This window comes from Carettochelys insculpta, chromosome 1, assembly GCF_033958435.1.
Source record: "Carettochelys insculpta isolate YL-2023 chromosome 1, ASM3395843v1, whole genome shotgun sequence".
NCBI lineage: Eukaryota > Metazoa > Chordata > Testudines > Carettochelyidae > Carettochelys > Carettochelys insculpta.
The window spans coordinates 239,891,124-240,179,481 of record NC_134137.1 but is presented as its reverse complement, the minus strand read 5'-3'; the positions used below and the strand labels follow the sequence as shown (position 1 = coordinate 240,179,481).

The window sequence follows — 288,358 nt, the reverse complement described above, 5'->3', positions numbered from 1 at the left end:
TGGGTGATGGGTAAGATCTGGAAAAGTAAAGCAATTAGATAAGGAACAAAGCTGAGCATCTTGAAAAAGTATGTATTCAGCAGCACGTTGTGCTGATGTGAAACATGGGTGATAATGAAAGATCTGAAGAGAAGGATATTGGTGTTCGAAAGGAGATATTATAGAAAGATCCTGAGAACAGGAAGGGTGCAGAACGTCACCAACAAGGAATTATATAGGAAAATACAGCCGAAAGAGAACCTACTGCAGAAGGTTAAACAACAGAAGTTACAGCTATTCAGGCATATCTGCACAATGGACTACGAGTGAAAAGTCAAGACCCTGGTATCCAGCATAATGGATGATTCGAATAGGAGAGGCAGATCCCAGAGAGAATGGGTAGATGATATAGTAGAATTGTTTGGAGCTATTCTACAGAAACGGAGACACTCTGCACTGGACAGGGAAAGGTGGAAGGAAATAGTGAGGGAGGCACAAGACACTGAGGGTGCTGAGCCCACCGTCATTGTTCTGTTGATGATGATGATGTGAAAGTAAGGTGGTGGGGGTGGGGGTGGGAAAGCAGGGGTGGAGAGAAGCGTCCCAGACAGGAGATGCGGGCTGTCCCTAAGGAAGATTTTCAATAAGAGATTAAACTGTGATCTCGCTTTACTGGTTTTTCTCTCTGTTCAATGACACAGCTAAATAGGGTCCATTAGGAGCTTTTGTTGTAAGTGCTCACCAGAGTTGAAAACATTTCTAATTTGACAGCATTTCTCCACAGTCTCCTTCATGTCTATGCTTGGACTTGCACATTTGTCATTCACGGGTGCTTAAATCCTCCCTCCCCCACATCATGAAGGACAAAGTTGGGGCGGGGGTGGGGTGGGGTGGGGCGGGGGTGGGGTGGGGTGGGGCAGGGCAGCAAGTGAAAGTGGGAATGCTGCTTTGTTGACAGTAGCACTCTGCGGCTAGGGCGTGGAAATATTTTGTCAGCAAAAATGCTGACAAACAGGGTTCACAAATGCTAACTTTTAGCAACAGGTCACGGTCAACACAGACTTGTCACTAAAAGCAGCATGCAGTCATGGCAGGAGCTGACAGTGTGCAAAGAGCTGAGTGGATTCCAAAAATACTGACCTGTTTGGGGCTAAGTTTACCCTAGGAAATACATTTGAATTTAAGGCAGTTACCTCAATATTACCACGTGACTGTCTTCACTGTAAATGTCATTAGCTCGATTTAGGGAGCACAATATCGTCGGTACCTGCTGGGTGTAGTGTCGAGTTTGAATTCAAAAGTTCGATTAAAGGCCAGTGTGGAAGTGCCATGTCTTAAAATCCAATTGATTAGCCTCCAGAGATGCCCCGTATGTAACCCACAATGCCCCACAGCACTCCGCTCTGGCCACTGCTGTCAGGTATGCAACAATTAGGTAACAAGATCATGAATTTCAAACTGGGACCAGGAAGCCTGTGGCTGTGGACTCGTTTGTATGAGAACCTGAGAAATGTCTGTCTGTCTTTGCTATTAGTGCTGTGAGTGCATCTACCCATTGCAAATAGTCCCTGTAGGGAGTTTGTGGTTCTGTCTCTACACTTGGCATGTTTTTTTCTGCGCTGCCTGGTGCCAGCCGCTGCCCTGCCACACCATGTGGCAGCAAGGCTGTTGTGGAGGTTGTGCTTGCGTAACAGTCCTAGAAACCTCTCAGTGGTTTACACTTGTGCATGCCCCCCTCCTTCCCCAGAGGCTCCACACAGTTGGGGTCTTTCCTGTGCTCAGCCACATGATGTGGCTAGCTCCCAGCCCCATAAAAGGATTTGCCTGCCATTCGGTGCTGGCCATGCTGCCAGGCAGCACCATGACCTGGCTTGTGCGCAGTTAGGGCTCCAAAGGTGGGAAAGAATTTTGGTGGCTGGCAGCTGCCAGTGGGAAGTCCTCCCCAGCGGCTATGATATTCGGGACCTTTCTGATGCATGGGGCGGTTACTTCAGCTGGCTCCCCACCGAAAACATTTTTGGGGCCTTTCTGCCACCAGGGGGAAGTGTTCCCCAGTGTCTCAGATTTTCGGGGCCTTTCTGCTGGAGAGGGGGCTACTTCAGCTGGCTTCCCACTGAAACTCCCCCCCACACCCCTGCCCAAACAAGGACCCAGGGGGCTAGCTGCTGCCGGGGGGGAGTTTCCCCTGGCCGTTAAGATTTTCGGGACGTTGCTGCCATCCACCATGTGGGCAATTTCTGTGCAGTGAAGAGGGAAAACAAAAATATTTTTTTTCTTAGTGTTTTCTATCCTTTTTCTTCTACCTTTGCATCCGTTCATGCAGGGAGGTGTGGGTGGAGGGCCAGTTGATAATACAGATTGTGCACAGGAGTTGTGTAGTGAACTGGGAACCCACAAACCCTTTCCTCGGCAACCCTCTTTTTTCCCAAAGCTTTACTATCAAATCTTCCTTCACGCTTTTCATTATCCCATGTTATTTTCAGGGATCAGGTGCAGTCAAGGGAGGGCAACAGTTGTGGATGGCCAGTTGAGAAGACACACACTTGGTGCTCTTTATAAAACCCTTGATAATTCAGTCACCGAAGAAAGAGATTTCTGTTAACTTTCCCGTCTTTGTTGATGCCCTACTTTTCATTCCTTCTGACTGGAAAAATGGACGTTTGCTTACCACGGGAGGGGAATGAGAGCAATGCACTGTGGGAAGATGATGTCAAATACCAGCAAACATACCCAGAATGCTCTGGGGATGAGGGAACTGTGGGATAGGTTCCCTCATCAACAGTCGATGTTTGCTGATTGAGTGCAGCAGCACTGTTGACTTTGTGAGGAGCACGTGGAGAGGTGAGGGTAGTCAAATTCAAATTTATAAATTCCAGAGTTACAAAATTGATATTAATAAATTTGTATTTATCTCACAGAGCAAACGTCGTGTCTGTCACAGCAGAGAGGCAGGTGTCCATCAGAAAGGAACATGAGCTGGAAAGGCAGCAAGCCAGAACAAATGCTCAGAAGACAGAGCAAGCAAGGGGCATTTTTCCCTAGGTGGGACATGACACCTAGATGAACCACTGAACCATGGATTTTCACTGACTAAGAACAACACTGTCAATAAGGTCCTGGTGAGGCAGCAGAGGGTGGCAAAAATAATGGAACTTTTGATGGCAGAACTCAAAAACATGAGGCAGAAGACACTGTCTCACACACTCTGGGGTGGGAGTCCTGCTCAGTTTTAAAATTTTTAATCCTGCTTGAAGCACTGTCCCTAATTAAGATCAAAGGATTTCCTTCCATTAAAAGTGTCTGTTCTGCACTAATCAGATTCTGTGCTTGCCAGTGGGGAAGTATTGTCTCTCAGGTGTGCGGGGCATTGCATAATTTTTCCAGGTTACTGGGTAGAAGGTAGAAACAGTTCTGTGTTGTGTTGAGAAGGAACCTCTAGATACTGAACTTGGTCTTATTTGCTGCTGAAATATGCCACTCTTATTCTGGAATAAGAATATCCACATGGGGAATCATACCAGTACAAGTATAGCTGTTTAACTACATTGGTATAATTATACAGTATAATTGATAAAACTTTCTCATGTAGATAGTCCTAAGTAATACACGTGAAGTCATGGGCTCATTCACCATCAGATTGTAGAGATACTTTGTTAGCTATTGACCTTGAACTGAACAAGTGTGGGTTGTCCGTCAACAAATGCCCTATGCCTCTGTGGAGAGACTCCAGATGAAACTCATGGAGATGAATATATGGGTTATACCTACAGCCTACATCTGGAAAGAGGGTCTCTGCCTGCCTCTTGTGGAACTGAGTGAAAAACTGACTTTTTGGTTTGGGAGTCAAACCAAAAAAATCAGGGGAAAAATTATATTGTGTTGACTCAAAAGGGAAAGCCTTTGTTTTCCTTTGCCCTAATGAAAAATTACAAACAAACAAAAAAATTTGAATTTCAATCAAACATTTAATTTAACATACAATGAAACATTCAGTTTATGTGTAGGCATTTTATTCCACTCCCTTTAAAATAATATAACTTGAACAAAACAACATGAAAAGTTGAACTATTTCATTCATTGAAACAAGACATTTTGACTTTCAATTTTTTCCCTTATTCTTGATTTTTTAGGCAAATATAGTATATAAACACTCTCACCCAACTCCAGCCTTTATTTCCTATGCCCATTCAAGCAGGGAGCACAGAATCCAAGCCCTCAGAACAGGGTCCCTCACATGCCAAGCCTACAGTGGTTTCTACAGCGGTGCCAAGCATGCTTCAGTGGCTGATAGAGGTGTGTTTCCTGTAATATATGAAGACCATATACAGTCTATGCAATTCCTTGTACGCTCAGACTGGATGTTAATATTAGCAAACACATCTTAGGCTACGTCTACAGTAGCCCAAATCTTCGAAATGGCCATGCCAGGTGCATATTCAGCGCCACATTAGAATGCCGCCAGCCGTGGCTCTTTGAAATCGTCGTGTTTCACAGCCGCATGGCTCATCCAGAGGGGGGTCCTTTCTGAAAGGACCCTGCTGACTTTAAAATCCCCTTATTCCTATCAGTGGATAGGAATAAGGGGATTTCAAAGTTGGCGGGGTCCTTTCGAAAGGACCCCCCGCTGGACGAGCCGCATGGCAGTGGAATGTGGCAATTTTGAAGCTGTGACTGGTGGCATGCTTCAGAGGCACTCAATATGCATTTCAGCGCCTCATTAATAATCTGTGAAATGGCCATTTGTATGGCCGTTTCAAAGATTTGGGCTAGTGTAGACATGGCCTTTGTGAGCTAAAGAAGCAGGGAGCATAAGAACACAAAGATTGGACTCTTTATTCTTCTACTAATGGCCAAAGTCCCTTGGATTTCACTGTGGGATGTCCTCTTCATAGCTAATACTCATCTAAATGACTTTAGATATGTTGGAGCCCTAATCAGTATCACCCAAAATTGTAATACTACCTCCATTTGTCCACTTATAATATCATGAGTTTTTTGATCTTGGTTTATTATTTAGAAATAATAATATAATTAATATTCACTTCCATTGTGAATAACTAGTATTTACAGGTCAAGATTCACAGCAGCTCTGTGGCCTTCTAATCTAAAATGTCTCAGATTTTCAGAGGTGACTGGAGATTTAGCTTGTCCACCCTGAGACATCTTAAAATGGCATAATTTTCAAAAAAGATGTAATTAAATACAGAATAAACTCCTTTTCTTGTATCTCAAGTTGGGTGCCCAACAACTGATTCCTCTTTGAAAACCACGGCCTTTCTCTGCTACCTACAAAGGATACCTAATCCCAGAAGGCTATCATGTCTTCATTAGTAGGCAATTTATTTATTTTCTGTAGAGAAATGCCCAGATGTAGACAAGGAACATATTTGATTAAACTCCACCTGTGTGAAAAACTAGTGGGGAAACCTTTCCTCTTCCCTAAACCTTTTGTGGAGATCTCATGAAAATCCCACAACACTCTTGACTGGTGTTTCTAGTCTCTGAAGTGTCTTTGGTAGCTTAGTGAAGCTTTAGGGCTTGCCTATACTTAGCATCTAGTTCATGGTTTGGAGGTTGGTCTTTTGGGGTGGCTCTAGGACAGACCCACTAAATTGAACACTGTGGGTGCACCCATCAACCCTGGTACTTCACCAGGTTGCAAGGACTAAGGGAAGTTGATGGGAAAGTTTCCCCCATTGACCTCCCACAGTGGGGATGGTGGAGAAATTCGACTTAAGCTTCATTGACTTCAGATACGCTATTCTTGTAGCTGGAGTTGCATATCTTAGGTTGATTTTCTCTCCCGGTGTAGGACTTCTCCCTTACTTCAGGATGTCTAACGGTACAAGACTTGGCTGTAGAAGCCTTCCTTGTGTTCCTAACATTTATTTGGGCTGAAGCCTTCCTGGCAATTGATGGGGATTGTAGTAACTTCTTTGACAGTCAGAACCTGGTGAGTGTATATCTGGATAAGTCACAAGATAGGAATGAAGAGCTGGTGATCTGGCAGAATGAAATCTCTAGTAGAGGGAAGGAGCACAGCCCTATTTAATTTTAACAGCCAGCTCTCTTAAAGCACACAAACAATGAGGACCTCCCTACAGAAAAGCATTTATCTTATGCATCCAGGTCTGCGATGCTTTCTACAGATTTTGGTTGGGTAAAATATGGTTATGTGGGTGTATTGAATTTGTACTAAGTCTGCTAGTCATAGCCAAAATTATTGAAATGCCATAAAATATGCAACTTTTATTTATGTTCAGGCCCAAATACAAGGCACAGTCATATTTGACTGATATGCTTTGTGAAATCATGAGAAAACACAGCTGTAGTTGTTAGCTAATGAAAGAAGTAAACTTGAATTTTGAATCTTACACATCCCTGCATTTTTTCTTTGTAATGTTATTCTGTTTTTTGCAAACAGGGTTGTTCACTTGACATTGACCAGTATCTGGGGTGACTCATTGCATAAGCTTGGGAAAATCTGTAAGATGCTAGCTTCAGCTTGTTGAAAGGCAGTACAAGCTTGTTTTTGTTCTGTCTTACACTCCACAATTAGTTTGAGGCCTGATTCTCAATTGTTCTGAGAACTTTTATCTTTGAGGGCCTGATTATCTCATGGCCCCTTTAACAAACCTCTAGCAATGAAAGGGGGTCCATGTTAAGGTCCCTTCTGGCAGAGCAATGTAAAGTGGTCTTAGGGCAAATGAGAATAAGTGCCTTATTTGAAGTTATAGGATTTGTGTGGACTCAGTATTCTTGTTAAAAATAGCCTTCTTATTTTGGAGCTTAAATATGGATTTAAGTGATTAACTTTAGTCACTACGTTTGAATGTTTTGACCAGGATCTTCATTTCATAATTTAATTAATGGCCATAGAAATTTATTAAAATGGACCATGTGTCTATCTTCCCTTATCATTTGGCGTATGAGTTTAGTACTCATGAAAGGAATTAGATAGACCTCTATGGAGACTAATGTCCTCTAATTTATCCACAAAACAAATTCAGAATGAACTATAGAACCTTTCCTACTGACCTGCTTCAGCTGAGACCTGGAGGGACTAACTACCACTTACATTACAGAATTGCAGTGTTGTGGCTGACCTGATGCAAGCTGCCACTGGGCCTACTTTGGACATCATGTTTTGGGTAAATAGTGGGCACCAGTTCCATGCACTGCACTGTCTGCAAGTGTAGCAGGGTATGTGGAGTGTTATAGTTTAAGGCAGGGGCAGGGACCGGGACCATTTTTTGGCCGGGGGCTACTGACCCATAGACAGATCAGTTGGGGGTCACACAAGTGAGAAGCAAAAACAAACAAACCCTTTTCCCCTGAAAACAAATGAGGAGAAAACCTCTCACTGATGTTGTCCCTGACTGTAGGAGGCCAGGGCCATGGAGAAGGGGCGGGAGGGAGGGCGCAGGTAATCTGGGCAGTAGTGGGGTGGGGGTGAGTGATTTGGGCTGACGTGGGTGCAGGAAAGGGCTGAGAATGGGTGGTCTGGGTGGGAGGGAATAAAAGAATGAACATAAGCAAGCAAAAGACACAGGTGCAGGATCAAGATTAGAAATGGAAAGGCACAAAACGAGCTCAAACTAGCTGGAAACATAAAGGGTAACAAGAAGACTTTCTATAAATACATTAAAAGCAAGAAGAAGACTAAGGACAAGGTAGGCCCATTGCTCAGTGAGGAGGGAAAAACAATGTCAGGAAACTTGGAAATGGCAGAAGTGCTCAGTGACTTCTTTGTATCGGTCTTCACCATGAAGCCTGATGATGAAGGAATGCCTAACATAGTGAATGCAAGTGGGAGAGGGTAGATTTAGAAAATAAAAAAAGAACAAGCAAAAAGTGCTTAGAAAAGTTAGATGTCTGCAAGTCAGGCCTGATGAAAATCATTCTAGAATACACGTGGAGCTGGTAGAGGAAGTATCTGAGCCTTTAGCTATCATCTTTGAAAAGTCATGGAAGTTGGGAGAGAGTCCAAAATACTGGAAAACGACAAATATAGTTCCTATCTATAAAAAGGGAAATAAGAACAACCCAGGAAATTACATATTAATTTCTGTGCCAGGAAAGATAATGGAGCAAGTAATCAAAGAATTCATCTGCAAAAACCTGGAAGAAAATAAGGTGATAGGTGACAGCCAGCATGGATTTGTAAAGAACAGATCATGTCAAACCAATCTGATAGTTTTCTTTGATAGGATAACAAGCCTTGTGGATAAGTGAGAAGTGGTAGACATAGTATACCTAGACTTTAGTAAGACATTTGATACAGTCTCACGTGATCTTCTTATTGATAAATTAGGCAAATACAGTGTAGATGGGGCTACTATCAGGTGGGTGCATAACTGTTCTCAGAGAGTAGTTATTGATGGTTCACAGTCATGCTGCAAGGGCATAACAAGTGGGGTTCTGCAGGGGTCTGTTTTGGGACAGGTTCTGTTCAATATCTTCATCAATGATTTAGATGTTGGCATAGAGAGTATGCTTATTAAGTGTGCAGATGATATCAAGATGGGAGGGGTAGCAACTGCTTTGGAGGATAGGGTCAGAATTCAAAGTGATTTGGACAAACTGGAGAAATGGTCTGAGGTAACAGGATGAAGTTTAATAAGGATGAATGCAAAGTACTCCAGTTAGGAAGGAACAGGAAGTTTTTTTCCAGTGGAACACTGCAGAACGGCATTCTGCCACCTTTTTTTTTGCACTGCTGCCATTTTAAAAATGCAGCTCCCTTTTTCAGCATGGAGCTGGGGCCAGAGCCCTGCATGGTGTGAGGGCCAAGCCCCCCCCCCCGCCCCCCCCGAGGCCCACTGAATCATTGGGCCAGGCCAGAGCCCTGTTCAATGTGGGGCTGAGGCCCAACTGGACTGCCTATGCACCTGAGCTGCCCCTGGAGTCCCACCATGGGGCTACAGCCAGAGCCCTGCATGGTGCGGGGTCAGAGCCAGTTCCCCCCGCCCCGCCTCCTGACTCCTTGCAATGTCACAGGGCCAGGGCCAGGGCCAGAGCCCCCTCCTCCATCCCCGATTCCCCACTGGGCAGCTGGGGCCAGAGCCCTGTGTGGTGTGGGTCTGGGGCCAGAGTCCCTCCGGAGTCCACAGTGCTGAGCCCTGAAGAACATGCTGCAGTGTGTGGGTTCTGGCTGGGAGAGAGGGCGCAGGAGCGGGTTGGGGTAGGTGTTTGGGGTCTGGATGACAGGGAGGGTGCAGGAGTGGGCTGGCATTTGAGAATTTGGGTGGGAGGTAAAGTGCAGCAGTGGGTGGGGGGGTTCAGGAGCGAGCTGGAGATCTGGGTGGGAGGAAGGGCAGAAAAAGGCTGAAGGTGGGGGTCTGGGCAGGAGTAGGATGGGGGAAGGAGAGTCTGGGCAGGAGGGGAGGTAGGACCAGAGTGGGCTGCTCTGGGCAGGAAGAGGGGACAGGAGCAGGCTGGGTGAAGTGGGAGGATGCTAATCTCCCAGCAGCACTGTCCCTGCCCCTGCCCCAGCCCCAGCCGCAGGGGGAACATTAGTGGGGAGAAGAGTGCCCTGGTGTGACTTTTTGGAGATATGGTCTCAAACATTGCCCACCTCCAGTGCTCTGGTTGGCAGGAGCTCCAGACAATCAGAGCAGCAGGTGAAGCCTCTCTCCAAGCAACCTCTGTGGCTGGGGCTTCCTAGTTCAGTGAAATTTATGGTCCAGCTAGACCATGGATGTTGCTGGACAAGACGTTCAACCTGTATTAAAGTCCCAGATATTTTTAGATATTTAAAACACCTGGCTGGCCAGAGATTTAACAACCAAAATAGTAAAGCTCTGCATCTTAATTTATCAAAATCTGCCTTCCTGAGATCCTTTATCCCCGCAAAGATTTACACAAGTGATTAACTTTACGGTGACCGATGTCAATGGAAATCCCAATTGCCCTGGGGAAATCCTAAAAAAGTCCTTCAAGGAAAACTTGACTTTGACATTCCTGATTTTCTAAGGTTAATAAGATCAAAGGCTGGGTCTACACTTGCCCCTTCCTTTCGAAAGGGGCATGTTAATGAGCGGGTTTGAAAGATGTTAATGAGGCGCTTCAATGGTGATCGGAAGAAGGGCTGTCGAAAACTGGGGGGGGTCATCTCCATGGGAGGCACGCGATTCAAAATGCCACACTTTTGAATTGCTGTGGCTGCCATTATGCTCATGAGGCACTGCATATTGATTGCAGTGCCTCATTAGCATCTTTCGAACCCGCTCATTAAAATGCCCCTTTCGAAAGGAAGGGGCACGTGTAGACACAGGGAAAATGAACAAACTAAATACCTCACCAATTCTTTTGTGGTTCATGTGTACACTATAAAAACTAGACCATTTTATTTCCAAATCATCCAAGCCTCTTAACAAAGGAAGACATTAAGTGTGATTAAAGGATGAAAAGGGCTACTCTATACTTAGTTTCCTAGATATTATATCTGGGTGCGAAAAATGGTGCCACCGTTCTAAAATAAACAGAGCTACCTTTTCTCATCAAAGAAAATCTGCTTTCTTTAGGTATTTCTTTTCTACTCTGTCCTTTAGAGTGAAGATTTTTAGACTTACAGAAATATTGAAGACTACCACCCATCTGTGCCTGAGATTTCAGTTGCCAGCCTCTGCTTCTTTGAGAGTTCCCAAATCTATTTTTCAAAGGCCTGCACTATGGAGATGTCATATCCCTTGTTTATTACTGCAGATGCAGGTTTGGCTCTCTTGATTTGGGTCCTCCTACATGTCTGAGGCCTTGTCTACACCAAAAGATATACCTCTTTAACTATATTGGTACAGTTCAAGGAACACAGCAGCTATAATAAGGTGATCTGCCCCTTGTGAAAGGCTAGAGGATCTAGAGCCAGTTAACTCTACCCTGACACAGAAAGCATTAGTAACAGGTGCTTGGGTTTAGTAGGGGGAAAGATCAGAGCCACCTGTGAAGGGGTCAGGTGATGACTGAATGAACACTTGATTCCTATAAAGGCTAAATTGGCTCCCTGTATGGAGATCTTCAAGGTATGGAGTGAGCCGTTTTTAACTATATAGTCTGCAGAGCTAGGGAAAAAGCTACTGGTAGCAGACAAAACTCTGGTAAGGAAGCCCCAGTATTGGGGGAAGATAATTATTGGATTTATGGGGAACTATTTTATTCTGGGATTTGATGCTATGTGTTGGTGCAACTAGTAAATAGTCTCAGCAAACTCTATATATCAATTTTACCTCTCCCTGAGCTGGGAGTTTTGGCAAGTTTGTGTAAAGATACTAAAACCAGGACACTCAGTAACAGATTTAAAAGTAGCCATCCTGCAACAAACAAACTTCGCAAACAGACTCCAAAGAGAAACTGCAGAGCTGCAATTCATTTACAAATTTGATGCCATCAACCAAGGATTAAACAGATTGGGAGTTGCTAGTCCAATTACAAAAACATTTTCTCCTCTCTTGAGCTGAGTCTACACGAGTGCCCTTTCAAAAGGGTGAAAAATTGAAGTTTGGTGGTCAAAATAGCAGCCATTGAAAGGGAGCTCCCAATGCCATTGTTGGATCGGCATTTTGATCCACTCTTTTGAAGTGCTGCCGCAGGTCTTTCGAAAGAGGGTGTCCACACAGCTCCAAGCCCTCGTTCAAAAGAAGGGAGGCAGGAAATGCTGTGGACGGGGTCCCATCGCTGACAAGCCCTTCCAGGGCCACAGCCAGCTGCCTCCTTTAAAGGGCCCCTCCCTCCACTCTGCATGAGCCAAGTGCTGCCCAGCCTTTCCCAGCCCAGCAGAGCCCACTCATCCCCACAAAGGAGGCACAACGACAGCTCCTGCAGGAGGACACCCTCATTATGGACACCCTTCTGGCAGTGCTGTGCACCATTGCCACAGCTGCACCCCATCTAATTGGGTGGCTGGGCAGTCCCCCGGAGCTGTGGGGCTCCCCCCCTTGAGGCCCTGTCAGGCACCCGCCACCCGGTGCCCCGATGCCTCTGGACCCACCCCAGCAGCACCAACTGATGGGAGCATCTGGTGCTGGGGGAGTGGGGCTTGGAAAGGTGACTGCAGAACTTCCGCATATCAAGGCAGACCTTCGAGGAGATCTGCCACTGGCTCACCCCTGTACTCCAGCACCACGACACCTGCATGCAGCCAGCCCTCACCCTGGAGAAACGGGTCGCGATCGCCATCTGGAAGCTGGCCACCCTGGACTCCTACCGCTCCGTGGGACAGCAGTTTGGGGTGGGCAAGGCCACCATCGGGGCAGTACTTATGGAAGTAGGGTGGGGCTGGGTCACATGTGCCCTACGGGAGGGTGGAGAGCTGGGGTGAAGGGAACCCACCGCTAAAAGGGTCCAGATGGCGGGGGGGCAGAATGGGCCTGAGATGGGGGAGAGACGGCTGCCACACCTGCACTAGAGCATGTGTCCCCCTCCCTTCCCCTCCCCCTGCAGGTCATCAGAGCCATCAATGCGATGCTGCTCCATAGGGTTGTCCACCTGGGGGATCTGGACAACACTGTCACTGTCTTCCAGGACTTGGGATTTCCAAATTGCATCAGTGCTTTGGATGGCACATCCCCATCCGCACCCCGCCACACAGCACTGGCCAGTACGTCAACAGGAAGGGCTACCATTCAGTGGTGCTCCAGGCCTTGTTGGACACAACATCTGTTGGGCTGGGCTGGCCGCAACCACGATGCCCAGGTCTTCCGGAACTCCGGCCTCTGCTGGCACATGGGGGCTGGCACGTTCATCCCCCAGCGGGAGAGCCTGGTGGCGGAGGATGTCACCATGCTGCTCTGCATGGTGGCAGATGTGGCATACCCCTGCAGCCGTGGCTCATGAGGCCGTACACGGGACATCTCGACCCCACCCAGGAGGCATTCAATCAGTGCCTCAACCACACCCACAATATCGTGGAGTGGGCCTTCGGGCGCCTAAAGGGGCGGTGGAGGTGCCTCCACACATGGCTGGAGGTTGGGGTCCTGAACATGCCCCAGGTGGGGGCACCTGTTGCATCCTCCACAACGTTGTGGAGGGAAAGGGAGATGCCTATGTCCCTGGGGGGCGCCCTCCGGCCGGTGCTGGCTCTGAGCAGCTGGGCACCACCCCCATCTTCTAAGCCCACCGGGACACCCATGGCATATGGTAAGCCCTCAGGCAGGCCTTTGCTGGTGGCCATCTCTGACCCGCATGCACACTCACATCCCATGCACATCTGCCACCCACTGTTCCCACCACCCCCACCCCCACCAGCACCACACCCACACATCCACCACCCACCATCACCCTGAGGAGCACAGCACAGAGTGTTGATCATTAAAATAAACATTTATCTAGACTATTTTCATTAACTATGTATGGGGGGGTGGGAACCGAACTTGGAGGGGGCAGGGGAAACCTGGCTTGGAGGGGGGAAGGGTGCTCGTTCCAGGGCATGGGTGGTGGGCCACAAGCCCTGCCAGCCCCTGGAGCCCATGTGGGGGTGGAGAGTGTGGGCTCAGTGGGGGCCAGGGCAGGCTCAGCGGGGGGACCTGCCGGGGGGCCAGGAGGCGGGCAACGTTGGCCTCATGGTCCCGGAGGGTGTGGCCAACCCCCTCCAAGGTGGTCAGCAGCCACTCCCAGGCTGCCTCCCACCACTCCACCTCTGCCTCAGCGAGCCGCAGGTACTGCTTGGCCACCTTGGCCTGGTGCTGGCTGGCTGGGTCCTCCTTGGCCGAGCGGGGGGCCCTCTGGCCACGGCCCCGATGGCATGCCACGTGGGGTGGCTTCTGGGCACCTTTGAGGGCTGCGGAGGGGCTCTCAGGGATGAGGGACAGTGCAGGACTCTCCCAGCTCACGGATGGTGCGGCTGTATGGAGAAGGGGACAGCATGTCAATAATATGCCCTGGACGGAGAGGATCTGGCTGTGGCCCACCCGCCTGAGCCCACCCCATGGGGCCACCAGCCCCCCAAAAGACACTGACTCCCCAAGGGGACCAACCCACCCCCCATGGGCTGGGCTTCCCGGCCTGGGGGTGCATCCAGGGGCCTCTTATGTAGGTGGCCCTTTCCAGCCTATGGTGTGCAGGCTCCAGGTGCTGTCTGGCACTGACCAGCCACTACCCCTGTGTGGCTTGTGGTGCTGTCCACTGAAGGCGGGTGCTGGGCATCGCTGGAGGGCCACCGTGGGTTGCCACATCCCATGTGGGGGCTAGCCTGTGTGCGGCCTGGGACCACTGGTCCTATGTGCGGGTGACTAGTTGTTGCATCGCTCCCACCCTGTGGAGCAGGTGTGTGCCCCTTCCTGTACGTACCAGAGGGTCCCGGTTGCCTGGCTGGAGGGGATGACAATGGTGAGGTCCCCCTCTTCACTCGACCACTAGGTGGTTCTCTTGCCCTCCTGGGTCTCGGTCCAGGCTGCTTCTCCTCTTCCGGCTGCAGCTCCTCAGAGGATGTGTCCAGGAATGCTGGGGGTGGGGAGCTCTCCTGGGGCCCCAGGATGCCCCGGAGCTCCTGGAAGAAGGGGCATGTGGCTGGAGTTGCCCTGGAGCAGCTGGCCTGATTCTGGCCTGGGCATAGCCCTGCTGCAGCTCCTTTACCTTGGAGCGTACCTGCTCCATGATACGCTCCAGGTGGCCCCTGGTCTGGAGGCCCTGAGCCAGGCAGCCGAAGGCAGCAGTATTGCGTTGCTTGACCCCCATCTCGTGCAGGACCACCTTATCCTTCACAGGCCACAGAGGTCATGCAGCTCCTGCTCCATCCAGGAGGGGGCCCTTTTTTTTTTCTCCCCCTGGGAGCCCTGCGGGGGCTCAGAGGGCAAGCCATGGGGCTTGCTGGTGGGGCTGGCTGCTGGCCATGCTGGAGTGTGGGGCTGGAGCACATGCAGAGGCTGCTCCTAGCATGCTCTCAGCTTCCTAGCAAAGGTTTGCTCTGTGTGTGTGTGCAGCTTTAAGGCAGCCAGGGGCACGGTCCATAGAGCCCCACTGCTGCCAGCTGGAGCTGCCCCGCACTCCAGCTGATCGGCACCATGGCGGACCAATATTTTGAAAAAACGGACCGTGGAGTGTCTACACATGTACTCTTTTGATTCAAACATGGCTGATCTTCCTGATCTGGAATTGGGGTTTGGATTTCAACGTCTGCTCCCCGTTCTTTCGATTTCCTTTCAAAAGAAGGCATTATGCGTGTGGACAATCCTCCCGCTCTTCCGCAAAAGGACCGCTTATTTCAATGTTTTGAGCATGTGTAGACACAGCTTTGATGTTCACACCTCCACATTAGCTGCTGATAATGGGCCACACCCTCCCTGCCTGAACTGACCTTGTCAGCTCTGGCCTTCATCTTGACTGGGACTCCCTCCTTTCATGAGCCTGTATATTTAGACCCGCCTCTGGACCCACTCATGCATCTGACTAAGAGGGTCTTTGCCCACAAAAGCTTATGCTCTAAAATATCTGTTAGCCTATAAGGTGCCACAGGACTTCTTGTTGTTTTTGATAATACCAGTACAGTTTATTCCTGTAGACTTAAGCACTGAAGATATGCAGCTATAAGGCACCTGTATACGGGTACAATTGTGTCAGCACTAGAGGTTATATCCAATTTTAACTCCTTTTGGTTTGATAAACTGTTTTTCCTAGTGTGTGTGTGGGGTATAGGCCTCAGTTTGCACCTCTCATGTTGGATTTAATCTGGGCCCTTGCTGTACAGGGCGCTATAGACTTGCAACTGTCCAAGAGGTGGTCTCCTTTCTGCAGATCTGTAAAGCTCTTACCCATGCAAGGAGTGATGTGGTCTTAGCTTCAGAGTCCATGTGAATAGTGGTGAAAGCTCCCTGTGGGGTAAGATGTAACTTACAAGTTGTGGAGATTATAGTAAGAAAAGTATGTCCTCTGAAATCGCTGACGTTGTCATTGGTGTTTAGTGCTCCTCCACAATGTGAAGGAGAGCTAAACATCAATCTCTGCAAACAAAATTTAAAGTACTTTCCACTCCTACAAGATGCCCTTAATTCTATGTTGTCAGAGTGATACCCTTCAGTACTCTATGCAACAGAGCACATGAGCACTGTAGATTTTGTTGAAAAAATTCTGACTTCTTCCCTGGTGAAGCAAAACTTGGATTTTATGTGATCTGGTGCAAATGAGAGATGTTTTCACCCCCGTACGCAAGCTACTGCACACCAAAACCTTGCAGAATTTTAACATTGCTTGCCCTGAGGATTCATAGGAAGAGGCTGCCTTCATTTCCCCACAAGAAACATTGGTGGCTTCTCTCACGTATATTGATGGCAAGAAGACAACTTTGTCCACCTTCCCTGACCCAAACTATACAAACTCGTTGATGAAATAAGGTGCGCTTGATCCGTCAAGACACATATGCACTTCTCTTTATATCACAGAGTATGTCTATGCTGAAGTTAAATGTTCAGGGCTGCTGATGTCAGCTGAGTCAAGGTTCAGGTTGTGGGGTTGTAAAATTGTGTTTGAGTTTGAGCCCAGACTCTGCAACTCTCTCCAGTTGCCTGAATGTTTGCAGCAGAGTTTTACAGCTTTTTGATTCTGAGTGTGCTGACTGGGTAGCCACAGGTGTTTAACTGCAGTGTAGACGTCCACTGGGACAGCTCTGCAAACCTAGTTCAGAGCCTCCCTGTGCCATTTTATACAACTACAGTGAAGGCAGTTGGAGCCCATGCACATAAATGCTTGAATTGAAACACAAATAAACTTTCTCACAGTCCTTCATCTTAGCTACTTATTATATAGTCATATAAGGATCAAAGGGGCCATTATAACATCTAGTCTGAACTCTGGGGCACGGCAGGCCGCCGACAGAATTTCACCCCCTTACTCTAGATCAGAAGACATGAAGAGACTGAGAATCCACCATTTCCCATGCAAACTTAATGACTGGGAATGGTTCAAATGTCATTGTCAGCTCAAGAGATGCCACTTTAAGATTGCATTGTGAAGGAGGCATGTACCTTTACTTTGTACTCCAGGATTTCAGAGGTTCAAATTTATCTAGTCCCTGTGTTTTGGAAAAGCCCAAGGAATCCCTGGGTAAAGCTAATTCTGAGCTAATTAAGTTTGGGGTATTTTAGTTTTCTTTTTTTCAATAATTTCTTGGCACCTCCATTTTTCCATACCTCAGCTCTCCCTTTTCTGGCCTCTGGCTCTCTGGCAGTGGTTATCCTAGCCAGAGAAAATAATGGCTGCGGGTTCATCCATTCAGGCTGGAGCATCATCTTACATTCCATTTCTTTGTCCAGGGCTGCTCCCTCTCCCCTATGGAAAGGTGGGCTTTGGTGTGCGGTTGTAGGTTTGAGAGATTCTTCAGGAGCCCCCCAACATGCCTATCTGAGATAAATGGTTTAATGGGGGGACAATACAGTGGGGGGGACAGGCATACGAAGGAAACAGTGCCTGATCTGCAGTGGGGGGAAGGGAGGGAGACTATTGAATCCTTGCCGTTGTGGGAAATGTGGACACACATGCACTTAATGTGGGTGGAAGAAAGGGGGGCTCTCCCCTGAAGGAGGGGATGGAGGAAATTGCGCAATGTCCCTGAAATATAACGGTATGGGAGGTTGACAGGTGGAGGGGGTGGGGGCCTTCCGATGGCGGGAGGAATAGAGGGAAGGAAGGAGCCCCATCATATGCAGTGTTCTTGGCCTGCACAAGCAACAGTGTGTGCAGCCCTCCAGTTTAAACAATAATGCATGTGCTGATGTGTTCCTGGGGCCAGCTGTACACAGCAGACCTTTGCTGGTCTAACGGTGTTGCTTGGGGTGTGAAAAATCCACTCCTCACAGCAAGAGAGCTATGTTGCCCCAACTCCCCCCAGTGTTGAATGGAGAGCCTCTTTTGTTGCCACAGCTACTGCCTCTTGGGGAGGTCGACTAACTACACCCACTGGGGATAGTCTCCTGGTGGCATAGTAGCATCTTCACTAAAGAGATACCCAGGTGCAGCTGTGGTCCTGTACATGAAAATAGGTCCTGTGTAATCTTGATACAGAGTTAAATGGCTTGAGGTTCTTAGGGCCTGTGCAATTTCTTGCTTGCAATGCCGCTTTTATGTAGCAATTATTACATTAATTTTCAAAGTCTGGTCCCACCCAGGTTCCCAGGCCAGTTGCCTATATATGGCAGAATCTGCTGCAGCGATACACATAATCTTTTAAATCTAATCTACATGCAGTTGTAACTACTGAACTATTTGAGATAAGACTGATTTTTTTAAACCAAAATAGTTAATCACTAGAGTGTGTAATACAGGTATGGCTAATAACTAGCTGAATTTAGGGGAATCAACTACACTGAGAGATGCACCTTTTTATCACTATAGCTGTATCTGTGCTGCAGGGGGCTGGATTTCTGTAATTATACTGTCTTAAACACCGAGTAAACAGGGCTCACATGTGCTACTGCAAAACTGTTAACTGTTTTGAGTCAAGTTCTTAATCAAAGTTGGGTTCCTGTTTGGAGTAGAAATTGTCCATAATCAGGGATTCCTTTGCAAAGAATTTCTATGAAGAATAGACAGATTTCTGTGTCTGAGTGTGTAAGGAGTCACGTAGCAGGAAATAGCTTCTTGTGCTTACTGTGACAAGAGCACACTCTTCATCCTATACTAGTACCCCCAAACTTCTCCCCAGGTTTCTCTGTAGACAGTGCACTGTACTCTCTGCTCCTCCTTTCAGTCCGTCTTGCCTTCTTCCTCCTTTCCCTCCATCTGTCATCTGCCCCAGCAGGTCCGACAGCCACCGCAAGCCCAGGTACGTGCAGGATGGGGCCCCGTGTCCCCAGAAGGGAGGTGCCAAGGGCGGAAGGGGCGGAACCCAGGGCAGTCAGTTCTTAGTGCCTTCCTTGGAATTGGGGGCCCCTCCTCCCCCTCACACAGCCACAAAGAGCAGGGCTGCTGTGGTACTTGAAAGTAGCAGTGGCAGCAGTCAGAGTTCTAGGCCCCTTTAGAATACTTGGCCCCGGGCAACTTTCCCCTTTGCCCCAGCCAGTTAGCATACCTGATCTAGGCAAAACAACATTCAGCCTTCCTAAGGCTTGGCGCATGCTAGAAAAGTAGGGCGGTTTAACTGCGTTGGTCAGAGGTGTGAAAAAACACCTGAGCAGCTACGACACAATTCAGATATGAGGCTTTTCAACTGGGGTTGAAAAACACAAGCACAGTTGTTGTTTTTTTTAATGACGATTGTTATTAGATTAATGTGAAAGATCAAAAACTTAAACAGATTAAGTCATTTACAGTTAAATGTTCCATAGCAGTGTCAACAGGGTCATATTTCAGCTATGCTTCAGGTCATGCATTTGACAGCAAAGTTACATTACCAGGCTCAAAAGAATAAAAACTGAAATTAGATTAACTTTCACCTCTTTTCTTGTCGTTCATTCAAAAAATCTAGAGACAAGATGTTTTCTTTTTTACTCAAAGTATATTATTTCATCTTTTCATAGATCAAAAATTGCTAAAGGAATCATGTTTGGTTATTTATTTAAAACCACCTTTGAGTAAAGCATGAGACCCTCAGTAAAGCATGGAAATTTCAGACTAAAAAGTACTTTTTATGTACACAAGCACGTGAAGCCAGGAATTCCAACGGAAACTATTTTGCAAGTCAGCTATGCTAGACATGATCTTTGGACACTTTAGTGCTGATATAGAACGTGGTTAACATTGGCTGTGAGATCCTTAACTTCTAGGGTACATCTATGCAGCAAAAAACCTCCAAACCTAGAAGCTGGAATTCTTAGTACCTGGATTAACTGATTACCTGGGCAAATCGGTGGGGGGGTGGGGGTGGGGCTGGAAGGGCTCAAAGGGGACTTCATATTTAGAAACTTGTTAATTTTTTTTGGCATTCAAGTTTTGTAATTTGTTTAAGTGCATCCCTCAGTTAGTGCATTTGCATGGAAAAAGGCTTTAAGATATTAATTAAATTATGACTTCTCTTTTGTGTATATCTTTCTTACTTTGTTATATATCAGCACTTTTTATTTTTGTTATGGATGGGGGCCTCAAATGCTGGCAGTGGCCTGGCACTTTCTGGTCCTCTGAATGAATCTGCTTGCTATAGGGTTCACAATAGAATGGTGGGGCCCTTCTACACTAGAGTGATCTGTCGACAGACGTTACCGTTGGAAGAGATCTTCCGACAAAACTTCTGTTGACAGATCAGGTCCACACAGCAAAGCAGATCGCTCTGCTGATCCGCTCTGCTGACAGAGAGGCCAGACTATCTGCCTGCTTCCTGAACAGAACGGCCCTGGAACCCTGTCACACAAGGTCACATGGCCAGAAAGCCCTTCTGGGACTCCCCTCGTGTTCCCTGCCCACGATGAGGCTTGTCTACTTCCACGAGGGAAAGCACAGCTAGCACAGGGCGCACATGCTTTCTGAGAGAGACTTTGTGCTTTCCAGATAGCCATGGTGCCCTGGGCTTGCACTGGACCCACTCATAGGTGTCTGAGCTGCTGATCACCCTTATCACGGCTGCCCTCCACCTTCTTTCTGGGAGACTTGCCCAACACCAGTATTGAAGAGCATGCTGTGACTACTGCACAGGCCCACCTGCGCCCACCCCTGGGGTGACCTGGCAGGTATGGAGAGACACCACCAGTTCTGACTGGTGGGACTGGCTCATCATAGGGCAGTGGGATGACCAGCAGTGATTCCAAAACTTCCACACATGGAAGAACACCTTCCTGGAGCTGCGGCCCACCTCCCCACGGAGAAGCAGGTCACAATCACCCTCTCGAAGCAATCGCCCTCGGACAGCCCATAGTGAACCAGTTCAGTGTGAGGAAGTCCACTGTCGGGGCCATCCTCATGCAGGTATGGCACTCTCGGGCATTGGGGGTCCCACCCAAGGGAGACCCTCAGCAAGTGGGGTCAGGAGTGCAAGGGGAAGTCAATGGGGAGTCTCTGTCCCTGGGGGGCTGTGCTGTCCCACCCTTGCACAGCCCTGCTCCTGGGGGGGCCTCACGGGGGGCTTCTGGAGATCTTGGCGGGGAGGGAGCAGGGACATCCCCCTGGGCATCCCCCCAGGGACTGCCACCCTTAGTCCCTGACGTGTGTTCAATCCCCTTCCCTTGCAGGTTGTGAGGGCCATCAACACACTCCTGCTGCAGAGTGAGTCTCACAGATGAGGATAGGGTTGTGGCTGGATTCACCATCCTGGAGTTTCCCACCTGCTTCAGGGCCACCAATGGGACCCATATCCCCATCCATGCCCTGGACCACTGTGCAGCCCAGTATGTAAACCACAAGGGGTACTTCTCCATGGTGCTGCAGGCCCTGGTCAACCACTGTGGACTGTTCCTCGATGTGTACCTTGGGTGGTCAGGCCGGGCACATGATACCTGCATGTTCTGCAAATCCAGCCTGTACCAGAGGTTTGAGGTGGGCACCTATGTCCTCTACCAGGAGCTGGCTGTCAGGGACAAGCACATGCCATGCTGCATTGTGGGGGATGCTGCCTAACACATTGTGCCCTGGCTCATGACGCCCTATATCAGGCAGCTGGACCCAAGCCAGGAAATGTTTAATGACTGGCTCAAATGGGCATGGAACCAGGTCGCGTATGCTTTTGGCAACCTGAAGGCACATTTTAGGTGCCTTCTGACTCAGCTGGATGTTGGGGAGCACAATGCCCCCCAAGTCGTGGAGGACACATCATGCTCCCACAGCATAGCGGAGGTGAAGTGGGGAGGCCTTCCTCTTGGTGTAGGGGCTGGACATTGGCCATGGCATGAACAGTGGGGTTCAGCTCCCATCTTCCAGGCCCATCAGGATGGGCTGCGGATCTGAAGGCCCTGAGGGAGAGCTTCTCCCGTGGCCCACAATAACTCACCCTAGGGCTCCGCTGGCTGGGGGGTCTGAGGCTCACAGCTCTACCCTGCCCCCACCATGACCCCTCCCATTGTCCTCTCTCTCACTGAGGGGTCATGGTAAAGAGGGATGCAGGGCTGGTGATCAATGAACTTTTTACTGTGAAAAACCTGTGTAAAAGAAAAGTGATGAAAAGAAACTACAATGTGCAATTAATGTAAACTATGTACAGTGTGTGGGGGGGCTTGGGATGGGGGCGAAGGGATGCAGCCCTACTGGGGAAGCAGGACCTTGACTGGCATTGGCTCCCTTCCTGCTGTGGGTTTGGGGTCCCCATTGGGGCTGAGTTGGGGCTGGGAACATGGGGAGGTATGGAGGCAGTGGGGCTGCAGCTTGGGTGAGGGGGCTGGCATGGTAAGGGGACTTGGGGGCTAGGGGAAGTGGCCATGGCCATCAGCCACCATGTCAGGTCCAACATGCCTTGGGGGATGGCTGGCAGGGGCAGGGGGAACAGCAGTGGTCATGGCAGTGGGGACATCAGCCGCAGGTGGGTGGCATCTGTTGGGGACAGTTGGCCCAGTGATGGCATCTAAGCTGGACATCAGGTGGTCCCAGGCCTGTGTCTGCCAGTCCAGGTCTTCCTGCAGCTGATGCTCCAGGAGGTCAGTTAGCCTCCCGTGAGCAGTGGTGTAGGCCCTCTAAAGACCATCATCCTGCCAGTGATGGCTCCTCCAGCTGCAGATTCGCCTTCGGCACAGTGGAATGCTGGTCCATCCTGGTGCTGGTTCTGGCACACCTGGCTCGGTCTTCTGGCTGGGGCTGGCCTGGCCCTCTGATGGTGCAGCTGTAAGGAAGAAAGGGAGGAGAGTCCAGGAGTCATTTGCACAACACAGTCCCCAAAACCCTGTCTCCCACTCACTGTGAGCAGCAGCTGCCACCACCAAGCCAAGGAACGGGGATGTCCTGGGAGCACTGGCAAGTGGGTCCTGCTGCATGGGGGCTCCCTGGTGGCTTGGGAACCAGGCTGACTGCTGCAGGTCCATCCCTGTTTGACAGGCTAGCAGATGATGGAGGGGGCCGTCTGGCCATAGAGGGGTCCCTCCATGGGTGGTGGGTGAGCTGGGCACACCCTGGCCCTCCCCAAGGCCCCCACATGTGTGCCATTCACAGTGCTGTCCCTGGGAGTGGGCGCTGACTGCAGCCTGCGGGCATGTCTGCAAGCCGGGAGCCACACTCCTTGGTGCTGTGCCATGGGGCTGGCCCACTTCCAGCCTTAGCAAGGGATGGGCTTCTCCTCCCCCCAACCCCTGGTGTTTGTGACACACTTGGGAAACACTCTAGAGGGTCCCTTAAATAGGCCCAGGGGTGTCCTGGATGTGGCCTGGCTTGAAGAGGGGCCTGAGTCCAGGGAGATCACTGGCATGCCTTTGCTGGCCTCCAAAATGGTGTCACCCTCTGGCTCAGTCTGGGTCCCGAGATGCTACTGCTTCTGCTGTGGCTCTTGCTCTGGAGTAGGGCTTCTTCAGCCGTGTCAAGAGCAGCTGTTGTGGGGAGCAGTCCTCAGCCCTCAGGTGGCTGTGCAGTTCCTCCTAGTAGGGCAGGTTGTGGGTCCTGCCCCTGGCCTCCTGACAGCATCCCAGGCCCAGGTGTAGCCCTGGCACAGGTCCTTCACCTTCACCATTTGCCAAGAGGGTTGTCTCCATACTTGGCAAGCTGGGTGTAGGGCAGGGCATTCCTCCTCTTTGCAGAGGGGTTCCTGAGGACAACCTCCTCAGCCCAGAGGCTCAGGAGGTCCTGGATCTTGGGCACAGTCCAGGATGGGGCCCAGTATTTTGTGCCCTGGTGGAGAGGGGCCTTCTGAGACCCCCTCCTGCAGCTTGCTGGAAGGCCCCAGGGCTTCAAGGGGCTGCTGTCAGTCTTCCGCGGCCTGGGAACGTGCAGGGGAGTGTCTCAGAGTGTGTTGGTACAGACAGTGTGTTGCTTGCATGCTCTCAGCTTCCTGCCAGGGGATTTCTGGAGCTCCCTGCAGCTTTCAGAATGGCCAGATGCGGGGAGTATAGCACTGTGATTGCGGTGGGCAGGGTATCTCCCAGGGGCAGGTGGTTGGCACCATGGAGGACTTTTCTATCAAATGAAGACCCCCCCCAGCATCCACACTGAAGTTCCGTCTACAGAATCTGTTGAGACAGGCATTCTGTGCCCTGGGGGAATGGCAGACATCTATCGACAAAATGCATCTGTAGTGTGGATGCTTCCAGTGTTTTGTCAACAAAACTCTCTAGTGGAGATATAGCCTGAATGTTTCCAGGTTGAAGCCCTTTCTCCATTGCTGGGTTTTGGAGCCCAGGCTCCAGCCCTAGAGGGAAAGCCTACATTGCTACCTTTGGACCCCTATTGTGAGCTTGAGTCAGTTTAAAAAGACTCGGAGATTCACTGCTGTTGGTAGGAGACTGGGTTAGTTGTTTTCTGCTGTGCCCTAAATGTCCTGATTTTGAGGCAATTAAATGTTCAGATTTGGTGTTACTTTAGCGTGAGATCATGATTTGTCAAAAGTGAATAGTGAGTTGGTTGCCTGAACTTTTGGGTGCCCAGTCTGAGATCCCTTAAAGGGGCCTGCTTACAGGGAAGATGGCCAGAAATTTTTGGAAAGTGGGCTCTTCGAAAGTTTTCAAATTAGGGATCCAACATTGCTAGTCACCTTTGAAAAATCTTGCCCACTTTTTTGCATTGAATGATAAGATGTAGGCTGGTTTGTATGAGTTTGCATTCTATTCCTATTTCACATAATCCTTCAAATGTTCTTGAGTCATAATAATGTATTATGGTTGGCTTAAACGGATATAGGACTATTAGCCTATTAGCTATTTGTATGAATCTGATGTATTTTCATATAAGATGTTACACCAGGCAGTGAAAATATTGAGAAAATGCCTTGGAAGGAGAGATGGAAAAAGGAAGTGTAACTCCATTACTGGGTAGAGCCTTGTGCTTCTGCAAAATACATGACTTACAAAGACAAATAGATGCATGATACAGAGAGTAACTGTGACCAGTACTTTCAAGGTTTCAGGTTTATTTCTGAAATATACGAATAGGAGCATCATTACATTAAATAAGCAAGATATGATAAAATATATGTTGCATTTAATACTAAAAATAAATTTGGAAATATGATCATGATCAAAAATCTTCAAAAACCAAACCTGGATCCAAATGTGAAATCTGAAAAGTGCCCCTATACAAATCCAGCCCCTAAAGATTGGGATTGTTTGAGGTTTCCTCTTTTGGTTACAATAATATATTCAGATTTGATTTGGACTTTTTAAATTCTGTATCCAGTATGAACTTTGGGGAGTTTGAAATCAGAACCTAACCTTTGAGTCAAATTTCACAAACCAGTCTGGAAACCCCAGGCTTTCAGTACTGCCAACTCAGGATTTTATTGTGAAATTGGTGTTTTTTTCTTTGTCTCAGCTTCAGGAATTGGGTGATCTTGTGAGATTCTTGGGTTTCATTTTTCTCAGAAGTTTCAGGCCATCAAGGATGTGAGAATGTGAATCCTAATGGTTGGAAAGAATCCTAAAATTATCCACAGAATCTTATAACTTTAATCTCACAATTTTAAGTGCAATTTAGCTACCTGTGCTGGATGCTGTGCTTGCTTAAGATATTGCACTAGAAAGGCAAAATGCTTGGAAAGAGATTTGACAGCATAATGGAGCTGATTGTTCTCTGTGACCAGCAAATGTTTCTGGGATTTAATTGTCTTCCACAATGAGTAACATGCTCTGTCTTGTACTAGGATAAACCAGCATTTCAGAACAAGGAACATGTGATTTCTACAGGCAAGTCTGTTTATTTATAAAGCATGTGGGTGGGAAATGAGCTGAACAGAGAAGTTGTGTGTGGATGGATCTCCTCTCTCTCAAAAGCAGTACCTCTATGGAAATAAGGCAGTGGGGGTGAAATCCTGACTCCACCGTTGTCAATACCCAAACTACCAATGACTTCGAAAGAGCCAGAACCTCACCCTTGGTGCACAGTCCTGCTGGTGGAGAGCTCTAAGCCACTCTTTCATCCATTGTAAGCAGGTGTCTTCATATTTTAGAAGTAGTGTATGCTAGGTTTGCTCCTGAATGGCAAGCCTATGACCTTAGAGCTGGTTCAGTAGTATTCTGACCACAGGAATCTCCCTGTTAAAGAACTGATTGAAGAAAGCATTACGTCAATGGGCTTTAAGCACATGCTTTAATGTTTTCTTGAATTAAGGCCTACCACAATGTATGGTATTATGTGAAAGACACTTCACAGGTAAAATCCTGCCTGGATTGAATTCTGTGGCAAAACTCCCAATGACTTCAGTGGAGCTGAGATTTCAGACAAGATTTCTGCCTGTCTTTAGCAACACTTAGCCATTAATAAATTACAGTGCATATAAAGATCTTTCACTGTTGGTGGCAGTGCAGATTATGCTGATGCTGTCTGAAGTCCCTTTTCTTTGTTACAATAGCAAAGCCACTTAACTGGACTGCAGGGAGATGTGTTATTATGTCACTGAGAAAGTTTGCTGAGTGATCCAACCTGGTGCTTCCCTATTCATCACCATCATCATCATAATCCCAGAAGGCTTCTAACACCATATCCCTATGTAGCACCTTGACTCTGGTATCTGAGAGGTTTAATACGCTTAGTGGATTTAGTCCTTCCAACATGCATATGGAGTAATTACTATAAGATTTATTACCTTCATTTACTGAAAGGAGATTGGGGTGGGGGGAAAGTAGGCCCAAATAAGTAGTTCACATATCTGGCAGTGGTGCAAAGAGAATAGACCCCCTGAGACCCTTGCTTTAACCACAGGCCTGTCCTTTTGACACCTGCAAAGACACAAAGAATCCAAAAGCTAGCTGCCTAGCTTAAGCCTTTTGCGGACTTATTCGTGCATTGAGCCCTTAAGCTTAATAACTCACTTTTCACACCAAGAGGAAGGAACTTCAAGGCCCTTTCCCCACAACATGCCCTTCATACACGCCCTCTCTGCCACTTGTTCTTTCTTCTGATCCCCTTTCTTACCGCTCGCTCCTGTCAGGCACTGGAATTCTATCACAGTTACCACCCTATTTTTGAGGGTAGTTTTGTCTTAAAAATAGCATAAATCTGGACATGTACTTGTGCAATTCCCACCTGTCAAAATAGATCTGAGAGGCTTTTTTTGTTTGGATCAGTCAGTTGAGCTGTGGAACCTGTATAGACAAAGAGGGGCTCCCATATTTGTATCTAGATGATATTTAGGTCCCACATGATAGTTCACTGTCAGCCTATCTTCTCCTGTCCCCAGGAAGATACTCTCACAGGGATTCCTCTTTCTTTAGGTAACCTGAGCCAGACCTTTGTTCTCTGGACCAGTGATTCTCAACCAGGCATACATGTGCATCTGGGGGAACTCAGAGCTCTTCCAAGGAGTACATTAACTCAGTGTTTCTCCAACTTTTTCAAATAAAAAATTGGACTTGTTTTATGTTCGTCTAATTTATTTGTCCTTTTTGCACAATTGTAAACATGAAGGCAAGTTTATTGCCTGTAGGCTATTTCTTCCAACCAACCAATTAGTAATGATTATGTTGTTTAAACAAGTGTATTTCAATGGTAGAAAAAGTTTGCCTGAAAATTGTAGGCACAGGGGGTACTAATTTTTCTTTGTACAAAGGGGGTACTTTATTTAAAAATCGAGAAACATTGCTCTAGACTGTGACGTCTTCAGGTATTAGATTCCCCAGGTGTCTCTGCATAGCCTGTAATTACCTCGAACTATGACTATTATTGTAACAGAAGTTACATGATTTGTGGGTTTTATAGGCTGAGTCGGTGGTCTCTAGGCTTAGTTGTTTGAGTGATGGAGGGTCTATCATGGCCAATATATAGGTCACTGCCTTCAGCTCCTGTTAGCTCCACATAAGCATCAACTGTGGGTCTTACAACACAACAGTAAGCTTTACATTTCTGAAGAGGATCTCCTTGGCCTGTGGAATTGGTAAACACTGCAGGACTTCTGCAGTTTCCAATGTGTTAGAGGAGCTTAGAAAATACCCCTGGTGTATTTACCTAAGCAATAAAGTCCAAGTTCAGATACAGCCTATGAGGTAAGGTTATCTTATTCTGGAAAGGAATGCTAATATTTCTTTGATTGGCCCTTTGAAGCTCTTGCCTGGGGAAGCTTGCATATAGTGTTTCAAACTAGATTCTCCAGGTACCAACAGACTGAAGATTTTTGGATAAACAAGCTCTGTGGTTTTTTTTCTGAACATACAAATGGACAGGACTCCTGGTCCATGAAAGTGTCCTATCCTTAATGGGTGGGAAGAACTGGCCCTTCTGGGCTTGTGTGATTGCTCTGAGCTGAAGCTGCAAGGAGTTTGACAAATGAAGCAGGAATAAGTTACCAGGATCAGATGGCTGTTCATCTAAGGCTATGTCTATATTAAACTAAAAGTCTACTGCAGATACGCAATTTTAGCTACGACAATAGTGCAGCTAAACTCAACGTATCTGCACTCAGCAAACCTGCCTGTCTATACAGGGTAAGGCCAACAGGAGAGCTGCTCCCTTTGACCTACCTTACTACTTGCATCTCGCAAGGAATACAGGGATTGACTGTAATCTCTGAGCGCTCAATTTCATTTGTCTATACTAGATGTGTGAAATAGAACCCTAGAAGATCATCCTCAAGTGAGCTGATCACCCGTGATCATGTTGATGTGCCCTGAGACTTCTGAAAGAGCTGAAATTGTAAAACTACGAACAGTGTAGGTAAACTATCATTTAGATCTGTTTCTGAACCAGAGGACTGGAGGATAGCTAAGAGGATGTGAGGCCAGGTTTTAAAGTAGACTTCCCAAACAGTAATTACCAGGATCACCTACAGAGCCTCACTTTAGTACCAGGCAAGCTGGTTGGTAATTCTTTACTTTACTAAAGTTTAAAACACAGATGTATACGATTTGTTGTGGAAGAGTCAACCTGGCTTTTGTAAAGGGAAATTATTCCTCACCAATCTGCTAGAAAATTCTAATAGGATGATCAACAAATGTGGACAAAGGTGAGCCAGTGGAAACAGCGTATTTGAGCTTTCACAAAACTTTTGTCAAGGTCACTCACCAAAGATTCTTAGGACAAGAGGGAAGGTTCTTGCACTGAACAATAACTGATTAAAAGACATAAAACAAAGGGTAAGAATAAACATCAGGTAAACCGCAGTGTCCTTTAGGGATCTGTATGGGGACAATAGTGTTCAACGTAATCATAAATAATTGGGACAGAGGGGTAAGCTGAGCTGGTAAAATTTGCAGAGGATGCAAAAGAACTCAAGTTAGTTAAATTTAAAGCAGACCGAAGAGTTACAAAGGAGTCTTACAAAACTGGGTGACTGCAGAACACAAATGAAAATGAAATTCAATGTTAGATGCAACCATATGCCAAAGTATACACACAAAATATCTAAAGATGGTAGCAGCTAGGGCGACCGTATCTCCCTGTCCCAAATACGGGACAGGGAGATATGGTGGGGAAGGGCGGCTCCTTCAAGCCCCAGTGAGCCAGGAAGGAGGTGGCAGCCATCAGCGCTCTCTGGGAGCCTGGAGAAGTGGCAGCTGTCCACGCTTCCCCTTCTCTGAGGCTTGGGGAAGTGACCAGCACTCAGCCTATAGGGAACATTGTCACAGTCACCCAATTAAATTAACAGGCAGCAGGTTTAAAACAAACCAAAGGAAATACTACTTCATACAACGTGCTATCAAGCTGTGCAATTTGTTGCCAGGAGGTAAAAAAGCAGAAGCTGTAACAAGGTTAAGAAAAGAACTGCATAAGTTAAAGGAGGGTAGGCCCATCAATGACTATTAACTAAGATGCATCCCCATGCTCTGAGTGTCCCCGTGCCTCTGATTGCCAGATGCTAGGCCTGGACGACAGATGTCACTTGATCACCTTGATGATTGCCCTGTTCTCGTCATTCCTCTAAAGGATCTGGTATTGGTCACTGTCAAAATGCAGGATACTGGGCTAGGTGCACCTTTTGTCTGGCCTACATGACCCTTATGATGTTCAAGCCCTTGGGTAAGGTTCTGAAGCACTGGCTTTTGCCAGAGCCCATGTCAGAGCTGGGGTGATCTCTGGTAAATGTTTAGCATGTGTATAAGTTTTCTTATTGGGTTTCATTTGTCTTCTCTAATGTTTTCCTTAGGAATAACATAGATTGGCATACGATGTGCCATGTGGTACCATGTTAACGGTTGGTAATTGCTGAAGAGAAAGTAAGCAGGCCTGCTTAAGTATATTCTCCTGCTGAGATATCACAGAATTGCCAGGGGACAGTGCAACCTGGAAATAATTTGGATTAGAAGGGATTGAAGTCTCCAGGCAAAAGAAGCTTAGAGGAGTTGCCCTTGCTGGACTGTAGAGGGTATTTATTACAGGTGCAGTTGCCCTCAACCATGTCAGGTACTATTCAACCCAAGTGGGAATGATCACAATCTGCTCCCAAACTCTAGGTATGAAACTACTGGCTTAGGGAGTTTAATCTCACTTTACTCATTACATTTGTTAGCTGTTTGGTTTCTAGCAGTACAAACTACCCAGGCTGTCCCTACAGAGCACGCAAACCCTGTCAGGCCAATCCACAGGTTTATAAACACCTCAGAGGCTCCAAGAGTTTAAATATTTGTAGTGAGTGTCTCCAGAAATAACACTGAATTCTACTCCCATGTAGGCCTACACCCTAGAGCTCATTGCCCAATTTTTCTGCTACAGTAATTCTTCTCAACTCACTAGAGTTCTGCCATCAGGAAATTTGGCTTCATGTTGGAAACAAATGTGGTGACTACCTTAGTGTTATTAAACCAAGTCACTTGTGAGACAGGAGCTTCTAAAATCAAACAAGCAGGTAAGTAAAAGTTTAACAAAACTAAAGTCAGCTACCACCAAACACAACTGTACTTTCTTTTTAAAATTTCATAATTAAAAAATCGGATTAATCTTAGGCTTGCTGGGAACAGTCCCCTCTGCCAAAAGCCTGCACACACACAACAGCAGGGAGAAAGGAGGCTTTTTTGTGAGGCTGTTTTACACCTTTGAAGCCAGTGAGGTGACTCCATATTTAATTTGCTGTTCTCACTCACGTCCTGTCTAGTGCTTACCCCAGCTGTGTGTCTGACCCTGCTTTATCAGATGCAGACATTTCACTGAACAGCTTTTTAGGCAGAAGAAACTGCTGTTACCATTTCATCTGACCTCATGCACAATGGAGGCCATACAGTTTCAGACTGATTTAAATGATCTTGACAGACACCTATGGGGAAGGTCTAGTGCTCTTACCCTGCTTTCTCTTGGACTGATGCTTCTGATCTTCCAGCCATTCCATAATGCTACCGCCTTGCTGCATTTGTAGTCATCGGCTCAGCTACTAAGGCTGTGTCTACACTACAAGATACATTAGAATTTAACACAGTTAGCTCAATTTTGCCATGTGACTGTCTTCACTGTAAAGACCATTAGCTCGATTTAAGGTGCTCTAATCTTGAGATTTCAAAATTGCAGTTACCTGATGGGTGTAGTGTCAAGCTCGAATTCAGAAATTTGATTAAAGGCCAATGTGGAAGTGCCACATCTTAGAAGTGAATTTATTAGCCTCCAAAGGTGTCCCGTATGTAACCCATAATGCCCCACAGTGTTCCACTCTGGCCGATGCTCTCCAGTAACAGGAAGAGCATGAATTTCCAAGATGGAGCAGCGAGCCTTTAGCTGTGGGCTCATGTTAGTATGACAGCCTGAGAAATATCTTTCCTTCTTCCTTTGGTATTAGCGCTGTGAGTGCATCTGCCCATTCTAACAGCCCCTGCAGGGCATTTACGGCTTTGTCTATACTCTTGTTGTTTTTTTCTGCGCTGCCTGGCACCAGCCCATGCCCCACCGCACCATGTGTCAACAAGGCTGTGCTGGGGGTCGTGCTTGCACAACATGCCCAGAAACTTCTTCTCAGAGGTTTACAACTGTGTGCAAACCCCCTTCCCTCTCCCACAGGCACCACACAATCTAGGTCTTTCCCACGCTCAGCCACATCAGGTCGGCAGCCCCCAATCAAACTCTGCCTTTCGGTGCTGACCATGCTGCCAGTCATGCGCTTAGGGCTCCAAAGGCAAGAAAGATATTCTGGGCTTTGCTGATGCCATGGGACGTCTTCCCTGGCAGATAAGGCAGTAGGGGGGCTTTGCTGTTGCTGTGGAGATGTCTACCCCAGCGGTCAAGATACTGGGGGCTTTGCTGCCACTGTGGGAAAGTCTCTCCTGGTGGTTAAGATACTGGGGGCTTTGCTGTTGCTGTGGGGAATGACTACTTCAGCTGGCCCCCTGTCCACTGAACTGCCCCCCTTTGCCCATACTGGGCCTTGCTGCCATCAGGGAAAAGTCTACCTTGGCAGATAAGAAATTCGTGGTTTTGCTGCTGCTGTGGGGAAGGACTGACTCAACTGCCCCCCGCCCACTAACCCACCCTCCCTTCACCCGTACTGGGCCTTGCTGCCACCGGGGAAAAGTCTCCTCCAGCGGCTAAGAAACATGGGGACCTTTGCTGTCGCCAGGGAAAAGGCCATAATTGGTCTTGCTTCTGCCAGGGGGAAGTCTCATGATTTGCTGGGGGGTGGGACTAATTCCCCACAAAGGGACTGTGTCAGCTGGGCCTTCAGCCCTTCCTTCTTTTTTTCCCACACATTTTTGTATCCTCTTTCTTCTCACTTTAAGAAACAGTCCAGGCCCCTGCATTATTTTTGGGGATCACATGCATGCAATGATGGGAGGTGGGATACTCAGTGGATGGCCAGTTGAGAACACAGTCATTGCATGGAAGCCTCATAGAGCACTGGAAAGCCAAAGACTCTCCCCTGTACCAATATAGTGAGTGGGGAAACCAAAAAGTCTTTTTCCCTACACTTTCCTATCCTCTTCCTTCTCAGTTTAAAAAACAGTCTGGGCCCCTGCATTATTTTCAGGAATCATATGCATGCAATGACGAGAGGTGGGACAAGTGGATGGCCAGTTGAGAATACAGCTGCTGTACCCATGTGGCAATATAATGTGGGGGGAAACCAAAAATTATTTTTTCCTAGACTTTTCTATCCTCTTTCTTCTAAATTTGAGGGTCTCTGCATTATTTTCAGGGATCGACATATTTTTAGGGATCAGGAGGGGAATGAGGAAAATGCAATGTGGGAAGATGATGTCTAAGACCAGCAAGCTTACCCAGAATGCTATGGGGATGAGGGAATTGTGGGATAACTTCCCACAAGGCACTACTGCAACAGTTGATGTTAGCCAATGTGTGTGTGTGGCAGCAATGACTCGACTTTGTGGGGAGCACCTGGGAAGTGAGGATGGTCAAATTCGAACTTATAAACGCCAGAATTAGAAAATCAATATAAACAAATTCAAATGTATCTCACAGTGTAGATGCAGCCTACAATGCTGATGCCCAGGTTCTAGCCGTTCTCACTTACTGCTGCTTCTGTCCCTGTTGCTGCCTCTACACTACATTCCCCACGTGGAGGAGGAATGCAAGAGAAGGAAACTGAAAATGCAAACAAAGTGCTGATTTACAAATCTCTTGCCTGATTTGCATAATCTCTTCCAACCACATTACCTGAAGACACTTCCAAATGCAAAAGCAGCCGTGTACACAGGGTTCTTTCACGAAAAAACCCCAAAACACCCGTTTATGAAAGAACCCTTCCTCCTATTCTATTTCAGAAAGAAGTGTTCATCTGAAAATAGTTTTTTTTTTCCCCCTGAAGGAACACTATCTACATGGCTGGTTTTGCTCTTGGAAAAGTCTCTGTTGGAAATGAGATTGCATGAGATTATGCAAATGAAGCATGAAATTTGTAAATCAGCACTTTATTTGCATACATTCATTTTCATTCTCCTCTGAAAGGGGAATGTAGAAGAGATGTAGTCCTTATGTTTTATGTCACAGAATCACAGAATCATAGGGCTGAAAGGGACCTCAGGAGGTCATCTAGTCCAGCCCCCTGCTTCAAGCAGGATCAACCCTGACTAAGTCATCCCAGCCAGGACCTTGTCCAGCTGGGACTTAAAAACCTGAAGGGATGGAGAATCTACCACCTCTCTAGGCAACGCATTCCAATGCTTCACCACCCACCTGGTGAAGAAGTTTTTCCTAATATCTAACCTACACCTCTCCCTCTTCATCTCTGACCATTACTCCTTGTTCTGCCATCTGACACCACTGAGAACAGTTTCTCACCATCCTCTTTAGAGCTCCCCTTCAGGAAGTTGAAGGCTGCTATTAAATCACCTCTAAGTCTTCTGTTCTGTAAACTAAACAAGCCCAAATCCCTCAGCCTATCCTCATAGGTCTTGTGCTCCAGACCCTTAATCATTTTTGTTGTCCTTCGCTGAACCTGCTCCAGCAAATCCACATCCTTTTTATACTGGGGGGCCCAAAACTGGACACTATATTCCAGATGTGGCCTCATCAGTGCCGAATAAAGAGGAACAACTACTTCTCTAGATCTGCTTGAAATGCTCCTCCTAATGCACCTCAATATGCCGTTAGCTTTCCTGGCTACAAGGGCGCACTGTTTACTCATATCCAGCTTTTCATCCACCATAACCCCTAGGTCCCTTTCCATCGTACTGCTGCTGAGCCAGTTGGTCCCCAGCTTGTAACAATGTTTGGGATTTTTCTGCCCCAGGTGCAGGATTCTACACTTCTCCTTATTGAACTGCATCAGATTTCTTTTGGCCCAGTCCTCCAATTTATCCAGGTCCCTCTGGATTCTCTCTCTACCCTCCAACGTATTGACCTCTCCCCCTAGTTTTGTGTCATCTGCAAACTTGCTGAGGGTGCAGCCCAGTGCCTCATCCAGGTCATTAATAGAGATGTTGAATAACACCGGCCCCAGAACCGAGCCTTGCGGCACTCCGCTTGAAACAGACCGCCATCCAGATATTGAGCCATTGACCACTACCTGTTGGGCCCGACCATCAAGCCAGCTTTCTATCCATCTTATAGTCCAAAGGTCCAATCCATATTTCCTTAACTTATGGAGAAGAATGTTGTGGGAGACCGTATCAAAAGCCTTGCTGAAGTCAAGGTATATCACATCCACTGACTTCCTCATGTCCACAGAGCTTGTTGCGTCGACATAGAAGCTGATCAGATTGGTGAGGCAGGACTTGCCCCGGTGAATCCATGTTGGCTATTTTTGATCACTTTCCCCTCTTCCAAGTGCTTCAAAATGGATTCCTTGAGGATTCCCTCCATTATTTTCCCAGGGATTGAGGTAAGGCTGACTGGTCTATAGTTCCCTGGATTGTCCTCCTTTTCTTTTTTAAAGATGGCCACTCCGTTTGCCTTCTTCCAGTCATCCGGTATCTCCCCCGATCTCCAAGAGTCTTCAAGGATAATGGCCAAAGGTTCAGCAATGACCTCTGCCAATTCCCTCAGTACCCTGGGGTGCATTAAATCCAGACCCATGGACTTGTGCACATCTAGTTTTATTAGCTCGCTCAGAACTTGTTCCTTCCCCACAGATGGCTGCCCTCCACCTTCCCATACTGCATCCTCTAGGACCGTCATTGGGAAGTTGACTTTGTCTGTGAAGACTGAGGCAAAAAAATCATTGAGTACTTCAGGTTTTCCTGCATCATCTGTCACTAGGTTACCTCCCTCATCCAATAATGGCCCCACACCTTCTCTGATAACCCGTTTATTGTTCACATGCCTGTAGAAACCCTTCTTGTTACTCTTCACATCCCTTGCCAGCTGCAGTTCCAGTTGTGCTTTCGCTTTCCTGATTACTGCTGGGCATTCTCCAGCCATACGTTTATACTCCTCCTTAGTCAACTGTCCTTGTTTCCATTTCTTGTATGCATCCTTTTTGATTTTAAGCTGACTAAGGATTTCCCTGTTAAGCCGAGCTGGTTGCCTACCATGTTCGCATTTCTTACTATGCAGTGGGATTGTTTGTTCCTGTGCCTTCAGTAAGACTTCTTTAAAATACTTCCAGTTCTCTTCAACTCTTTTCCCCTTCATCTTCGTTTCCCAAGGGATCCTGCTCATTCGGTCTCTTAGGGAGTCAAAGTCTGCTCTTCTGAAATCAAGGGTCTATATGTTACTGCTCACCCTTCTTCCTTTCATCCGGATCCTGAAATCTACGATTTCATGGTCGCTGCAGCCCAGGTTCTCTCCCACTTCTATTTCTTCTACTAGTTCTTCCCTGTTTGTGAGCAACAGGTCAAGTTGCGCATGGCCCCTGGTCAATTCTTTCAGCACTTGTACCAATAAGTTATCCCCAGTCGTCTCCAAAAACTTCCTGGATTGTCTGTGTGCTGATGTGTTGGTCTCCCAACAAATGTCTGGATGATTAAAGTCTCCCATGAGAACCAGGGCCTATGATTTGGAAGCTTCACTAAGCTGCCTGAAGAAAGCCTCTTCTATCTCCTCTTCCTGATCTGGCGTCTTGTAACAGACACCAACTACATCATCACCTCTGTTACTTCCACCTCTAAGCTTAACCCGAAGACTCTCAACTGGATTTTCTCCTTCCTCATACTGGAGCTCTGAGCAATCACAATGCTCCCTCACATGGAGCGCAACTCCTCCTCCTTTTCTCCCCGTCTGTCCTTCCTAAACAATTTATGACCTTCCATGACCGCGCTCCAGTTATGCGAATTGTCCCACCAAGCCTCCGTTATTCCAACCGCCTCATACTTGTGTGACTGTGCCAGGGCCTCTAATTCTTCCTGTTTGTTCCCCAGGCTTCTAGCATTAGTGTACAAGCATCTTAGAGAAGGGGCCGGATTGGCCCACTTTCTGCTCTTCACCCAGGAAACCCACTTGATTGTTCCCTCCTCCTTCCCCACTTATCTCTGGGCTTGTGTCACCATATCCCGACAAACCTAGTTTAAAGCCCTCCTCACTAGGTTTGCAAGCCTGCTCGCAAAGATGCTCTTTCCTCTTTTAGTGAGGTGGATCCCATCTCTTCTCAGCAATCCCTGTTCACGAAACAGAATCCCATGGTCAAAGAAACCAAATCCTTCCCTGGTACACCACCTATGCAACCACGCATTTACCTCTGTGATTCAATGATCCCTCTGTGGACCCCTTCCTTCCACAGGGAGGATAGACGAGAAGACCACCTGTGCTCCATATTCCTTGACCACAGGACAAGACTGCCATATGTAGTTGTGACATAGTGACTGAAGTGCAAAATTAGTCACCGAAGCACTAACCTTGTATCTTTGGACCCTGTCTGAGTGACTGATCTAATATCCATTGAAGCCAGTGAGCTTTGGATTAACTCTTGATTGCAGGAATGGCACCTTGGGATATCCTGTTTGGCCATTCAAAGTAAATCTCAGCTCTTCCAGCCTGCTTGACTGCTTTGATGATACTGTCGCTATCCCCACTGTTTTCCCCATTGGAGTTCACATTTTTTACTTGGAGTTATTTCTGTGACATTACCCAAATATTCCTAAAAATCATCTGGAAAACAGCACTGGCCTCCCTGAATGTGATTATAATTCAAAGTGTGCTCTTTGAGAGTTTGCCCAACCCACTCATTAATTACCTTGCAAGACTGCTGGTAAGTGAGCAGCAGGACAGTGCTTCCCCTTGTGCACATGGCCACACACACCACTCACATCTGTTGATTGCCACAGCATTGTGCTTCCTGTTTTGCTCCCTGGCTAAAATTTACCCAGTATGGGCTCATGGTATCAGGCCTACACAGCAGATAGCCCAACTTAAACCAGCCAGGTGGGACTTACATGTTGCAGTAGTCAGGTGTGGCCCCTCTGCACAGGGCGAACTTCACCCCATGCAAGGAGTTGTAGGATGAGGCTACCCATGAAAATGTTCAGGCCTCAAACAAGTAGTTTGAGGAGCTGGTATTTGGATGTGTTAAATACGGTTTGAGATGAATGACTGCTGTGTCAATCTTACTTATGGGGCTCTGATCAGAAATGTTATCTTTACAGCACAGTGTTAGTCATGCAGTTATGAGCTTTTAGGAAATGAGGCTGCTAAGAAAAGATAATGCAATGAGGGGTTAGCTTTAAAAACCACCAAAACCTCACATGAAATGGAGTCTTGCTCTTTCTCTCACTACACTAATGGCAGCCACTCCTCTGTTTTTTATCTTTTCACAGACTAATGGTGACATTGTTGATCTGGCATTCATGAACCTGAAAAAGTAAAAGGAATGCTCAATCTAGAATATCCTGGCTGGGTTTAAAATGCCATAGAGTAATTGTGGAGCTGGTGGGGGGAAACTGTTAGGTATATTTAAGACTTTGCTGAGAAATTTAGTTTAGCTCAGAAATGCTGGCACACATCTTATGTCAAAAAATAATAGCTGAGATGTGGATAATTCTGCTCAACAAGAACAATAAAAATACCGCTGTACTTAGTGTGTGTATGCAGATAGAGTGAGTACAGGAAAATGAGAAAAATGGACAGTAAGTTATACTAACTGGACTGGATGAAATGAGTTTCATAATGTGACTATTGGTGGAGAGAGAGAGAAGGGGAGAAGGAAAGTGTTGAATAGTAGACTGCCCCGGTTTACACAGGAGTTGCGTTCTCGCAATCCCTGTGTAAATCAAATTTCCCGTGCAACTTGCGAGAGTCAGGAAACTGATGAGGACAACAGCCCTGGTCAGTTTCCTTGCTCCAGTGAGTAGAGGGGAGCTGGGGAGGAGGGGGCAGCCTGCCTCTTGGCCCACCTCTGCTTGCAGAGCTGGGAAACTGACCAGGGCTGGTGTCCTCATCAGTTCCCCTGCTCTTGTCAGCGGCAGCAGCTGAGTGCCTGAGTCTCAGCCACTGCCACTGACAGGAGCAGGGAAACTGTTCCCGTCAGGGTGGCAGTTGCATTAAACCAAGACACGTACAACTCAGTTGTGCATATCTCGAGAGTTTACTTGTATAGGCTCTATACTGGCCCCCCAGGGAAATTCAATCTTTTTTTAAGAGAACATAGGAGAAATAGAGCTGGGCATCTGCTCTGAAACCCCTGCTTGAACACCAATAATGAAAGAACACCTAGATTGATTCTCAAGGTACAGCACATGATCATAAGGCTATCATAGCAATGTGGATATTAACTACACTGATGTCTGTTGAGTAGAAAAATCACATCTACATAATCCAAGCTGTTTCTGAATTACACAGACAATTTTTTTCTGGAGGTTAGGAGAGAAGGCAGTGCTTTTTTCCCTACATTTAATTTTATATCAGTTGCAGCAAAACTGCTTGTATTTAGCTTGTGTCAGTTTTGCCATTCCACTGAAGTTTATAAACCCCAGTTTTAATGGGTGAACCATTTTGCCCTGGCATTCATAGGGCTCCATGTGTCTTTCAGTGGTACCATCACTGAATCTCTGTGTGGTGTCAGACACTTGCAAAGCTTTTGGGCCAGACTCGCAGCAGTTATAGATTCATATAGCTTCATTGACTTCTGTAGAGGTATACCAGTTTACAATACCTGAAGACTTGTCTCTTGAACTGGGAAACAAAGCTTTATTTGTTACTAAAATCTTGTCCCAGGAAAAGGACATCTCCATCATCTGGCTTCAGGGGCCTTACTTTGGATATAGATACCAAGAACAGAGGTAGGATAGGATAGGATGGACTAGGTAGCTCTCATAAGCAACTTTTAGCTCTGAGCAGGCCATCATAGTGATAACCCATGACATCAGAGTTCTGTGGCTCAGTGAAGTTCAATATACTGGCTGTACCCTATAAAACTCTAACCTATTTAAGACAGTTGACTCTAAAGAAGTCCTGTGTCCTTGTTCCATGCTGCCATAGCTCAGATCAGTGGTCGCACTCCTCCACTCTAGACCTTTAATTTGTTAACCTTCCAGATATAGCACAAAGCCCATCTTTATGCAAATGTGTGCAAGAGACAATGCTTAGATGTTCACACCTAACTTATTGACAAACTCATCCATCCTCATCCGTAACAATTTTATATTTAATAAAACTTTATCTAAACTATAGGAACAGCCATGGGCACTAGGATGGCTCCCAAATATGCCAACATTTTTGTGGTCCACCTTGAGGCAAAATTTCTGGATCAATTCAGCACAAAACCAATGCCATATGTGAGATACACCAGTGATGTCTTCATTCTCTAGAATGGTGTCCCTTAAAAATCACGCAGCTTTTCACCACTACTTCAAAAACCTTCTCCCATCTATCAAACTCTCTTCAGAACACTCCTACTTCAGCAGCAACTGCCTGGATACCACAATTACCTTCAGCAATGGAGCCCCATAGATAAATACACACAAGAAACTATCACGTCATCATACTTACTTCACAGTGAGCTGCCTGAACAGCTTTCCATCCGTTCTATACATAATTTCAGTGCTGGGGGCTTCCCAGCAATTAGGTAAAGAATGTTGGCAATAACGATCACACACATGGTTGGGGTGATAAGGCAACCCTGTCTGAGTCCTGTTTGTACTTTGAAAAATTCACTCTGTGAGACAGTACTCTCAGAATAGCGGCTTTCATGTTTTGAGAATCTTTAAGACATTGGATATTCTGATAACTAGCTCAATATTGGAAAGTACAGTCCAGAGGGCCCAGTGATTCTCTGAATCAAAGTTAGATCAAGGAAAGCCATCTACAATGGTCAGCTTTGCTCCTGATGATTTTCCTGCAGCTGCCATGCTGTGAAGATCATATCCGCAGTTCTGTGACATGGTCAGAAACCACTCTGTGACTCTGCCAAATTTCTTCTGACAAGGGCAGAGGGTGAGTTGCAAAGATCTGTGCCACAACTTTGCCTGCAGCAGCAAGAAGAGAGATACTATGATAATTTCCACAGTCCGCTTTCACCCCTTTCTTGAAGAGGGTGACAATCAGTTTTGGCATTCCATTAAACTTTAGAAATCTCATTTCCTTCATCCAGATTTTAAGAATAAGCAGGTAAAGCTGCCAAATTAGCTCTGGTCCACCATCTTTAAAGATTCCAGTTGGGATCCAGTCTGGACCTGCTACCTTGTTCTTAATTTGCTTAATGTTATTGTGTACCGCATGCAATCGGGAGGGTCTCAAAGCTCATCCCTAGGAAGCTGTTGGGAGATTTGCTCAAGGACATCATCTGCAACAATGGAATTATAGTTCAGAAGATCTTCAAAATGTTCCTTCCAGTGAAAATTGATAGCTTTATTGTCCTTCAGAAGTGTGGTTCCATTCTTAGGGCCAGAGAAAAGGGAATTCATGCATAGCTAGCTGGTTCATAGACTGCCTTAATTGCACTGAAGAAACTGTGCGTTGGGGTGTCCATGAGATGCTAGAGTTCTTGCACTTTCTCAACCCAACTGTTGGCTGTTGAATTCTCTGGTTTTACACTGGTGTTCTGTCCTCACCTCAGCATGGAGTTCTTTCTTTGTATTACAATTTGTCATTCTGCCCAGCTCAAAATGAGAATGACATTGGATTGCTCGATTTTAGCATCATTCTCTTCAAACCAGTCCTGATGTTTTCTGGTTTGGTAGTCGATGGTTTCCTCACAGGCATTGATGATTACTGTTTCAGTTGGCTTCAGTGTTCCTCAATTTCTACTGGAAAATTCTATGGGAGCTTTTCTTCCAAGAGTGCTTGCAAGTGGTCATGCTTAATGGGGTCTTTCAGCTTGCACCTGACCTGATGTTTCTGTAGTCTCCATTTGGTGGTGATCTTAACTTTTTATTGCGGATCTAATGAGGTGATAAGTCTAGCAATCGCTTACACTTGTTATTGCTTTTGTAAGAAGTATGTCACTGCGATCTTGGGCACAAACTACAACATTGTCGAGGAATTGCCAGAGCTCTGACTGTGGATGTCCCCGAGATGTTTTGAACTTGTCCTCATGTCAGAGAAGGGTGTTCGTGATGGTAAGTTCATGTTCAGCACACTTGGTCAAGAGGAGAATTCTGTTTGGGTTAGTTTTGCCAACTCCTCCTTTTCTGATTGTTCCTTTCCACAGGTCTGAGTCTCATCCAACATGAGCATTGAAATCCCACAGAAGGATGACATTCTTTAGGGATCTCTGATAAAGATGGCTTCCAGCAGAGGGTAGAAACCGTCCTTTACATCCTCATTATCTTTCAGTGTTGGTGCATAGGCATTCACAATAGTTTTCTGTTGGCTTTTGTGAAATTCCATTGGAGTGTCATGTGCCATTCACTGATGCCAAGTGGTACCTTGGAGAGGCACCTTAGGAGCTTGTTCTTTACTGCAAAGCCCACTCCATGCAACTGAGGTCATCCAAAGCTTTTTCCTTCCCAAAGCAGGTGTATCCACTTTTATCCTTCCTCACTTGTCCTTTATCAGCATTGCTAGGCTAAGTCTATACAACCCCCCCACCCCTTTTGAAAGGGGGATGCTAATGAGACACGTCGGGACATGCTAATGAGGCATTGCAATGAACATGCAGTGCCTCATTAGCATAATAGTGGCAGCGGCACTTTGAAAGTGCCACTTTTGACTGCTTGCGGCTCGTCTACATGGGGTCCTTTTCAAAAGGACCCCACACACTTTGAAATCCTCTTATCCCTATAACCAAATAAGAATAAGGGAATTTTGAAATGTACAGGGTCCTTTTGAAAAAGACCCCATGTTGACAAGCCGCGCGTGATCGAAAGCGGCACTTTTGAAGTGCCGAGGCTGCTATTATGCTAATGAGGTGCTTCATATTCATTGCAACACCTCATTAGCATATCCCAAAGTGTCTCATTAGCATCCCACTTTCAAAAGTGTAGACATAGCCCTAATTTCATACAAGGCAGCAATATCCATGTTAAACCAACTCAGTTCGTGAGCAACGATGGCTGTAGTCACTCTGGTCAGTCACTGTTTGAATTATCCACCAGGGTACATATGTTCCACATTCAAAAATTAAAAGGTTTTTTCCATTTTTGACTGCTAGGTTGGTGATCCTCCTTGATGCATCTAACCAGTCAAGAGGAGCAGAGGCAACGCAATTTTTTAGGGCCCATTTTCCTCTCCATGTGAGGTGAGCAGAGTGGGTCCTAAAAATGGACTGCTCAGTCCTGGGTGCAGCTGCTGAAATGATCGATCTGCCTCAGTTCTTGAGGAAGGTGACTGAATCACACACCCTGCTGCCTGTGGGTCAATCTGTGATGAGGAACTTCTGGATCTCACTGTCCTCTTCCCCATCACCATTCGTCAATGATTACCAGACTCGTGCAAGTGTTTTCTCAACCTTGGAGATGCCTTCGCAGTACTTCTTTTAAAGTGGTGAGACAGGTGCACAACAGTCACCACGCTATTCTTGACAGAGGGCTCAAAACCAATGACAGAGACACCATGATGATTGGAAAACCTCCATCAGCTGCAGCCTTCATCCACTGTCCCAGCTGTTACATTACAACACAGTTTCACCTCCCTTGTGCAGTTATCCTCCACCTACCTTGCCACTGAGGACTTCTTGGATCATACCTTGTGTAGAACCTTGCCCTGGACCACTCTGCCACGGGTGTCCCTAAGGGAGTACATGACTTCAGGTAGCATCACTCTGGGGTCGTGGAAACATGCAAGACAGTCCACCACTACAAGATAGTAACAGAGAGGTAGCCGAGTTAGTCTGTTTTCTAACAAAACAAGCCAGCAGTCATGTAGCACTTGAAAGACTGACAACATTGTTTATTAGGCTGTGAGCTTTCATGGGGCAGACCCACTTCTTCATGTCTATAGAAATGCCAGTCCAAATCCAGTTATATAGTACAGAGGTCCAAAAATTGAAATAAAAACTGACAAATCGAATACATGAACTGAAGGAAGAGGCTGAAGGGTGGGGGAAGTTAAGTGTCTTGCCTGAGATATTTGTGAACATCAAAGGAAGGGAAGCAGCCCTTGTAATGCGTGAGATAATTATTGTCCCAGTATGAACAAATGTGTTAGTGTGTCAAATTTGAATATGAAGCCCAATTCACAAATCTCCCTATTTAATCTGTTTTTAAAGTTGTAGGATGCATATTCTCAGGTCTTTAACGGAATGGTCACTCCATTGAAATGCTCACTGACAGGCTTATATGTATTGAGATTCCTGATGTCTGCTCTGTGTCCATTCATTCTTTGGCGAAGTGTTTGCCAGGTTTGTTTGATGCATATTGTAAAGGGGCATTGCTGGCACATAATAGCATATAGCATATTGGTTGAGGTACATGAGAATGAGCCCCCTCATCTTGTAATTAATGTGATTAGGTCCAGTGATTGTATCCCCAGAATAAATATGTGGACAAAGTTGGCAGCGGGGTTTGTTGCAAGGAAAAGTTCCAGGATTAGTATTACTGTGGTGTAGCTTGTGATTTCTAGTGAGAATCTTTCTTAGGTTAGGAGGTTGTCTATAGGAGAGTACAGGCCTGACATGTGGGGCCTTCTGGAGTATAGAATCATGATCTAGAATAGGATGTAGGTTTTTAATGATGCATTGTGAGGGCTATAGGTAATGACAAGTGGTGTTCTGTTATTGAACTTCTTAGGCCTATATCAAAGTAGCTGGTTTCTGGGTACTCATCTGGCTCTGTCAGTCTGTTTTTTTAACTTCTCCCAGTGGGTAATTAAGTTTCATGAATGCTAGGTAGAGATCTTGAAGTTTTTGATCTCTGTTGGTAGGATCAGAGCAGATGCAATTGTATCTAAGGGCTTGACTATAAACGATGGATCATATGGTGTATTCTGAGTGGAAGCTGGAGGCATGCAGGTAAGTGTAGCAGTCAGTGGGTTTTGGGTACAGAATGATGTCGATGTGGCCATCGGTGATTTGTACTGTGGTGTCCAGGAAATGTATCTCCTTCAAAACAAAAAGCAGTCAAGTAGCACTTTAAAGACTAGCAAAATGGTTTATTAGGTGAGCTTTTGTGGGACAGACCCACTTCTTCAGACCATAGCCAGACCAGAACAGACTCAATATTTAAGGCACAGAGAACCAAAAACAGTAAGCAAGGAGGACAAATCAGAAAAAGATAATCAAGGTGAGCAAATCAGAGAGTGGAGGGATGGGGGTGAAGGTCAAGAATTAGATTGAGCCAAGTATGCAGATGAGCCCCTATAGTGACTCAGAAAGTTCCCATCACGATTTAAACCATGTGTTAATGTGCCAAATTTGAATATAAAAGCCAGCTCGGCTGTTTCCCTTTCCAGAACGGTGCAATAATTCTTCTTCAGTAACACACATACCCTAGCACGGCTTCCTCTCTGTTACTGTGTATCTCCTTGTGTGGAATAGTCAAGGCTGAGATTGATGGTAAGGTGCAGGTTGTTAAAATCTCCGTGGAATTCTTCCAGAGTCTCTTTACCATTGGTTCAAAAGATAAAGATGTCATTGATGTAGTGTAAGTAATAGGAGGGGTAATGGGGAGCTGAGGGATCATTGTGATAGTGATCCATGGAGAAGATCTACATTAGAGATCTATAACAGCATGACTACTGCAGCCTGTAAGCTCCTTCTTAACGGAATAGTGCACTGGAATGCACTGGCTTACTTTCACCTCTGTGTAGCACTATATAGTCATACATAAGGAGCGTGACAGGGAACATTTATTTATATTATTCTCACAGAAAAATGCCCAACAAAGTATTTTATCAGCCATAGTTGGTAACATGACAGTATCCTAATTGGTTAATAATTGAAACTGGTTAATTAAATCACATAGTGTTTTAATATCATGCGTTGCAAATTGCTGCAGGAGATACACAAAGGAGTCATTTGTGCCTCATGAGTATCCTTCCCCTAGACCTAATTCAGCAGTTATCTGACACTCCCTCAGTGGACATCCCCCTAAAAATAATAGCAGAGAGGGAGCCGTGTTAGTCTGTACTCCAACAAAACACAGCTGCGGAAATGTAGCACTTTAAAGACTAAGAAAATGATTTATTCAGTGATGAGATTTCATGGGACAGATCCACTTCTTCAGATCAATTTCATTTCCAATACAGACTGACATTTGTAAGTACAGAGGACCAAACAAAAAAAATAAATTGCAATAAAACCTGACAAATCAAACAGCATTGAAGAAAGGGGGTGAGGGATGGGAGGATGTTAATTGCCCTCTCAGAGGTAATTACGAGCATCAAAGGAAGGGAAGCGGTCCTTGTAATGCATGAGGTAATTGATGTCTCTGTTCATACCATGTCTTAAAGTGTCAAGTTTGAATATCTACTCTAACTCACAAATCTCTTGCTTTAGTCTGCTGTGAAATTCGTTTTGTTCCAGGACACAGATTCTCAGGTCTTTAACAGAATGTCCCACTCCATTGAAGTGTTCATTGACCAGCTTATGTGTATTGAGTTTCTTGGTGTCTGCTCTGTGTCCATTTATTCTTTGGCGAAAGTTTTGCTCAGTCTGTCCAATGCACATAATGGCAGGGAATTGTTGGCACATAATAGCATATATATTGTTGCTGGAGGTGCACAAGAATGTGCCTTTGATCTTGTACCTAACATGGTTACGTCTAGTGATGGTATACCCAGCATCAATATGTGGAAAAAGTTGGCAATGGGGTTTGTTGCAAGGAAAAGTTCCAGGATTAATATTACTGTGGTGTAGCCTGTGATTGCTGATAAGAATCTTTCTCAGGTTAGGAGGTTGTGTATAGGAAAGGACAGGCCTGTCACCTACAGCCTTCTGGAGTGTAGCATCCTGATCCAGAATAGGTTGTAGATTTTTAATGATGCACTGCAGGGGTTTGAGTTGCGGACTATAGGTGAAGACAAGTGGTGTTCTGTTGTTGATCTTCTTAGGCCTATCATGAAGCAGCTGGTTTCTGGATATTTGTCAGGCCCTGTCAATTTTTTTCTCCTTCTTCCAGTGGGTAATTCAGTTTTATAAATGCTTGGTAGATGTCCTGTAGTTTTTGGCTAAAAATAGTGAAGATTACTACCATGCTGAGTGATGTGATGTTTGTCATATCAGGATAGGGAAACTTTTTTGGACTGGGGGGGCAACTGACCCACAGGAAAATCAGTCTGGGGCCATAATCAAGTGAGAAGCAAAAACAAACTAAAAGTCCCCTCACTGACCTGGCCCTGAGTGAGAAGGAAAAAAGAAGTTCTTATAGATATGCCTCCAAACTTAGAAGTAGAGGAAAAAAGATATTAACTCAATCACTCTGTGCTCAAGCCCCTGGAGGCTCTGGGTTTACCTGCCCCGCACCCACACCCATGATTAATTTTTCTGAGGTTAGTAGATTTTGTGTGGCCCTCTAGGATCTGGGGTGGGACCAAAAATGGAGGGTTCAATGTGTGGGAGGAGGCTGCCATGGAGTAAGCTGGGGATGGGGGAGTAAGAACTTGGTGGGAGGTAGGGTGTAGGAGGAAGGTAGGGCTGGGAGTGAGGGGTCTGGGCAGGAGGTATAGGGGGCAGGAGCATGGTTGCAGAGTGGGGTCTAATTGGGTGATGGGGTATGGATGGGAAGTAGGGTACAGGATCGGGGTGGGGTGCTTAATTGGTGAAGCTCCTGGGGTTGGAAGGGGCAGGTGGTTCCACACCATCCTGCCTATGCAAGCACCCCCCACCCCACTCCCATTCGCTGTGATTCTTTGCACTGCAGGTTGGCAGCACACAATTGCTTCCTTGTCCCTGCCGGGCAGAACCTGCACACCAGATGCAGCTTGCGTCTTGCATTGCTCTGGCCTATGAGGCTTGTGGCTCTTCCATGCAGCTGCAGCTCCAGTGCTGGTTTGCCCCACTTTGGCAGAGGGAGCCCTGAGCCACATGGGCCTTAGATTCCCCATCTGTGTTTTACCTGGGCCAGAATTTCACACACTATATTTGTTGTCTAACATATTTCTGAGTAGCTATTCTCTTTCAGCCCTAGGTTTCAGAGGCGTAGCTGCGTTGCTCCATTTCAGCAAAAACAACACAGTCCTGTGGCACCTTGAAGACTAACCAATTTATCTGGGCATAAGCTTTCATGGGTTGTAACAAACTTTGTCAGAAGGATGAAGTGGAAACTTGAGTTTGGCAGGGATATGTACACAAGCAAAGATGGGTGTGTTACCTTACTATTAGGAAGACCAGTTCCAGCAAGGTCAATTCTACAGGGTGGAGTGGCTCACTCCAAACAACTGATAAGAAGGTGAGAATATCAAAACAGGGAAATCCTTTTTGAGTGAGCTAGCCACTCCCTGGCTCTGTGCGGACCCGGTCTGATAGTGTCAGGTTTGCATACGAATTCCAGCTCCGCAGTTGCATGCTGAAGTTTATTTTTGAAGTTTTTATTTTCATTCTTACTGCTTTCCACATATCTTCCCTATTCTTGGAAATTCATAATTGGCTTATGCTCTCCTAAAATATTAACATACATTTATTCAAGATGAATCGCATTCAGGGCTTGGCTATATGAGAAAGTTTGACCAGTTATGTGTCTCTAGTTGTATAGGAATAGCTCTGCATGATCTTATTAAAAAAATAGCTTTTCTGGTTAGCTTGTACCCTTTCCCAATGACATAAGTTAAAGGGGTGGAGGAAGAGACCGTGTTCACACAGAGAAGGTTGGCCCAATGTCATTATACCACTTTAAATTCACACTTGAGCTTATACTGGGGCAGGGGGAGGGCTTAAGTAATTCCCTGTCTCATTCTAACATCTCTAGGTCCCTCTGTGTTGTGCTTCTGCCCACGCAGATGTTCCAGTGATCCCCAATTTAATCATTAGTATGCTATTACTCTGCCTCCACCACCAGATCATTAACGAAGAGTTAAATAACATCAGCCCTAATGCCAGTTACTGTGGAAACCCCCGATACATATCTCTCCAGAGTACATTATCTTTTCCATTTTTATTACTCTTAAGATGATGTTCAATTCACATATCATAACTTGCGTTCAAGCCAATTCAAATACATTTTTAAAATAAAATTTCATAGAAAACTCTATTAAGGGCCTGGTTCAAAGTGCATAGATGTTAGTGAGAAAGACTTCAATGAGCTATGGGTCAGGCCCTAACTGCGTTTAAAATCTAGCTATATTAAATTTACCGACTGCATTTGCTTCATCCAAAAAGCTTGTAATTGTATCTGATTATTCATTGTCCCTTTCATCCCACATCTCATCTGCCTATAGCTCATGCCTAAGTATTAAATTCATGCTTGTGTCCACATCTGTAATGTGCCTAAAACAAATGTTATCAATTATTTTAATGTTTCACTATAGTCAGTTATTAGTGCTATTGTCATGTTTAATTTGACTGAAAGCACTGAGAGGGTTATGGGCATGTGCAGGAAAGAATTATTATTATCTGAAATTCTTTCCGAGATAATCCCAGTACCACAGGAACTGTCTGTGACATGGATTTGTAGGTATGCTGTACATGAGCTTTGATTTGTTCCTGTTGTATAAAGTGAGTGAGTTCCTATCATGCTAACAGTTATAAACAAACCTCAGGTCTAGGCAAACATTACCATATTTCGTGCTAGAACAATACACAATAATAGCCAATTAATGTGTTCTTTAATGATCACTTCCTTTCTTATGGGAAAATTGGGTTGGAGACAAAACAAAGGAAGCTTGTCCCCGATGTGTCAATCTCAGTTAGCTATTTTCTTTGCTGGTGTCCCTCCTTAATGCAGTGGTTCCCAAACTTTTTGGCATCATGCCCCACCTTTTGATTTTTGAGAAACCCTCACGCCCCCCAACCTCTTCTTTACCATCATCCAGCTCCCCTCTAACAAAAAATTCAATCTGTAATTTGAAATAAGCACAAAAGTTTGATATAAATTTTTAATTGAAAATTAAAAATAAGCACAAATAATTTTTCTTGGCCCCTTGTGGTTGCCTGGTGCAGGCCTAGCTGGATAGCTTCCTGAGCCCCATGGCACCCTCCAGAGCTGCCCATGCCAGCTGCTCGCCCACATGAGACCAGTGCTGCCAGAGCCACCCACCTGAGCCCCACACTGCTGGGGCCAGCCACTGGCTTGCCAGCCAGTCGTCCACCTGCCCACCGGCAGCCTGAGCCCTGCGCTACCAGGACCCGCTGCCTGCCCACCAGCTACCCACCCCAGCCACAGGCCAGCCGCCCGAGCCGCGCACCCAAGCCCCACGCGGCCAGGGCCAGCCACCCACCTGCCATCCCTAGCTGCCTGAGTCCCACACTGTTGGGGCCATCTGCCCAAGCCTGGCTCTGCTGGGGCCAGCTGCCTGATCCCCATGAGTCCCGCAAGTTGCCCAGCCACCAAGCCCTGCAAGCCCTGCGAGCCACCCACTCGAGCCCCTCCTCTGCCCTCCCACAAATTCAAGCACCTCCAGCCCCTCATCTAAACCCATCCTCCTCCTCCTCCCTCCCAACCCACACTCACTTGCATTTGCAGAAGGCAGCCAGCTCCACATGGATCTTTGCCAGCTGCCTGCTTTTTATAGCGGCTGCTCTGGGTCACCCACATAAAATGGCAGGGCTGAGAGCTGGAAGCAAAGGCTGGATCTTTCTTTGGGTGAGGGGAATGATGGGGGGCTGGCTTGCCTTGTGCCCCCCTGGAATTTCTTCACACCCCCCAGAGGGGCAAGCCCCCCGGTTTGGGAAACCATGCCTTAATGTATTTAGTGAATCTAACTGGTTTCTACAAGTCTAGCACACCTTACCTATAAGTGTCACAAAAAGTTCCATGGGAATTGACTGAGACTCAGTCTGAACTGGTTGCAGAGAGGCCAGTGAGGGCAGGGGTAGAAGTCTGCGCACAATCAACTCCAGGATCAGGTGGAGTTCCTGTCCACTGTGTCTTTTGGCTTGCTGCACAAAGGAAGGAGGCTGCCATGTGTCTTGGAGCTTCAAACGGAAAGGGGAGCAGGTTGTGTGAAAAGCATTTAGAGATACCACCTCAAAAGCTATAACAAGAGAACTCCATATATGTGTCACAATTCCAGGATCAAATGCTGCATCAGGAAGAATAGAATTGGATTTCTTTTCAATTAAAATGTTTTGAGTGCCAAACAAAAGGATAAATAAAACAATTGTACGTCAATGGGCTCCTTTGCTGAAAGGTTTATGTATGCTAAAAAATCATCTGAAAGGAAGCGTATCTTTGGCACTGCAAGGATACACCTTCCAGCAGGCCTGTCCTGAGGAAGTGGGGGCACAGCCCAGGGCAACCCCCCTGTGCCTCAGGCCCTGCCCTTCCCCTCCTTGATCAGCCTGACCAGGGATTACCAGGGTCAGGGTGTGTTGCAGATGGTGCCAGCAGCAGGCAGTCACCTCCCCTTGCATCCCCCTACACTCCTCCCATGGCCCAAGCGGCAGCCTGCTCCATTGTGCCATGACCTCCAGGTCTGCTGAGCCCCACTTCCCTGAAGGCAGCTGGGAGCAGAGGTGGCCTCCTGTTGCAATGGAGAAGAGGTGCAGCTGCTCATACCACGTGGTGAGTGTGCATAAAAGGTGATGAGAACCCTTCATAGTTCCAGATCTCACTGAAGAGTCCAGAGCAGGGAGAAACTGCTCTGTTTCACTGAGGGACTGAGAACGTCTCTCCAAAGTCCCCTCAATCACTGAATCCAAGAATTGTGACATGTCTGTGCACGCTTTCATGTAGAGACACAAATAAAAATCTTGTTGAGAAGAGTGAAGGTAGAAAATGTGTTCCATTGGAGTCCAGCGAACACCCTAAAACAATGTTCTACTTCTTCCCTTTAAACGAATCCAAATGTGAGAGAGACTGGATATGCACAATTAAGGAAGCCAGCCCTTTCCAGACTGCTGTATAATCCTCTACCACTTACTGCTGTGGTGACATGAACACTTAAAATTGCAAGCTGTCATTTTAAAGTTGCAGGGGGTTTTCTGTTCGTGCTTGCAGTCTTGAGAACTCTTCAAGGAAATGCATGAGCTAAGCTTGAAACCGTCATTCTGCAAAGAACCAGCCTACAACAAAGTGGATTGGAGTTTTGTCTGTCTTCAAGGTTCTTGAATGCTAGGGTATACAGAGTCTATGAAATAAAGCACTGTTATACCACAACCTTTCAGGAACAATGTTCATCTGCCTTCTCTATTTGCCTACAGGGAACCTATTACCCCAGCTGACCCACATCACACACCCAAACTTAACTTCGCTCTGCTACACTGCATCAAAAGCCAATCTTCTGGTCCTAACCCCTACAGCTGGTCATGTTTTAGACCCAGTGGGTGAAATGCTGGCCTCACTGAAGTCAATGGCAAAACTTTCAGTGACTTAATATCAGATGTTCACCCTTTGGGCTTATCTGCTTTTGTGTTTTATTACATTTGCTGTTCTGTGGTGCTGGCGACACCAGCAGCTGCTCATGCTTTTTCCTTTTTGTTCCTGTTCTTGGAAATGACCTTTTAGAATTGGTCCATAAAACTTCGGGCTGTATTAACTTTTCCATGGATCCTTTTCCTTCCTGAGGGTTGAGAGAAATTTCCTGCACAGAGTAGGGGTTTTTCCAGAGGGGCTTCACTGGGACAATACATGCCACATCAACCCACAATGGGAGGTGGCACCAATGGACTGAATTGTAGTGGGAATACAGACCACCCCCTCCAATATTTCCTTGATGTTTCATAGACACTCTGCAAACCACCCTGATCCTGAGGGGTATGCCCTGGGGTGCCGCTTTTCAGTGAAATGGGAATGGGGGCAAATATCACGCAAATGACGAAATATGGAGGCATCTGAGTAAGAAAACCTTGGTGGAATTTTCCCCACTAGAAGTCTTTGTCTTTTCATTCAAGAGGGTATAGTTTAGGCCTTCCTCTTTCATTTTTGTTCCATACATATTACCTGGCTCTCTAAAGTAGTTTGTCAAAAAGACTGTGTGAAATAGATTGCACAAAATACAGTGGGTATTGCTAACAAGAAACTAATGAGAGAAATTTAAAAAGTAGTAATAAAGGTAAGCATATGGCAGGCCTCAAGGAGAAGTTAATCACCTTTTAGGGTCAGGAAGAAATTTGTCTTGATGCAAATGTGGTGAAATTACGATGTCATTGTTTTCTTCGTGCTATATCTTGCTATTTCTAAAACCTGTGTGCACAGGCAGAAGCCATTTTGTTCTTAGAGCTGCTGAAGCTGGTATAGAGCGCGCGCGCGCACACACACACACACACACACACACACACATTTTCTATGTTCTTTCCTGGAAACTTTTCTTCTTTATATTCTTATATTTCAAAGTTCAAAATAAGGCCTTGATCCTGCAAGCTCTGATGTTCTACTGGTCTTCTGTACATAATTAAGGTTAAGTAAGCACATAAAAGTTTGCATGCTTACAGTACAAGTAATTTGGACAACATGCGTATGGCTGGTGGTTTTGGGTTTAGAGGAATAAAGGATCGCTATATTGCATAACTAGCTCCGGAAAGTAATTTTCTCACCTTGCTTTAATGTAACATATTGGCCTTTTGTGGTGTCTGGACAGAGATGGACCAGTGATCTATTATGGTATGGCAAATATGATATTCCTCTGTGTCAGTATTTTCAGTACATTTCCTTATTTGCTTGACCAGTGAGGTTTCCTATTTTCAAATGTACAACCCATTTCAAAGACTTCTGTGCCATGTAAGTATTTAATACTATTTCCTCTCATTGTTTCTTTTTGACAATTAAGGCAACTGATTTACATGATAGCAGTTTAGCACTATTGTGTTGAGAATTAGACGGAAGCAACGTTCACCCTGTTACTTTTCCTCTCAAACGAACAAAGAGTTCCTGGCTAATATGAAAACAAAAATTTTCAGTAATAATCCATTTCAGTGCAGACTTCTGAAGGAGACAGGAACCATGGCTTCTTAGAGTCAAGCTGACTATCTGAGAAGCTGATTTTTTTTCATATGCAACTTTTGCACAGAAAAAAAGGTACAGTTATTTCTTATGAAACAGATTATAAAATTGCATGGGTGGGTCACTGGGCTGATATAAGGTATGTGTATTTGTTAATGCTGTTTTTGCCTATGACAGTTAAGGTGGAATTAACCACAGTTCGGTGGGTTGGGTGGGGGGAGGGTTATTTGTTTGGGGTTTTTATATGACTCTGGGCTGCCTTGCTGGTACTTACCAGCTTCATTTTAAATTCAATCGGAGTAGTAATATAATCCACAAACATGCTGATTAAAAGTTTATCAATATGTGTTTAATTCTTTTTACCCCTTTTTTTATTCTCTTCTCATTCAGCACTTATGCCCCGTCCATCATTGTGGTATTTTGTTGTAGCTGTTAACTTTAGAGGCACCAGCAGCCTCACACCCAACTACATTTTCCAACAGGTGCTTCTTTCCTTTTTTCAAAAATATAAAATGGTGAGTTCTGCAGTCAGTTGTGCAGGATGATTATCCCTGGCTTCAATGGAAGACAATTCAGTGTAGCTCAAGTCAGTGGAATGTATGTCCATGTAAACAGAGCAGAATTTGGTCCCATGGGTAAGCTCCATTACCAGGGGCTTTACTTGCTGATTTGTTTTACAGACATTAGGGTATGATCTATTGGAGCAAATATATTGGACATGAATGTCTCTAGGGGACAAGTGGCCAGCAAGTGTAACAATTGTTCCGTGAGCTTTGTGGAGCTCAAGGCAGGCATGAGGTAAATTAGAAACCTATATACAGCCCATAGAGGCTATGCAGATAGCCTATGTTGTTTGCTGAAAATGGACAAGGCCTTCTTTCTCAGAGTATGTTTTTTTAAAAATGTGGATTTGCAGGTTTATGTTGGTGGATTATCACGAAAGGCCATTTCAGTTCCATTGTGCAGCATGAAGCAGAACCTCAAACTAATAGAAAGATATTCAGAGAGAAAATGGACACTTGAGCTGCAAAATGAGCCTGGAAAAATAGCCCCCAGTTCTCAGTGTGTTAAATATTGTCATTGAATGTTGTCATCTTTCTTTGATTTTAACAGATGATCTGCTTCACAGTCCTGCTAATGCAGCTAGCTCTGCCCATTGTAACAACAGGTAAGAATGCACACTGTTTCTAATACTTAAGCATATGTAATATTTTATTCCTTTTACAATAATTTCTTCCTTCCTTGTGTAAATTCTGTGGGATTATGCAGGCAACAATACCACCAGTGTCAAAGACATGGAAAGGACTGAGAGATAGCCATGTTAGTCTATATTCTACCAAAACAATAAAGCATTCCAGTAGCACTTTAAAGACTAACAAAATAATTTATTAGGTGATGAGCTTTCGTGGGACAGACCCACTTCTTCAGATCATAGCCATACCAGAACAGACTCAATATTGAAGGCACAGAGAACCAAAAATAGCTATCGAGTCTGAGAAATCAGAAGAGAAGAGGGGCGGTAGGAGCGGGGGAAGTCAACCTTGACTACTATTTTTGGTCTTCTTTGCCTTCAGTGTTGAGTCTGTTCTGGTCTGGCTATGGTCTGAAGAAGTGGGTCTGTCCCACAAAAGCTCATCACCTAATAAATTATTTTATTAGTCTTTAAAGTGCTACTGGACTGCTTCTTTGTTTTGATGGAAAGGACTGTTACTTGTCTATATTGTGCACCAATTATGCTGCAGCTAAAATCCTAGGCTCATAAGGACTCCCGCTGAAATCAATGGACTAGAAGGGACAGATCTCTGCCTCTGTGTGGCACCTCATTTACTTTAATGGGACTGTGTGTGGACATAGACGATCTTTTTTCCTGTAGAAATAAGGAGGAAAAAGCCATTCCAATTTAGGCCAGGTTTACACCACAGCAGAAGGTCAAATTCAGGTACACAGTTCTAGCTACGTTAATTAAATAACTGCAGTCAACATACCTTAATTCGGGCTCCTGTGTGATCTCCACTAAGGGGGATCCACAGGAACGAACCCTTATTCTTAATAAGGGGAAGAAATAGTGGCACCAACACAGGTGCTCTGTAAGTTAGCATGTCCCTGCCAGCCATGCTAAATTGATTGCCAGAAGATTGACCACAGCAGTGCCGATATTCCCAGAAGCATAGAGGTGGCCTTAGATATCAATTCACTTACTATATCAGATATGAAGCTCTGACTGTTACTTAATGCTTGTAGATTGTCATATCAGGGTAATGCTCTGGGTAAAAGCTAGAGTCAGCATTTTGAAGCTTGGGTAACCTGAATAGATGCAGAGAGGCTGCCGTGTTAGTCTGTACTCCAATAAAACGAAACAGCAGCAACGTAGCACTTTAAAGACTAACAAAATGATTTATTCGGTGAGGAGCTTTCGTGGGACAGATGCACTTCTTCAGATCAATCTCATTTCAATAGGTAGTTTCAGTTGCTTAGCAGCTCTTTAAAATCAAGCTGCTTAGGCCTAGATTCTGCAAACTACAATGCAAAGGTGGATTCTTGAATCCATGCACAGATACTGAAAGCAGTTGGAGCAGGGGCATCATCTGATGTAGTAATGTGCAAGATAGGGGCCTCATTTATTTGCTTGTGGAGACAGACCATTAACTTTAAGCACCAAAGATAGAAAATGTTGACCTAGCTTGATAGGCATTACCCTGTGAAATGTTTCAGGAAAGAAAATACAAAAGGAGCACGCATAGAGCCAAAGGCAATTATAATTTATATTGGAACAGATATTCAAGGGAAAGCGTTTGCATAACTTGGACTGCTGTGTGCTTATCTGCACTGTTTGGTCCGACTGAGTCACATAGTGTGTATCCAAGGTCAGGGATTGGGCTCAAAATGTTTGTAATTGGGATATTCTCAGCACTTACATTTTCAGTGAGTCTGTGACTGTCTTCTCTCTAAGCAAGTGCCAGTCAGTATTTTAAAAATTGTATTTATTATGATGGCATGTCACAGGTGACTAGTCAAATCTCAGAATTTCTTTAAATACAGGGCAGATATTCACTGCTAGTGTACATTTACCTTGGAGTAAGCTTTGTATTCTGCTCATATAAAATGGCATAGCTCCATCATATCTACTGAAGGAGCTCCACTGATTTACACAAGCTGAACGACTGGCACATTGAATTTTAAAAATGCATGGACCTCAATTGAATTTTGCTGATTTACACCACCTGGGAATTTGTCCCAAAGACATGGCACTCCTAGGTGGTAAAACAATTGCTCGATTTTTATGTATCAAATTGTGCTTTGCTATCCAGGATCAACAATTTTTTTGCTTGCAGAGGAACAGACAGAAGAACCAGCTCTTTCCCGCTGTAGTCTTTTTGGAGATGATCACATCAAAACATTTGATAAATTAATCTATGACTTTGCTGGGGACTGCAGTTATCTCCTGGCTGGGGACTGTCACAAGCATTCCTTCACACTCATAGGTGAGTTTAAGCAGGATGTCAGAGCAGTGAATGTGGGACATTTTAGGACATCTATATCCCCACATATTTTATACTTTCACACTGGGGGAAGAACAGTAGCAGTAGCCTTTGCCCTAGGAGGAGGGACAGCTAAACAAATGAGTCTTGGTGGCTGAGTTGAGGACAATCCTATCTCTTGCACAGGTATCCTGTTTCTCCAAAGTGGCTTCTCATGTCCTTTGATAAACTATGGTTCTCACCTTGATAAACTACTGAGAAAGGGGAATTTCCTCATTCACCCTTGTGTAAAGCAGAAAAAATGGTCAATCCTTTAAGAGCTGCCAGGATGGTGGAGGTTTTCAAAGTTGACTAGGGCATTTAGCTACATGACTCCCACAAAAACTCATGCAGATTGTACATTAAATCCTTTGAAAATCTAACTACTCTGCACAGAAATCCATGGAGGTGTGGAAGTATACCTCAGGTCAGCATTTGCTCACCAGTTTGATTAGAGCTTGTGCAGGTCTGTTTCTTTGAACTGTGAATGATCCCCTTGGTTTAGGTGTAGATGTGACTCTTACTTTCAGGGCTGAAGTATGCAAAGTTTGAGTACTGGAAGTGATTTGCAATACTGGGTGGATTGTCCTATTGTGATTTCATTTAAGTCAATTTTATGCCAGATGAATACTGATATAGGGCTCTCTTAATCCAAACTAAGGATTTTGTACCACTTTAACTGCATTTATTTCTGCTTAGATTTAGTAAAACTAATGCAATTTTGAGTGCAGCTAAGCTCATTTATATATTTCACTACAGATTTTAAAGGAAATTTGGATGGCTAGCTTTTTGTGCTTAAACATTAATTAACCATTTAAAGATTGAGAGCAGGGACTCCATGACTAGCTTTTAAAAAGAAACTTGATGCTGTCTAGTACTGCGTGGGTCTGTTTTCTAGCTCAATCTCAGTATGAACATCTGTAGCTGATCAGTGTCCAGGACTGTTGTGTGCATTTATCAGGGTCAAAACAGATGCATATTGACTAGCAATGAGTAACCACAGCATATAAAGAAGGAGAACTTACGACAAAAAATTATTCAGTGAATTTTTCCTCTCTTCTCTATTGGTGAATTTTCTGTAAACAGCTGACAGTTTTATCAAACTTTTACTTCATTGAAATTAAACTCATGAATAACTTTTAATTTTTGTCATGTAGCTTGTTTGCAAACTATGTTGCATGCTGTTCAAATTCTACTTGTTTTGATTGTACACATAGGTCTCATAGTGAGTTTCTGTATCGTATTTGATGAATAATTCTTCAAAATTGGTGTCTGCTTCCAGTAGACATGACTGCAAATCCACATTTTTTGTGCAAATATTCTGCATTATTCACTTTAACTTAGGCAAGAATATTCATGGACAGTGTCATCAATTCCAGAAAGTGACCACAAAAAGGATGTGAATAGACCTGAAACAAAATTAGTTAAAAATTCAGTTAGCTACACATGAAGTTCTCAGATAGCACTTGCCATTAGGGCCTCAATCCTGTGCAGATTTATATGTGTTAAATTTTATACACAGAGTAGTCTTAGGCAATGTTCCCTCTGATATTTTTTCCATCCATGCACAGAATAATTTGTATGTGCACTGAGATGTGGTAGTGTTCACCACCAGTAGAAACAAAACCTCGCTTTTGGTGCGTCCTGAATCTCTTCTGAGCAGCTGCACAAGCACAGATTACAGGGAACTCTGGTTTTAAAATATGTCTACACTGCAATTAAAAAGCTGTGGCTGTCCAGTGTGTGGCTGGAGCTGAATACTCTGGGACCCTCCCACCTCACAAGATGCGTCTAAATTGCACAACTAAAACCCAACAGCAATGGGTCCTAAAGGATGTCAGGTGACTGAGGTTTACAATCCAGGGCTAAAATTAGCAACGTAGTCTGGCCTCTGAAATCTTCCCTGCCTCTTGAGCAGATCTCCAGGCCCAGGCTCCAGCCTGAACCAGAACACCTACACAGCTATTTTAGCACTGTTGTGCAAACTTAAGTCAGGTAAGCTGGGCTTGAAGACTCACTACCTCACTTGCTCTTTTTTGCAATGTAGAAGTACCCTCCTTTGCCAGATGAGTAATGCTTTGTCTCATCTACATGGAGTGTAAACTAGTTTGTTTGTATTACTATAGCACTTAGGGTTTCTAGTCGTGGACCAGAATCCCATTGTGCAAGGTGCTGTACAAACAGAGTGATATGGCTCTGCCCCATTGAGCTATCAATCTAAGGCTACGTCTACATGTGCAGCCAACATCGAAATAGTCTATTTCGATGAATAACGTCTACACGTCCTTCAGGGCCGGCAACGTCGATGTTCAACTTCGACGTTGCTCAGCCCAACATCGAAATAGGCGCAGCGAGGGAACGTCTACACGTCAAAGTAGCACACATCGAAATAGGGATGCCAGGCACAGCTGCAGACAGGGTCACAGGGCGGACTCAACAGCCAGCCGCTCCCTTAAAGGGCCCCTCCCAGACACAGTTGCACTAAACAACACAAGATACACAGAGCTGACAACTGGTTGCAGACCCTGTGCCTGCAGCATAGATCCCCAGCTGCCGCAGCAGCAGCCAGAAGCCCTGGGCTAAGGGCTGCTGCCCACGGTGACCATAGAGCCCCGCAAGGGCTGGAGAGAGAGCATCTCTCAACCCCCAGCTGATGGCCGCCATGGAGGACCCAGCAATTTCGATGTTGCGGGACACGGATCGTCTACACGGTCCCTACTTCGACGTTGAACGTCGAAGTAGGGCGCTATTCCTATCTCCTCATGGGGTTAGCGACTTCGACGTCTCGCCGCCTAACGTCGAAGTTAACTTCGAAATAGCGCCCGACGCGTGTAGCCGCAACGGGCGCTATTTCGAAGTTAGTGCCCCTACTTCGAAGTAGCGTGCACGTGTAGACACAGCTCATGTGTGACAAAAGACAACAGATATGTACAGGCAAATGTGGGAGCTCAAAGAAAGTAAGATAATGTTGGTTAGTATGATAGGCAATGAACCCCAGCAGAACAGGTATCAGGGTTATTGTAGGCCTCGTGGCAAACGGGAATATTCAGGAGGGATCTGAAGGTGGCTGATGAGGTAGGTTTGCAGATGTTTTCATGGAATGTCCCCGAAGCATTAAGGGCACCATGGGGGAAAGCACAAGAGTGTGTGTTTGAAAATTTAACTAGTGGGCAATGGAGGCTGCAATCCTGGGCCAACTGGAGACAAACATCAAGAACTTGATAGTGAATGGGAGATGAGAGGCAGGGTGTGGAGTGAACGTCAAGACACTTATGTTGATATAAAAAATGAGGAAGCTAGTGGAGGGGGTTGAAAGAATAGGTTTATGGTGGTTAAATGGTGGCTTATGACTTCAGTTTTCAAACTTTTTTCCATTGTAAATGCCTAAAAAAATTTAGTTGGTGGGGCAGACCCCTCTAGAAATCTTAGTTGTCCTCTGCACACCTCCACATACCACAGGTTGCAAACCATTGATCTAGGGAAATGAGCTTTGCTGCAGTAGTCTGACTGGGTTACGGTGGGGCAAGATTGCATCTGTCAATGCCTCAGGACAGGCTGTAGCAGTAATCAAGATGTAAGATGGTAAGAGCTTGGATGAAAGTTTAGCTGTGTGAATGGATAGGAAAGGCTGTGTTTTAGATGTTATACAGAGAGAATCTGTGTGATTTAAACCTATCCTGGCTGTAAGGACCTAGAGAAAGCCTCTGTGTCATCTTCAGTTCAGACCTATGGTGCTGAGCGATCTGCAGGCTGGTGGGGTTGTCCATAGAGCTTGAGAAATGTGTTATGAGGAAAAGTTGAGGTGGTGAGGAGGAGGGGTTTTTTTAGCCATTTTGAGCTTGGATTTGGGACTCTTTCTTCCTCTGTCTTTGTATTGTGCCTGGTACCATGGAACCCTGATCTCAGAGAGGGCATCCCAGCACTACTATCCTACAAATAATGCACAATAATAATGGTCTGTACAGACTGGGGCCGATGTTGGTATAAATAAAGGCAATGTGCTCTGAGTGCATAGGAAAAGAACAGCAGTTAAGCAGAAGAGGCTCTATTTAATACAAGAGATGATTTTTTTTTCTTTGTGTCTTTGCAGGGGGCTACCAGAATGGAAGAAGAAACAGCTTCTCTGTGTATCTGGGAGAATATTTTGACATTCACTTGGCATTAGATGGAACTCTGACTCAGGGGGACAAAAGGTAGACATTGCAACAGTGAATTATACCTGCCTGGCTAGAAAGTGTAGTATTCATGTTATTTTGTGCATCATACCCTAAGCAATCTTTATTTTTCTTAACAGAGTTTCCATGCCCTTTGCCTCCCATGGGATATTTGTAGAGACCGAGGCACGTTATTACAAGTTATTCAGCGACGAGTATGGCTTTGTGGCAAAGATTGACATCAGTGGGAATATTCAAATACTGTTCTCAGACAAGCACTATAATAAAACCTGTGGGCTTTGCGGCAACTTTAATAAGTTTGCTGAAGATGACTTCACAACACAAGAAGGTAAGGCTCAAAATATTTACCGTACATTTTTATGTACACTTCAGTAACATTTTCCTTATCAGCTGATTCTTCACAAAACTTGCCACATTATCCCCTTCTGGTGTGCCAGTAAATTTATGGGACTAAATGTGGCAGTCTTCCCCTTCTCTTGAAATGAAGTATCTTCATGTTTTATCCCTAACTGAAACAGAGTGCTCCAGAGACACTGTTTTCATCTTCTTTTACTTTAGAAGTGGTAATGATGGAGTTAAGACCTACATCACTTCTTCCAGGAAAATCCATAACAGGGTGGATTTATGGGGGGGAAAACAGTGCTGCGTTCAATTCTGTGTTTTTCACATCCGAGAGGAACTGGGGTTGGGAATGGGTTTAAATAACCACAGAAGTGACAGTATGTGTGTCTGGCTGGGATATCTGCATTTAAGAATGGGCATTCACTGATTAATAATGGGATTAATGCTGACAGTGTCCCTTTTGGGACTTGACAGGGAATAATTATGCTATGGCTGCCAATAATGGCAACCTCCCTGCCCAAGACCTCTCTGTCAATCTGCAGAGGCTCCTTGTGAGTCAGAGATTATGTGAAACTGTGTCTGTGTTCAGTAGCAGGAATAATACTGCTTTTGCTCCTCTCCATCCTGTATGTGTCTATGCATACAGTACTAGTCCCTTCTGGTTAAGCCTACGAGTGTAAGGATGGGTCTGGTTTGTCTCTAGAAGGCAGAAGTTGATTTCCCTTGCTTCACAGAACTCTTTTCATCTTCATGCTAAGCCATTCACTCCGTGGAAGGTGTTTCCATAACACTAAGTGTTTTACAAAGTGGGAAGAGAGCTGAACCAAACAGCAGAGAAGAAATTGGTACTTGTCTAGTGAAGACAGACACCATAAGGATGGTCTGGAAAACAGGGAACACGGTTTCGGTGAATGAAAATCCTGAGTGGCTGTAGAATATATTGTGCCAAAATCTCTGTCCCTGTCTGAAAAGCCCAGCTTACAAAATTCCAGTCTGGGACTCCCATCCCCAAATTTGGGGGACTTATGGTCTAGAGTTTGCCAGGCTCTTTTCTAGTGGTAATAAACAGAGGTGGAAGAAATAAGAGTACAGAGAGTGGGTTCCATTTCAGGATAGGCAGCTGTGTTGTCATCCACCTTCATTTAGAATAATGGGGCAAACTCCATGAATTAGCAATCCTAAAATATCTAAGGTCTCATGCTACCACTGGTGCTTCTATGCTCTGTGGACTCAGTGTGTTTTGAAAACATATCTTTCTGCTGAATACAGCAAGATTTATAGAAATGCTGATCCAGAATGGTAGAGTGAATGACAGGGAGACTTAAAAATGTATTTAAAAAGACAGCGAGAGAGAGAGAGAGAGAGAGAGAGAGAATACAGTGGGCAGGAGGCAGAGGGTGATTTCCTTCACCCTTGGATAGCCTGCTGTTGGTGTCTCCCTCACTGTGTCCCTGGAATACCATGAAGGCTCTAATTCTACAGGCTGCTTGATGTAGGCACAAGGGTCATCCTATGCAAACCAGCTTGCAGTACAGAGGTATAAGTTAGCATCTCTACCTGGCTTTTTAATATGAGCCAAAAGATCTTTCAATATGCTGATCTAGAAAGCACCAGAAATAACTCTATTGAAGTAAGCCATACCATTGGTCTCTTCCCATCCATCATAATTTTACATGTTGTCTTAGTCACGTTAGAAGTGGGTAAAAGTCATCCCGACAGCTTTCAATAAGAAAGTGATGCAGAGATCAGAATGGTCAATTTATATGACTTGATCATGCAAGTCAAAAGTCTTATTTGCTTCAGTGCTTCTGTGTCCTGTTAGCTGTTTGTCCATGCTTTGGCCTGGGACCCATTGATTGTAATCAGACGGAATAATTATGGTTTGGATTTTTGCTGATAACTGAAGCAAGATCACTTGACTTTATGAACTAAAATTGAAAAGAAAAGGAAAGAAAAGAAAAGAAACATAGAAAAGGACATTGCACAATGTTGGAGAAGGCTGCCAGGTTCTGAAAAACGCTGAGATGTTTTTCAGAGAACGTTGCACCTCAGAGTCAGATTCAGCAAAAGAGATGCAGACAACTGGTATTAGAGGACATGGGCTGTTTCATATAGTGCAGTCAAAGAGCACCCAGAACAGCTGAAAGGTGTGTTAGAGGTGCCATTTCCAACCCTTCTGTCCTAGTTTGTCCACTCCCTGCATTGAACCCCTGTGTAAACTTGGAGCAGTGCAATAATTTCGTTTGGCTTTTGAGGAGCCTGAGGGCCCATGATAGCATCTGGAGATCACTAGGAAACTGGGGGGGATGCTTGCAGTCATGATCCCTTTTTAGCCCCCAAAGATCATGTCACCATGTGACACAGAAGCTGTGATAGTGGCTTCAGATGACCAGCATACCCTGCCATACAGTGGGATCCTTCTGTGACTTGTTGATCACTCTTTAGGATAGCCTTGTGCCATGAAGATTAGGGTCATAATGTACAAAATTCCCAACTTAGTTTGCAGAACAGAGCACAAAAATTTGTAGCATTTGGTATGGCTTTACATCTGATCAAATGTTGCTTATGTCACAATTTAACAAGAGGGCTTTTTTATGCTGAAAATAATTCCATTTGCCCATTTTGGTTATGAAAACCACCTGTGCTCTAAAAATTGACCAGTTCAGCTCAGAAACTGGACTGATTTTGCTTTCATGTAACTAACTTCTGATAACGAGTCTTCTAGTATAGAATGCCACCATCGAGACCTCCATTGTCCTCTTGTGGGAGGACTCAGTGTGCTTGTATCATTGCATAGCAGGCCAGAGATGATAAATAAGGAGGGAAAGTATGAGTGGAGGAAAAGAGAATTTTAAGTTTGGGAAACTATCTATGTTGTATCTGACGAAGCGGGTCTTTGCCCATGAAAGCTTATGCTCCAAAACGTCTGTTAGTCTATAAGTTGCCACAGGACATCTTGTTGTTTTGGATCTATATTAATATGTTTTATTAGTTCCCTGGCCTGTACTGTGCCTCCTTCCTTTGCTTCTGTACGGAAGCACAGCATCAGGCAAAACAATCATCTTGGAGTCCCTTGTGCCCTTCACATCTGCCTCTCACTCTGGAAAGAACTTTGATGTGTGAGTAGTGTGGCAAGCCCATGACACCCCAGGTGTCACTGTGCTGCACACTGTGGCTGCTTGACATGTCACAGAATTGTAGACCTTGAGCGGTCTTCTAGTCCAGTGGTTCTCAGCAGGGGCATGTGTACACAAAGGCCCTGCAGGGGCACATCAACTCATCGAGATGTTTGCCTAGTTTTACTGCAGGCTATGTAGAAAGCACTAGAGAAGTCAGTACAAACTAAAATTTCATGTAGACAATAACTTATTTACACTACTCAGTGTACTATACACTGAAATATAAGTACAATACTTACATTCCAATTGATTTATAAGTTTATGGTGAAAAGGGGAAAGTCAGCATATTTTCAGTAACAATGTGCTTTTTTATTTCTGCCTGATTTTGTAAGCATGTAGTTTTAAGTGAGGTCTAACAAAGACAAATCAGACTCCTGGAAGTGTCACAGTGATCTGGAAAGGTCGAGAGCCATTGTTTAAAAGTCCCCTGCAGTCAGGGGAGGAATAAATATTATCATCTCCATGCAAGTGATTTTCTAACCTGCTCTTAAAATCTCCAGTGATGGAAAGTCCACAATCTGCTTAGATGATTTGTTGCAGTACTTAATTAACCTGATAGGTGGGAAGTTTTTACTGATGCACAACCTAAACTGCCTTTGCTGCAATGTAAATAATTGCTTCTTGTCCTAGCCTCAAAGATTAAGGAGAACCATTTTTATTCCCTTATCCTCGTAGCAACCTTTTATGTGCTTGAAAACTGTTATCCTGTCCCTCTTTACCTTCTCTTCTCCAGACTAAACAAACCCATTTTTTTTAAATCTTCCCTAATAGGTTATAGATTAATTATTTTTGTTGCTCTCCTTTGGACTTTCTCCAATTTGTCCACATCTTTCCTGAAGTGCAGTGCCCAGAATTGGACACAATATTTCAGGGAAGACCCTATTAGCATGGAGTAGAATGAACAAATTACACCTCATGTCTTGCTAATAGTGCTCCTGCTGATGTCCCAGAATGTTTGCTTTCTTTGCAACAGTGCTACACTGTTGACCAATACTTTTGTTCTAGGAAAAAAGGGGGCCAAACCTCCCCGCTTAGTGGCTTAACAGCCCCCTTCGCCATGCAGCCCTAAACTGCCCCACTGGTGGCTTAACACCTCACTGCGTGGCCCCAAACTGTCCACCCCCAGTGGTTTAATTCCTCCTGTGCAGCCCCAAACAGTGCCCAGGCTTAGTCCCCACCCCACTCCCCGTACAGTCCTTTAACCCATTCTTTCCAGGAGAAATCCATTCTGTCACATGCACATGACATGTGGCTAAACTGACTTTGCATGTTCCACACCACCAATTCCTGTAAATGTCACGCTTGGCAGATTTTTCATAGGATGGGTGAGCGGTTAGGCCAATAGCCTAGGATCCTAGGTTTAATGCCTTGTGCTCCTAGTGACTGCCTGTATGACCTTGGGCAAATCACTTATGCCCAGATCCTCAAAGGTGTGTGGGAACAACAAGAAGTACTGTGGCAACTTATAGACTAACAGATATTTTGGAGCATAAGCTTTCACGGGCAAAGAACTGATGAAGTGGGTCTTTGCCCATGAAAGCTGATGCTCCAAAATATCTGTTATTAGTCTATAAGGTGCCACAGGACTTCTTGTTGTGCTGGAAGATACAGACTAACACGGCTACCTCTCTGAATGGTGTGTGGGCATCTCTGAGTGACTCCTGTGAGGCTCTGGGCCTTAGTATCGGTGCTACACTTCCTGATGTCTAAAATGGCAAGCCTAGTGCTTCCTTTCCTCATGGAGGTGTTGTCAGGATCCATACACTAGAAGATGATGAGTTGCTCTCAGGCTGCAATGATGGGGCCATATAAGTACTTAGATAGTATAAGAGAACAATTTTTGGCAGCCTTTATTTGTTCAGCCCTCAGAGGAGAAGTGTTGATGTCACTTCAGAGCCCTCTATTTTAGTTTGTTGTTGCAGTGTTCACTCAAATGCCGTTTCACTGAGGAAGGTAGAAAACTGCAGCCTTTCGTGGCTGAAAAAATTCTCTTATTTCACTTGAAGCCACAAACTAAGTCCTTTAAATGCAGAAGTCTGCCCCAGGAAGGGGCCTCACAAGCATGTACAATCCAAATCTGCTTGACTGGAGCAAGGCCCATCTTGCTCTGCATCAAAACATTCCCTGTTTCAAAACAAATCATTTACTCCTTCATAGCAAAGTGTTCCCACTCAAAGAGAATACTTGCTTACCATAGCGTCCCCTAGCAGCAGTAAACCAGTTTGAGCACAGATCGTTTCACCTCAAATTCATTTTAGGTTATGCCAGTGCTAGTGAGTATGCAGTGGCAAAGCTGTATCAATGCATCTTAGTCCCCTCCACCCTCAGTGCTCAGCTTCAACCCACACCTAGGCTTAACCCCTACCGCTCTCAGTGCATGGTCCCAACCCATGTCCAGGCTTAATCCCCTACCACCCCATGCAAGGCCCCAATCCATGCCCAGGCTTAAACCCCCACTCCCTCCCTACATTCCCCAAACCGCTCACCCTAAACCAAAGATTCCCTTACTGGCTTGCACAAGAACTCCACGTACTGCTGCTCCTTCCATCCAAGCCCTTCGGCTGCACAGCAGGGGCAGCTCCCAGCACCTTGCCGGGCTGAAAAACTAGCACTTGGTTTAATTGGTTTAATGGCCAAATCCCTCCTGCCAGATGTTAAATGAATTAAATTGAGTGCTAGGATGTGAGACGCGGGTGATAACAAAAGATTTGAAGAGAAGATTATTGTTGTTTGAGAAAAGTTGTTGTAGAAGGATCATGGTGGATGCAGAAGATCACCAATGAGGAATTATATAGGAAGATACCGCCGAAAGAGATCCTACTGCAGAAGGTTATAAAACAGAAGTTGCAGCTATTCGGGGGTATCTACAGAATGAATAACGAACAAAAAATCAAGACCCTGGTATTCAGCATAATATATGGGTTGAATAGGAGAGACAGACTCCACAGAGAATGGATAGAGTATATAGTAGATTGGTGTGGAGCTAATCTAGAAACTAAGCCACTGCACACTGGAAGGGAACGATGTAAGGAAATAGTGAGACAGGCATCAGACACCAGTGGGAGCTGAGCCCATGGTTGTTGATGATGATGATGATGATGATGATAGTCTTTCAGTGTGACAAGCAGGGCAGAAAGCCAGAAGAGTGAGTGGAGGGTACTACAAATGGCTCCTTAAAGAGCTACATGTGGCTGAGAACCGCCCCTACCAGCTGGCTTCCAAAATGGCGGTGCTGGGGAAAAAAGGTGTTGGAAAGCATTTCTGCTGCATTCTGCCAGACAAAAAGCCCTGATGTTGACTCATCTTTAGCCTGTGATTCACTTTGACCCCCAGATTCCATTTAACAGTATTCTTTCCTAGGCAGTCACTTCCCATTCTGTATGAGTGCAATTGATTATCCCTTTCTAAGAGGAGTACTTTCCATTTGCATGTATTGAATGCCATCCTATTGACTTCCCACCATTTATCTAGTTTGTCTAGATCATTTTGAATTTTAATCTAAATTTATAATCTAATCTATAAACTTCTAAAGTGCTTACAACCTTTCCCAGTTTGGTAATATCGATAAACTTTAAATGCACGCTCAAAGCCATTATCTAAATCACTGATAAAGATGTTGAACAGATCTGGGCCCCAAAATGATTGCCTTGAGACCCCACCTGATATGCTCTTCGAGCTTGACTGTTAAGAACTAAGGATTACTCTGGGGAAGATTTTCCTGCCAGTTATGTATCCCCCTTAGTGCAGGTCCATCTAGGTTGTATTTCCCCAGTTTTTTATAAGAAGCTCATGTACGATGGTATCAAAAGTCTTAGTATAGTTAAGGTATACCACATCCACCACCTCCCATATCCACAAGATTAGTTACTTTGGGAACAAGAGGGACAGAATCATGCTCCTCCTGCTCTGAAGTCATAGGCCCTTGTAACTGAAGCTGAAGGATGAACTTCAGCCAGCAGTAGCGGTAGAGGGCCCATTATGCGCAGGTACCTGGGTCTGATTCCATTCACTCAGGAGCAGAGGTGCACTGATACTTACAGTGAGCCACTTCCCATCATTGAGATATTTTCTAGTTCTCTCATGTTTTTTAAATGACATGTAATATGTTCATCTCATCCTGGCTACTTTCTAAGGTGCGGCGGTTTTAACTGACAGGCTTTCTTTGCTCAGAGAAGGCCCAGGTCATCAGTCGTCAGCTGTAACCGTCTTTTCTGGTGCACAGCTATCTATTGAGGTGCTTACAATTGTCCTTCTAACCATAGCATCTGTACACCTCACAATCTACTTAATTCAGGCCAGGTCTATTAGCCCCTCACTTTCAAGCGCATAATTTTATACAGAAATATGTATGTGATATGAACACCAGGGTCTAACCATGGACATGGATTCTTTGCCCAGGACAGCAAAGAGGAAACATGCAGCTGGAACTTGTTTCCCAGGTAATGAACACGTTAGTATTACAACACCGTATGTGGCCACTTTTTGGAAAAGGACTTGTAATTTTGAGTCCCCTCCAGTTCCGAGTCTGAAAATTGGCAGGCAACACTCTGTAGCCATTAGTAGTAGTAGTAGTAGTAGTAGGCATCCTTCAGTCTGCATAGACTATGGATCACGCCCTTTATAGTTTCAATTGAGGACTTCATTTACAGCATCTACTGTGACTATGAAGACCCACACGAGAGTGACAGTCCTTGTTGCATCTCTTGCAGATGTGGTGGGTGTCTGGCAAGTCCTTATTGTGCTTTCTGTGCGCTTGCTTCTCCTCTGCTAGCTGTCTGATCCTCATCTCACCCTTCTGAAGGCCCTTGTGTAACCCCTGCCTCCATCTGCCGCGGTCGTCTGCTAGTTCTTCCCAGTTGTCCAGCTCGATGTCTACGTCTCTGAGGTCTCTCTTGCAGACATCTTTGTAGCGCAACTGGGGGCGTCCAGGAGGTCTTTTGCCAGAGGCTAGCTCACCATACAGGATGTCTTTTGGAATCCTTCCATCATTCATCCTGTGGACGTGGCCAAGCCAGCGGAGCCGACGCTGCCTGAGGAGGGTGTGCATGGTTGGGATTCCAGCTTGCTCGAGGACGGCGGTGTTGGTCACTCTGTCCTTCCATGATATTCCAAGGATGCGCCTGAGGCAGCGCAAGTGGAAGACGTTCAGCCTCTTTTCCTGGAGGGCATACAGGGTCCAAGTCTCGCTACCATAAAGGAGGGTGCTGAGGATGCAGGCTCTGTAGACTTGCATTTTGGTGTGAGTGTACAGCTTGTTGTTATTCCACACTCTCTTGCTGAGTCTGGACAGAGTTGTGGCCACTTTTCCGATCTTTCTATTTAGCTCAGTGTCCAACGACAGGGTGTCAGTGATTGTGGACCCGAGGTAAACGAACTCGTGGACGACCTCTAACGTATAGTTGTCAATGCTGATTGATGGGGATTCAGCAACATCCTGACTGAGTACATTTGTCTTCTTTAGGCTGATGGTAAGCCCAAAGTCCTTGCACGCTTTGGAGAACTGATCCAGCAGTTTTTGAAGCTGGTCTTCTGTGTGAGACACTACAGCAGCATCGTCTGCAAACAGCATGTCTCTGATGAGGACTTCCCGCACCTTAGACTTAGCTTTCAGCCTTGCAAGATTAAACAGTTTCCCATCAGATCTTGTGTGCAGCAAGATGCCCTCTGTTGAAGATCCAAAGGCATGCTTCAGGAGGAGTGCGAAGAAGATCCCGAACAATGTTGGAGCAAGCACGCATCCTTGTTTGACGCTGCTCCTGATTCTGAAAGCATCCGATAAAGCGCCGTCATATTGGATGGTTCCTCTCATGTCTTCGTGGAATGACTGTATCATCTTGAGTAACCGTGGAGGACCGCCTATCTTGTGGAGCAGTTTGAACAGACCATCCCTGCTGACCAAGTCAAAGGCATGGTCTTCTCTCTAAGGCAGCTGCAGGAGAAGTGCAGGGAGCAGAGGAAGCCACTCTACATAGCCTCTGTAGCCATTAAGCTTCAGAGATGTGGGTTGTCACTTGCCACTGCCTCCTACATGTAAGGTGAACTGGAAAGATACAGCAAGTGTGAATGATACGTAATGCTTCAAGCAGTATGGAGGGGTGATTGGTATTGTTTTCTCAGAACCAGCAGAAATGTACTTGACCAATAATACAACTTTGTGCCTGTATAGTGGCTCCTGTCAAACGATTTCAAAGTTCATTCCAAACTTCAGTGACAAAAGACTTCATAAAATTCCTGGGAGGCATCAAGTCATTTTTGCAGATGAGCAAGGGAGAAGCTAAGTGACTGGCCCAAGAATGTACAGGAAGTCTGTAGCAGACCCAGAAAGAACTGAGCTCTTCTGACTCCCAGTCCTGTACCTTATTAACACCCTATGGACTGCTGAGTGGAGGTTAAAGGGAAACCTGCTTAAAATTTCAGAACTGACTAGTGATCTTGATTCCCCACCTTCAAACATTCTAAAAGGGCCTCACCCGCAGGCAGAGCTAAGTGCCTGCCCTCTAAAATCAAAGTTATGCAACTAGAAGTAGAGGAACCTTTCTTCCATACGATGTGTCAATTTGTTTTTTCCCCAGAACAGACAGAAACAGAAGGGCAGCAGTGTCATAGCAATACATGCACAGGCAGATAAGCTGAACATGGATAACAAGAGTTCAAAGGTCAGACAATGTTTCTGTCAAAGTTGACTCATGGAGCAACAGCACCAGTTCCAAGTGGAAGTTGCTAAGGCTCCCAGACTGCTTGAGATAATTTTCAGTGGTGCCAGGAAGCAGATGTGATCTCACCCTCTCCTTGAGATCTGCCTTCTGGCAGATCTGATAAGCAGTTTTGTCAGTAGCCTTGAAAAAGACCATGGTCTCGTCTTTCAGTGAAGGAATTGTAGTAATAGGGTATCCAATTCCCATATTTATCAACACATACACATAGAGGGAGGGAATTTAAAGGCATTCAATGTTGGTTCACCTCTGGGTCCATTGAAGTTAATGGAAATTTTGCCATTTTCTTCAATGTGAAGTGAGTTAGACCCACACTGAAACAAAATAAGAAGAAGGGTTCTTTCGAAGATGGGGTTTATTTTCGAAAGAGCCCCATCTACACTGCTTTTTTTCTTTTGAAAGGAGAATATGCAAATGAGACACCAGATCTGTAAATCAGTGCCTCATTTACATTTTCAATTTCCTTCATTTGCATGCCTCTTTCAAAAGCACAATGCTAATGTAGACACAGCTTGAGAGATTTAGAAAATCCCACTTGTATCATACACAGGGCAGTCGGTGTGGAATTTTGATGTGCTATTAAGTGAAAATTGTTCTCCCACTGCCTTGGCCATTCAGAGGACTTAAAATTGCCATGTAGCTGCCAAAGGGTGATGAAACTACATTAAAGCAGGGAAAAGTGGCTTTGAGAAACCTTTAAGTATTGGAGGATGTGCCAGGAATTGATGAAGCTTCAGTACTGGTTGAAATCAGACTTGGAACACCTCATTAAATGTATGAAAAACTACTCGGCTAGATCAAGATTCCTTTTGAAAAGATCTAAATGATATGCTGCCAAAAAGTAAAAAGAATGCTGCACAAAGAAGCAGATAATGGTGTGCTACAGCTGTTTTGATGGGGTCAGAGTAGGCAACTGTCCCAAAAGAACCAGTTAATTATCCTATCCATGTTCTTCAGAAGCTCCATGTTTTCTTTGGCTTCCTTATTTCCCCTTAATTTTACATTTTATTTATTCCATCACCAGCAGTGCCACTTCTCTTATGCTCCCTTCAACCCCAAATATTACTTAGAAGAGTAACGGTGAGTTTTAGGTGGCTAACCTGGTAATCATAGAGTGCAGTGCTTATCTCAGGTTGAAGCATTCTGTGCATACCAGAGATAATTCTGCCACTCATTTTTGTACTCCTACAAGGTGTATCAAATATCCAATAATCATCTTGCTCGTTGATATTGATGTGCAAAGAGGAGGATGGACTGGAGAGTCCTCTCCAAAACGTCCATCTGCGGAAACATGTATATGTCCGTTGCCTACATTTTTCAGTGTTCCCAAATGGCCATACAATGACTTCATAAGGGGAATGACTTCCTGCACACCTCTGTTGGTGTTCAATGGGAGTTGGATGATGGCTGCCTCTCATACCTTTTGTAAGTCTCCCTCACTTTTTGGATGATGTTTTTGATCACAAAAAAATGGGTATTGCCCAATATCAAATATTTTAGGAGATTAAACCAGTACAAGCATTCATTTGACTGTTGGAGTTAAGGATGAGGTGTTCCAGGACAAAGGAGAGCCTTGTGTCAGGGCTATTCTGACAGCTGCTCACCTCTAGGCCAGCCCATTATTGCATCCAGTGCCTTGATCTGATAACTCCTCAGGCCAGGCCTACAGCAGGGGAGAAAATGAATGTAAGATGTGCAACTCCATCTAACCCTCCCCACTCCTACCACCACTCTGCTCTTCTGATTTGCCCACCTTGATGACATTTTTCTGACGTGTCAACTTTAGTAACTATTTTTGGTTCTCTGTGCCTTAAATATTGAGTCTGTTCTGGTATGGCTGTGGTCTGAAGAAGTGGGTCTGTCCCACGATAGCTCATCAGCTAATAAATTATTTTGTTAGTCTTTGAAGTGCTGCTGGACCGCTTTATTGTTTTTTGTTTTGATAGTATATAGACTAACACGGCTTTCTCTCTATTACTATAGCTGGAGTAGATATCCCTCACATTGTTTTTTCCCCCATGGTCCTCACAACCCTGAACAATCTTGTTAATGGGATTGACTGCTCGTGGTGCAACACTGCAATGTGAATCCAGTTCAATAAATGCACTAACCCTTCAAAGGGCTATGACCCAAAGAACTGTAGGATGTGAAAGCTTTAAATGATTTCAGAAAGGGGAAGGGGGGCAGTGAGTTGTTGTCAGGAACTCTCCTGTCTCAGCTGGGAGTGGACGGTGACTTTATTTTGTTTCAATCTCTTATTTCTATTATTTGTATTTAAAAAGAAAAAAAAAGCCACCCCAGTGGAATTAGGCTCCAAAAGCAGCATTTATATGCAACGAGCAAATAAGTTCTTGAATGTAGTTAAATAATTAATCTCTTCCTAGAGATGGGCAATGAGCAATGATGAGAACTGCAGCCATTAGCACTTATCGGCCATCTCTGTTTGTTTAGGTAGGGAGGTGATTCTAATCTAGAAGGACTCTGTGCTGGACTCAGCCCTGATTGCTCTGAGTAGTTTTCAACAAATCATTGGTGACTTGGAAGGGGAATGCTTCAACATGGTAGATTGATGAAAAGCACAGTCCATGTGCATCTCAAATGCACAATCTGTGCTGGTCTTTTATTACTCAAGCCCCTAAACACCTGTCTCCTCCCCTTTCATAATTCACAGGAACCCTGGTCAAAAACAATTATGATTTTGCTAATTCCTGGGCATTGCACAATGAAGATAAGCGATGCAGAAGAGTGCCTGCTCCAAGCAACACCTGCAAGATTTCCTCCAAATTTGCTGAGAAGGTGAGTGCCATACCAATACACAATAAGCCCAGTCCTGCTCCTATTGAAACCAGTGTAATCCCAGAAGCCCAGAGACTGAGCTTCTGAGACCTTCCAGTGGTACATCACAGATGAGACCCCCCGCCCCCGTGTAAGGCCAATGGACCCATGTCATCAGCAGATGGGAATGAACTGGTGACCTTAGGGGCTAAAGCCATGTGCTGTATCACATGAGCTAAAAGGCAACTGGCTCTCAGCCCAGGCTGTAGAGCAGAGACTTCATTCTCCAGAGATAGTGATCTGTCCCATTGGGGTTGCACTGGTAATAATTTTATTCCTGGGAACCTTCCTTGCTAAGGCATGATCCTGCAATGTTTGGGTTGTCTTCCACTCCCATTAAAATCAAGAGCAGTTTCAGGTGCTTAGCTCCACGTGTGACTGCTCTAGTAGCCTGAATCAAGTGACGGTAGTAGTCTATTGTCAGTATTAGAGCACCACTGTCTATGTAGGAGAAGATACACATTCACTCAGGCTTTTGTCTAATCTTTAATGGCATGGCTTTGCTACACATGCTTAGTTACTCCACCTCCCAATAGCTATGTTGGTGGGAGATGCTCTCTTGCTGGTAGACTCAGAGAGGTAGCTGTATTCGGTATCTTCACAAAACAAAAAAGCAGTCCTGTAGTACCTTAAAGACTAAGAATATTATCTCGTAGGGATGAGCTTTCATGGGATAGACCCACTTCTTTGGAGCTGGAGAATAACTCAGAGAAAAAGAATTAAAAAATAGAAAAAAAGTAAGAAAAAACTTGACAAATCAGCTAGATAGGGGAATGGGGCGGGAGGGAAGGCAGGAGTAAAAAATCTCTCTGCAAGTGTCAAAGGTAAGTGCGATGCCAGCAACCATTGCAAATATCAAAGGTAAGGAAATTGTTCTTGTAATGCACAAGATTGAAAACTTTGTTGAGTCCCTGGTGATTGGTATCAAACTTGAAAATGAATTGCAATTCAGATGTATCCCTTTATAATCTGGTATTAAAATCTCTTTTTGTTTTAAAACACACACCATTACGTCTTCAAGAGTGTGTGCTGCTATGTTGAAATGCTCATCCACTGTCCTGACTATGTAGGAGGTGACTGAAGCTGTTATAGACATGGTGCCCCAGAGTGACATATTTATACTGAAGTAACTGTGTAGTGTAGACCTGGCTTAAGAAGAGTAATTCAGTAGTTAAGGGTTTACCTAGGCATTTACTTGCCCACAGTTTTTTTTCCTATGTGATCTTGGGCAAGTTACTTAGTGTCTCTGGATATAGCTACACAACAACTAGACACCCCCAACTGTCCTATGTCTACCACCTCAGGCTGCAGGGTTGGGGCTGTGAGGTTGTTTCACAGCTGAGTAGACTTCTGGCCTCATCCTAGGACTGATGTGTGAAGTAGGAGGGTCCCAGACCTCTGATTCCAGGCCAAGGCCAGAAGTCTCTGCTGCAGATGAAATAGCCCCAGCCCCGTGAGTCCGAATTGGCTGATGTGGGCCAGCTGTGAGTCTCTAGCTGCTGGGTACAGCTAACCTGTGTGGCTTAGTATCCCCACTAAAACGGGGTAATAACACTTTCCTACTTCATCGGGCTGTAATGAGGCCAAGCTCATTAAAGATAATAAAGAGCTCAGTTAATATGGTGATGATGGGGCACCACATACATAACAACTTAACTTCAGTAAGAATAAACTTTTACAGAACCAATATAAATATTCTGGTGATTTGTTTAAACACCAATGGGAGCAGTTTCTTTTATAAGAAACATCCCCTTAAGCGGCTAGCAGCTGTTACTGCAGCAGCATTGTGCCAGTGCTCTGGAAGTGAAATTGGCTTTAGAAACAGACTAGAGATGATCATGAAAATTCCTCCCCTAAGTGATTTATGTAAAGCCATGTGAGATGCAGAAAAGAAGCAGCATGAACTCTGACCAATAAAGGAAGCGTTTTCAATAACTGGCACTTCACTAGTCTCCAATGGCGCACGCAGCAGCTGTGGGCGTCCCCTGGAGAAGTCGGCTGGTCACGTGGTGCTGCCTTTCCTCTTTCCCGGCTGCTAGACTTCATTCAAAAAGCTAAACCTATACGGTGGTGTGGGGTTTGGATATTACTGTTCCACACTGGCAGCGGACACAAGGATGTTATGTCATAAGGTGGAAAGATTAGCTGCGTTATCATGATCATAGGGAGAGGTGTCCCTGAGACAATTTCTGTAGTATCATGTGATCCTCACAATGAAAATGTTTCAGAAGGCCTGATCTGAAGTGTCATTTCTCACGCAGGCTAAGATATTTGTTCCTGACCTTGTAATAAGATGCATACAAGGAACCAGTGTTGTTTCTAAGTGTGTCTCACTGTAGGGTCAGGTCCACATGTTCAGGGAAAAAAAAACAACATTTTTTTTTAACGTGTTGTATCCTTTTGGTCCAACAACTCCTGTTCACTGATTTAAGTAATGCCAGAGCCACAAAAACCTTTGAGAGGGTGAATTGGCAGTTTCTCAGGGAGAAGACTCTGTAATTTCCATCTCCATGGGTGTGAAGTTGATCCTTATTCAATGCACAGTCTTGTAACATTTGCCTCTGCTCAGATCTTCTATGGAAGATGAACAAAAAGGTTTAATTGTTTGAGCTTCCTACCATTAAAAATCTGCAGATCATTTCTGTCCGAATTGAGTAATTATGTGATGAGGCTAACCGGTGGATGCATTTTAAGGCTGTGAGTTGTACTTGTGATTCTGATGAGGGGACAGTGCAATTCAGTCCAGTCTGTCATAAAAGAACTCTCATCAGTGGAGTACATATGCTGCCTGAGCGTACCACAATCACTCGGGTAGCTGGTTCAGGAGGAGTGACATTTTCTGAAATACTTGTAGGACCTTTCTGCTGATTGCAGTGCCAGGTTCAGACAGAGATAGGCCTCATGGTACCCCCAGAATTTGAAATGATTACAGTGCTGTTCTGACCCAGGCCTGGACACCGAAGGAAGAAAAATGACCTCAGTAATAGAGCCTGTCTCTAGTTAGCAAACATCCTCTCTGTCTTACCCTCCTGAGCAGTGATTTTGAAGGCTGCATAAAAATACTCCTGGGGCCAAAACCTGAATTGTGGACACAGCAGCACTTAGCATGTGCAAAGATGTGTGCAAAGATGCCATGTATACACCACTCTGATCCTGTGCCTTCTTGATTGCCCAGTGCTGAATACAGCTGCCTGAAGACTGCTCTAAACTGCACTAGCAGACCAGAGCACTTGGAGACATTCTTGGACCTGGAGATTAGATTACCGGTGTGTAAGAAGGCTTCAGCCACACCTCTTTCTCATGGTTGCTGCAACACATGCTACCTTAGTAGCTGCTCTGGTGACTCCATGTTACCCAATGATCTCCCAAGCCAGGGGATCCTCAGGTTATTCATCTTTGTTTTTCCAGAGTGGTACAATGATGCTGTGACTCAGCCAGGAGTCTTTCCCTGGCTAAGCTGTGTGCTTGGTCGGCTGCCCAGGAGAGAGACCAGTGCCTCTCAGCTGATTGGCAGAGTGCTCACAGATGGCAGTGTGTGTTTCTACCAGTAGCGCACATCCACACAAGCCTTGGTGCACATAATAAAATTTATTTTGCACCTGGATGGAAAAAAATTAGAAGGAACATTGTCTACCCACTCTGTCTTTTCCTTTGCCTCAGCTTTGTGGGTATAAATATGCTCTCTGTTTCTATTAGGCAAACAGTGAACACATGCATATCATCACAGCTGTAGGAACAAACCAGTTATTTAAGAATTCACTCACTGTTTATTCAGTATGACAGATTGTGGTTGTTATGGTGAAATACATTTTTAACTCCTTGAATGTTGATAAGAATAACTTTGACTTTGGTGTAGCTTTAGATGGACAGTGTTAGAACTGTGATCTGAATTTGGCTGATTAGCAGAAAACTCAGGGCTCATCTGGATCAATGCTTTATAAGTTGGGCCCATGATGATGCAACAAGTTCTTGTTCTCATGATATTTGATTGTTTATTTCTCAATTACAGGGGTTTGGGAGGGAGCAGTGGTGTAGGGGCTTATTTATGTCCATGTGAGCTTCTGGCTGTTTGCATAGACCTGCAAGCCTTTGAACCTCTAAATTATGATTTTCATATTACACATTCTAAAATTCTTCATAATATACTTGCAACCCTAGCTTGTGGCTTCAAGCCCCTAGAATCTAGACAACTGACTGTGGAAAAGTATTGGTAACTGTGGGTGCAAGTAGACTCTTACCTGCCCTATCTGCTGCATCCCTCAAGGCAATTAGAGGTGTGATAATGGTATGTGAAGACATAGCTGAGCTAATTTTCATCTACAGTTGGGTGAAATTTTTCAGATTAATAATTTATTCAGGGAACACGGAGTCTTGAGCAAACTGAAACAAGTCATGGATTTGATGTGAACTTGCCAAAAATACCAATAGTTTCAGTCAAAATATTTTTTTCAGGATGGCGTTTCAGAGAAGGAGGCCTCCCTTAACAACTGTTAGCCCAGGGATTAGGGAACTCATCTGGGATATGGTAGACCTGGATTCAATTCCTCCTTCTGCCTCATGTGGAGTATAGATTTGAACAGGGATCCCCCATCTCACAGGTGCATGCCCTGACCACTGGATTATGAGATCTTCTGGGTTGAGTCTGTTTCACTTGCTAGAATTGTTCCACACTTCATAAATAATTAGAGCTTGGTGCGGAGACTTACATTTGGGATTGGCCACATCCTAGGAGAAAGCCCCTCCCTGCTCACTTGACTCTAGACCAGTAGGTCTCAAACTGTTAGTTGGCTCCCCAAAAGGAGCCTGTTTCAGTGGGGTGTTAGACTTGCTAGAGAATCTGGGATTGTAGCAGAAGCTCAAGTGTGCTCCCCCACTTTCACTTCTTGAAGCTGAAATCCAGAGGCTTCAGTCCCAGCTGTAGGGCTCAGGTTTTGGCTTCAGTCTTAGATGTCAAGGCTCAGGCCCTTTCTCCTGGAGTGGTCAGGCACAGGCTTCGGCTCTGCTGCCCAGGTTGGCAGGGCTCAGCCTTCAGCTCCCGCCTGTCAGTGGTCATGTACTAATTTTTATTGTCAGAAAGGGGTGCAGTGCTATGAAGTTTGCAAACCACAGCTCTAGAATAATCTTCACATAGCAGCAGCTCCTAGTCCTTGATAATGACAGTGAACATTTTTCTCTTAAATCTGGGCTTAAGTCTGTGGAGAGTGTTCTTTGGCTTATGAGTTGGTAGAAATCTACCTCACTGATGAGGCTAAAGCTCTGAGACTTGCTGGTTTTGGTTTGCTTGCCTGCACCAAAAATACATACCCAATCTAAAACTGTTTGGAGCTGCCGTGTGGCTGAGGCTTGAGTAACTGGGACAGTTCTTATAATTGGTTGGGGACACTCAAGTTTTGTCTAAATCACTTTGAATACTTTGGGAAATTCTGCCCTATAGATAATGCCACAGCAATCACCCAGCCTTGGCCTTGTTGTAAAAGCAGAATGAACAGAGTGTACAGCGGATTAGAATTTACAGTTGCTTATCTATCTATCTATATATCTATATATCTAAGCAACTGTAAATTCTAATCTACTCTATATACATACAGAGAGAGAGAGATGTAAAACCCACTTTAAACATTGCTGCTTTGCAAGATGACATTTGCTCCACAGGCCAGTGAAATGAACTCCTCCATTCTGTGAATTCCTGAGCCCACAGCATTTGACAAACATTGGCTTAATTTATTCACTACCATGAATAAACATTGCACTATTAATAGAAGTCCAGCAGAAGTGGCCGTTTGCTGAAGAATTCTGATCTTTTCAATCGAGAAACGGATTCCTTTGTTTGCTAGCTTCAGCTTCAGAAATGCAAATCTTCCCCCTCTTTTAGCCCCTTTGGATCCAAGGCAGTCAGCTGTCAGGGTAGGAGAACAATAGCTTTGGTTCATTTTGTTGCTCTCCCCCATTTAGATCTGGAATTCTCCCTGTCCTTTCTTCCCCCACAAACTGCTGTTCCAAAACATTTGTGTGTGTAGAGATGCCTCACAATTTAATTTGTTTAACAAATGGTTTGAAACTTGGACTGCTTTATGGGCCTGTTCCAAAGGCAAAATGGGAACTCTTGACTTCAGTAAGAGCTAGTATAACAAAAGTGGAGCCCTGTAAGCTGGGCTGAAAACAAAAGACATTGCCTGGAGACAGATGACATGACAAGATGAAGAGTCTGACAGGGAAAGAGTCTGGTCCTAGGCATAATATATTGAAAGAAGAGCTGGGGAAGAGAGCTCCCCCTTCATTCCCAAATTTTCATTTCTGCTTTGGCTGGTGAGGTGAGCACTCCCCCAGCAGAAGTTGAAGTGGGAAGCTGAAATTTCTGTTGTTTTTTGAGCTCCTAACTTTTCCCACCAGTGTGTGAAACAGCAACTGATGGGGGATGAAGGGGAAGAAGAGGTGCCCTGGCTGTGACACCAATAGACATCTCCTCTTCTCTGAAGGAAGGTGTGTCCTACCTGATAGCTATTCTTCTTCTCCAGCAGACAGGAGAACAGGGAATTCCTGTTGCTTCATTCTCCTCTCCAGGGGAGACAGCCCCCTTTCCTCTCCACCTCAATGCGCATTAGGATATAAAATCTGTCTTGGAATGCCTTTAAATAATGCAGTTCCCTGTGTGATGGGATAGATCACAGAAATCCTTTTGGGTGTCCCCTGATGTATTGATCAAGACTGACTCCCACCTTCCCACTGTTGGGGGCACCCCACCATCCTGTCCTGTTGGGCCAGAAGCTCTGCTTTTCCCCAGAAAAGGCACAGAGTTGGACAATTGGTTAAAAGACAGAAAACAAAGGGTGGGAATAAATGGTAAATTTTCACAATGGAGGAGGGTAACTAGTGGTGTTCCCCAGGGGTCAGTCCTGGGACCGATCCTGTTCAACTTGTTCATCAATGATCTAGAAAATGAGGTAAGCAGTGAGGTGGCAAAGTTTGCAGATGACACCAAGTTGTTCAGGACAGTCAAAACCAAAAGGGATTGTGAAGAACTACAAAAAGATCTCAGCAAACTGAGTGATTGGGCAGCAAAATGGCAAATGAAATTTAATGTGGGTAAGTGTAAGGTAATGCATGTTGGAAAAAATAACCCAAATTACACGTACTACACGATGGGGTCAAATTTAGCTACGACAGATCAGGAAAGGGATCTTGGAGTTATAGTGGATAGTTCTCTGAAGACATCCACGCAGTGTGCAGCGGCAGTTAGTAAGGCAAATAGGATGTTAGGAATTATTAAAAAAGGGATCGATAATAAGACAAAAGATATCATACTTCCCCTATATAAAACTATGGTACGCCCACATCTTGAGTACTGCGTGCAGATGTGGTCTCCTCACCTCAAAAAAGATATATTGGCATTAGAAAAGGTTCAGAAAAGGGCGACTAAGATGATTAGGGGCTTGGAAAGGGTCCCATATGGGGAGAGGCTAGAGAGACTGGGACTTTTCAGTTTGGAAAAGAGGCAATTGAGGGGCGATATGATAGAGGTATATAAAATCATGAATGGTGTGGAGAAAGTGAATATAGAAAAATTATTTACCTTTTCCCATAATACAAGAACTAGGGGACACCAAATGAAATTGATGGGTAGTAAGTTCAAAACTAATAAAAGGAAATTTTTCTTCACACAGCGCACAGTCAACCTGTGGAACTCCTTGCCCGAGGAGGCTGTGAAGGCCAGGACTCTATTAGGGTTTAAAAAAGAGCTTGATAAATTTTTGCAGGTTAGGTCCATAAATGGCTATTAGCCAGGGATAAAGTATGGTGCCCTAGCCTTCATAACAAGGGCAGGAGATAAATCACTTGATCATTGTCTTCTGTTCTCCTTCTCTGGGGCACCTGGCATTGGCCACCGTCGGCAGATGGGATGCTGGGCTGGATGGACCTTTGGTCTGACCCAGTATGGCCATTCTTATGTTCTTATGTTCTTAACTGTCTCCCTGCAGAGAAACATCAATGCTGACCCAGTTCAGCTCCAGGATGGCTAACCTACAAGAGTATGTCTACATCTCAGTTATTCCTGAACAGCTTATTCCAAAATAAACTATTCCAGAATAGCAGTGCTTCAAGGGGCTCTTATCCACAATACTATGTCTAGACACCAGCTTTATTTTGAAACAAGCTATTCTGGAATAGCTTATTTTGAAATAGACCATTTTCCCTATGGCCGTTTCTACACAGGCCACTTTCTTTGAAAGTGACATGGTAATACACGGCCTGAAATATGCTATGTATCCTGAGGCATGGATACAAATTCCCTGCACCTCATTAGCATACGATCACATGATTTCGAGTCTGGAAGACTGTTCTTCCAGACTCCAAAATGCCATGTAGAAGCGTGGCCCCGGGGGGTCTTCCAGAAGGAAGTCCTTCTTCTGGAGGCCCCTTCTTCCCAAAAATCATCAGGTGTCGCTCAAGATGACTAGGTATCGAGGCATCATTGTTGAGAACTGTGCGGCATATGACATAAGGAGGATGGATGCAAGTTTCTTTGATAAATTATTGCAAATGTTTATTTACTACTACTTTTATGTATGGCCATGTGCTTCCTTATAAATACCCCACCACCAGTAACCGTGCAAGACCAGCTTCCTATTCCTATGATAGAACAGTTCCAAACACTCCTACAAGCGTGCTAGAAAGTTTGGAAATATTGCATTGTCTTCTACATTTTTTTTCATCCTCCCCACCAACTGAACCATTACCCCTACACATCGAAAGGCAAAAAAGAAAAAAAAATCATGTTTTTGGGTATGAAATTTGAAAATTAATTTTTATGGCAGTGGTCTCCAATCTTTCTACACCTAAGATCACTTTTTAATTGTCATGGCAAGCTCGAAGACTCCAACCTGTCTTGAGGCTCCACCCTCTCCATTCCCCTCCTCTCCCTCATTTGCTGCCTCCAGACCTTACTCACTCTCTCTGGGTTGAGACAGGAGGTACAGGCTCTGGGATAGGAATGAGGGATTTGGGTGTTGGAAGGGGTGAAAGGAGCAAGCTCTGGGAGGGAATTTGGGTGCAGGAAGAGGTAGAGAATGGGCTGCTGGCTCAGGGAGGGGGCTCCAGGCTGGAGAGTGTTGGGGTTGGGGGAGTGTTGGGGTGATGAGCAAACCACAGGCTTGTGGATGTGAGGGTGCAGGAGTTCAGCTTGGGGTCCCTGAGGGGCTCAGGGTGGGGGGGGGTTGGGAGTATGAGGGGCTCAGGACACAGATTTGCAGTGTTAGTCTATAAGGTGCCACAGGACTTCTTGTTAGATTTGCAGTGTGTGGACTGTGCAGTAATGTGGTGGCAGAAGACTGGGGATGTGAGAGGCTCAGGACAGGTTGTTCTGGTGTATGACAGGCTCAGGACTGAGGTGTGTTGGGTGCAGGAGTGTTATGACACAGTGGCCAGATTGGGGTTTGGCCCAGATTAGGGGTTTATTGGCCAGGCTTCATTTTTAAGTAAAATATGTCCAACACAAATATTTCAGCCTTGTCTTTATTTATGGGAGGGACAGGGGACCTGTACTGGTGGGGCTCTTGGTGTAGGGAGGGGACAGTTCAGCTCGTACCTGGGGGTCCCACAGCTGTGTGCCAGGTCTGGGGTCTCTGGAAGTGTGTGCACTGCTTCCCCTCCCCAAACAGCTGGCGTGTTTCCTGAAAAGCTGGGTCTGTTGCCTGCCAGCAACTTCCTTCCACCTGCTGCCTTCCTGCATGGGGGGCGGGCAATAGAAGTCCCAGGTCTGTGCCAGCTCCAGCTGCTCGGCAGCACACATCCTTCTCCTTGCTCCCCACAGCAGCTGTGTGCTGCCTGAGCAGGTGGTGCCACCCCCGGAATTTCTTCACATCCCCCGGGGGCACGCCCCCCAGTTTGGGAACCTACGATCTACATTAACCAGTATATGAAGTGGTGGTGATCTTTCTGACCTTGAAAATGAGGTACCAGCGTTCCGTGATGATGTGTCAACTCACTCTAGGGATGGAGAGGTAAATGACATTACAGGCTGAGGATTATTCAGATACTTTCTTATGCTTAGATCCATTTCTTAGCAATTGTAAAGGTAGAAGTAAACATGATGTCTCCTCTCTGATATTTTTTGGTGTTCAGAGAAAGTTTGTCATGTAGATGTGCTCAGGAATACAATAGCTGTGTATGTCTAGAGAAAGCAAGATACCACAATGAATGAGGAAGAAGGGTTCTTTCAAAAACAGTTGTTGTTTTTTTTTTTGAAGGAATCTTTTCTACACAGCTGTTTTTGCTTCTGGAAAAGCCTCATCTGGGAGTGTGATCACATGAGATTATGCAAATGAAGCATGAGATCTGTAAATCAGAGCTTCATTTACATTTTTACTCTCGCTCATTTGCATGCCTCCTCTGAAAGGAATGCTGTGTAGATGCAGCTTTAGAGGTTACCATTTAAAAAAACAGACATGGAGGACAAGATGATTCTGGGAAATCCAGAGGGGAAATTAATCAAGGTCATTTTTTAAAATTTGTGATTAAGAGCTCACTCCTTGTGGGCACTGAGTAAAGAGTGAGGTTCTAGGAAGGATTAAATGAAGAGGGAGTGATGGATTGGCAAGCTGGGTAAGGAGGTCATGCCATAAATAGAAGTACTAAGGAGGGGGTACTGGGAGAAGGAACTGAATGGGACACTATGGATAGCATTGCTGGAAGAGGGGAGGAGGTAGTGTGGGAGGAGACAAGGTATGGGAGGGACTGATCCTAGGATGTGAATCTGAGAACCAGAGTTCCCTGTAAGCTGAGCACTTGGGTGACTGACCTGGAGGGATTCAGTTACCACCCAGCCGATTAGCAGAGCACCCACCGTGGGCAGCACGCGTTTCTGTTGATGGTGCACATTTGCACATACCCAGGTACCCATAACAAAATGTATGCTGCCCATGGATGGAAAAAAATAGTTAGATGGAAAACTGCTGAGAAGTTGTACAAAAGCTAGATTTTTGACACTCTGGGCTTGTCTACACTAGCCTCCTTCTTTGAAGGGGGCATGTAAATGAGCCCACACTAGCTGCGTCTACACGTGCCGGCTACTTCGAAGTAGCCGCACCAACTTCGAAATAGCGCCCGCCACGTCTACACATGGCGAGCATTATTTCGAAGTTGACATTGACGTAAGGCGGCGAGACATCGAAGTCGCTATCCCCATCAGGAGATGGGAATAGCGCCCTACTTCGACATTCAATGTCGAAGTAGGGCACCTGTAGCCAATCCGCGTCTCACAACATTGAAATTGCGGGGTCCGCCATGGCCGCCATCAGCTGAGGGGTTGAGAGACGCTCTCTCCAGCCCCTGAGCTCTATGGTCGCCGCGCGCAGCAGCCTTTTAAAGCTCCCCGCCCCCTGCCTTCCTGTGCAGGAAGCTGAGAGAGCGTGCAGGCGGCAGCAGTAACACGCGGCCAGCCTGCACGCCTCCCTGCAGCCCAAAGACACTCCTCCCACTGCGATGGCCGCCCGCCAGCCCCCCAAGCGCTCCCAGGGCACACCCCCAAGGGGAGCCAGGGCTCCCAGCCTGGCAGCCAGCCCTGGAAGAGGCAGCGGGGTCCCTCCTGGACAGAGGCCAAGATCCGGGACCTGCTGGGGCTCTGGAGCGAGGAGCAGATGCTCCAGGTAATGGGGAGCAAGAGGCAGAACGTGGATGCGTTTGCTCGGCTGGCCGCCCGGGGTCACCCTGCCTGCACTCCTGACCAAGTCAGGAGTAAGGTCAAGGAGCTGCGGCAGGGTTACGCCCGGGCCCAGTATGCGGCCAGCCGATCTGGGGCCGCCCCCGCCACTTGCCCCTTTTACAGGGAGCTCAGGGAAATCCTGGGCCCCCAGCACACCTCCTCGCTGCTGGCCACTCTTGACACCTCGGCCGACTAGCCCCAGCAGGCCCCAGAGGTGGAGTCCGCCCCGGAGGCAAGCCCTGCACCCCAGGTGCCCCCCCCCAGGAGCCCACCCCTGGGATGCCGGAGGAGGAGGAGGAGGAGGGGGAATCTTCCTCCAGTGATGGGGGGGCTCCACATCACGCTGCTGTCCCGGAGCTCCAGCAGGGCATCTGCCCAGAGGGTGTCCCCTGACCATGGGAGCGGACCATCAGGTATGTACCCGCCCGGTGCACACCCCCGGGGTTGAGGGGCGGGGACAACGGACATGACCAGGGTCCTCCACATGCCCAGATGACCATGGCCCCAAGGACAGCAGTGGCATGTCCCTCAGAAGAGTGCATCAGCCCCTGCCCCCCCAGCACGACAATGCCATGCCCCATCCCTGCGGATGGGGGGAGTGGAACCTAGGGTCCCCCGGGGGGAGAGGGTGGGACACCCATCATCATCATCAGCATCTCCCAGGGACGGGGATGGGGAACCAGCAGCAGAGGGGTGGGGGGACAAGGGCCATGGCTTGGGGGCCACACTAACGGCCGTCTCCACTCTTCTTCCCCCCCTATGTTCCGCAGCTGCACCATCAGAGGTCCCAGAGAGCGCTGGCAAGGTGTCAGTGGTCCCAGAGATCCCACCGGGGCCATCGCTGCAGGCCAGCCACTTGGCGGAGCACCGACCAGCCCCAGGACGGGGACAACAGCGGACCCAGCACCACCACCAGACGGCGATGGACCCCCACCTGCTGGCGACCCTCCGGCGACAGCTGGAGGTATCAGAGCAGCGCCTGCGGGTGGATGAACGGTGCCTGCAACTGCAGGAACGGGCGCTGGCCTGGCGCCAGGAGGCATGGGGGGCCTATATGCGCACTTTTGAGCGCATAGCGGACTACCTGGCCCCCATGCCACGCCGGCCGCCGCTCTGCCCGCCCTGCCCACTCCACCCGCTGCTCCACCCACTGCTCCACCGCCGTCCACCACCAAGGGGCCTTCCGCTGAGGGGGACCTGGGGCCTGTTGACACCCGCCGGCCGTATCTGCCGGTTCGCCTGGCCCCCAGCCAGCCTCGGCCAGGGCTGAGGCCGAGGCGAGGGTCGCGCCTGCCAACCCCAATCGCTGGACAGTAGGGGGTGCGGGGCCTAGGACGTGGCTCCCCCCGCCCTTTGTAGATATCTCCATTATTTTGTATATAGTTTGTATTAGACCCCTGTTATTTTATGATACCTGCTCCCCCATGTAAATAGTTCTCCCCTTCCTTGTGTTCCACTATTTATCATATAATATATATATATACATATATATATATATATATTTGTAGTAATAATAAGAGAATTCACCGTTTTGTGGTTTCAAGAACAACAGGTCTATTTTTATTTGCAAGAAAAGTGGGGGTGTGTGTGCTCTTGGGTGCTCTGTGGTGTGGGCATAGGGGCAGGGAGTGTTGTGGAGGATGGGGGCGTGCAGTGGGGGGCCTGCCAGCATTCACCCCGCGGCCTGGTCAAAATGGGCCTGCAGGGCCTCCCGGACCCGGGTCCCCTCGGGGTCCACTTGGCGACTGGGGGCAGCGGGTGGCTGCACGTCAGCCCTGCCAGCCTCCACAGCCCAGCCCTGAAAGAATGCCTCCCCCTTGCTGTCCACCAGGTTGTGGAGTGCGCTGCACACGCCCACAATTTGGGGGATGTTGGTGGGGCCTGCATCAAGGCGGGTGAGGAGACACCTCCAGCGCCCTTTGAGGCGGCCAAAAGTGCGCTCCACCACCGGGCGCGCGTGGTTCAAGCGCGTGTTGAAGCACTCCTGGCTGGCTGTGAGATGGCCCGTGTAAGGGTGCATGAGCCAGGGCCGGAGGGGGTACGCCGCGTCTGCGATGACGCAGAGGGGCATGGTGGTGTCCCCCACAGGGATCTCTCACTGGGGGATGTAGGTCCCCACCTCCAGCCGGTGGCACAGGCCCGAATTCCTGAATACCCAGGCGTCGTGGGTGCTGCCAGGCCAGCCAACATATATGTCCAGGAAGCGGCCCTGGCTGTCCACCAAGGCCTGGAGGACCACCAAATGGTAGCCCTTCCTGTTCAGGAAGCGTCCTCCGCTGTGCTCTGGAGCTCGGATGGGGATATGGGTCCCATCCAGAGCCCTGAAGCAATTTGGGAAGCCCAGGGTGGCAAACCCCGCGATGGCGGCATCCAGGTCCCCAAGCCGCACGGGCCTGTGGAGGAGCAGGGCGTTGATGGCGTGGACGACCTGCAGGGGAAGGACATGGGAGAGCACCAATGAGGGGTGTGCAGGGTGTGTCTGGCCCTCCTCCCCAGGGTTCCCCTCTCCCCCCAGGGCTCCCCTCCCCCTCCCCGTGGGTCCTCTTACCTCCATGAGGACAGCCCCGACGGTGGTCTTGCCAACGCCAAACTGCTGCCCCACGGATCGGTAGCTGTCTGGAGTGGCCAGCTTCCAGACAGCGATGCTGACCCGTTTCTCCACACTGAAGGCACGCTGCATGGTGGTGTCCTGGTGCCTCAGTGCAGGCGTGAGCCACTGGCAGAGCTCCAGGAATGTCTGCCGGCTCATACGAAAATTCTGGAGCCAGCGGTCGTCGTCCCACTCGCCGAGCACCAGCTGCTCCCACCAGTCGGTGCTCGTGGGGTAGCTCCACAGCCGGCGGCGTGTGCGGTGTGGGGCGGGCAGGCGGAGGACAGCAGAGTCTGGGGTTGCTTCCTCCTCCCCTGGGGGCAGCTCCTCTTCCACGAAAAAAAGGTGATCAGCTGCCTCCTGCACGGCATTGAGCAGGGTGAGCACTGCTCCTGCAGGGGTGGCTGGGTGGACCTCTGGCTGCTGCTGCTGCTGCTGGGGGTCCATAACTGCTTCGCCGAGGTGTGCATGCCTATGGCTCTGCAGACCGCGTGCTGTGCAGGCTGAGTGTGTCTGGGAGGGGCCCTTTAAGGGAGTGGCTAGCTGTTGCCCCAGAAGTGCTAGTCCGCCCTGTGACCCTGTCTGCAGCTGTTCCTGGCACCCTGATTTCGATGAGTGCTGCTTTGGTGTGTAGACGCTCCCCTGCAGCGCCTACTTCGATGTAGTGCTGCCCAACGTCGACGGCACCAGCCCTGGAGGACATGTAGATGCTATTCATCGAAATAGCTTATTTCGATGTCGCTACATCGAAATAAGCTATTTCGATGTAGCATACACGTGTAGACGTAGCTACTGTGAATAGCAATAAGGTGCTAGAAGAGTAACACAGTTAGAATTTTGGGATCTAAACTGAACCATAATCCCACTACACATACAAAAGGATGTTGTAATCCTAATTACACATATAAATGATGGGGTCTAAATTAGTTGTTCCCACTCAGAGAAAAGATCTTTGAGTCACTGTGGATAGTTCTCTGGAAACATCCTCTTAATGTGCAGTGGCAGTCAAAAAAGCGAACAGAATGCTGTGAATCAAGAAGAATGGGATATGTACGACAAAACATCGTACTGTCTCCATAAAAACCTGTGGTACACACATATCTTGAATACAGTGTGTAAGTGTGGTCACCCCATCTCAGAAAAGATATATTGCAATCGGAAATGGGGTATAGAATGGCTGCCCTATGAGATGTTAAAACCGGGACTTTACAGTTTGGAAAAGAGATACTAAGGGGGATATGACAGAGGTCCATAAAATCATAACTGGTGTGGATACAGTAAACTAGTGAGAAGTAGGAGCTACCACATGAAATTAATAGGTACCAGATTTAAGATAAACAAAAGGACTTTTTTTAAAAAAAATAACATAATGCACAGTCAGTCTTTGGAACCCCTTGCAGGAAGATGTTGTGAAGACCAAGACTACAACAGGGTTTAAAAAAAATTAGGTATGTTCCTGGAGGATAGGTCTATCAATAGCTATTAGCCAGAATGGGCAGGGATGGTGTCTGTTTTCCAGAAGCTGTGCAATAGGCAACAGGGAATGGATGATTTGATTGCCTGTTCTGTTTGTTGCCTTGGGGGCTCCTTGGCCACTGTCTGCGGACAGGATACTGAGCTAGATGGGCCTTTGGTCTGACCCAATATGGTCATTCTTGTATTCAAACTTTTGCAGCTTAAGACTTGTTTAGTATCCAAAGGAGGGTCCAGACCTATGTTGGGCATTTAGTTGACCTATACTACAGCAGCTAAATCTTTCTGAAACTGGAGGAGGAGTATCAAAATTCAGGTCAAAATAATTTTTTTCCATTGATGATATGCAGACATTATGATAAGCAGATGTATTTTTGGCCCTACAAACAAGGCTTGGTTATTTGTTGCTTTTGGAATGCCCATTTATGCATTTGCATCCTTAAGTCCTGAGATTTGAACACTGAACTGTATAGCACAACTGGCAGTTAAATATTTCCATTGAGTAAGGCTATGGCTACACGACAGAGACGTTTCGAAATAAGCCATTTCCAAACAGCAATTTTGAAATATTTTATTTCAAAATAACACAGTTACACACAAAATGCATTTTGAAATGGCACCCAGCTCTCTTGAAAATGCATTTCAGGACACACAGCCCTATTTTGAAATAGTGCCATCGGACGCCATAATGGCTTATATCAAAACAGCACTTCTCTTCTTGGTGGTCACTTGATAACGAATAGAACGTCTTCATGTCACCCACCTATTTGTGAGTCCATTGATGGATGCTCAGCCCAATTCTGGAATTGCAGATCTTATTGCAGAAGAGACAGTTGTTAGCTGTTGGAGGGGCCTGGGACAGTTTTTGATGCTCTTTTCTTCTTCTCCACTTCTCCTCATCAGCATTGTGGCAGGACCTCTCAAATTGCACCATCCCCTCACAGATTACCATTCTCCAGTCAGGGTGGTCTTGGGCAAGGTTCTCCCAAGGGTTGACACTGATGCTGCACTTTTTCATGTATGTCTCCAACATGTCTTTATATCACTTCCACTGGTCCCCAGCACCTCTCTGTCCTTTCTTCAATTCAGAAAACAAAATAGCACTATTCTGTGTCTTAACAGTGCCTATTTCAAAACAGATATTTTGAAATAAGCGATATTCCTCCTGCAAAGAGGGTAACCAATTTTGAAATAACACACCTGCTACTTCCAATTTATTTTGAAATAGCATGTGAATAGTGTAGATGCTAGAGCAGTTATCTCGAAATAGCTCTGCAGTGTAGATGTGTGAAAGTTTGAATTTGGTGACACTGCCATTGAAGTTAACGGATCTACATTTATTTGCCCCAGCTGTGGTCCTTGCCTATAATTTTAAAGGGAACAACTGTTAAAGACCTTTCAACCTTGATGAAATCTGGCTAATATTGTCCTAAACTAGTGGACATTTAGTAGCTTCCTAGTTTCATAGTGCTGCATACCTCAGCCACGGGGAGCTTCCTGGTAACAGTGAAGAATGCCAGTCAGCCTCCTCTTTCAGCCATATCCCTGCCACTTGATCTGAAGAAAGTCATTCTTGGAAGTATAAGATACACTTCTGAGCAGGAATCATTCTATACTATAGAGATAAATAGAGAACATAAGAGCATAAAAATGGCCATTGCTGGGTCAGACCAAGGTCCATCTAGCCCAGTATCCCATCTGCTGGCAGTGACCAGTGCCAGGCATCCCAGAGGTGGTGGATCAAAGACAATGATCAAGTGACTTATCTCCTGCCATCCATCTCCAGCCTTTGAGAAACAGAGGCCAGAGACACCATTCTTAAACCAGTGTTTTCCTACTGTTCAGGTTGGCAGCCCCTTATTTGATGTATAAATCCTTCTGCCAACTCCCTTACTTTTACTATAAAAATAAATGTGAAGTATATCAATTACAACAGTAAGCATAGCTAACTTATTTGTGTGCATGTGTTGAGATGTTAATTTAGGTTCATCAATGCACATCAGTCTTTTCCATTCTCTGTCTATGACACATAATAGTTCAGTCTTCTGAGAGATGTAATAATTTGGTCTATTTCTGGTAGCTGGGTTTGTTGTGGAGGTGGTTGTTTAGTGCTTATTGGCCTTTGATATCTAGCAGGTCAAACTATGATATCTTGTGGCCTCTTCTGGCCTAAAATCTGTGACACTGGCTCTCTAATGCTTGACCTTGAAAGGTAAGAATTTGCATGGAGTGGAAAACTGAGATTTCTTTTGCTGTAGGTTACATTAAAAATGTCAAGGTCTCAAAGTCTCCTGATGGCCTTTCATAGAGCTCACGACCCCCTGGTGGAGGAATGCTATTCTAAGTAATTTGTAACAACATTTTGATTTTTTTTTCCCCTGCTTGTTCTAATTATGCAGGATGTCATGGAAAGGTGCCAGCTGCTAAGGACATCTTCAGTATTCTCCAAATGCCACCATCGAGTTGATCCGGAGCCATTCATTGGTCTTTGTGAAGAAGACATGTGCACATGTGCTCAGGACATGCATTGTCACTGTCCAACTTTCCTAGAGTATGCCAGGAGCTGCGCTCAGCAAGGAGTGATTGTGGATGGATGGCCCAATGAGAGCGCGTGTAGTAAGTCTCTATTGTTCCAATTACAAAACTTTTCCTTGAGGATATTATTGCTCAACTTGCAACCCATGTTGCAGTCCAGAGCCTGTCAGACTGTCCTGTCCTGTCCTATCTTGGTTTGTCAAACAAGATTATTTTGCTACCTCATTCTTTTCTATAGGCTGAACCTCTCTAGTCCAGCACCCTTGGGACTTGACTGGTGCCAGACAAGAAAATTTGCCAAACCATGGGAGGTCAATATTGTCTAGCAGCATTACCAACACTTCCACTGCTTACTGGGCTCTTAAAAGACAGTTGGGGTAAATTAGCACTAAATAACTTCACAGCATGCTGATAGCCAGGCCTGGTGGCTATAAACAAACTTTATGGGACCCCAGGAAAGTTGGCCACACCTATGATAAGTGCTAACTAAAATCATGCTGGACCACAGATGTTGCCCGACAAGAGAGTGCCAGGCTAGAGAGATTCAACTTGTAGCTTGAAATTAATCTATAGGATTGTCTGTCCATGATGTTGGCTCCATTTTCGGCACAGTGCTGCCAGCCATTAGGTTTGGGATGAGGTGGCTTGATTTCCAACCCCATCTCCGGAATACAATGTGACTCAAGACATGATCAGCCTATTTTGACCAGGGGAGTAAACTTTCATTCAGGGCAAATGACAGGGTATTCACACCTAATGCTCAGCAGGTCAAAGAAGTGGCTAAAAGTCTGTGAGACCAGAGAGTGGAGGAAGAGATGATAACCTACTCGATTCCAGAACATCTGCTTGAGTTGCCAGTTGGGGAAGATAGGTTAATAAATGAGGCAGTCTTATTTCCTTGGGACATGAGTCTCCATTGCTCTGCATTTTGCACAGTTTTTAACACTCATACAAAGTGTGTTGTAAGATGCTGCCACTCTGATCTGGTTGTATGTAACATCCACATTACACTCTCTTTGGGCTGACAGAAATAATTACACAAAGTGTAGAGGTACGAGAGAAGGAGATCCAATATCGCCAAGTATTTTCATCACACATCTGAATAGAGCAATGGACAAGATCAAGGAAGAGGTAGAAGGGATATCTGTGCACGGGAAAAGAATTAACAACTTGAGGTTCGCGGATGATATAGTTACCATTGAGGAAGATGAGGAGAAGCTAGCGAAAATGGTGCAGGTGTTAAACGAAGAAGGGAAGTGGTACGGACTATTTATGAACATCAATAAAACAAAAACAATGGTATTTGGAGATAAGGAAATAGGAAGGAAGATCAGTGTGGATGGTATTGAACTAGAAAATGTAGAGAAGTTCACATATCTGGGGAGCAACATAACGTATGCTCTAGACTGTAAGAAGGAAATAGCGACTAGAATCGCGAAAGCAGGAGCGAGTTTGAAGGTGATGGATAAGATCTGGAAAAGCAAAGCAATTAGCTTAAGAATGAAGCTGGGTGTCTTGAAAACGTGTGTATTCAGCAGCATGTTGTACGGATGTGAGACATGGGTGATAACGAAAGATGCGAAAAGAAGAATATTGGTGTTCGAAAGAAGATTCTAAGAATAGGATGGATGCAGAAGGTCACCAATGAGGAATTATATAGGAAGATACAGCTGAAAGAGAACCTGCTGCAGAAGGTTATAAAAAGGAAGCTACAACTATTTGGACATATTTGCAGAATGAATGATGAACGAAAAATCAAGACCCTAGTATTCGGCATAATGGAGGGTTCGAATAGGAGAGGCAGACCCCACAGAGAATGGATAGATGATGTAGTAGATTGGTGTGGAGCTAGTCTACAGAAACTAAGCCACTCTACACTGGATAGGGGAAGATGGAAGGAATTAGTGAGAGAGACATCAGACACCAAAGGGCACTGAGCCCACGTTTATTGATGTTTGGTGATGATGGGGCAGAGAAAATCAAGTCCGTGGCTTGCCATGGGGGGAGGGCCAGAACCATTCTCCATCCTGATCAGCAGTATTTGTTTTCCCTGATAGACAGAGGGGACTTCTTTGTTTACTGTCTGTGGGAGGAGGAGATAAGTGTCACAATTTGTCACTGCACCTCTACTCCTATCTACAGTCCGGCAAGGACACCTACTCTAGCTTCCTGCTCCCTAGCTGTCACCTCTGTTGTGTGGAGACTAGACTCAAGCTGAGTGCTTGAGCAGCCACCCAAGAGAGATTCAGGCACCACACAGCTGATTAGCAGAGCACCCACAGCTGCCTACTGCCAGCAGTATGTGTTTCTAATGTGGGGCACATAACAAAATTTATTCTGCCTATGGATGTAAAAAATTACAGGTAACACTGGTGGAGGCCTCCATCTCTCACCTTCTGACCTAGGTATGTCCAGGTTAATAGCTCCCTGGCTATGCTGTGAGTTCACCGGCGAAGCAGGCGTGCTTGCCTGCTTGCTCTGCAGGAGCAAATAACAGTGTAACTGGCCACAGCTATGATATACAGACAGTTTTTTCTATGTGAGCATATTTTATTCTTAGGGAATAGCTCTGCTGGGAAAATTTATTAAAACCAATTAAAGAACCTATATATCTGCTAATGAGCTTACCAGAGAACACCTCCGTTCCAACAAGGGCTGTGGCAGGTGATTAGTTCTTCAGACCCCACCAAAGAGCCTCTTTCTGGTGAATAGTTTTTAACAGTCTCAGCTCAGAACTAGCACACTCATGAAAAGTTTTAGCCTACTCTTTTCTATGATTCAGGGGCTTTTAATCCAGAGTTTCCAGGAGCAGGTAATTAGTACACTGTGGGCTGTTCTCAAGGCACAGCTTCAAAGCACTAATTCTGAGATGAGTCATTTGCAGTCTATTCACACCCAGTATTTGCAGGGAAATCTGTTTCATTCATATTGTCTCAAAAAGTCTTTTGAAGTTTCTAATCCTTTCCAGAAATTGCATTAGTCAGCCTGATAGAGAAAATATATATGCTCCCTAATAACAGATACATTTGCATTTTTAATACAGTGGACCCCAAAGGCATTAAATTTAACTCAGTACATTTTATCTTAATTCTACAGTGTCATATATGTCACAAAAAGCTTAGATTTATTTTCTTTTGCTGATGTGGACCTTATGCTGCTTTCTACAGACACAAGGCCCAAGTGGTGTGTAGTCCCCGTGGGAAACAGATGACTCTGTGCCCTGATCTTGATGTGAGGATGTTGCTTTTTTGTGCTGGCTTTTACAGAAACACGCTGCCCAGCAAAGGAACTTTGCACTTGTGTGGTGAAGTGTTATCAGTGCAAATCAGTCAATGGTGGTGTAACCAGATGGCCTCCTAATAGAAGCATTCTGGGGAAAATTCTCTCTGCTGTGCTAGTAACAGAGAGTAAGCTGTGCTAGTCTATACACTATCAAAACAAAAAGCAGTCAAGTAACACTTTAAAGACTAGCAAAATAGTTTATTAGGTGAGCTTTCGTGGGACAGACCCACTTCTTCAGACCATAGCCAGACCAGAACAGACTCAATATTTAAGACACAGAGAACCAAAAACAGTAAGCAAGGAGGACAAATCAGAAAAAGATAATCAAGGTGATCAAATCAGAGAGTGGAGGGGTGGGGGGGGAAGATCAAGAATTAGATTGAGCCAAGTATGCAGACGAGCCCCTATAGTGACTTAGAAAGTTCCCATCACGATTTAAACCATGTGTTAATGTGCCGAATTTGAATATAAAAGTCAGCTTGTCCACTTCTCTCTCTCAAACGGTGCGATAATTTCTCTTCAGTAACACACACACCTTTAGGTCATTGACAGAATGCCCCATTCCATTAGAATGTTGACTAACTGGTTTGTGGATCTGGAGTGTTTTGATGTCTGTTTTGTGCCCGTTGACCCTTTGTCTAAGGGAGTTAGAAGTCTGTCCAATATACAAAGCATCTGGGCATTGTTGGCACATGATGGCATATATGATGCTAGTAGAGGAGCATGAGAAAGTGCCCGTGATTCTGTGAGTAACCCAGTTAGGTCCAGTGATGGTATTTCCAGAGAAGATATGTGGACAAAGCTGGCAGCGGGCTTTGTTGCAGGGAAAGGTTCCAGGACTGGTATTCCTGGGGTATAGGCTGTGGCTCTGCTGTGCTGTGTGTGTCCCATGAGTAAAGTCATTGTGAAGCAGAATTAACAGGAAATTTGAAGATAGTTGGTGAAAGAAGCCAAGGAAATGCATGTGTAATGCTTGCAAGGGGTATTGAACCTGGAGCCTCAGAACATGAGCCTCTCCTGCAGGAGCTAGAAACCAAGCTGGATGTTAATTAAGAATAAAGGTAGACTCATTTATTTTTTCTGTAAATCATCCAAGGCCACTAGATGGGACAGTACACTGCACCTAGAAGGTCCATGGGTTACATGTGCTTGCATGAACGCACTCACATTAGTTCCAGGAGCTGTTCTGGGGTTTCCGGAGCATTCATTTGATTCACTTCTCCCTGGCAATAAAAGAGATCAGTATGACACAGTGACTGAGCTGCATAACTGTGAGAGTCTTTAGGAGGCATATAACTTACCTGTGTATTGGAAGCAGTTTGAGACCATAGCAGGGTTTTCCTCAGTGATGGTTCATACTTTGATTCCAGTTAGAACTGTCATCATGTAATTTGCTTTCCTTCAGCGGATGACACGTGATTTGCAAACAAATATTTTTTTACCTTAAACTTGTCTGTACAGGCCTGTTGGGAGGCGTGGGGGGAGGCAGCGGCAGCAAAGGGGGCAATTGCCTTGTGGGTCAGTGAAACAAAAGGATCTGGAGGTACCAGCTGCCACCACTGCTACTGTGGCAGAGGTGGCAGCCAGACTTTGTGGTGCACTCCAGGCAGCACTGAGCCTGGGGATGGGGGCAGCATGTTGTAGTCCAGGTGGTGCTGAGGGCTGGCTGCTCAGTCAGTGGGCAGGGTTCAAGATGGCACACTGACAGCAGGGCCTGGCTGGTGGTTGGGGCCCAAGGTGGCACACTCACAGCAGGGCCCATCCAGGGGGTTGTGGATGCTATAGTCAATTGAAGCATGGAACTGTTATGGCAGGGGACCTTTGCTTGACTCACCCTAAGGTCAGTCATATCCAGCCCCTCCTATTCAGCTGGAGGCTCTGCCTTTTCTGGGGGGAAGGAGCAGGGCCCCCCTACCTTGCTGAGGGACCTAGTGAAGCTTTCCATCCCAATGTGTCTATAGAACAAAACGACAAGGAGGTGAGGCAATGTCTGTGATGAGGTGCAGTCACAGAAGACTCCTTGGGATGTTCCCTGGTATGCTGATCATGGAACTTATGCTCACCTTCTTGCTCTCTGGGGTTTCCCACCACCCTATCTTGCTGAGCCAGATCCTCTGGTTTCCCCCAACCAAGGCACAGAGTTGGGGTTACCACCCACTTCTGTAGCAGTGCAGACACTGTTTAACCACAGCTCTGTGTGGATGCAGCTCTAGGGCACAGCACCCAGACAGCCAACACTCAGAAGGGATCAAAACCCCCAGATATACCTGTGTCTCTCTGAGCAAAAGGTTTGCACAGGGAGGACTCATTAAGGAATCTCCTTTTGTTAATGAAAGGGAGATATGCACAGTGTTAGCCATTCCCAGGTAATAACAGTTTACACTGGGCTTGATTACACACAAAACATTTTTATTAAGCAAAACAGTAGGCTTTAAGTGCTTCTAAGAAAGCAGTCAGATCAAAGTGAGTTAAAAATTAAAATAAAAGAAAATGCATAGCTATTTCTATTCCACTAAGGAGGTAGTTGCTTGTGAGTTCTGACCCTGCGTAGCTGTTCTCATATCAGGTGGAAGCTTCAAGTAAGCAATTACTTCATCCTGACTTGGGTCTTCAGTTCACTGCAAAGTTCTCTCCCCCTTTCTTAGGGCGCATCAGGCAATTTCCAAGGCTGTCTGAGAACAAAAGATGGAGGAACCCCAGGGCCCTCTTTATGCCTTTCCCCCATGGAGGGAATTCCATTGTTCTCTTTGTGTAAAAATATACTCCAAGATGGAGAATGTCACATGAGTGAAATCACCTGTCCCTGTCTTTTTTGGACAATTCACCATTGCGTGCTCACTGGTCTGAACCTAGGCAGAGAAGTGCTTCAGATGTGAATTGATGCCCATTAAACACCCTTTATTGGTGAAGTACAGCTATACTCTCACAATAGGGTAGCCCTGCCTCCTGTTGAGGTCTTCAGAGATGAACATTTGGAACACCAATATGTAGACAGTACTTCTAATTTCAATTAGAAAAATGATACAGGCACAAAAATAAGATTTATCGATTCATCAGATTATGCCATTGGAAATGAAAGGTTACAAGACACATTTTGTCCAAAGCATCTCTGAGTTATGCATACTTATATGCAATACCCGTTTTCCATAAGCATGGGGGGTGTCCATCACCATATCTTTCATTGGACCAGGTTCTGTTGATGAAATATTCAAGCTTTCACAGAGGTTTTCCTCTCGTATAGAACAGAATGGCAGATGCAACTGTCACATCATGCAACAAAATTAACATCTATTAAATATTTGTTCCCGAAATGAAATAATTGATCAGACCTCTTCTCTAATCCTGGCAATTGATTTTATGGTAATCAATGAGATTAACAGTTATTAAGGGATATGTATTTCTAATTTCATTTAATTGTTTCAGGGCCAAGGTGTCCAATTGGCATGGAGTATAAGGAGTGTGTATCTCCTTGTGTCAAAACCTGCCAGAGTCTGAATATCAACGAAGTGTGTCAAGGACAATGCACTGATGGCTGCAGCTGCCCTGGTAATTTATTTACTGATTTATTTACACAGAGAAACCTTTGGCTGTGATATTATGCATTTTATGAGAAGAAGGAAACCAGTGTCTGTCTTCTAATGTTCCTGAAGCCAGAAGCTTTTCTCTTTGTTTGTGTATGCCCCTTGGAATAGGTTGATTTCTATACTGCCTGTATGCTTGTTCTATGAAAGGACTTCTATTTAAGTTCAATAAAAAATAAAGGCCTTTGTGACCATCAGCACTAGTTAGTGCTGCAGGATGTACTTCCAGGCATGGGGCTGTAGTGTATGATGCCTACAAATTTCTGCATAACTTGGGATTAGAGCAATCCAACCGTTGGAAGAAGATGCTGAGAAAATTATACTAAGAGGATTTATTAATGCAAAAAATGGAAATATTTTACATTTCATCCTAAAAATTCCTTGGTGGTTTATATCTATGAGGTAAATTCTTCTTATTGCCCTTTTCCACACAAATGATTTCTTAGAATTCCATGGGCTATATATGCCTGACTAAACTAAGCAGAGCTTGGTCTACGTGTTTTTCTTTCTTCCTCTAATACACCCATCACTGGTATCTGAAGAAAGCTTTATCTCCAGCTGCAAAGACCATGTTCTCCCTCCTCCCACATCTCTAAGTGGGAATAGTCTTGTGTCTCATGTTTAAAGTGTAGGCTACACTGATCTGTATAAAGATATGTGTTTAACTCTGTGTAGTCATTTACTAGATACCTCATGTGAGCTTTAGCATGGAAAATGCGTCTCTGGTTTCATGGGATCATAGTGGCAACAATGTTAGAATTGTGGGGTGCCCTTGCCCTTCCATTTCAAATTGTTCTTTAGAGCTATTTCATACCTCAATATTGTTCATGTTAGGATGCAGTTTCTTGTATATGCTGACAGTACACAGCATGGCCTGGAAAGATAGTCATGGGAGATGGCTGGGAGTCTCTCTCAGCCAGTTAGTCAACAGGCAAACACCTGTGGCCTGTGTTATACAAGAGTCAAGACTAGATGATCACAATGCCCCTTGGGATCTTAGAATTTATGAATCTATGACTCCTTCAGCTCTGCATTGCACTTTCCTTTCTCAACGTGGACAAACTTTGCACCTGTAAAGCCTCACTATAGTCTCTTGTTCCTTTTTATAAGGTGTGATGTTACCATGTTAGCCTTTCAGATCTACACGTCTCCCTCAGTTTCCGATAGCAAAGATATATGCCTTTTGCTGGTACTTGGGTTGAATGCTTCTCAATGTTCTTTACCTGTAACAGCACTGCATCTGAACTTTTCATACGGGTTTCTGCAAAATCGCTTGTTCAATTCCAAAGACAGTTGTGTAAGAAACTCAGATGATAGTGTCCTACAGTGGGTTATCGGAGCATTCTTGGGCCTGGTCTACTCTACAATGTTCGATCGACACAAGGTGACTTACATCAACTCAACTTTGGAAGCATCTAACAAAATTGATGATCCCACCAATATAACTTGCTGATTATGCCAACTGAATAGCTGCACCTCTGCAAGAGATGTAGAGGTTAGGTTGACTGTAAAGTCTCATTGCAATAAGTAATTTCCCCTTCAGTTACTCTCACCTTCTCATCACTGGAGGTAAGCCATGTCCATTCTAACTTAATTAGCACAGATGTCACACCCCTATCTCTGTATCCCTGCCTTTTTTCCCTTCAAGCATCTGAGGAAGTGAATTGTATCTCTTGAAACCTTACACCTTCATAAATTTGTTAGTCTTTGAGTTGCCACCAGACTTGTTGGTTTTGCTGAAACAGACTAACCTGGCTAGATCCTCTGAAACCAGTGGAGACACTGGCTTGTTTACACCCACTGTTGCTGCTGAAATCCTCCCACATGCAAACGTGATTTAACTACTTCAGTGGCTGTATGTCAATGTAATTTTGTAGTGTAGGCATGCCCTTCGATCAGACAGGGCTTGAGCTTGCAAGAGGAGAGCCAGGAGCTGGATGATTGAAAGGACAGGACATTGTTGGCCTGAATATGCTTGATCTCATCTGGTTATGGACACTAAGCAGGCTGGCCTGAGTGGGTAGTGCTTGGATGGGATCCTCCAAAACAGGGGCAGGATTAGGCTACTGCCTTAGAATAACTGGTATTGCTAACTCTTTCCTCAGCCCTGACCTGCCTCACAAAAACTGGCCTATACCCATGTAATAGTGTTAAGACAGCTAACTGAAACTGAAACACAATAGCAAACCACTTGGGAGCTGGCTGGTTTCACCTTGCTCCCGTCCCCTCACAATACAGACAGAACAGGGAAGAGCCAAGAGCGTGGAATTCATCAGCCTGAAGTACTGTTGCTACCCTGCTTCGCAGCTCGGCTATGAATGCCTCAGGAATGGAGGTTATGTATAAGCCTGAAATGTTCATAACAGAGCAAAAAATGAGGGGTGTTCTTCCAAAAGACTGCATCTGAACGTTGACTCCAAAGGCACTGACTCTGTAGATGCTCCATCATCCAGAAGGGAGACCCGTCCGACCACTTCCCCCAGTGCCTATCGCCTTCTTGCAGCCCTGCTGACCACCTCTTCAGCATCCCTCCCAGCACCTCCTGCCTGCCACAAAACAGCTGTTCTGTGGCATTTGTGGTGGTCAGGAAGAGCGGGGGAGGGATGTGAAAACAGCATGTCTGGGGGACAGGTAGGACAGTGGCTTGGAGGAAGGGGTGAAATAGGGGTGTGGTGTGGGCAAAGCAGGGGTGGAAAGAGGTGGAGTGAAGATGTGGTGGCTACAGCTATTCTGGAAATAGTTTATTTTGAAATAATGCTGCTTCACACAAAACGCGTGTTGAAATAGCACTGAGCTTAGTGGCATCCAATAAGAATTCAAAGTTCACCACACTTGTGGTTATCATCCTTCTGTATTCGCCACAGCCCCCCAGCTCTAAATAAATGCCCTCCCCTTCCCGAGAGCCAGGCACCCCAAGTCTCCTGTTTTAAATCAATGCCAGAGACTCACCAGAGCCATGGGAGCTGCTGCCACCGAAGCTGCTGGGGCCACTGCTGCTGGAGTGGCTGGAACCATTGGGGCCATGGGCCCAAAAAATCAGCTGGGGCAGCTGGAGCCACTGCCGCTGGGGCTGCCAATGAAACCTCCAGGGCCACCGCCATGGCTTCTTCAACCATGCAGTGGGGCACCTGCACAGAATGGCCAGACAGCACTACTGGTGTGTGGCTCCGAGAGCCGCAATCGCCACGCTGCAGTGTCCTGTGCACCACATGTGACGAGTGGTGAACGTCTTGGGCACTATTATTGGAAATACAGCATCCACACACATACAGCCTATTTCAAAATAGGGCCGTGGGACACACCGTGGCTTATTTTGCAAGAGGCACTATTCCTCGTAGAATGAGGTTTGCCAATTTCCAAGTAAGTCAGCCTGTATTGTGAAATTATTGTGAATTATTGGTTGTGTTGTGCAGATGCTCGGATAGTTATTTCAAAATAATGGCTGTTATTTCAAAATAGCTTTGCTTTGTAGGCATACCCTGAGGGGCAGAATGAGAAAAAAGACTTCAAATCCGTGTTCTCTTGTTTCAGTGCAGCGTTAGTGATAGCAAATTTTACTTGAGCTTCATATTGTGCCACATCCAGTAAGGATCTGACAAGCGGACATCTGCATTTTACCAGCGTTTTTCTTCTCTGTTCCAGCCCAGCCTCTGCTCTGAGAGAAAAAGGAACCCGTTCAAGTTGGGCACCACAGAGTTATTTTAACATTTAAAGTTTAGTTGTTTTTGCCGGGAAAAGACAGACCTTCTATTTTCTCTTTGGAAAGCCCTCCTGCTTTTAAATGCAGAGATCACAATTTAATTTTCATGGGGATAGACTTCCTGGAAATACACGTAGGAAGAGGGTGTGTCTTCTGGTTGTGGGCATGGGGCTCTGCAATCAGGAACCTTTTGCTCCATTCTTGGCTGGTCCATTGGCTCATTGTGTGACCTGAGATAAAATCATTTTAATATGTCTGTGCATCACCTTGTCCATCTGTAATATGGGCATAATAGTCCTTAAAGCAGTTGTTTAGGGACTTAGGCTTTTCATTCCTGATTTGCTGAGTGCGTGAAAGGGGAATGAGTTGATTCGGAAGGTTAAATTTTGTTCCTCTCACAGGCAGGTCTGTGGCACTCAGCTTTCTGTTTGCTGGCTAAGGGTATGTCTTCACTACAGGGAATTTAGACCCTGTTGTGGTCGATCTTCCATAGTACAATTTAGTGTAACTAGTGGGGATGCACTAAATCGAACTTATAAGGTGCCCTCATTGATTGGGGTACTCCTGCCCCTTATTAGGAGTAAGGAAAGTCAATGGGAACACAGGATCCCATCAACTTCCCTTAGTGGAAATGGCATGGAAGCCCAGATTAAGGTAGGTGAACTGTGTATATACGACCTTCCCTAAGACAAATACAGCACCCATCTTGGCCAGCTAGTAAAGCTGCAGTAGGTGTGATGGCTGGGTAGCCATCAGGTGGGCTATCTGTTTTCCCGCTGTCCACTCATTTGCTTCTTCAGCTCCAGTCCCACTCATCTCTCCCCAGCTGTCACTACACCATCTCCCCCGTTATGGACTCCTACCCACTCCTCTGACCCCTTGCAACCCTATAATATATGTACCTCTGGTAAGGACTTGTGACTTTGATCCTGGGCTGTATTCCCCACTGGTGACAGTACATATGGGGATATGACTTGTTATGCTTAGATTGCACTTCCAGGAAAGCCCTGATGGTGATTATTCAGGTCCAGGTTTGAGCCCAGATAACAGTCCTCTTCCCCTTCTCCCACACCCGAGCATTAGAGGTGACTGGACATAGGGTTCTGTCTTGAGCTCTCCCCCACCCTCAAGAGTTTGTGTGATGTGACTTAAAAAGTGGGTTCAGGGGGCTTCCAGAAATGCACAACTCAGCACATTTACTGGAATAAGCAGTATCTGAATGAAACTCCTCAGCAATTGGCACGAAGTTCTTTGGGTAGGACCAGACCTTTCCAGTTACTTCTGTGCCTGACCTTGGATAACTGCAAATGAAATCTTTTCAAGAGTGGCTCTGACGTGTGCTTTTGTTTTGTTTTTCTGCTACTGTCTGAACTATCCAGTGGGGAAGCTACTTGATGGAGATAGCTGCGTTGACAGCTCTGAATGCTCCTGCATACATTCTGGCATGCGCTATCCTTCTGGTGCCTCCGTCTCCCAGGACTGCAATTCATGGTAAATATAATGATATGGTGCAATCGGTATGATCCAGCCTGGTCTAGAGAAGTAGTGTACTGCTCTTCAGTTTTGTGCACTCCCCTCCCTCTACACCTTTTTCCTTTTGATTGGCAAATTCCCCAGTCTAAGATTTAGAAGTGCCAACCTCTTCCCAGAAGCAAGCTATTCATAAAGAGTGAATCCACTCCCTTTCCACAGTGATATTTGATAGTAGAACTGTGTAAGGGTCATCATCTTGCATACAGTGGAAAAATATTTGTTTTGTGAATAACACAAACACCCAGACTCCCAGTCCCAGCTAGCTTTGGACAGCAGAGTTTTGTTTTGACTTACTACATTAATGTAACTTTCCTTAAATCTAATTCAAAATGTCCTTTGAGAAGTCCAGGTGAGACAAATTCATGCACCCTCTTGCACAGCCATCGCATTTCACCTCCCCAGTTTTCTAGCCCTAGATTCAATATGTAACCCTCTTCTTTCATCGCAACATCGAATATTATCCTAAAGGATCTTGAGTTACCCATGTAGAAGGAAGGGAATGAGCAAGGTAACTATGTGGGTTAGGAGTTATGGGAACAATGGTCCATCCAGGCAACAGAAGAGGAAACCTGATAAATGGCCCACCCAGATCCAACATGCAATAAAGTGGGATGCTGTGCATATCACTACTGTCAACAAGAAGCAGCTCAGCCTCCATGCCATGTATTAATGGAGCTTGAGCAGTGACCATCACATTAGCACTTCAATACGTCCATGGTGGGATGGAGCCCCGTGACCAGCCTGGGGCCTTCTCAGCTCTGGGTTCTGATAGCATTATTCAAATCACCATGTCCTTGGGAGCTTAGTCCAATACAATAGACTTCATGTTTAGAAAAATCTCCTGCTATTCAGCCTAAGTATTCCCTTGCTGAATGCTGTGCCCTGGAATCCCCTCATTTGTATCACCCTAAATCATCCAACTGGCTCCAGAGGGTGTATAAGGGATGGGCTAACTCCTAAAATGAGAACCAACTGACCCCCCTCTGCATGCTCTTTTAAGAAGTTGTGGGGTTTGAAGGTGTTTGGCCATATAGTCCAAGGATGACAGCAACAGCCACTGGTGCACATTGATTAACCCGGATAGCATGACTGCCTCCAAGAGCTGATGCTGAATCCATACTTCCATCTACGCAACTGATGGAAAGAAATATTGTTTCTCTCTCCCACTCGCACCCAAGAGAGGTTTTTCTTTTTCATAGTTAAAACTGTAGGTGCCAAGGTTTCAGTGACCAACCTCCCCTTTCCCACTGAGGATTTTTTTTTTAATATCAATTTGTAACATATGCGATGGCTAAAATAAATGGCTTCAGAGGGAAAAAAGAAAAAGAGTTCTGTACTGTACTTTTATAACCATGCTGATTCATAGATTCCAAGGCCAGAAAGGACTGTTTGGATTGTTTCCTCTTCACCTTCTGTGTCACATCAGGGCATAGGACTTCCTCATAATGATGCATAGAACATGTATTTTAGAAAAACAATATTGAAGTTCAATACTACTATATTTTGCACTGGGCTAGCTGGAGAGATTGTGAATGGAAGATGAATAGGTTAAGAAGCAGTACCGATGTGTGTGTCCCCAGGATGATTGGTTTACTTTTGCTGAAGGGGGACCTCAGCTTTGAACTGTTTTGGGACATGCTGCAGTAAGAGATGTGAAATTATGCACCCTGACTTTTAACAATCTATTCCCTAGCATTTGTCGACGTGGCAGCTGGATCTGTAGCAATGAGGAGTGCCCAGGTATGCTGACCCTTGTGCTCCCCCAAAGTATGTAAACCTTGCCTAGTTCAGTCCCACATGTAGATAAGTGCGCAGAGGGTATTTGTCTTTGCTTTGAGCTCTGGCTGCAACCAAGGATCATATTTCAAGAGTTCAGGAGTCCACAAGGTAAATCAGACTGTGCAGAAGGGTTTATGTGTGGCAGTGTAAATACATGTTTTTCAGTGGTGGTGGGGGGAGATGAGGGAGGCGTGAGTTCTCTTTCCATTGCTTTTATTGCCATGTTGTAAAAACTGTAGATTCAGAGTAGTAGCTTTCAGGAAGGAAAACTGTTGTGCCTAACTAGAATATCTGCAATTTCCTTTCCTTTCCTATTTATGGACAGGAAAATTAATCGGAATTAAGTAGCATTATGAATGTAAAGTGAATCACATTAAGCTCCCATGTGGGCATTCTTATTCAGAATTATATAGATTTTCATTGAGTTTAGCTTGATTCACTTTATTTTTGAATAATGGTACATCTACACTGCAAATAGACTCTGCATGGGGCTTGGGTTAAGGGGTGTTCAAATTGTAATGTAGACATTCGGGCTCAGGCTGCAGCTTGAGCTCTGGGACCTTCCCACTTGCAGGATCCTACAGCCTCAGCTCTAGCATGAGACCAAACATTTACATCACAGTTATACAAACCTTTTGCTCTAGCCCAAGTCCAAGTCAGGTGGCATATGCCAGCTATGGATGTCTAACTGCGGTGTATAGATACCCTCAGAGTGTCCACACAGGGGTTTAATGCAGTTCAACTAATCCACTTTCAGAGACAATTTCGATTAATGGTTTTGATTGTCTCCATGTAAACAAGCCCTGACTAATGGCCTGAATCAGCAAACGCTTTCATGGGACTACTTACACAGGAAATCCTATGGCTATGGCTACACTAGGGGAAAACTTCAAAATGGCCATGCTAATGGCCGAATCGGAGAATACTAATGAGGCGCTGAAATAAATATTCAGTGCCTCATGAGCATGCTGCTGGCCTCGACACTTAGACAGTGCTGGGTTTCACTGGCACACAGCTCATCTACATGGGGACCTTTTTGAAAGGACCCTGCCAACATCGAGGAATAAGGGGATTTCAGTGTCGGCAGGGGCATTTCGAAAAGGACCCCCTTGTAGACGAGCTGCACACAAGCGAAATGCAGCACTTTGAAGTGCCACGACCGGCAGCGTGCTAATGAGGTGCTGACTATTTATTTCAGCGCCTCATTAGTATTCTCCAATTTGGCCATTAGCATGGCCCTTTTGAAGTTTTCCCCAGTTTAGACGTAGCCTACATGTCGTATAAGTAAATTGGACCATGCATGGTGTTCTGTAGGATTTACAGGATTGGGCTGTAAATAATGTGTTCTGTTCAAGAAGCTAGAGCCATAGCCAAGGTAGCAGGCCACCCAGGCACATACACAGGAATTTCTGTGGGGGAAGGGGTGCCTTGTTGTAAATGTGGAGTGTAATTCTTTTATATACAAAGGGGTTCAAAATAGTCATGCAATGAGTGTGCATAAGACAGGTCAATGAAAAAACTGAGTAGAAACAGTGGTAAAATAATTTCATTATAACATACTAAAAATTAAACAATAATAAAGGGTTTATAGCAATTACCTTCTGGGATCTCACTGTAATCTCATAAATGAAAATCAATATTCCAAAATATTCCAGTCTTTATCTTCAGAGTTTTCTGTTGAGACAAAATACATGCTAGTAGTAATAAAATAGATCTTCATGATAGTAAGTTCACTGCAGTGTCCAAGACATGTTCACAATTAGTTTCCATCTTCTCCCCCTCCCTTTCCTGTTGCTTGCAGCCAAAGGCATGCTGGGGAGCTGGCCAAGGAGCTACAGCTTTCTGGTTGCCATCATGCCTGGCAGGCTCCCTTTGCACACCACAGCAAGGAGGAAGGGAGAGAAACCAGACATGGGGTAATCACAAACAGGTAGCCCTGTTAGTCTGTATCTGCACAGAACGAAAAAGCAGTCCTGCAGCACTTTAAAGACCGATAAAAGAATGTATTAGGCAACGAGGTTTCTGAATTTGAATTCTGAATTGGTCAGAATTTCCAGATCTGAAGAAGTGGGTCTGTCCCACAAATGCTCATCGCCTCCGACATGGGGAGTGTGTGTGTGTGTGTGTGTGTGTGTGCGCGTGCGCGCACGCAGACTTGTGCGTGCATGCATGTGCATCTGCAGCCTTTGCTCGCACCCCCTCCCCCACACAGTGCTTCCACCAGTCTGTTTTTCTCTCCTCCCTAACCTCCCTTCAAACAATCTGTTTGCAATGGTCAGTTGACATTTCCATCCTGGCTGATATGCTCACTTCTCTGCCCTGAAATCTGTGCTTGCTGCTCCAGGCCCCTCTTCAGTTCCAGCCCTGTAATCAGCAGAGACACAAGAAGCCTCTACAGACCTCATGGTGTGCTGCCTCCTCCTGCTCCAAGCATGAGTATTGGGAGGGGGCTAGCCACAGGCAGTTCTGAGCTGCCTAGTACTGAGACGTGAGAGTGGAGAACTGAGAGCAGGGGTCTCAGGGCATGTGGGAGATCAGAAAATGGGGAAAACATGTCAGTATTTGACACACAGATAGAATGAGATGAAAAGAGGACCAAAGTGGGGGAAATTACACCTACCAGTGCCCATTGAATCTGTCATTGGGCTCTAAGCCACCTTGCCTCACCCATCTACATCCCTGCTTCAAGTAGACAGAGCAGTTGCGCCAACGTTTTAGAGAGAAGCACAGTCTGAGAGGTGTGGAATCCCCGAAAATGGAAGGGACACATTTTCTGAGAAATTCCATACAAGCTTCTGACAAAGGCACATTCCACCCCCATGATTGTCTAGTTCATTGGAGAGCCCTCCAAATGCAGCACAACTGTGTAAAGTATCAGTTTAGGTTTTAAGGCTCACAAGCTTCCATGTTTATTGTGTCTCATGACTCTACATCAAATGTAGTCCGTGTACAAGTGAAAAATGCTGCTGCTGCTTCTAAGTACAAATTCAACCCGGGATCACACCACCCCCCATTTCATTTCACTTTTGGGGGGCCTCCCTGTGCTTTTCAGGCTTGGTGCAAATAACTCCTTTCCTCTCCTTCCCCTGTCAGTTCGGCTTCCACTGCCTTCACTGGGGCTACATGCAGTTGTGGGGCTTAGCCATTTGAAATAACTTGCTTATATTATAAGCACTTTGGTGCAGGGAGCATGTCTTTCCTTTATGATTGGACAGCTGTGGAGTTATTTGAGGCTGAACGGTAATTGAATAAGCTAAATGTAAGAGGAAAGGCCACCTCAAGTTCTGCCCCTGTGAGAAACACAACTTTATCTGAGTCTGATTGTCTTTCAGCTCTTTACCCGTTTCGTGCATAGGTCTGGAACTAGGGTTTCTGCTATGCCCTAGGCTTGAGTAGCAATAACAACCCAAATGCACAGTTTCTGCCCTGAGCGCATACTGCACACATTGTTCTAGCACCCCTGCTTTTGAGAGTCATAAAATGAGATATTTTTACCTATATGCTTGAATAAGTCCAAAGGATCCAGCCTTTCTTTTTTGTTCTATGTTAACTAAGGCTATTGTGACACATTCAGACACAGGAGCCGTGGCAGGGCCTCATTGTAATGTCTAGAGAAACAGAGACAATATTCCCAACCTGCCAAGATCTAAGTGTCAACAAAAATCCAGAGAACTACAAAAAAAGTTCAGAACAAGGGCAGGAGAACAAGAAAGGTTCAATTTTTAATGTGTAGAGGGCCCAGTTCTGCTGCAACTTAGGCTTCTTCTACACAGTTCTAAAAAGTGATTTAATTTACTTGCTACAAACCCCCATTTAGAAAAGTAGAGGCAATATGACCTTGTAAAAACAGCGCGAGATTGGGAGACCAGGATGAAAATCCTAGCTCTGCCACTGGTTTGTTGGGCGACCTTGGGCAAGTCACTTCTCCTCCCAGTGCCTCAATTTCCTTGGTTCTAAAATGGGGATGATGTTTACCTCCTAGGTAAAGCACTTTGAATGCTATAGGTGAGAATTGTTATATGACAGTTAGTTGCTATTAACATATCAGTTTAAACCTGCATAGATTGTATCTGCAGATTTACAAACAAAGCTCAACTGACATAAGACACATTTAAATTGAATTATGGGCTTGTCTAAATATGCTTCAATAGTGCAGATGCACCACTGTAGTACTTCAGTGTAGGCACTACCTATGCTGAGGAGCAGTTCCCCCACCCGTGTGGACAGTCCATCTCCCTGAGCAGTGGTAGCTAAGTCAATGGAAGAATTCTTCCATCAGACTAGCTCTGTCTTCATGTTGATGTAGGTCAACTTAACTGTGTTACTCAGAGCTGTAGATTTTTCACACCTCAGAGCAGTGTAGTTTAATTATTTTTGTAATATAGATTAAGCTTGAGAGTGTTCACACAGCCTTTGGCACTGGTTTTAGTAAAATGATTAGGTAAATTGGTGCAACTCATTGAACAAGGCCTGACTGGTGCTTGAGTAACGCCACTGAAGTCCCTGGTTCTGGTCTCATTGTGGAGTATAATTCACGCCCCATTTACAGACCTTTTCAGGGTCATTTTGAGGCTTGAGCTGGTTTTCTGTGCAAGGCTGAGTTTCACCCTGTGCGAGGAAACCTTGAGTTACAGTCTTCTTAGCTTTGTCTGGAGTCTGCCTTTCTAATGACAATGAGCTCCTCCAGTATGAGGAGCCATGCTGCTGCTACCATGCAGCCCTTAGGAGCTGTGAGCCTGGCACAGCCTGCTCCATGCTGTGTGCCTCACAAGAAGCCCGAATTTGCTCAAAGATCTGACTGTCTTTCTTTGGCATTTTTTTCAGGAGAATGTTCAGTCACTGGCCAATCTCATTTCAAAAGTTTTGACAACAAATATTTCACCTTCAGTGGGATCTGTCAATACTTATTTGCCAAGGATTGTGAGGAGAACTCCTTTTCTATTATCATAGAGACGATCCAGGTAAGAGCATCCTTCCTGTAGGTTTGTGTTGGGGGAGTGGATAAATGGAGCTTCCTGTGCATGTGAATGGCATTTGCCTATGAAAATAGCTACACTCTCTCTTCTGAATTAACACCTGTTTGTCTCTCCTTGCTGCCTTTCCTTTAATCCCAGGCTGTAGACTCAAATTCATTATACTGTCTCTCCGCAGTTTTGCCAAGTCAGCATACAAATACAAGAGACAGAGGAGGGTGTGCCCCTTCCACTGAACTGTTTAGACTGCAGGCTCCACAGTGGCCCTGAGCATGTGCTTCCTCAGGAACCAAGGGGCACAGAATAATATGGTTACCCTAAGAGTTTGGAGTTCTTTCTTGGAAGATCTTATTGGCAAACTGGTTCCACTACTCCCTAGTTCATCAGCCCCTTGAAACTTGTTTCCCATGATCCCCGCTGCAAAGAGACTGGCAAAGGCCTAGTTACAGGGCAGGAAATGGAGATAGAGAGAAATAGGAAGGGTGCCAGAGCATACTGGAACAGGGAGTGACCACTCAGTAAGGACAGCAGCTGGGTTTTATGAGGGAGTTTTGCAGAAGAGGCAGTAAAATCGATACGGGAGTAGATGAGAGAGTTGAGGGAGTGGGACGGGTGACAGAGAAGGAAAATTTGATGAGGGAGTGTTGGACGTATAGAACTGAGGAGGGCAGAGAGGTAAGATAGGAAGAAAGAATCACAGCAGTGGGAGTGAGGAGGGTTTGGAAGGAGAGAGGAAGGCACCAGGGCAGGTGGAGGAAGGGAGGCAGCAGAAGCAGCATGAAGACAGTGCATAGAAGGGAAAAGGCAGCAGGGACAGTTTAGGGATTAAGAGGCCCCATAGAGAAGTTGAGCAGAAAGCCCATTTGTGTTAGGGAAATAGGTTTTGCCTATCCTCATCCACAACCCCTTCAGTGCCAGTGATTAGTGCATTCTTGCAGAGTTGGGCTTGTGGAACTGGCGTAACTGGTTTCCACATAAACTGTTCTTTCGAAACCGAGAAGGGAAGACCAGAGCCTGTGAGTCAGCATCCCCTGTCTGCAGAACATTCCACCCGGACCTTTGTAACTAACAACAGGAGTCCATGAAATGACGAGAGTGAGAGCTGCGTGCCTCTAGTTTCCCCTTTTGAACAAACTTGTGACATGTCTGTCATCTCACTAGACAGAGCAGCCAGGAAGAGAGTCTCTCTCGTCACACAGTGCAGCTTGTTCTCAGGTTCTCACTGTCATGGTATCAGAGAGGTAGCTGTGTTAGCTGTATCTGCAAAAACAACAAGAAGTCCTGTGGCACCTTGTAGACTAACAGATACTTTGGAGCATAAGCTTTCAGGGGCAAAGACCTGCTTCATCACGAAAGCTTATGCTCCAAAATCTCTGTTAGTCTATAAGGTGCCACAGGACTTCTCGTTGTGTGGGTCTGTCCCACGAAAGCTCACCTAATAAACAATTTTGCTAGTCTTTAAAGTGTTACTTGACTGCTTTTTGTTTTGATAGTGTATAGACTAGCGCGGCTGTCTCTCTGTTACTATCCAAAATATCTGTTAGTTGATAAGGTGCCACTGTCATAGGTGCAGCCTGGCCTCATAGTTCCTTTTCCAATGCCCTGAGAAAAGATGGTGCACTACAGTTCCCTGATGTAGAATTAGATCTATGTATTGTGTATTAATTACACTGAGTACTTAAGCATTCCCAGCCATCCCTCTGTGGTTTAACAGGGTCTTGTCCCCAGATCAGTTGGGAATAATTGCTCAGTGACAACAACATTCATGCTCTAGGAACCTATCTGTATTTGTGACAGTTTTATTAATGCATTTAGCACAGTTACAAATACTCTATCCCAGGCCAGTCAATAGAATGTACATCTGAACATCCATATGCTCACCCCATTCTTGCAAAACCATCTGAAATGTTAGTCATTGTCTTTCTGTCATCATCACCTCTTCCTTTCTGTCACCAGTGGCCATCATCCTGGCCCCTCCCCAAGGCTGCATGTCTGTCTCCTCCTGCACCCAGCTTGGGATACAACTTTCATAATGTGTTACACTGACGTCCCTATGCCTCATGCATATTTTCTAGGGATTTCTCCCCTTTTTCTTATTTGTATTTCCTCATCTTGCTAATGTTCGGATGCCCTTCTTTGATAGGTTAGTGTAGTAATGATATCCTCTTATTATCGTATACGTCAATTGTTGCTGTAGCACTCTTGTGACCAGACATCTGCAGACGTCCCTGTCCTAAAATAGTCAAAAGCTGGTGTTAGTTCCTCTTCCTGCAGCAGCCTGATTTCACTATATACAAACGTCCCCTCTTAAATACACTGTTCTTAGTTCTCCAAAACTACGATGTGATGCTTGGGTTATTTATGTGTTCCAAAGTTCATTGGCCTCCTATATTATACTGTCATGTGGCCAGTGTCTTTCAAGATAAAGGCCAGTAAGTTCCTTGCATTGTCGCTAAATAAAATAAATACCAAAGCTAAGCATGGGCACAGAGGTGACACTAACAACAGCCACTGGGGAGCTTCTGGCAGGGCTGCCCCCCACAGCAGGTGGCGGAGGCTGAGGTAACTCCCACCAGTGCCTGATGTGTGGGGCCTGGACCAACGGCCTCATCACTGTGTCACAAGCACCATTCCCAATCCCTGCCTCCCTCTTTCCCCTCCCCTGAGCAATGCTGCCTGGGGAATTACAGGGCTTGGTGCTGTGTCAATTGTTACCACCTCCCTCCCCACTCACCATGTGGGAAGTGGGAGCCAGAGTAGCACTCGATCCTGCTGTGCCACCCTCTTAGCTACTGCATCCCCCTTCTCCATGGCAACAGGAAGTGGTGTGCCCTGGTGCTGGGCTGTTCTGCTTTCCACCACTGTGGAGGTGAGGGGAGCAGTGGGCTGGGAGGGCGGTGAGGTGGAGCAGGCTGACAAGCTCCTTCCGCCCACATGGTGAGTGGGGGATGGTGACCTCTGCTGCAGTGCCAGGTCTCAAACTAGGATGGTTGGGGCAGCCATTGTGGGCCCCCCAAAAGCATGGGGCCTAGGGTGGCCCCCTCAGTTTGTCGTATGGGTAAGACAGCTCTGGCTTCTGGCCCTGCATGATGGAGCAGCTGAGCTACTGATACAGTGAAATCCTAACCGTCCTAGGAAATGTTGGCTTGCTTTTAGTGTTCAGATGATCCTGATGCAGTGTGCACCCGCTCAGCCTCTGTCCGACTCCAGGACGTGGAGAACAGCATAATCAAAATGAAGCATGGAGGCGGCATCTCTCTGAATGGCCAGGACATACAGATTCCTTTGGCACAAGGTGTGTTTGTGGCACGAGACAGTTCAGACCACACTCTAAGGCTGTGTCTATACAGCATGCGGAGCCCAGGATATCCTATGAGTGAAGCACCCCCACCTCTTCTAGCCACGCAGAATCGGTCTTAGTCAGGGCAGCAAGCACTCAGGACATGATCCAAGGATGATGCTAGGCGGTGGGTAAGAGCCAGTGGGACTCGGGTCTATGCCCTGTTACTTTTAGCACAGACGCAGGCCAAGCTGCAGCTCCAAGCCAGCTCTCACCTAGCATATGTGAAGCACAAGTGCAGAGATGCACCAGACGAGTGGGTACAATACCTGTGGACTGTCAAAGTGGAGCACTGCAACCAGCATGTTTGCTGTGTTCCCCTTTGGCACGTGCAATCTACACATCCCCTGTACTGCAGTGCCAGCTCCATTGGTGTGTATGGAGTGGGTGCTCTACACCTTGCCCATCTCTGCATCTTCTGGTGTGCTTAGGATCAATAGGCATCTGTGTCATAATGAGCAATGTCTTTGTGCCCCTATTTGGACTGGGTTTTACTCTCGGGTAAATCACATCTATATGTCTACACTAGGGGTATGCATAAGTTCCATTACATCTGTGGAAAGAAAATAGTGTGGACAAACTTTTAATGTATCTGCTTAGATCTCAAACCTTAAATGTCTGATGAAGACATTGCATCCTCCTCGCTGATGATTTAACACATCCTTCTTGACTGAAATTTGTCTGATTGTTTTTGAGGTGCCCTCCGTATCCAGCACATTACGTTATCTTCAGTTCGCCTCACCTTTGGGGAAGATTTGCAGATTGACTGGGATGGTCGGGGTAAACTCGTGGTGAAGGTAAGTTTTCTCTCCTCTCACCCAGCTATACACAAAGGCTTCCTTGTCTGCTGTGAGAAATTGCTTTATGTTGCATGCTATAAATTCTGTTCTCTCTCTGCCCTCAGAGCAAAATACTGATCCTTTTGTTTTGCAGAAACAAACATTTGCATCACAGCAACGGCTTGTTTTTTTTTCTTTTCTGTACACTAACAGTAGCTATTAAACATGAATATGTTTGCTTTCTGTACAAAAGACTGCCTGTGGGCCAAATTTTGATTCTATTTACCCTTGTCCATCCCTGGGAGGTCAATAGGATTGTATAGCTGAAAATGAGAGATGAATTTGGGCCATAGGACACGGTTCATTCATATATTTGAGAGGAAAAAAAAGACAATTTAAGTGCACAGGATATTCAGTATGTTGCTCCTACTAAGAATAACATTTCTGGTCATTCTGGGTCAACCTAAAGAGAGTCGTTTGCTTTGAGAAGTATTATATAGTGTTACTGATTGTCAATAATTGTTTTATTTTTATCCTACAAAAGGTAAGACTAATTAGTAATCCTGTAATAAACCCTACTATTTTCCCAACAAAGACACTTTGATTGGTTGCACTAGATTGTCCTTATGAAGCAGAACCCTGAGAAAGTCAATGTGAAGTTTCTCTGTCCTGAGAAGTTGTGATGAGGAAAGAAAGATGTGGAGTACTGAGGTGAATACTCGGCTAAACATGAGCTCTCATTGTCATGCTGAGGCTAAAAAGGGTTTATGTGATTGTTAGAGACATCAAATTGGAATCCTGTGTAGCAACAGGGACGTTGTATTACCTTTGTATTGGAAACTATTATGACTACTGTTAGAATACTGCAGACAGTTCTGGTGTCCACAGTGCAAGAAGGATGTTGACAAATTGGAGAGACTCAGTGAAGAGCTAGAAGAATGAAATAAGGACTGAAAAACATGCCTTATTGTGAAGGACTCTAGGAGGTCCATGCACTTAGCTCATCAAAGAGAAAATTAAGGGGTGACTTGATTTTGGTCTGCAAGTACTGAGCAAAGAAAGATATACTAAGATAGTAGGAGATGAAGATAAGCAAATTCAGACATCAAATCAGATGCTATTTTTACAAAGAGAATAATTAACTGTTTGAAACAACTTACAAAAGTCTGTGATGGAGTCTTTATCAATGGAAATTTTAAAATCAAGACTGTAAGTTTTTCTAAAAGATGCGCTCTAGTTCAAACAAGAATGAATTCAGGTAAGTTTTATGGCCTGTGTTAGACAGACTAGATCAGAGGTCACAATCACTGACATGGGTGCCAAGACCAGCTCATGAACCAATTCCCATTGGCATACCAGGCAAGAACTCAGCCTTTCCCCTCCTCCCCCATGCAGAGGGGACCTTGCTCAAAGCCATGCTGCCTGTGGTTTATCAAGAGACCTGCTAATGCTACCAATCATCACCTAAACGGTAAAGCTCTGCATCTTAATTTATTTATTAATGAAGCTGTTGTAAGTAGGACTATTAGTGACTTAAAAAAGTATCACTGGCACTTGGACTGTACATAGAGGTTGAAAGGTCAAATTTCAGCACTGCAGCTCAGAAAGTTTGCTGACCCCTGGACTAGATGATCACAGCTGTCCCTTGTATAGTATATATTGCTTATTCTAAAGTAGACCACTGCATGGGATTATTCTTTAATCCTGCTCCTATCCAATTCAGCTCTTATGACAGCAGGTCATGCAAGACCCAGGGGATCCCAGTCATACTGCAAGGCTTTAAACTTGTGCCCTGCAGAGCTTTAATTCTAAGGGGTATGTACTTAGCTCTAATTTACCCATAAATGTTTTCCAAGAGCCCATTAAGCAGTGAAAGTGCTGCAAGATAATATTGACTTCTTGTGGTTCAACAAATTCTCTGATTCAGCACCGGTGAGGTCCCAAAGGTGCCAGACTAGCCAGGTTCATCCTGTGGTTATACCCACTTTTGCTCTTCATGAATTCTGGAGAAATGTTGTATAGTAGCACAAAAAGCAGGCTTAATATGTTACTTCAAGGTAAAGGTTCATCAGAGCTTCAGCAAATGAGAAAACAGTGCAACAAGAGGGCAAGCTCCTGAGGGGTTTGAGAATGTGAATGCAGCCATTTGTGTTTTGGGCTTGTCTAGATGCACAATACCAAAACACCTGCTTTTTTCCGTGCTGAGGATCATTCAGTTCAATCCATTGGCACCTCACAGGATTTCCAGCTTTTCACTGCATCTGTGGTCTTTCTGCCAGGTCTCACGCCCTAATATCCTGACCATCTCCTTACATAACTGCTAAAAAGTGTTATTTCTACTTCAGCTCCTTTACCACAACAGCAATGACACTTCCTAATTACTGTCCTAGCTGTTCTTCCCATTGTCCTTTTTTATTATGATGTTCTGTTATGAATTCCTTCTCATTTATGTATTTGGTCAGCATTATTGTTGCCTTTGGAGCACTAATTTACAGTTTACATGGACTGGCCTATTGCCAAACATTTCTGACAATTGGGGGAAGTGATCCACTCCCACAAACTTGTGCAAACACTTCTGGTAAAAGTTACAGTGTTAGGATTTGTCTGCTGTATTTGTCAAGAAGAAACACCCCTCCCATGACCCCTGAAAACTTGTGATATATAACCAGTTCAGGAAAGGACTGCAGTTCCTCACACATGCACAACATCAGTTGAACATGAATCACTCCATATTTGAAGAACGATGGTGCCCTTCATTACAGAAATGTTACAAATTCACTTCCCTTAACTTTGTGGTATGCAAATTGTGTAAATAATTTCAAAATACCTGATTCTGAACTTGGTGCTATCCAAACGGCACCAAAGTCTGGAATAAGGGGCTATTTTGAACATTCTGTTACCTTGTGTACTGGAACTGGAATAGCCGCACCAACTAGCAGTGCTATTTAGGGTTCCACGAAAAGCCATAGGGTTGTTATTTCGGGATACCTTTGTATCCTGAAATAGCACTCGCAGTGTAAACCTAGACTTAGAGACCACATTCTCATGGATGTTGATGGACTTTGACAACTCCTGTTGAAATGAATGGGAGTTTCAGGCACATGACTTTATGGTCAAATTTGTCCTTACTACATCCCTATTCGGGGGTCTGAAACCTGTGGTGAGATAGGGACTTGCCTATCCCAGCATGCAAAGTCGGCCCCGACAGATTGGACGGATGAGATCAACAGCAAGATCCAATGACCAGGAAAGTGATTCTGCAATGCTCTGTGGAGAGCGAAGGGCATGACAAGGTACCAAAGACGGCATGGCCATCCACTGCAGCCTAGGAAGTCCCAGCTGTGATGACTTTTCATACCACTGGAACCAGGCTTCTGAGGTCGAGAGAGTAGAACTGCCCCTGTGCAACGGCTTTTCCACTTAAAACATTCTCCCGCTCAGGTTCTTTGCACATTCTCATCACTTCTGTCTACCTCAAAGTCCTGCGGCGATGGTGGAGGGGCAAAGCGACAGGGGCAAAGCGACAGTGACAGTGGAGGTGACCACTGGGAGTCGTAGCTCCAAACCTGCACATAGGCAGCCTGTGGACTTTGGGTGCTTGACTCTGACCCCCGGGTGACAGAGGGGTTTGGCAGCATCCCAGGTGACTGAGCAGGCCTTTTTAGGAACAGCACTGCTCATCCTCAAAATGAGGGAGGGGGCTAGAAAAGGTGTCCCAAAAATTGCTTATCCCAACCAAAATGGCCAGCATGACACAGCTGGCAGTTTTACCCTCACAGCGGTCAAAAAACAGTGAAAAGGAAGATATTTGCAGCATGGAATGTTCGCACCCTCTGGGACAGGGAGAATGCTAAGAGGCCTGTGAGAAGGACGGCCCTCATAGCAAGAGAACTGGCACATTATAACATTGACATAGCCGCCCTGAGCGAGACTGGCAGAGGAAGGATCCATCTGCGAACCAAAAGCAGGTTACACCTCCTTCTGGAAAGGCAGGCCAGAAAATGAAGACAGAATTCACAGAGTGCAACTTGCCATCAAGACATCACTTCTGCACCAGCTTATTGACCTACCAACTTGCATCAGTGAGCATCTGATCAAGCTCCGCTTCCCCCTCAACATCTCTCGCCATGTTACAGTCATCAGCGCTTATGCCCCCACACTGACTAGCAGCAACAAAGCAAAAGAAAGTTTCTATGAGGACCTTGACCACCTTGTGAAAGCAACTCCGCCTAGTGACAAGCTTCTCCTCTTGGGTGGCTTCAGCGCCAAGGTCGGCAAGGACTGTAGGACCTGGAAAGGGGTGCTGGGGCATCATGGTGTTGGTAACATGAATGCCAATGTCTGCCTTCTGCTGAGCTAGTGTGCAGAAAACAACCTGACGATTACCAACACTCTCTTCAGGCAAGCCGATAAATACAAAACCACATGGATGCACCCAAGATCAAAACAGTGGCACCCGATTGACTAAGTCATCAGTCACAGTTGGGACATTTGAGATGTTAAGATCACCAGGGCCATGTGGGGAGCCGAGTGCTGGACTGATCATAGACTCGTCAGATCAGTCCTTTTGCTGCACATCACACCACTGCACCGCAAGAAGCTCAAGGTTGTCAGACCCTCCTTCAACATTGGGAAGCTGCAACACACTGTTCATCGTGAGAAATTCGCAGCCTGCCTTGACAAAGTGCTGATGTCCCATCGACCTCAGACTGGAGACCCAACACAAAAGTGGGACCAGTTCAAAATCCTGGTGATGGAGTCAGCCAAGTCAACACTAGGACTGAGAAAGAGAGTTCACCAAGACTGATTTGATGAAAATGAGGAGGCCATCATGAAGATCTTAGAGGAAAAACGGAACGCATTTCTGCTATGGCAAAACAATCAGTCCTCAATCTCCAAACGTGATCGTTTCAAACACCTTCAGAACCAGGTACAAACAGCACTTCACAAAATGCAAGATGAGTGGGGGGAGAGTAAAGCTGATGAAGTCCAATACTACGCTGATGCCAAGAACTCCAAGATGTTCTTCAGTGCTATCAAAGCTATATATGGACATTCAAAGCCAAGTACTACACCTCTCCTGTCTGCAGATGGCATGACCCTTCTGTGGGAGAAGAACAGCATCAACAATAGGTGGAGAGAGCACTTCAGCAACCTTCTCAACAGACCCTCCATTGTCGACCCTGTGACCCTAGACCAGATCCCTCAGAAACCCACAATAGACAGTCTTGACCTGCCCCCTACAATGGATGAGGTCATAAAGGCAATCAGCCAGACCAGCTCTGGCAAAGCCCCTGGGATGGACAGTATCCCTGCTGAAATTTTTAAAGCAGCAGGACCAGTGTCACTTGAAGCCTTTCACAACATCTTGATCAGCATCTGGGAAGAAGACATGCCCCAAGACTTTAAGGATGCCACAATCATCTCACTCTTCAAGAACAAGGACAACAAAGCTGACTGTGGAAATTACTGGCTCATCTCCCTTCTCTGTACTGCTGGGAAGATCTTGCTTGAGCCATCCTCAACTGTCTGATCACCAGCATCTCAGAGGGGAACTTACCAGAGGCACAGTGTGGTTTTTGCCCAGGCTGCAGCACCATTGACGTGATCTTTGCTGTTCATCAGGTCCAGGAAAAGTGCATAGAGCAGAACTTGGATCTGTACACGGTCTTTATAGACTTGACCAAGGCATTTGACACCGTCAACAGAGAAGCCCTGTGGATTATCCTGTCAAAACGTGGCTGCCCGAGGAGATTCGTTAACCTCATACGCCTGTTCCACCATGACATGACTGGCCTTGTTCTTTCAAACGGCAAGTTCTCAGATCCATTTGAGATATCCAATGGCGTGAAGCAAGGATGCATGCTGGCCCCAGTGTTATTCAACCTCTTTTTCACGTGCGTCCTCAGCCATGCAGTTAGGGACCTGACCCATGGAATCTACATAAAATACAGACTTGATGGGTCACTTTTTGACCTTCATCGTCTGATTGCTAAAACCAAGACGCTTGAGAGACTCATCCTTGAAGCTCTTTTTGCTGATGACTGTGCACTTACAGCACAAAGAATCTGATCTCCAGCTCATCGTCAACAAGTTTGCTGATGCCACTCGCCTCTTTGGTTTGACCATCAGCCTAGGAAAGACCGAGGTACTGTTTCAACCTGCTCCAAGATCTGCTGTTCTCCCTGCTTCAATCTTTATTGAAGGAACAGAGTTAAAAACAGTAGAGGAGTTCAAGTACCTTGTCAGTGTGATAGCCAATGATGGCTCCCTTGACAAAGAAATCAATGCCAGAATCTGCCAGGCCAGCCGGGCCCAAGGACGTCTGAGAGTGCAAGTGTTGAATCAGCACAATATCTGACAGTCTACTAAACTGAAAGTGTACAAGACTGTAGTCCTGACCAGTCTCCTGTATGGCTGTGAAACCTGGACCTTGTACAGAAAACATATAAAACTGCTGGAGCGCTTCCACACACGCAGCCTGAGGTCAATACTGCACATTCGATGGCAGGACAGAGTTATGAACCTGGAAGTCCTGGACAGAGCAGGAACCACGAGCATCAAAGTCATGATTCTGAAAGCCCAGCTTCGCTGGACAGGGCACGTCATACGAACGGAGGAATCAAGAATCCCTAAGCAACTCCTCTACGGTGAACTCTCCTAGGGCAAAAGGAATCCAGGTAGGCCTTGCAAGAGGAGTAAAGACTGCGTGAAGGCCAACATTGCTCATGCTGGTTTAAAACCAGATCAGCTAGGGCAGCATGCAAAAGACCCAACAGGCTGGTGTGCTCTCGTACGACACGCATATGACAACTTTGAAGAGCAGCAACGCGCACGCCTCATTGATGCTCGTGACAGGAAGAAAGCAACAGCAGCAGCCTCACCTACAGAGCCAGGACAATTCCCTTGCCCCCACTGTAAATGCCCATGCCATTCAATGCTTGGACTCCTCAGCCACATGCAAGTCCACAGTTGATGAGCCTGTGCAAGTTCAAGACGTCATCATCGGACACGACGGACTCCCTACCTACATACTTCCCTACTCGGGTGCTCTTTAAATATGTAACCTTTTCCTTCTTAGTTTAGAGGCATGTTTAATCTCCTGCAGCCCATCAGTCCTCATGTGGCAGAATTTGGCCCTGTGAGATGTTTGTGCTGTTTCTTTCAGGTCCTAGCAGGAAGCTAGGTAGAGAGGGGAAAGCCGTACACCAGAAGTAAGTTCTGCAGAGAAGCATAGCTTTCAATATAGTACTGTTTTCCCTATTTTAATAAAGTTCCTTGTTTAGTGATAGAAGAAAGCAGCTCTTTCTGTTCTTTACCAGTCACAAGGTAACACCACAAATTGAAATTTGGTTAATTAAAAATTACTTTAATGGCTTCCAGTATTATCCCTATGTCTCTGTCCTCCCATCATTTTTGTGATATTAATCATTCTCCTTTATCTAAAAACTCTTTCCCCTCCACTGTTGTGATCATAAATAACATCACAGACAAGGAAAATAATCTATGGAAGGAAGATAGTGAAAGTGACTAAACAATAAGGGCTGTAAAATACAATAAAGGGAGGAAAAAATGTTTTCTTTTCCTCTGCTTAGGTGACAATAATTCAATTGGTTAAGAAAAGTCACTGCTTGTACATTTTTACTACTTGGGAAAAAAAAACATGTAAAAACTGATCAGCCCAAAGTCTGATTTTTAAGTTGATGGTGCCACTTTAATATGTATGTGAGAAATCTATATAGCCCAGTAAAAACATTGCTGTGAAACTAGGGACTAATATTGAAGAATAACCATTCTACCTTTGTGTTTGTGAGCTCTCCCCAGTGTACACGGACAGAATCTGTGGTCTGTGTGGGAACTACAATGGCAACGAAGGGGATGACTTTCAGACACCTTCTGGCCTCGTGGAAGCCCTTGTGGAAGATTTTGGAAATGCCTGGAAGCTCAACGGAGATTGCCAAGACTTGTTAAAACAAGACAGTGATCCCTGTAGTCTCAACCCTCGCTCAGGTATTGAAAACTGTCTGCCACATAACATACAGTAAAATGTAATGATGTGTAGTCTCCTATCTCATAAAAGTGCAAGCATTTTATTTTGGGAAAAGGATTGTGCTCACTCCTGTAAAATAAAGAAAACATCTTTCATCCCAAGCACTGAATTAAACAGGGGTCCTGTGGAAAAAAAATATGATGTGATCACGTAATTAAAAACAGGATGAATTCAAGTTAAGTCAGACACCTGACTTCCGGCATTTCCTAACTTGTGCTGGACTCGGTACCTTTAATAATGTTCTCTTTCATAAAATTTTTCATTTGATTTTCTAATTTAAACATACTGGAAAAAGCCCACAAAACTCCAGAAATTCCCCCATGTGGAACCATATTGCCTCCAAACTTGAGTGAAAAGGAGGGTTCAGGCCGTTACATTTTAGCACGGACTGGAGCTAATAGAGTTAGTTATTTGCAGAAGTGAGTAGACTATTATGCCTGATGTGGATCAGTCACTAGAGGGAGAGGAGAGGCACCTTGCAAAAGACTTTCACAGCTATTTGCCGACAGAAGGGAAACATAGAGACTCTAGCTCGTTGGTTCAATTCCAGTTTCTGATGAGGTGTGCGCTTTAGAGGTTATAGACCCTTTTGCCCTGGGCCCTCAGCCTGTCTTTGCCCTACTCTGCTCCAGATTGCCACAGCTTCTGAATCTTCCCTCTCTCTTCCAATTCACCTCTACCGCGAAGGCTGTTTCTTTTCACCTATTCACGCCCTCCTCTCCTGATGCCTGCCTCCACTGCATCTCCTTCTGTGTCTTTACAGCCAGCTTCCCCATTAGCTCCTGGCTCTCATCCATGCTCTTTCACAAGTCGTGGCCTTCCCTCCCTCTGCCTCCTGTTGCACCTCTTCATATTTTTCTCCCACTCTGCATTCCAGTGTTGCAGGCTGCTCCTCCCTATTGTTTGGGCTGCAGCAGGTAAAGGATTGGAGACACAGAAAAGACACTCTTTAGGTTCCCACTTCTGGGGTCCAGAATGACTACTTGGAGGGGCAGTCCTGTTCAACCCCTGCAATCCCAGATCAGAGCATGCTCTGTGGGGTTGGTACGCCCCCCACCCTCAGTCACACACTGAAGCTGAAAGGAGGTGGCACATGAAAAAATTCAGCCCTGACATGTTAAGATTGGCACAGTTATAAGCACCTGAAAACAGGCCTGATGAGAGGAAGTGCCAGACACTCTTAGTTATGGGTTGTGATAACAGAGCAGAAAAATCAAGGTTTTCCTTAGTTTATTTTGCAGGTGGAGCTGTGGCTTTTCAGATCACATCTTACTAAGGCAAGCAAAAGGAAAAGAGTTTACTTCAGTTGCTGATGTAGACTTAACTTATGCCAGTATAACCACATCACTCAAAGGGTGTGGGAAACTCACACCACTGAGCGATGCAGTTATTCCAACCTAGCTGCTGGTATGGTGGCACAATGTCCAAGGAAGGGGCTTCTTGTATCAATATAGGTGTCACCTCTTGGGGAGGCAGATGAGAAGCCTTCCCGTATGTTCACTGAAGTACTGTAGAAGCTCAGCTGCAGCCTTTTAGAGTGTATTGAAGCCCTTACTGTGATAATGCTTACTTCTCTTTACAGTTGTTGAATTGTCTGGGTAATATTTTTCTCATTTTAGCCAAGTACGCGGGAGATTCCTGTGCCATTCTGATGTCGTCTGTGTTTGAACCTTGCCACCATGAAGTTAGCCCTTCTCCATACCTGAAGAACTGCCGCTATGATGTGTGCTCCTGTTCTGATGGCAAGGATTGCTTGTGCGCTGCCGTTTCTACCTATGCCACAGCCTGTGCGAGGAAAGGCATTTTGATCGAGTGGAGGGAGCCAGACTTCTGCTGTAAGTGATTGCTGCAAAGAACTACTTTCTTGCTTTGAGCCTGTGGTGTCCTGTGGCAGGTCAGTGAGGCAGAGAGAGTTAAAGGACCTGATTTCTTGGTACTACATTGGCCTATTACTTGGAGGTATGCTCATTTATTAGGGTTATTCTTCCTGGGGAAGGGGATAATTCCACCAATGTGCCGCTTGTGTTCTCAGATGGAGCTCTACTTCTCCCTTCTGCCAGCTGTCTCCCCCAGGAGCTACCCTGCAGGAACTCGTTTCCTCAGGACTGGCTTCTTCCCACCCCAGAGTCAGGTGAACACACACCCACGCATACTAGCAGAGCATGTCTGAGAGGAGCTGGAGATATTTAAGAAGAGGTTAGATAGATGTCTATCAGGGACGGTTTAGACAGTACTTGGTCCTGCCATTGGGGCAGGGGGCTGGACTTGATGGCCTCTCGAGGTCCCTTCCAGTCCTAGCATTCTATGACTCTATGATATTATCCTCCACCCATGACAGACAGCGCACTTGGTGAAGCTTGAATCAATCAGGGTTCCCATGTGGTGTTGGTTGCTGTGGGTCTGGAGGGATAGAGACAACCAGAGGCCCCAGAACAATCAATCAGATAATGTCCCAGTGGAACTGATGCGTAATTTATATCCAACAATCAGCCCTTACTTGAGCATGGGTAAGGGGTTTTGCAGAAAAGGGAGAACACTTGATTAGTTTATGACTAAAGGGAATATACCAAAGTTGTTTTGTTTAGGCTGGACAATAAGAACTTCTCATTCCTGGTCCTTCCAGAGAGCTCGCAATGCAATTAGGCAGCTTCAGTATTTTGGATACCAACTGAGGATTTATTACTAGTATTGGTCTGATAACTGCTGAGCTGGATGTGTCCAGGCATGGATTTGTTAGCTTCTGGAGCAAAGATTTCTCATCGGGCAATGCTACCCTGTTTTGTGGTTCTAGAGTTCAGTGAGGTTCCTGCCTTGGACTTTCTGTTTTCCATTCCGTATACTAATGGCATTGTCTTTCTGTCCCATCTTTGATGCGAATGAGGCTAGGGGAGTTTCTGGATGGGTTTAGATGTGCTGTCCCCTGCCTTTTCAATGCTTTTTGTAAGTCTGTCTTCTGATCAAGCATATGCCAGACAGAGGGTGGGGAGGTCTTTTGTGAGTCAGACAGGCCAGGTGATATGCCCTGGCTCGTTAAGAATACAGAGCTGGTAGGTAACATCTGCAAGGCACTGAGTGTGTCCTCCAGGACATGTGGTGCACATTGCATTTCATCAGAAGTAGAGGGTGCTCAGTGTTTTGCAAAAGGTGCTCAGCATCAGGCAGAAGTAGCTCCCAATGAGCAAACCTCAGCTGGTTTGGTGGCTTGGTTCAGATAAGCTCCCCACTAACTTTGGCTGCCTATCTGAAAATATTCTGAATATCTCGGGCTGGCAGAGCCCCAAAGTCACTCATGAAGTTAGTGGCAACGGGATCTTTTGTTGTATTTTGACACTTCTTTCTGGGAACCCATCCTGTGAGACAGTGACCTCCTCAACTCTTGTTGTCTTCAAAAGTTGTTATATTAATCACAGTATCAGACCTCTGGTCCTAGCAGAAACATGGCAGACTGGTTAGTTCAGATCCTAAAGAAAGGTCCAAGGCAGTTCTCATTATGTCTGTATCCTTTTTCTGATACGCAAGCAGTATTTTGCTGTCATATTTAGACCCCTTTGTCTCCACCATTAATGAATTCTAACATGATTTCCAAGACCAGTATCTGATGAAGTGAGTCTGTGCTCACTAAAGCTCATGCTCAAAACTTTTCTGTTAGTCTATAAGGTGCCACAGGACCCTTCGTTGCTGTTACAGATCCAGACTAACATGGCTACCCCTCCGATACTCTAACATGACCATGAGTCTGAAACGCAATGCAACAATGATGCATGACAAGACCATACCTTCAGGCTGTAGCCAGGGCTTGTTTTCTGCTGGAATGCCAGGAAACAGCTTTCTGGCATCTTTTTTCCTGGCTCCACCATTTTGGAAGGCAGCTGGGCTGTTTCAGGCTGTATATGGTTCATCCAACACATCCCCGGCAGTAGGGGTGGTGAAACGTGGCTCAGTAGAGCTGCACATGTGGAGCACCCCTTCCCACTCCATGCATGCATGACTCCAGCTGGGAGCTGCTCCTTTGGTCCTGGCATGGCTCCTGTAAACATGGCTTCTGCAGCTCCACCTGGGAGCCACATGACTCATGCTGCCCTGGCATGGTCCCAGAGACCTGGCCTGGTGCTTGCATGGCTCCAGTGGCCTGGCACAGCTCTAGTTGGTGCAGCCTCTGTGGCGGCATGTCAGTAAGTTGCTGGCATTCACATGGTGAGCGGGCTGGGGTTACCTGGCTCTGGGGAAGGGGGAGGGCATTCATGTTGTGGGGCTAGGGATACCTGGCTCTGGGGAAGGATGTACAGATAGGGGGCTGGGGCTACCCGGCTCTGGGGTAGGGGGAGGGCATTCAGGTAGGGGGACTGGGGGAATCCTGGGTTGGGAGGGGTGGTTTGGGGCTATGAAGCGTTAAGCTGCCTAGGGATAGGAGGGCAGTTTGGGGCTGCATGGGAGATTGAGCCTGGGGGGCATTTTGGGGCTCTGGGGGTGGGTTATGCCTGTGGGTGGTTTGGGGGTGGTGTGGGTGGTGTGGGGGAGGGTTAAGCCTGTGGGTGGTGTGGGGGAGGGTTAAGCCTGGGGATGGGGGCAGTTTGAGGCTGCAAGGGTTTTAAGCCTGGGGGCAGTTTAGGGCTGTGCAGGGAGTTAAGCCTAGGGGGGCGGTTTGGGGCTGGGCAGGGGGTTAAGCCTGGGCAGGGGGGTTGGGGTAGTGTGTGTGTGTGTGTGTGCACGCGTGTGCACGGGGGACAGTGTTTAAGCGTCAGGGCAGGGGTGGGGTGGGGAGGTGGTTTGGGGCTTCAGTTCTCTCACTTTTTTTTCTTAGAAAAAAGCCCTGGCTATAATCCATTGTGCTACACACTGTACAGATATAAAGGGTGGGATTTTCAGAAGTGTCTGAAAGAGTTAAGCTACGTCTATGCTGCAAGATAAAATCCATTTAATTAAAATTGATTTCTTAATGCTGGGTTTTATCTATTCGATTTTGAGCATCTTCAGCTTCCCACATGCTCCCCACAAAATCGACTTACTGATGCCACACACAGTACCTTAAATCAAATTTAAATTGAGTGCTGCTGCAGTGTATTGTGGGAACCTATCCCACAGTTCCCTGATCCTTGTTGCATTCTATTCCCACAAGTAGATGTGGGATATAATGCCATCTTCCCACAGTTCATTCCCCTCTTTCCCCTGCCAAGTTAACTAGTGTAAGCAGACATGGGTGCTACAATGAAACAGTGTGCCTATGCTTTATTTTTGGGCTTGGATCTTGATTTATGCTTCCTGGAAAAGAGGACTCTAAAGTTGACACAGTTGCTGCACTGAAACGCGAATGAATCATCATTAAAGGCCCAGGGCAGCTAAAAGATGGTACATTTGTGACAGCGACAAAAATCGTGACTGCCCACGGAGGCCCTTTCAGGAACTTGAATCTGGATTAGGCCACTTGGGAAAGAAGACCCATATTCTTGAGCAGACATGGTTGTTACACTGAAACTCGAATGAATCATCAGTAATGAGCCAGGGTGGCTAAAAGACAGTACACTGTTGATGGCCACGAAAATCATGACTGCCCATGGAGGCCCTTTTAGGATTTTGAATCTGGGTGTAGGTCTCCTACCAAAGAAGACCTTTATGTCTAAGTAGGCACAATTGCTACACTGAAATTTGAATGATTCATCAGGCTAAAAGACCCCATATTATGGCCAAGTTTGCACATGGAAAAGAAGACCCTTAGGACAAAATTATTCCCTGCTGCAAGCCTTACTTTGATAGCTGTGGTAATGGTATAGCTAATACATTGCCTTCATTGAAACATCTATGGCTTTGGGTGGCTAAAAGAGCCCCAGCTACAGCCAGGCCCCGAAAATCATGACCGCTGAGGGAGACATCCCCTGGGTGGCTAAAAGACCCCCTGCTTAAGCCAGCCCTCAAAAATTGTGGTCACTGAAGGGGACATCCCCCAGGCAGCTAAAAGACCCCTGGCTACAGCCAGGCCCTGAAAATCGTGACTGCTAAGGGACATACCCCCTGGGTGGCTAAAAGACCACTGTCTACAGCCAGCCCCCCAAAATTGTGACCACCAAGGGAGACGTCCCCCGGGTGGCTACAAGACCCCTGTCTACAGCCAGCCCCCATAAATGGTGACCCTCACCACACGCAAGCTGCCTGGCATCTTGCTCAGCACACCCTTTTATTGGTTTGAGGTCAAGCCACGTAATGCGGATGGGCATGGGAATGTTCCAGACTGTGTGTCGCCTCCAGTGAGAGGGAAAGGAGGGGATGTGGGGGTCAGGACAACATGTAAATGGCTGAAAAGAAGTTTCTTATACTACCAGACAAGCACGACCCACAGCCTAGCTGACACATGGTACGGGGGGCCAGCGGCTGGCACCAGGCAGTCTGGGGGTACACACAGAACCACAGACCCCACAGCTGCACTCCTAGCAAAGAAAAAGAGAGAAGATTTTTCAGCCTTTCATAGCTCTACAGCCAGGGGCTTGCAGGTGCCAAATTGTAACGGTCTTCCAGTTACCTAATTCCCCCATACTTGAGAGCAGTGGAGATGTAAGAGGCCAGAGCGGACAACTGTGGTGCATTGTGAGGCACATACGGGACATCTGTGGAGACTAGTAAATTTGATTTAAAGACATGCTGCAGCCTCATTATCCTTCACTGGAATTTTACATTCAAATTGAACGCTACACCCGTCAGGTTATTATGATTTTAGGATTTCAATATCGTGTTGGTTTTAGCAGTCCATAAATCAAGCTAATGGAATTTACAGTGCAAACAGGCACTTGGAAAAATCGGGCTGACTGACTTAAAGTTGATTTTATCTCATTGTGTAGACGCAGCCTTATGCTGTTACAGGGACAGCGGTGAAGTTGTACTAGTGCTGAACTTTAGTATAGACACTGCAGCAATGGGAGTTTATCCTGTTGCTGTAGTAAATCCACCTCCCTCACATCCAGTAGCTAGATCAAATAGAAATACTCTTTTGCAGACTTAGAGCTGTCTATATAGAGACTTATGCCAATTTAACTATGCTGCTCACGGTGCATATTTTTTACACCCTTGCGTGAAGTAGCTGGGTTGTTTTAATTTTCTAAAATACACCAGCTCTTAAATGTCTAACTTCCAGTAAAAGATCCAGTAGGATCTGAAGCTGAATTCTCTTTAGGGTTGTTGGAAAACCTCGTCCATAATAAATGGCAGCCCCATTCCAGTCTAAAGTACCAGGCAGAAGAGGAGGCTGAAATAAACAAGTAGACATTTGGGACTGAAGGGGTAGGTAGAGAGGGATGATGGGTTGATAAAAATAATAGAAGGATTATGCACATACCAACTGTGTGTGTGAAGAATGTGGCAGGAGGCCAGAACAGGAAAAAAAAATCTCCCATTTTTCTTATCTCATTATTAGGCAAAACTTGTTGGAAAAATGCTACCAACATGAAATTTTGATGCAAAATAGAATTTTCTCCCTAAATGCTTGTAAACAACTTTTCTCTTGTTTCCTAAACAGCTCTACACTTAAGAAAAGTAGATAATGATGGATTTGGGGGGAAAGCACATAGGCTTGGCTGCACTCCAACCCACTCACATTATTCCTTCCTACATGGTAGCTGGCTGGGGCAACCATCTGAAAAACAGTTACTATACAAGCTAGAGAAAAGGGAGAGGTCATTGGAGTTCCAGCTGATGCAATCTGGACCAGCTCAGTGATACCAACTGTGGGAGGCAGGGTAATATTTACTGAGCAAGAACGAGATTGGCTTATGTTAAATTGCTGAACGGTTTCATAATATTGACCTAATTCATGTACAGGTTCAGGGAGTAGAACAGTAATTCAATAAAAATCCTTTTAAAAATGCACTGGTGGGGAGGCTGAAAGTGAGAGCAGTGGTAATGCGGCCTTGTTTGTGATGTAATTGAACAAGTCAATTTTCACTATTAATCTTTAATAGTGTGGCACATCTTCCTCTTCTCTGTGCATTATGGAGCACTTTCTGCCTGCTCTGAGTGCAGATTTCTCTTATTGCAGATCCCACAGACCCCATTAAATAATCCTGGTCTCCAGACATCTCTTATCACATTAAGAACAACAATCATTCCCTTAATGGGCTTTGGACTTGAATATGCTGTTTGCATAACTTTTGCTGATGGACTGATGTATTGAATGGGTGGCTGCTCTCTCGCTCTCTGGCTGAGATTCAGGTTTCTGGGCAAATGACTCAACAGAAGCAGTTTGAGGTATCTGAAGTTCATCAGTGACAGGTGGTGGCCTCTCTGTGCTATGCACTGTACGGCTGTATAGGGTGGGATTTTCCGAAGTGTCTCAAGGGCTTAAACTCTGTCTATAGGTCTGGAAAAGGTACTTTGAATGTCACAGCCAAATTCAAGGTGGGATTGTTTAGCATTGTTTAGCATAACTAGCTGGTGCACATACTATGGTCCCGCTAACTGCTTATGTTAAACAGTCGAACTCACCTTGCAATTGGCTGGGTGTGTGGGCGTCCCTTTCCCAGACTGGAGGAAGAGCTCTGTGTGGCTCAAAAGCTTGTCTCTCTCATCGAGAGAAGTTGGTCCAATAAAAAAGATTACCTCACCCACTGGGTTTCTCTAAATCATTCAGTGTGTGAACACTTACCCCACTGTGTACACTGTGTGTACACTTACCCCTTATAGCCCCTACTCTAAAATGCTGTATGTTTTCTGGGGCAGAGAAATAGCTGCTGTCACATAGATCCTTCATGTGAAAATCAGAAGTGCAGTGCTCTTTACTGCAGAGGGAGGCCCATGCAGCTGGAATGAGAGATTGTCTTTTATTTTCATTGCCAAATGAGGACATGCCTTAGAGTATTTGCTCTCCAGAAGGTGCCCGTTGCTCTTGAACTTTGATGGACCCTGCAGGGCTCTATTGAGAGAGGAAGGATGGTGGTTAAGACACTAGTCTAGGAGCTTGGAGATGTGGGTTCTAGCTCCTGCTCCCTTACAGACTTTATGTGACCTTGGACAAGTTATATAGCCTCTTTGTGATGCTACATCTTATCTATTAAAGACTGTGAAGTGGGTAATGGGAGCCATATAGGTAGCTAAAGTAGGTAGATGGTGTCTTTGGGATTGGTAGCATGGGATGCAGAGAGACAGTTCTCAGTAGCATTGTACTTGCTGTATGCGCAATACCATGAAAGTGGGCTAGGGGGAACATTACACCTAAGAATGGACCTAGTGGGTCAGACCAGAGGTAAGTATCTTAGCTTCTGACAGTGGCCAATGCCAGGTGCCCTAGAAGGAATGAACAGGCAATCATCAAGTGATTCATCTTCTCCTGTTGCCCGTCCCCAGCTTCTGACATAGAGAAGCTAGGAACACCATTCTTGCCATTAATGGACCAAACCTTCATGAATTTATCTAGTTCCTTTTTAAACCCTGTTATAACTGTGGACTTCACATCTGGCAAGGAATTCCACAGGCTGACTATGCATTGTGTGAAGAAATGCTTCCTTTTCTTTGTTTTAAACTTGCTACCCATTAATTTCATTTGGTGAGTCCCTAGTTCTGTTGTTATGGGAAGGAGTAAATAATGCTCCAAAATAACTGTTAGTCTATAAGGGACCACAAGACTTCTTGTTGTTCTCGAAGCTACAGACTAATATGGCTACCTCTCTGACAACTAACTCTTCCATGATCACTTTTCCCACACCTGTCATGATTTTGTAGACCTCTACCATTCCCCGCTTTAGTCCTCTCTTCTCCAGGGTGAAAAGTCCCAGTGTTATTAATCTCTCCTCAAAACAGTGGCCAGCATTGCACTTTACAACAGAGTGCAGCAGGAGCTTTTCTAGTCCCTGTGCTGGCTTAGCTCCATTGGCTGGTTCAGAAGATGCATTCATGGTTCCTTGTGGAGTTTTTCTGATGTCCAGAAGCTCTAAAGCCTTAAAGTCCTTGTGGTTGGGGAACACAAGGGCTGGCACCCTCCAGCCCTTCTGCAGGGGTAGATACTGAGAAGGTTCCATCACCCCATTGACCTATGCTTTAGTTGTGATAGAAGCAGAGGTGAGTGTACTGTACGTCGGCACGCCCAAGTGCAGTGCTCCAGCAAGAAACCATCCGTCTGGGGTATTTGGCTGCAGGGGAAGAGACAAAGAAGGGAGTGGGGGGAGAGTGAAGAGCCTGCTGCCTTCCTGCCTGCTGAGAGGAAGGGCAGAGGAGGAACGCAGCGGGGTCTGCACTCTTCCCTCACTCCCTAGTCACAGCCAACAGGAAGAGATATACAGGGATTGCTATGTGTGGCTGCAGCCCCCAACACCCAAAATGGCATCCTTGCCCCCTACAGTTACCCTACCCCCCCTGCCCTGAGCCCCTCCGCACACCCCACTGCCCTGCAACTCCTGTGTTCCCTGGCCTAACTTTGCACCCCCACCCACACATATCAACCATCTGCCCCGGGCCCCCTGCACTCCACCCCCCTGTTTAAATTTCTTACAGATACTACTGCATTGCCAACCCCACAAAGGGGGCGGATTGTGATAGGACTGTACCTGTAACCATGTAAGTTACTTTCACCTCTGGATAAAAGCAGCTGATCTGCGGCTGCTGTCCTCACTCCGTTGTGTGTCCTACTTCATCTGTGAGCCCCGCCCTTCCCATTAGAAGCTTATGACAAATCTGAATGCTTCTGAAAATCCTAGTGAGCAATACAGCCTTTGAACAGAAATAACATGACCCCAAGAGCAGTCCTGTTCTCTGTCTTGTGGAAAGGAGAGGATTGACCTGGCTACAAGTAAACTACATGTGCATTTGTTGTCCTTGCTGCCATCTTGTGTTGGATGCAGGCAGAAACCAAGAAACGTATTTCCAAAACAGCACTGTTATTTACAGTAGACCAAGATGTTAGAAAGCAGAGCACCAAAGCTAGGCTCTGAAGGTCATATTAGGAAACCGGAAAAGTGCTCTCACCATAAAAAGTGTTGATTGCTGGGTGCTTTGTACTTTTTGAAACCAAAACCATTTAGGGACTAAGGAACCCGACATTAGGTGATACTTTTTAGCAAATTTGATCCTAAACTACATTGGTAATGAAAACCAAGTAAAAACCTGTCACTCCTTTTTAGATCCAAGTATCAGCAGAAAGTGCAGGCAGTTTGTATTACCCTTTCCTCCCATTTGTGGGAATCTTTTTCTAACATTCTTTACTGATTTTGCTTGATGCTGTACCCTGCTCACATCGCACAAATGATTCCATTGAGTTCAGTGGCTCTAGCTGCATGAGCTATGTCAGCAGAATATGGTCCTTGATGGGCCACTGATGGGTCTCCAGTTCTCTTTGAAATAATCCCCTTATTAGGATAAAAAGCATTAATAAAACCACATGTGAATCAGACAAGACTATTCTGTAATTTAGTCATCTAGATCTTGATCCAAAGTCAGCTGAAATCAATGGAAGACTTTCCATTGATTTCAATAGTCTTTGGGTCAGCTTCATATAACATCCCTTAGTGTGAAATTGTTCCCCACTGATTACATGCATTTTACTGGACAGTGGGTCTTTCCATTGTGTTTTCATTGGTGTATATTATATTTAACAGCAATGACTTGTCCAGAAGGCAAAATTTACCAACAGTGTGGATCTCCATGCAACCAGACCTGCCGATCTCTATCCTACCCAGACGTAGGCTGCAGTGAGTTCTGCATGGAAGGCTGCTATTGCCCACATGGGCTGTACATTGATGAGCAAGGAGATTGTGTAGCTAAGTCCCAGTGCTCTTGCTACTATGATGGTGAGATCTTCCAACCAGATGATATCTTTTCAGATCACTACACTATGTGGTAAGTGCAGAAGTCATAATGGATTTCAGTTGTTTCTTTACATACCATTTAAAGAAGTTTTTGAAAAGCCTCATTAGATACGAGGTCAAACTGCTGGTGTAAATTGGCATAGCCCTACTGAAGTCAAAGGGGATGTGCCAATTTAAAATAGTTGAGGGTTTGTCCATAAGTAATCTAAATCTAGACATCCTGGTGTATTCAGTGCATCTGTGTCAGGGAGTAGAATATTCACCACATTTATCCACAAAACATTCTGCCTGATTCAAACGGAGGACTTTCTCACAGCAACCATTTAGACCAGGGGTAAGCAAAGTGGTGGGGTCAGGTTCTCTTGGGGGGCATGACATTTGGTAAGGCGGGTACAGCTCAACTGGCTGCTGGGTCTCAGGCTCATCCATCTAATTAAAAATGTCAAAATGTTACTGTTTTTATGTCTGTGTATTCATATTTATATTCCGATCAACAAAGTTTTTACCTTCAACAGACTTATTTTCTTACACATGTCAAAAGGGTTTTTACATATGAACATAACTGATATTTCCATCGGTTTGGATTACATTAGACAGGTTGGGGGGCCCTGCTAGTTGCAGGGATGAAAAGTGAGGCCCGATGTAAAAACTTTGCTCACTCCTGCTTTAAACGCTTTCAAAAATATCTTTATTAATGTGCACTAATATGTTTTTGAAAATGCTTAACAGCTAAGTCACTCTACCAAAATGCAAGTACTAAGTTGCATTTATAATTATTAGATGACAGTTAGGAAATTAATTGATGAACTGTTCCTGACAAGCCTAATTTCTCTGGAACAATATCCTCTCATTTCCCCCTTAACAATAGAGCTTACATTGAGAGCAGTAATAGGCTCCTTATCCCCCCACACATTGCAACAAACAGAGCTGTCCTGTCTATAGGACAAGGTGGGGCAACCACCCCAGGCCCTGTGCTTTTGGGGGTCCTCCGGAGGCCACCCTACCCATCCTATGGAAGGGAGTGGAGAGGATTACCTGGGACCGGATGCGGGTGGTGGGGGCAGGTGGCAACAGCAGGGGGTTGCCTCCCATCCCCTGCCCCTCCCCAGCACCACTTACATTTGGTGCGAGTGCAGCCTGCTCTTCTCCACTGTGGTCTCCTGGGCTGCCAAGCCTTGTTTCTCCATGGTGGGAAGCGGCCTCCACTCCCTGCTGCCTGTGGACAAGCAGGGCACAGCAGAGTGGAAGAGGCTGTCGCTCGTACCATGTGGTGAGTACAGTGGTAGTGGATGCAGATGGGAGGTGATCCCCTGTTGCAGATGACATCTGCTGCTGTTCATGCCTGGCTCCAGGTAATCCCTGATCAGGCTGCTCAGGAGGCGGGACTGGGTGGGAGAGGAGTGGGACCTGCAGGGTATGGGGCGGTTGCCTGGGCCCCACACCTGGAGCACCGGGGGGGCCTGGGGGGTTGCCCTGGGCCCCGGCCCCTGTCAGCATGGCTCTGGCAACAAATGGAGCAGTGTCACCGCTCTGTTACTTAGTTTTATACCAATGTAGCGCCATTCATTTCAGCTGTGTTACATAAGTACAACAGTGGAATAAAGTGTGGTTAAAGGGAAGGGTTTGCATTAGTAAATGAAAATTGGCAAATGAAATTTAATGTGGGTAAGTGTAAGGTAATGCACATTGGGAAAAATAACTCCAATTATACATACAATATGATGGGGGCAAATTTAGCTACAACAGATCAGGAAAGGGATCTTGGAATTATAGTGGATAGTTCTCTGAAAACATCCACGCAGTGTGCAGCAGCAGTCAGTAAAGCAAATAGGATGTTAGGAATAATTAAAAAAGGGATAGAAAATAAGACGAAGAATATCTTACTTCCCCATATAAAACTATGGTACACCCACATCTTGAGTACTGTGTGCAGATGTGGCCTCCTCACCTCAAAAAAGATATATTGGCATTAGAAAAGGTTCAGAAAGGGGCAACTAAAATGATTAATGGTTTGGAACGGGTCCCATATGAGGAGAGACTAGAGAGACTGGGACTATTCAGTCTAGAAAAGAGGAGACTGAGGAGTGATATGATAGAGGTATATAAAATCATGAATGGTGTGGAGAAAGTGAATACAGAAAAATTATTTACTTGTTCCCATAATATAAGAACTAGAGGACACCAAATAAGATTAATGGGCAGCAGGTTCAAAACTAATAAAAGAAAGTTTTTCTTCACACAGCGCACAGTCAACGCATGGAACTCCTTTCCAGAGGACTCTGTGAAGGCCAGGACTCTAACAGAGTTTAAAAAAGAGCTTGATAAATGTTTGGAGGTTAGGTCCATAGATGGCTATTAGCAAGGGGTAAGGTATGGTGCCTAGCCTTTTGTCGAAGGCAGGAGACGGATGGCAGGAGACAAATTGCTTGATCATTGTCTTTGGTTCACCTCCTCTGGGGCACCTGGCATTGGCTACTGTCAGACAGGATACTGGGCTAGATGGACCTTTGGTCTGACCCAGTATGGCCATTTTATGTTCTTATATTAGTAGGTTAAGGCAGTGGTTCTGAACCTCTCCAGACTACCATACAGCTTTCAGGAGTTTGAGTTGTCAGGTGTACCCAACCTTTTCTCTTCATCTAAAAAGTAACAGAGCTAGTGCTAGTCTATTTTGTTGGTCTTTAAAGTGTTACTGGACTGCTTTTTCACTTCAAAACTACTTGCTTAAAAAATCAGACATTACTGAAAATGTACTGGCTTTCTCATTTTTACCATATAATTATAAAATGCATCAATTGGAATATAACTACTACACTTACACATCAGTGTATAGTATAAGACAGTATAAACAAGTCATAGTCTGTATGAAATTTCAGTTTGTACTGACTTTGCTAGGGCTTTTTATAGGTAGGCTGTTGTCCAATTAGTCAAATGAGTTGATGAACCTCCTGGAAGATATTTGCATACCTCCAGGGTACGTATACCTCTGCTTGTTGGGAAATGCTGGCTTAAGGGTATACAGTGGGTATGGAGCTACCAATTGCCCAGTGTATGTACAAATTACTAGTTATAGTCTTGCTGCCTGTACACATTTCTTCTTCATCATCATCATCTTTATCATCATCACCAAAGTTGCTTTTGGCAGGGATTAGGAATTGTTTTGTAGATGCTCTGAAAATCGTGATGACGGGAACGTTAAATGCCTGTTTGTTTGTCTTTTGTAGCTATTGTGAAAATGGCTTCATGCACTGTATGACAAACCAAGTCCCCGGTGCCTTCCTGTCAGATGCTTTCTTTGACAATCCTCCACCTTCCAGAAGTCAGTATGCTTTATATTTGTTGTTCTTGTCTGCAGCATCTTGTCACAATGGGCGAGGGGAGGGACGTAACAGGAATGTGTGGGCAGATGAAGCGTGTTTATAAAACCAGTGCTTTGCACAGGATGAAGCTGGGTACATTTATGTCTTCAGGAGAACCCAAAGGGGTTCATTGAATCGCAGTGAAATGCTGAGCACCACTCATGAGTGGTTCCTAAAACATTTACAACAGCCATTGTGGTTTACCTTAGCAAAGGAGATTAAAGGCAATGATCACTTAGGCTATGTCTACACTAGGGAAACTAAGTTGATTGCAGATACAGGTGAGTAGCTGAATTGAAATATCTACAATCGACGTACCTGGCCGGCCTCGCTGAAGAAGGTTGATGGGAGTGTTTCTCCCATCAACCTCCCTTATTCCTCGCATCTCCTGAGGAGTACAGTGGTCAATGCCAACCCCTGATGGGCGGATTTGGTGCGTCTCTGCAAGATGTGCAAATTGAACCCCAGAAGATTAATCCTGAGTGGGTTGATCTTCCAGGCTAGTGTAATCATAGCCTTAGTGGTAATTTTAACCCATCCTCCCCTACCCTCCTTGCTGTTGGATGATCACAGTGCAGCAGAGATACAGTTAGGTTTTTTTCACCCTCTTTGGGCATGTCTTCCTTTGGGGGGAAGATTGACACTGCTGTGGTCGATCTCTCAGAATTTGATTTAGCAAACCTGGTAAGGACATGTAAAGTCAAACTCAGAGGGCACATCCATTGACACTAGTACTCCTACTTGTAATGAAAAGAAAGGAGAGTTGATGGAAATGTTAGCTCCTGTTGGCCTCCCAGAGTGGAGATGGTGTGGAAGCTCAAATTAAGTTATGTTGACTCCAGCTACATAATTATTGTAGATGGAGCTGTGTTCCTTAATTTGACCTTCCCCTTTTATATAGACCTGGCCTTTGTGCGGCTAGGAGTTTGCAATCCTTTCTCTCAGATGTGGCCCTTGTCTTTGTTATCCTTACTTTTGTCACCTCACAATCAGCCTAAAATGGCACTGCATAAGCATGTAGAGAGCTGTGTAGAGTGTGAACCCTAAAGTTCTGGGTTGTCTTTACTTATCTAAGCAGAGCCTTACAGACTACATTGCTATTTTAAACCCGTGCTACAGGGACATGCATTTAGGTGGCATGCTGCCATAATGGAGTATGCACTCTTAACATACCCATAGTTGTGCCGGACTAGTGGAGATGTAATTTTATTGTTATAAAAGTATTTTACACTGATATACCTTACTCCCCTTCCTTAAGGGGCTTCACTTATACTGGTACAAGCACCTTCCCATCAGTGTAGCTGTGCCCACACTAGGGGAGTGTACTGCTTTAATTACACTCGGATAATTACAGCAGTACAACTTTTGTGTGTCATCCCATTGGCTTTCAGTAGGTTTTTTAGAATGTCCCTGTTTAACTCACAGGCATGGGAAACTGGGTTTGGAACCTATGTTCTACTTTAGTCCTTCCATAAACTAAGCTTCTGATTGAAATGCTGACAGATCCCTAAATAGCAGTGCTTTCCTAATGACATTTTCTTAATTACAATTGTTTTAATTTTCTTTCTTCAAGTAAAAAGAAGCTTGACGTGTAGGGTGCCTATGGACAAGTTTGTTTGTCCTCCAAATGACCCAAGAGCTGTAGGGGTAGAGTGTACCAAGACCTGCCAGAACTATGACTTAGAGTGTGTTAGCCATGGCTGCGTATCAGGATGCCTCTGTCCCAAAGGAATGGTAAGCAAAATGTAAATTGCTGTGTTTAGTAACGAGGCAAATAAAAGTGGATCATCTTGATTTTCTTGTTTCATTGTTTCCTATTCACAGCTTTCCTGCTGTTCAAAACACTATGATTGATTGCAGTGTATTTCTTTAAAATGTCAAAACTGCATTTATAGCAGTTCAAGGCCTGTTCATACTGTCTTCTAAACTTGATTGTTTATCTGCCTGTCTGTAAACCTAGCATATTCCAATGGGAAAAGATTTCTGCTCATTATAGACCTGTAAGTGCTGATTTTTGTTTACAGTCATTTAAGGCTTGGGCTCATAGTCGTGCAGATCTGTGCTTTTTAAACAGTAATTTCCAGGATCACTTTCTTTTTTGGAAGATTGGTACCATATTTGTTGTTAATCAGACATTTTTATGGGCCGAGTCTGCTCCAAAATAGAAATGTTTTGTGATGACAGCAGCTGAAAGGGTGAGCAGCAGCAAAGATGAGGAAAGCTCCTTGTACTTCCAGCTGCAGTCTTTTGTGTGAGCAATGAGCAATGTGCTAGTTCCAACAGCTCTCTTTTGTGGCAAAAGATACAAAACACTGATTAAGAGAGATTACACAGCAGTGCTTTCATGAACTGATTATTCACCTGCAAAAATAATTAATTTTCCTCTTTATTAAAACTGTGCTACTACTTTTCCTATTTCAAATGCTGAAAATATTCCATTAATTTTCTTTGCTGAGAAAAGGGAAGGGAAATCTTCCAGTATAATGTAGCAATGTTAGTAAGTAAACTACCCAAAGATGTGTAGTTTGTTTGGATGAAGCCAAAGTCTTTCAGAATTATCATGATGTGCTCAGTCTGCACAATGGATCTGAGATTTGGTTTGCTTCCAGGAACTGGTGGAGTTCCAGGGTACAGCTATTCATATACTAAAAATGTAGTAATAATTATTCATGGAGACCAACCTAATTTTTAGTGTAGACTAAACCTAATATTATTCAGAGTGGTTTTATTTAATTAGTACTACTACACAGTTGTTTTTCCCCCTGAAGTCGTTTGCGCGGTCACTCAAAAGATTACTGCATAGCCCTTGGTCTATGCTTGAAAGCTATATTGGCAGAGCTATGCTGGTTCCGGGTGTGAAAAAATACCCCCCACCCCACCAAAAGACATAGCTACGCTGATATAAGTCCCAGCAGAGATTCAGCTATGTCAATGGAAGAGCGCTATTGTTGTTTTGGGAGGTGGTGTTCCTGCTCCTTTGGAAAAAAAAGCCCTTACCTATGCTTTAGAGCTTTGCTGGCATAGCTATGCTGAGGCAGACTTTTAGTGCAGACATACTCCAAGACTTTCACTAGAAAAAGCATGTCTTGCAGTTTGATGCAAACTGCCTCATTGGAGGTGGTGGGATTGATTCTCTCTGAGGGCAGGTCTGTACTAGACCTGAAAGTTGATCTTTAGATATGCAGTCCCAGCTACGACAATTGTGTGGCTGGAATCGATGTATCTAAGACTGATTTATCAGGCCGTCCACACAGAGGGAGGTTGATGGGAGAAACTCTCTAACATCGACCTCACTTACTTCTCGCGAGAATAAGGAGTACAAAAGCTGACTGTCAAGTCCCGATGGTTCAATTTAGTGTGTCCCCACTAGGCGCATTAAATCGAACCCCAGAAGATTGACCCTGACTGGGTCAGTCTTCTGGAAAGTATAGATATACCTTGAGTTTCGGCGTTGTAGGATTAGGACAATCCCATGAAACCTGGTCAAATAGGATTAGCTCCTTTTATCCACTAGATGGCTGTATAATTCAATCTACTGGTAAAACAATTTCACAAAAGTTACTTGCTATTTTACTCACTTCCATTCTGGCCCATGAGAAGCCCAGAAGACCCTCCATTCTGGAAACTATCCTCAGACTAAGTTAACACTTGAAGACATTCTTATTTCATTGTAGGGTTTGCCATAAAAAGAGAGTCTCAGGGCTCAGATTCTGACCCCCACCCTCCTCTTGTTGGGAACCTGATATAGAAAATGTAAACGTCTGAAATTCACTCACATGGGGGAACTCCTGAAGTGTGTTATGTGGGATATGCTTAACTGATGCTAATGAGCAGTCTACAGAGAGAGACAAAATACCCCAAAGATTCAATCAAAAGGGCCTCAGGGAAGATTTGTTCATCATCCTGCTCTGAGCAACCATCTTAACCTTGTGCTCATAGCAGTTCTCACCACAGGTGACATGATTTTAATATCAATTAGGTTTGAAATGTTCTCTTTTACCCATGTAATTTTATTGGCTGCCCATTTCTCCTCTCCAGTGTTCCTAAAGATACAGGCATAAGGATTCAAATTAAGTAAAGTGATGAATTTGGTAGTTTCCAGATTAGCCATGAGGAGCTCCAGGCAAATGCAACAAAAAAGTAACTGTGAATTTTTTTTGCAAATTAGATTTGCCTATTCAATTGACAGGTTTCCAGGACCCTTTTAATTCTCATGCTTTTAGGGGAATAATTTGTTATATACCGGAATGTATGTGGGAAGCAAAAATATCTTGAATACGAGTGTAAATAAATACTTGTTACAAGTGTTATCCACAGAGGTACATTTGTAGACATTTTGGAAAAGGTGTTTTTATTATTTGCAGATTAGATTAATCAGACAATTAGGAACGATTACAGATAATTCATGTATGGAAGAGGAAATCCTCTTGCTTTTAAAAATTAAAGCATCCAATCAAACACAAACAAAACCATAGGGCTGATGATAACCATGTGGCCCTTAACATGGACAAAGACATGCTTAAAATATATTAGCTGGATTAACCACAATCCACAGAGCAATCCATAGGTTCTAATGCGTTAACACAAATTACTAGTTGAACAGCTGTGAATAACATATTTGAATGATACAAGAGGAGAGTATGAGCAAGGATTCACTGTATAAACTGCAACTGCTTGCAGTTTTTAGATGGAAAAAGTAACCCACCAGAAAATATGGTTTCATTTTAGTTGAACTTTTCCATGTTGATTTAAATTATTTTTATTTTTTTCCAAATGCAAAATTCAAAGCGGACAAAATATTTTGAGCTGATAATAAAATCATTCAAATGTCCGTACAAAAATAAAATATTGTTTAATTTTTGGGGAACAAAAACTTCAGTTTTATTTGGGCACTTTCCTCCCATCTTTTGATATTTTACTTTGTGTTTTTGGATATTTGTTTTCCTTCTTCCCTTTTTGTTTTTTATATTCCCCTTTTTTCCCCTCATTAGAATGGGGAGAACCCCACTTTTAACACATTCTTACATTTTACAACCTTGAAACCATTGGGAAAAAGTAACTACCTGTGGGAAATTATGGGGGAAAAAAAAAAACCCTACTCTTTCTCACTTTCTTGCAGCTTTGTCAACAGTTTCTAGGTAGAAAAAGATGTTAAAAAAAGTGTGAAATTATGGATTTCCTTACTCTAGCAGGGACAAAAGAGGAAAATATATGACATAAAGGATCTGGGATAGGGTGAAGACCAAAATCCAGAAACCTCAAATAGAATTTTCTTTTTGTTTTAAAAAATTGAATTGAAATAACATTTAAAATCAAACCCAAAATATTTATTTTATTTCAATTTATGAAAATGAAATGAAAATGTTTAATTTTCAATATTTCATTTAGAAAAATCCCAGGGAAAACCTGAAATTGCACTGGAAAATTTGGAAAGGGGATTCGCTCTCTCTCTGTCATTTTGTTTTTGTTTTCGAGCAAATGGTTTGGGTTTTATGACCAGCTTTATAGCAAATTGGTTACTTCAGGTTAAAACGTATTTAATGTGTTCCAACAGAATGCACTTTCCCAGTGTATTTAAGGTCTCTGAAGACACTTTTCTTCATTCCCACTGAAATAGAAGGGCTTACAGTGAGGTGGAATGATAGCATCTGAGGTTCTATATGCAGGGGAAAGTGCAGGACAAAGAACATCACAGTTATAACCCAAATATGAAGGCTGATAGGACTTAGGAACTTTAAACATTTTAAAGCCAAAAATGCTCTTTTTGGTTTTTAAAAGTAGTTTGAGAAATTTTGTACCAGGAACAGGACATGTAAGCAATGCCAGGATCAAATGGTGTGTGTTTCCTCCAGACTCCCAAACAGCTGGAACCTTCATCAACTCGTCAGCCACATAAATCCTTGAATGCTCTCCCTGAGCATTGCTAATGAGGATGGTAGATAGTGTGAACAGCAGCTGTTCTCCTTACAGTCCTCTGATCTTTCTTGTGGTTACCTCCCCATGCAGCTGTGCCCACACTACTTTAAGTTGAGAGGCTGCTAAATTTCCTGTGCTAAACAGGAGAAGAAAACTACTGGATGCAGGACTTCCACAGGGGAATCCCACTATTTACAGCCAGAGGTGTTGACAAGGCAGTATGCAGTATTTTTCTTTCAGTCATAAACAGCGTTCCCTGTACGCAGAGTGCTTGGATGGCTGCCCAGGAGAGATTCAGGAACTGCCCAGTTGATTAGCAGGGTGCCCACAGGCACTCCTGGCCGGCAGCATGTGTTTCTGTTGGTGCTGCACGTTTGCACGTGGCCTGGTGCACATAACATTTATTCCACCATTAGATGGAAGAAATTAGTGGGAACATGGTCATAACAGACCTATGATTCAGAATGGTGTTGGGGCATCTGGGCTGCCAGCATCAGGATGGGACATAAAAAGGGCACTTCTGATCATGTGATTTTTGGGGGCAAAATAATAGTTCTGGATGTCATCTCTGCCTACAGTTCTGACTGCATAATGAATTCTTCACTGCTGCTTTTAATAGTCCACCCAATCGATTAATAGGTGTTGCTTTTCTCTCCAGTAAGGGCTGCATGTCAGTGCCAGGCAAAATGACTCTTGCCTGTGAGGCCTATGCTGTTAGGGGTGGATTGTAACTAGCTCTGTATGAGTGTGCAAAGAGCTGAGGGGGCAAGGAGAAGCTGGACCAATCTTCCCCCCTTTGGCCCATCCCATTTTTTGTGCCCCAGGAGGGTAGCTCTGTCCTACTCAAGCCTAGGGCTGACATTTGAGCTAAGTTCCTCAGAGAAGTGGGGAAGTGGAGCGGTAAGAGTGGGGCCATAGACTGACACAGTTCTGCTGTGCATCACCAGCAGCTCATCTGAAAGCAGGGGGGAGAGGAAATGCTAGGGTCTCTTCTGGCCCGTTCACCCTCTGTACTGCTGGGAGTACGGAGACTGAGTCTGAAGCAAAGGCTCTAGGACTTCCTGCTGGGAAAATGCTTCTCTGCCCCCACCCAACAATTCATGGGCTTGGACTTACATAGCATCATTGCATCCAGGGGGGCCAACAATCTCACCAGGCTTCTGAGCAAGGTGGAGAGAGACCCGCTTGAGCAGAAGAGGTGAGCTGGAATGAGCCATCCCTTTGTGTCACTCCAGCCCTCCGTGCTGCCTGCAGTGTGACACACAATGCTCCAGCAGCAAATTAAGGGGCCCAATGCTCCATCCGCTGCAGCCATCACAGTAGTAGCAGCTGGGACCTCCGGGCCCTTTTGTTTCGCTGGGTCCATAGGCAGTTGTCCTTTTTGCTTCTTCCTGTGGGTGAGCCTGATCATGGCCTTGAAAGACCAGAAAGAACTTTGGACTACATTCGGATGAAAGGCCCTTTGTAGCATAAAATGCTTTGTATTAATAGTCTGGATCTTGGATGATTAGTTATACAATATACAAATGCCAAGAAGTGTTTCAGGTTCAGACTGTTAACTCTTGCATATGAGTGACATATGTTGCTGAGTGAGTAGCTGTTTCTGGAATCACCAGTTATCTTCTCTGACAAAAGAAGAAAAACCTGAATAATTCCTGATTCAGGTGCCCACCTAATTACAAAGGTAATGTGATTTTGGAAACTGTTTGAGAGTAGTCTTGAGAAGAGCTTTCAAGAAGTGTTTTACCATATCAAGTCTTGGCAAAGTTGTAGGGAGCATTGACTGAACTGCATGAGTTGAATCCACTGTTTTTAAAAATTATGCTGTTTTTCACCACTGGATTCTGAAACCTTTTCATATCGTGAACTGCATTTTGATACAGATATTTTCTCATGACCAGGTCCGTGTCTAGTGCAGTTATATGGGATAAGTTACCCTCTATTGTCCATATCTCAGCTTTTTTTTCCCTCTGCTGGGCTGATTTTATTACAGGACTTGCGGATATATCATTCATGATTTTTGTTCCACTGGTAAGGACACTACTATATTAAGTGTGTTACTAATATGGCTATTCCCATCCATTGCAAACTGAAAGGGAAAATGTTTTAGCCTCACTTATAGTCAGGAAAATATTTTGTCTTCTAGTCATTTTTCTCAGGAGCATATTCAAGCGGTTAGCCTGAGTAGCCATCTGTGTTCCTCCAGCGACATTGGTAGGGGACATCTATCCAACCCATGCTGGGGAGCACCTTCTTAGCTATTGTATAGACATACTCCATGTGACCAGCCAGCTGTCTGTGGACTTTTAATGGTTTGTGGACCACAGTTTCAGCACCTGTTTTTAGTACTGAATAGAGGGGATCAGTGCTGACGTCTGAAAAGATGCCAGGGTCTACACCCTGGTGTGGAATTGTGAAGATATTCTGCTGATTCACCCAGATAGTCAGACTAGATAGCTCTTAGTTCCAATTCAGAAGCATGAAGAATGAAAAAGTGATGATTTCACTTTAACAGTTAAAAATGAGCAGGTGAGTTTGGGGATGTTGGGCCTCGGTGAGGAGAAATATTCTGTGTTCCAGTAAGCCACAAACCAAAACAAGGCAAACCAGATTTTAGCAAAACCAAACTCATACTTGCATTTACCTGTTGCTTAGTTGTGTGCATCTCTGTTGAGGAAAAACTGTGATAAATTTAAGAAAATCTAGAGAAAAGTAACAGGTAGCTGAAGGGTCTGGAAGGACTGGTTCCTCAAGAAATAGCTTAAAAGAACAAGTCTGGCGTGTATTTTAAGAGGGAGAAACAGCATTGTAAAAAAATGGAGTGGATATAAATACGAATAATGAGATGACATTAAGACAGAAAAAAAAAGTAAGCTGAATATGACAACATATTCCCCAATCATAAAATCTGTTAGCCTGAGGCAATTACTCCCACCTTCTGCAAGACACCATCAGAATCAATTGTCTTCATCAGTGCTACAATAGCCTGGGCCATGCTCTTCGCTTGTGGTCTCAGACCCTTTCTTCTAGGGTTTCTTTTTCAGTGTGTATCTTTTCATGCTAATCAGGCTTAAAGCTATATCTGACTTCTTCACAGAACAATCATTCTAGCTGGTCATGCTTAGCATACCTAATGTATGTGAACAGCTCTCTGCAGGCTTTCACTCTCCTCACCATAATAGCCAAATTCTTTCTTTCCTTTATCCTCCTTCACTCCATCCCATGTTCTCATTAGTAAATTCATTGGTGACCTGTTGGGTTTTACTGCCCTTGTTTCTCTCAGCAACTTCAGCAGATACCCAATCCTTTCCACCTTCTCCAGAGTAGAGGTGCGGTTCAATTTCACGTGTCTCTGTCTCTGTCCAGGGTAGCTTTGGCTCTTGTGCAATTGCACCTGTGTTTTCTCCTTTTTTGCCTTTTGTGTGCTGGTAAAGTTCATTATTTATATTAAAACCCAACAAGAAGTCCTGTGGCACCTTATAGACTAACAGTTATTTTGGAGCATAAGCTTTCGTGGGCAAAGACCTGCTTCATCAGATCTAAATATCTGTTCGTCTATAAGGTGCCACAGGACTTCTTGTTGGTTTTGAGAATACAGACTAACTCAGCTACCTCTCTGATACCTGATATTAAGAGGATCAAACAGCTGATATATATTTTTTTTAATTTTAGGTAAGACATCAAAATAAATGCATTGTTCCTCAGAGGTGTCCATGTTTCCACAGTGGAAGGGAATATGCTCCAGGAGACACAGTGAACAAAGACTGTAACACTTGGTGAGCCGTTTGCATTATATTTCAAGTCTGCAAAAATGATGACTCCTAAAATGATGTTTCCCCTTGTCTGTTCTGGCCTCACTTGCCACATGCCACAGATAGATCTTCACTCATTATTTTGATATTCCAGCTCCTTGCAGTGTGTCTCCTCAAGCTTCCTCTGTAAGACGTATTCCATATTGTGGCAGGGTCAGGCCAAAGGGCTCCTTCAGGGTGGGAGAAAGGCAGCTCAAAGAGTAGGGAAACACCTGCTAAATAGAAGCAGCAGGCAGCAAGGCAATCGGTAGCAGGTGGGAGAGAGCTGGCTCGGCCAGATTGGGGCCAGCTGACTCCATGGCTGGCTTGAGGAAGGCCTTTAAAAACTTTCACACTTGGAAAGCTGGGGGAAGAGTGGAAGGGGAATTTGGAGAGGCTCAGAAGGCACAGAGCAGGAGGGCAAAATTGAGAGCCAGGTCAGGAGCAGCAGAGGAGGGAGACCCAGGGGGGATGGCTAGGCGCCCTACCACAGAGATCTGTTGCAAGCCTCTGCTGCTGGAGGAAAGGGGTGAGAGACTGAACCAAGCAGTGGCCTGGGTAAGAAGGGCTCTTGCCACAACATATAGATAATAATTGTTTGTCATATACATAAGATGTGTTTTATGTCATGTACAGTAGATGGATAACATGTTTTGTACAATAGACTATTTCCTCCTGCATTCATCTAACATGAGGAAGGTCAGTCTCACCATTCCTGGACTAGATGTGTCATGGTACTCTGAAGTGTGTAGTCCATGTAGGATTAAGCTCCATTGCTGCCCCTAACTATTGGAGTTGTTCTGTTAGCTCCAGTGGCAGAAGCCTACGTACTGGTGCAAGAGATTTAAGTGCAATTCGCATGGCTTGCTTGAGGTGGGGAGAGTTACAGCTGCAGCAGCAGAAGTGCTATATTTGCCACAGCCGTGGTAGCTTGCTCCTCCCATTATCCAAAGCACAGTCACCACCTCTATTTCTCCTCACCATACAACCACTGCCAGCCTGTTCTTAGGTGGTAAGTGTCAGTAGCACGCTCAGTGTTGTTAAGGCTCTAGTCTTTGCCTGTAGTCTGCCACTTAGGCAGGATGGGTGTTGACTGGATGTGAATGTTCTCCGGCAGGTCTACTAATGCGTTTCAATCTCTGTCTATACGACCTTGACCTACCATACCCTCTGCTGTTCTTGCTGTAGGCTTTGTCTGAAGTGAAACATATATAAAAAAGATAGCAGATTTGAGTTACATATGCTGACTGGTGTGAGGACATCCCTTATTTTGAAAAACAAGGGTATTATTATAATTTTCAGTTGGTAGAAGATGAATTGAAAAATGACATTTTAATTCCAAAATAATCCTGTCCACAAACTGATTTGCACTGGAATAACAAGCAGTGAGAGTGAAAAGGCAATGTAGTTACTTTGCCACACATCTATATGTAAACTTCCATTAGAATCCTCGCCAATCTCTAAGTGCTGTTTAATTTACCTACAGTATTACTTTTCTTTTCCTGTTCTGGACCTCTGTTTAATAAGCAGCTGCAATTTTATAATAAACAAAATCCTAGTATTCTGTGATTTAAAGAGCAAAACTAAATTTTCTTATAAAATAGCATAAAAATCTGTGTCTTTTTTTTGCATGATTAAAATGAACTGAGGAACTTCAGTTTCCCTAGACACTTAATATATAGGTATAAGTACAACCCAGTGATTTATAGATCTATTTAAATTTTTGAAGCTTATTTGAAACCTACTGGTGTCACTGATCATTTTAATAAAATAGTAGAATAATCCAGGCATAGTTCACAATTTCTTTACAGTTGCTAATGGCTGTGCTTTTTCAGCCTCTTGCTTTTTATTTTCATTGTTACTGTTTAATGCTTTCCATGAATTGTGCAACTGTCTTCCTTCAACTGTAATGTGTAGGCTTGTTGCAGGCAGTACAGAACTACTTTACCTTCAGTGTGAAATTTGTGCTTTCTAAACTCAGTGACACAGTCTTTAAGGCCAATTTTTAACATTTTTGGCATCTTTTCATAACTTTAATTACCCAAATCTGGAAACTGAAGTGAAATTGGAGATGCGTTAAAATATGAACCCTTATAGGCTGTTCAGTAACATCTATATGCCAGAAGCACTGGAGCATGTTTAGTTATGTTAATTTAAAGTGCATTCAAAAATCAACCATATGAGAGGGAGGCTGTTTGTATTGAATAAGAAACACTGGCACTACCAGGAAAATTTAGTTAATAGTTACTGTTTCATTAATTAATTTAATTAATTTTATGGTCAAACATAAAAAAAAAAAAAGCCCTAAAGATTCTTTATAACAACACAAATTCTGTGGTTTTCTGTGGCAAATGGACTTCTAGGATCCTGGATAATAAAGTCAGAAAGCTGTGATTTAATTTACAGGCCCTTTACTCTGTAATGATTGTGTTTCCTAACACAACTGACAAACAGTTCTGTATTACTGCAATGGAAGCCAGACCAATGGTTACGTTTACACTAGCACAAATCTTTGAAACAGCCATGCAAATGGCCATTTCAAAGATTGGTGCTAGTGTAGATAAGGCCAATTCTGACTAAGTCATAACACTTTCCAAAGCAACAAAATGCCCAAGAAGCCTAAATGCCCTATCTATTTTCAATGAGAGGTGGCTATTAAGTACACAAATCGCTTTTCAAAATAGGAGTTGGGCTCAAGTCCCATAGGCTTTTTTGTAAATTTAACCTAAGGCTCTCACTGACCAACACTGTAGCAGCTTTTATGATTCACTAGCAAGGCCTGCCCCTTTTTTGTTGGCTACCGGTGAAGTGCTCTGCCCACAGCTCCAGCCCTGGAGACCCAGCCAGGGCCTGGGGACTCCTGGCATCCCTGTGTCCAGGGACCCAATCAGAGCCTGGAGCTCCATGGGCAGCCCCAGTGACCTGCCCAGGATAGGACAGGCGGATGGACGGATGTACACTTCTCCTTTTCTAATAGTATAACTTCTCAAATATGTGGCATGACATCAGCTGTCCACCAAATATTTTTCTTGTAGGGGCCCTTAAACAGCAGTGTTCAAACACTGTTCTTTCTATAATTGCGACATGGTCTTACATTCCTAATGGATACAAAGGTTAGATTGAACCCTGTCTCCAGTAACCTCTATTTGTGGTGTTTATATGAAAATATAGACTTTCCCATAGTAATTCCAATACAGAGTGTTCTGGGATCAGGGGGAAGGATAGCTCAGTGGCCTTGGCCATGGGCTTGCTAAACCCAGGACTGTGAGCTCAATCAGAGGGGGTGGGGGGAAGGATGGTGCTTGGCCCTGGCAGGAGACTGGACTCAATGACTTCCCAAGGTCCCTTCCAGTTCTATGAGATGTGTATCTCCATATATATGGAACATTATGCTTGGGATTGGGGGGAAGAAAAGTTTCTGATTTTTTTTTTAATTGTACAACCTGCTTTTATGCTGCTGTTTGTAGCAATCCGTGATGATTTAGGGGGTCAACAATGTTGACAACTTTATTGAAGCAAGTGGGGTAGCCATGTTAGTCTGTATCTTTGCAAAACAAAGCAAGCAGTCCTGTAGCACCTTAAAGACTGTTAATTTTATGTATTAGGTAATGAGTTTTTGTGGGCCCACCTAATAAATAACATTGCCAGTCTTTAACATGCTACAGGACTGTTTGCTTATCTATGGACAAAATTCTATTCCTTGAGTTTTGCTAGAATACAGTACATGATGATTTCCATAGTCCTTTCATTTATTTTCAGTTACTTTTTTGAATTTTGCAGTAATTTCTGGAACAGGCTGCATTGGTCCATGATTGCAATTGCCCTTTTTTGCTTCTAATGTGTTATTTAAAAAAATGTAGTGTTAAAAATTGTCTTCACATGTGCACCCAGATACAAGTGTTTTTCTTCTAAAGTAAAGGCAGGTGGGAAATGCTTGAAATAGACAGTTTCTCTGTTAGTGTGAACTATTTCCAGTTTACATCCCATTTCAATTGTTATCTTTTAGCTAAAATTGGAAAGCAAGATCTAATTTTATGAAAAATAGAGTCTGAACAACATACCGGGCTTGTAAAGTTGCATGACAGCCCTCAGCAGACATCAAGTTAATCATCATTTAGGAATTGATGTGAGAAGTTACTATCATTCTGAGACTATCCAAGAATAGATACACGGTTTGACTTCCAAAATGCAGACTTTCACTTTTTATACTGTTATTGGAGGAGTTCTCATTCTCAGGGTTCATAGCCAGATGTGGACACCTGCAAACACAATATATGAACCAGAGGTGTCAGATTTGGCATTTATATTTGGCTTAACAAATGGGAGATCCTAGTTCATGAACAATAGACTGGCTCTAACCCTAAGTCAGTGGCAGACATTTTGTCATGCTGTGTGCTGGGAATTCAGTATGGTGCTTGAGCCTGGGGAGAAATTTGGAAGAATGAAACAGCAGAACCATGCTTATCTGAGTTTTGCCAAGTCACAAATGTCATCATAATCTGTAAATAAATAAACTGTTGGCCTTTCTCTATCTCTAATCAAAGATTTAATAGCAGATACTCTATTGAGACTTCATATTACTGAGACTTCCTTGTTTTCACCAAATGTGCTGTACTATGCCATGTTATTCAGTTGAAGCCACAATTAGACTCCTGTAAAGGTATTAAATTGGGATAAGAAGGATCTAGGATCAGTTCTTAGCTCTGCCACAGACTTACCTGTGTGACCTTGGCAAGTCATTCAGTCTCTTGTGCCTTACTTTCCCCAGATGCAAAATAGGGTTAAAACTCTGTCCAATACCCTTTATCTGCCATACTTATGGAGACTGTAAACTCGTTGAGGCAGAGTCTGCCTCTTACTATGTGTGGAGTGCTTTGCACAATGGGACTTTAATATCCAGCAAGGTCTCTAGGCACTAGTTGAACACAAAAAAATATTGATCACTGATTAAATAAATGGATAAAGGAGAGGGCAGCACAGCCCTGCTTTTTCATGTTGTTTATTTCCATTCTTGTTAATCTGCATCGTTCAAAATATTTAAATGTGGCCATGATCCAAAGTCCCTTGATGTCAGTGGAAGTGCTCCCATTGACTTCCATGAGCTTTATATCAGGACAAATATGAATTAGTAAGGTGCTGCTGGATGACACTGGGCACATCACTTCTTTTCTTGGTACCTCACTTTCCTCACATAAAATGGAGATAATGATACTAATCTCCTTTCTAAAGTGCTTTGAGATCTACTGATGACAAGAGCTATATAAGAACTAAGTATTACTAATTACTATAGCCAGCCAAGGGGGATAAATGTTATCTAGAAACCCTTATTAAACTGATAACATTAAATATAGCTAGTCTAGTGGTATGATTGAAGCTAAAAATATACCTTCCCCAAATTACCCTGAGCGCTTTATTCTCCTCTCGCGTGCACAATGAAATTCCACTTGTGTAAACCTGTCAAGCTAAGAGACTTAGGAATGTTGGCATTATAGAGGCCCGTAAGGAGGCTTCAAGGCTGTGTACAACTCGCAGTGATGAGAAGACTGAGGAGGAATGAGTAAGTAGGAGAAAAGTTCGTTTAAGAACACTTCCTGCTTCCCTTTTTATGATCTCTGTTTTTATGAAATTAGCAGGGCTCTTCAGTTATTACCATAGTAAGGAGGCACTGCCCTAACTTGACCACATTTCTCCTTTATGTGATCAGCCACACTGCACAGTGAAGAGGTGTTGCTGATCCTACTCCACAGCTTGAAAGAAGTTATCTGGCCTCTTGGTATGTAAGGCCTGTGGTGGGCCAGAGAGTCTGAAGCTCCATCTATCTTCTATTTTAGGTTGACCATCACATCAGCATTAACCTGGGGCTATCTTGCTCAATGGCATCCCTTAGAGCATTGTTTGGTCAGACTATGAGGTAACGTCTCTAATTGCTGGGTCAGATAAAATACCATTAAAAATGAAATTCATTTAAGAACAGGGAGACTTTTTTGGACAGGGATGGTATTATATTTAAGAAATACAATCTGAACAAAAAAACATTGGCAGACTGAATTACAGGCCTGGTTTCTTGGTCTGCAAACTTGGTCACTAGAGTAAACAGAGTAAACGCACGTCCTCTGGCAGCAGCTAGATATTAAATCTACTACTATTTTGGCTTCCTATGAGGAAAAAGGGACACCATCACAAATAAGAGAAGGGCCAGTCACATTACGCTTCATATTTAACATATGGTGGTCTTGGGAGGATAACAAAAGTGGAAAAGAATCTGCTGTGTAGAGCAGGATATCCACAATCAAACACTAACAGCATTATGAAATATTCCAGTACACCATCCAGCCATCTTCTTGTAACAAGGAAGTTCAGAAAAGCAACCTCAATGAAGCCTGTAAGTGAAAGGATAACCTATCCATAACAATGAGCTCTCTTTAAGGCAGTGAGTGAGAGTCTTACTCCCATTCGGGGCTCTTTATGATAAGTAAAAGGGTCCAAGTGGTGTAAAGTGGCCCCAAATGTCCCATATCCACCTGAGGCAGATGGCTACTAAAAAATGTGCTAGGTACCCATAAAAAGCTCATGACTTAAAGAGGGGAGGGGTAGCACTGTGGTTGAGCACTGACGTGCTAAACTGAGGATTGTTAGTTCAATCCTTAAGGAGGTAATTTAGGGGTCAGGAGTAAATTAATTAACCAAAAACCATCCATCAGGGATGTATCAGAGGGGTAGCCATGTTAGTCTGGATCTGCAAAAGCAAGGAGGGGTCCTGTGGCACCTTATAGACTAACAGAAATGTATGAACATAAGTTTTCATGGGCAAAGACCCACTTCTTCAGATCAGGGATGGTGCTTGGCCCTGCCAAGGGGACTGGACTGAATGACATCCCAAGGTCCAATCCACTTTTATGAGATGTCTCTCCACATATTATTAATAAATTTGTTAGCCTCTAAGGTGCTACATGACTGCTTGTTGTTTATGATCCATAGGGCAGCTTTGGGAAGCTGTTGTAACTTAGGTCTCTGGGAGTATTATACTGGGGGCTCTGTCCTGCTTTTAGTAGAGTGTGGGAGAGGGAGGGTGCAAAGCATAGAAAGTACAGCATAGGATTTTGCCCCAGTAGTTATTCATTTTCTTAAAGGATCCTGTAGAAGATCCCAAAAGTGATTTGTTTATGTACCACCTCCTTTAAAAATAGTTATGAGCCATCAATCCATCTCAGAAAGCTCACGTGGGGTGCACACACCACAGTTTGGGGAATGCTGCATAGGATACAGTGGTGATAGATTTGCTATTTCGTCAGTCACTCCTCTCCAGTGTGGCACTGTTGGAATTATGCAGTAACTTAATCGGGCTGTGTCTGGGTCTAAGGCAGCTGGGCAGAAGTAAGACCTCCTCTCAACCCCTTGTAGATCTCCTCTTATGGAGTTCAGACACAACAAGGAGAGCAAGGATCAAATGTAGCTCACAGGGAGTTAGACAAATCAAATATCAGGCCAGGATTCTCATCCTGAGTAGGTGTATTTATGCCTGGAGGAATCACCTCATCTCCTTTTTGCTTTGCTGGATATCACTAGGTTTGAGTGAAAAATGTGCATCAAATAATTTACACAGAGCATTCCAATTTGCTCTCTTGCTCTCAGAATATCCAGGAGCAGATTATCATGATTTTTGCAAACATACCTATTGGTAGAATTGACCAGACAAATGATTTGTCAGGGTTTTGTTTTGTTTTATTAAAGTCTGGATTGATCTCAATCTGATCAGTGAGGCTATTTGATATACAGTATTTGAAATCTAAACTGCGTTGGCTAGTTGAGATGGGTCACAAACTGAAAGGCTATGTTGAATAGTAACAAAGAAGGAGCCATGCTAGTCTATACACTATCAAAACAAAAAGCAGTCAAGTAGCACTTTAAAGACTAGCAAAATAATTTATTAGGTGAGTTTTTGTGGGACAGACCCACTTCTCCCACGAAAGCTCACCTAATAAATTATTTTGCTAGTCTTTAAAGTGCTGCTTGACTGCTTTTTGTTTTGAAAGGTTATGTTTTCAGTTGCTGACTAGAAGGTTGCAACTGTCTAGGTCAGGCAGAAACACCAAAGAAACCAGTGGTGCTTTGAATCTCTCCAAGGCTACGTCTACACGTGCAGCCAACATCGAAATAGTCTATTTCGATGAATAACGTCTACACGTCCTCCAGGGCCAGCAACGTCGATGTTCAACTTCGACGTTGCTCAGCCCAACATCAAAATAGGCACAGCGAGGGAACGTCTACACATCAAAGTAGCACACATCGAAATAGGGATGCCAGGCACAGCTGCAGACAGGGTCACAGGGCGGACTCAACAGCCAGCCGCTCCCTTAAAGGGCCCCTCCCAGACACAGTTGCACTAAACAACACAAGATCCACAGAGCTGACAACTGGTTGCAGACCCTGTGCCTGCAGCATAGATCCCCAGCTGCCGCAGCAGCAGCCAGAAGCCCTGGGCTAAGGGCTGCTGCCCACGGTGACCATAGAGCCCCGCAGTGGCTGGAGAGAGAGCATCTCTCAACCCCCCAGCTGATGGCCGCCATGGAGGACCCAGCAATTTCGACGTTGCGGGACGCGGATCGTCTACACAGTCCCTACTTCGACGTTGAACGTCGAAGTAGGGCGCTATTCCTATCTCCTCATGAGGTTAGCGACTTCGACGTCTCACCGCCTAACGTCGAAGTTAACTTCGAAATAGCACCCGACGCGTGTAGACGCGACGGGCGCTATTTCGAAGTTGGTGCCGCTACTTCGAAGTAGCGTGCACGTGTAGACGCAGCTCAAGAGAGGGAATATTTTAGGGCCTGCTCCAAAACCCAATGAAACAGATGGAAATTCTTATTAACTCCGGAGGGCTATAGATTGGGCCCATAGAGAGGGAGCAGATACTGGCATTACAGACTTTGAGAAAATGTAAAACTTTCCTCCTCCTTGGCTATATAAGCCTTACCCAAGTCATCATTCCTAGATAAATTAGGCGACTGTAAGATTTCTTTTGGCTGGTTAAGTGTTTAAATGTCACTTTCTGTCATCACACTCGTACAAAATTACTGCATGGGTAATGTGCCACCTGTTTTGGGCCAAAAGAGCAATGGGACCAGGGGAAGTTGGCTGCTCAGAATGGCTACGTCTACACTAGCACACTATGTTGAAATAGCCTATTTCGAAGTAAGGACATCGAAATAGGCTACTTCGACGTGTATCGTCTACACGTCCTCCAGGGCTGGTGCTGTTGACATTCCACATCGAAGTAGCAATGGGGAACATCGAAAGGAGCAGCCCCGAAAGGAAATGTGGAGCATCCACACACACAAGCACTCCCCGTTGAAATAAGGGGCCAGCAAAACCCCAAGCCGCTCCCTTAAAGGGCCCCTCCCAGACACACTAGATCTGTACAGTACGAGATCCACAGAGCCGACAACTGGTTGCAGACCCTGTGCATGCAGCTTAGACCCCCAGCTGCAGTGGCAGCAGCCAGAAGCCCTGGACTATGGACTGCTGCACGCAGTGACCATAGAGCCCGGCAGGGGCTGGACAGAGCGTCTCTCAACCCCTGAGCTGATGGCCGCCATGGAGGACCCCCCTATTTCAAAGTAGCAGGACACAGATCATCTACACATGCCCTACTTCGGCGTTGAACGTCAAAGTAGGGCGCTATTCCCATCTTCGGATGGGAATAGTGATTTTGACATCTCACCGCCTAATGTCGATTTCAACATTGAAATAGCACACGGCGTATGTAGACGCGACACATACTATTTCGACATTGTGCCGGCCACTTCGAAGTAGCTGGCTAGTGTAGACGCACCCAATACGTTTAGCAGGTTGGTTGGTTTTGAAACAAGGTGAGCACAAAGCAGTTTCTTTGGAAGGGAGGTAGGACAGGGCAGTCTGCAGAACTCCAGGGTTTCCAGGACAGTTGATATGGGCAGCCATGTGTCACATACTTCTGTACCAGCTACCTTCTGGTCACACAGGTTGCTTATGCACATCAACTGTATGCACCTCAGGAGCCTTTAATGTTTTGCCAGGTGTGGCTGAGGTTAGTTTTAAAAAGGTATTTAACACACTGCACCGTGTAGTGGTTGAGACTTCACTGCTCACAAAACAAAAAAAGCAGTCTTGTAGAACCTTAAGGCTAACAATATTATTTATTAGCTGATGAGCTTTTGCGGGACAGACTCACTTCATATCTGGAGAATCCTGATAACTGAGATGAAGAAAATTTAGAAGAAAGATAGGAAAAAATTGGAAAAAAAACTTATGAATCATCTAGATTGGGCAGAAAGGGGGAAGAAAAACTGTTCTCCTTGTAATGTATAAGGTAATTGATATCTTTTAAGTCTCAGGTGATCAGTATCAAATGTGAGAATATATTCCAATTCAGATGTCTCCCTTTGTAATCTGGTGTTAAAGTCTCTTAGTTTTAGAATGCACGTGACTGAGTCTTGGCTACAATGACCTGCTGAACTGAAATGCTCACTTACAGGTTCATGTATGTTCAGATTTCTAATGTCTGATTTGTGTCCATGCATTCTTTGGCAAAGTGATTATCTGGTTTGTCCAATGTACATGGCAGAGGAGCAATGCTGGAACATGACATATTTCACATTAGTGGAAGTGCAGTAGTATGAACCCCTGATCATATAACTGATGTGATTAGATCCAGTGATGGTGTCTCCAGAGTAAATATGTGGACAGAGTTGGCAGAGGGGTTTGTTGCCAGGAAAATTCTCCTGCCTTTGATAATCTCAGTGACCACAGGCAGACCACTTAATAGACACATACAGAAACTGTTTTTCTCCCCCCTTCCTTCTGTTCCACCTAGCTGATTCATCAGTTTTTGTTTAATTTTTTTTCTTTCTTTTAAATTGTCTTCATCTCACTTATCGATTATTAGGATTCTTCAGATCTGAAGAAGTGGATCTGCCCATGAAAGCTCATCTAATAAATGATATTGTTAGTCTTTAAGGTGCTACAAGACTGCTTTTTTGTTTTGGGAAGATGCAGGCTAACACGGCCCTTTCTCTGACTGTTCATACAGTTCAGCGTTCTGTTACACCTGGGATGGGTTTTTTTGAGTTGGGGAGGGCAGGATGCAGCATCTCTCCCTATAAACATGCTGCAAGCAGCCCAAACAGGCAGGATTAAAATGCCTGGTGGAGCTGGGAGGGAGACTGCCAGCCCCAGGTGAGAAATTAAAAACCTGAGGTTGTGATGTAAGAGGAAAAGTTAAAGGAAGAACACAGCGGTTAAACAAGAGGAAAAATAACTAATGAGTCTCTGAAGCAATCTAGGAAATTGTTAGAAAAACATTGTTAGAAAACTGAGAAGTTATGCAGGAATGAAATGGAAAGGAAATAAGCTATAATAAAAGCGAAACTAATTAAAGAGGGGAAAAAACTTAGGAAATAATGAGAAAGTATGTAGTGAAAGTAAGAAAGTAGTGAAGTCTGAAAAACAAAATATTCAGACTTTTTCAAGTCTACAAGTGAAGTGATGGGAACAGAGAAATTGTCAGAATGCGAAGGGACTGGAGTGTAGGAATGGAAGAAGCAGTGTGAACCTCACATTAAAGAAAACATGTCTTTAGTTGAGCTAGAAGTTAAAACAGTCAGCAAAAATTGCATAAGTGGATTGCTCAAGATGTAATTAAACATCCTAACAGCTTTTCTTCCACATTTTGGTCTTGTAGAGGCTGACAACTGAGATTCTAAAAAGGAAATGTATAAGAGCAGGTTTTATGTTCTCGTGCATTGTATTTTGTCATACCAAACTCTTATTTCATAATGTAAATTATCTATAAAGTGAGATTAATAAAGATAATAGAGAATATACAATAGGGAATGGTAGGAGTTCACAGTCATTTATGGTGTAAGTCTAAATAGCAGTTTTTATGAAAACAAGTAGCTCTAGTTCACTTGTGATTATTTCCCACTTGACTGATGCCTCCTTTGCTCCAACTTGTTAAAATGAAAGTTAATCTGGCTTCTAGATTGCCTGTGATTCTCTTTATTGCGCTAATTGAGAATATGCCTTCTTTGGGCTTGTTGCACATGTTAGAGGCAGCATTATCTAGAAGTTATATTGTCAGTGTAACCTGTTAAATTTACACTTGTCCTGTAACAGAGATGGACAACAGTATGCCCACCTCCCAGAGAGCAATTCTGTCTTGAGAATTGATTAATCAGAGACCAAAGCAATGAACAAACTCCATTGCCATTCCAGTTCCCTTCCTAAGGACTACTACTGCCTTTATACCAGAGCCTTGAATAGCCCTGAAATTACCACCACCAATGCAGCATGTCTACCCCAAACTGAAAACTTGCTCGAGCATTAAGAAAAATAATTTGGGGGGAAAAATATACTCTAAAACAATATCATCTGGTGATTCCTGCCATAGCAGTTTATATGTATCATAAATCTGATCTCTTTATATCAGTTTTGGATGTGGGGGATGGGTCATCCTAAATTTATTGAAATTACATCTCTATGGTTTCTGTATTACATATATAATATCAACGTGCTTTGTTGAGGATGTAATTCTGCAGGAACCTTAGTGTTTGCTTCCTTGCTCTGGCTCAAACTCAGATAAAAATGGAAGGTAAGTCCTAGTCAAAGATGACCAGAACATGAGCCTTTTCTGATGCACAGGTCTTAGCGCCTTCCTTTGATACAAGACTTAAAGAGCAGACATAATAAAGCAAAACTGAAGTATCCTTCTTCCCCACTTAAAACCAAAGCAAGTATTTTTCCCCTTGTGTCTGCCAATTGCACTAATGAAACCTGGCTATGTCCCTAAATTATTCATTCATATAATTAATTTGTTGCCATTCATGGTTCAGAAAATTACCAGAATTACAGGTTACACCTACCTGGTCTGGCATGGCTGTGACCTGACCAGTCCCCGACAAGAGAATTTGCTGGACCTGGGAGGTACCCTGCCACAGGCCCGCAAACCCCAGCAAGCACCCTGCCTTGCCTTTTCCCACTGGGTTGCTCATCCAGCTGCTGCGAGGGGCAGCTGGACTTCTATTCTGACCACACTGCTGTGGTGGGCTCCAGCTCTGGCCCTGTGCTTCTCCCTGTGGATCTACCAGGAGATTCCAGCCCTGACCCTGCACCGGCCTCAGTCAGGCTGTCGAAGCTGTTGACCCTGGCACCAGCTTCTGCTGTTAGGCTCCCAGGCTTTCTGGTCCAGGAGGATCCAGGGTCTGCTGTACCATAGCTGTTGCCAGAGCAGAGAGTGCCAGTTTTAGGCGGTACAACCTGCTGTATAAAGGGAGAGTTAGGTGAAGAAACCAGAAGACTGGATGCTCTTCTGGAAGATATGCGTTAGCCAAACAAGTCATTAGGCTCAGCACAGGGGTAATGAGGTGAAATTCCACAGACTGTGAGACACTGGAGGTCAGATTAGCTGAACTAATAGTCCCTGGGTATTGAAATCTATGAATCTGTGAAATCTTTTTGTTCAAATTTTCACAAGTGATGAAATGATTTTTGATGCCAACACAAAACACTTTGAAAGGTCCTGATGTTCAGAAAGTCCTGAACGCACCGCTATGAAAAATCAGACCCTTCAAGACACTTCCAGAAGTTGGACACCCAAAATCATTGGTTACTTGTGAAAATCTTAGCCAGTACTGGCCAATTATGCAGAGGTACTGTGGACTGATGACAAGTGTATAATTCACAATAAATGCTTTGTCACTCTGCTTGTTGTGCCTTCTCCTGTTTTAGTTGTCTTTGTATTGTCTCTTCAGGTTTTATGCTCTTTGAGGCATGAACTTTGCTTTTCAAATAGTACCTGGCACTGTATAAATAAATAACTCCCACTCTTCTGTTCTTTCTTGCAGTGTGTGTCGTGATCGAAAGTGGGACTGTACAGATAATATATGTGATGCTACCTGCTCAGTTATTGGTACAGCTCATTACTTGACATACGATGGACTGGAATATATGTTCCCAGGTGACTGTCAATATGTGTTGGTTCAGGTAAGAAATAAGACCATTTTATTATTAGAATGACATGCCAGGTTAAAAAAGCCCTTTGTAACTTTGTTTGATTTTCTTTGTTTATAAAATTTAACATTTAAAGGAGTTACTGTAAAACATTCCTTTCTATGTCGGATATCTAACAGAGAAGAAGAGGATTAAGTGATGGACTAATAATAAAATCCTGGAAATTTTCAAGACCTGTATTCAGATTGCCTCTATTCTAGATGGGTGGGACGTCTTGGAGGATAAAAATAGGATCACTGACATCTTCAAGCCTTCCCATGATTAATCAATACCCATTTCTAGGCTGCTTCTCTCTGCAAACATCCCTTCCTTCATACCTTACTGTCTTTTGCTGGTGTTCCACAAAGTGAATTGCAGGGTCTCCATAAGACTGGTACTCTGTCAGGGCCAGTTCTTGTCTTCAGACCTTGTGGGATCTCAGGCATTCACTAGACTCAATCTCAATATCTCTAGAATTTAAGCAGAATTTGTTCACACTTTCCAGGCTCTAGCTTATGTTGGGCTGATCTGAAACAACTTATTTTTGCATGTGTGTGTAGATGTACATGTCTAAATTTCTGATTGCTTCCACAGATCAGAGACTTATGTATTTAAGTGACCTGAAGAGTTCAGCCACACCTGAAAATAACTGGGTATAAATATGATCCACGCATGAAAATCTGGCCCAATATTAAATAGAATCATTCTTAATAAATGCCTTCTATTGCCATAGTACCGTTCCTAGATGAACTTAAGGTGTTTACAAATATTAGTGAACTAAGCCAGGCATCTCCCTGTGAAATAGGTTGGTGGTGGTGTGCTGATTGTACACATGGAGAAGTGAAGACAAGGAAGGTCTATCCCAAGATCACAGAGCAAACCTGTGGCAGAACCAAAAAATAGGACCACAGCCATCAGTGTCCAAGTATTATGTCTGAAACAAACTAGACCATGTTGCTTGTATTAGCAGAAGTTAATAGCTCTACCATAATGCAGATTTGGCTTCATTTTATTTCCTTAAGTGAATTGTAACATCTTGCTCTTACCTGTGTATTTGAAACTGATCAACACAGCATCCATTGTATATCGCTGAGGTATCACACTTAAAATGCAGCAGAAACCCTTATGCTTAATGGTTCTTTAAGAAAGATCTGTGTAAACATAGCACAATGACACTGTGCGCCTTTGCCTCCTCTGTGCAAATATCAGTGAGAGGGCAAAGTGTATGGGCAATGTGGAGAAACTGGCATGCTTACAAATTTCTGAGCAGCCCCACAATGCATGGAAGTGTTCAGATTTTCAGACCTGCATTCTTCCCCAGTAAAAAACAAGCAGTCCTGTAGCACCTTACAGACTAACACATTTATTTATTGGGAAATGAGCTCTCATGGGTAAGTTGAAGAATCCAATGAAGTGGGTCTTACACATGAAAGCTCATTACCTAATAAAGAAATTTGTTAGTGTTTAAGGTACTATGGGACTGCCTCTTTTTGTGATGTAACAGCCTAACATGGCTACCCCTCTAAGACTGTTTTCCCCCAGTGTTTTTAGATATTTTGTAAATGTCCCTGTTAATGCATATGGTTATCTTTAATAGGATTACTGTGCGGATGACGCTGGAACCTTCCGGATTCTCATTTCAAATGAGGGATGTGGCTTCACTGGAGAAAAGTGCACGAAGAGGATCACCATTCTGTTTGACAATGGGGAGATAGAGCTGTTCAATGAAAATGTATGTTCTACTCTGCTTCTCTTCCTTGGCCCTTTACAAAGGGCCTGCCCATATTTTAGGATGGATATGTAAAATAGGGGATGGACTGTCTCCTGTGCTTATTAGTTGAAGACCCCTGGAACATGCCAGTGACAGTGTGGGGAAATATAAATCCTACATTAATCTAAACACGGTTCTTTGCATGGCTGTAATGCAGGGGTGGAAACTTTTTTTTTTTTTTTGGGTCAGGACCACTGACCTATAGACAGATCAGATGGAGGCGGGGTACAGAAGTGAGAAAAAGCCCTCACTGGTGTGGTCCTTGACAGTATGGGGGCCAGGCATATGGGGTCTGGGTAAGAAGAAGGGTACATGAGCAGGCTGTGGATTGAGGGGAGAGTCTGGGCACCAGTGGGTTCAGGTGGGGGATCTGGGTGGAAGGGGGTGTACAAGAGAGGTGAGGGTCTGGACACGAGGGTGCAGGAGTGAGCTGAGTGTGGGTGGTCTGGGTTGGAGTGGGGTGGAGGATCTGGGCGGGAGGGTGCAGGAAAGGGGTGGGAGTGGAGGTCTAGATGGTGGGGGGCAGGGACTGTCTGGGGCACAGGAGCTGGGTGATGGGAGTGGCACTTACCTTTGCAGCTCCCCCAGATGCACATGGCTCCGTGTCCCCTCCCACCTGCTTCCAGGCACCACCCTCCATTGATCTGATTGGCTGAAACCCAGCCACTCAGAACAGTGGTAGGAAGCCTCAGGGCAGGCTGTCCAGGCTGCTGCTGCTGCTGCTTCCCCAGCTGGGAGAATAGCAGTAACCAGCAGAGGATCCTGGTGCTGCTTCCTCCCCTTGGTTCCCAGTGTGGTCTGGATCCAGACCATAGCTTATCTGATCTAGCTTGTGAAGCTCGGGGCTCAGCACCCTCCACCCTGCTGCGTGACAGATGCAATGGAGGGGGGCCCCAAGACACAGGGTCGAGATCCCAACCATGAGCTGGGGGTTCTCCACCCCTGCTGTAATGGATCTCTTCAAGTCCAGACTTGCAGGTGGCAGCACCTATAAAGAACATTTTTGGTGTGATTCTGTAAATAGCTGTCATGGGCCATCTCATTAAAGGCATTTTGTTGCTGCTCTTCAGTCCTTTGCCAGGGTGTTAAATGGAGCCCTGCTGCTGCTTTTGAGTCTCTTTTTCGAAACTGCTTTACGCACTCTGTGCATGCACCAAAGGTTCTTCATCAGGAAAAACTACATTCCATTGCACAGAAAGCTGTTGTAACCTCAGAGGCACTGAGCCCATGTACTAGGGAGAGTGCAGTCTCTGCTCTACAGCCTTGGCTGAGAGTCAGCTGGCCTTTAGCTCCTGTGGTAGGACACAGGGCTTTAGCCCCTCAGGTTGTAGATCCATTTTCTCCTGCTGATGGCCTTGGTCTGTTGGTGTTACAGGTACACTGTGAATGGTACAGAACAGTGAGAGTGAAAGTACAATTTGTATGTTGTTTGCTCTTTTTATTTTATTTTGCATGAGGGGGAGTACCAAATTGTAGTCCCTGGTCTTTCTACATACTTTATAGTATACGTCTATTCCAAGCATAGCTGTTGCAAGAAATGTCTGTCCCCTGCTTAGCAAAACTGGCTTCATTTTGTCATGTGAGGGGCCAGGCATATAGCAGGAGCTGATGCAAATGTCCACTTCCTTCCCCATGCTAAAACAAATTTCAGATGGAAAATCCAGATGACTCAATGCCTCTTCCTCCCCCTTCCCTACACACTGTCAAAAAATGACCAGGAACCGTTCCCACCTTCCAGCCCACTCTGTGACAGGAAATAACCTTTCCAGAGGGCAGGGTTCAGCTATTTGCCTTGGGCGTAGTAACAGCCAGGAATGTCTCTGTGTTCATACATTACAGATCTCCAGTGAGTTATAGAGTTTCAATTACCCAAATTTCTGAATTAGTGTATGCTGTCCTGGAATCCAGCACAGAGCTTTGCAGAAATGTTCACAGAAAACATGAAACTACACAATTTGCCTTGTTTGGGGTTTAAAGCACAAAACTGAACCAGCTTTTCACCTGGTTGAAACCTGCAAACTGCTATATTCCAGGTTATTGGGAGTGGCCTACATCAAAGCACTGAGTGCATAAACCAGCACCTTTCTTTTTCAGACCTGGGTATGGTCCATTTAGACACAAGGATGGCCCATGAAGGCAGGATGTTTCAGTTCCCAAAACCATTACTAACTGCAACTGAAGGAAAAAGTAATGAGCTATTTGTGGCACTGAGGTCAGCCACACCAGATAGAATTTGCAGAAGAGCAGAGCAATGTCAATGAGTACCAGAGTTTCAGAAAAGCCTCGCTTTTATTTAGACACTTAGGCATGCAGCAGCAATCACTGTGAACAAAAGGAGGGTGTTGGCTGCTTTTGAAGATCTTTCCCCATAAGTAGTCCATCTCCATTGCAGGTAACCCACACAATGCTGATTAAACACTCAGCCTTAGTTGGGCAAGACATTTTCCCTGTTCCATAAAAAATTTTGACATAGCAAAACATTTTTTCTGTCGTGAACCTGGAAGAAAAATATAAATCACCAAAATTTTTGAAAATGCCAAAATTCTCTCAAATTCAGTTAGTCACAGAAATGTTTCATTCCGAGGTTGACAATTACATATTGTAATTAGCTTAGCTTAAAAAAAAATAGAAAACTGGAGGGCCTGGTACTCCTCACTGTCATGACAGTGAGGCTAGGTTGTGAAAGATCAAATGCTTAGGGATGATCTTCCAGGGCATCATTTCGTGCATGGACAAAACTGCATGTTCTAGGATCAATGTCAAACCCGAAACTCCTTGCAAGCTGCAAGGATTAAGAAATGTCAACAGGAGGAGCACTTCTATCAAAACTCTGCAGTGAAGACAGAAACCAATGTTGACGGCTGCAAAATTGATTTTAAGTACTCAATTGTCATACCTAAAACTGCATAGCAGCCATCAACATTTCCAGTAAGTAGATGTAGCCTAAGGGAGGGCATAGGGAGAATTCTCCTGTCAATCTCCCGCTGGAGGGATGGCCAGAAAAATTGATCTACAGTACATCAACTATGCAAGTGTCGTAGCTGAAATTGTGTATCTGAAATCAACTTTTCCACATAGAGTAGACCTGGTTTCAGAGTCAGCCCTGGGAAGGATTTTCTGGGAATAGTAACCATCAAAGGGGAGAGTGAGCAAAATTAAGCCATAACTAAGATTTTTAGGAGGATCCCTTATCAGAATTATTCCTGTAGCTTGCTGTGGAGATTAAAGATTTGAGAAGTAGAAGAGCCACATTTCTTTGACACTAAAATGCATCCATACTGCATCAGGTGTTTGAAAATGTTGTTTTGAAGCCAGCTTCTAGTTTTAACATTGAAGGACAACAATTGGGGTATTCCTGGAGTCAGCTAAAAGTTTTGTTGTCAGACAGAAGTGGAGAAGATTGTAGATGACTTATCCTCTGCTAGGTATACAAGGGTTTAAGTCAAGTAAATAAGTGAAGTCTAATTTTAAGTGGCTCAAGAACTGTGCAAGGTACCTGGGGGTCAGTGTCCCAGAAGGTGTTAAAAGGCTGCATTAGTTCATTTATATTCCTCTTCTGAAATAACTGCTACCTGCCACTTCTCAGTGGTTTTTGGTCTGCTGGAATAGATCTTCAAATACTAAAGCACAGTAAAAGCTTACTACTTCATGATTTGGGCAAGGACCCTCCATAAATATCATACAGCCGTGATTCAGGTTAATCTTCCAATTTTACTTTGACCAGCTCTGTTCCTTGTCTAAATTTTGAAAGACAAGACTGATTTTGTGATTATATGGAAGAGAAAATACTCAAATGTGAGCAGGAGGAAAAAAAAATCCACAATGTTGAACAGAGGGGGAGATAGGGGATATCCTTTTCCTAAACTGGAGAAAAAAAATTGGAGGAGTCAAGTGCAAATTGTAGTGCATTCGTAAAGAGAAAATAGAAGTAGAACAAACACAAGGCAGACTTCAAATGAAAGGATTTTTTTTTCAGGGCACATCTGCCCTTCTTCACAAATGGATTGCCCCTTCTAGGATCTAGTCATCTAAATGTTGGCACTATCCCTGCTCTCTGAGATTTAGTCTAATCTTGCACAATGTTATGAGAATTCAATGTAAGAAAAGTAGTAGCAGCTGTATATCTGTAAATCCCTAAACTATATAGGGTGCCATCTCTTTGAGTGTAAGTAGGGATTACTCATCATAAGTCTGTAGGTTCAATACAGCTGGTGTTTTGCACTACATATGGCTTCTGTGGTGGAGTTTATTACCTTGAGGTCTTAATTATGTTGAACGCTGATTGTGAGGTAGTGCTGAGAGCTCTCACCTCATTTTCAAGCCCGTGAGAAGCGCAGGTACATGGGACCTAACAGGAGGTTCTCAGCAGACTGTGCTAATAGTGAGTTTCTTTCAGTTCCCTGCAGTCCACCCTATCCCAGTAACAAAAGACTGTATTTTTCCTCTGGCAATACTGCTAAGGAATTTTTAGTTAGGGATCTGATTAGAAAGCCACCAGTTGGCCAGTACTCCTTTAAAGGACAGCCAGTTCCAGCAAGCTGAGGTGCTCTGCAAAGCCATTAGACTGTCTTCAATGCTCCAGATTTAACGTGCAATATTAGCCTACCCTTAACACCTAACTGCCTTATGTTGGTATGTCATGACTGCTGAGAAGTTTGGACCCGTCAGACGTGGGCCGTGAGTTATGTGTGCCAGGCAGGAAGTAGTAGATGGAAGATTCCTGTGCCACTGAGTGGGCCAGAAACTCTTCCTTCAAAGAAAGTTGTAAAGAGGGAAAAATCCCAGTTTCTCAAAGGCTTCCAGTTATCACCACTGCAGAGCCCTTGGTGAGCACAAGCAGCCTATTGTCTTCAGAACTTGTGCAGAACCGGCTAACACTGCATGGGTGGAGTACAGACTAACACAGCTACCTCTCTGTTACAATTGTTTCAAGTAGAGACCATAGCTAGGGCCCCCTGCACCTGCAGGTTTGTCTGTATTGGCTCAGCCACCCAGGAAGAGGGTCAGGAAGCAAAGCAATATAGAGAGACGATTTAAAACTCAGGCCATCTCACATTTTCACTCTTTATAAGGCAAGCACCGTGCAGCTCAAACTTCATGAGCTTACCTGTTTAAGGAGGCAGAAAAAAGACCAGAAAATGTGATTCCAAAAGGGTAATCTGAGTTAATAAAAATTTCACTCAAGGAGAAGCATGCAGAATGGTTTAGAATTGGAGGTACTGAAGCGATCTCCTCGAATGGCACTCTGGCACAGAGAATTGCTGTCAATTACCTTTTCACCTTGATCTCCATTCAGGTTTCTATGGGGCCCGGTGGAGGCAAAGGAGGGCCTGCCTTAGATTTGTTCTTTTTAATTGGCTTCAGTTACAATTAATTTCTACCTTTGAAGGATTTATTGTACATTTCCATTCAACTATAATTATTAACTTTTCTGGCATCCTTGCCTCCTATTCTCCTTAAAGTCTTCTGAGACCATTTTATTGGAGGCTTAAGGAGCCTTTGGTGACTTTAAGGATTTCAGTGTCATTGCTTTTTGGGTCGTCTTCTTCTAACCCCTTCCTCCCTCTAAAGTGTGGTGTCATGGAACTAGTTTGTTTCTTATGATGCTTCCCTGGAGGAAGTTGAAGCCCGCACTTAGGAGATCTTTAATGGCTGCAGGATCAGGCCGCCTCTGGGGATGGGTGCTCCTTCCTTGTAATCCATTGTTGAAGAGAATTGAAAGAGAATGGGGGTCTCTCAATACACTTGCCAAGGAACTGGAGCTATGGGGGAGCAATGCTTACTCAAGCTGGGGAGAGGATGGAGAGCACTCCCTTTGTTCATTGAATTAGTGTACTACTTGTCTCTTACATTAACATGTGTTTGTACCCTGTTGGAGGACTTGCTCCCTTTCCCCTATTTCATCGTTTTGAATTAGCATCTTAGCAGCACTTAAACAAATAGCTATTCCAGATTTTCTCCAAGCAATGGCTAATGATGTTGTTAGGGTTCCCTTTGGAAAGGAAACATTTAAAATGAGTCTTTCATCTGATTAATAGCTGGAGGCTGTGAAACATGGGCAGAAAATGTGCCAACCACAGAAGACTGGCAGGAGAGGGCACGGGGAAGTGTTAGCAATGGAAAAGTTAATTGGTTAAAAAAATTCAAAGACCTGGGGCTTCCCTTTCACATGGCTGTGGGAGCAAGTCTTCCACTACTTTGAGTCAAAAACCTGTCTCTTGAGTCCAGCATTAATATGGAAAAAGTTCAATGAACTTTGTTGATGCTAATTTGACCACGTTAATTCTTGTTGCTGCTATTGAAGGAATCAGGATTTGATGACTGGTTCAGTTTCTAAAAAAGGAAACTGACACTGATCTCTGTCAGTTGTTTAACTGGCCACTCAGGTGACTTAGCTGAATTTACCTTGTCATCCTTTTCTATTTAAAGGTGATTCTTTTGGTGCTCAGGGAAAATTACTTCACTCAAATACTGATGACCAGCAATCAGAAGGAAACAAACGTGTTTCCATCCCTGTTTCCTGTACCATTCCAAGTTGTTTTGTTACAGGAATAATTTATCCATAGGAAGGTTTCTGTTTGGGATGCCTGACTTTGTGTTCAGCACTGTGTGCTACCGATAAGTACATGCCTGTAGGATGCGCTGCAGCAGCAGCAATGGGCTGTCACTCAACAATCAACTAACCACACTGCAGTACTTCTCAAAAGTGCCCTTCATTAGTGGGTACGTGCAGCACAGAGGGAAACTACCTGGTTTCAGAGCTTGCTGTTCCTAGCACACTGTGGTTTTCTTGTTTAGGTGGATATCAAGCAGCCTCTTAGAAATGAAACCAACATTGAAGTCCTGAAGTCCGGGCGCTATTACATTCTCTTGCTGGGCAAAGGAATGGCTGTAACTTGGGATCTGGCCATGGGTGTCTCTGTTATCTTGAAAGAACATTTCAGAGTAAGTACCATTTTACATTACTTTTCTTTCTCTCTAGGACAGTGCTTATCGAGACACACTAAGAATCATGTAAAGCATTAGGCCCTCTCTCTAAAAACTAAAGGGCTTTCTTACTAATACACTATTGGTTAACATTTTTCTCCAGTGGTTCAACACTAAGGATTCAGTTATCTTTGTCAGTAATTCAGCCACGCTGGGAAGGGAGAAGGAGGAGGAGCGTTTAGGCATCGTGCGCTCAGTGCGTTGAGCTGAAAGGGGCAGTTTACTTTGGGAGCTGGAGGGAATGCATTGCTGATCAGGCTTTGCTAGTGCTCCCCACAGTGCAGTGACCCTCTTGGACAGCAGAAGTTAAATTCATGAATTGCCCAGACGCACTCCCTGTAGAGTCAGTCAGAACAGGCAGTGAGAGCCTGTGTCCCTTTCTTATTGCTGGGGGTACAAATTACTCCTGCTGCTCTCTGTGTTGGTATGGTGGGAATGGGGGCTCAAGGCCTTTGCCTGCAGTAGTGCACCTATAAGGTATGAGGCATAGGTTAGTCATGTGTTCCCTCTAATTTTTTTCCATCTATGTGCAAAATAAATTTTGTTATGTGCACTAAGGCATAGAAACACATGCTGGCTGCTGCAAGTGCTGTGGGTGCTCTGCTACTTAGATAGGTGGTATTTGAGCTGCTCCCGGGCGGTCACTCAACTGTCCAGCTTACAGGGAACATTGGTTTAGTCTTGCATCTATTGTGCACAAGAATAAAAAGACTGCAAGTTAGTTTAAAGGTAGAAGATTTATATGTTTGTGTTTCTTTCCGTCTAAGGATCAAGTGTGTGGTCTGTGTGGGAATTTTGATGGCATCCAAAACAATGATTTGACCAGCAGCAATAAGCATCTTGAAGTGGATCCAATTGACTTTGGGAATTCCTGGAAAGTCAGTCCACATTGCGCTGATGTCAGAAAGGTGACTGTGAAAACTGTTTACCTAATGGCTACTACGTTAATTAGGGAGTGCTGAACAGCTTTGGAGGAAAACAGACTAACTAACCCCTTTCCAGAATTCACACCCAACTGAAATATTTTCTGAGCTCTGATGAAAGTTCAGTTAACCACTTTACATTTTCTAAGACCTCTGTGTTCCTTGCATTTGGACAAATGTTCAAACAGCCGAATCGTGTGACAGAGGCTGTTCTCACAGCATGCCAGCTCAGATGCAGGAGACCCAGCTATAAATGGAAATGTTATGTGAGAGTTTGAATTCTCAGCATTTCTAACTGCTTTTCCAGAAAGGAAAAGTTCAGATAAGCCTCTGGTTTCCCATCATCCAAACCTTCACAGTCTGTCCATTTTGAGCATTTGCTAGCCCTTGGTGGTTTTCAGTGTTTTTTCATCTTTTCTGAACTGCATACTCACCACTAGATTCCTATGATCTTTGCAAGGTGTTTTTTGTAAGATGAAGAGGGATTTAAAGTCCAAGATGCATTTGAGTATCACAAGTTAAGAAGGTTCCTAGTAAATAAAGTGCATGGGGGCATGGGATTCAGAAATAGGAGTCTGCTATTAGGAGTTGGATTGAGGAAAATTTATCATGATTAAATGATTATGCTAAAAAGAGAACTCTGATGGGAAAGGGAGAGAGGGCAAAGCCATGGGCATTGAATTGGTCATAATAAGAATTTGCAGATTCTTAGGAATTTGGGGGTCTACTCTTTTTTTTTTTGTTTTTCTCCTTGAAGTCAGTGGGAGTTTTGCCATTGTCTGCAGTGGGAGCAGGACTGGACTTGCATTAACATCTTAAGATAACTAATGACTTACAATTGGCTATGCTAAAAGTAAGCATCCTGTGTGTATGTGTCATTACATGAGGCACCTAGACAAGGCAAGCTGCAGGTGTGACACCATGGCTTGAACCTGGGCACCATCATAGTATGTGAATGGGTTTCCAAGCACACTAAGAACAGGCTCCCTTTAAAGTCTGCCAAATTCAAAGTCACCCGTTCCCCAGATCCTAGTTCTCTCTCCTCATTCTCTCAAAATGGTTCTGCAACCCAATGCCACCTTCATTTGCTGCAGGCTGCCTATCTCCTCAATCTCCTCTGCCCATTGGTAGCTTTGCCTTTTGTCTTTCTCTTCTTTCCACCTCCAGTCCTGTCTTCTGGCTCTTGCCATGGTGTTTCCCAAGCAAATGGTTTCATAAAAACGCCTCATGTTAAGAGGTAGCCATATATACCTGATTAAGTAAAAATCATGATGTTCTAGAGTCAGGGCTAACATGATAATTTCTTCTTGTGTCTTGTAACATTAAGCTCCCACAGGGGCAGACTGTGGCTACTTCATTATGCAATGGCAACATAATGAAGCAAGTGATGGTGGAAACTTCATGCAGCATATTGACCAGTGAGCTCTTCAAAGAATGCAAAAAACTGGTAAGTATTTTGTCTTCCATTCCTAGATGGACGGTGCTTACAGTGCTTTCAGCTATATGACCTGCCAATCTGCTATTGCTTGTGACAGCATCTCAGATACTAAGATGAAAAAGGTGATGCTGACCGATTTCACATATCAGAGAGGTAGCCATGTTAGTCTGTAGCTTCGAGAACAACAAGAAGTCTTGTGGCAACTTACAGACTAACAGATATTATGGAGCATAAGCTTTTGAGGGCAGAGATCCGCTTCGCCAGATGCATGAGTGGTGAGGGGGTTCAGAGGGGTATTTAAAGAGTGGGGTCCCAGTAAAAGGGAGGGCCAGAGGTGATAAGGTCTGTTCAGCAAGGTGGAAATGGCCCAGTATCAATAGTACTTATCAAAAGAGTTAAAAACAAGTCAGATCAGACAGGGGGATGTGAGCCTTTGTCCCCATTAGACTCTAACAAAGGCTCACATCCCCCGTCTGATCTGACTTGTTTTTTCCTCTTTTGATAAGTACTATTGATACTGGGCCATTTGTACCTTGCTGAACAGACCTTGCCAGCTCTGGCCCTCCCTTTTACTGGGACCCCACTCTTTAAATACCCCTCTGAAACCACCCCCCTACACATGCATCTGATGAAGTGGGTCTTTGCCCATGAAAGCTTATGCTCCAAAATATCCGTTAGTCTATAAGGTGCCACAAGACTTCTCATTTCACATAGGAACCAGCTGAGACAGTTTGTCTATTCTGGTATCCCATTGCTGAGACTGGCCGCTACTAGATGTTACTGAGGAAGGTGCAAGTGACATTCCTGGTGGACTGTTCACTGAATAACAGGCCCATGGAGGAAATTTCACCTTAGCCCTCTGGCAGTTAGTTGACATCTGTCCTTGTTGTATGTGGATTTATGTCTTAGCACAAAAACACAACAGCAAAGCCAAATACCTCACCTCCACGACTAGAACACCCTGATTTAATTAAGTGCTGGATGTTCTCTCTATCTATATAGGTGTTTGTTTTTTCTTGAAACCTACTGAGCTCTTTGTCTTCTGGATATATTGCAGCAATGGATGAATTGTGCACCATGCAAACAATCCTTTCCTTTTATCAGTTATGTATCCTTTGCTTTTGTTTCACTGGATGTCCTCTCAATCATATATTCTGTGAGACAATATACAGGAACATCTCATTTGCTACTTCTAATGTTCATCATGTTCTCATAAGGTAGATTTTTTATTATCTCCGTTGTGTATTAAACAGGTCACGTGAACTTCAGTCTCTTCTTATACAGATTTTTTCCCCCCATGTCTTATCATTTTGGGTGCTAGTCTTTGAATTCTGTCTGTTCCCACTGAAACTTTTTGAAGCGGGGTAAAGAAAACTGCACCCAGTATTTCAGGGGAGGGCATAACACTCATTTGGAAAAGACACTATAATATTTTTCATTTAATCAAGCTAATACAATCAATTAATTGGAAGCAAAATTTAATTTTTGCCTCCCCAGTGGTTTTTAATATGATGGATGGTGAAATCACTTGGGCCTGACCCAAATCCCAGGGAAATCAATGTAAGTCTTTCCATTGATTTCATTGGACTTTGAATCAACATCCCACCCCCCACCTTTGTTTTCTTTCTTCCACACAATAACTAGAAGTATATACAAAAGAAGGTCAGGGAGTGAAATCTCTGGTCCCTTTCATTATTGTGATATTTAATCTGTTAAGCAGCAGGAACCGCTAAGCTTTGTCAGTTGAAAAGGAAGAATCCTCATGAATACAGGTGTGGGTCACTTGCCAGATTTGTTGGGTACAGATCACTTAAGCATTTCCCTGCCATTGCAACAGCCTGGGGCACTGATGCACTTTGGTCCCTCCTACTCTGTGCCTGAGGCACAATGAATTTAGTCTCCTGAGGGCTGTAATACTTTGGTGGTTTTTTGGTTGTTGGGTTTTGTGTGTGGGTGCCAGGAGGTGTTGATGGCCTGTGAGGTACAGCTGGTCACACTAGATCAACTGCTTGTGGCCTTAAGCTCTGACTTATGTTTAGAAATTAGAAGCTTTATGTTTCACTAAAGGGCCTGATTCTCACCTATGCACAGGGCTCTTTATATTTCTGTGACAGTGTGCAATTCACATCTATCCTGGGGCCTTGTTACGCTGTTAGAGAGGGATGGAAGGGCCTTAGTGTGGAAAAGAATCAGGTCCAAAATGTTTAAATATGCCTCTGTGTTTCTCACCATTTAATGCTTCCTAGAAACTGTAGACTTTGCTTGAAGGGTTGGTTATGTTTTATGACCTTGGGCAGAGCCATCCCATTGATAGGACAAGGTGGGGCAGCCTTACCAAGTCTTGCACTTTTGGAGGACCCGCAGTGACCACTCCAGTTGTCTTATAGATGTGGGGAGGAAAATTACCTGGAGCAGAGTGTGAATGGTAGGCGTGGGAGGCCACAGCAGCTGTAGGCGGTTGCTTCCCCTCGGTCTCCACCACCACATTCACCATACCGAGAATTGGGGCTCATTGGGCCAGGAGGATGTGACAAAGTGCTGTGTGGGGGGAGATGGAGGCAGGGAAGTAACCCCTTACGCGGCGGCTGCTGCTCCTGCTCTCTGCTGCCTGCCCCCCTCCCACGTAATCCTCAGACAGGCTGGTTATAGAGGGGGTCGGGATAACGGTGGAGTGGGTGGGGGGAAGTTGCCTCGGGCTCCACGCTTGGGCAGTGGTGTGGGAAGAGGGCTGGCCTGGGCCCTGCCTCCCCAGCTCAGGATGGTCCTGACCTTTGGTGTCGTCATACTTCCATTCATGTCAGGGAATGGCCTCTAGTGATTTCAGTGGAAGTCAGATGGGCAAGTCTGTCTAGAGGCACAAGAGGCATAGAATCATAGAAGAGTAGGACTGGAAGGGACCTCGAGAGGCCATCGAGTCCAGCCCCCTGCCCTCATGGCAGGACCAAGCACTTTCTAGACCATCCCTGAAAGCCATCTATCTAACCTCTTCTTAAATATCTCCAGTGATGGAGATTCTACCACCTCCCTTGGCAATTCGTTCCAGTGTTTGATCACCCTGACAGTTAGGAACTTTTTCCTAATGTCCAACCTGAACCTCCCCTGCTGCAATTTAAGTCCATTGCCTCTTGTTCTATCCTCGGAGGCAAGGAAGAACAAGTTCCCTCCCTCTGCCTTATGACACCCTTTTAGATACCTGAAAACTGCTATCATGTCCCCCCTCTATCTTCTTTTTTCGAAACTAAACAAGGCCAATTCTTTCAGCCTTTCTTCAAAGGTCATGTTCTCTAGACTTTTGATGATTCTTGTTGCTCTACTCTGGACCCTCTCCAATTTCTCCACATCCTTCCTGAACTGCGGTGCCCAGAACTGGACACAATACTCCAGCTGAGGCCTAACCAGTGCAGAGTAGAGCAGGAGAATGACTTCTCGTGTCTTGTTCACAACACACGAGAAGTGTGAAATGAATTCTTATTGTGTAACTCTTCCTTTAGGTTAATCCTGAGCCATATGTGGATATCTGCATGTATGATACTTGTACCTGTGAGTCCATTGGGGATTGCGCTTGTTTCTGTGATGCGATCGCTGCCTATGCCCATATCTGTGCACAAAAAGGTGCAGTTGTTCACTGGAGATCATCAACTCTGTGTCGTAAGTACCAGACAGCTGAGTGATGTCCCTGGTAATGGCTTGGCAGGAGTTACTGCAGTAAGGAAAACCAAAGACTTGCTAGCTTCAGTCAGCTGATGGCTGAATATATGGCCAACCACTGGTCTTTCTATAATAAATTACTCTTCTACCTGGGATCCCACAGCCATTGTGAATGCCCATCTGAAATGACCTTTCTCACTGGTTCTTCTTATTGATTAGCACAAAGTTGTGAGGATCTGAACAAGCGTGAGTTGGAGTATCAGTGTGAATGGAGATACAACAGCTGTGGACCTGCCTGCCCTATATCGTGCCAGCACTTTGAACCTCTGGCATGTCCTCTGCAATGTGTAGAAGGATGCCATGTGCACTGTCCTGAAGGTAAGCCCGCTGTCTTCTTTACATAGTGAATTGACATTTCCTGCTCAGGTCTTGGCACCCACCAGTACTGTTGTACATTTTGTTTTCCTGGATGTCTGCTTGCAATGTTTTATTTAGAACTGGAAATCTGCAGATTTGCAAGACTGAGGGCAGTGAAAAATTTCATATGCAAAAGTTAAATCTTTAATTATCTTATTGTTGTGCTAACCTCCATATTTCTATCAAGGTAAAAGTTGTGACCAGATGTCCCACTTTAGTAGGCTTAGCCTGGTTTTCTGGAGCTATCCTGAATAAGTATATTGAATTTTTGGTCATATCTCAGTGGAATCCTAAGGCATCTCACCTGGACTTAACTTGCTGTGTCCCATCTTGCTCCTATTTTCTGTGCTTCTTCACTGGGGCTTTTGATGCTTTTTCATTAGCAAGAAACCACCATATCCACATTTTAGCTGTTGTGAGTCAGAAAAAGGAGTGACATGCACTCTTGGGTTAGAACAGTAAGTGCATCGGGGCCATGGGGGCACTGGCTGGACATTAGGGAAGAGAGAGAAACATTGCGGACAGAAACAGCAGAGCCATTACAAGAGGGCAGAGCAGGGAGTCGGGGAGGAAGATGGGAGGGGAAGGGGAGCAAAGGAGGCAGGGAGCAGGAGTAGAAATCAATGGAAGGAAGGGAGAATAAAGAAGAGGAAGAAAGATAAAAGAGGAGTGGAGAGGGAAAGTGAGGAAAAATGCAGTGAGTAGAATGTGAGAGAAATGAGAACAACAAGGCAGAGGAGGAAGCTTTGTTTTGCAGGACCATCAACCACAAAACCAGTCCAGCCCCCTGCTCCCATGGCTCCTCTTTCTCACAGAACAGAGCTACCAATCCAGGGAGAAGTGGGAGCTGAATCCACTGGGTCAGTGGTTCCCAACCTGGGGTCGGCGAGGGTGTTGCAGGGGGTGTGGGGGAGGGGGAAGATAAATAAGTTGCAATGATAATTTTTATTTAAAACTCATTTTCTAGGTTATGATCAATTATTAATTGTAAATTAAATATCCTCCAATAACACTATTAACTGCTGCTGAAAAATCTATGTTGAGGTTTCCTTTTTCATTGATGACGTGTACATTGCAGCTAGAATTGCCTTTGATGAGAGTCCATGAATGGCTGGGGTCCACACTTGTGAAAAAGTTGGAAAGCACTGCATTAGGTACATCTTAATGTAGTTTGGCATTTAGCACTTAAATACTAGGGCAGGTCCACACCACTGCTTAAATTGATCTAATTTTAATATTCAGGGTTTTGAAAAAGACCCTCACCAAACAGTACAAGTTACAATGACCTAAGCACTGTCCATGCTGTGCTACCAGCCACAGACATTCTCCTGCCAACATAGCTTCCACCTGTCACAGAGCTGGAGTAAGTATGCTGAGGGGAGAGTGCTCTCTCATTGGCATACAGCATCTTCACCAGCCGTGCTACAGTGGCAGAGCTGCATTGGTTCAGCTGTGCCAATGCAGTATTTCGAGGGTAGGCCTGCTCGGAGAGTGACAGATGCCCTAGTTATACCTGTGGGCTGGATCCACACTACAGTGATGGGTTGCCAGAAGTTACTGTCAGGAGAGATCTGCTGGAAAAACTTCTGTTGACAGATCATATTCACCATACAAAAGCAGATTGGAAAAGTGACAGAACAGCCAAATGGAAGCTCAGCAAATGGGGATGGCTGATGAACCAGAAGACCCATCTATTAACAAATGGATCCCTGGAGCACCTATACAGCTTTTTTGTCACAGAAACAACCGACAAAAGTGTTCTTCTTCATCCCAAAGGGGCAGAACGCTGTTGGCAGAAGTGCCGAGTTTTGTGTATAGATGCACCACGGGTTTTGTCAACAAAACCCTCTCGTGTAGATGTAGCCAAGATGACTAGTCAGAGTTGGGGGGTAAAGTTATAAGCCAGCCTCCAAGGATGCAGTGAAAAAATGCCCCCAAGGACCAAAAAAATCAGTAATGTGAATGCAAAAGAATAAATGCCATTTTCTACTGGCAGACCTGGTTTTCAGTCTAAAAATATATTCACCCGGTGTGTAGTATGAGCTTCTACATATAATACACACCAGTGTTAGCATTTTTATGGACGTATTCTAAATACTATGGAAGAAAATAAAGATTTACTCTGTCGAACAAAGAGCTAGCTTAATATGGTAAGAACTTTTGAGCCCAAACCAAATACCATTGCTCTTGTCACATTTTAAAGCTGCTAAATATGACAATCAGCTAAACATCTGCTTAGCAACTTCTGAAACCCTGCTATGTTGTTTTATAACAGAAAAAATACTCGATGAATTATCCCAGTCATGTGTTAATCCAGAAGACTGTCCTGTTTGTATATTAGAAGGTGCCAGGATCCCCCATGGAAAGAAGGTTGTTTTGAACAAAGATGATCATGAACATTGTCGGTCCTGGTAAGTTATAGATTTTTATTCAACGTGAGTGTCTTTTATGGGGGCAGAGGTAAATTTCATTTCCATGAATATACTGTGGATATAGTTTTGAATTTACTATTGTGGACCTGAATATATCATCATTTTTCATATACAGTAGTTCATGAAATTTTCATAGATGACTAAGGGTGTTAGGTGTACAAACTTTATTGAAATTCAGTGGGAATGCGGTATCTAACGCCATGTGCCTGCTTTGAAAAACCTAGCCCAACTCCACAAGTGATCTTGTTCACTCCATTTTTGGAATAGGGTGCTGTTCACCATGAGTATCAGAATCTGTACCTATACTGATACTTTAACATGCTATATAAAGTTAAGCATATGATTGTGTGGACTGTGTCGAACTACACTGAGACTGTTCATTGTTGGAAGGTTAAGCTGCGTAATTTGAAGAGTAGTTTCCCCAAGATTTACAGAAGAGTTTGCCCGATGCTGTAAGTATTTGCATCTGGGCATTATGAAGTCCAGCGGTTTTCAACCTCTTTTATACCTATTTAGTCGCGTGAGGGCTGTATGTTGAGGCTGGGGATGGTGGATTTGGAGAACAGAAAGGGGCTGCCAGTATGGGGCAGCCTCTGGGCTGGGACAGGTGTATACGGAATGGGGTTGGGCCATGGCTTACCTCCAGTGTTTCCCAGCCAGCAAGGGTGCTTAGGCAGGCTTCCTTCCTGTCCTATTACTGTGGACCATGCAGTGCCCTGGAAGAAGTAAGCAAATGGCCTGGCTTCTAGGCACAGGCATGCAAGCAGCTCTGTGCTCTGCTGTCATCCATAAGCACTACTTCTAGCCAGTTATCAGCCAAAGGGAGTGCAGAGGTGGTGCTCAAAACAGAGGCATCATGCAGAATCCTGTACTCCCCCTCATCTAGGAGCCAGGCCTGCTGCTGCCTGCTTCCAGGGTGCAGTAAGCTCTGTGGTACCAGGACTAGCAGGAGGGTGTCCTTAGGAGCCCTGCTGCTCACCTGGCCACTCTTCAGCAAGGCAACCCAGTACCTGACATTCCATGATGCAGTACTAGGTCCCAACCTGTAGGTTTGAAACCACCGATGCAGTCAAAGGGAATGTGCGTGGCAATGCATGCACTGTGCAGAATCAGGGCCTTAAATTGCTTTGGCCAAGGAACTCATTATTTTTGTGTCCTGTACAAGAGCAAGGTGTGTAATAATGTGGCATCCTTCAGATGCCCAGACCTCTAATGGATAGAAACCTCTGTTACTCAGGTGTAGCGCTGTACATATATGAAATCCGTCCATTAAGTAATTGGCCCACATTTAATAGAAATGGATATAAATCTGAAAAAAACTATGGCTCAAACTAAAACATTAGATCCAAACATCCTGAACATTTTTCAAGTTCAGACTGGGTATGAACTTTGAATCTCTGGCCTGTCTCTGGTGGTAACTAACTCTGTATTTTATAAACTCCATGGAATTAGTTCTGTTACGTTGATTAATTAAATAATGTATTTTCTTTTAACAGTAAAAATTGCAAGACCTGAATTCCATCAAAAGGTCAAAAATGCATCTACGTAAACCAGTTCCCTAATTTTCACAGTACTTAATAATAATTTATCTTTAATGTTGATACACTAAGCACTACTCACATAAGGTTTCAGAACATTATGTAAACTTACCTCACTAGGGAAACATCTTTGCATGTAGCTGTCACCTAATTTAGATGCCTACACCATCTGTACAAACAATAGAAAATATTGTACAAAAATTACTTTTATAGCAAATATCCAAAGGAACTTGGAATCTCATTCACAAAATATTACATTAGGATTAAAATAATAAATCATATATTACAATATGCTAAATGCCAAAGGGAGTTGTGTATTCTTCAATAAAGAAGGTAAAAGCAATGTAAAAGAGCACAGCCATGGGAGAGCTTTAATTTGGATGACATGTGCAAAGTGTTGTTTTGCCCTGAAAAATAGCATCTTCTTACTTCATAGACTGCTCATTGGATTGCTTTCATTAATGAAGAAAATAAGTGTTTACTGCCCATCTTTCTTGTTAGCACTGTGAAGCTGCCCATCCTTTCACACACTTCTTCCCCGGAATTGTTTACTATGTTTCAAATAGTTATGTTTATGCAGCCATGTTGAAGACAGCAAAGTTTCACAAGAGCCATTGAGGAAAGAATTTTGCTGGCCTAAGGAAGCTGGTGGTGATGTGAGAGGAGGAAAAAAAAATCCAGCTTGTGTCTCAGATCCCATGCTTGGAGTCTGTAGCTCTGACAGTTAAGACAAAGCAATTCTTTTACTTACAAACTGCACACGTTTGCTCCTAGAGTCATTGAAAGATGACAAAAGTAGAACCATGATTCAATTTTTAGATCAAATTTTCAGAGCAAAACCATGATTTAAAGAGTATGGACCAAATTCTGAGCTATCCTGCTGTAAATCCTAAGCAACTCCACTGAGGCTGTTTTGTCCAGTGCTGTAACTAGCTAATTTTGCACCTGAGACAAGAATATAAAATTGCGCCCCCTTGTGTTTATATATTCATAGTAGTTATTTTGTAGTAAAAGGGAAAATACATACATAACAGTAAGAAGTCCTGTGGCACCTTGTAGACTAACAGATATTTTGGAAAAGCTTTTGTGGGCAAAGACGAAGCAGGTATTTGCCCACAAAAGCTCATGCTCCAAAATATCTGTTAGCCTATAACGTGCTACAGGACTTCTTCTTGTTCTCGACGATGTAGACTAACACTCCCACCTCTCTGATAAATAACAGTAATAACACTTTTATTAAAACTATGATATTTGCATAAACAATAAATTAATTTTCTATATTTTTCTGCGCCCCCTCAGCTATGCACTTGAGGCAAGTGTCTCACTCGCCATACCCTTGTAATGGCACTGGTTTTGTCTTTGATCCCACACAGGGTAAACAGTTCTTATTGTGTGGAAGTGTGAGCTAGATGAGTGTCACTACTGCCTCTTAAAAGCAGGGAAAGAATGCTAGTAATGCCTCTAGAGTTCTATTGAACATACAGGTGATAGTTGCTCTAGAAGTAACTTGAGGGAAATTACAAAGGAGTTTTGAATTTGAAGATTGCTTGATTTCAGGTGCTGGTCTGTTTTGAGGTTTGGAATACTTTTATTTTTTGTCATGCTCTTTGGTTTATTGCTTCTATGTGAGTGAGTTTGGAGCAGCTATTCACCTATTTTTCATACGGTATGTCTATACTTACCGGGAGATCAACACAGTCAGGGCCAATCTTCTGGGGTTTGGTTTCACACAGCTCTTGGGGATGCACAAAACTGAATGATCAGGGCTCAAACCCTGTGCTGCTCATTATCATGAGTTTTTCCTGTCGACCTCTCTCCGTGAGGACATCCAGATAAGTCAATCCTAGATACATTTGATTCCAGCTATGCAATTGTTGTAGCTGGAATTGGATAACTAGGATCAACTTTCAGGTCTAGTGTAGACGTGTCCATAGTGGAGATTATTGGAGACACCTGCTCAGCGTATTCTGTGCATTATCAAATATCCTCAGTGTCTTATTAGCATCAATGGGGAAAGAATTTTGAAAATACTGTAGTTACAATGTTAGTAAATGTGAAACCAAACCAAGAACCTTTCAGTTACCCAGAGTCTTCAGAAAATCCTGATTTTTTTTTTCAATCTTTTCCAATGTCTTCTGGATTTCTGGAGGGACAAATGCTATTTTACGTATTTTTTTCCCTACTCTGTGTCTCATGCTATTTTAGGCTCAGTGTGCCTTATTTCATCAGGCCGAGCACAGAACAGATAGATTTTTGGCAGTGCAGGAGCTACTGAAGTCCTACTAAGGGATCACAGGCAGTCTCCTGCAAGGCTATAGACACAGGTGAAGGGCAGTAGATGGGAAAACTTATGGGGGAGAGAAAAAGGTGAAGAAAAAGAAGTAGAGAAGAAATGAATATCTGTGAAGAAAGTGTGTGTGTGAGGCAGGGGTGGAGAAGCCTAAAGAGGTGGGAAAAATGATAATGTTCCAGGGGAGGTGTGTCAAGGGAAAAAATGAAGGGAAGAAAAATAAGGAAGAGAGGGCAGTGCCAACTTTTCTGAGAAAAGACACTGGCTACGGCTACGCTAGCATTCCTCTTTTGAAAGAGGCATGCAAATAAGGGAAATTGTCCCTAATTTGCATTTTCAGATTTACATATCTGGCACTTCATTTGCATATTCTCCTTTCAAAAGAGCTTCTTTTCAAAGGAAAAAAAGCAGTGTCGATACAGATATTTTAAAAAATAAACCTTGTTTGTGAAAGAACCCTTATTCCTAAAAAAGAAAATTTGAAAATTAGGCAAATGAGGCACCTGACATGTAAATCTGACCCTCATTTGCATTTTTGATTTTCCTCATTTGCATGCCTCTTTCAAAAGAGGAATGGTTGTATAGCTATAGCTACTGAGAGAAAGAGAGAGGAAAAGAACTGGAAGAATTTTAGTAAGGAAGAGAGAAAAAAACAAGATTTAAAAAAATAGAGAAAATCACATGTGGCAAAAGCTAAAGTCAAGATAATAAGAAAAAAACGTGTGTGAGAGGGAAGTCAGGTAAGACTAATAAAATGGCCTAAAATTCAGGAGAGTGCCCAGAGGGATCCAGGTGAATTCAGCCAGTTTCATGAGGACGATAGCAAAGGGTCATTAGGACTGAATGGTTTTCTATGGCTGAAACTTCAGTTTAAAATTACAGGTTTGAAGAAACCCATTAGATATGAGCTGCAGTCAAGAGGTGTTTGGTCTTCACTCTGGGGAAAAAGGGTGTGCTCTTAATTTGCAGTAGCTAACTTGAATGAACTAACTTGAGGTATAATCCTCATTCCGACACACCAGTGGGTATTTTTCACATGAATTAGCAGGTCAAGGGAAACCCTTGTCTCTTTCAAAGTCTTTAACTCAACATGGCAACTATGTCAAATTACAAACTGACTTGTCTTCGCTAGGGTTTTACCTCTAGTTAGTTCTTTCAAGTTGTGACTCTAGTGAGGAATATACACTTTTTCTTAGTGAATGTACAACCATAGGGTGTAAGCCAAATCTACTGATAATCTTCACCAGAACCAGAGCATACAAATCCTAGTGGCCTCAATGTAGCTTTCACACCAAAGTTATTTTGCGTCACATTTCCATGATATGAAGAACATTCAGCTACAGACAGCTCAGGAAGATGTTTATCTAATAAACTTAGTATTTTTTACATGCTTCCTGCATACATATATTCATGTATTTCCATTAGTAATGATTCCATTATTAGATAACCCAACAATGCTGCAGGGATATGGAGATTTTTCCCACTACGCTCATCCCTTGTTAAACAAGTACTTTATTTATGAGTACGTGCTTAAACGAGGGACATATTTACCTACCTTAGTTCACTCTACGAGTGAACTCCTGCTCCCACTAATATGAGTCCCCCACCCCATGGATCCAACCCCATAGTCTGACAGCCCTGCAGCCCCAACCCACTGCAGCCAGACCCCCTGCTGGCCCCACAGCCTGACCATCCCCTGCCCCTGGTGGCCCCGCAGCCCCAAACTGTGGTAGCCTGATGCCCCTGCCGGCCCCGTAGCCAGACCCGCCCTGCCCCGCAGCCCTAAACCGCAGTAGCCAGACCCCCTTACTGACCCCCCGCAGCCTAACCTTCCAGTGGCCAGACCCTGCTGCCACCTGTGACCCCCCACCCCTCCGCCATCTGTAACCCCCATTACCTGACCCAGCCCCACAGCCTGACCGCCCCGCAGCCTGCCACCTGTACCCCCTGCTGCCTGTAACCCCCCTGGCCTGACCCCCACCGGCCCCGTGGCCCCAAACTGTAGCAGCCAGGCCCCCCGCCGCCTGACCCCTGTGGCCCCACAGCCCCAAACAGCAGCAGCCAGACCCCCCTTATCATCTCTCAGCCAGATCCCCCTGCTGCCTGAGCCGCCGGCCCCAGACCATGGCAGCCTGAACCCCTCCAAACCCGCCACCAGATTTTAACCCTCCTTCCCACGCTCCACCCCAAACTACCCCCAGCCTTTAACCCTCCCCAACCCAAGGTTCACTCACCTTTCAAAAGCAGCACCACCTGCTGTCACTCCTTCCCTGAGTTAGAAGCCCTAGGAACTAATCAGAAACTTTTACTTGTAATTTAATAGGAATTTAGTGTCCCTCTTAGGATTTTCTGCCTACGAGCAGAAAGTTGGGAACCAGTTGTGCTTGTATAGCGAGGGATGTGTGTATGTGCAATTGGCCAGGTAGCACCATTGGTGTCAGTTATATTCTCTGGGAAGCAGCAAACAGAATACTAATCAAAGTAGGATATGGATCTTGGTAGTCAGTTGATACACTATGGCATGGGAATCATATATTCCTCCTGAATTGTTTTAATACTCATTTTTACGTGAGGTATAACTATATTAATTCTAGGGTGATTTATTTTTATTCATATCCATTTTACCTCTGGTTTTTGGTGATTCTTGCAGTTATTGTGAAGGAAAGAACTTAACATGTACTCCCTGTGAGTCATCAGAGGGAGAGGAAGTAGCCATTACTCCAACGCCAGTTGCTCCAGAGGATACAGATATAGATGTAGGGACACGTGTATACTCCTGCAGCAAAATGATGGACCTGGCCTTCCTGATGGATGGCTCCAATAAGCTCTTAGAAAAGGACTTTGAATTATTAAAAGCTTTCATAATTAGCATGATGGAAAAACTCCACATCTCCCAAAAGAAAATCAGAGTGTCTGTTCTGGAATATGGCACTGGTTCCAACATCTATCTTGGTCTCAAAGATATTAAAACACAATCTCAGATGAAGAAGATTGTCCAAAACATAAAATACACTGGTGGAGAAGTTGCCTCTGCCCCTGAAGTGCTCAAATATATTGTATTCCATGTGTTTGGAAAGGCCCCAAGGACAAATGCTGCCAGAATTGCTCTGTTATTGACAGCCAGCAAGTCTCCAGGAGAAATTCGGAGAATCCTCCCTCTTTTGAAAAAGAAGAAGATCATAGTAATGCCAGTAGGAATTGGACCATTTGTTAGTATGGAGCAAATCAAGCTAATTGAAAGGCAGCGGCCAGAAAACAAGGCCTTCATAATGAACAATGTGCAAGAGCTAATGGAGAACAAGGATGAAATAATCAATTACCTGTGTGATCTTGCACCTGACGTACCTGTTGTGTTAACAACTACTACTCAAAAGCCTATTACAGTTCCATCCCAGGCAATTTTCATGACAGTGCCCTATCAAGACTGGGAGTTCACAAGATCAACTATGACACCATTGCCAACTCAAAGACCAGTAATTTCCAAAGTGCTTGATATAGCTTTTGTTGTTGAAGGGTCTGAAAAAGTAGGAGAAGAGAACTTTAATCTAATCAAGGAGTTCATTGCTAAAGTTCTCAGAGAAATGGACATAGGAGAAGAAACCATTCATATTACTATTATACAGTACTCGTACACTGTCACAGTTGAGTATTCCTTCAAGGAACCACAGTCAAAGGAAAATATTATTGAGAATGTGAGGAAGATACAGTACCAAGGAGGGAATGCCACCAACACTGGAAATGCCCTCAACTATGTTTCTGAACACACATTTACCACAGACAATGGGGGTCGGGGAGAAGTGCCACACTTAGTGTACATGGTAACTGCAAACCCTGCCACTGATGTCATCTCTCGTGTTTCGGATGACATAAATGTGATCCCTATAGGTGTTAGTCCCAATGTGAACATTCAAGAGCTTGAGAAGATCAGTCAACACCACACACCAATAATCATAGACGGTTATAACAAACTTATTCGAGAAGCGCCCGACCTAGTGTTGAAAACATGCTGCTCAGGGCAATCCATGGTGCTACCGGGTAAGGTTGGATATATTTTCATTCTCTCTTTTTCATCACGCTTTTTCTGGAATAAAGGAGAGATTCAGTTTTGCATGTTGCTTTCCAAGTCTTCAGGATACCTCCTCTGCTTGTCACAACCCTGCCTTTCCTAGTATCAAGCACTGAGCTGTAGATGCCAGCCTTCCACTTAACAAGCCCCAGATGTCATTTGTTTCAAGAACACTGAGGGAGCAAGGCTGTCCCTACCAATATGCAAAATATGTCACTTGGTAAGTATGACAAAATTTGGGGCACCAAATTGTCCAGAATTTTGTGGGGCCTTACATGTCTGCTTGCTGCGATATGCAGTGTTGCAGGCTCTGGGGGCCATCCCTACCCCCAGGCTGGTCCCGCGATGGGCTGCTCCCAGTAGGGTCATCCCTTGGCGAAGGGGGGATGGGGGCGAGAAAATCCCTTGGTCTGTCCCTGCTCTGCCCCTAGTCTGCTCCTGTTGCACACCTGCTCTGCTCCAGTCTGCCTACACTCCACCCCTTTCCCTAAGCTCCACCTTTGCACCACTCTGTCCTCCCTCTTCCCATCCCTGTTGTACTCCTCCCTGCCCCCATTCCACTTCTTGTTCCAAGCCCCCTCCCCTGAGCAACACAGACTGGGGAGGATTAGCGTTGGGTTTGGCACCAGCAGCAGAGGTCAAGCCTGCCTCTCTACTCGCCTCTGGAAGTGGCCCTAGCTTGTTTCACTCTGTCAGCTCCTAATCACATCACTTTAGTTTAGTGTAGATTTGGCCTTAGTCTTTCTTATTTTGTTCCTTCATGATTGTGCTGTTCTTTTGTACTTTTCCTTAGCACTTTGTTCATGTTTTGACATTTTGTAGGATTCCGTTTTGGTTTTCAGGTCATTAAAAAACAGCTGATGGACCCGTATATACCTGATTTTTATCTGCTTGCCTATTAGAAGTTAAAATCGCTTCCTTCCTCTGCTTCTAGGGGTTTGATTATTTCACTGTGAAACTTCTTTGTGAATCATAAATATATAGAGCTGGAAGGGCTCTTAAGAGGTCATCTACTTCATCCCCTCACTGAGGTAGGATTAAATGTACCTGGGCCAGTGACAGACAACCTAGGCTAGTGAGGGAGTTGCATGACTGGCTCTCCTTCATCTCAGCGGGCCGCAAGATATTTGTAACGAAGACAGCCTCCTGGGATGTGGTAGTTTTCCTAACTGCACGTGCATGAGTTAAATTTGTGTGGCGTACGAATTGGATGTGGAGAGAATGCATGGTTCTCACAATCAATGTTGTGTGCAGTCCACATGCACCTCACTTCAGAGGCCCTTGCTTTATATGCACGTCACATTAGTAATATCGGTGGTGGGGGAAAAAAAACTCTGTCTGGAAACCAGCAGAATCTGGTAACCCTGTGTGTGAGCAACAGTAAACAAAATGGCTTGCGGGCTGCACATGTTACTCTGATGGGCTGCCTGTGGGCTGCAGGTTGCCAATCACTGGCCTATACCATACCTCATAGGTATTCTGTTAAAATCTAGTGATGAAGATTCCACACTCTCCCTATGTAACTTGTTCCAGTACTTGGCATCCCTTATTGTTAGAATGCTTTTTCCTAATATCTAACCTAAATACCCTGTACTGCAAACTAAACCAATTCCTACTTTTCCTACCCTTAGGGCTTGTCTACAGTCATGGCCAGGTCAATGTGCTGGTGGTGATTTTCTGGGGTTGATTTAGCACTGCTATTGATCTTGGTACTCCTCTAGGGAAGAGTAAGGAAAGCTGATGGGAGAGTTTCTCCCATCAACTTTGCACTGTGGGGACAACGTAGAAAATTGGTGCAAGGTACTTCAGCTGCAGCTACACAACTCACAGAGTTGGAGTTGCATATCTTACATCAATTTCTTCCCATAGTGTAGACCTGCCCTTAGTGGCATAGAGGACTGTTGATCACTGTACTATTTGCAACCTTTTGCATAAGACCTGTTACTATGTTCCACCTTCATTCTTTTCTTCTCCAGACAAAACATGCCCAGTTCTTTTAAACTCTTATCATTTTTGTTGCCGTCCTCCAGACTGTCTCAATATTTTGTCCACGTCTCTTCTGAAAGTGTGTTGTTCAAAAATGGACATGGAATACCACCTGAGACCTCATCTCTGCCAAATAAAGCAACATCTTAAAGTTTTGTTGGGTTTGGGAATGATCATGAGATGTTTTTCTTGGAGACCTAGGGAGCAAAGCTCTCATGTTGAATATATAGTCTAGGATGTTCTGACGTGGAAGATGTTGTTGCTTCTATCAGAAGAACTGCATTGCTGTTTTCCCACCCTCCATCTGCCTTCTGTCCTTTTGCTTCCATCTTTCTTGCCTTATTCAGCAGATACTTGGTATTTTGTATAAGAAGCATTTTAATATGCTTTTCAGTACATTGCAGCAGACCAATGGATATCATGTTTCTTCTGGGTGGAAGTTCTAATGTTGGAGCATCAGATTTTGAGGAAATGAAAAGTTTTGTAAAAGCATTTATTGAACGCTCTAACGTTGGTAAGTAAACAGCCCTTTAACTGTAATAGCTTTTTGTTCTGGCTTTATTCATGCAAGGCCCGTGGCAGTATTGACCTCAATGCTTTACACATGTACAACCTGCTTTGAGAAAGTGTTTAAACTCAACTTTCCATACGTGAGTGATCCCCTGTATTTCTTTCTATTGATTGGTGTCAGAGGAGGATTTGGAAAATGCCTGGTGTCAGCTGAAATTTTGGCTGTTTCTCATGTCAAGATACAGGAGGTGGTGCACTTGGGTCCAGTGCGGGTTAGAATCATATCCTTCCTGATGATGGCTGGGGAAATGTCCTGAGGGAGGGGGACAATATTTTGTTTTAAGGGGGCAACTGTTACAAACCGATAGATCTCAAACCTGTTTCTGCAGGGTTCCAGTCAATTGTTCCTACTCCCACTCAGCAGCTTACTACTAACTAATCAAGCAAAGAGACCATGAAACCTGAAGCTACAAAAGGGTGGCTTGCTTGGGCCCTGAATGGAAGAACTCCAGGATATCTGATTGATCAGACTTTTCTACTGAAACCCAAGAGGGACACAGGATGTTGATGGCATAAAACGGGCTCTACTTGGATGCTATATTGGAGCCTGCCTTGCCTAATTCCTGGAGCTGGCTTCCTTGCCATGCTTCTGGGTTTTTGTTTTCCTATGAACAGTTTCTGATCCTTGGCGATGGTCTCCAGTTCTGGCTGGAACCCTTGGCCTAGCTCCTGATTATAGCAACTGGATGTGGCCACTTATGTCCCAGTCCTAACAGTAAGATTCCCCCCGTGCTCTAGGTGCATGCATCTACTGCTTGAAAAATCTCCTGATGTTAAAAACATCTTGACTAAGTATGACCACTCTCTCTAATCTCTCTAATCATGACATAAGATAGAATGGGACCCAAATTATAACTCCCCGTACAACAATGTGTTTTGAGGAAAACACAGTTTGACATTTTGTTAAACTAATTCAGATAAAACTATTCAGATTGGTTCAACAAAGCAAAATGTTCAAACTCACATAACATTATTTAATTTACATTTTTCTGAATGAAAAATTGGAAGATTTATACGAAATCAGGGTTTTTTGATGTTGAAAATTTTGTGGAAACTTATTTTCTTTCAGAAAATAATTTTGATGGGAAATTCCCAATCCATTCTACTTCATATAAAGTGACTAAGATTTATGTTTTAAATTGTTCAGGTGGACTCTTTGATTTATATAATTTGTCTTCTGCTTTTCCCTTCAGGCAATACCTTGACTCAAGTGTCTGTTCTCCAGTATGGAAGGGCAAATACTTTAGAAATTTCATGGAACATGCCACAAGAGAGAGAAAATCTACTAAATAGGGTGAGCTCAATTCAGCAAAGAGATCAAGGTCCCAGCAAACTAGGTAAGTCAGTTGTGTATATGTGTGTGCATATGTATGTGTAAATTTTAAATATAGATTGGTCCTAAACACTATCTTTGACATTAATGACATAAGATGGATGAGGTAATATCTGTTACTAGACCAACTTCTGACCTTATAAAGAGCTCTGTGTAAGCTCAAAAGCTTGTCTCTCTCACCAAAGAAAGTTGGTCCAATAAAAGATATTCCCTCACTCAGCTTGACTTTTTACTGTCCTGGGATGGCTGCAGCTACAACAACATTGCCTACGATCTTGGACAGATAGAGCTGTGCTAGTTTGGTTTAAATATGTTGGTGAGCAGTGCTTAATGTATTTTTTCATATTTCATTCAAGATATAAGTTGTTTTATGGACAAGGAGTTTCAGAATATTCTAAAACCTGTCTGTCTAAGAGTTGCAAAAGTTGTAGCATACCTCAGTTTACATTAGAAGGGAGAAGACTATTTTCTTTAATCCTAAAACTAGTTCTCACTATTCATGGGTTATGTATCTCTCAGGCAAGTGAAGGAAAATGCTAATTTAGGATTTAGATCATCATCAATTTGTCAGCTTCAATCACTTCCACAAAACTGTATCCCAGAAACAAATCTCTGTTAGTACTAATATTCCTGGGTAACCCAAATTCCCCTATGATCCTGAGAAGACTGTGTGTGATCTTTCCAGTTGTAGATTCTACAAAGGCAAATTATATTACAATACATCAGCTCTTTTACCAAATACTCTGAGAATTTCATTATTCTGGACTGGAACCACATTCTATCTGGCAGCCATCGAACATCAGGGTCCTATAAGAGCAGAGAAGTGTATAGATTTTAGGGTCTTTGGTCTACTTCATCCTGTAAAGAGTTATTGCTATAGAAAAGTAAGAAATAAAATCTGACCTCCATAGTTCGCAGGAGGATTGGTTACGATTGCTTTCTCAGCCTGGAGAAATAAAAATTCCAGATGGCTGATGAGCCTTCTAACAAGCTCTTTGTGGGAGAAATTGTTACATTCAGATAGATAAGTTTCATTAAGTCTCCTATGTAATGTACAGTAAACTACAGAGGTTAGCAGGATAAGCAGTGAAAACATGGCCCTGTCCTGGTGAGAGGAAATAGACTGTGAGATGCATTATTGAGTTGTCAGTGATATTTTTTTAATTTTTTGTTGGAAGGCTCTCAGGTACCAAGAAACGAATGGAATAGAAATACTTCCTACCAAGCAAGTGATCACTGGTGGTATTGATACTGTACCCCAGCACGTTTAATAAGCATTGATGAATCAGGCTGGTGGAATAGAAGGCTCAGTGCTCTTGGGAAACACATGAGTATTCAACTCACTCTGCTAGTGTTCAGTCTGCCATCTATTCATCAGCTATATATTTGAGAGGGTTTGTCTGTGAGTTTGTGTCTCACCTGGATGGTATGAGTGAATACTACCAAATTTGGTACACCTTATCCTCTTATAAGTTAAAGCAAGGTAAGGGTTTGGAAAGGGAATACTTCTCATAAAAACATATAGAAAAGTGACAGAATGACCAAGCAGGTAAAAGGGTCTGGCTGGCTGGCCCCTTTGCCCTCTGGGACTGCCCCAGCCCTGAGCCTCCCATCCCCCAGTACACCCTTTTGGGAAGGCAGGACGGCTGAAGCTTCCATTCCCGTGATTCATATGGGAACATTGCTGGCTGTTCCCCTTCATCAGGGAGTGAGGGGAAAGTGCACAGTTGACTGCGTTCCTCACTCTGGCTGCAGGAGTGCAAGGGGCAGACAAACCTGGACCTGGACCTGCACCCGCCAGGGGAAAACGCCCACTCTTCCAACTGTGCTTGCTGTAACTTCAGAGGCCAAAGAGAGGCCCTTCTTACCCAGCCCCAACCTGCTGTGATGAGAGAGGGCTGGGCTAGTCTTCTCTCCCTAGTGCAGTCTGCCTACTGAACCCCTCGTCCCCAGCCCCACCCCAGTGCAATGATTTCAATGAAGAAAAATAAAAAAAATGAGTTACAGACCTGAGCAATGCTGGGAAAATCTTCTAGTTTAACAACAATGAGAAAACAAAAAATGAATTGCTGATAAGCACCCTTTGTCCTGTGGGCTGAATGAAGCAAGAATCCAATGGGGAAATAGTATAATTAAAGAATGCATCATAATGCATACAGGCGAGGGAGCCAAACTACAGAAGCACAGGCAATCTTATGTCTGGTATTTGCTATCATTTTGTTACTTGACTTTGCAACTTTAATATTTCCTTTTTAAATGAGTTTGTGTGTGTGTGTGTGTGTGTGTGTGTGTAATATTCTTAATCCATGGTTGTCAAGGCCACCAGCAGTGCTTAAGATGTTATAAGGATTGCCAGAGCTGACCCCTGGCACCTCTAGGCTTGGCAATTCTGAGCTTGCTGCATCAGTTACGATTGTTAAGAATGAGTGGTCCAGGCATCTCTGTCCTTCAAATTAAGCATTGGGCCCCAAGATATTTAAAGCAGAGCATTGTACATGCTCTGTCATAATTAAGGTCGCATAAACAGTTTTCTCTATCAGCCCTCTGGTTCCTCAGAAGGCAAAACTTCAAATTCATATATTCTAACATATTTCTGCGCCTGCATTTCCATTGCCTCTTTGGACTCTGAAATATTGAAAGGTGAGCAATCCATACAAAGTCTTACAGGTTCACATTAAGACTCAGAGTTGTCAGTTCAAATTTTTCATAAGGGCTGGACTCGGTCAGAACCAAGGTCCATCTAGTCCAGTATCCTGTCTTCAGACAGTGACCAATGCCAGATGCCCCAGAGGGAGTGAACAGAACAGGCAATCATTGAGCAGTGACTCTTCTGTCACCTATTTCCAGCCTCTGACAAATGGAGACTAGCAAACACCCTTCCTACCCACCTTGGTTAATAAGTATTGCTGGACCTAACCTCCCTGAATTTATCTGGTCCTTTTTTGATCTTTTATAACACTTGGCCACCAATTTACCTAACTTGAATCTAAAGCAAGAGGTTCTGATCCTTTCACATGTTTTACAAGCACATTTTTAACCCAGGACTGAGCACACCTAGAAGTGCATCCTTTATTGTACGCAGCTGCCCACCTAACCATTCTGGTTCCACACATTCCTCCCAGGAGTAAACAGGAAATGTCAGCTCTTCTGGGCCTGTGGGGAGACGACATTGTGCAAGCACAGCTATGGGTCAGCCATAGAACTTTGACCAGCTATCTGAAGATGACATGGGGGTAGCAGGCAAAGGGGTATGATGTTGATCAGTGGCAGTGCTACATGAAAGTAAAGGAAGTTCACCAGAGATTCCACAAGACCAGGGTGCTCCAGCTGAGATTTGGCATTGTGCCACAAAGCTGATGCTTTTATGAGGAACTGCATGACATCTTGGTGGAGACCGAGTCAGCACTCTACAAACTATTGTGGATACTTTGAAAGAGCATGAGATGTTGATCACTACAGTGAGGAGAAGAAGAGTGACAGAGAAGGAGAAACAATGAGGGACTTCAGCATTACCCTGAACCAGGACCTTTCTGAGACTCTGCCACAGTTTAGTCAGTCCTACAGGTGAGCACAGATGAGCCTGATGAAGGGCAAGAGAACTTGAATAAGAGTGTGGATTTTTCCTTACAGTGCATACATTTAAAGATGGTGTTTGACTAGTCCCCATGCTAAAAAGAAAGAAGTATTGCCTTTTTCCTGTTTTACCCAGAAAAGAAGAGATGGGCACTCAGCAGACAGGCAGAATTGACATCTCCTTTTAAGTCTTCTGCTGTATTAGGCATGTGGAACAGTTCATGTCCCTTTGAATCTGCTGAAAGATCTCAATGACGCTTTCATGGAGACACTCTGCAATAGTGTTCCAAAGGTTTCTAGGGATGGTAGCTTTATTTTTTCTGCCGTAGTAGGACACTTTCCCATGCCACTCTGCAGCCACCTCATTAAACAGGCCAGCAGCATACAATTCTATGCAATTTCTGGACACCAATAGCAGCTGTTTTCCCCTTACCTTTGTGATCTTCTGGGATGAGATACCAGCTAAAATCACCACAGCCTGTGGAAAATAGTACCAATATTCAGTGCCATTCCCCTATCATTGTATCCATGGAACAGGTAATGAAATTCAATAGCTGTAAGCAGAAGAAAAATCTTTCCCCCGCTTACCCCTGTTGAGCCATAGTCACCTTGGCTGGGGCTGGATAGTGGTGCGGTAAAGAAGTTATCCAAGATGTGAAGTATCAGTAACTTTTCTTATTAAAAGTGGGAGCAATGGCAGGAAGGAATTTTTGAAACTCATCTGTCCCATTTCATAGTGACTGTAAATCCAATGGTTTTCTGTTCTGTCAGCAGCTCCTCCTACTGCAGGCTGTAGGGGTGCTCCCTCCACACCCACAGAATGCCTGGGCCTGATCAGGAGAAGAAAATAGAGCAACAGGAAGGACTTCTTCTGAAAGCTCTTGCAAGCCACTTGTGTGTTGGACCCATGAACAAAGGGGTTGGAGATCCGACATCTCTTGGTGGGGAGGGATAGCTCAGTGGTCTGAGCATGGTCCTGCTAAACCCAGGTTTGTGAGCTCAGTCATTGAGGGTGCCCTTAAGGGGTCTGGGGAAAAATAGAGTTAAAAAAATCTGTTGGGGTGGTACTTGATCCTGCCAAGAGGGCAGGGGACTGGACTCAATGGCCTCCTGAGGCCCCTTCCAGTTCTGTGAGATGTGTCTGTGTATCTCCAATATGACCAACAGCATGGGAAGAGAAGATGGAAAAAAGGCCCAGGAGTTCCAGTTGAACAAAGAGAAAGAGATGTACCTGAATGTAATATGGCTTCTCAGGCAGCAAATCCAAATGCTGCAAGCACTGTTTGACACAGAAGTCAAAGAATCCTGGACTCTGCGGCTACGTCTACACGTGAAGCCTACATCGAAGTAGCTTATTTCGATGTGGCGACATCGAAATAGGCTATTTCAATGAATAACGTCTACACGTCCTCCAGGGCTGCCAACGTCGATGTTCAACATCGACGTTGCGCAGCACCACATCGAAATAGGCGCTGCGAGGGAACGTCTACATGCCACAGTAGCACACATCGAAATAAGGGTGCCAGGCACAGCTGCAGACAGGATCACAGGGCGGATTCAATAGCCAGCTGCTCCCTTAAAGGGCTCCTCCCAGACACACTTGCACTAAACAGCACAAGATACACAGAGCCGACAACGAGTTGCAGACCCTGTGCATGCAGCATGAATCCCCCACTGCAGCAGCAGCAGCCAGAAGCCCTGGGCTAAGGGCTGCTGCACACGGTGACCATAGAGCCCCGCACGGGCTGGAGAGACAGCGTCTCTCAACCCCCCAGCTGATGGCTGCCATGGAGGACGCCACAATTTCGACGTTGTGGGACGCGGATCGTCTACACGGTCCCTACTTCGACGTTGAACGTCGAAGTAGGGCGCTATTCCGATCCCCTCATGAGGTTAGCGACTTCGACGTCTCGCCGCCTAACGTCGAAGTTAACTTCGAAATAGCGCCCGACGCGTGTAGCCGCGACAGGCGCTATTTCGAAGTTAGTGCCGCTACTTCGAAGTAGCGTGCACGTGTAGACACAGCTTGCCTGTGCAGTCCCTGGATAATTCCATTTTTGCTGCTCTCTCGACATCCCCAAGCCATATCCTAACCTCTATCACTCCATGCCAGGGACATGAAGGAAAAGGACAGCTTCACATGCACTGACCTATGAGAGCCATGGCTGGTGTATGCATAGCCACAATTGGACTACTGTGTGTGCATGCAAATGGACATAAAAGTTTGTCTTTTTTCTAGTTTTAAATTTTCACCCAGTTATTTTTTTAAGTTAGTATTGTAATGGATTGGATCACAGAGGTCCCCTTGAGACTGTCACCTGGTATGCTGGTCATGCCACTGAGCCCACCACCCTGCCCTGTGGGGCACCCCGCCACCCTGTCCTATTGGGCCAGAAGTACTGATCTTCCTGAGCCGAGGCACAGATCTAGGGTATTAGCTCCTCCTCCCTCCATACCATGCTGAACCATATTTTCTCTGGGAGAGCTCAGCTATAAGACCATTGATAGTATCTAGGATCACAGCCCCAAGGAGGATTAAAATCCCAAATATATACATCTTCCTCTTGTGGTAGACCACAGGCAGCCTGGTGGAAGGCAAATATACTGGCAGCTGGGTTAGTGGCATTTTGTTTCCAATGTTTGCTCACAGAGTGTGGCCCAGTAACCAAGGCAGGCAGTTGGGACTTAAGTATCAGTCCGCAGCAAAAAAGAGTAATCAGTTACCTGCTGCCAGTTAAAGCCTCCTGGGTCTCTATAAAAGGTTTTCCCCAGGTGAGGGGTAGAAGGCAGGGGAAGGAGATGAGGAGTGGACCAGGAAGAGAGGCTGGAGGACTGAGGTTTCGGAAGAAAGAAGTGTCTCAGCCAGGTTCAGGGGGAAGGTGCTAGTGGGAAATGGTAGGAAAAGTGTCTCAGAGAAGGCTACTGAGTTTGGGGCAGAGCAAAAGTCTCAACATTTGCCTCCCCTATTTGCAGCTCAGAGTAGTGGTCAGGCTTAGAATCCCCGTACCTTCCCCAGCAGACCTGCCCTAGTGGAAGGACAGGGGCTTCTGAATCTTCTGATGGGTTTTGCTTCCCCTCTGGTAAATGAAGACCTTTGCCTCTGGAAAGACTTACGGCAGCAGAAGGGCCACTGTGTGTGTCTGAGGCACCCAGTAAAATCCACCAAGAACCACACAACTCCAAGGCAGCCAACAAGGGACTTTTCACACTCTGTATGAAGATTTTACACAGAGAGAGCTTAAAGTTTATCCTCTTCAGTAATGAAAGAGTTATCCACAGTCGTTGCTTCTCCCCATCCCCACCCAGGTAACTGTTATTTACACTGGTCTTGATGATAAACAAAAGTGTTTTTTATTGAATACAAAAAGTAGGATTTAAGACTGCAACAGAACACAGCAGGATCAAAGCAAGCTACTAAGCTAAAATAAACAAAGCACACCATCTAATCCTAATACACCAAGAAACTTGTTACATATAATTTTTTATGTTAACAATTGTGCAGCCTCCTAGCTTCAGCCCATCCTTCCACCTATTCAGCCTTAGATAGTTCCAGCAGGATCTTGAGGACAGAGTGGAGGGTCTCCGGTAGTCTGGACACTACTCGTTGTTTGATTTCCCTTCTTTATATCTTTTTTGCCCACGGTGAGAATTCTTTGCATTCAGTTCACACTTTTTCACGTAGGCCACGTCTACACTATCACCAGACTTCGAAATGGCCATGCAAATAACCATTTTGAAGATTAGTAATGAGGCACTGAAATGCATATTCAGCACCTCATTAGCATGTTGCTAGCCGCAGCTCTTCAAAATTGCTGCTTTTCACTGCCGCGTGGCTCGTCCAGACAGGGCTCCTTTTCAAAAGGACCCCACCAACTTTGAAATCCCCTTCTTTCATTAGTAGTCTCCAAAATGGCTATTTGCATGGCCATTTCAAAGTTTGGTGCTAGTGTAGACGTAGCCATAGAGTGGAAAAGTACCAGATCCAAAATGAGTTCCAGCATCAGGTGGCCTGGTCATATTTCTTTGTAGGACCAATCAGAGTTTGCACTTGCAGGAAAAACAAACTCTTTTATAGATCATTGTCTTGAGCACTGGGCCATTTTGTCTCCAGAGTATTACTAATTGGCCACATTAGCATATCTAGAATTGTAAACAGATCCACTCTTCATATTTTAAACTTAACAGACAAGAATGATGTATACACAGAAGTAGAATATATTCATCAGGTTGTAGCTTTAAAAAGATATGTCACATGGTGCATTTTGCCTAAAGTGTCTTGGAGTTATGCATATTCATAAGCCAGATTTCATAAATCATGGAGGACCTGTTGTGATATTTTGCAAAGCTCTGCAAATACAGGAGAATGGTTATTAATGAGAACAGTGCAGGGCCCCATGCTTCTGTCAGATGCAGGCTGTGGTATTTTTTTTTTAAACGCAGGAATGGAAATTATGGAGAAAACTGCATCCTGGGAACTTGAGCTCTAGCTTCCTGAGTTTTCTCTGTGAATCATTTCTGTCCCACAACACTTTGCAAAACTTTTTCAAAATGCATTGCACTGTCTGGCAGCATGTGACACACGGGGCTCGCTCCTGTCTTGTACTGCACCACACTTTATTTTGACACAAGCACTCCGGGTGAGCATGGGGAGTGGTCATGCAAGCAGCCGCGCATGCATGCCTCTGAGCGATGTGCAAACAGCAGTGGCTGTACTGTACCTACCTTGTTGACCATAACTTTACAGTGAAGGCTTGGCCTGAGCATAAACACATGCATAACTGTATGTCAGTCTGATTTTGTAGCATAAACTGGGCCTAAGTGGGCTCATTTTCAAAGGTGCTGAATACCCAGGAGCTTCTATTTACCTCAGTGAAAAGCTTCTGAGAGCTAATTGAACAGGAGAAGATTAAATTTTATAGTTCAAAATGCAGAAGCCCAAATTTAGGTATCTATATGCCTGCGGAAACCAGGGTGGGCCTATTATTTCTAGAGTCAGTGGAGAAACATGCTGCAATACCTGCAGTGCAGGGGTATTCTGGGCTTATTCCTCTCTGGCTATTTGCATATTGTGTAAGTGTTACCAGCTTTGCCTCTTTTTTTATTTTTTTTCTTTTCAGTATGTAATGAAGCCCTTTAGCATTGAAGATTTCCACATCTATTTTTCATAAGCTGTGTATCTAGTATCAAAAATACATACATCTATTGAAACAAAACAAAATAGCAGAAATTTAGTCTTTAAAGTGCTATATTTCTTCTGTTTTGTTTTGTTGGAATCCAGACTAGCATGGCTATCTCTCTGTTACTATACATCTATTAAAGTAATTTTTCTTTCAAAGCCCTTTTTTGCCGTGTCTCTTTGATATTTATATTTTCACAAGAAACAAGAACCATTTGAAATAATAAACCATATATTTAGTTACAGGCCTAGAATAATTTACAATGATAGTGAACTTGTGGGAATATGTTGACTAATAGTCTGAGCCTAAAGACTTACAATTAAATGCTGTAGTTTATTTGTTTTTATTCTCAGGGAAGAAAAATAGTTTGAGTGAAATTCCTTGAGTATGAACAAAACTCCCACCAACTTCAGTGGCACTAGGATTATACCCAATGTTGTTAATAAATAATATATATTTTGTCATTCCTGTATTTCGTTTAAAGAAACCACATTGTGGCTTTCCCATGTGTGAGTAGTTAAGATGATTCCTATTCATCTGTGGGTTTTCTATAGGGCTGATGATGGACATGTCTAAGCTTTGACTAACCACAGTACTTTGGTATTTTTATATAAATGTTAGCATGTCAAAAACTACAAGCAGTCTTATGGCACCTTAGAGACTATCAGAGTTATTAGGTCATGAGTTTTCAAGGGTTTTACCCGCAAAAGTTCATGTCCTAATACATTTGTTAGTCTCTAAGGCTATAATTGTCAGCTTCTGTTGGGAGCTCAGAGGTGTAGATTGGCCAAATACTGGGAAATCATCTCCTGCCAGAACAATCGGCAGGAGATATGCAAATGCTTTGTACAATTTGCATGTCTTTTACCGACAGATCTCTTCAGTCTAGACATAGCCTAAGGTGCCATGGGACTGCGTGTTGTTTTTGAAGTTACATACTAACACCGCTACCCCTCTATGATTTAAAATGTCCTTCATGGGGCTGAAAATGCAGGGTTGTTGATCCATTCTAATGCACCTTAAAATAATATTCAGAAATTCCAGCTGCTCTATCAATGATTGTTGCCATCACTAGTACTATGCAAGGGACCTGTCTCTGATGTCTCACTCTCTGGATTAGCCCACTTACTTTGTGATTAGTATTTCTCACTTAACATCTAGGAGAGAGCTGGTTCCTTTCTTTAGAGCTCTTCTGAAGGAAGGGGAGAAATATCTGCAGAAATTTGGATAAACTAAAAAAAAAAATTCCTATTGTGTTATACCTTGTAACAGTCTGTTTTTTGTTGTCCATTGAAATAAATCCAAGGAAAAAATTATTTCCTTAAATATAAAACAATGAAAATGGAAACCAAAGTCTTTCATAGAACAATCAAGATGTTGGTGAAGTTTTTCTTCCCTTGCTAATTGTTTTCATGTGCATGGGAGGTGGCTTGTCTTGAGGGTATGTAAGGATGTGTTTATCAGAGAGAGGCCAAAGTAAGTAAATCTTCAGGGATGTTAAGCAGCATATAGTATTCCAGAGGACTGAAACAGAAATGTTAAACCTGACATTTCATTTTGGTACATTCTTTATTTATAAGCAACTTGCCACATCCTGTATCTAATACCCTCTCAGCCTACCCATGGTACCTACTAAAAAAACTAAAGCACATATGGCTGAGATGGAGCTTTAGATACACAGGACAGTGTCTAATACTTGGGGATTAGCTGGTTATCAACAGTGAGAAGATTGCTAGCAGAAGTAGCTGTGCTTGTAGGAAGCAGGTTTCTGGTTACTGGAGGATATGGCCACTTCAGACCCCATGACTGCTGTAAGTGTGACTGGACCTGCCTACACTCACTGGTGAGGTCTCAGCGTTTCTGGCAGGCTGTGTACACATGTTGAGAGGAAGTGCTCATTGGATGGCCAGCCCTCAGTGGGGAGGAAATAGTACATTGCTGCGAACTTGGGAGAAGAGAGTGAACAGCTGAGATAAGGGAGGCATGTAGGCATTAAATTCCCTAGACAGTAGGAGACTGCGGTGAATAAGGTGAGTGGAAGAGGCCTTGTTTTGGAGAAGGAGAAGAGCCTCCTGATACAGGACTGAGAATTTAAATGGGGGAGAGTTCAACTTAGCGTCTTAGAACTCTCCAGGCGCATACATATATGAAGTCTGATGCTTCTTAGGGGGCAAATATTTCTCAAAAGCATGATTTCCTGATCTGTAGCTTTGCAGTCTTCAGTTGCTGCTGCCAGGCTGGCAACAACCCATATGTGGAGTGGACTTCCAAGAGGCTACACTTGTTTTCTGTAATTTAAGAACAGAACGTCTTTCTTTGCTGATAATGAGACAATTATGGTGCAAGAGGCAGGGGAAGCATGATGTGGAGGCTGTTAAATCAAAAGGGTTTAAGCATCAGAGCTGTGTCCATGTTCTCTTGGTGGATTATCTGTGACTGGGCATCTCATATTTTATGAGCATGTTCGTTATTCATAATTATTCAGTGAATGCTTATACAAAAGAATTTTCTGCCTTGAGGATTGCTCATAAACTATTTCCTGAAACTGTAGTTTTATGTACTGGTTGTTATTAATACATTGTTTGCCTTGTATTCGTGTTTATATAAGTCACATAGTATTATTTTACATCAGTTACTAAGTAAGTGGTGTCCAAAAGGAATACAAGGGATTGCCAAAGCCCCGGCCCTTGTGCAGAGTGGGTAACCCACAAGCAGTTCACTCCAGAGTCAACAGGCCCATGCCCTGGGTCCAGTTCTAGATCTCCCCTTCTCTTTATACCTGGCTTGTTGCTTGTCTGACTCCTGAATGTCTGGAGAGCAGAGGAGCCTCTGTCCTAGCTGATAGCTCCTCCTCTGCTCATTTATCAGTGAACCCAGTGCTCCAGGCCAGTCCTCTGCTTCCTGGAGTGCTGGATCTGCCTTGCAACCTGGGAGTTCAGAACCTGTGCCAGACTCCTCTGGTGGCTAGGCCCCTAGTGACCTTTTGGCTGGGGCTTCTATACCTGTAGCCCCAAGCAGGGTGACCAGACAGCCTGGTATTAAAGACTTTCCCTTATGTAAGCAACTCAAAAAAAATCAAAGAATCATGATTTTTCACACTTATTATCTCATCAGTCTACTCTCAAATACAAAAGACCTTCCAAGAAAGCTGGCTATGATCACTTCCAAGGTGCAGACACATATCTTAGTGCAAGTATTTGCAATACTTACTCTTTCTGATGTCCTTATTGTGAAGAAAAATTGGGTTGAGGGAATGCTCACAGATACTGTGTAAGAGAGAAAATGAATATTACCTAAGCCAACTTGTGACTTTCATCTGAGCAGAATGTGATAAATCTTTTTTTTGTGTGCAAATTGTTTGGCTATGGTCCAGATTTGTCTGAAACTTCTTGATCAGAGAAATTACAGATAGAAATCAAACAAATCACACTTTCTTGCAGTTACAGAAAAAGTTATCCAAACCAGGAACACATTAGATCTTTTCTGGGAATTGTGCAGGTGACAAAAACAGTACAGTGCACCCAATAATTATAGTATCAGAGGGGTAGCTGTGTTAGTCTAGATCTGTAACAGCAACGAAGGGTCCTGTGGCACCTTATAGACTAACAGAAAAGTTTTGAGCATGAGCTTTCGTGAGCACAGACTCACTGATCTGATGAAGTGAGTCTGTGCTCATGAAAGCTCATGCTCAAAACTTTTCTGTTAGTCTATAAGGTGCCACAGGACCAATAGTTATAGTAACAGAGAGGGAGCTGTGCTAGTCTATATACTATCAAAACAAAAAAGCAGTCAAGTAACACTTTAAAGACTAACAAAATAATTTATTAGGTGAGCTTTTGTGGGACAGACCCACTTCTTCAGACCAAAGCCAGACCAGAACAGACTCAATATTTAAGGCACAGAGAACCAAAAACAGTTGTGATGTCTACAATTGTCCACTGGATGTCACTGTTTCTCCACAGAAAGGAAAAAAATAGCTGTGTTATAAAATATATTTTCCTCTTGGTTCCCTCCTCTTTTTCCTTTCTTCTACTAATCCAATGGCATGGTAATAAGTCCAGAAAAGGTGACCATTTCGACAAACGGCATCCCTTAAACCAGTGGTTAAGCCAAGGGAAGGGCAATAAAATACCCACTATTTCAGACTGGAAAGCTAAGAAAGATGTTCTGTACAGGGAGGGATTAGTAGTACAGCAATATCAATGAAATTTTAAAGCTGTCAGAGATGTTATAGGATGGGAAAAGAGAGATATTGAAAATGCTTTGGAAAAGAACATTTTCCCTACACAGCATTCACTATTGAGCCTTTATTATTATTGCCTTTTTGAAAGTCATACATTGCTTCTTTCATAGATCCTTTCATTTGCTCCTAGGGGAAGCAGTAGATTTTGCAGTTCAACATGCTATGTCTGAAGCTCATGGAGGAAGACCCAATGCATCAAAGATAGCAGTGATCATTGTATCAGACAAATCAGAGGATCCAGTGGATACTGCTGCATATTCTGCAAGCATCAACAGTAAATTTTATCACTTTTCCTCTATTTTTACCTATTTGCATATTTTTTAAAGTAATAGATTGGGATGGAGGGTGAAGAAATCCAAACACTGGCATGTTACTGAGTATGGTGATTCTCTATGGTTGTGTACTATTTGGTAGACATGGATATTAACAAATACTTCAGATCCCCATAACTCTTGGGGACCTTCAAGTACAGACCTGTTAATTGGCAGCTTGGCAAACATACACCTCACCTGAGTTACAGCCATCCATTATCTTAGTACCCTTGTGGATTTGACTGGATTATAATGAGGAAATTTAAATGTCATAAATGTAGGAGCCCCCTCCCCCCCAGCACACTTTGAGAAAGCTGTTGTGAGGTTCTGAGGTCATATTCTGCCATGACTAGTAAACCCCGTAAATGTATCAATATAAATTGTATGGTGTCTTTATGAATTGTGACCATAGTAGGCATTTCACCTCTTGGAATCCCTCACTTGCAAATAACAATGGAATATTACTTTGTAACCTACTAATACAAAACACAATCTAAATGCTCATGGTTGTTTTTAATTAAATGAGTTGAAACAAAGAAAACAGCATGTCCGATGATCAAAGGTTTAGGTTTTTTAACTTATTTTTTCTGAATGTCTCCCACTCCTTCATGATGACCTTGTATAACAAATACATTGATTGAAAACATAGTAATATACATGCTGAATTGCCTACAGCCTATTTGGAGGGAATAATGTGAATACTATTTGAAAACTGTTAGCAAGAAATATTTCTCAGTTGTACTCACAGGTGCAAGGCAAAAGCAAGGAAGCTCCTTTCTTGTCCATTACACTTTTAAAACCTGCTTCCCAATTCCCAGGGGTGGCATTGTTCCCAATTGGAGTTGGTGATAAATATGATGAAGAGGAGCTGAGGACTTTAACTGGGAAATCTGCTACTGACAGGATCGTCAAGCTAAGACAATTTGAAGACCTTCCCAGCATGGTCACCTTGGATGATGCGTTTGTCAACAAATTGTGCAGAGGTAAATTTTATGTAGTTTTATAGCTTGAGGGAGACAAACAACAACCAGGAAGGATGGACTTTGGCTAATACAGAGAAGTAGTTTTCTTACTCCTTTCATTACATTAATCTTTAGTTAATATCAGACAAAAGCTCATCCATTTTTTTCATTTCCAGATGTCAGACAAATTATGTCATCAGTTGGTGCTTCATTGTTATTCTACAGGAGTTCTCATATGCACAGCCAGAATCATTTAGTACGGTGTTTTACTCCAACTGTTTGTAGTATAGTACTAATTACTATTCTACTTTGTCAGCTTACAGAGAGCATTTTTAACTTGAGTCCTGACCCTTTAGGCTGTGGATCTTATCAATCCACAGAGAGGATCTGTGCTTGGATGAACGAGCACCAAGGAAAGCCATAGCTGTAGTGTTTGGCATTGATGGTTTTTCAGGAGGTATTGTTTTCCTATTAAAGAAAAATAGCCTACTCGTGATGTTAGGGGGGCAGTTTGTTAGTGGGAGTGCCAGCTTTAAAGTGACACATTTTGATCGCTTGGGGATAGTGAAGATCCTTCAGAACTTTTTGCATTCTAAGCTGTGATCTAATGATCAAATCTGATTTACACATTCTGCCTAAATTCCACTGTAGTCTCCGATCTTGATTTCATTCACATGACTTTCTATTCTCAACTATAGTTGCACCTACTCATTGCCTCTGTTACTATCTTAAAGAATGACTGTGTTACGCTCCTGGTTTGGCAATATAAAGCCTTTATTATATATTGGTCATCCTTGAAAACTTTACAGCTGCAGTGGACAAGATTATCTCAGTACTTGTAGTAGTCCCTTTGGGTGAAATCTTGGCTTCACTGAAGTCAAGGGAAGTTTTGGCATTGACTTCTCTGGGGCCAGTGTTTCACTATATGCAATTTCAATATAGAAAAATTTCACATTCTAATGAGGTAACTTGGGTGACTTTGGGCAAGTGACTCTCCTTCCAACTCCGTATGCCCTTCTGTAAAATGGCAATAATGATATTGACCTCCCATGAAGAGTGCCACAAGACTCATGGATAAAAAGCAGTATATAAAGGTAGTTAACAGTACTATTATCAGATAACATTGGCTTAGTAAGGGCAGCCTGTGCATGCGGGTGTATGTTCACATCCTATTCATATGTATACATACCCTCTTTCCATTATTAACTCATTTGATTGCTTAAAAATTGGTTTCATCAGGACAGTTAAGTCTGTGTTGTTGTTCTTCTAGCCAGATAGTCATACATTTTAGAGGAAAGTAGACTTCAGTAGATATCTTACATGTTGACCTTCAAGCAGAACAGACAAAAATTTAACCAATTGAGTGTTCTCACTGAAATCAAGGGGAGTACTTACATGCTTAAAATTAGTTGCATGCCGAAGAGCTTTGCTGGATTGGGGCCATGCTCTTTGCTTGTGTTTATTTGGAAAATATAAGGGATGTTGTAAGATCACATTATTCACTCAGGCTGTGTTTAGACTGCGGGCCACTGTCATCAAAAGATACGCAATTTTGCTGACAACTCTTTTGGGACCTTTTCCAACATTTGGCTCATCCCATGGTGTCAAATGTTGGGGGGAAAAAGCCCTCTGTTGAGATATCCCTTCTTCTTTGTGGAATGAGGTATACAGGGATGTCGACAGAACGCTCCCAACCAGCAAATCTCTTCTGAGAGATTTGCAGTCTGGACGTGCTCTGTCGACAAAACTTCATATGATGGAAGTTTTGTTGACAGAAGCCTGCAGTCTAGGCATAGCCTCAGAGCATGGTCAAATGCTTGAGAGTCACAAAAGCCGGCATGGACCCTGTGCCAAGCAGCATACAGTCTAAGCCCTTGATCTTTGTACCCAGGGAGTGCTCACTGCATGACTGTAGCCTAATTGTTTGTAAAGTGTTTTGTGGTTCAAGACCCTGTGAATTTGAGATGATGCTACTGGTAAGCTGGTTCTGTGTACGCTGCAACCTCCTCTTGCTAGAATGGCCATACTGAGTCAGACCAAAGGTCCATCTAGCCAAGTATCCTGTCTTCTGAAAGTGGTCGATGCCAGATGTTTCTGAGGGAATGAACAGAAAAGGTGGTCATCAAGTGATCCATCCTCTGCTGCCCATTCCCAGATTCTGGCAAATATTTTGGGCTGATGTATGTGTGGTACTCAGGGACCAATTCATTGTATAAAACAAGAAAACATACCAGTCTAAGTCACTAAAGGATGGAATCTATATTTTAGTGGATTCAACCTAAGATCCTGGACAGAAGAGAGAAGCTAAATATGTTGGTTTTCTTCTCTTTCAGAGCCCCTCAGAGAATGTATAGATGAAGATGGGAATAAAAAGAGTGTAAGTGTATTTTTGGTATCCTCTAGTTCACTTTCAAATAAAACATTGTAGAGCATCTGCCCTGGAACATGAATTTTGAGCAGTAAAGGGATTTTGAAGTAGTGCAGGGCACTTCAAAGTACCCACGGCTGATCCACAGCTACATGCAAGCCAGCACTTCGAAGCATCACACTTCGAAGTTGCCGTGGAGGAGATTTAGCTTAATAAAGCGCTGTATATGCACTGCAGCACTTTGTTAGTAATCTCCCAACACCCTAATTTCCATGTCTCTTTTGAAGTTGGGGGATAGTGTAGACACAGCCATGAAGACTTATCTTCACCATTCTGGAGCCTCTGCTATTGGTGTGGGTGTGCACATGTTTTCTATCCCAATTTTTTGTCTCCAGCAATTCCACATCATTTGGGAAGCAGCTTCAGTTTGCTGCTTTGAAGGTCACTGGGTTTCCCACTGTGCCAGATTTCTTGGCTGTTCCTGGACAGTTCTTTTAATTGAATTTTCAATGTGTTGTGCTTTGGTTTTATTGCACAGCTCTTAAATGCTTTGTGATAGGTTTCCTGTAAATGGGTTAATAAAAATTAGGAAAACTAAAAAGTCTTTTTGCCAGATGTGCACAGCTGTCTATATACCCTTCCAGTTGCTTTACTTCCAGTGGGTTGAGAGAGGAGAGAGTATAATTAAAAAACATGTCATATTGTACTACCTAAATACTTTTTCCATATTTAAAACTCCTCACATTACTTTTATTTATTTTATAGCTTCCCCTAGGCTCTCAAGCCTGAAAATCTTAGACAACTTTTAAGAGAAGTTTGCTATAATGAAATCTTTTCAAAGTCCTAAGACCTTCAAAGCATGCCTAGGGAAATGCATTCATATTTAATATTTAGTCCTGATATTTATGACTACAAATCTGGCAGTTCTCTTTTAGAACTAATGGTGTCCCATAGCTCAGAGCTGGAGAAAAATACTTGTAAAACATTATTCCTGGTTTGCACACAAGTGCCAAGAATAGACCATGAATTATGTTGTGTCTAACCCAGATATTTTGTCACCTTGCTATTCACTCTCATGAAGACTTAGAGACGAACTGAAATGGAAGAGCCTTAAGGAAGCCCTATCTAGATAGTCACTATCCTTTCCTCAGCATGCTCTTTATGCTTATGAATCTAGAATGATATTGTGCAGTTCTTACGATGAGGGTCGCTACTGCTAGTAGCACTTCCAGGACTGACAGTGAAGGATTGTGTCAGTGCTGGTGCAGCCATGTTGGTCCCAAGTTAAGATGTAAAGAGACAAGGTGTGTTTATATAATAGCTGTTGTTGGAAGTTGGTCCAACGAAAGCAATTTTCTCATCTACTGCATGACTGGTCAGTCAGGGGTGTTAGTCTTGCATTATGTGGGTGATATTGCTGGGAATTTAAGACACATTCCAGCTAGCAGCTGAACGCTCTGGAATAGAGGTGAATAGGACTGCTCGTGTGCCAAAGGACTTTGCAGGATTGTGTCTTGAATAGTCAGCAGAGGACTGAACGTAGGGGTGTCATTGCACTTACTCATCGGTGAAGAGGGTATAGGCCTAGAGCCTTAAATTTCCATTGTCCTGCAGGAAGATTTTTTTTTTAAATTTTCCACAAACAGAGTGGTTATCTAATAACATTCCCCATTCAGGGCAGCAAATCCCCTTCAGGGTGAGTGGAATTTGTAAGGGTTTAGGATTGTTGGTAAAATAACTCAACTATTCTAAGCCTTCAGAAGAATGACTTCTGTTTTACTAGCTTGAAACAATTCTCATTAATTCCTGCTGTGCTATGAGAATCTGCGTTTAGAATACTTTCCAAAATAATTTACACTCATGAAAACCAAAGACGTTGGTATTTAAAGAAAAGCATTGAGAAATTCCTTATTGACTGCATTGTCCATGTATGTTGCAGGGTCACTCTGCTAACAATAGACAAAAGTACCAGATATTCCATTCTCTTCCAGAAAAGCATCCCCAATTCTAGACTATTATCCTTTGCATGGAATATCAGAGTCTATTTCTTGTGACGTTTCTATATTAACTTTCTCATGCCCATGAACTCCCTGATACGTTGCATACTATTGTTTAGTTATCCAAGGCTATTTTGAACAGCGCTGCTGGCAGTGTCACTTTACTTGCTAGTTTTAGGTTATGGAACACAGTCTGGTAGCTTCCAAGTGGCGATCTCCAAGTGTTGTTTGCATTTTCTTTTCTTCCATCAAATCCTATTTTAACATCAGTATGTCTTCTTGTACAGCCTGGTGACAAATGGACATTACTGGGTCAGTGTCACACTGTGACATGCTTGCCAGGTGGCTACACGGTTCTGGAGAGTCATCGAATTAATTGTGAGAAGATGTCAAAACCTACATGCCACAATAATCTTTCTGCTGTTAAAACTGAGGAAACCTGTGGCTGCCGCTGGACATGTCCATGTGAGTGATGTCTTGTGCATATATGCAACTTTTTCCCCATGATGAACAATGTGCCCAGGAAACATACTGGTGAATGGGACATAGACCTACAACCCAAGGTGGAATTCAAAGTTGCTTGACCTGAGATGACTTTATATTCGTTCTTTATCAACGTCAAAATGCATGGCCTCAAATAATTTTGGGCTCGATTCTGGCCAGATGTTGCACAAGAACACAGGAGAGGTCTTTGGCCAGGCTTTGTATATGGCACAAAGTGGAGGGGTCAAAGGAGAATGAGGAGATAACCCCTGGCTAATTGCCATGGCTCTGCTCCCCAGACTTCCTTCACACTTGAGCATGGGGTTGGCTGAGTGCAAAGAAAGGAGATGGCTTTTTTTAAAGGGTAGTACAGCAGATATGCATTTCCTGGAAGCTCCTATGAGGAATTCTGGCATCACTTTCCCTTTAGTACGGCTGAAGATTCAAAGGGCCTTTTCTTATTTTATGTCCGCTATGCAATCAGAGGTGTGATTGCCGCTCAGATACGCATATCTGCATCACCTTTAATTTGTCTAGCATGGCTAAAAATAGCATGAATGTGCAGTGGCACAGATCCTGGTGTGGTCTGTGAAGCTGAGTATGTACTCAAGGTTTTGGACAGGCTTGCATGTACCACACTATGACTTCACTGCTTTTTTAAGCCATGCCAGCTAGATTAAAACTCTCATGGATATGCCTCCAGGCACTTCAATAACGTCTCCAACAGCAATGTAGACATATCCTTAATTGTGATAGCATCTCACAAATGCCAGGAAGTGGGACCTGATGCATCTCTGTAGAAATTTTGTATGGTGACATGCAAAATTTTGAAAGATATAGCTATAGATTAAAACAAGTTTGATTTTTTTTCCTCATATTTTCAATATTTTGTCCTTTAATCATTAGTACTAGAGACATTGATGTGAAATACACCCAGATCTTAAATTGTTTAAAATATTTTAAATTATAATTATTTTTACTATTTAAGGTTTCTTTTTAGGAAGAAATAAATGTCTTTCAAAGATACAGGTATTTTCAGTTGGTTTATAGAGTATTGGAGCTTCTTACACATAACAAATATGGTAAAATATAATTGTATAAATATATGAAATACACACACACACACACACACACACATACATAAACAAAAAAAATCCATGTTAAAATAACATTATGAAGTTTGTAAAATCAAGCACTCAAAAGCAAGGATGCCTGGGGCAACCTGAATTCAGCCCTGCTGTGTATGTATTATGATGCATTCTTTAATTACATGGTTACATATTACTTCTTCCATAGGACCCTTCTGACTCCTCATATAACCTGTTTCTCTCCCTGACCATGGTTTCTACTCCTCTCCTTGCCCCTACCAATGTTCCCCAGTCCCAGATTCTTTTTCTCAGGTTTTTGTTCCAGTCTCTTTGACCGGCCAGTCTCCATTCTCCTCTGACAACCCATCTCTTATCAAATGTATCTTTCCTCCTCCTGTCATCTCATTTGTTCACAGTCCCAGTCTACTTGTCAGCTAGTTTCTATCTTTCCCAAGCTTCCAGTCCTAGTTTCCTTCCGTCATGACCACTTCCAGCTTCCACTCCAGGTCTCTTCCTATCGTGTTCCTTATCACTCCCCACCAGCTCCTCCACTCAGGTGTGACTGTACTCACTTCTCAATTTGAATCAACCAGCTTTTTCCTCCACTTTGTCGGGGGCCAGCTGGGGTGAGGGTGTCGTTTAAAGAACAGGAGAGAAACAGCTGCTGTGCTCTTGTTCAGGGGCCTGGGCCCGGGCCTGGTCTGGCAGGCTTTCAGGAGCAATTTTAGGGAAATTCCTGCTCAGCGTGTATCACGAGCATGCCAACATAGATAAAAATTTGAGAATTTAGTTGCTGAACTAAAGTTGTATCTATTGAGCATGTGCACAGTTATACAAAGGTTTATAACTTGGCCAAATTTGGACAGATTTTCACAGGGATGATGGAAGGCTCATCCCTGAAACAAAAGCCCACCCTCTGACAACTTTAAGTCGTTGATGCAAGGTATGGGGCTTCTAGAACTCTTTAAGGAATACATCACCAGATATATGCAAAACACATTTTCTCTAGCCTTATGCTTGCAGACGGATGAACCTGTTTGGCAGAAAACCAACAGGGAAAAGTTTGGCAAAGTTATAGAAGGAAGTTTCAGGCAACCTTAATCATGTAGTGCTAGAAGTCATGACTACAATACACAGAGATAGAGAAAGCCCTCCCAATGAATTAATCATTTAATATTTAAAGGAACAAATGTATTCCCACAAGTTATTTGCAATACCTCACTACTTCCAATGATGATAACTGATATGTGCAACTGTGAATAGCATATCCTGGAAGAAGACAATGTTGTCACAGATCCTACTTTTTAAATTGGTTCAGAATGAGCCCAGGATCAGAGCGTGACTAGCCACTTTATTGGAAGATGGGGCCAGCTACAATTAATTAGCATCTTCTCCACTTGAGGTGATGGAACTAAGATCACACATAATAGGCTCCCAGACCTTTATAAAAGGGCTGAGAGAGAACTCAGTGGTTAGAGCATTGGCCTTGTAAACGAGGGTTGCGAGTTCAGTCCCTGAGGGAGCCTTGAAAGGATCTGGGGTAGGTTAAATTTAAAAAAAAAAAACTGTCAGGGATGCGATTTGATCCTACTGTGAGTACAGGAGACTGGACTTGATTACCTCTTGAGGTCCTTTCCAGTTCTATGATATCTATCTAGATAGATATGATCTCCATGAATCTGAGACATGCAGGCACAAGCAGGGGTAGGGTCCCATTGAAAGCCTTGAACCAGGGGACATGGAAGGCTGGGTACTTCAAAGGAGCCAGCCTGGGGTCCCTGTCATATATATGAGAACCAGAAAAATTCTAAGTGATACCCCAGAAAGAGGATGAGAAACAGGCAATTATTTATGACACAAGGTTGGCCCCATCTCACTGGCCACCAGAGAAATAAATGGGGTCAAACTGATCTAGAGTCACCAATCCTGCAAGCACTTACTGGCATGAGAAGTGGGGCTGCTTGCTGGTTTAAAGCTAAAAATGGGCATGCTGGCAGGATGGGTGTGTGCACATCATGTGGGACTGTCTGCTGGGGAAAAAATATAACATTTTACCAGAGAGCACTCAGACTGGTTTGAGGTTTCCAAGGCTTTCTGAACTGGGGTGGCGGGAGTCTGGAAAAATGAGCTGAATCTGAATACACTCTAGGACATTGAGTCTATTCTCTGGCTAACCTCAGCCTTCTGGGTTGGGTTCGGAGCCCTTGCAGATGCAGGGGAAAAAAACCTAATACATAGCGTTTGGTCTTGATTTTGAGTGTGTGAACAGGAACAATTGATATTGTGTGAGCTGTGTCTTGGCTCAGTCAGAGCGAGAGTACTCCTACTCAAACACACAGCAATGAGGGACCCAGCAGTGATGCTGGAGTTGCTGGCTGCTGAAAAGAGAGCCTCTGGGAAATGACCCTCCACTCCACCCACGCAGAATAGGGGGAGAAGATGCTCTGCTGCTTTTTTGACTTCATAGCTTTCCATGTGATCCTAGTAGTTAATACAGGGCTTGCCCTGTGAAGAGTTTTTCTAGAATGTCTCTGTACTTCTTCGCCAGGTGTGTGTGGTCATGGTGGGGGAATTGTTTTCATATGGAAGGCAGGTAAGAAAAAATGATAGTGATTTCACTTGATTAAACAGCCAAGAGCCAAACCTGCCACCCTAATTCGAAGACTGTGGAAAAGGATTGGAATGCAGTGGAACTGGTACAGCCTTGCTTTAGGGGCAGGGGAAGGGGTACATATTTCTGTAGTCAGGCCATGCAAATTGTCTTTCTACCCCTACACAGCCTGGAGCACAGCTCCACAGCAGTCTACAGAGTGATGTCCCGCATAATAGGGATGGGTCAAGACAGGAGTAAGACCTCTGGATCCATAACAATGTAGATTCACTGACCAAGCTTCACCAATCAACCACAGGGAAGATGCAGTGGCCATAAAAAGCAACTGCAGCCAGTGTAATTAAGCTCTGTACAGGAAAATTAACTGATTGATATGGTTATTTTGATTACGAGGGCCTAGTGTCAAAGTTAGGCACTTTCAAGCTTTGTAACTCCAAATATGAAAGATAAACGTATATTTTAGGCTGCATTTATAAAGCATTGTGTTGGATGCCTATTTAGACAAAATTCCTAGTAGCCCCAAAGATTTAAGCCTACAAGTAACATTTTCAAAAGCACCTGTCATTTGAGTGTTTGAATCCCAATTTCAAAAATGACTAAGGCTATATCTATACTAGATATGCAAGTCTAGCTACACCAATTATATAGCTAAAACTGACATATCTGCACTCTGCTAACTTGTCTGTCTAAACAGGGGAAACTCAATGGGAGAGCTTCGCCCTTTGACCTCCCTTACTCCTAACGACTTGCTTCCAAACTTGACATGTGAAATCCAACTCTGTAAAATCAACCCTGAGTGGGTAGATCTTCCAAGGTAGTGTAGAGATAGCCTTAGGCACTTTAAGTCCAAAAAGGGATTTAGGCTCTTTGGAACTACAAACCAATGGGATGTAGGCTTCAAAATGCTTAAGTAACTTAGGTGCTTTTAAAAAGTGTATCCCAAATGACTTTTAATAGTAATGTCCCATGACTCCCCAGCTGTAATGTATAATCTCATTCTGGGAGCAAAAATGTCCACCAAGGAAATGTCCTATTCCAAGAACAACATTCCTCAAGGGACTAGTGTGCTCTTTGAAATGTTCAGGATTCTTAGCTGGACTCAGACCTTTTTCATTTTCAGACATGGAAAATTTTTATAACAAAAATTTGCCTTTTTAAAATTTTTCAAAGCATGTTAAATTATATAGATGCTTTAAATCCAAGATTTCCTTTCTAGAGTAAATACTCCCTAACTATAAAATTATTGCATAAACTTTAGCTGAATCATTTTATTTGTATCCAAAAGAAAAATCAATTACTCATTTAATTTTTATTTTAATAGTGTGATATTTCCTATTTCATGAATAAGTGAGCAGCAATACAAACCCATTAGTTTTGGCATTCAAAATGTCTCCCTACAGGATCCTTTAAGGGATTAAATTTAAAATTACTACTTGTACCATTAGTCACTTGGCACAGACAAGCCTACAGTTGTTTTAAGATTATCGCCCTTCAGAATGAGATAATGTTTGTTTAGCTATGTATAAATTTGTAACACCATAATAGCCCAGAAATTCACTCTATCTCCCGAGATAATGTGAGTTTGTAAAGCAGACTGGAATACCAATTTTTTACTTTTACTAAAACCCACAGGTCATATGTGTTTTAGTGGCTGCTTTGGCTTAAGTAAAACAGTGCAAATCTGCATCAAAGTCAGTGGGCCAATGAGGGCCTGATCTCATAAGTTGATGTGAATATGTGCAGCCCCAAGTCAGTACTTGGAGCTATTTCTTCCCTTCCACGGCCAGTAGAGAGTACGTCTACACTTACTGTGAGATCGATCCATTCAGGGTCAATCTCCCAGAGTTTGCATATCTGGTAAAGATGTGCAAAATTGATCCCTCTGGGGTCCACAGCCGACCCCCTGTACTCCTGCTGTCATGAGGAGTAATGGAGGTTGACTCCCATTGACTTCCCTCAGTGAGGACAGACCTTACAGTTGACTGTAGATATGTTGATGCTAACTGTGCAATTGGCATAGCTAGAATTCTGCATCTGCAGTCAACTATAAGGTCTAGTATAGCCCAAACCTCAGTGTACCTATAACTATTCTGGCTGAGCCAATAGCAGAGACCCAGCTTAAGATGCCAGGGGAGCTCTTTTGATAGCATAGCTTTATGACTTCCAGGAATTACATTAGCTAAACCAATAGAAATGGGCTTTGGTCAGCTTAGTTGCACTTAATTGGGTGGTAGTGATAAGGCTTGCCATTGTAGCTATGTTGGGTGGGGTCAGCTAATATTTTTTCCACACTCATTGCTGAGTTAGCTACCCCACTACACTTTAGAATGCAGAGCAGGCTGCAACCTATTGCATTTCTTTGTGATTTAATTTAATAGTGCTTCAGAACCTTTATTTACCACTGAGATTAGAGATTTGATTAGAGTACAGAGAAGCATTCAATCATTTATGGTATGTATAAACCAGCAGCCAAACAAACAATAGTAAATGCACATAATTTTCTTACAATATTTCATATTTACTAGACTGTGAAGATTTTAGTGGTAATCTCTCTACAGTTCTTGTATGTGCATAATGTAACAAACGGGTATATTTAAATATGTGAAGGTGCCACATTTCCCACAGTTTTCCAATGGCTATATATGGTTCTGGTAGTTCATAATCTGACTGCACAATGAAGAGCTATCTGCAAGGTTTTCAGAATAGGAAAAATCAAATGGATTTGTGTCTCTTGTACTGCTTTTAAGAATTATAAAAAGATATGAGAGCTATTTTAAAGATTTTTTTCTGCTTTTTTTAATCTTAGATCAGGTTTGGTCTTTGCTGTTTCTTGGTGGAGGACTAAGGATCTGGAATAAGTGTTTTCTTAGCCTTTAATTTGAGGGCCAGGAAGTCAAATCATTACCAAAGAGAGCTTTCCTCCTGTTTACCTAATGTTGGAGTGACGTAAAGATTAACAAAACCAAATGAAAGGGTTTATAAAAGTTGGACCAAAAGCTCCATCTAATTACTTAGGTTTAATTTCCCTAGTACTTGTTAGCTCATGAGTCTACTAGTTCTCTGGTCATCCACAAAGAATAAATAAATTAAAAAAAAAGTTTAAAACAAATAGGAAAAATACCATTTTCATGCCTCTTCATACACCAAAAAGTGAGAGAACAACACAGACTCAAATAGTTACTCCTTTATTGCTCATCTTTAATAGAAATATGCAGATAAGTCAAACTCTGTAGGAAATATATTGCATATGCAGGATCTGTCACTAACTTATCTGACTTATTTCTAATCCTGGTTAGTCCTGACAGATACAGTTAGAAAATCTTGGTTTCATCATGAGACAGTGATAGGTTTCCCTTACTTTCTAGGGTTTGATGAAATATTTAACTTGAGTTTTTCCTATAACTTTCTATATTTCAATGGGTTTTTCCCTCTGACTTCAGTGTGCTCTGGGTGAGGCCCAAGAGAATAAGAAGAGGTATTGACAATGTCAAAGACATGGCTGAACCCAGACCTGTGGTAAACTATCTAAAGGGTTATTAACTACAAAAGAGAAATAAGAGAGTTATTTAAAAGTTAAAAGGAGCAAAAGTAAACATACAAATGAGTTACAATGTAAATCCTAAGAGCGAGAGAATTATAGCGATCTGTGAATTCAGAATGTCTGTCAGAGTAGACCTAAGCGTAGCTCTTGGGCATCTGTGGCCCTATGAGAATTGAAACAGCAAAGAGATAGGGAAAAAAATCCGATCTTTGGCTTACGTCCTTCATTCTGTCTTCATGTCCACTGAAAGAGCTTCCTTGCATGTGACATTTCCAAGGTGCAGTAGGGTCAATCACTAATTCTTTGTATTAGTGTCCCTGCATGGCCCATCTGATAGTTCTTCTGGATGGTTGTGAAGTGTGTGTGGGAGAGAAAAACTATTCCCTTCTGCATTCACAGGGTTAGAGCAAAACATTTGCAAATTTACTAAGTGAAACTTTGCTATTTCCTTACAGCAAGGAGTATAGACACTATAAATAAGACTGATGCATGCAGCAATTCACAAACATTTTTTTTTTTCTCACAGGCATATGCATGGGCAGCTCAACTCGACATATTGTCACTTTTGATGGGCTGGATTTTAAAGTGACTGGCAATTGCTCCTATACCCTGTTTCAAGATAAAGAAAGTGATGTTGAAGTGATTCTCCACAATGGGGCATGCAGTTCAACACCAAAGCTAAACTGTATGAACTCCATAGAAGTGATGCACCGTGGCACATCCATACAACTCTCTAGTGATATGACAGTAAGCCCTGCCCAATGACACAGCTGTACATTTCTGGGGTTAAAAAAACCTAAAACAAACAAAAAAACCCCAAAACCCAATATTTTAGATTATGAGAACTTAGACGTGTTCTCCCTTTTCAGTATTTATATTGCAGTGTCATTTTTATATTTACAGTGTTTTATTTCTTATGTTGCTAAAATCTTTATCAGTTTTGATTCCGGAATAAAGTCTTTGCCCATATGATGTGACAAATTGGTCTTTTACTCCATCTCCTTTGCACTTCTCTCGCAATGCAGAGGATGGAGTCTGGGTTTCTGAAGGCAGGCAGGCATGTGTGGCCAGGGTGTGTTGCACTCTGCTTCTTTGCAGTCGGAGAATGGTCTCTTCTGGGTTATTGTCAACTGATGTACGTTAGAGCACCCCATGAGGGCTCTAACCTGTGTAAGGACTGCAGTCAGAGAGAAAATCTGAGAGCTATAACTGGCTTTCTGACCTCTCATGAAATAGCTGTATTAAGTAGATCTCAGCCCTAGCAGATAATCTGTCCCAGTGTGTCTAATTTTCACTTAATAGACAAATCAGTGTTAATTTGATAGTTATGGAAGTTGCTGTTCATATGTTTAATATAATTCTAGGCAACTCAGACATGCAAGGCAGAGCTAAATAAGTCTATTCACATGTTTGCCTAACAGCATAAAATATGAACTATGGAAAGGTTCATTGTTTGCTCCAAGTCAGATACAATTACATTTGTTACCTCATACCACAAATAAAACACTGTCTGCCATTTCACATATGTTTTGTAGTCCTATATTGTTACTGGGCTCTTTCATAGTTGCCTATAATTTCTTGATCATGACTGGGACTATTTTTGCTTCTGCTATACAAAACTTGTTCAGTAAACAGCGGAGGGCTATTCATTCCAAATTCAAGGCTATTTGGGTCTGTATGGTACTCAACATTGAGCAGCAGGCATTGAACACATTACATGTATAGACCGGTAGCCTGTAAATGCATATGTGAAGCCCCAAATGGGAGTGTTGACAATATACATTCACACACAAAAAAGGAGCATACCATCCATTTAATTCATTTCTACCCTAAGAGCAGAGACTTTATTTGTAGCTTGAGCTAGTCTTTATGTTGTTTTTGCTATTCTCTTGACTTTGATGTATTCAATTGGCTCTTCTGTCCTGTATGACGTTAAAATGTGTTTAAAGTCTAGAGATTCCTAATTTACTTTAGATGGTAGATAGAACTGATGGGGTCTTCTCACCCTCTTGAAATAGGTTGCTGTTAATGGAGAAATGACCATTGTTCCCTATAGTGATGATGACTTTGAAGTCACCATCTATGGAACAATAATGCATGAGATCCGGTTCTTGCATCTTGGGCATAACATCACATTCACGCCAAGAAATCACGAATTTACCTTTCAACTTAATCCAAGGATCTTTTCTTCAAAAACATATGGCCTTTGTGGTAAGTTTGAAAATTACCATGGTCAGCAGCCTGTCATAATTATTGAGGTTTCTTCTAAGTGTACGGAATTAAGTATGCGTGTCTCCCTTGCCCTACAAGCACTGCTGCGTGAGGTGATCCATGTGCCTGTAGAGAACCCCAGAAAAACCAGTGGGGATCTGTGCAGATATCAGTATAGACAGATATAGGCATGGATTCCATATGTATGCCCAGTCCAACAAGCTATTCAACCTAGATCTCTCTGACCTGGGTCAACTGGACAAGCTCAAGCTGCGGGACTATAAAGAGCAGTGTGATCATTCCCAATCTGGCTGGAACTCTGGCTTTGGCATGCACTTCCCTCACTGGATTTCATAGCTTGGCTCCGGCCTGAACAGGGTTACCATAGTTGAACTTTCAAAAAAAGAGGACACCTCTGTCCCTCTCAAGGGTATCCTCTTTTTTGAAAGTTCAGATACGGTAAACCTAAGCCTGAACCCAAACATCTGGTCTGTGTCTACACTTGCATCCTTCTTTTGAAAGAGGGATGCAAATGAGGGAAATCAAAAATGCAAATGAGCCACTGATTTACGTATCTCCTGCTTCATTTGCATAAGCTCTTTTCAGAAGAGATTCTTAAAGAAAGAAAGCAGCATAGATGGGGCTTTTTCAAAAATAAACCCCATCTTTGAAAGAACCCTTCTTCCTATTTTGTTTCGGGAAGAAGAGTTCTTTCAAAGGGGATTATTTTCGAAAGAGCCCTGTCTACATCACTTTCTTTCTTTTGAACGAATCGCTTCTGAAAAGTGATTATGCAAATGAAGTATGAGAGATATGTAAATCCGTGGCTCATTTGCATTTTTGATTTCCCTCATTTGCATTCCTCTTTCAAAAGAAGGATGCAAGTGTAGACACAGCCCCGGACTGCTCTTTTTAACCCTGATCTTGAGACACCCAAGTCACTTGACCCAAGCTCTGAGACTCACTGCCCTGGGTTTTCTGCTATGTAAACATGACATGTGTATAGCATGTAGCGTTCCCTGTAAGTTAAGCTCTTAGGCAGTTGCCCAGGAGAGATTCAGGTGCCACCCAGCTGATTAGCAGAGTGCCCACAGCTGGCAGCACATGTTTCTGTTGGTGGTGCACATCCACAAATGCTTTGGTTCATGTAACAAAACTTATTCCACCCATGAATGGAAAAAAAAATAGAGGGAGCACATAGAAATCTTGGTGGAATAGCTTGCAGGGTTGGACTGCTATTTCTACATCTAAAAAGAAAAAAAACAGTTCTAGATGGGGCTTAAATGCCTTGTATCTGGGTAGTTTATGATGATGGTGGGTTTGCTTCTTTGCTCCCATTACAAATACTTGTACTGTATGTTTCTGGAAAATTTTCTTTGGGCTTGAAACTTTCCACGCTTGATCTCAGCCTAGGGGTAAAATTCATTGTGAAGTTTAAAGAAAATCCTGCCATCTCTTTTTTGAGTTTTGGAAGACTGAAAAGAATCCTCCTTTTCCAGGGTTTTAAGTTTTTTGTTTTTTTTTCCTCTCACCAATAAATAAGAACATTCTGGAAAAGAGCCATCTAACTTGGTAAATAAATGGTTCTGAGCTAAAGGGCAGGACTTTTGTTCAGTTTGTGGAGGGAACATTCCATTTGGAAGTAATATATAATTGGAGCATCATCTGTGGCCTCAAAAATTAACTGTGACATTCTTAAAAAATTAAAAAATCCTAAAAATGTGCATGAAAATAAAGAAATGTAAATGGAAAAGCATGAACTTAAACACAGGTAAGTATAAACGGTTCTCTGGGATGCAGCAAAGGTTAATATATGTCATTAATCAAGTTTAGGAATTTTATCTTCATTATCTGTGTTTGCAAAGAACTTGCCAAATTTGAACTAAAATACATGTAATAAATCATAAAAATAACACTATGTAATAACAACACAGTGAAGTTCTTTTTAGGATGGGTTTGAAGGAACAAGCAAATGCATTGTTGGGAGCAATAACATCAGCTTCTGCTTGAGCAGGTGAAATACTTAATGGAATTGTAGCTTCTAACCAATGTCCCCTCTAATTTTTTTTCATCTATGTGTGGAATACATTTTTCTATGTGCATTGAGGCAAATGTGCACCACCAGTAGAAACAAAAACCTAGCTGTGGGCTCTGCTAATCAGCTGAGCAGTATTTGAATGTCTCCCAAGTGGCTGCCCAAGTGCACAGCTCACAGGAAACGCTGCTTCTAACCCACACAGTAAATGAGTTAATAATTTGCATCAGTACAAACACAGGCTCTGGTAGCCTCTGAATATTATCACTGATGCTGGGCAGCTTGGCACCTGATTTTTGGCTTTGTCCCAGTTGCATCTTTTCTGACAGTTCTCTGGTACAGACCAGTTCTTTTCCCAGCACAGTACCTTTAAATGCTACCTGCAAAGGGGCATCTTGTCTCCCATATTTTATGATGTATAAAGGAAACCTGAACAGCGTAGGATGAGAGTGTATATGTATGTGTCTTGTTTTTTTCCTAGATGCTTTTTACAGTGGTGACCAGTGATGTGGCTTTTAGAGGCAGCATCAGCCATATGCCCCTGCTCTGCCCATGTCTGCCTCACCCCTTCTTTGCTCATGCTCCACCCCTCCTCCTTCCATGCTCCCCCACTCCACCCCTGTCCACCACTTGTAGTGAGGGTGGTGGCAGTTCCATCCGTCCCCAGGAGCAGCGCAGCCTCAAAGCAGTGCAAGCTGGGAAGCTCATGCTGCTCTGCTCTGCTCACTGCTTCGTGGCATGGGGTGGGGCAGAACAGCGCCTTCACTTACTGGAAGTGCTGTGCTGCTGATGGTGAGTGTGGAGGAGGACGATAGGGAAAGCCTGCCATGCATTTCCCTGGGTTTTTTAGTGATGTCAAGTCTGGTCTCCCTTGTTTTCAGTGGAGGGCCTATGAGACATCTCAGCTATATTTAATAAACTATAATATTTTCCCCGTAGCTGAAAAAGTTAGGGGTGTCTGGACTCTTTATGCCAGAACTCTTTTTCACTAGTGCTTTTCCTCTGTGTGCATTAATTAAGCACTAATAAAAATCAGCAAAACACATAGGCTGTGACCACACTAGCCTCTCCCTTCGGAGGGGCTATGGTAATGTGGCACTTCGGAACATGCTACTGAAGCACTCCCAGGAATATGCAGCACCTCCTTAGCATAATGATGGCTGTGTGCACTTTAAAACTGCTGGTTTTGAGACACAGCCACCTGTGTAGCTGGGAGGCCTTTTGAAACGACCCCATGATTTTGAATGTCCCTTATTCCCATCTGGTTTGGGGAATGGTAATCAGCCTGATCGGGGAAAAGCCATGAGGTGCTTCAATGCATATGCAGCACCGCATTAGGCTAATTCTCGCCAGGGGAACTTAAAGATGGCAACTTGGAAGCACCGGCATGCCATGTGGCTCCAGGCACTTTGAAGTACCTCCACAGGTTTGAAGTGCCCTTACTCTCAAAACTTTCTCTGTTAACTTTGAAGTTCCCACAGCAAGAATTAGCTATTCCCCGCTCGGACTGATTACCATGCCCCCTTCGAAGAAGGGGGCTAGTGTAGACAAGCCCATAGAGTTTTAAACAGTCAAACTAAAAATACTGTGTTTTCGCAGAGTATGTCTACACTGCATAGTAAGTCTGCGGTCTGACTCAGGTTTGTGATCCAGCTACAGCCACATGCAAGTCAACGAGATTTGGGTCACCAAGCCCCAGATCCTAGGTCTCCACTGGGATAGTGGTGGTGTGAACCTGAATTCTGTTGTTATGTTGGTCCAAGCCCTTTCCACTCTGTAGTGTGGTCACAGGTCGAGCCACCTCCCCAAGTCCAAAGATCCATGTAATGCAGTCTAGATACATTAGCCTGGCTGTTGTAAATCCAGGTTTAAAATGCAGTGTGAATACTCAGGTGTGAGCTTGGAAACACGGAGTCCACAAGCCAGAGTCCCACAGACCTTCTGTGCAGCGTAGACATATCTTAAAAACTTTCACTCTCTTGTGATGCCATAATCTCACTGGTTCTCCAGGCAGCCATACAATAGCAAGTAACAAGACCAGGATTTCTAAGCTAATAAGTGAAAAGGCATTCTAAGATTTTAGGCTTATGTAGAGAATACAGACGCAATAAAAACTACAAGCCATTCCTCCTCCACTTGCAGCTCAACTTTTGAGCCCCAAGAAGCTCTGTTTGCTTTGTTTCTGTATGCTCGAAATTTTTTGGCTGCGGATGGTTTTTCAACTTTTATTTCCTCACTCACCTAGGAGTTTGTGACCAAAACCATGCCAATGACTTCATATTAAGGGATGGCTCTGTCACGTCTGACAGCAGCACATTTATTCAAGAATGGACACTGAAAGAACCAGGCAAGATCTGTGAAATCCAGAGAGATGGTAGATGCACCGAACATGCTGCTACTGAGTGCAACGTTCTGCTCTCACCACAGTTTGCACAGTGCCACAGAGAAATCTCTCCAAACATATTCTATTCTGCATGTGAAGAAAACAGCTGCTCTGAGGATGAAATCTGTGAGGTTGTTGCTTCCTATGCTCATGTTTGCAGAACAAATGGGGTCTGCGTCATGTGGAGATCACCGGAGTTTTGTGGTAATTGTTTCACTATACACTAGAATTGATGCAGAAACTAATGCTTTGAATCAGTCAGAATGGATACTCCCATTGTCTTCAATTTATCTGCATGGTGGGAATGTTCTAATCCTATGTCATAGGACAGAAGTTCTGGCTGGAATTTCCAGTGTAAGTAATGTTACATGTTAGATCGTTACTTTAACGTACATCCTATTTTAAATGTATTCCTTGATATCCATTGACCTGCTATTTATGGAAAGAGGTGCATCAGTAAAATACATGATCCTGTCGATTGCGTTGAACAGAAGATAGTAGGATGAGATAGCTGAAGATATGTAGGGTCTGGGAAGACCATGGAGAAGGAGAATATTGCTATATGATAGCGTACAAGGGTGCAGACCCTACCAGGCCTTTCCTACCAAATATGACTCTGACAGCTTGCCTATATTAGGAATCTGCCCTGATTTTTGTCAGTGATGGCAGCTGCAAATGTAGCTGCATCAGTACAGATCCTAAGTGAAGATAAGGAAGGTTACAATATGTACCAGTGGTATTTACCCCTGCCTCTCATTAGGATATGCTCTGTCAGTGCAAATCATGGCTTTTCGAGACTACCTTTGGATTCTGCACCAGTGCAGCTATATTGGTGGCTGACCATCAGTTGCTAGTATTGGGGCAAATTCCCTGTATAGACCAAAGATATGACTCAGTGTGTGAGGGAGCATCTAACTGTAGCCTAAGAAAGAGAAGTTGAGAAACAGCCCTATGCGTGGCTGCTTCTACACATGCCACCTCCTGTTGGAGGTGGCATGGTAATGAGGCAATTCAAAACAGGCTAATGAGGTGCTAATGTGCATATTCAGCACCTAATTAGCATGATGGCAGCCACACATATTTTAAAGTGCAGAGTTCGAATTGCACATTGACAGTGTAGATGGGGGAAAGCTTTGAAATAAGCACCCCACTTCAATACTCCCACAGAACTAGATCGGGAGGTGGAATGCATAGAAGCAGCCTGAGTCACATTTCCCTCCCAGAGCAGTGCCAGTTACACTATGAGTTAGTGATCAAGTTGGTAGTAAATTGCTCTGTGAATGCCATTGTGCATGTGCTAAAGGGGAAGAGGTCAAGTACAGCCATTAATTGGGCAGCAGTGGGGAGTAAACAGCACAAGGCTGTTAGCAGTGCAGATGGCTACCGATACGGAGAGAGATGAAAGATGGTGCGTCTGGTGTTGGATCAGTAGGTTTCTTCTGTCTTTGGTAGGGCTGTTGATGACTCACAGTTAACTCATGCAGATAACTAAAAATTAGTCATGATTAAAAATTAGTATCAATCACAGTTTTAAGCCCATTGTTTGACAATAAAACACCAATATAAAGTTATAAAATATTTTTGATCTTTTCCCATATTTTCCCATATTGATTTCAGTTACACTTGTAGTCTAAAGTTTTACATTGTTTTATTTTTGAAGGCGGTTACTTTTTGGGTATAATTCTAAGTTCACAAATATTTGCACTGTACAAAATGAAAGAAATAGTACTTTTTAATTCACTTAATACAAGGATTATAGTACAATCTCTTTATCATGAAAGTTGGGAGGGAGGGGAGGTGGCACGTACAGGGAGTGCTCCCTGGCAGCGCACAAAGATGTGCGAATATACCTCTGCCTCACCACCCGGTGCCTGACCTGCATGTGGGCCACAATAAACAAAATGTCTTGCAGGCCATACACAGAACCCCAATGGGCCATGTGCAGCCTGCGTGCAGCAGGTTGCCCGCTATCAGCCTAAGAACATAATGTAATGAAAAATGCAGTCCATTCAGTATCCACCATGCATGGAATTACAAGAGACGTGGCAGAGTTTTTTTTTAAATGTTTCATGCCCAAATTGAGTGGAATGGTTTTGTTTTTTGTTTTCTTTTTCTTAAAAGAAAGGAAAAAGGGTGAATTTGATCTGATCCTTGAGTTGATGTCTTACATCTCTTTCAAAAGTTTTGGAGAACGTTATTGTTGCAGACAAACCTTTTAAGAAACAACACACTCTGAACATTCTATGTGGCATATAAGCGTAGCAAATGGAGAGAGAACGTTGCCTGCCATTGCTTAGATTTAGGACTTCAACCAGATTTTCCAAATCGCAGCGTCCTACACAGAATGTCAAAGATGCGTCTTAATCATCCCTCTGCATTCCTCAAATTCCCGGTTTATGATGCACTGCACCAAAGTCCGAAAGAACTCCCCAGTTTAACTACTAGTTACATAAAATGGTCATTGGTGTCTTAACAATGGCATCTTCTTTTTTCTTTTCTTTTTTTTTTTCCTTTGTCTTTTTGGAAGCAGGTGCATGTTGGTAGCTGCCAAAAATAAAACTGTTGTTAACTGCGGCATTGTGCAGAATACATGAATGACTTGATAGACAGCATAGCTTAATCATTATAACATTACAAACCTATAAACAATGGCATTGTGCTAGATAGGATTTTTTTAAGTCAGTCCAGGCTATTTATACAGGGCTAAATTAGACACCGACCCATATTAGGGTAGTGCAGAATGGCAACACTTCAGAACATTTCTTCCCTGAGCTGCCAGCTGGGCAGGGGTGAATATGCCTGCTGCAGCAACTCTTTAAAGGGTGTAGCATGCTCTCCATTCCATGCCAACCTAGCACCAGTGGTCAGTTCAGTAGGGACAGAGTCCTGCTCCAACTTCCTTCTCCATGCCTTCTTCAGGGTAGCTAGTGAGGGCAAGGGTGGGCAGCTGGTAGGAAATGGTTCATGTGTTCATGAGAATGCCTGGACTAGAAATGCAGCTGACTCTGGTGTGGGAATGCAGAGAGTCCTTGTACATTTCCCACACTTAGCACACCTGCTCTTCAGCAGTCCACCATCTAGCCCTCAGTAAGCTGTGCTTGTTGTATCGCTTCAGGGCACAGACCACGTGTTTGTTTGTTTTGTTAGGTATTTGCTGAAGAGGGCTGTAGTATTAGTAAAAAGTTTAATTCAAAGATCATGGAGACTCTTATCTTTGGATGGAAAGGAAGCTTACTCATCCGAAAATCTGATTTGTTTATACAGCTGTTGATCTAGCCTATGAGCATTCATGTCGTGATTGAGCAGTGGTATAAGTATGTTTTACCCTGTAGCAGCCATTTTACTTAGGAAAGGTTAATCATCTCTGAACAGAATCTCTCTGTAAGCAGAGTTGTCTTTTCGAAAGCAATAAAAACCATAGGCTGACAAGTTATTTCCAGAGATGGGCTTGAACCAGTACTGCAGGTCTGAATGTCTGTGAGATCTGTAAATGTTTCACTCCAGATTGCATAATCTGGATCCTTCTTTCATTGGATATGGACCTGGAAAAGGACTGTGACACTGTGGGCTTCGGAAGTGTGTACTGGTCCCCTTCCCCAGCTTCACCTTCTAGTTGTGTCCACCTCCTCTTGGACTAAAGGCACCATTAATGCCTTTTGGAAGGGAGCCCCAGTCTTTCATTTCCCCCTTACTGGTACTCTTCTGGAATATAAGATGGTTCCCTCTGGGTACTACCAGATCTGTCCCACCCCAGATTCCCATAGTGGTCTTCTAATGTGAAAGTTGTTCTCATGATTCTTTCACTGTTTTGGTTGCAATCCAGATCTCTATTGTATTTGCGCAAAAAAATCAAAACTCCTTGTTGTGTATCTGTTTGCCTTCTGGTCTGGACTGCTCTCTGTCCCTTCGTGTCTTGTTGTACATCTAGCTATGTAAATGTTAATGATATCTGAAGGAAACTGCCATGGTGGGTATTAAATAATTGTTTCTAAGTGCAAGTGCTACTCTTTTCCAGTTCTCAGAGATGGAGTGTAATCTGCAATACACCCATGGAGAAATAAACAAACACGACACATTAAAATAATGGGAAGGGGTCTGGTGGAAGGGGTGGAATGGGTGCAGAGAGGGGGCAGGTCGGGTATGGAGAGAAACTTGGGGGAAAGGGGTGGAGTGGGACTTTGGGGGAATGGGTGAGGCAGGCAGAGGGATGGGCAGAAAGAGGTGGTGAAGAGCCTGGGGCAGATTTGGAGTGTGTTTGGGGTTTGGCCTAGGCCTTGCAGCCCCCTAGGGATGGCCCTGACTGGAGATGAGTGAAGCTAGAGAAACTGCAAGCAGGGTGGGACCATGGACACTCAGTGGAGCGATAAGATGGTGGATTACTCTCAGGTTGAGTCTACACTATGAGATAAAATCAGATTTAAAGGAGTTACTGTGATATTAAACCATCACTATCTTCACTGTAAATACCATTACCTTGCTTTGTTGAGCCCTAATTCCAATAACAAAATGTTAATATTACGGGATGGATATAGCATGAATTTTGAACTTAAAAAATATCAAATAAAGGCTAGTGTGGAAGCACCATATCTTTAATTCAAATTTATTAGCCTCCAGAAGTGTCCCATATGTAAGAGTTAGAGCACAGGTAAATGGGCCAGATCTAGCTTGTGCCATACCTGTGGCTACACCTTTTCACGTCATTAATCATGTGGTAGAAGTTTAAAATGTCCTTGTGATCTGCTCTGCAGCTCAGAGTGTGATGGCTTCCTCTGTGTAGCACTGATGGAGATGTCTGTGAAGATGTACTGGGTTGGAGGGAAAACTCAAGAATGAACATGAGGTTTGCAGCTGAAATGAAGACAAGGCTTATTATTCAAGAGACCAGATTTCAGTTCCTGTCTCAGTGGTCTCCTGTGTAATCTTGGGAAGTCCAGTTAATCCTTCCTGGACCTCATTTCCCTGTCTCTAAAATGAGGATAATATCCCTTTACCTCCCAGTGGTGGTGTGTGGACAGACTCCATTTCTGATTGTGAAGCACTCAGATTCTGTAGAGACCAGGACCCTATAAATACACACAGAGAGGGAATGAAGATAGGCCCATTCCTCTTTTCCCATGGCCACACTCACTGAAAAGGTCTGTGGAGTAGGGGCAGGAGTTCCCAGTCCCCCTGAATCTGGCTGTAGTCCACAGGTTTCCATATGGATCGGGAAGTGTATCCAAATCTAGATGTATGGGATTATTTTACTACAGAAATCATCTGAGATCCTTGTCTCGCTATTTGGTCTGCCAGGGCAGATGTTTTCCCTTAGATCCCTCTGTCATTTCAGCCCTGTCCACAGAGTTTCATTCAAAGGGGAAAGTCTTGTTTCCTTTCCAAATTCCTGGGTGATTTTTAAGAACTCAAACTTGCTCAAGGTAATATTTTGACGTGACTAGTGATAAAACCCTTTCTTGACTGCTTTGTTACACTTTCCAGGTTTACAGCAAGCCAAGAACAGTTTGAGGAAGGAATTAAAGCTAGAGGAAGTTTAATATGACACCTGTTTTTATTCTTGTTTGCCAGATACATCTGCCCTAGCCAGCATAAGCTTTGTTTCTAGTTTGTTGTCCAGGGTTAGTCTGCAGCTTAGTCAGTTTGAGTAGGAGATGGAGCTGCTGGAGAAATGGTGCTTGAGTCATGCATAAAAGCTGGGAGAGCGCTGTCATGGCAGATTTTTAGGAGCAGGTTTGACAGCCACCTGTCTGGGATGGTCGAGATAATGCTTAGTTCTATTTTGAGTGCATTGACTGGACAAGATGACCTTCTGAGGTCCCTTCCAGTCCTACTATTCTAAGATTTTATCTCTGTTCCAGAGGATCTTTGTTGGGGGGGAGGGGAGCAGAACCTGATATAGTGGGGAAGTGGGGGAGACCTATGATCTGCCCCGTAGTTTGCCTCAATCCAGTCCTCAAGGCTCGGGGCTCACCCACCCCCTGCAGTGGTACAAGCCCATTCCTTGCACTACAGCCATGTGTGGGGGATGCCGTGGCTGGAGCTCCAGCACCCGAGCCCTGAGCCTCGTGGGCAAGGCAAGCCATGGGCTTCATTCAGCCCTCAGGCTCTGCCTGGCAGGGACTAGGAAGCAGATATTCATGGTGCAGGGAAGTGCTCCTTGCCAGCACTGCCCCCCACTGCTTCCATTGGCTGCGTATTGTGGCCAGTGGGAGTGGAGTGGGTGGCACCTGGAGGAAGTGCTTCCTTGAAGTACATAGAGATGTGCAAAGATACCTTTGCCCCCTTCACCTGCCCCCTTAGACCTGCACCAGGTATGCACCCCCATCCCCTGCCCTCCAGCCTTCTCCTGGGCAGACCCACACTGCCACCCTGCTCCTGCACCCCCTTCTCCTGCCGACACCCCACATCTTCACCCTCAGTCTGCTCCTTCTCCCTTCTCCCTTTCAGACTCTGCATCCCCTCAGCCCACTCCTGTGCCCTTCCTCCCACCGATACCCCACACCCCCACTTCCAGCCCACTCCTGCACCCTTCCTCCCACCCAGAACATGCACTCATAGCTGCAGCCCCCTCTCACACACTGGACAAGATGTTCAGTTTTGTTCCTACCCCAAAGCTTAGGGGGACCTCACAAAATCTTCTAGCCCTGGGCCCCCAGAAGAGTTAGTCCAACACTGGTAAGCCCTGAGCCTTGCCACCCTGCTATGGGGCTGGAGTTACAGAGAGTGAGTGGAGGGTCTTCTCCTGCTTCTCAGTTGGGGACCACACCTATGAGTATTTTTTCTCCTTCTCGCCTGGGGACAGATCAGTAAGAGTTGGGATTTCTTTTTCTCTTCACTTGTGTGTAGCCCACAACTGATTTTTCTGTGGATCGGTGGCTCCCAACGTAAAAGAGGTTCCCCACTCCTGCAATATAGAATATCAACTTTAACTATTCCTGGGGACTTTAAAATGTCTAATTTTGCTGGGATCTGGAACATAGTCCCAGAGGCTCATCTCTCCTTCATACATACATTATTCCCCAGTAACAACAGCTAGGCTGATTCAAAGCAAAACTGACCAGCTGCAATATTTGTCACCGCTTAAATCTGCCGGTAAGAGCCTTCAAAATTTGTTACATATTGTGTAGTCTTACTGGAAATGATACCGACTGCTCTTTTCCCTCCTTGGATGAGGGGAAGCTGCCTGTTTAACACAGCATGTGCAAACTGGGTTTACAATATCAATGGATATATTGCAAGAAATAATTACGACTGCATGAGAAAAGCTGGAACTCAAATTAATTTTCACGAGAAATAGTCAAGCTAACCTAGCAGAAGAACTGGTCTTCTATTTGGTTTTGACCCATTATTAGTTTTATTTAGAGTGTGTAAAATGGTTATTTCTCTCTTTCAGACTACAATTATTCAACATTAGAGGTTTGTAGACACTGAAATACCCAGTTGTTGAGGAAGCCTTTTCAAATAGTGGATTGTGAGATATGTGTGTGAGTAGTAGTTAGTGCAACACTCATAGGTGTGATATCATCAGCAAAAGTTTTCATAGCAGAGCTTGCATTATCTGAAAGTCTTGGGAGAAGTAGACGAAGCTAAGGCTGTAATGGGTTATAGGTGATTGTCATGGTCTCCTGGAATCTCTTGGTTATAATTCTGCTGCTGAGGTAAAGGAGTTTGAGAAAGACTTTCCTGCTTTTGATGGAGTAAGTCCCCTTCCCTTCATGCTGCCAACTCAAAAATATAATATTGAACTGTTCAGTCTAGCAGACAAAGGTATAACAATCTCCAAGGGCTGGAAGATGAAGCTAGACAGATTCAGGCATGAAATAAGTGTAAATGTTTAATAGTCAGAGTAATTAACCACTGGAACAACTCACCACAGGTTGTAGCGGATTCTCCATCTCTGACAACTTTTAAATCAAGATTGGACATTTTTTAAAGAGATGCTGTGGTTCAAGAGCAATTTCCTTGAGGAAGTTCTATGGCCTCTGTTACACAGGTCATACTGGATGAATTACTGTAATTCCTTCTGGCCTCAGAATCTATTAATCTATCTTCCCTGTCACCTTGACCCCGTAGGCACTTCCACCAAATAGATTTCATATAAGCTAGTTCATTTCTTTTGCTGAGTGTTGCCATCTCCTTCCTTGATTATGGGGAAAAAAATTGTTTTCAATGGGGAGAGGGGAAGACATAGTTTTATTAAACTCTTCCCCGTCCAGCCTTCATCACACGTACTGAATGCTGAATTCATAATATGCTAAGAAGGCAATTGCTTTGTGGGAGCTTCTTGGATGCACACCAGTGAGTCAAGGATTTGGTATACCGAATGAATGGAGAGCTGCCTGAACCCAGCTAATTTTCAAATTCCAGACAAAAGGTAAAATGGAGAAAAGGGAGGTGCTGTGTTTTATGAAGTCTGCAAGAGATGTCACTATTACTATTGAATGTTCGTGGCAGGTACTCAGATGCAATGGGCAGCAGCCTAAAACTTTGAGGTAGATGCATATAGATTTGTATGTAGAGGTCTTTGTAGATATGATCCAGAGCCCTCTGAAGTGAATTAAAAAGCATGTGTTGACATCAACACAACCCCACTCTCTCATGAAAAGTGCCATAGGATCTTTGTTTGAAAAAGGGCCAGAGTCTTCCTTTTATGTGCCTCATTTGAAAGTTTGCACCCTCAATGGCACAAACCCTTCAATACAAGTTTTGTTCATTGTTTCAGAGGATGGGAAGTAGTTCTGAAACTTTTCCCTGAATAGAACTGGAATCCAGATGATGCCAGTTTGGGGTTGAGTTTTAGAATGCCGAAAGATTCTGTCTTTGGCCTTTTTTTTTTTTTTTTTAAGTTCCTAGAGAATATCACCTCATACCAAATCACCAAAAACACTTCCTGCAATGCCCATCTCTTTCTTGGAGCTCTTCCGATTGCACGGTGTAAACAAGCTACTTTAATAAATGTAATTGTGGTCCCCCATTCTGCCTTTTTTACATCCCTGGAAACGAACAGGTCAGATGCTCAGGTGGTTAAGTGAAGTTAAGTTAAGTGAGTTTGTCTGTTTTGTACCAGCTGAGATTTTGGCCCAGTGATTCTGCATAGCGTATGGGTCAGGACAGAAGCCAGGCCAACAATTTATTTGGCATAGATTGTAAGGCCAGATAGAAACTTTGTAAAGATAGAATTGTAGGGCTGGAAGGAACCTCAGGAGGTCATCCTCTTGTGCCTAGGACCAAGTAAACCCAGCCCAGCGACCTCCAGTCTTTTAATGCCCAATATCACTTTTTCAATTTAATAGCAACTCAAGGTATATCCTGCCCCGTCTCTGAAGCTCTACCCTGCTCAATCCAACCCCACTTCTCTCTCTTGCTCCCTCTCCCCTACCTTCACTCACTTTCATGGGACTGGATCTGGAGGTTGGGATTCAGGAAGTGTGTGGATTGTGAGCTGGGGCCAAGAGGTTCATGGTGCAGGAGGGGCTGTGGGTTGAGCCAGAGAAAGGGGTTAAGGTAAGGAATGTGGCTCAACATGCAGCTCTTCTGCTGGCACTGCCACCTCAGCTTCCATTGGCTAGAGGTCTCCTTTTCTAGCCAATGGAAGCCACAGAGGCAGTGCTTTGCAGGTAGAACAGAGTGCCAAGGCTCTTGCTGCTCTCACGCATGGGGCCATGCTGGCTGCTTTCAGGAGTAGCATGGGGCTAGGACAGGCTGCTGCACTGCTGGAGATCTTGATCAGCTGGGAGAGTCCTCAAGATTGACCAGTCAATCACAATTGGCGGGTTGTTGATTAGTGAGCCATACCATCCATGAAAAGTGTTTGTCCAACATTTTCTTGGAAACTTTCAATGATTCCATGCCCTCCCCTGGTAGCCTGGTCCAATGTTTAACTCTCCTTGTAGGTGGAACATTTTTCACACTATCTAAATTACATCTCCTTTGATGTAGACTGAGTCAGTAACTTCTTGGCCTACCCTTGATAAAGGTGGAGAATAGCGGATCCCATCTTCTTTATAACAGCCCTTAACATATCAGAAGACTACTATGCTATTGCCTCAGACTTTGGTTCTTGAGACTAAACACAACCAACTTTTAAAACCTTTTCTAAACCCTTATTTTTTGTTGCTTTCCTCTGGACTGTCTCCCATGATTATGTAGTCTGACCTGAGCAAAAATAGCAACTCTGTATAACCCATACCAGAGAGATCAGCGTTTTCTGTTTGCTTTACAAATTTATTTTGAAAAGTGTTGACTCCAATGGAGGCTATAATTGCTACATCCTGAAAGGCATTAGGTTGAAAAAGTGTTAGGGAAATTATATGCAAAACCATGGCTTTGAGTTTCATGTCTTCTGAAGTGGTCTCGTCTCTCTTCTTACAGCTATGAAATGCCCTGGCTCTTTGACATACGATCACTGTCGAAAAAGCTGCACAAAGCACTGTGAGAATGGCACCAGCACCAGTGTCTGCAAGGATTATCCCACAGAAGGCTGCTTCTGTCCCCCGGGACAGGTGACTGTAAATAGCGATTGTGTTGACGAGGAAGTCTGCACAGAGTGCATTGCTGGAGATGGAACACGCCATCAGGTAGCTGTCCAGTTATTGCTTATCCACAAGAGTTGTCAGAGTGTGAGATTTGGCAAATGAATGTATATCTGATGAGTCTGCTTATTTTCCCCTTCAGACACTTCTTCAGTCTGCTTCCTCATGGCTGGCCGGCTGTCTGCCCCATGCAGCTCCTCCAGTGTGAAATTGGCTAGGCTCAACATAAAATTCACAGCTGGGGCTGTTGAGACCAGGAAAGCATGACAAATTTGTGTGGAAGGAGCAGGGGCAAAGAATGAAGGGAGAGGGAAATGGCATAAACTGCGATTTACTAAGAGATCAATCTCTGTCCTGCAGGCTTTAACCAGCAAATACCAGTTTAAACATAAAACTAAACTCCCTGGGATCCTTATGCTGTAAGTGTAGTGTACTTCTGTGGCAAGGCATGGGGAAGGTTTCTAAAGGCTAGTCTACACTTAGGGAGCTGTAGCAGCACCACTGTAGCCCTTAGTAAAAATGCTACCCCACCTGTGGATAGGCTTCTTGTGCTGGGATCAATACTCCACCTCCCCGAGAGGTGGTAGCTGTGTTGACAGAAAAGCCCCTTTACTAGCATAGCACTGTATACACCAGAGGTTAGGTTGGTATAATTGTGTCACTCAAAGTCCACATTCCTGAGCCACGTAGTTACATTGACACAAAGTGCAGTATGGGCCAAGCCAGAAACTTTTTCAGAGTTAGGAAAAGAGTGACGAGAATAACCTGGTCCGGTCCCAGACTGTCATGTTCCCTTCTACTCAAAAATGGACACTTTTCTTTAATAAACCCATGGGTTCTGTCCTAATGAAAATCCATTTTCCTCTGCCTAGTGTGGGATAGGAGCTGTGGCAAGCATAGGAAGGGCAGTATTACTAGTATGATCTAAAACCTATGCAAACTAGATATCCATGGTAACAGATGTCCCCTACCAGCAGCTCTTTGTCTGACACATGGAATGCCTTCCCCTGAATACTCTCTTCATGTCCCTTCCCATCATTAGCTACACAAGTAGCCATTTTGGTACCATCTTCCACATGGTGGCTGATAGCTGTCTTGCCATGAGATGGGGGTAAACTTAGAACTGGGAGTGGAGCACATAGCTCTATAGTTAGGGACAAGATTCAAGAAGTTTTTGAGCCAATGTTCCGTTATGAAAATTGTAAGCTTCAAGGTCAGAGCCTGCCTCCAGGCTGGAGCAGCCTCATCCATGGTGGCCCCAGGTGCTCCATAGGCAGGAATGCTCTAGCTCATTTGGAGCCGCCCAGATCAGAGGAAGGAGTGCCGCTCCAGCCTAGTTGGGCTGGAGTGGCATTGCCCGTGGTTCCCCTTTGGGCCGCCACAGACGGGGGGGCTGCACTGGCGGTGCTAGAGTGCCCCTACCTGCAGTGGCCCTGCAGGGCTGGAGCAATCCCCTGCCCTCTCTGGGTTGGGTGCTGCTCTCGCCCCTATTGGATAACTGGCTATCCTTAATGACAACATCTAAAACTAGAGAGAAAATTCTCAGCTATAACGGATGATTCAGTAATTATGAAAGATGCATTTGATTTATTAAAATACACATTGCACCAACTACTTTGTCAATGTAATATTTAAACTAGTTGCCAGTCCACAGCAGAAGTACATACATTAAGAGTTGTGCTAGCCTGCATAGGATGGTATGAAAACCGCTTGAAAAAAACAAAAAAACAGTCAAGTAGCACTTTAAAGACTAAGCTTTAAATACTTTAAAGACTAAGAAAATAATTTATTAGGTGAGCTTTCTTGGGACAGACCCACTTCTTCAGACCACAGCCATACCACAACAGATGCAATATTTAAGGCACAGAGAACCAAAAATAGTAAGCAAGGTTGACAAATCAGAAAAAAAATTAGAAAAAAATAGAAACAATTTTTCTGATTTGTCAACCTTGATTACTATTTTTGGTTCTCTGTGCCTTAAATATTGCGTCTGTTGTGGTATGGCTATGGTCTGAAGAAGTGGGTCTGTCCTACGAAAGCTCATCACCTAATAAATTATTTTGTTAGTCTTTAAAGTGCTACAGGATTGCTTTTTCACTTAAAAACGACTTGCTTACTTACTTGACTGCTTTTTTTTGATAGTATATAGACTAGCATGGCTTTCTCTCTGTTACCCTTGAAAAAAGGTTCTCTTGTATATTAATCAAAACAAAAAAGCAGTAAAGTAGCACTTCAAAGACTAATAAAATAATTTATTAGGTGATGAGCTTTCGTGGGACAGACCCACTTCAGACCAAAGCCATACCAGAACAGGCTCAATATTTAATTAATTGTATATTAATGTGGTTTATGCATTAGTGCCACCTACTGGTATTGTGTAAGTATACCTGTTAGAATACAGCATGATCCAGTCATTCCAGCCAAGACAGTTCTTGCAGGTTTCACAATCACTTCTGAAGAATTTATGCAAAATCATTCAATTAATGTACAGAGTAGCCACATGAAGTTTTGAAATTACTTAAATAAAAGGTCAATAGCCAAGCTCAAAAAGAAAGTCTGGATTTTTCAGAGGGTATGTTGGTCATCCATCTCCCCTGCTGCTCCCAAGCACCACCCCCTTCTGCTACGGGAACAGCGGGTGGTGGGGGGAGGTGGGAAAGCCTTCAGAGAAGCGCATCACTGTGCTGTCATTTTCCCAGCTGCGGAGGGAGGCAGAGCAGCAGCACACAGAGCTGCTTCCTCTTCCCCCTTCCAGGGTCGGTACTACAGGTGTTTCTGAATTAGAAACACCTGGAGTATGGAGGGTTACGGTGTGTTTGTGAGAGCAGATTTGTGATAATCTCCTTATTTCAAGTGCTTCAGTATTACACAGTTTTCTGGTGTTGAAAAGGTACAAGAAGTATATTGATAAGATATATCGGCATTAGAAAAGGTTCCAAAAAGGGCAATTAAAATTATTAGGGGTGTGGAACAGGTCCCATATAGAGAGAGATCAAAGAGATTAGGACTCTTCAGCTTAGAAAAGAGGAGACTAAAGGGGCATATGATAGAGGCATATAAAATTGTGAGTGACGAAGAGAAAGTGAACAAGGAAAAATTATTTGCTTCTTTCCACAATATCAAAACTAGGGGTCACCAAATCAAATTAATGGGTTTAAAACAAATAAAAGGAAGTTCTTCTTCACATAGTCCACAGTTAACCTGTAGAACTCCTTGCCTGAGGAGGCTGTGACGGCTAGGACTGTAACAGGGTTTAAAAAAGAAATAGATAACTTCATGGAGGTTAGGTCCACTGATGGCTATTAGCCAGGAGGGGTAAGGAATGGTGTCCCTAGCCTCTGTTTGTCAGAAGTTGGAGATGGGTGGCAGGAGAGAGATCGCTTGATTGATACCTGTTCAGTCCACTCCTTCTGGGGTAGTTGGTATTGGCCACTGTCGGCAGACAGGATAGTGGGCTGGATGGACCTTTGGTCTGACCCAGTATGGACATTCTTATGTAAGAAGCATGAATTCTCTTTACCCTACTGGCAACAGACACAGGAGAATCACATTCTATTAAAGGGGCTGACAATGTAGATGCAGTGCTTTCAAAATCCCTGGGATAATGCCGTTTACTGGCAATTTACCTACATGAGCTTTCCTCTGCTGAAACAGGTTTCTCACAGACCAACCACTCACTAGCTTCACTTCCTTTGTTTTATAGGCTGCTAGATCTTTCTAATCCCTTTGCTTCAGAGTGCTGCTTCTCTTGTAGTCCCACTGTTAAACCCCTGCCCCCATTTTATTCCGTTTAAAAAGACCTTGTTGACTAATATAATGGTTATAGCATCTGTAGGGCTTAGTGGTGTTCAGCATACATATCACCTTGCATTAACAAAGATCACCCCAAGCTTCTATCAAGGAAGTCCCCAGAAATTTTCTTTGGCCAGTATTCTCCTCGTTGGTGCTATCCCACAGACCTTCATTCAAAGCATGATTTGATTATGCAAATTGGCTTTAATTATCCATAAAGCATCTTTCTACCACCTGCCTCCTCACTTGCATATTAAATTGAAACAGTTCTTTTTACTTGTTCATGAGCTCCAAGGACTAGCATCTCCACTTCCAAACTTTTTCTTCTTGATAACGATAGCCAGCAATGAGGGACAATCGCATACTTTATTTCCAGTTTAGCTGTGCTGTTATTACCTCTAAGGAATATCTCAAAGCAGTTACAGTATCACATTTGAAATTGATTCAGCACCTATCTAGTGTCCAGGGCACTGGTAATTTTAATGTGCTGTTCTGAAACATTCTCCGCTTAAAATAGTCTTTTTTTTCCATATTTCTGGTATGCTTAAATATTAATAATCTGAAAAGGCTGCTGCTTCTGTATACTCCCAAACACATCACTCTTCCTCTTATTTCTCCAGTACATTCAGTCATAGTGTGTATAATACCACCATTGTGCTATGTTATTTACAACAGCTCGCAGTTATACTCCTGAAATTTAAACATTATGCCTTCCTAAAACAATAATAATTTCTCACTGTGTTTATGATTTTTTTTGCATCTCTTGCTCAGTCTCAGTGTAACCTAACTTCTAAATTGTGTATTTCTCTGGATTCTTAGTTATCAGAAGCAGCAAGGCAATCCCATATGTGCTCTTCTGGTTTCCAGATTAGTTCATTATCCCTCCAGCAGTTTTGTCTACCAATGATCAGAAGATTTCCTTTCTTACAACCTGTTATTTTTATGCAGCAAATGGACACATGGATCCCTTCCAATGATCCCTGCAAGATTTGTATGTGCCTTGAGAATAGGATAATAAATTGCACTACCCGACCTTGCCCTCCTACTAAACGTAAACTATTTTAAAATCAATATATATATATATATATTTTAAAAAAAAATTCCACTTTGCTTACTTTTTCTAAGAGTGGTTTACAATTGTGGTTTCCCTTCTCTCATTCTAGCTGCAGTTTGTGGTCCCTGTGAAGTTTCCAGACTACAACGGAATTCTGATCTGTGCTGTCCGGAGTATGAGTGTGGTAGGCTGCTGATAATGCAGAGAGCTATAATTGATATTGATGGCCAGGTCTTTTTTTTCGCTTGTTTTTTTGTTTTTGTTTTTATTAGCTACTTTTCAAAGTTATGATTGACATTTTCAGTTATATCAAGCGTTGATTGACTTTTGATTGATTGACTGAATATTTTTCAAAGCACCAGAAGGCCATATTCAGCTCTATCTGTGGAAAACCCCACATGAGAGAAAAAAGATTCATAAATTTCTAGTGAATCTCTTCCTTTAGAAAGAGAGAGAGAGAGATTGTGTGTGTGTGTGTGTGGAGGCGGGAGAGCAAGTAGCCAGGGGACAATTTGTCTGAATGACTTTAGAATGGTTATTTCACTTTTTCAGTTGCTATTTTTATCCAAGCTGCACAATTTACATGTATGCATGAAACACAATGTTAAAACTTTTTAAGGCACAAAAAACCAAACATGAATTATTCCCTAAATTTTTGAGCTTGGATAGATTCCTGCCAAACTGTGAATTAAGGCTTACCCTCTATTGGCATAGAAGCAAGTCAGAAAATGGACCTTCTTTCTTGATGACTAGCTAAGTAACAGCTGATATACGGTCTCAATTTTTTGTCTTAGTGTGTGATTTAGTTACCTGTGAGCTTCCACCTGTACCTATTTGTGAAGATGGTCTACAGCCTGTATTAACAAACCCTGGAGAATGCAGACCAACTTATTCTTGTGGTAAAGTGTCTTTTAAACATTATTTTTGCACTTGGTTTGAAACAAACAAAAATAAATGCCTAACTCTCTGAAAAACCACTGATTTGGATCCAATCGGACTTGTAATGATCTTGCAAACTGGAAACATTCTGTTACTTTCTCTTTCTGAGACTTCAAAATGAAGTATAGAACAGAGCAATGTTAAAAGTTGTAGGCGTTCTGATCAAGAGGTTAATAATGTTACAAATTCTTTGTACTACCTAATAAATGAGGGATGGTGTTTTGGATGGAATAAAATCTTTGGCCTGAACTTGTAACAGGATCTGCTAGGTGGGATTTTTATACCTTCATGACTTATTGAAGTCAATCCCTAGTAGATGTCATTGCCACGGCAGAGGCTTGTTTATAAGAGAAACTATACTTGTGGTTTTTCTTGTATTATTTTTGTTCAATGTGGTACCTAATTATTTCATAGCTTGCAAGCGAGAAGGATGCAAGCTACGGCATATTCCCTCCTGCCCTCCACATCGAGAGCTGACTGTTAAGAAGACCCAGTGTTGTGATGAATACGAATGCACGTGCAGCTGTACCAATTCTACAGTGAGCTGCCCAGCTGGGTATTTATCTACATCTGTCACCAATGACTGTGGCTGCATAACTACCACCTGCGCTCCAGACAAGGTGAGGGATCTGTCACTCTTAAGCAGGAAAATACAGGTTGAACCCCTTTAATCCAGCATTTTCTTGTCCAGCAACATCTGTAATCCTGTATGTATTTAGTTACCTGAATGAGCACTTATCATGGGTGTCACCAATTTCTTTTGGTCCCATAAAGTTTGTTTCCAACCACCAGTCCTGGCTTTCCATGTTCTGTGGTGTTATTTAGCTGTAATTTACTCCTAAATGCCTTCTAAGAACCCAGTAAGCAGTGGGAGTGTTGGTAATGTACAAGGCAGTATTGATCACTGTGGTCTGGAAAACTCTCAGTCAACACCAGTCAGGTCCTGAGGGCACCATACAAGAGAGGTTCAACATTTATCTCTCTTGCAAGGTACAGCTGCTCCAAGCAATCAGCTCAGTTTTTACACAGTAATGCAAAGTAACCCAAAGCAATGCCAGACATGTATATTAAAGGCTTTATTAAGAAAGCTGTATGCAAGAAAACTGAACCATTGCACCTGACTCTGCATGTTACCTTGTGATAATTTCTTGCAACATTAAGAGAACTAAACTATTTAAAATGACAGTGATTTTCAGGATGAAAATACAGCTAATCATGCAGCAACACTGAAATCAATCTGGCTGTATGAATTTCAGAGATCATTCTGAAGCTTTTACTTTGCGTTTGTAATAGCAAAAGCTCATGGGCTATGTTCTGTACAGAAGTTCCCTTTCAAAATTTCACGCTTTACCAGCTTTTTTGTTGTTCAAATGTGCATGGCAATTTATTTGCCATATAAACTGAAATACTTGTGAATATATTAGCTCTAAATGGTGATTAGAGTACCTGCATTTTGACCATTCCTGATGCATCTGGTCACTGATTTCCTTGTGGTCCTTGATGTGAGCTGTTAGCACTTAGACATTTGAGGTCAAATTCATCCCTGAAGTAACTGCCATTGGCATTAAGAGAGTTACAGTACAGGAGAATTTGTCACTATTTTTTTTTCTTTGTGTAGTATATTATCCTATATTAAGATCTGACCGTGGCTTGATTTAATGGACAGAGCACTAGTTGAGACTCAGAAAGCCAGAGTTTTATTCACAGATTTGCCAAATTCCTGGCGGGGGGGACCATGGACACCCGCACCATTGCTTGGTGCCTCATTTTGACATTGATATAAGGGAGATAATGATACCTTTGAAAAATATTTTGAGATCTACAGGTGAAAAGTGCTCTATCAGAACGAGAGTATCTCTGAACAGTGGAGCCAAATTCTTTTTTTCAGTTATGCTGAATCAGACCCTAGCTACCTCCATAGAATTCCATCCAGCAGCCTCTGCACAACTGGGTGTCACCAGATTTTAATTTTGTAATAAACCAACCAAAACTTTTCAAGGTGCAAGGCATTACTGCTGAATCCAGTAGATTTGGTAAGTCTCAGAAAGGACATGGAGGTAGAAAGTCAGCCTTTCAGAGTAAATGTGTGCACCCTTTCATATATTCATTGATGCATTCACTGCACTGACAGGTTTGTGTGCATCACAATGTTGTCTACCCCATTGGGAAATCCTGGGAAGAAGGCTGCACAGAATGCACCTGCACTAACATGGAAGACGCTGTCACAGGACTTCGTATTACAGAGTGTGTAGACAAAGTGTGCCATACAGCCTGCCCTCAGGTGAGTAACACTTCAGGCAAGGCATCAGAACCAGGCTGGGGGGATAGCATGGCTGCAGAGGATCTAAGCAAGAAGGAAACCAGAACCAAACTCACAGAATAAGTAGTTACTCGTCAGTGATGTGTCAGAGAAGGAGCAGCCAGAAGAGTGTTCGGTATCTCTAAACTTAGTTCACGAAGACTCGGGGCTGCGTCAGGCTAGTGTTTTGGACCTGAGAGAGAGACCACTATCCACAACAGTCAGCCTGGCATCTAGTCGCTTCTCTTGCTCAGCTTCCCGTGGCTGCTTAAGTGGCCCACCCCTCTGAACACGTGGTACAAGCCTCCTGGGTTCTGCAGAGGCTGTGTTGTGGCCTCCAGTCTGTCCCTTAAAGGAGAAGCGCGCTTTATCACAGTGACTCCAAAGGGATTCTTGAACTACAGATTTTAAAGGTGCAGATAATAATAGTAGTGAGAAAAGGAATTAAAGAGGTGGGCTGCTGTAGTGATACATCATTTTGGGAGCTGAGTCTGAGACATGCTGAGCATCTGCCATTCTCCCTAAGGTCACTGGGAGTTGCAGCTGCTCAGGCTACCTGAAGACTAGCGTGCTAGGAAGTACCAGTGGAAGCAGGTGCAAAATTCTGATAAAAGGAAGTATTTATTTGCTCAATTCCCTTTTTTTTAAAGCAGTGTTGCTAATCAGATGCACACAGTGGGTCCCATAGACACTGGGGTGCCTGGGACAAGGTGCATGGGTCCCCCAACTCTGTGCCCTGGAAGGGGCAGGGCTGGGGGCAGTCAGCCTTTAGTGCTGCCTTGCTCATTGCATGGGCCCTCCCTCCCCGGCCCTCAGAGTAGAGCAGAGCATCATTTCCACAGTGTTCCAAAGAGGCCCAGGACTTTGGCCGCTGCCACAATGGCAGGCAGCTCCAGTCCCCTCTGAAAGTCTGGGCTGCTGGGCAGTCACCCCACTCGCTCTCCACCCACCCTCGTTTGATGAGCCTGTATGCACATTGCAGTAGTTCAGAAGTTGTTCAAACTATTGCAAACAGCATCTTTTTCTAAATTAGTTGCACAAACTTCTTGCTGATCAACGTGTGCCGTTGGAAAAATCGTGGCTGTCACGGCCCCATTTTCTTTGTGGGGGCTACATGGAAGTGAATGCCAGAGCTCTGGATTAGTAACTTTTTAAGTGAGTGTGTGGTGCTTCTTCACTGCTGGATTTGCTTTACTGGATGGTGTGAAAGGCTCTTCCTGCCTTCTGTGGGGAATCAGTTAGTAATGTATCTCCCAGTGCCTGTGCTCAAGGATTGCAACAACTGGGATTAAGGCTGTCATCTGAGCAGGGATGCAAAAGGGAAGGAGAAGCTCTTTGTAGCCTTTTTTCCTGGCTATCTTTCCTTCCCTGGCAACCCCGGTGAAAAGCTTCCCACAAACTCCCTTTGTTAATATGAAGCACATTGGTTACAATGAAATGATGGTCTTCCTCAGGAAACTCTTTTTTGTGCTTAATAATCCATACAGTTAGGAATTTTTTTTCATAATGTCTAACCTAATCTTCCTTGTTGCAATATAAGCCCATGTTTGTTGACCCTTTCTCAGTGGTGAAAGAAAACAATTTATCATTCTCCTCTTTCTATCATTCTTTTACAAACTTTTACAGATTGTTATCATGTCCCCCTCTTTTCTCCAGACTACACAAATACAGTTTTGTCCATCTTTTCTTGTGGGTTACATTTTTCTAGACTTTTAATAATTTTGTTGGATTTTCTTCAGTTTGTCCATGTCTTACCCAAAGTGTGGTGTCCAGAACTGGCCACAGAAATCCGACTGAAGCATTATCACAGCTGAGTAGAGTGAAAGAAAGATGTTCCTTCTATGTATTGCATATATGGCTGCACATGAGATTCCTGTGGATGTGCCTGAATCTGGAAGGTTTTCCTAACAGTATCCATTGACTGTACATATCTTCTGTGTCCCCTTGTACTTGCTGCCAAGAATATAAGTCATGTGGATTGATGCCTCTCCAGTTCCCTCTTACCACCTCGTGCCTTAAGTCAGAACTAGTTGCTATATAACCTCTTAGATCTTACTCACAGACTGACTTTTCAGTATTTGTACATGGTGTTTAGAACACAGATGCTAATTCAGCGGATTAGTAGTAGGCTAATAATTTCCAGCCCCAGTCCCAGAGGCTTCATCTTTTGGGGTTTAAAAACTATGTCTCCTGACCATGCACATTCTCTGTGAGCGATGAGCATCAAAGGTGTCTTACTTGCCTCAGTGAGGCTCATATCAGCCTCATTGCTCCATCCATAAGTCCTTCAGACCCAAGGAGCTTGGAAGCCCCACTAGTGTAAATTCCTCGTAGAGGAAATAATGGGATTGTGTGCACATTCCTATCTGGGACCTGCCGGTAAGTGGCCCTCACCAGCAGTGAGTGTCGTTTCTGATCCATTCCTATGCACCATATTTGGCAGTAGTGGCAGTGAAGGACAAGCCCAAACCTGAAAGTAAGAAGCCCCCTCACAGGCACAGAAGAAGGTCCCCACAGAGGTGTTTCCTTCCCAAGCCATGCCAGATCAGGTGAGGTGACACACATGGAAATGAATGTCTACCCAAGCTTCCACAGCTGGAGGGACAATGACCACCTTGGAAAACATCCATCTACAGCTCTCACCAGCAAATCCACAGCTTGTTCTGCTTCCACCTCTGTGGTGCTAAGACAAGCCAGCCCTCAGTTGCCACCTGGACTCTGATGTTTCCACAAGCACACGTAAGACTCCTAGCTGCTCAGAGCTCCTTCACTTGGCAGTGTATCTATACCTCTCCTATGGTCAGTTGCTGTCTGTCAGCATTGCAGTGGTCTTGTACAGAAACAAGCAGGATGGTGCCAGGTCTTCCACCCCCTGCTCTGTGTTAATCTATCTTTGGTTCTGATGCCTCAAATGTCATATAATGCTCAAGGGCTTGTACCTTCCAGACAGCTGAAATACTCTCACAGACATGCTCAGTGGGACTCTTTTCCTCAACCAAAAGTGGGAGTTATGCAACATCACAGTCTGAGACCTCTTCTTCCCTCATGGCATGCCCCACAGAAGGACTTCTTTGCCATTTGTGAGAATAGAAAGTGGCTCCTTTTGTGTTCCATGAAGCCATGAGGAAGACTTGCAGGATGAGACTCTTCTCCCCTGGAAAGGTGATCTCCACTATGCCTTCCCTGCAACATCTTTTCCCACAAGTCTTTCACAATATCTGGCAGGGCCAAGCTACCATAATACTTATAGCCCCATTCTGGCCAGGCTAGACCTGGGTTCCAGACCTCCTCAGACTCTCCACCTGCACATCACTCTCCTCTGGTCACTCCTTGATCTCTTCATACAAGAGTTTGGCCATTCCATGCCTTCTTCATCTCATCACCTGTTTGGTGTGGCTTGGGGTAGATGGCGTGTTCCACTCTGGTATGATACATCCTCAACCACAGCAGGAGGGCATCCACCAAGGCCTGCTAAATGCTGAAAGGAGAGATGCTCCTTCTCTCCTCTCTCCATGGAGAGGATGTTCTTGATAGCCATTACTTGAGCTAGATACATCAGTGGACACAATGGCAGAACCCCACCCCCACTACACTGTCTCCCCCAGGATAAAGTTTCCTTATGGCTTCACCCTAAATTCCTCTTAAAAGTTGTGGTGGAGTTCCACCTGAATCAGTTCATACACCTACCAGCTGTGCTCTCCAAACCACAGGCCTCCTACATGGGCAGGTCCTACAACCTTCAATGTCCACTGGCATGCAAACCTCCACAGGGTTCACTCAGTTTCAGCGATGTGCAAAAGATCTGTGGCCATCACTGACTGATCCAAGGGCCAATTTCTCTCCTCCCAGTGATTCTCCAAATGGGGCTCCAGCTGTATCTGTGAGTGCTATGCACAGTCCAATGTACCACTGCCTAATGGAGTCAGCACACTCTAAGAAAGCACCAGCAGCCATACCAGCCTACCTTGTAGATGTCTCATGATGAGGCATCTGTCATGCAGCAACCTGGTGCTCTGTCCACACATTCATGATCTACTACACCATCATGCAAGTGGCAGCTGCTGATGCTGCTGTGGGCCCAGCCATACTGCAGATTGCACTTCCTATCGCATCCTTGCACCCCTGTCAACACTACTTATTACTCACTCCAAGAAGAGGAGGTTGCTTACCTGTGACTGGAGGTTCTTGGATATGGGTGGTTCCTATCTGCATTCCCTTAGCTGCCCTCCATCCTTTCTGCTGCCGACTGGACTATACAGTGGTAAGAGGAATATTGGACAGGCTCCATGCATTTGCAGGTCAACAAATGCCACTAGGGAAACCTTCCAGATTCAGATGCATGTCATTCATGCACACCTTCATATGTAGTACAAATTGGGACCCCACCTTTTGAAGAACCTGCAGTTACAGGAAAGTAACCCCTTCTTGTGTCTTGCTTATAGCACATCTTCTAGCACATCCCAGAATGATGCTGGCATTTTTTGCAACAGTCATATGTTGTTGGTTCAGATTTAATTTGTGTTCCACTGGAAGGCCCAGATCTTGCTTGACAAGATCAAGTTTGAACCTGACCTTTAATCTTCATTTATTTTGTGTGATACATTTCTTCATTTTTCATGGAGATGCACGTCTTTCAAGGTGTTCGTACAGGTATATAGAAAAATGCAAAATTAAAAATGGATAAAACCAACCCCCCAAAGCTTTCCTTTTCTCTTCTGCCTTTGTTGTGGCCCTTGTTTCTTTTCTTCCCCTCCTCTTTCTTTCCAGTGCCAATGAAATCCTGGGAGACCAAAAGGGGCATGTCTGTCATTTCTGTATCTTCCACTAGGAGGAGCAATGTCTGCACCTTACTCTTCTGGAGGTTTTTCAACATGATTTCTGTATGAGTACATCAAAATAGCTCTCTGGAGCATAAAATAATACAGTGGTTTACAATTTCAAAGGACTATACTAACGCTAATTAATGTGAAGGGAACACCTGCTTTCATTCTTGCTTCCTGTCAGCATCCATAAAGTCAGGAACTTGGGTAAATTATATAAACATACTCAGTTTAAGGGTGATGTGATTATGAAAAGCATTTAATGTATAACTTTCAGTGATACACATCTTAATCAGACCCATTTGGCTGAGTGTGTGTAAATTGATTATGAAAGATTTTCAGGACTCTTGAGAACTGTGTTAAATTATAACACAAGAGCATTTGGAGCATTCATGCCAAGTCATGGTAAATGATGATTGTAGTGGAGGCTGACCATGAAATCTATTACTTTAATCTCCAGTATTTCAAACTGACATTTTTCTTTGAAGTAGCAAAGTTAGTCTTCTCCCATATGTTAAGCATGACTGTAAAATGCTGACATTTTGTGCATGAAAGATCAAAGAAAAGATATTTTAAGGACAGTAGTTTGAGTATTGACTGTGGAGTAATCATATCTCGTAAGCATGCAAGTGACTTGGAAGATTGTTACAAACACTTTGTTTTTGTTTCATTAGCTCATTACAGAACAAGGTAAAAATAAATCTTAATGCATTGAACCCTCTTAAAAAAAAGGTTTGTGGGGGAGAGGCAGGTGCTCAGCTGTTGTAAATCAGTGTAGCTCAATCAGTAGAATGGCATGGATTTACAGGAGCTGGCCCTGAATATTTCAGCCTCATTCAGCTAAATCCTGTTGGACCTATCTTCTTCTCTAGGTGTCCCTCTTAGTCTCTGATTAGATCTCTTCAATCTGTGTGGGTCTATAATATAGCCGTCCACATAGTAAGTGTCACATATTGATGTGTTTTTTTAAGAAAAGTCCCTGTTTTCAGGGATAGTCTCCATTCTGTTTCCCATCCAAGTGCTAGAGAGGGAGCAGAGTCTTGCTCTGTTTGCAAAAATTCAGCACCATCCTGAGGATAAACTGTACATCATCTCCTAGACCTTGCAGAAAGTTAGAATTAAAGAGGATATGTGGAAATATGCCACACTCCAGAATACATGGATCCCTTTAATAACCTTAAATAGTCAATGAATCAGAGTGTAAAATCTGCTGTTGCTCCTGAAGGGAATGGAATTAACCCCCTATACTTATTGCAAACCTAAATCTAATTCAATACAGTGTGAATATTCTCTACCTTATGATTTTATCCGCATGCTGTCACCTTCCCTTGCTGAGACCATCTCTGTCTCAGTGCTTGTGCAAGGCGTGAGTCAGTGTAACTAAACCCTGGTAACTTTCTCCACAGCTGCTGCTTATTATTACTTCCCAGTCAGCCCATGTGCACCTGCTCAAGTGTGAAGGATGAGTTGTGTTCATTATTTCTCACCTCCCAGGGTAATAAAATTTTTGGACCCGTAGAGAGTGAGCTTCATGTCAGTATGACAGATGCGCAGAAACTTATGATCACCTCACTGTCAGTTTTGAATCCGTATTTGAACTGTACATAAGACCAGAGTGGTGATGGTGGCAAGAAATACAAGTAAACAATCAGCCCATGAAAATGGGGGAACGAGGAGAATGTTGAATCAGTGCAGCAAGTAGAAATTTGAACAAAAAGTGTTAAATAATGTTGCATCTCTGCATCACAAGTGGTCACAGGACTGTGGAGGGCAGTAATGGTAAAGATTGTCTAGTCAGTCTAATCTAATCTATCCAGAAATTTATGTGGCACTCATCACCATTGTATCTTGTAGGGGTATGTCTATACTGCATTTTTCAAATGCACTGCAGCACAACTCACTTTATGGTGCTAAACGCCACCATGCAGACACATGGGCTGGGGCTGAATGGAGATGCTGAAGCCAGGGAGGGGGCAGGGTAGATGTCCTGTAGATCCTCGTATCTGTACACTGTCCAGTGGAGGGTTGTTCCCAGCAGTACGTGTTCTGATTCTTTATCCAGCTGAGTTTCAATTCCCCAGACAGACTTCCATCCTGGAGGATCTGGTTTCCAGTTGCACAGCGCCAAGATGTCATTTGCACCTGTAGGTGGGCAACAAGTTGGAGGGAAACAATTTTCACAAATACATTTCAAACCTGCTATTTTCACCCTGTTTTCTTTGGATCCAGCAAAGTTTTCTTTGTTAAATGGGCCATAGATGGCGAATTTCAGACCCCAATAGCCAGGATTCACTTATTAAAAACTCCATAAATTCTAGGCGAACACTGCTTATGAATGTATTTTTATTTGTGTATTCGAATATATAACAGAGATAAAAAGCATCTGTCATGTGCCTTAGATGCTCTTACGTATAACAAACAGAAGCAATGTAAAACAACAAATTTAGTAGCACCACATCACACACACAATCAAAATTAAACTATTGCTATGCCTTCCACTGTGATATATCTGGGCAAACTTCTGTGACCTCGTGAAGCCCTATGACCTTGAGAGATTGGTTCACATGGATCACATTGCAGGACAAAGCATAAAATATTCATATTAAAAGATGTAATAAAAGTAATTTATCGGCGGGGGAGGGGAATAGCTGAATAATTAGAGCATTGGCCTTGTAAACCCATGGTTGTTCATTCAGTCCCTGAGGGGGTCTTACAAGGGTCTGGGGCCAGTCCCACTTGCAGGGTGGCATAGCTCAGTGTTTAGAGCATTGGGCTTGTTAACTCAGGGGTGTGAGCTCAAGCTCTGAGGGAGACTTTCAAAGGTTTGGCAGATGTGTGATTTTAAAAAAAAAATAGGCGTGGTGATAGGTCTTGCTGTGAGTGCAGGGACCTCTCAAGGTCCCTTCCCATTCTAGGTGATATGTACTTTAAAAAAGTAAAAGAAGCCATGTTTAAGGGACCAATTGTGGAGTTCAGTAGTGAGGGATCAAATGTATAGTGTGTTTGCAAACTGTTTGTAGATATTAACAGGCTAGAATGTGTTCACATCTCTCCTCAGCAGGTGATTTTGAATTTTTGTTAAATACTAGAGCTAGAGGAAGATTTCCTCTTGAAAGATTTTATTTTGTTTTGTTTTGGTTTTTGGAAAAACAGGAATTCCTATAAAGTTTGTGTTTTTATTGTGCTTTTTGTTGAAAACCAAAAGTATTTTGTTTCAAACTGAAATTTTTCATTGGAAACCTGAAAAACTGTGATGAAAAAAACAGGACAAAAACAGTAAAAATTGTGTTTTAACTGAAATATGTAATAAGAACAAAACATCTCCCTAAGAGCTCTGTTAAATGCATCTGTGTATTAGAAAGCTCCATCAGCTTTGCACTCTGATTTTAGTCATTCATTACGCAAGGTCACTTCCAGGCAGAGATTGGTTTGTGTGTAAAAAGAGGCTGATATTGCTGGTGGCAGGACTAACCATGGCTGGAATAGGAATGATAGGGTCAAGGCTTGCAAAATCCATGTAGAACCTTCTGAAAAAGCACCCACTCACTTTGGCGATGTAAAACCAGAGTGAAAGGTGGCACTGAGCTTATTTAATATTTTAGTTGTCGTCTCAAATTCATCTCATCATGTTGCCAGCTCAGTACTGAAAGAAGAACTGCTCTCTGCCTATTGGGCTGTACTGTTTTCAAACCCACATATTAAGAAATAAAGATGATTGTTTCAGTGTCTTACACGGTGTGGTAGTTGGTTATTTTATGAAGGAAGGAAGTGGCCAAACTACCAGTGAAATTATCACACAATACATTTTCCTAGTCCAAAAGCAATTTTCTGGCTATTGTCATGCCGAATAACTCTCCACCTGTCGGGTGGATATAAACCAGAGGTGAAAGTAAGCAGGTCTACCCCAGTACCTAGCTCTGACAAGAGCAAGCTAAACTGAGGCAAAATCTAGCAGGGAGCTTTTTAAAGAGCTGGCAAGGATCTAGGATGCAATAGGACAGTACCTGCAAGAAATTATAAGTTATTTTCACCCCTGGCATAAGCCCAGTCAGACAATTGAATGTACTAAAAAATTATTCTGCTTCACCCTTCACTTTGAATTCCCTCCTTTTTGCTGTCAGTTCTGATTAGCAACCATGAAGATGATAGAACCGTTTTTTGTTTCATGTTTTCTTATTGATAATAGTTGTAGATCAGAGTAATATCATTAAAAAAACCTAAGTTTACCCTCCCCTAGTTATACAGATGATTTTTTTTCAAACTGAGATGATATCATGATTCTCAAAGTTTTATTCACCTGGGACTCAAACTGGGTTTCTTCCCTAGTCCTACCCTCTTCCACAGTTCTTTGCAGCCACTTGAGAGCTTCCCTCAGAGCTGATCACTGTGAAAGCAAAAGATTCGAGGCAAGGGAGGAACTCCTCTGAGATGGATGAGACATGAAGGAGGAGGGTGAAAAGATGTTCTGCTGTTTTTTCTTCCCCTTTGCTTGCTCCCTCTGGGCCATAGTGTCTGAGGCCATATCTACATTACCCAGAACATCGACCTGCTCAGGGTCAATCTTCTGGAATTTCATTTCATGTGTCTGGTAGTTGCATGCAAAATCAACCTAACTGGGATCAGCAATCGACTCCTCCACTCCTTGCTATTGTGAGGAGTGAGGGAGGATGATGGGAGAAATTCGAGTGAGGGTGCCCAGGTAAGTCGATTGCAGATAAGTTAATTCTAGCTGTACAATTGTCATAGCTAGAATTGCATATCTGAAATCAACTTATTTCCCTAGTGTCAACCTGACCTGAGAGGTTTTGCTGCTATTTTCCCCAACCTGTTGGGTCCAAGCCAGTGGGCACCTCTTCATATTCTACTCCTGTGAGTTGGGTGCCATGGGTTGGGAAGTTCCAATATAGTGGAGTGTCTCAGATCTTCTGCAGCATAGACAAGGAATAAATGGAATGATATATAAAATGGGAGGAACAGGCTAAGGGAATGCCTCAATTTGCTCTTCCGTAGAACAAGAGGGCAATGTACAACAAAAGTAAACTGGATAAAAGGAAATGCTTGTGTACAATTAAACTTTGGAACTCACTGCTGCAAAATGATATTGAAATAAATAGTGTAGGGACTAAAACATGCGTATTTTCATATTACCTCAGCCTCCCCATCCATCTTTGATTGTTTTTCTCTTCTACCTGTTAAATCGTGTCACAAATCTAGCTAGTAAGCACATTGGGACAGAAGCCATGTTTTTACTATATGATTTCTACAGAACCTAGAGCAATGGAGCCCTGATCCTTATTTTGGTAATTAATTATAATAATACTGCAAAGTGCTAGGCATTATTGACTGCTATTGAATTGAAACAGAGGCTGCTCAGCACTTCGCCAGAGATGATTATATCCTCAAAGGACCATGCCTTGAGTAAGATTCAAAATGGACAACACATAATAAGAATTAAGACTGCAGTAAATCTAGTTAGTGAGAAAAATTCAATGGCTTCAGTAAACAAATCAGCAGCTGATAATCTCTTGGAAGTCTCTACCTATAGTTAATAGCATTGCACAATAAGCGGGGTGGGGTTTGGTTTCACAGTTCTTCTGAAACATGTGCTATAGGCCAGTGTTCATGGACATGGTTATTTTGTTACAGCAGTTCCTGTGTCCTTCTAGTTGTTTGAACTGCCCTGTATACAACAAAATTGTACCATGACACATCCTTAACATTACATTTGCAAGAAACATATTACAGTATCATCAATTGTCTCATTACCCTTTGTGGGTTTCTAATATAACTATAAACACTGCCTTGTTCCCCTCCTACAGGGATACGCATACACCCAGCAAGAGGGGGAGTGTTGCGGAAAATGTCAAAAGACTATGTGTGAAGAACAGTCTCCATGGTCTCGAGGGGACGTAGATGTACATTTCTACGAGGTAAGGTCAAGAGCTACGTCCTGTTAACAATGTACCTGGTCCTCCTTGTTTAGAAGGCACAACTCAAATGTTTTTCTCTCCTGTAGAAGAAAAGATATGGGCTGCTTGTTGCGTAAACAAATCAGTTGGTTGTCAAGTCTGTGTTTAGTTTATGTTTAGTAGTAATATCAGCTCACATCTTCAAATTCATGTTACAAATTTGAATTAAGCCTCACAATGCTTCTGCGCATGTGATATTTATGCCCAGCTGAGGTACAGAGTGATTTTGGCTGCATGTACACCACAGAGCTAGGGGCTCAGCATGCCAACACATACTGTCTCGAGTGCAGTGAGCACCAGCATAGGTCTGAACAGCCATGCAGCTGCAGTAGCATGGGCAGCAGCAGCGGGGGCTCTTGGCTGAGCACAGAAGAGGAAGAGGAATACCTTGTATAGGCCCTCACCAGAGGACTCAGCTGGGATGCAGGAGGAGGCCACTGACTTAAATCTCTGTTCTGCATGATATGGATGGGGATTTAAACTTGGTTTCCCCGTCAGAGGTATGGATCCTGACCACGTGGCTATGGAATATTTTGGTTTTGGGGGGGGTCTCCATTGGCCTGTTGAAGCTTTTTTGCTTTGTACAAATAATTCTTTGCTTTTCCCCTGGTCCCAGATGAGTCTCTTGACCTGTAGGGCACAAGGTGAGCTGATCCATCACTTCTGCTAGATTTGCAAATGGCATTTCCAAACGTCCTTTGCTTTTAATAATAAAAAGGCAGTTTAAAAATGTCCCAAATAAAAATGAAATATTTAATTTGGAATCCAAATGGTTGTTTTGTTCTGCCAAGAAAATTGAGGGTTGTTTTGGGGGGCGGGGCATGGGGGTTAGGAGGATTGAGAGTGGGGGAGGAGGAGGAACAACCTAAACCAATTTCTTAATTTTTTTGTAGTTTGGCCACAACCCTCCCACCTCCCACCCTTCTGGGGGGAAGATTATTTGGACAGCTCTACGTCTGCTTAACATTAAGCCTATGTCCTGGTGCATTGCTGAATTTGTTCCTATATGTTTCTCTCCCAGGCATTCTAATTTCAAATATTTGGCAGGGGGTGGGGTGGGGTGGGGAGCTTGCCTTTCAAAATATAAATATTCCTTGTTGCTTCTGAAATCTGATACAGCAGCATAGAGCACAGAGACAGTGTACATGATTCTGTGTTCCTGAAGTCATAGCATTTTGCTATAAAACATGCAGACAGATAGTCTCAACATTCCTGTAGGATGAGTGCTGTTGGATAACAAAGTTCTGTTGTAAAAAACCCACACTCCCTTATCACCAGTCAGGTGGAATTTAATGGCATTAGAGCACTGATAAACTATTAATGTCTGCTGTCCATAAATGTGGAGCATGAACGATGTAAACTGAGTTTTTCTTAGCCTTCAAAAATCAGATCAAGTAATCCTGAAAAGAAAGTGATTTTTAAATACTCAGTTCTGGTTATAAACACTCTTTAATATTAGCAAATTCTAAAGGACCACCCCTCCTTCCTTTGTGTACATAAGATTAGAACAAAAGATTGGTAACAGGATGCTAATCCCTATAAACACTTGTTCAGCTGTAGACCATTAGTTCCATCTATCTGAGATTAGATGCGACCCTAAGATATTACCATATGAAGTCTTTGCAGTGAAGTGTTTGAACTAAGTAGCTGGTGGTGAGTGTGCTTTAAGGAGGATGTCTGGTTATTTCCTGGCACTCAATGGTGCCAGAGACTGAATGGAGATGCAGACAGAGCTGAACAAATAACATTTTTTTGACAATTCTGAAAAAAATGATATATAAAATCTGTTTTGGGTTGAACCGAAAGCATTTTTTCAGAAATTTTCAGTGAATCATAAAGCTGAATAAAGCCATTTTGGATTGAACACAAAGTTTCAATCCCATTTGAAGCATTTTAGAACATTTTGAATTTAAAAATGCTTGAAATTTCAGAATGAAAAGCTCACTATGAATCGACAAATCAAAACATTTCATTATGAAAATGTCCAAAGAAAACTATATATTGGCAAATGATGCAGATCGGGTGAGAACTCTAGCTGGAGACTGAATTCTCTCTCCCCCTATTAAAAAGGGTGACTCAGAGTTGAAACATATTTCTGGAGGACAGAATGAAGAAGCCAGTAACTGTGGTGGCCTGGGCTGTTGTTCTGTCTGCTCAGAATAACATTTTATTTTCAGCACTGCATCGACTAGAATTTCTCTGTGACTGTTCCATAGAGTTTAACAGTAAATGAATAGCTGGAAATAAATAAATAAAATAAATAAATTTGTAAATGAAAAACCCAGACCCCTGCAAAGTAAGGTGGATAGTGGTTTTCTTTTCCCTTTCACTTATGTATTTCTTCATCTTAATCATTTTGTTCTGCTCTTATCCCTGTGGGCCTTGGCAAGCCTCTGCCTGCCGTAGAAGCATTAAATTGCTTAATCCTGTGCAGTGGTTGGGGATCAAAACATTAGGGAAGCAAAATAGTAAGATAAATATATTAGAATGGTAGACCTTCCATTCCTCCTGCTTCTCGTCCCCAGTTTAAAACAGATTTGCTAAACCGCTTCTGCAGTTACAAAGAGAGTAGTGTAGCAGTTATCCAGCGCTAACTTTTCATTACACCTGTTACACAGAAAACCAGCTTCTTTCCATAATAATAATGCAAAAATCTCGAAATCGTCACCCCCATCCCCCCATTTTAACTGAAGACAATCCTATGGATTAACGTCATTCTCTGCTTTACAAACCAAAATTACAAAGAAACATGCTTTCATCTTCTGGTGTATCTACTGTTTTCAGTGGTCCTATGTGAGCCATAGAATCCATTTCTATTGATGAGTATAACTATGGGCATGTCTACACAGCACGGTATTTTGAAATAACTTTCCTAGCATCTACACAACACAACTGCTATTTCAAGACAATTTCAAAATAGTGGTTGTCTTATTTCGCAATAGGTAAACCTCATTGCCCAAGGAATAGTGCCTATTTTGAAATAACTATTTCAACATAGGGGCTGTGTAGACAGGGTACAGAGCCTATTTCGAAATAAGCCATAGTGCATCCAAGGCAGCGTCTACACTAACAAGATCTTTCAAAAGATTGTTTTGAAAGAGGGGGGCTCTTTAGAAAGATCCCATTGAGCATCTACACACAAAAACTATTCTTTTGAAATCAAATTGAAAGAATGTGGTGCTCCTTCAAAATCACTGTTCCTTTCCTGTTTCAGGAAGAGTGCCCCCTTTCAAAAGAAAACGTGTAGATACGCCGCAGGTCCCTTCTTTCGAAAGAACAGTCTTAATTTTTGATCCCTGGCCTGCTCTTTCGAAAGAGCAGGGGCTGTCTGGACACTCTCTTATGAAAGAGCAGATCACTCTTTAGATCTTCTTTGTGTGTGGATGCTCTCTTTCGAAAGAAGCTCTTTTGGAAGAGATCTTCTGGAAGAGCTTCTTTCGAATGATCTTCGTAGTGTAGACATAGCTCAAGGGCTCTATTTCATAATAGGCTCTATTGTGTGTAGATGCCGTATTTTGGAAGTCTGGCTCAGTCCCTGTAAGTCTGAATTCCCAAAGTACCTCTCCAAAGTGGACAGATCTCCTATAATCACCCTGAACCCAGAGCAGGCACTAAGAACACTTTTTAAGTTAAATCTTGTCCATGGTCCCACCTCTTTATTTTTCATGCAGTTAATTTTCTCCAAAGTCTGTCACAGTCAACCCTAAATTCAGCAGTTGATTCCTTGACCTCACAACCTACATCAGGATTTAAGGAATGTTGCATACCAGGAGGGTTCCATGGGCCTTGCTGAAAATTTTGTGAGTTAAAGCATAGAGGAATAACTGCTTGGGTCTGTGTCCAACAGCTTAAGCAGATTGTCACCTTGGGTTTTTTTATGGTACCTCCTCCTTTGTCCACTGTGCACGCACTACCCACATTTCATAATGTTTATCTCTCATGCTTAGGTCGGCACAGAGTGGCGATCCCCCCTCAGGCCTTGCGTTATCAACAAGTGTGTCCGAGTAAACGATGAAGTTTTTGTTGAGAAAAGGAATGTGTCGTGTTCTCACATGGTTGCTCCCACTTGTCAGCTGGGCTACGAGTTGCGCTGTGACCGAATAAAAAATTGCTGTCCCTACTGCCAGTGCGGTAAGCATTCACAGCTACTAATGGCATCATCAGAGGGTTCGGGATCTGTGGCTCACTCTGATTTTGTACATCTCATTGAGAAATGCACGTGGTATAAACAACATTGGGAAATGTTGTACATCTCATTTTGTACATCTCATTGGGAAATGCATGTTGTATAAACAAGTTTAATCTGAGGTGTCCTGTAATATTGAGAATACAAACGGCATCAGCCTCCAGATTGTAGCGCACAATCCTGGCTTTAACTGAAGAAATTCAAATTTGATTAGTTGCAGGAGCCATGTTATTCCTTCCTTGCTGCAGATCATTCTCGTTGTCACTGTACCATCTGCTATCAAAACAAAAAAGCAGTCCGCTAGCATTTTAAAGACTAACAAAATAATATATTAGGTGATGAGCTTTCATGGGACAGACCCACTTCTTCAGACCACAGCCATACCAGAACAGACTCAATATTTGAGGCACAGAGAACCAAAAATAGTAATTGAGGTTGACAAATCAGATAAATATTATCAAGGTGAGTAAATCAGAGAGTAGAGGGGCAGAAAATGTGGGAGGGAGTCAAGAATTAGATTAAGCCAAGTATGCAAACGAGCCCCAATAATGACCTAGAAAATTCACATCCTGGTTCAAACCACGTATTAATGTGATGATTTTGAGCATGAAGAGTTCAGCAGCCTCTTTTTCCAATCTGTTGTGAAAATTCGTCTTCAGTAAGATGCAAACCTCAGTATCATCTGCTCTTTAACTTGGCCTAGAGAAATACTTGTGCAAGATACTCTGGGGTAGGAGTGGGGGAGAACAGTGAGAGTAGGGAGTAGAAGGAGAAGTGCTGCACTCTGCAGGTGGGGAGCATCCATCAGGGCATCATCTAGGAGTGGGAAGCCTGAACTGAAGGGGACTTAATGCCATGTACAGGTTGACTTGACCGGTGTCAGATGAGAGAATTTGCCAAACTCTGGGAAGTCAATATTGTCTGGCACATTCCCTACGCTTCCACTGTTTATTGGGCTCTTAGAAGACAGTTATGGGCAAATTTCAGCGAAATAACAGCACAGATCACTGAGAGCCAGGACTGGTGGCTGTAAATAAACTATAAGGGATCATGGAAACTTGGCTACAGCCATGTTAAGTGGTCATCCAACTAACTAAAATTATGCTGGGTTACAGATGTTGCTGGATAAGAGAGCTCCGGATTAAAGAGGTTCAACCTGTATTTGAAAAAAATAGGCAACTAAGGATGATTCCAAAGGGGAATTCAGGACAGCACTGGCAAAATTAGGACCCCTGGCAGACCTGGCCAACGTCAAACAGGAACAGCTCCCGTTGACAGTGCTGTGTATTGTAAAAGGCATGCAGGATCAGCACTGTAATACATAAAACCTATTACAGTGCTGTTGGTTATACTGAGAAATAAATGTTTTCTTTTCCAGAACCTGTGAATGGTTGTGTAGTGAATGGCACCATTATTGCGGTAAGATAATACTCATGTCAAATGTATGTACGATATTTAAATATTATTTTGAGAATTTAAGAGTATAAATTAGCTACTATATAGATGCTGTTTATAGATTCATCTTCCTCAAATCAAGACTTTGCAAGTGTGGTCCTGTGGTTAGACACCACATGGGCTCAAAGAGATCTGAATTGTTTTCCTAGCTTTGCCACAAATGCCCTGTATGACCTCAGGCACCTCGTTGGATGTTGTGATGACTGAGGCCTTGTAAGTGCATTCAGATGGAAACAATCGTAGGACATGGATTGCGAGGGATGTGTTCATAGATCATCCTTGCTCATCCCAGAGAGAGGCAAAAAACTTTCCTGGCTGCACCCACAGGGCAAAGCAGATTCAAACAGGAAGAAAAGCGGTCCCTGCAGCATCTGGGTGGAGGTATGCTCTCCTTTCCTCTGCTCTGAGTGCTCCTTGCAACCTGAGTCAGTGTCACCCTCCAGATCGTTGACAAAATGCCTGGACAGAGAAATTCCTTCTTCACTGCCTCAAATCTTGTCTGCTTTAAGCCTATGCATGACAGAGAGTATGATCAGAGTTAAGCATCTGACCTCATGTATATGCAAGGCTATCTTGTCCATTCTTTAATCCACATTCTCCAGTAAGAGAGAATTCCAGATATGCTGATCACCCTCCAGGCAAACCTCCCCTCCATGTGTTTAACCTAAACTTTAATCTCTAAACTAGAGGAGCGTCCATACATTTTTCTCTTGCTGCTTATTTATGACTTTCACCAAATATCTGTGGTCTTTTGAGGAAACTACTATGCACTGCAATAAGAACACTTTTCAGTCTTGACTTGTATGTAATGTGTGCTTAACCTTGTGATCCTGTCAGAACCATGGCCCTGTCATACCATTCCTTCTTCGAGTAGTGTACCTGTGGGTGTTGCACTCCGGGTGTCAGTGCATCCTTGCACCGGCCCTTGGAGATTCTTCCATTGCCATGGTTTCCTATGCTGCACATGCTCAGTAGCACCTCCTCATGTTTTCTGGCACACGTGCAGCATGGAGTCCTCAATTCCTTCTCTACCATTCTCGGCTGTAGATGGAGCTTCCTCTGAAAAATGACCACAGTTAGTTTCTGTAGCCTCCCTATCCAAGTTCCTCTCCCTGCTACAGTTCTGATGCTAGACAGTATCAAATAAAAGTTTTTAGTAGTGTTAGAAGTGTTGCTGCATCACCGGCACTCCAGGTTCCTCAGTCTCTAAGCAGTGTACAATGCACAGGGAAGCCATGTGCCTCTGCTGCTTGTGGGGTTGGGGTGGGGAGAAGGCCACCAGACTCATTTGTGCGCCCATGGTTCCAGCCTTATGGTGAGAGCTAGAAAGGGCAGAGCCAACAGGTTCAAGATGTACCTTTATGAAAAGCCCCTCCAATCAGCGAATCTGGAGCAGCTGCCCACCGAAGATTCAATGGGGGAGACTAAAGGTATGGGCTCTCAATGTCCCTCTGCCTTACGTGGCGGCGGACCTGTCTCCAGCTTGTTCCTGGCTTCTGGTGCTGCCTTCGTGAGCCCTGCTAGCAGAAAAATCTGCGGTGTCCTTCCTAGCACCGTTCCTGCCAGCACCTCCAGAGGGAGTGCTTTTGGAAGCGAGGCATAAGCACTCAGCACCTCCAGTGCCAACGGCACCACCGGCTTCAGCTGCCTCTACCCCAGGGCACAAGAATCCTTTGAAGACCAAGACCTGGACCTCCATGCTGGACCTGGAGCATAAAAAGCACCATTCTAAATTGCTGTACCACTCACATTAACCACAGGACCCAGCAATGAGTAAGGCCAGGTCTGAGACATCGCCTTACTCCTGTGTGATGTTAGAGGCAGCACCAAAGTAGCACCGAGACATTGCCCTGCTGGAATCTCTGGCACCAGAGCATGGCATGGTGTTGAAGCAGCAACATAACAACTCACCACTGATATCGTATCCAGCACCAGGTTCAGCACTGCTAAGCTATCCGCACTGGGCCTCCCAGGTACTGCCAGTGTCCCCATGCCTGTCCCACTGATCAGGATTTTCACATGGATTGGGGCTAGACCTCTTACCCCAGGAAGGGGTGGTTCTGACTGTTGGAGGGTGTTTTCCTCCCAACAGTCCAGTCCTATGCACTCTACCTAACAAGACGTATCACCCACGATGGCATACCCACAACTGCCCCAACTGTGGTTTGTGCACCATTATTCCCATCACCATGACTCCGCACCACAGGGGTCATTGTGGCAAGTGTGGTCACCCCTCTCTCAAGTGCCGTCGGCACCATCTGGGGCATCCGGGGATTGTGCCCCTTCCCCACATCTTTCTACATCAGCACCATATCTACCATCCCAACGATCCACCACTGAGCACTCCTTGTTGGAGGGTGGACAGTAATCCCCTCTGCAGCTCTCATCCTCACCAGATGACGTGGTGCTTTCCATGTTGTCTTTACCCAAAAATGATGCCAAAGCCTCCCTAGACCTCTTCCAATGTGTGGCACAGGAAAAGGATTTTCAGGAGGTGCCAGTCAAACAAGACAGATTCCTTTGCATCCCACAGCCCACTTCTTTCTCTAGGGTGGCAATGCCAATGGATGAGGCCATCATGGATCCCACCAATGTTATTTGGCAAACTCTGGCTTCCATCCCCCTTATGAATAAGAGAGCTGACAACTGATACTTTCATAGAATCATAGAACACTAGGACTGGAAGGGACCTCGAGAGGCCATCGAGTCCAGCGCCCTGCCCCAATGGCAGAACCAAGTACTGTTTAAACCATCCCTGATAGACATCTATCTAACCTATTCTTAAATATCCCCAGTGATGGAGATTCCACAACCTCCCTTGGCAATTTATTCCACTGTTTGACCACCCTGACAGGAACTTTTTCTAACTCCCTTACTGAAGTTCAAGTCCATTGCCTCTTGTTCTACCCTCAGAGTCCAAGAAGAACAAGTTTTCTCCTTCCTCCTTATGACACCCTTTTAGATACCTGAAAACCGCTATCATGTCTCCCCTCAATCTTCTCTTTTCCAAACTAAACACGCACAGTTCTTTCAGCCTTTCTTCATAGGTCACATTCTCTAGACCTTTAATCATTCTTGTTGCTCTTTTCTGGACCCTCTCTAATTTCTCCACATCTTTCTTGAACTGCGGTGCCCAGAACTGGACACAATACTCCAGATGAGGTTTAACCAGTGCAGAGTAGAGCAGAAGAATGACTTCTTGTGTCTTGGCCTTCAAGGACACAGTGTTTCTGTTCACTCACCCACAGCCAAATTCGCTGATGGATGCCATCCACAACAAAATGAAATCTTTTTCTGTTCCACCTCCCATTCCCCTCCCAGGACAAATCAAGCAAACAATGGAATGTTACGGGATGTAAAGTTTATTCGTCTGGCACTCCTACTGCTGCAGGCAGCCAACTATGTGGCCATGCTAGCCAATAACAACCACCTGAACTCCTTCAAACTCCAAGAGTTAGTCCTGGCCTTGCCAGATCAAGGACGCCCAGCCCTTATCAAGTGTCATCCATGAGGGGCATATCATCGCCGGCATAGCCCTGTAGTCTACAATGGACTTCACAGACACAGCAGCCTGGATCATGGCATCCACGGTAGTCATGAGGCACACGTCTTGACTCCAACCCTTGGGTACTCATAAGGACTTAGAGCAAAAGGTGGAGGACCTCCCTTTTGATAGGCAGCACCTGTTTACTGAAAAGACTGATGTGGTCCTTCATTCTATGAAGGATTCTCCCACCATGCTATGTATGCTGAGCATATACGCTCCTCTGGTCAAGCGGATTGCTAACTTCCTACAGGAGGCCACAAGAGCATTTCGAGTAGCAACACCAGTGGCAACATTCTGAGCTCCACCAATGACACAGGTCCCAATGGCAGTGACCCAATAGACAGCACCAGCGGCAGTCCTTGGTATCTCACCCTCAGCTACCCAAACAACAGTTTTGAGGGTGTGGTCGAGAGTCTGAGAGGTCTTTTTGCTCCAGCCCATGTACTACTGTTCTATATGGCTACATCTACACTAGCCAAAAACTTTGAAATGGCCATGCAAATTGCAAATGGCCATGAGAAATTGATGCAACTCGCCGCCGCGCGGCTCATCTGGATGGGGCTCCTTTTTGAAAGGACCCTGGCTACTTTGAAGTCCCCTTATTCCTATCTGCTCATAGGAATAAGGGGACTTCAAAGTAGCTGGGGTCCTTTCGAAAAGGAGCCCTGTCTGGACGAGTCATGCGGCAGCGAGCGATGTCAATGTTGAAGTGCTGCGGCCGCCCGTATGCTAATGAGGCGCTGAATATGTATTTCAGCACTTCATTAGTAAACTTCGAAATGGCCATTTGCATGGCCATTTCAAAGTTTTTGGCTAGTATAGACACGGCCAATGAGAATGAGCCATTCCCTTTTTTAAGGGAAGAAGGATTCTTTCAAAGATGAGACTTACTTTCGAAAGAGCCGCGTCTACACTGCTTTTCTTCTTTCAAAAGAAACTCTTTTGAAAGAATATGCAAATAAGGTGCCAGATATGTAAATCTGCACCTCATTTGCGTTTTAAATTTCCCTCATTTGCATGCCTCTTTCGAAAGAGGAATGCAAGTGTAGATGCAGCCTGAATGCTTCCCATATCCTCTTCCAGCATGCAGAATATAAAAATTGGGATAAATATTCTGGGTTAACTGTTCTATGATTGTTCCAAAGTCCCAGTCAGGAATCAAGATGGGGGTATCCCCAGGACATCTATGCTTCCTGGATTTCAAAACTTTATACTAGGAGTACAACCACTGTTTAAAAATAGGCTTCATGTTTCATTTTGTATCAAGGGAAAACGTCCTCCATTAACTCATTCCGTGAATAGTTCCAAGTTTGGAATCTTTTACTACAGATCTGTTAGATTAGTGTGGCCTTTTGTTTTTCCTTAATCCCTTTCCATTTCTGTCTTGTATCTGGTTACCAATATTATACTCCAATACATCTATTGCACTCACCCCACAGTTTTAAATAATGCTGCAGGCTTTAACTGCAGACTTCCAAGCAGGTGGCTGTATTTACCAAATGGAATTAGCTGTAACACTCATCTGTTTTCCCAGGCTTTTATTGAGTGTCATGTTTGAGGGAGTCTAGAGCAGTTCTTAGCTTTATAGAGGGTTATTTTGGTTGCATTACCTAACACTGGGATAGCAGATGTTGATGTCTTATTATAAGTTTGTCTAGAAAATATTTGATAGGTATATTCTACAAATGTAAGAAAATAAACGAGTTCCTTACTTTACTCCATTCCCCCACAGTAAGCTCTGTCTGGTGACAAAAATGTACTGTCAAGGCCCTTGAACTTACTGAACCCAAAAGAAATTTCTATACCTTGCATATGATACTTATGTTGCAAATTTTGTGTCCTGCTCAAAGTTTCCCAAAAGTCTGGGGGCAATAGTTTCTGGGGGTCTGGTTCCAGCTTGTTTCTAGTAAATATAACCCCAAATTTCTCTCCTTCACACCTGCAAATAACACTGATTTCATCATATATTAACTATGTTGCTATTTTTCTCCCTCTGAAAAATGTAATTCCTAGCAGATGGGAATTGCAGAACTTTTAGACACTCCCATGGGGAATCTAAAGTTCTGTACATAATTCCCCATATACTAAACTTTCTAGAGATTTCTCCCATACTAAAAATGATGCAAAAGCCAAGTGCTGCTGAGACATTGCGTAGTATATTAGCCATTTGCTTCAAGAGGCCTGAGTCAGAATGGCACAAATTAAATATTTTGAAGTCACCAATATAAAAACATTACAATATGCTGAACAACTGATGGGGAGTGGGGATTTTAGGACACACATAGAGCAATAACGATTTTGCAGTTCAGGATCGATTACTTCTATAAGTCTATGCATTTTATTTAGATTCTTATACTATGCTCATCACTGTGATATCTGAGCACCTTCCAGAGTTAACAATAATCAAGGAGACCAGTGTTTATCCCATAATAGCTGTGTCTACACGTGCATGCTACTTTGAAGTAGCGGCACTAACTTCGAAATAGCGCCCGTCGTGGCTACACGCGTCGGGCGCTATTTCGAAGTTAACTTCGACGTTAGGCGGCGAGACGTCGAAGTTGCTAACCTCATGAGGGGATCGGAATAGCGCCCTACTTCGACGTTCAACGTCGAAGTAGGGACCGTGTAGACGATCCGCGTCCCGCAACGTCGAAATTGTGGGGTCCTCCATGGCAGCCATCAGCTGGAGGGTTGAGAGACGCTGTCTCTCCAGCCCGTGCGGGGCTCTATGGTCACCGTGTGCAGCAGCCCTTAGCCCAGGGCTTCTGGCTGCTGCTGCTGCAGCAGGGGATTCATGCTGCATGCACAGGGTCTGCAACTCGTTGTCGGCTCTGTGGATCTTGTGTTGTTTAGTGCAAGTGTGTCTGGGAGGGGCCCTTTAAGGGAGTAGCTGGCTGTTGAGTCCGCCGTGTGACCCTGTCTGCAGCTGTGCCTGGCACCCTTATTTCGATGTGTGCTACTATGGCGTGTAGACGTTGCCTCGCTGCGCCTATTTCGATGTGGTGCTGCGCAACGTCGATGTTGAACATCGACGTTGCCAGCCCTGGAGGACGTGTAGACGTTATTCATCGAAATACCCTATTTCGATGTCGCCACATCGAAATAGGCTACTTCGATGTAGGCTTCACGTGTAGACGTAGCCAATATGTCCTGTCCATTCCACCACAGAAGGAAAAGTTATGAGTGTGGTGTCATGCCTGGATCCATCAACTGCTATTACCTTCTGATTTATGAGCATGAACATTCACTGTGAAAGGTTAAAATAAGGGGTGGGGTAAAGGACACGAGCTGATCCTTCAAGCTTGAGTTGGTAAAGTGGTATACATCCATTGGTTTGTACCGGAGGTGGGGTGGGAATAAGACCAGGAAGAGATGTAGTTAGTTCATTTGCCTGGGATGTGAGCAATGATTTTAATCTCCTGCTTTAGAGCAGGAACTTGAACTCAAATCTCTCCCTTTCCAGCTGGACCAAAAGTCATAAGAGGGGTAATGTCAAGAATCTAGGGTCAAACTCTTTCCTGTAGCTGTAACTATTTGGTGAATTTGTGTCAATCACATTTGTCAGAAGCTGAAATTTTCAGCTAATGAACTATTCCTCTGAAAAATTTCACCCTGGTCTCCTCTTAATTTGATCAACTCCTCTTCCTAGCTGGCTTGATGGCATTTTTTGTAGAAGTGACATCTTGATGATTAGGTGCAGATAAATCAGCTCGTTAGGAATAACTGCTTTGGAAAGCAGCCTCCTCCTGTTATGTCCATGTGATGATACAAACGTGAACACAGGTCTGTGAAGCTGGAGATGGGTTTCTGTTACTATTCTCAGTCCAGAACTGTAATGCAAGATTTAACGAGTCTATTTTAAACTAAGAAAAAAGTTGCTTATTCTCTTGAGTTTTAATAGATGATCATTCAACATTACAAATTTATTCTAATGTTTCAGGTAGGGGAACGCCTGATATTGGATCAATGTACGAGTTGTCAATGTAGCCTTCAGCAAGGGCTGTCTATGACCTACAAACTGTCCTGTAAAAATATCTCCTGTGAACCCTGTCCAAAGGTGAGTGGAATGCTATGATCCAGGGTGTTCCTGCTTGTGAATCCGTGCAGAGGTAAGGCCACCTCACCCATTCTATGCATTCCAGCCTCAGTTTCCTGGGTCCACTCTTCCCTTTCCTAAAGTTTTGCAAAGGAAGGGTACCACTGTTCCTGTAGCTTTCTTAATCTGTGTGTCAGAGGTCACATCCCAACTGTGTTCTAAACCCCCTCTTCAGGAATCATTTAATTTTCCGTTGTGCTGATGTCCACATGTCGTTTACAACAGGCATTTCAGCCCTCTTGCAGTTTGTGGGCTAAACTAGGCTGTCAGTCACTAGCAGCAGGCAGTGCCCATCCCCTGAAGTTCACTAGAATTTTTTCTGCCTTCACGGCAACTGGCAACTGAGCCGGACTTCTCTGCTGCAAAGCTTTTCTGAGGAAAATTCCAAACTTTATTTCACATTCCTGCCTAATAATTCGGCTTACTACTGTGTCTAATTCCCAGCTGCTTCCCTGAGCTGCCTTTGCCTTTTGGGGAGATTGTCCCCTCAGCTTCGCTTCCCCACAGAGGCTTTTGTGGCAGCTGGGGCCTGTACAGGGAGACAGCTAGGCTGAAAAAGCCACAGATGAAAAGTAAAATCCATATCTCCTGATTTCACTCCCCTTGTTGAGTATTTTACTGGGAAGCTTGGCTGGCAGAATGCAGTTCTCCATCTCAACTTAATCCATCTGAGGTTACCTCTTTCCCCATTCCCTGGGCAGGAAAGAAGCCAGCAGAACTGGAATAGTCAGCTTTAAGGGCAAACGGATCCTCCACCCAGCTCCATGATGGGAGCGATACCAGAAGGACTGTATGCAGGATAGGAAATTGCACCTGAATCCTTATAGGCCACACCAGGAAGCCTCCCTCTTGACTTCAGAGGTCAGCTGCCTTCTGTCTTTGGGGTGTGACTGGAGGGACCAGACAGAGCCAGGACAATGCCAGAGGGTGTCGAACAAGAGGGCAGTAACGAGCCTCTTGGCCTATCATTTCTTTCTTTCTAGCCTTCTCAGCCTCCATTGCATTCATCCAGAAGGTTCATTAGTAGTCACCAAACCAGATTCAACCGAGTGTTGCTAAGAAAGGTCACACAGCTGTCTTTTTTGGTGATCAGGAATTTGACATTTCTACCTGGGTGGTGGTGGGGTTACCTCAATAATTAGTCTCTTCACTTTACAAGCCGTTCACAGCTAGCCCAGTCTTGGTAGGGAGCTGAGTATGTCAGCCTTCCCACGACATGAAATTCTCAGACCAACCAAAACCAAGCAGCTTAGATACTGTCATCTGACAGGCATACACAGTCAGAAGCAGTTCTGATAGGGGTGTTGCACTTATGGTCATTCTCTGTGTAAAATGCCCACTGACATTTTCATGGCTTCACCCTGAGAGATAGCAGGACGCAATTTTTTTGGCTTTTGTCCCTGACATCAAGTATGCAGGCAAATCAGTTCCTAGCTCTTTTAGTGGGAAGCTGAGACTATTCAGAAAGTCATTGGAAAAGTAGATTCATATTTCTGGTCTCTGCTAGAGATTTTAGAATGAAGTGCAGGTGTCACAGCAAAGTGAAACAGTCCCTGGAGTACATCAAAGAAGAATATCTGTTGGCTTGTGATAGCTAGAACAAGCATAGGGTGCTGAGACAAGATCAGTAGCTGCCTTCACTTGTCCCACAGCATTTTGAATGACTCCCAGCCTTCCTACCTGGAGTTAGACCCTTGATTGGTGCCATACTTTTTCAGTTTGGGTGCAAATGGCTACCGACAAGTTCAGTCAAAATATGGGGAGTAGGCGTTGTTCAGAGACAATACACTGTAGTTGGTGCAAGAATCACAAGAACAACCTTGTCCCATTCCCAATCTCAGGGAGCTCATGGAAATGCCAGGGTACAATGTATGGTTACATTTAATTTCAAATTGGAGTAATATAAACTATTCCATAGAAAGGGCTGGTCATCTTGTTTCTACCCTGGGAGAGTCCATACCTAGGTAATGTCTACACTAGAGTGATCTTTTGAAAGAAGATTTGCTGGAAGAGATCTTCCAGAAATCTTTTGAAGATTGTGTCCACACACCAAAAGCAGATCAAAAGATCAATCTGCCCTTTCAAAAGAGAGCAGTCGCACAGCCCTGGCCACTCTTTCAAAAGAACAGGCCAGGATGGTCATGTTAGGTGCTTGCCTTGTCCTGCCTGTGGTGATGTGCCCTCTGGCTGCAGGCCCACCTGGCCAGTGAGGATGAGAGTGGCCTCGTGCTCTTTGCCTCTGCTCCCAGACTTCATGGCCCAACATTGAAAAAAATGCTTTTCCTGATCCGGGAGCAGAAGAGGGCCTCTGAAAGAAGCACCAGGTTCTTTTGCTTTCAGGTCACAAGAGCCCATTTTGTGTGTAGGTGCTCCTTGTGTTCTTTTGAAAAAGGGCTGGCTTTTTCCAAAGAGCTTGCTGGTGTAGACGCGGCCTAAAAGAGAGTAGCGGCAAATCAAAAGAAGTTCTTAAAGGAGTTTTATCTTCACATTCTCTGTACAGACAGTTCTTCCATTTTGCAGATGCATGGCTCTTCTTTTGCCTCCCCCCAATGCCAATCATTATCATTTGATTGTATATGCAATTCTGGGGACTTTTCCAGGATCACAGTAGCAACAGAAATTATCTATTAGGGAAAAGAAATTCACTTTTATTTCTTTCTAACGATTTTTCAGATGAAGGCTTTGTTCAGAGGTAAGTTATATCTCTTTGTGGATGTCCATAATTAAAGGATGATCTGCTTTTCACTCTGGAGGCACGCTGCTGTGAAAATCCCATTGAAAGGGCTCTGTGGTCCCTAGTACAAAGAAGAATAGAAGAATATATCTGTGCTTACCTAAACATTTCCTTTCTTTGCACAATGTAGTTCACAGATCCAGTCTATGCTGGAGACAAATGGATCATCCAGAACAGAGGTGGAAATTGACATTGACTTGGATTTTTTCATTAGGGGGTATTTCCCACGCTCTGCAGTAGGAGAAATTGTGCTTAAGTACAGTTAATCTAAAGCTGTAATTTAGCAAAGTAGAATGAAGTTTTCTTGGCTGTTGATGTTATCTCAGTAGGAGCCAATTTCTGGTGTTTGGACATATCCCCATTGCTTGCACCTATTCGAATGTCTTTGTGGACCTTATTGCTCAATGAAAAGAAATTTCCAGGTACACTCAGATAAACTCTTTCATGGTTCCACTGAAGTCACTAGGTCTCAAGCACATGCTGAGATGCTTTCCTAAATTGGGGCCCTTTATTTCATTCCAGTTTCATGCTAAAAGCCATTGTTGTAAGTATCAAAATCATACTTCAGTGTGTATACTCTCAACAAGGTGTGATCCGCCATTAACATTATGTCAAATGCAGCTTGCTTGTAGTGCTGCAGACTATGGCAGTGTATTCATCGGTGTCATTTTACCATTCTCAGTGCATTTTACAATTAATTTTTTTGCTAGTAGATCAATGGAAAGGTTAGCAATTCTCTTGAGAAATAAAGAAACTAGTAGGTTTTTTTCTTTCCTGACAGTTTAATGGTTACAATAAAAATGTGAATGTTTCATTACAAAAAGTGTATAAACAAACATTTGACTAACATACATATATCTGCTCATCCAGAAGGGGTGCATTGTCCTACAAATGTTCAGCTTATCACAAACAGCTGTTGGTTAAGTTTAGCAGCTGGTGAAGTTGTAGTGGGATCTTTTATTTTCTTCAGATGTTAACTCAGCTCCTTTCTGGCTGTTTCTACCTCTTTCTTGCATTATTACCTGCCTTTCCTACCATCCACTGATGATTGATCTCGCTCTCCCTGCTACTTTCACCAACCTTTCCCTCCTTCCCCATTCACCACTTCTCTTTGACCCCCTACTTTTATCTGCCAGTTTCTCCGTCCCTTTGATTTTTCTCTCCCGACCCTCCTCTCTCTGTTGGTGTCACCATTCTCTTCTACACATTTCAGTAAGACCAGTGCTTTTTTTGTGCTGATAATTGATGTTACCGAGTACTTTTTTTTAAAACTAGAAATGCACTGAGTCTTCCTTCTCTGACCTGATGTCTCTTCCTTCCACTTTCTTTGCTTTTCTACTATCCACCAATTGCTTGGCCCTATTTTCCTAATCTAAAAGTTTCTCATGCATCTTTGCAAGTTGAGTTGTCTTTAGGGGGAAGTCTTGACTGATGCTGCTTGTCAGGTCCAAACAATACATGCAGCATTTTAGAGAGTCTTGTTCACATATAGTCATTTGTGCTTCCTGGTCCTGACCTAGTACCACAATTTTGTCACTGACGTCAGGTGGACACAGGATCGATCATGCCGCTGCATATTATACAAAGTAAAATATATACAACATCCGTATAGTGTGCAACATGATAATATCATAAGAGATAATGTCAAGCTTTATAAAAATAATTTCACTAGATGGTGGCCATCCAAGACTTTTTGAGATGTGTTGAGGAATGTAATTTGAATTGTATATCCAACGCATTCACTTTGTGAGTGAGGATGGAGCGGCCCAGAGAACCAGAAAAGTGTTGCAGTGAATTTACTTGCATTGTAGGGTTCCAGGATGGAAGAAATCAGTGGTTCTTGCTGTGGGAGATGTGTGCCAACATCATGTGGCATCAGGCTGAGAGATGGAAGAATCCTGTATCTGAAGGTCTGTTTTAAGCATACCATTTTTGTTGACTGGGTATACATGTCATCCATGCTTTCAACTGTGGCAACCAGTGCACCTAGTCTTTTGCCCATCTTCAGTTACTGTTAGCTGCTGCAGACCCCAATATTTTCAAAGAAATTAGAGATGTGTGAGCCCAAAGACCCCATGAGGTAGATTAAATTTAAAAAAATGAACAATGCACAACAAATTAAGGTCAGAACCACATCTATATCCAGCAAAACATTTTCTGGATTGATGTCTGAATTTAGTTGCTCTGTTGGTCATAGCTTAGTACCCCATTATCATTCATTTCTTTAAGTGATCAGCAGCCATTAGAAACAAACCCTACGTACCCCTCAAACAGCAGAGGCTGTTTGCTTGTTAAAAAATTATCTGTGCATCTTAGGAAGCAGCATGTATGTATCTTTTTTTTCCACTTGTTTGTGTAGGTCTTATTTATGAGATAAGAATCTCCCCATTGTAGCTAAGGTTAAATATTCATATATATGTTCTCCTTAAAGGATGGAACACAAACCTGAAAACTTAAGGCCAAATCTCCAGGCTTTTTTCCTCACATTTTCCTCAGTTCTTACTCAGAAAAAACTCCCTTTAAGGTGCTTGGGAGTTTTGCCAGAGTGAGGATGCAGTGAGGACAACAAGTTTTGGCACTTGGTAAGGCTTCAGGGTATGTACTTTCTCACATATTTGCCAAGTGTCATGAACATTGATGGCATCCTATAGATAAGTAGTGTCCAAAAGCAGGACACCTGACCACGACCTGCCTCCAGGAGCCCTACCCCCAACAGCCAGGGACACTCCCCCTCCCCACCCGGATGACTTGCCAGAGCCACACAGCCTGAGAGCCATGCCACAGGAGCTGCCCAGCTCTGAGCTACACAGCCCTGAGAACCACATGGCATGACACCTGAGCCCCCAAACTTCCGCCATTGCGTGGCTCCCAAGGAGCCACTGTGTGAGCCCCCGAGCCACTGTGTGAGCCCCCAAGCCACTACACCACCACCTGAGACACCTCACCAGCCTGCCAAGCTGTATTCCCCACAATACATGTCAGCGTTCACCATATGTGGAGACAGGGAGTGAATTGGATTCTGTGGCTACAGATAAATAATTAAAACTGGAAGGTCTTCCTGGAATACAAGTATATTTAGCTAAGATTTCAATGTTTTGTAATCTTTCCTGCTGGGAAATATTAGTTGAATGGCAATGATAAAATAATAGTCAGGCTTTATAGTTTCCTGAAAACGGTGACCTTCCAGGTTGTTTTTATGCTAAACTAACAGCTCTTAAATCTTTACAGCCGAATGAGACATTTCAAGATGGCTGTGACAGTCATTTCTGTAAAGTAAATGAGAAACAGGAATATATCTGGGAAAAGCGAATCACTATCTGCCCTCCGTTCAATTCCAGGAGATGTTTGGCTGAAGGAGTAAGTAGTGAAATGGGTCTTGTTTGCATGTTTGATTGATTCTGTCATGTTTATAGTCCTTTTGTAGGCCCCATGTGCTCTTTGGAGATGGGTGACCCACGCCTCTGTTAAATTGAATGTGAGCTCTTTCTAGGTTCGGAGACTTCTTTGAAAAATTAAATAATAAATGTCATGTGATCCTTCATACCCTGGTTTCAGATGGGACTGTGATACCAGTGGAAAGGCTGATGATCCTGCAGTATTTCCAGCCCACCCAAATCCAGGAAGGATGGGAGGCCAGAGGGAGAATGCTGATATCATGATGTGTGCTATATGGATCTTCTCGTACTCAACCCGTTCTGCATTGCTTGATAACTTGAGGCCAGTCTTGAGCTAGGAAGTGGAGCACAAGTTATGGTCTTTTTAAGGACACAGCAGTTGTCGTTACTACAGGCATCTGCCTACCTTTGTCCATTTCTTACAACATGGCGCTAGTGGGTAGTGAGGCCACACTCAAGCCCACTGTAGAGAGCAGGTTTGTCTCCTACATGCACAAAGTGCCATGTAATTTTGAGACTTATTACTGAGAAAGATAAAAGCCTTTCATAAAATATGCACTCCTTCAGAAACAGGAGTAGAGATGTATAGAAGAAAACTATTTGAGAACTGATGTGATCCATCCAAAGCCATGGGCTGAGTGCATTGTGGTGTCATTTTTCACACCCAAGAATAAGAGTTTGCTTTTTAATGGGAAAGTCCCACTATCAAGCTCTCACTTTTTAAAAATATATTTTTACCATGTCCCTTGGCCCTACGTAGGTTCCTATTCAATGACTGACTCACAGGTTCAGGTGACTCTCTGAAGCAGGATCAGAAAATCCAGTGATTGCAGTGGCAGCCAGCTTGAAGAAATATTAATGAAAACATAATTATTAATGCCCCATTTTTAGTCCTCAGTAACACTTTTGCCCTGCTTGGGCACACTTTTGCACCCCCACAACTGTTCAAACAAGCAGGGGAAATCCAGCACTTTGAGTATTACAAAAAGTAGACTTGTGGCTGGCACATTGTTTGTGGTTGTATGTGGTTTTATAACCTCTTCTCTTTTGGCAGCTGTTCCAGGCCTGTGGTGGCCTATTTCTTCTTATGACTCAGCTCTCTGGCTTGGTCACATACAGTCTCACTACTTTCTGGGTCAACTGAGTCTTCAAAGTCTATTTCCAAGCAGCTTGATGCTGTATCTTTTGCACTTAAGTCTTTTCCAGCCCTTCTCTTTTGGGTTTCCACACTGTCTCTGTTGATGGGCTGGTGAAGGAACCCAGACCCTCCCTCCACTTAGGTTCTGGCTTAGAGACCCCATAACAAACAGCTAAGATCTATCTAGTCATATATGCTGTTTCCTGCTGCGCTCTGCACTTATGCCTTTCCTTGGGTTGCCAACCCTCCAGGATTGCCCTGGATTTTCCAGGAATTGAATTAATCTTTAATTAACTATTATGTCATGTGATTAAATCTCCAGGAATAAATCCAAATACAATTGGCGCCCTTACCCTTTCCGACAGCCTCTTCACAGATACACTCTGAAGATCACATAAGGGAAATCCCCACGGCTCCTTGTGATGGAGGGAGAGCTAAGTGCTTTGAGCATTGGCCTCCTAAATTCAATGGTGTGAGCTCAGTACTTGAGGGGGCCATTTAGGGATCTGGGGCAAATAGATTAAAACAAAAAACAAAAAAACTGCCATGGATGGTGAATAGGTCCTGCTGTAAGAGCAGGGCACTGGACTGGATGGCCTTTCAAGGCCCCTTCCAGCTCTATGAGATAGGTAAGAATCATGTACTGGTCCTGCCTGTCCCTACAAATGTTCTGGTGTCTGGTCATCTGCTATCCCCAGCTAGGCCTTCTTTGAGGCAGTCCTCAGCTGGGCCATCTTTCAGTGTTCTAACACAAGAGGTTCTCCTTGTCAACCTCCACTGTGTTGGGATTTTCCCTTTTTAACTCCTCCCTCTTGGAGTGAAATAGGGCCAGGGTGAACTGAGCCCACAGGCTTTCCCTAACTATTTCTAGCCTTGTGTGGCCAACGCCCAGTATATAGTTCGGTGCTGTATTTTATGATCTGATGATGGTGGCCCTCATGAGCCTGAGTATTCTGTTGTAGACCAGTGTGCGCTCTGACTTACACTGGTGTAAACCATGAATAACTCAGTTGAGTAAATGGAGTTACATCTGCAGTGTGAGAGTAGATTCAGTTGCTATGTGTTTATGAAGCTTTTGATACCCCAAGCAGGGTTTGCTTATTTTAAAACCTTAGCATATAACTTAAGCTGAAAATAATATTTTCTAGAAAGTCATCAGAGTTATGACTCCAAAAGGTAGAAATTGGTTCGTACAACTAATGATATTCAATTATTATATGACAATGATGTCTTAAGAGCAATAAAGACTGTTTGGTAAAAATTTTAAATTTGTTTAATGTTCCCCAAAATTAATGAATTAAAATAATAGGGAAATTGATATTTCTGCAGACTTCTATTATACATATAACACTGGCACATACTTCATAACTTCTTATTATAGAGAAATTGAATAGAAGTCTGAATATTTTTAGATGTGTGTAAATATTGTTCATGCCTAAACTGCAGCATGTGTTCTCTCTTAGGGTAAAATTTCAAAACTTGACAATACCTGTTGTGAAACATGTAAGTAACTATGCTACAATCATCTTTCTTTTACAGTCTCTCAAAATGTAGTTTACTATGAAGAAGCCCATGTTTTGCATTTATGATATGGGTACAATAAAAGAGTAGAAAAAATCCAAGCATATGTCAATGGTGATTCACATATTTTTGTGACTAAAATCCCAGAGGTTGTTTCATGATGACTTGTGTGATCATATTATTCATGTTTGTTTATACAACAGCACAGCATGCCTAGAAAACATTGGCAAATCCCAAAAACTTCACACATTTTAGCATGAGTAATCAGTCATTCCAAAATTTATTATGAATGTTTATTATTCATCAGACATTGTTTTCTTGTTGAAAAAATTTCAGTACTTTAGTTGGAGAACAGGAACAGCCCCACATTAACTGGGTGACCAGTCACTCAACCTGCAATTGATTATATGAAGCAAATGTTTGCTGAGTACTCAATAGGCTTAAATTTAAATAATAAAACAATCACATGAAAATGGAGTAATGAATATGGAAATCATGATGTGCTCATGAAAGCTTTAATAACCAGAAAGTAGATAAAGACAAACAAATGTGTATTTATAATGAATAGCTTGACCGGGTCTCAAAATAAAGAGTGTTGGCCAAACCTGCAAAACCTTAGTCATGTAATTCTTGCATAAAAATGCTATTCACTTCAGCTTGGCTATTCCAGGGGTAGGGTTTGTTTGCATGAATAAAGGTTGCTATTATCCCCTCCCTAACCTTTGACTATTTCAATGAACATAGAGTTAAAATACGCAACTGCGCAAAAAAATGATAAATAATTATGAAGTTATTTTAGCTCTTAACTAAAAAAACAAAGAAAAAAAAGACTGCTTTTTAAGGTCAAAATGTCAGCACCTTGTGAGCCCTCTGTTATCTCTCTTTTATTTGTTCTGGGCATGTGGTAATAAATAAAAGATTGCAAGCACAGAAGACCATCACTATACAGCCACAGTAATTGCTGTAACAATACACCAGTTTGGGGAAGTTAACTTAACTCCGAGAGCATTTGCTACCATTGCCTGTCTACATATCAGTGAGTTCCGGGTTTAAGAAATGAAAGTCAGGAAGCTATTGAGATAATAGACTATCACTGAATAGCTCACATGGGTAATTTAAGAGGGCTTTATATACCAGGCTTCAAGCAAGGAATGAATGTTGAATATTGTCTATTAACCTTTAAACATTTCAAAGATTAAAAGATTGAGGGAAACTTGTAAGTGGGAAATGGGGTGTTGTTTTTTTAAGACTGTAAGAAGAATAGAGTTGCCAGGTGTCTGTTTTTTTGACTAGAATGCCCACCTGAAAAAGGACCCTGGAGGCGCCAGTTGGCACTGCTGACTAGACTATTAAAAGTCTGCTTGGCGATGCAGTAGGGGCCCGGGTTTAAGTCAGACAGACTCTGACATGAGAGCTCATTCCTGAAGAGGGTTAAAGTGGAAAATATAAATAAAAAGGAAGTGGCCTCACCATTTTGTATCTCACCCTGCCCAAAGACGTTAATGATCCAGTTTAACAAGTGTCCTCCTAGTAGTTGTTCATTATATAGTAAGACTCAATATTTCAAAGGGAACTAAAAGGAGTATATTTTTAGATCACTCTGTATACAGGATAATAGAAAAATCACAAACAGGCAGGTTGACATTTTAAAAACCAGCTAGAGTCTTTGGCCACATAGGTCTAATGGAAATTAATTGTGTGGCTCAATGTTCTTGTTGACTTGGAACACAACAGCCTGTAAATTTACATTTGAGAGAAGAAAAACAATCCCTAGCCTTTATGGTAAATGCACTCGATAGAGCCTAACCCTTTGATCACCACAGTATATTCACCTTAAATGTCATTTACAAACACTCGCCTAGTTTCAAAAGGAGCTCTATCTCAGGTGATCAGATCTCCCTCACACTACTTAAGCTATTGGCTTTGAGTCAAATGGTAATTTTCCTTAGGTGTACTCGTTTCCTTTTTTATCCCACTCTTTTAATTAAATGTCTCTCATGGTCTAACAATCCATCAAAGCCCACAATCTATAATAAGGTAATATGTAGCCTGTTACTTATACCCCAGATAATGGATTGATCAATTTCTTATGGCTGTAAAGCAGGCACATCAAAACCTAAACCTACTGAGGGCTGCACAAATGAAAACTGATGGCTTTCAGGGCCACCAAAGAAAATGTACTTCTATTGGAAAGTTGTAATTATTTATTATCGATTATGTTTCAGGTATTTTATAATATTTTTCAGGTCTTGTCTGAATTGAATACAATAATTTTAACTGAGAATGTAATACTTGATATGAATTTTATTGTTTTATAATTTTATTAATAGTTCATAAAATTTGAGAAAAGGCACACCTAGCAGTGAGGGACAAAAGAGATAGAAAACACTGATGATAAAAGCAGAACAGGGAGGAAAGCCAAAGCAGAAAAGCCAAAATATCTCAAAGAAAGCAGGGAGAGATGATTTTGTAGTGAACATGCAAAGCCCTGTGTCAGGACACCTGCATTCTATGGCTAGCTCTGTGCTCTCTGTGCTATCAGTTTCATCATCTCTAAAGAGAAGGATAACCTACCACACAGGAAAGTTATGAGTTGCCAACATGAAAGAATGAATGAATGAATGGGCTTTGAGATTTATGGCTGGAAGGAGCAGCAGCAAGAGTTAATTTAAAGAAGCGATGTCTGAGGGGACTGGGGCTGTACAGACTTGGAGAATGAAGATCAAGGCTGAGAGAAACTGATCACCACCAGCTCGCTAAGTGGTGCTATGTCGCTAGGGGTGTGCTTAAGTCAGAACATTTCCACTGTACAGGGTTTGCTTTGTCAGTCATGACCAGGTTTGAATGATGCTTTGGCTGATTTTATGTATTTCCCTCTCACCTTTGTACAGGGTGGGTACAACACAGTGAAACCCCTCCAGTGCCCAAGACCAACCTCTCTCCCCTCCCCCTCTTACATCTCCTCCCATCCAGTTTACACTGACTCCCCCCTCCGACCAATTTCTCTGCACTTCCTTTTCAGACATTCTAGGGTTTACACTGCGCTGTGTTCTCCCCCCTTCACACTCTCTGGGGCTTGTGTTCCCATACCGCACTGTAGCCCCCATTGCATCACCCTCTGGCCCGTTGAAGCCTGCACTGCTCATCATAACAGTGATGCCTTCATTTCACTGCTTCCCATTAGAACGCAGCCCTTACTGCACTACTCTCTCAGGCCCCTTGAGGCTTTCACTGCCCCTCTGAAGTGCCACCCTCAGACTCCATGAAGCTTGCACCGCACTTCCCCATACCTCCTCCCCATATTACTCTGCCTTGTGCTCCTCGGCTGCTCCGTGGTCTACCCCATGTGGCTCCCTACCTGACGCTGCTCCAGGCAGGTGCCCCCATCCACCTCAGCTGATGTGGGTTTCACTGCCCCTCTCCTTAGAGTAGTCACACAACCTCCTCTGGCACCCACGAGTGGCAGGTGCGAGACAAACACCAATCCTGGCTCTTTGGACAGTTTGTGTTCACTGCATGCATATTAAAATTCCCTTGGCTCCCTGGGATTTTAATATGCATGCACAGCACACTGACAGCCCAAGGAGCCGGGATTGGTGTTTGTCCCACCCTCTGCCACTCGTGCATGCCAGAGACGGCTGTGTGACTGGGCAGGCCACTCTTAGATGTTTGTTAAACATCTAGTTGAGGGCTGCAGGAAAAAAAAAAAATCAGTCAGGGTGCATGTGGCCCCCTGGCAGTGAGTTTGACATGATTGCTGTAAAGTGGGATGTACAGAGTACAGAACCATTCCAGGTCCTTCAGCCTCCTCAATATAATGAAGAACTGTTAAAAATAAATCCTGTTCAGTTCAAGGTGCAAATGAAGGTTTTGACTTTGTTGTATAAGGCCTGACACTGGCTAGGGCACTGCCTGCCTAAAGCCATTCTTCCTCTTTGTGGCTTGCTAAGGCAGCTGAGGTCCACTCAAGCAAATGGTTCCTTGTCTTCTCCATGAGGGAGCTGGTAGCTGAATGGATGCCCTTCCATTCTTGTACTTGCTCCCCAGCTGCTCCAATAGATCATGTTGTTCTGGGCCTCAGGAAAGGGTTCTGGGCTTATCGTTTTTTCTTAGGCTTTTGCCTGAAGGAGCGAGGTGATTGGAAATGGCGGTGATCAAGGGTAGGATTGTTTGTACAGAGAGGACGGCTCTTTTCTTTCCACCTGTGTAAGAGGCATGGTTGTGTCTCTGCTCCTTATTTATTTTTTACTTTTTGATCTTGACACTCTCCACTTCATTAAATTATGTACAGGTGACCTGACCTCTGTGGCAGGGATGTGGCTTATAAAATCCAAAACAAATAAACCAACCTGATCTGACTGGAAAGTACATCTCTCAGCTGGGAGCGGAGATACTGATGATATGGGGCCAGTGTGATGACAGCTCTTTTGAAATGGGATTTGTGTCAACTATTGTGACTGTCCGTGTCTGCATTCTGCTTGGATTTGTTTTATCAAACAGTGTGTCGATCATTGAAAGTGAGCTGCCATTTCCAGCCTTGCAGCCAGAAACACATTTCAAGCTTGAGGAAGTTGTTTTTTCAGATGACTGGTGAAATGCTAGAGAGGCAGAAAAGCAATAAGACTGCTTCTTTAGCTACTGGAAAGGCACATAAACCAAAAGGAAGTTATATTTCTTTGATCCTTCTGCAGCTGGCCAGCTGATTCCAGTATCTGGTTGTGGAAAAGGACAATACAGAAAGTAAAAATAGGCTGGAATTGATGAAGAATCCACTTGAGCGCTGAATGAATAGGCTGTCTGCCAGTCATGGAAGATTTACTTGTTAGCTAGAATTAAAGTAGGAGTTCATCTTTGCGCAGGGGAGTGGTGGAGTATGAACACTGCAAATGAAGTACAACTCTTTCCTGCCTGTAGAAAGGCCACTCAAGAGTATAGCTCCTTCATAAATCATTAGTTAGCAGAGGAAAATGAATAAATTGGATTATTTTATGTATATAATCTGGATCCCCACAGGGCTGATGATGGGAGGAAAAAGGGGAGCTGCTGCCCAGTCACTACCACAGCCTATGGGCTTCAGTAGTTTTGGTGCATGAGAGCAGTCAACAGTACTCTGGCTCTTGCCCAATCATATCATCCCACCTATAGACACTCTGCAGATCTGTTGCTGAGCTGCCTTTTATGTGGGTTGCAAGGTGGAGAGACAGAAGGGTCAGCATGTATCCTCTAGTCACCCAAGAGCACCAAGGGCAAGTTGCTCAGGGTCAGGCTTTTACCCTCAGAGTGTAGCAATGAGAATGCAGGATTTAATCCCATTATTTACATGCTGCAGAATCCAGTATATATCTCAGAGGAAATGTCCAAAGGAAATAAATCTGTCAGACCATTTAGAAAGTTGATGCTGACAAGGGGATGTTTTAAACCAAAATTAATTTCTAGCGTTCATTCTTGAAGCCCTGCCCTCCCCAATAAGACATGCTTATGCCAGTGCTATGCCCTGCACTGTTTATTTCAGTGAAATAATGTGATCCCTCTCTGTGGTGTGTTCCCTGACTCTTGCACTTGGGAGCTCAAGGTCCAGAACTAATCATTTAGCCACTTGTGAATTGATGGGGAAGGGTGTAATTTACTGCTTTGTAACTTATTATGGGAAGGTTTGTTCTTAAAACACTGCAGTGGTGCGACTCTACATCTATTTGTTAGCAATAGTCCACCAAAAACCCATTTAAGGGGGAAAAAATCAAGACCTGGATTTCTAGATAATATTTATTCAATGGAGCAAGAGCCAGGTGAGGAACAATTTCGGGGCTTGAATATATTGGTGGTCATTCCAAACTGTAGTTGTTCCTGGTTGTTTTATGTAGCAACTCAGTGGTACTCAATGCAATTTTAAGGCTGCAGTGCTTTATATTTGCATTACTGTGTTAATAATCACATACCTACCTACTTGTTTTGCTAGTGCCTGGTCTTGCTAATAATTAATGATGTGTTCAATGCCAATTTTTATGTTTACTAAGCAGAAAGTAGTGCTAATATATATATTTTTAAAGCCTTTTACCCTTGGCAAATTTCCATTCTTTCTTGACTTGGTAGGTGTAGAAGCAGAATGCAGACAAGTAAATTCCATACTGAGAGATCTGAATATCAATGGCTGTATGGCTGAAAATGAGGTGCCCATTTTGCAGTGTGAGGTAAGAAAAATCCATTTTTTTTCATTTTTTCAGTACAGAACTATGCTAAAGCGTGACACACTTTCAAAGGGAGTAGTTTGCTAATTTTTTGCATAGTAGGAAACCACAATGGTATTTCCCTCCTCTTGTCAGATGAAGGCATGACCCTTCCATGTATTGACCTATTACTGCCCAAAGTTAAGGTAAGTGGGCCTTTGTGCAAAAGATCTCAACAAGGTTTGCTGAAGGAAACTAACTTGATGCAGTAGTCTCCCTATGGGCAAGCCAGGAGCTCCTCACCCAGCTTCCATTCCACTCAACAGAATAGAAGATGGGCTTCTGCTTCTGTACCAGTTAAGTAGGAGTTTTAACTGTGCACATCAGTTCCATTTAGGGTATGTCTTCACTACCCAGAAGATCAACACAGTCAGGGTCAATCTTCTGGGGTTCAACTTCATGTGCCTAGTGGGGACATGTGAAATCAAATTATCAAGGGTCAGCAGTCAGTCCCTGTACTCCTCAACATTAGGTGTAGTAAAGGAGGTCAACAGGAGAGTTTCTACCATTGACCTCCCTCTGTGAGGATGGCCAGGTAGGTCAATTGTAGATAAGTTGATTCTAGCTATGCAATTGTTGTAGCTAAAATTTTATATCTACAATCAACTTAAAGGTCTAGTGTAGACCTGGCCCAAGTCTAACCTGATTTTTTTCACTCCTTGGTGCTGATAAGGAAACCCATTTTGCAGTACACGGAAGCTCCATTTATTTTGCTTTTGGTTCCTGGAGAGCCACAGGGGTATTAAATTGCTTTGCTTGGATCTTCTGCCCTTGAATGAATTTCACCATTAATTTTAAGGGGCCCAGTTTTCAAATCTGTGACCCTAAGGTTAGGCCGCAAATTGCCCTTTCAGCTCCCAAATCAACACATCAATGGCAAAATAAGTATTAGGTGCCTAACTTGTAAGAACTCAGGTTTGAAAAACTGAGCTGTTAGATTTGCCTTCATGACTTCAGTATTTGAGCCCACACATTGTGCTCTTGTGGTGCACATATTTCATAAATTTCCAGAATTGGAACAAAAGCATAACGTCACGGAATTCCCCTCTCTATCATTCCACTCGGGTGATACAGCTGATACAATCTGAAACAGGAGCAGAACATTCCTTCCAGATGTCCCCTTCTATCTCTGATAGATGGCTCTGGGAAACAGATTAGAAGCTTGGTTCCCAGAGTGCCTGGAACAGAGTAACTTTCCATTCTGTTTTTATTATGGCTGAATTTTTACTTTAAACCTCCCTGGCTTTAGGGAAGTGCAGTTTCCTTTAGCACCTGCTCACAGAGATAAGTTCTTTGACTATTATGGTAGCGAAATGGGGCATTTTCTTCTATTCTGTGACCAGGGTGCAATGGGGTGCAGTGATTCAGGGCCATGTACCCTAGAGTCTTCAAGCTTTCTAGCTGCTGTTCTCAAACCATAAAACCCTCGAGGAAAGAGGGCACTTCAACAGTGAAAATATCTGTCCAATGCTTCAGAGGGGTAGCCAAGTTAGTCTGTATCTTCAAAAACAAGAAGTCCTGTAGCACCTTATAGACTAACAGATATTTTGGAGCATAAGCTTTCATGGGCAAAAGCTCACTTCTGATGAAACGGGTCTACGCCCATGAAAGCTTATGCTCCAAAATATCTGTTAGTTTATAAGGCGCCACAGGACGACTTCTTGTTTTTGTCCAATACTTGCTTATCTTCAAAATAAGAAAGTTGCTGCATTATCATCTCTGTCATCTAAGCTATTGCCTCTTCAGGCCTCATGGCCATGAAATATCCAGGGCAGATTTCCTACTGTGTGGAATTTAATTCAGAAGTCTAACCGTAATTCCTTTTGGATAAACACATGCGCCCAGGAGAAGGGACTTAAGCATTGTGATGCTAAGTGACACAAAATCTGGCTTTTAGTGCTAAGGAAAGTCACAGGGATGACATTGTGATTTTCAAATCCAGTTTTCAGTACATAGGCTCCTGTACAATATATGGAGAGAGAGAGACACCTTAGAGCAGGATCCAGAAAACCTGCAAGTTGGTGGACAGTCACCTAAGGTGTCCCATGCTGATGACAAAAGAGTATGTTAAGCCCCACCCCTTTTCGAGAGTTCTGTGCTTACGTCTGGCCTTCCAGGAGGCACCTATTTCTGCTTTTGATTCACAAACAGGGAACATGGGCATTCTGCCATCTAAGCCATGTTCACATGTGTTCAGAGACTCACATCAGTTTGAATTGGGGAACATATTATTGAGCTGCCTTCCTAGAATCTCTTGTTATTGGTAGGGCAGAATCACCTCATCTCAGAGATGCAAGCAAAAGATCTGTACACACCCATAGACGTACAAATTATACAACAGTTTAGGATAGCACAATAAGATGCAATGTAAATTACTATTGTGTCAAATCTTGACATCTGTAGCCCTCTCTGTGAGAAACGTGCTATTGATTTGATTGCTTGTAATGATTAAGTAAAACCTAAGTGAAAACTACAGGTCTTGATCTGTTTCCTTCACTGTGGTGATTATTTTTGTTTGTTTTTATATGTTGTAAATGGCAAACAGAACATGGATCACAAAAATTTACAAATATTAATAACATGCAACTTGATCAGTATAACTTGGGAAAACAGGCAAAAGAATAAAATAGAATTTAACAAGGATCAGCACAAATGGATGCACAAGTATTTGACATCAAAGGGGAGTATTCAGCTTGCATAGGTTTTCATTATGTCTGACATAAATGTGATTAAGTGGTGCACAAAAAGCATTGTTCAAATGAAATCAAATACATATTTTTTCTGTTTTATGCACCACTGGTAAAATTGAATACTGTCTAGACATGGCTGGAAAATTTATTTTGCCAGAAAATTGTGATGACAATAGAAAATAAAAATAATTTTCATCAAATTTTCATTGCACAATTTTGACTTTGTGGAAGAAAAAGCCCAGTAACATTTTCTTTTATTGACACAAAGTCAGAATTCAACACCAGAAAACCAAAACTCTTTGGCCAAAAATTGATGAAAACCAATCCTTGATTTTCCTCTCCAAAACCAAGAGCTTTTATGGAAAAACTCAAACACTTTTCTTACTCCCCCGCCCCCCAACGAAAAAAAACAACCTAGTTTAAAACAGCTTAAATATTGCATACAGTCTGAGTTACATTAAAATATAGAACAGATATAGGGAAACTGGAAAAATGTGGGAAGAAATTAGAGTTAGGAGAGAATGCTATGGTGGAAGCAACGGAAGTAACTAGTATGTAGGACAATAGGAGTTACAGATGCTCTAGAAACAAATGAAACAGAAGTTGAAATGCATTTTGCTTGTCCTGTATGTGAGACTGTGAAGCCTCCAATCCCCTCTTAGATCAGGCTTAACACAGGCTGAACCTCTGCAAACTGTGACTCTCTGGTCCTGTCACACCATGGATGTTCCTGGGCCAGAGAGTCCTGGAGGCCAGGATATTGGAGGTGGGGGCGGAAAGCAGGGCCAGCTGGCCAGGAGTGCAGGGGCAGGGCCAGAGGCACGCCAGAAACTTGAGCAGGGCTAGGCAGCCGAGATTGTTGCTGGGGTGTGATGCCTGAGTGGGGCTGTTGGGAGCAGGGCTGGGGGCATGGTGGACAGCCTGGCCAGTGCTAGCACCCCAGCTGGGGCTGGCAGTGGAGTTGATCATAGGGAGGTAGAGGCCAGCAGCTGGAGCTGGGAGTGTCACTGGTCATTTGTGCTAGCACCCAGGCGTTAGGGTTGGAAGCAGAGCTGGGTTTCAGGGCTGGCAGTGAGGCTGGAATTGACTTTCTCTGGTCTGGCAAATTCCCTCATTTGGAACATGTGAGGTCCTGATAATGCTGGGCCAGGGAGGTACAACCTATATAATTCTATTAAAGTTTTTTTTAAATGTACACAAACTTTTAAGACTGTTGCAATAATGGGCCCAAAGTCCTGACACTTCTTTCCTGTTGCATCTGACAAAGTGGGTCTTTGCCCACAAAAGCTTATGCTCCAATAAGTCTGTTAGTCTATAAGGTGCCACAGGACGACTTGTTGTTTTTGTTCCTATTGTTATCTGGGCCTGTTAAACTTATCACAATACTGAAAATGATCTAGGGTATTCTGACATACAAGCTTGTTTTTTTGCTGTTACCAGTTGCTCAGCATTACAGCATGTATGTGTGTGTTAACATGTCAAGGGAGATGTGAAATAATACTTTGGAATGGATACATTTGTTTGGTCTTCACTGGTGATTGGTTTAATGCTTCATGTTTTCAGCTAAATGCCCAAGTCCTGGCAAAAACTTGCATCAGCTTCCTTGAGACTGGTTAGATAAAACTGAGGGCAGAATTTTACTCTTTTACACCATACATTTCTGGTGCTTTGGAAAGATTCAGACTCTGTGTCCATTTCACTTTCAGGGCAAATGCAGAAGCAGAACCAAGTACTCTGTTCAAATGAATAGACTGGAAGGTGAATGCACCTGTTGTTTGGCTGCTCAGACCGTTGTGGTGACCGTCCCCCTGCGCTGTGCTAATGGCACGATGGTGCAGTATAGAGTACCATCTGCAGTGGAGTGTGACTGTTTGTCTCGTAAATGTACATAGTAAACCTCTCCCAAAGCTGCTTCATTTAACCTTCATTTTTAATGGCCAAGGAATTTATCATGCAAATCTCATGTACTTTCTTTAGACTGTTTTCTTTCAAAGAATTCTGACCATTGCACTCATTGTACCAACATACCACACAATCAAAATAAAATTTATTTACCAGCATATTTTTGACTGTTTACTTTGGCTACTAGTGTGACCTATATGTCTCATGTTTCTCATTTCAAAGGATGACACATTTAATATCAGCTTTACCACTATTACACATCAGTTTGGTTTCCCTTCACTTTTATCACTGAATATTATTATTTCAAAAACAAAAAAGAAAATAAACATGAAGGAATAAACTGGAGATTACAGGAGTCATTTACGTGTAAGGATTGACTTCCATGGTATTCCAAGTCTCTTGACCAAATAATTTATTTGTATCCCTCATGCTAGGTCTTTGCCACACACTCTGTCCCCCTTTTAGGCCTCAGCAGCTTGAGAAGTATGATGGGATATCTTAGGGAAAAGGATGATAATGTTCTCGGCAAACTGAAACATAGCTGACTATGCCTCAAGCAACCCAGTATCACTTTGCAACATGTCTTACAAATGAATGGTAAAGAGACTTAGTGCTGTTGGAAAGTGCTGATTGACATCCCTGGAGTTCTCTATTTATTCATAGGCAGCGTAAGGATCCCTTACTTCAGAGAGAGATGATTCTAGCCATGGGATCCTCTTGGACTGCTCCAATTCCAAATCAATACTCATTAATCTCATAGGTCTGTCTTTGGCTCCCCTATACCTAATTCATCACTGGTGTCTCCAGCACAAAAGATAATGACAAAGCATGACCGCATAGTAATCTTTGTTTTCCCTAATCAAAAAAATCCTGTATTTTCTTGTGAGCCTTCCATCAAACCATCATATACATTTTTGTCAGGTCTGCTTGGCTCAAGATATACTCCCTGAATAGCAAAGATCTCTGTGTCCTGTCCTCTGTTCACTAATATCGCTAGATGGTTAGCATATAAATATGTATCATGCAGATAAAATGTATTATCCACATCATACGTGTATTTAAGCATGCATTAAGTACCATTAGTATTAAGCACAAATATTATAAGAGTGGTATAACCTAAACTGGCCTACGCCATAATCC

At 43.9% G+C, this 288,358-nt stretch overlaps 1 protein-coding gene across 2 annotated transcripts; it reads left to right on the top strand.

Annotated features, from left to right (window-relative positions):
* The first annotated feature begins 53,610 nt into the window (after positions 1 to 53,610).
* On the top strand, positions 53,611 to 287,376 carry VWF (von Willebrand factor). 2 transcript variants are annotated; one of them, XM_075003060.1, is made up of 53 exons: positions 53,611 to 53,678; positions 53,994 to 54,085; positions 54,717 to 54,771; positions 56,936 to 57,085; positions 61,212 to 61,314; positions 61,416 to 61,624; positions 74,202 to 74,326; positions 92,526 to 92,742; positions 99,367 to 99,489; positions 104,604 to 104,715; positions 106,451 to 106,497; positions 111,361 to 111,497; positions 114,666 to 114,804; positions 115,546 to 115,646; positions 123,443 to 123,638; positions 125,298 to 125,513; positions 135,246 to 135,486; positions 138,680 to 138,774; positions 140,388 to 140,548; positions 148,403 to 148,506; positions 162,402 to 162,540; positions 164,144 to 164,278; positions 171,116 to 171,262; positions 172,072 to 172,212; positions 173,555 to 173,674; positions 177,157 to 177,313; positions 177,533 to 177,691; positions 180,006 to 180,141; positions 186,641 to 188,025; positions 190,437 to 190,556; positions 191,806 to 191,949; positions 205,069 to 205,212; positions 206,068 to 206,232; positions 208,545 to 208,588; positions 210,864 to 211,041; positions 218,826 to 219,046; positions 220,318 to 220,510; positions 224,791 to 225,132; positions 235,297 to 235,502; positions 240,198 to 240,300; positions 240,413 to 240,487; positions 241,098 to 241,202; positions 241,657 to 241,862; positions 243,374 to 243,523; positions 254,181 to 254,291; positions 258,278 to 258,461; positions 259,895 to 259,935; positions 267,459 to 267,575; positions 272,160 to 272,258; positions 273,577 to 273,705; positions 276,345 to 276,384; positions 282,493 to 282,590; positions 287,023 to 287,376. In XM_075003060.1, the coding sequence occupies exons 1-53, from the start codon at positions 53,654 to 53,656 to the stop codon at positions 287,206 to 287,208; spliced, it is 8,568 nt and encodes a 2,855-aa protein (XP_074859161.1). In that variant the 5' UTR covers positions 53,611 to 53,653; the 3' UTR covers positions 287,209 to 287,376. The 2 variants fall into 2 exon arrangements, with proteins under 2 accessions (XP_074859161.1, XP_074859171.1); XM_075003070.1 differs by lacking the exons at positions 53,611 to 53,678; positions 53,994 to 54,085 and having other exon boundaries at positions 56,912 to 57,085.
* Positions 287,377 to 288,358: the final 982 nt, after the last annotated feature.

What these genes read in the sequence shown, in the direction of transcription:
- VWF (XM_075003060.1), top strand. Translation starts at nt 53,654, where the DNA reads ATGCAACTTTTGCACAGAAAAAAAG. An exon ending in ATATTCTGCAAGCATCAACA is followed by an intron (nt 205,213 to 206,067) that starts GTAAATTTTATC and finishes CCCAATTCCCAG; the next exon opens with GGGTGGCATTGTTCCCAATT. An exon ending in AAGATGGGAATAAAAAGAGT is followed by an intron (nt 208,589 to 210,863) that starts GTAAGTGTATTT and finishes CTTCTTGTACAG; the next exon opens with CCTGGTGACAAATGGACATT.